Raw genomic sequence first — 212,837 nt, 5'->3', positions numbered from 1 at the left:
GATTTCTACAGCATTGTGATTTTTTTTGTTAAAACTCCACAGAAAAGTTTGTACACATTTTTGTATGTATTTCTCATAATATATGCTTTTTGTATGCAATTTTCCCCAGTGTACACATTTTTGTATGCATTTTTTGATTGGAGAACTGCATCACAAAATTCAGCAAGTGCGAAAACCAAACAATACTTGCATTCCAGTTTGTGTATTATTTTGGGAAGTGTGAATTAGTGCATATTTTAGCTGGATCATGCCCAAGTGCTTTAAAAAGGAATTCAGGGAGAGTTGGTCCATTCAGAATTTTTAATTGTATTTTCCAGTTTCAGCTTGAATTCCTGTTGAAGTACCAATTGTGTGGATTTTCTGAACTGGTGATGTACATGAGGCTCAGGCTGTGTTGACAATTCCTGTTTTGTTGCCTCTCTGTCTCTCTTCTCTCTCAAATTCCTCCCCCTCTGTACAATGTGTGTGAGCTGTTTCCACTGGAAACTACTGTCAGCTATAAGCCTCAGTATGTTGCAGTGCCTTATTTCTTCATATTCATGTTGAGCATCGCAGAAACACGAACTTTTCAGCTAGAATTCAATAGTAGTTTCAGCAACGGGCTAGAAATTACATCTGAATTCTCAGGGAATTTTGGAATAGTTCCTGCTACTAAAGATCCTCTCCATCAAAGTTCTGTCTTATATACTGCAGGGGCAAGCAAGATGCAGGCCGTGGGCCACATTCAGGTCCCACTGGCCTTTTTTTCACTGCTGCCAAATTTGCCGTGGTGGCAGTAAAAAAGTGTTGATTTTTCTTGTTTGGAAGCAGAATCATGCTCCTGGAAGTTAGAAAGATGCCTTGAAAGATGAAATCCACAAAAAATCAGCCACTTTCTCCACAGAAGCCTTGAGAACTCACATATTTTTCCTTGGAGTGCTTGACTCAGCATCCTATACATATGCTGCATATACAATCGGGCTCTGTTTTGTGCGCCTTGAAAAACAGCCCTGGCACAGATATGTTTCAATGTCATTTGCGGTTCCTCTGGCTGCTCTTGTAGAGATTCTCTAGGCATAATGCTAAGCAAGTATTCCCTTCCTTCAGTCTTTTATTTAATGCCTGAAACTCTCAGATTTCTCATTTCATCTTATCAGAGTCTGACATTTGGTCTAGTAGCTTCTTCAGGATTCTCCAAGTGGTTTCCTGACACCACAAAAATAAATGTGCTTGCGAGTGCAGTGAGAAGGTGAAGAGAAAAGGAAAAGGTGATGCTGAGTAAGCTCATGGACAAATTCACACATGCATGTACAGCACTTTGAAACATACCACTCCATGACATGCAAATGAATCTTCTTCTATGATGGAACTCAGTGGGGTTCCCAGGAAATCTCCTAACCTTGGGTATTTCACTCATCATCATGTGATGAAGATTAATTTCAGAACGCACTAACTTAATATAGGGTAAATCTTTCTGTAAGAGGGTTTCATCGAATCCTAACTTGGCACCTTAACACACAAAAGAAGTACAAGAAGAGATCCCACAGAGGAGCTGGGAGGAGAATATTATATGGGCTGTAAGGATATCCTTCCTCTCTTCGATTATTCCACAATTTTCCAGGTCTGACCTGTAATTTACTACCCCTCCTCCAACTTGGCACCTTCCAGATGTTTTGGACTACAGCTTCCATCATCCCCAACCAGCATGGACCATTGGAGAGTGCCAGGTTGGGGCAGACTATTTGGTCCTGTGGAATGATCATTAACTGCAAGGGGAAAACTGGAGACTGAAATTTCAGGGTCCCTGGTATTGGATACCTGGGCACACTTACTTTAAACAGCTTTAGCTTGGCCCTGATGTTGTAGGTGAGGTTCCTTTGAGGACCCGAATGCTCACACTCACTCAAATTCACTTAAATTCTACAAATAAGGACTAAAACAAGAACATAAGCTAAATGCATTTATTTTAAAAAGACAGAGAAAGTTGAACACACATGCAAACCCCACTTAGCAAAGCAAAGCCATACTTAGAAATCTAGCAGCTGTATACCTATCATTCACACCATACTTAACCAGTAAAGGAAGGATCTTCTCTCACTGGCAAAGGGAACCTTCTCACAACACAGGACCCTGAACCAGGAGGAGGACACAGCCAGTCCCATTATGCTTAGGTTTAAAAACCTTTTCAAAATTGGCGACCACCTTCTTAAAGCATTTTCTAAAATCTTCAAATCTATTGGTCCACATAATCTTTTAGGTCAGCTTATTCCCAGAATGTCCAACCTTTTGTTTCCAAGATCACCTCCCTCCTTGACATAAGGTGTTGACTCCAACATGGGCCTGTTCTTCTTTTCTGCGGCTAATGGGTCTTGTTATATTTTGGTCCTGTCTAGACACAGGGGGATCTAAAACTACAATATCAGCGATTCTGGACAAGGAGAAAGCTGAATGTGCAGCATCTGCATTCCTTTTAATAACCTTTGACTGGTAACTTTCATACATACAAGGCCTCACACAATTCAAAGAGCAATAAAACATTCCTTATCAACATATGTATTGCCTCTAATAAGCTTCTAATACAATGGATGTGTACCTCTGTGTTTTCCTACTTGCCCCCTTAAACCCTATAGCGGTACCCCCACTTATAAGTACTATCCCTTAAGCCCCCTTCAGCATGACATGCTAATAGGCTCTCACAGTCCTTAAACTCCCCTGCACCCCAAAAACTGTGCCCCCCCTATATATGCATGCACCTCGTAATATCTCTATACTAAATGGAAAAAAAATGAGGTAAAAAATCCTTACAGTAGTAACACTGTTACCAAATAAAACCCAGAATAGATGATACTCTAAGAAAAAGAACCAGTAACAGCAGCAGGAGGGCACACTTGGTCAGGACTGCATCTGACCCTTCTCTCTTGAGCCATTTCCCCACCAAAAATACCCCCTGCTCAAGCATGCTATTTATCTCTGAAGGTGCCATTGCAGTACATAGGTTACTTCCTGAATTACATACTGAGGCTTTGGTTGAGAGCTAGGGCCTCGCTGATATTAACCAAAAATACAAGCACTGGCAATCATGGTGATGGAGTAAACCTTGGGCACAGATGGGTCTTGGAAACGTGGTTTGTGGTAGAAATTGGTAGTGGTTAAATTGGTAGACTAGGACCAGGGAGACCCAGGTTCGAATCCCTACTCAGCTGTGAAGTTCGACCTGTGATCTTGGACCTGTTATCATCTCTCAATTTGACCTACCTCGCTGGGTTGTTGTCAGTGCTGCCTCCAGGTTTTTGAGGGACCTTGGGCAAAGCACCCTCAGCAGGCAGAGCGCCAGTGAGGAAATAGGCAGGGGCAGCTACTGCTCCTTCTCCCCGCCACCATTGTCTGGATGACATGAACAAGTTGTTTGCAATGGTGAAGAAGAGGAACAAGTCCAGGGGCCCTTGATGTCAGCCCTGGTTGTTGTGAGAATAATATGGAGTGCCTGCCCATGCCTCAGCAGTGCCTGCCCATGCCTGCCCTTGTCAGCCCCGGTTGTTGTGAGAATAATATGGAGTGGTGGGAAGGAAGAACCATATATACCACCATGAGCTCCTTGGAAGAAAGTGAGATATAAATATAACATATAAATAAGGTCTGGAGGCAGTCACTATAGGCAAGTATAAGCCAGCCATTGGCCACACTGACTGGGGAGATGATAGTCCTATGTCTGATGGGCACCAGGTTGGGGAAGGCTGGTATAAACCCTTTAAGGCACAATCCTATGCATGTTTAGACAGAAAAAAGGCCTACAGCTCCTAGCATGCCCCAGCCAGCCATGCTGGTTGGGGCATGCTGGGAATTGTAGGCCATTTTTCTGTCTAAACACACATAGGATTGCAGCCTTAGGGTTTTGAGGACTGCAGCCAGCAACTTGAACCTGTGTGTGTGTACGTGGTTTTGAGGACTGCAGCCAGCAACTTGAACCTGTGTGTGTGTGTGTACGTGTGAGAGAGAGACACAGAGAGAGACAGAGAATTACGCTTTGCCTGCATTTGCCACAGTGCTCTTGTGTGGCACAGTATGGCCTAGCTGTCTCCGTGCCACAAACTTCAATATACCAATATACCTCCCTCAGAGGGAGGGAGGTCTATATCCCTCCCGCACCTGCCCAATCTCTGACTCGCTACAGAGGTAACGACAAGAAACTGGGTGTGGCTGGCTTTCTGCTGACAGCAGCGTTGTGCAAACGCCTTCAGCATCACACCAAGGACAGGCAGCCCTTTTCTAACCCTGCCATTTCATTACAAAACTTCCTTTTACAAAGGCCAGCTCCTGAATCCCCCATGAATACAAAACAGATGAAAATGTATACACATTTGCACTTCATTGATGGGGCTCACCGGAAGGGAAGCTACAGAAGAAGTTATAGCCAGTTGATTTTGTTTGTTTAAATTTTGTTTTAGTGGCTAGAAGCCCTCTTCCTTTTTCAGAGGCTTTGGAACTCGTTTTGATATATATTACGAGCACTGCCAAAATGTGACAGCTACTCTATAGCATTTAAAAGCATTACACACCTGTCTCCAAGATAATGGCTCACTGGAGATGTTCAGATGAAAATTGAATTTGTCTTCCAATATGTTGCCTGCCCAAATCAGATGTCCCCCCCTTCCCCATTCCAAACCTCTGCCCAGACTAGTTAACTATCATAAATGGGAGCAGGAGGCGGGATACAAATGAAGTTAATCTTTCCCATGACCTTCAGGAAAGGTTTAGAAATGGAATCACAGAGTTAGAAGGGGACATCAAGGGTCATTTGGTCCAACTGTTGGCAGGAAATCTGCTGCTACTGCATCCCTGATAGGTGTCCATCCAGCCTCTGCTTAGGAATGCTAAGAAAAGAGAATCCACTACTTTCTGCAGCAGTCTATTCCACTGTAGAAAAACTTGAACAGCTAAACATACCTAGCTCTTCAACCTGTTCTCATAGGACTTGGTCTCCAGGTTACTCACCATCTTTGTTGCCCTCCTCTGGACATATTCCAGTTTGTTGATACCCTTCTTAAACTGCAGTGTGCAGAACTGGACACAGTAGTCCAGGGCAGGTCTGACCAAAGCAGAACAAAATTGTCCCATTATGTCTCAAGACTTGGACACTACCTGTTAATGCACCTTAGACTTACATTTGCCTTTTTAGTTGCTGCATCACAATGCTGGCTCATGTTTAGTTTGTGGTCTATGTGAAAACCCCTAGATCTTTTTTGCATGTACTGCTGTCAAGCCAAGTATCACCCATCCTGTATTTGTGCAACTGATTCTTCCTACCAAAGTGGAGACATTCACATTTATCTGTGAAAATTAATTCTCTTAGTTTGGGCACAGCTCTCCATCTGTCAAGATCATCCTGTTACCGTCTCCTAAGGCATTTGCTACCATTCCCAGTTTAGTGTCATCTGTAAAGCTGATGAGCAGCCCCTCCGCTGCTTTATCTGAGTCATTTATAAAAACGTTGAACAACACTGGGCCCAGGACAGAACCCAGGGGCATCCTTATGTTGTCAGTTCTCCTTACGTTGACGAGGAGACATTGATGTGCACTCTTTGGGTATGGTCCATTAACCAGCTACAAATTCACCGAACACTAGCATCAGCTAACCCAGCCGGCCAACAAGAATATCATGAGGGACCTTGTTGAAACCCTTGCTGCAGTCAAGACATACTATGTTCACAGCATTCCCCTGATCTACCAGGTTAATGACTCTGTAAAGGAAGGATATCAGTTTAGACTGGCATAACTTGTTCTTGACTTGCTGGCTGTTTGTAATTGCAATGTCATTTCTAAATGGTCGCAGACTGCTTTAGTATCTGTTATAGGACCTTTCCAGGTATTGATGTCAAGCAGATTGGTCAGTAGTTGCCTGGATCCCCCCGCTGCCCCCCTTTGAAGATGGGGACAACATTTGTCTGCCTCCAGTCTCACGGCATTTCACCCATTCTCCAAGAATTTTCCGGAAATTATAGATAGAGGCTCTAGGATTACTCCTGCAAGTTTTTAGTATTAGGGCTGGTCCTTCTAAAAGGCAAGGAGAAGCACTTGCTACAGTGGCAAATTCCAGGAAGTGGCGGAATGAGCCCCCGTCACCACCTCCACTCACCCTTTCAGGGCTGCCTCTTCCCTGCTGCTGTCTTTCTTCGTGGTGGTGTGGAGCTTGCCCAGAGCCTTGTGAGTCTTCTGGCAGGCCTCATGAGACTTCAGGTCGGTCTCGCGAGACTTCAGGTGAGCTCTCCACAGCTGGGAAGGAAAGGCAGCAGTGGCTGCTTGCCTCAGGTGGAAAGATAAGTTTGACTGGGCCTGCTTAGTACCCTAGAATGAATGGGTCATCTGACCCAGAAGACTTGGATTCATTTTGAGTGGCTTCCCAAATGCCCTTATCTGACCTTCGATGCTCAGATACATGGACTTCCTCACAGGTGTATACACCTTTTACATATAGGTCCTGGGCCCAGTCCTCGTCAACATTTGTATTAATGACTTGGATGAGGAGGTGCAGGGAATGCTTATCAGATTTGCAGATGGCACAAAATTGAGCAGGATAGCTAATACTTTGGAAGACAGAAACAAAATTCAAAGTTATCTGGATAGACTGGAGCGCTGGGCAGAAAACAACAGAATGACATTTAATAGGGACAAATGCCAAGTTCTGCACCTAGGAAAAAGAAACCAAATGCACAGTTACAAGATGGGGGATACATGGCTCAACAACACTACAAGCGAGAAGGATCTTGGAATTGTGGTAGATCACAAGCTAAATATGAGCCAACAATGTGATGTGGCTGCAAAAAAGGCAAATGCTATTTTGGGCTGCATTAATACAAGTATAGCTTCCAAATCACATGAAATACTAGTTCCCCTCTACTCAGCACTGGTTAGGTCTCATCTTGAGTACTGTGTCCAGTTCTGGGCACCACACTTTAAGAAGGATGCAGACAAACTGGAGAGGGTTCAGAGGAGGGCAACAAAGATTATCAGGGGACTGGAAACAAAGCCCTATGAGGTGAGACTGAAGGAGCCAGGCATGTTTAGCCTTGAGAAGAGAAGACGGGGGGGGGGGGGATATGATAGCGCTCTTCAAGTACTTGAAAGGTTGTCACAGAGAGGAAGGCCAGGATCTCTTCTTGATCATCCCAGACTGCAGGACACAGAATAACGGTCTCAAGTTACAGGAAGCCAGATTCCGGCTGAACATCAGGAAAAACTTCCTGACTGTAAGAGCAATATGACGATGGAACCAATTGCCTAGGGAGGTGGTGGGCTCTCCCACACTGGAGGCATGCAAGACGAGGCTGGACAGCCATCTGTCAGGGATGCTTTGACTTAGATTCCTGCATTGAGCAGGGGGTTGGACTCGATGGTTTTATAGGCCCCTTCCAACCCTACTGTTATCTGATTCACTGATTCTATAATGCTGCTGCTCCTCCCTTCCTGTTTGGTCTATTATTTTTGATTAAGTTATACTTTCAATCCCGACATTCCAATGATGAATCTAATCCCACCAGGTTTCAGTCATGACTAAGATCCAAAGTTCATCCTTCCTGTTTATTTCTCATTATCTGCCATTAGTACAGAGACATTAGAAACCATGGGTTGTACACCTTGACTGCTCCCTTACTGTTTCCTCCCACCTTGCATATTAGTGGGTACCTGCCCCATCATCCTGGTTTCACTTATGCTTCTGTCTCCAGTGCTTGGTATCATGCTGTCTACTGGGATTTAATTGCCCTTCCCTGCAAGATTTAGTTGAAAACTCTCCAGATCAGGCTTGCGAGACTCCTGACAAACACATTCTTCCCAGGCCTCATGAGGTGCAACTAGGGATGTACAGATTTTGTTAAATCCAGTCTGTGTTTCACAGATTGTCAGGCATCTTTCATTATGTCATCCACTTGTTGATGAAACTGGATATTTTTTAGGGATGTGTGAGAATTTTGTCCACCTGTGCTAATGCACATCAGCGCTAATTTGCACTTGCGCTGATGTGCATTTGCACTGAAGTTGTAATGCACACTTGCTCTAATGCATATTACCACTAACGTGTCTTAGCACACGTTAGAGTAAGTATGAATTTGCACAAATCCCCGCCAAAGTAAAAAACCATTCTGTCAGTCCACGCGGCTCAGAAACAGCTGGTCCACTGCGGAATTTACAGGTTGGACTCATAAAAATCTGAACCCATTTGAATCCATTGCAGATTTCTCCAACATCCCTAGGTGCAACCTACGTCTTGCTAGAAGTCCATTATCACAGAAGCACAGACCATGGTCCAAGAAACCAAACCTTTCCTGAAGACACCACCTGTATAGCCAACCATTCAGTATTTTTCCTCTTCCTAGGCCATGACCTCCAACAGGAAGGAGTAATGAAACACACCACCTTTGCCCCAGGGTCCTTCAACTTCCTACCTAGTCTCTCAGAGTCATTTGCGATATCTTCAAAGCTGTGGTGCAGTCTACCTGGAGCCCCTTCCATTTCCAAGGAGGGGTGTACGAAACCCCCTTACCTTTGGTCCGCTGGAGTCTGCGGGGGGGGATGCGATCCGTTCCTCCCCCCCGGAATTCACCGCTCTGCGGTGAGTCCAAGGAGCTGCCAGCCAGCTCTGGCTGCTGGGACGCAAATGGCATCCGTGTAGCAGATGCCATTTGCATCCCTGTTCTTTGCAGTAATAGGCTACGTAAAGATTTATGTAGCCTATTACTGCAAAGAACAGGGACGCAAATGGCGTAGTGGCCGCCATTTGCACCCCTGCTCTTTGCCGTGATAGGCTACGTAAGTATTTATGTAGCCTATCACGGCTTAATGCAGGCACACAAATGGCGGCCGCTACGACGGCTGTCATTTGCGGCCGCAGCAACCCGGCCGCGGCCGGAAGACAAGCCAGAGCCGCTGCCGCCGCATCTGCCGCCACTGCATCCGCCGCCACATCTGCTGCCAGGTAGGTCCGTCCCGGGGGGGGGGATTTTTTGAGGGGAAGCCGTTCCACCACAGACTCCAGGGGGCCGGATTCCAAAGAATCTGGCCTCACTGGAGTCTGTGGTGGATTTCTCCAACATCCCTATTTCCAAGGCGTTGTTGTGCAGGTGTATATTTCAAATGCAATCACTGCTCTTTGGTCACATATCAGTGACTGCTGCACAGTATCCGCTGCACTCATAATGCCATTGCATGCCACACATCCAGGGGTATTGATCATCTTTCAGCACAAGAGTCAAATTCAATTTTGGATTTGCCCTTGGGAGCCACATTCCAGTGGTGGGTGGGGTCTAAGGCTAAAGGGGTGGGGCCAGAACTAGCAGAAATAACAAAAATGCCAGCATATTTTAGCTTAACTCACTTGCTGCCAGCAATTAAGCCTTAGGAGAGGCATTTCAGCCTTTTAGAATGGAGGTGGATGGGAAACTGCACAAAAGCCAGGAAACCACAAAATGATTGGCAGTTGGGGGAAAGGGGTGGGGCCAGGAGAAGGAGGCGTGGCCATCTGAGAAACCCTGGAGGCTGGATTTGGCCCATGGGTCTGAGGTTCAACACACCTGCTACACACCAATGTCCAGTGTTTTAATTTTGGTATAAGTGGCAGGTGTGTTTGCAAGCGTATGTATGCAGTATGATACGTCTTTGTAACACTGTTTTATGCCACATGCCACTATATAGTGTTGTTAATGCGGGAGAAGTGAGAGGAGGCTTTAAGTCATGTGGGCTTTTTCAGGGCCTGTTAAAAACCAACAAACAAAACCCTGGGTAAACACATACAAACCAGTGTAGAAGGTTGTCTGTGGAGCGACGTTTGAGTTTTTTCCAGTACTGTCTCTTCTGGCCCAGATGTCCCATTTCAGTCTCCTTGTGCCCCAAGGAGACACCTCTGCCCTTGCTGGTGCTGCTTCATCCTGACATTTTCTGAAATCAGTCTGAGGCACCACAGGCACAGGTCCACTTCTGGAAGAAAATAGGTGGGGGGAACGGCCTCATGGAGGTTAAGCACGGCTGTGTTGCAGCGCAAGCAAGAAGGTTTAAAATAAAAAGGCTGCACAGTTATGCGCAGCACTGTAGTGCACGCTGAAAAAGTAGCATTAAAAAAAATATTAATGGCCAACCAATCACCCTTGTGGATGGAGGAATACCAAAGATGTGTTGCCCACAGAGTCTTTCCACTTCCTTTCTCCCCCGCAACTGTTTAGGGAAGTTGCCAAGCAATTCAACAGTCTTAAGTCACTCCTGTCAACAAGAGTTATAATGTAATGTTAGTACACACAGCAAAATAACTATCACAGGGAAAAAGCAATACATTTTTAAAAATCTTAACGCTGGTCTGAAAAACACCAGAATATAGAGGAAGAAATCGTATAGGCTGGCAAGTGTGATGCATGAGTGAGCCATACATTGCAGTAACAGGGAAAAAAACATAGTGTAGCTAATCAGTGCCTATAGCATTTGGTCCCACATGGATCACCAGGAAGGGATATCGATTAGTGGGGTTGAAAAGTCTTGGCATGCTTTCTGTCACATCCTGAACACATGCACCATGGAGACAACACATCTCCTGTGATGATATGCTATGCGTAGCTCCAAAACACAGAATGGTTCTTGATTAGCTTGTTCCTACATGTGACATTCTTCCAAGTGCTCACTTCCTGTGTCTGGTTCTTTTCCGTTTTCTTAGAAATGTCCTGTTCCTGTTGCCTTTCCAGAAGTGCTTCCTACATTATGTCCAGAAACCCCTCAACTTCTCTGATGAGGCGAAGTGGCGATAGGCACTCAAGAAGTCCCCTTCCAGCAGGGATACCATTTTCCACATGCTCCAGGTGTAGCTGTGTACATCCTCAGGCAGGAAAACAAACATACCTCAGATACAGTACAAGTCACCACATCAGCTCCTTCGCTGATCATGTTGCTGGGTTTTCTGTAGGAGTGACATGGCCCTCCTGAACTTCTCCTCAAACTTCCTTGCTCAGCTTGCATACAAACCCCCCACTTTGCCACTCCTGTTCGCTCACTGGGCATTGCCAACTCCCTGGGCTTGCAACCCTTCCTTCCCACCAGGACCTGTGCCAGAGCTTTTTCCACCACACCTGTTTGCTCACTCTGGGTCACAAGCTTGCTGGGACGGGAAGGCTACTGACGGAGCTGCAGAGCTGCTGTCTCCTAATAATCAACAGCAGCTAATGATCAACAGCTCTGGGAGGGCAGGAAGAGCAGTTGCTTTCTCCCTCCTCATCTCTCAGAACATATGTGATTGTTTGGGGCTGCAGCTCAGTGGTAGAGCCTTATATTCAATCCCATGCATTTCCAGTTGAAAGGATCTCATCTAGAGCAGCAGTGAGGAACCTCCAGCCCGCAGGCCTCCCCATCTGGCGCACTGAGGCTGGGACGAGTCCCCTTCCCTTCCCAAAGCCCTCACCCCAGGAAAGGAAAGGGGGAAGCCAGCTCTATTGGGAACTGCTGCCTCAAGGGTGTTAGATAATAGGAACAACTCCGCATGCTTCCAGACACTAGGGGGTGATAGAGAATGTGCTGCATCAACAGCCGCTTGTCTTGTTCATCTCCCTTGTTGTCTGATCAACTTCCTTTTTTCCTGCTCCCTCCCCTTTGTCAAGTTCCTTCGTCCTCTCTGTCTTCGTAATCAACACACTCCAGGATACCAGGCTTCAGGCTCACTACTTTACTAGTTAACGACCAGGTTTTTTACAGATGCAAATTCTAGGAGACTCTCAGGCTACCAAGGAAACAGCTACTCCACACAATTACGAATTCCAATAGAGGAGCCGAAGTGGAAGTTAGAGAAGTTGCCGGCAGTTTGAACAGCAGCTTCCCGGCCAGACTAGCTTAGGGAGGACGTCTCTCCCTCACAGTTGCTCCCCCCTACGTAGGCTATCACGCATAGCCAACTTGGAGGAGCATCTGAGCTCCGCCTCTAACTTTTCCCGCTTCGCTCTGTGATGGACCTTAGCATCCCTCAAGTCACGCCCCTCACTCTCCTCCTCCCCCGAGACCTGGGTTCTCATGAAGGAGGAAAGTGGGGGGGCCTTCAGGTCGAGCCATCTGTATGCCAAGCTCTTGAGAAGAAGGCCTTGCCATATCTGAGCTCACCAGGGAGGGAGCCTCCCCTGGTTCTGGCTGTTCCCATTCTGAGTCTGAGCAGCTAACTATCTCCAAACGCTCAGATTCATTACTGACACCCCTCTTCTTCCTTCTTTCTCCTTCTCCTTTTGCCTCTGCAACAAGCACCACGTGGTCTTTCCAGAGAGGAAGCAAGTAACCATATCTCATGCCTTCGCTTACTTACACTTACCCAGCTTTAGGGCGTGCTTGTAGAAAGCTATCGCCTTCTCTGACGATGTGTATAAAAGCACTAATAAAGTAAGGGTGCAATCCTATGCAGCATTCTGGGAGTTGTAGGACTTTTTTCTGTCTAAACACACATACGATTGCACCCTAAGTTGATTTGAACTTCCTCTAAACTGGCATTAGCCTATGTTCATTGCCTCCAGTACTAAAAGCTGTGTTGTCATGCTTTCTCTGTATAAGGCAACTCTGCTGCAAGTCACACCAGACTTCCAATAAAGGAAGCATTAAAGAGGATCCTTTCCTTGATGCACAGGTCCCTGAAGGCTTCCTTCACCGTTCCTGACAGGATAAGTGAGGGAAGCCAGGTGGGGTCTCCAGATAGAGCAACACACTCTTTGCTGCTTCTTCGCTGTTTCCTAAGTCGTGGGGAAGAGGGAACCTGCTATGTTTCTGTGCTGCACGGTGAGAAGGGGGCTCCTTTTCTCAACATGTGGCACAGACAGAAATGGGGAACGAGGTCACTCTTTTTCTCCGTGGTCAGTTTGCAGCATTTCTGTGTTGCATGGTGAGGAAGGGGGCCTCCTTTTTGCTGTGCAGCTCGGAAGCCAAACAGGGTGGGTGTGTGCATGGGAGGAGGGGTGTGTATGTGTGTGGAGGTCCCTGTCCACTTCTGCTGTGCATCCTCAGCCACTTTCCCCTGAGGGAACACAGCCCTCGGTGGGGAGAAAGGTGGGCAGAAGGCAGATCTCCAGATGTCCCGGATATCAACTCCCATCAGCCGTAGCCAAGATGGCCAATGGCCAAGAATGCTGGGAGTTGAAGTCCAAAACATCTGGAGGGCACCAGGCTGGGGAAGGCTACTCTAGAGAGTTACTCTCAGTCAGAGCAGACAAAACTGGGCTGGATGAGCCAATGTGCTTGCTCTGTCTGAGGCGGTTCCATATGCTCATTGTTCCTCGTGGATACCTACATCCCTGCAAGCTCACTAATTCTACACACCGAGTAACAAATCATTACATGGGTGCGTATAATTTATTAATTTATTTGAAGCATTTTTTCAGCCCACTCTTCCGCCAAAAATGGCTCCCAGAACGGCTTAAGAAGATCAAAAATAAAGCCGTTGCAGATCTGTAATAAAGCAGTCCCTGCCCTCAGGCTTACAATCTAACAGATACTACACAAAAGGAAAAGGGAGTGGGAGGGAGGAGGAAAAAAGTAAGCTTACAGGATTGTTGTAAAAATTACAACTTGATAATACTTTGACATGGAACAATTCCATGAATTCTATTCTATTCAAATGGGATAATACACATGAAACGTCTGAATGCTTGAAAGTGCCAATATTAAATTATTCTATCATATAATAAATAAATAATACTTATTTATTAAGTATAAGTATTTATAATACTTCAGTATTATAAGTATAAATAATAATAATAATAAAAATAAAATAATAATAAAAATAAATAAGTATTATATTATTTTCTTTCCTGTTTTTATGCCAGAAAAAGCTGCACCAGTGACTGCTCTTAAAGGCACCGGAGCAAAGCCAGTTTTTAAAAAAGCTGGCAACCTCTGCAGGACCAGATTTCTGTTTCACATTAATTCTCCTGGAAAGGTTATTTCAAGGTTTTTATCTCTTGTCCCTGTCTCCACTTCTGACTCTTTCATTCTGCAGTTTTCTTCTGTTTCTACTGTCTTTTCCCTCATAGCTACTCGTATCAGTGTTTAGTGGGGGAATTGCTGTCTTCTAAGGGCCAGAGAAAGAAAAGCAAATAATTATCAGGATCGCTGCTCAGCTCGGCAGCCAAACACTCAGCCAGCCTCTGTGGCGGGGGGGACCCTCATACAAATGTATGAGAGCAAAATTGAGTCTGAGTCACAGGAGGATGTTTTGATCTAAGAAGAGAGCGTGTCAGGGAAAACATGGCAAAATGCAGAGTATGACAGGAGGAAGAAGACGGTTCCGGACGGCATAAATCGGCGCGGGCTAGCCCCTTGGCATCTGGGAGTCCGGATTCCCTGTGCTAGTGAGGATTAATTCCCAATGCATTAGCATCAGTGGAGAGAGCTTAAGGTCACTTACTGAAAAGATTTTAATTAAAGCGGTGATCAATTCTGTCAGCGTGCTAACAAAGCACATTCTGTTCTCTTCCTGCGGGAGACACGTTCTGTCACCCGAGGAGAAACGTTTCAGGGGCTCGGAACTTTTCAAAGAGGGGACTGGGGGGGGGGTGCGTGTGCAGTGCCGCCTCCAGGTTTTTGAGGGCCCTTCGGCAAGGCATCCCACCCATGGGCCCCCTCCCTCATGGCCATGGTCAACAGCTGCTGCTGCTCGTCTTCCTCATCATTTCTACTGCTTGCTTGCTGGCCAGGCAGAGAGCCAGGGAGCAAGCAGGCCGCGGCATCTGCTGCTCCTCCTTCTCACCATCAGAGGTGTTGTCTGGGCCAGAGCGAGAGGCAGGTGAACAAGCAGGTTGCAACAGCGAAGAGGAGGAGCTACTCCAGGGGCTCTTGTCAGTGGGCCCCTGCTGGGCCGTGGGCCCTCGGCAGCTGCCCAACCATGCTCACCTTTGATGCCAGCTCCATGTGTGTTCATGGGTTCAGGAGACTTGCTGGTGGGATATCCTGATGAGCTCCCCCACCTTCCTTTATGTCTACACACGCATCATGACACAGCAAGACACCAATCCATGCTTCTGCACCAGTTGTGCAGGACTTGTGATCCCCCAGAGGTTGTTGGGCTACGACTCCCATCAGCTCTAGATAGCACAGCCAATGGTGATGGCTGATGGGAGTTGCAGTCCAACAGCCTTCGGAGGGATGCACATTCCCCAGCCCTTGCAGGAAAAAGTTGTACTGGGAAGAAAAGGGATACAATTGGTTTTCCCCCCGCCAGAAGACTAGTTGCTCTTGCAGCAAGGGCTGGATCATAACAGGGGCAGTGCTACGAGTGTGCCGTGAAAAAACAAGGTGCCATGTTAGATGCGTCCTCTGCTCTATGCCCCCTGGGAGGCCCTGTGCAGCAGTGATCCCCCTTCCCTTCGCCAACACATAGTCAGGCAGCCCACACTACAGCTCAGACATGGGGGCATCCAATGTAGCAGCAGCAGCACTGCCCAGAAAACAAGGTCTCACCCTTGAAAGAGCTCTGGCTCTGGCAAAAGGGAGAGTGGGATGATGGGAGGCAAATAATTCAGTGGTAGCTGGTGCTCACTATGGCTGGTGGGGTGGAAGGTGGGTCACCAGAGGCAGAGTCGACTACATCTAGCGTCCTCACCATCCTCCTCCCTTGCAAATTAAGGACACTTAGGCAATGCATTACACATGTTTAGCATGTAACTAAACTGAAGAATACCCTCCTACCTTGGTTGAGAAGGGCTGGGTGCTGTCACACTTGGTTCTGTGCTGTGCTGGTGTAACCCACTGGTATATTTTTCTTTAAGAACTCTGAGGGAATATTCCTGCACATGCTCATTAAAGGAGTGAGACAGGGAGTGGCCACCATTTTAGGGAGTTACCAGAATTGCAGTGTGGAAGAAGCTTGTTTTCTCTTCTCTGTGAGACCCTGAACCCTTGAGACAGGTTAGCAGGGAGGCTTCCTTTTGAATGTTTTTTAAGGAGTTATGTTTTTTTTCTTCCCAACATTATGAATTCCTTGTTGTTTATGTTCTTTTATATTGTATAGAGGGCAGTTAACATTGTTCCTGTGTTGCTGGATACTGGTCCATTTTGAGAAGATGCTTGCAGAGCTGGAGAACAGAGACTGTTTTCTTTCTTCAGCCAACAGAAAAAAGCTTCAGAGAGAAGTTTTATTTATATTTTTGTTGTGGACTCAAGCAAACAAAGACAGAACTTTGGGAGGGCTGTGCTCTGTTTAATTGTTTTGGTGGGTTATGCATGTGAAATTATTGTGCATTATTATTGTTTTATTAAAATATGTTAATTGTCCCTGTACAACGCCTTTGCTGTGAGTCCCTTTAGAGACCCTGAAGAGAAGCATCACACTGGGAGAAAAGGTGTGTGGCATCCTCCACCCCTTACAGCCACCCTGATCCTCCATGTAGGCCCCCCACTTCTTGAATGAGGCCACAGAGCCACTACCTAAGGCTTCACAAAAAAAAAAATTGGCCAAACCGCCAGGAAAAGCCTGACGAACAATAAATTTGACCCAAGTCTCTAAACAAGGCTTTACAAAAATTGAATGTGGCCCAACTCGCCAACCAAGACTTCACAAAAAATAAAGGTGGAAAAGGCTTAAAAATAAATAAATTTGGCCCAAACCACTAAGTCCATATTTACCCAGCACAAGCAATCACAAGCATTTTAAAAGAAAATAATGTTAAACAATTACCAGCCCAGAAATCGAGCATTTTAAAATGACAAAAACAGTTAAAAAAAAAATATTAACAATAACGAAGACAAAAACAAACCAGAAAGATTAAACTAGAAAAAAGACGACAAAACTTAGCAAAAAGAATATGATGCTACCTGTCTTTTTTGGTCTGCAGCCAGGGCAATGAGGGTGGACGAAAGTCACTTACCTGTCCTCGAAGGACGTTCGCGGTGGGGGGGAGGCGCTTCGCTGGTCCCCCCGCGAAGTTCCGCCCGGGGGGGGAGGCTTCCTGCCTCGGCCCGGCTGAAATTCAGGCCGGGGGGGAGGCTTCCCGCCTTGGCCCGGCCAAAATTCAGGCCGGGGAGGAGGCTTCCCGCCTCGCCCGTCCGCGAACACGGAAGTTTAAAAAACAAAACAAAACGCCCCCTGATAGCCTACGTGACGATTCACGTAGCTTATCACGGCTAGATCTGCAAAGTCAGCCGTGATAGGCTACGTCAATCGTCACGTAGCCTATCACGGGTGACTTTAAAAAAAAAAAGCGTGTACGCTAATGGCGGCCCCCATAGAGAGCCACTATTCGCGTTCGTTATTTAGTCGCTGTAGTCTACGTAAATGTTTACGTAGACTACAGCGACCAAATAAGGAACGGGAATGGCGGCTCCCTATGGGGGCTGCCATTATCCGTACACACTTTTTTTTTTGAAGTCACCCGTGATAGGCTACGTGACGATTGACGTAGCCTATCATGGCTGACTTTGCAAATCTAGCCATGATAGGCTACGTTAATCGTCACGTAGCCTATCAGGGGGCTTTTTTTTTTTTTTCTTTCATTGCAATGGCGGCGGCGGCAGCCAGTCGAAAGACCAGCTGCCGCTCCCGCCCCGCTCGAACACCCGCCGAACCGCCGGCCGGACCCGCCGCCGGGAGGGACATTCAGCGAAGGTAAGTCCCGTCCCTGCGGGGTGCGGGGGGGGGGTGCGGAGGATTTCTCCCCGAAACTTGTTCGGGGGGCCGAACACGTTGGCGCTCGGCCCCACGAAGTTTCGGGGAGAAATTCTCCGCCAACCCTAAGCAGGAGTACCCTGATTTCTGCCTGGCGCACACACACCATAATAGTCATTCACGCAGAGAGATGGACTTGGGGTGTTTTTTAAACACTCTTCCACATTCACACACACTCTGTCCTCAGTAGTGCTCAACAAACACAAAATTTCCTTTGCTTCTGTAGGCCTCAACCCTTCATGTAAGCAAAGGGAAAAAAGGTCAGGCTTAGAGGCCTGGGTTTTTGTTGTTTTTGGGAGGGGGTGGCTAAGTTTCACTTCATTTCCCCAGTTAAGTTTAATTTCTTCAGGTTTGAAATAGTATTTTCAGTTTTGAGGGAGGAGAGTATACAAAGAGAGTGAGAAAGCCAGTAAGAGCAGAGTTGGGGAGACCAGAGCTTGAAGAGAGAGCAGGAAGAAGCAGCATGGAGAAGTCTAAATGCAGCTAGGGTAAAGGAACTTGAGTTTTGCAACTTTTATTTTCTCTTAAGGCCTTTTGTATCACTCAGCTCTATTGTGTAAATACCTTTAGTTGTACTTTGCTTGCTTTAATTTACCAGTAAACTGTTGTGGTTAAACCCTGTGCTTAGAGTGTCAGTCCCCCACACCTACAGCCTAAACTGGACGTTATTGGAACCGGGAAGGTAAAAGAAGGAAGGTGGGACTGTTAAGGAGGCAAGAGATCCTTAAGGAGTTCCTCGGGGGATCCAGATAATAAAAGGAACCCTGACAGCTTGTCATCCTACTGTTTGCAAATTCTGCTCTCAGAGGAAATGGTCACCGATTTCCTCCTCCAGTACCGCTGCGCATGCCTGTAAAAATACCCTGGGTTGCAACTGGTTCTGGCATCCATGTCAGTGCCCCTTTCTTGACCTCGGCCATGATATGATGCTTGCTGTGTGTGTGGATATTTATGGCAGGTCAGCTTTGGGAAACGCCCTGCCTTGTTTATTTGCTGCCAGTGCCTCAGTGATGCCCTCCTGAAGCAAAAGGAGAATGCAGCATGCACAAAGCTGCTTTCCTTTTGCCAGTGGAGGCTGGTGTCTTCGATGTCAGTGGGTGGTAAATCCACTCTGGGTTTCAGTCAGAACCAATCAGAACTCTAAAGGAGCTATCCAAAATGTTCTGACTGAAACCCAGGTTCCCCTTCCATTATATATTGTTTGTGTATATTGTCTGTGTGCTTTTATGTAAATGGCTTTTAAACTTTTTGTATTGTATTTAATGTTTTAACTTCTGTAAACCACGCAGAGAGCTTTGGCTATGGGGCAGTATAGAAATGTAATAATAATAATAATAATAATAATAATAACAACAACAACAACAACAACAACAACCCCCACCCCCACCACCTGGAGCGGATTCACCACCCCACTGGCTTTGGCGTGACCAGCCTCCACTGCCTTTTGCGCATGAGTAGAACGGACTCCAGAGGTTTAGAGTGCTCAGAAGAGCTGGTAATTGGTGAGGCTGCGTGCGCTAACAGCACAATGTTCATTTTGGGCTGTCGCAGGGGTGTTTGACACAGAGTGGGAGGACGCAGCGCTCCATCGCCCCTGCCCGAAGTGGCAGAGCACATATGGCTGTACTTCAGTGAGGATCATCATCCATTGTTCAGGAAGCTGATGAGGGTTGAGTCAAATTTTCATTGGTGAATATTTTTCATGTTCAAAAAAGTTTCATGGCTCTTGAAGTGTCCTTTAAAAGGTTCTCCTGAACCACCCTGGCACTTTTCACAACATTTCACGTCTTTTCACTGCTGCTCTCAGCAGGTGCTTTGATGATTTTTGTTTTAAAAGAAGAGCTTTCCTTCCAGCCAATTAGGGATTGTGTAGCCAATAGGGGGGCTAGTCTTAACACATCTGGGGGGGCCGCACAAGGAAGGAGCTCTGCACACATTTAGGGTGCAATCTTATGGGGATAGGCGGCCGCCTATCCAATGCAGGACAGGAGAAACATGGAGGGGATTGTTCCCTCCACGCTTTTCCTGCCCTGCATTTGTAGCTAGACAGCCGATTTCAGCTGTCTAGCTGCGGGAAGGTGGAGTGGGGGAGGAGGCTGCCGGACGAGACATAGGATGTGTCTTATCAGCATTTCTGCCTTCCTCACCTTGGAACGCCCCCTGGAATGCCCTGTTTTGGCCGCTCCACACTCCTCTTCCAAGCGCGGAGTGCGGGGCTGTTCTGTGCTGCCTGCAAGGCAGCGCAGAAGTGGGGGAAGGTCGGTTCTCCGGGAACCACCCTCAGAGAGTGGGCTCTGAGGTCGGTTCCCAGAAAATCATATATCCTATGGCCGTCTAGCCACTGACTAGCGGCCATAGGATTGCCCCCTTATTTATTTATTTACAATAAATAAACATGCCTACATACAGATGTGAAGGCATGGAAGTAAAAACAGGAAAAGGTCTTCGCATCTCTAGATGTAAGCACGTAGAGCAAGCGTAGACAGCATGATGGCTGTGAAGACCAACATGGCCCCAGATACCTTTCTTGGCACCTGCCAAGGTTCCCTGCCCGTCCTATTTTGTCGTTGTTGTGAATTAACACATTTTCTTCCCGGCAGCTGGGATGACTTCTAAGCAAAGGGTGGGCCTCCAGCTGCTGCAGTCTTCATTTCCCACAAATGCCTCTGGGCTCTATGATGGGACTCAGAGACATTCTTAGGAAATGAAGATGTCGGGCAGCTGTAGACTGATGCTTTCCTCTGCAGCATGCCCAGTCAAAAAGGAGAAAAGAAAAAGCCACTGGAAACTGTGGGTTCAAAGGAGTTTAGTGTGTTGTGGCTCACACCCCACCTCTTCCTTGCATACAGTTGTTTAGGCAGGATACTTGCCTCTCATGGTAGCCATTTTGTGGTTGTGCCCACAACATCTTCTCAAATTGCCAGATGTACCAATATGCTCCCAAATCTCCACAAAGCTTGCCTACACCTGATGTAGCAGTCCTCCACGAGGTGGGTGGGGTTCTGGCTCAATCAGGATCGCCCCCTGCCACCGTGAGAAAAGGCAGCACTTGTGTAGAGCCCCTTTTTATGCTCATGGAACACATGGACAACAGGAAGCAAGGCCAGCAGACATGGCACTGGTAAGGGTGGGGCTAGCACTGCACTCCTCATACATTCCTTGACCGTACAGGAGGCTCATTTGTTCCCCACCCGCCCCATGTGGTGAAGTCACACATAATCATAGCATTATGTGGCCCATTCCTGTTTGGCTCCAACTCAGCATCCCAAACTGGAAGAGGAAGGGTATTGCTTCCTGGTCTGCCTCCGAGTGGGAAAACATATTTTCCCTATTTCACAGACTCTCTCAAATGATCACCAGAATTGGGAGGAGGAGGGAGAGATGAGTTTCCCTGGGGGTGAAGTTTTCAAGAGATGCTGCTCTCCCTTTCAGCACAATTCCAGAATATATGTTATAGTCTAAGAATGAAGCATGTCGCCAATTTTAATCCAGAGAAAATAAATATCTGCCCCACATTTCAAACATTTGGGAAACTCTGCAGTCGAGGGGTTCCTGAGCATCAGCTTGAAGGTTTAGCTTGGGCCTTGCTCAAGAGCGGAGTCCCAGAATCTGCTTTCAACACTAGACAATGTTCACACATATGGAAAGTAAATTTGAAGAGGCTTCAATCACGAGCAGAGCTCCTTTCCCTCCCTGCGCAGTAACCACAACCATCCGTAGATACTCAGGATGAACGAGAAGAGCTTTCTAATAGATTTAGGTCCCCAGCACCAATCCGGTATTGCCAAGTGTTGCAGGGGTGAGGGTGCCAAGAATGGTCTGTCATGCCAAAAGCAGAATTATACCCTTGCACTTGGTGTTAAATTAATCCAAACAGTAGCAGTTTTAATTCTCTTCTCACAATTGCAAGCTACAACAGCCTTGCTGGCTGGGGATGATAGGAGTGGTAGTGTTACAGCTCTGGAAGGCTGAAGACAAGAGAGGGGAAGACATGTCCCTGGTGCTGGTGAAATAATTCTTTTTATTATAAATCACAGCTCAATGTGTTTCAGAGGGCACCAGGTTGAAGAAGACTGCACAGAGTGGTTCAAGCCAAGGTAGGGATGCTGGAGAAATTCGAGATGGACTAAAATGAACTTGGATTTCTAATAATCTGACCTGCAGAATCTGCTGCGAAGTGACCCCTGCAGGCTGCGTGGAGTCCGTGGACTTTTGAATGATTTTTTTACTTTCCCAAAATTTACGCATATAAATTCGTAGGAAAATACATACGTTTCTGCTGGGGAAATGTTGAATGGAATGGAGGACAATACACTAAATGTTATGTACTAAAGTAAATTATTTAAATATTTGCATAATTTACCTTCCGTGTGATGCATTTTTCCATCTGTGGGCGGACAAAGGAACAAAAGGCACCTGCTAATCCATGAAACACAGACAGAGTGGATTTTACACAGTCCGTACATCCTTAGTTCATGGTACCTCCATATCGAATCTAGTCCTTCAGCTTGAGCTATTAGGCTAGTGAGTACCAGGGACAGAGCCTTTTTTGCGATGGCCCCATCTCTTTGGAACTCTCTTCCAAGGGAGATATGCATGCCCCCTTCCCTATTAGTCTTTAGGAGAACTCCAGTATCTATTCCATTCCCTTCAGCTTTGGGATGATTTTAGGGTTTGTTTTATAACTGTTTTATCTAGTGGTGCTATTTTATGTTATTTCATATGGCTATATATTTTAAATTTGTTTGCTTTGGTGTTTTAATTGGTATTGGTTACCTGTGAGGGTAGACACCCTAAAGGGCAGGGTATGAAATCTATTACATAGCTAAGGGCACAACTGTATCAATTGCACACGCAGTGAACAGAAGCCTCCAAACTCAGTCATCCAATGCAGGGCAAGAGGAGCGGCGGAGGCAATCTTTGCCTCTCCGTCCTCCCGCCCTGCAGATTTCACTAGATGGGCTTTTTAGGGCACTTCAGAGGGGGAAGGAAGGAGGCAGGAAGAGGCTCTGAATAGCTCATATGGCCTCTCCAGTCTCCTCCCACCAGAATGCCCCCTTTCCCCCCCTCAGAGGTTGATTTTCTGACCTCGGAGTGCAGCTGGCACCATTCTCTCCTTTCCAGCTGCAAGGGGGTGAGGGAGGGGCTTGATCTCCAACTCTCCCTTCTGAGGTTGGAGCGCTGACTCTAACATTGGAGGGGAAACTCTGGCCATCATCCAAGGACCATAGGATTGCTCCCTAAATAAATAAAATAAAAATTTAAAACATGCAGAGCAGCTTTACAATTATAGTACAAGTCTGCCTAGTTTCCTAAGCCTTGATTATCTTCTGCTCCTGCTAGAAGGCTTAAAAAAAAATTGCAATGTTTTGAGGCATGTTGATCATGTTATTTCAAACAGCGTTCAGTGCAACCACCCCTGATTTAAGCACATAGCCTGTTGGTGGGAAAAAATTACTGGTATGCCTTCGTAACACCTATTTACAAACCTCTTTCCTTCCTTCTGATGGCTATTTTTCCTGTTCCAGCCAGAAAAAGGCAGTCACTGATCATGTTCGCTTTATTATTTTGGAAAAGAGGACAGACGGCTAAGCTGTTAGAAGAGCAACGGATGGCTTATCTCATCCATTTTTATACTGTAGTTCTCTGGATCAAAACAGCTTCCTTGGTGGTTTACACAGCAGCACCCTCAAGAATGCAGTGGGTGGGGAATGAACGGATCGATATTGTCCCGAGTGCGCTGACGCAAGGGGAAAAGGTTACCTTGGTAATGGGGTTTGCTTCCAGATGATGCCTGGGTTTCCTAGGCTGGTGAGAAGGTTCTTTTAATCAGTGGTCCCCCTTCTGGTTGAGTCTGTGAACGACAATTAACACAATCCCAGAAAAACACCAAACGAGCGAGTGATTCTCACGCAGGACAATTCACCGGCAGTGCTGGCTCCAGGTTTTTAGAGCCCTTGGGCAAGGCCCCCTCCCTCAGTGAGTTTACTTACTCACGGCCATTGTCACCAGCTGCTTTTGCTCCTCCTCTTCTTCCTCATCTTGCTACCACTTGTCTGCTTGACAGGCAGAGAGCCAGGGAGCAAGGAGGCCGTGGCATCTCCCGCTCCTCCTTCTCACCACCACCGTTGGCTGGGCCAGAGTGAGAGGCAGGTGAACAAGCAGGCTGAAATGGTGAGGAGGAGGAGAAGCAAGTCCAAAGGGCTCTTGTCAGTGGGTTTCTGCTGGGGCGTGGCCCCGCCACAGGTGCCCAGCCAGGCCTACGCTTGATGCCGGCCCTGCTCATCAGGGAGCAGAACAAGCTGTGGCACCTTGTTGAGTGTGTACTCTGTGACAAACCCAAGTGCTCCAGGACCCACCATTAGAGTAACTGTTGTTGGCCCCATAGAACGAGACACAACAGAAGCAGGATAATGACTGAGCCAAGGGGCTGAGGAAGTCAAGAGCAGTAAAATGGGGAAGCCCTGGAGTCCTCCAGCATTCCAACCAGCATCCCCATGTTGTTTAGCTTTCCTTACCAAAGTCTGCTCCCCCTTTTCTCTCCCCTCCCAGAATTACCTTAGACGTATCCCCCCCCCCCCCCGGTTGATTCCTGGTGTTACGATCTGGCATGTATCAATAGTGCTTGTGGCCTACTTTTTTCAAATTCTCTCTCAGTACTGCCAAGATGCCTCTCGAAGTAACTACCCAGGGCCAGCTCTCCCACGAGGCTGGGTGAATCCCTCACCTCAAGGTGTGGTGTGGGAGGAGTGGTGAGTTGCACTCTCTCCCCTCCCACTACCAGGAGCAAGCCAGCAGCACCAGCAGTTGCTCCAGAATCCCACTGGCCCTGCTCACCCACTGTGGAAAATGCCACGGCACGAGAGCGGCTGGCAGGGCTCTCTGGAGCAGCTGCCAGCCCCCTAGCTTGCTCCAAGAACCCCCTCAGAGAGAGCTATGGCAGCTGCAAAAGCAGCCCACGTGGCTCTTCAGAGTCGCCTTGTCTGGAATCCTGGTTCTGAGGGGGGTCCTTCCACAGATCCATGCCTTGCCTGGCTGGAGAGGCATCCTCTGGAGTGGCCACCTGTCCTCCAGAGTAGTCACACAGTTCTCTGTTTAGCCAGAGCTAACAGCTACTCTAAAGGACAGCTGCTCTGAAGGAAACCTCTTCAGTCAATGTCTGGCTCTGAGGATGGACCCCCTCAGACCCCCTGGGCATTTTAGCCTCTGTGACTTTCTGAAGAGCTGTGCCAGCTGCTTTCACCAGTGGCTGCAGCTCTTCCGAGAGAGCGCGAGCCAGAGCACGTGGACAGGTGGGTGTGTCTGTGCTGCGGCATCTTGTCTCCTGGTTCAGGCAACGGGAGAGCTTGCATTGTCACTGATACTACCTGACGGAGCTACTGAATAATATTCAGCAACTTCCTTCTTTCTGTTCAACCCCCACCCCAATTTTCCAACCCATGATACACCAGATCTTACACTGGCAAAATCCATTGCACACATCCTTTGTTTGGTGGCAAGTCACCCAGGATGGTGTTAAAACTGAAAACCCTTACTATAGCTGTAAAAACCCTTACTACACCTATATCGTCATATCTACTAATTTCTATTAGATGTATGGAATGGCCTCCTGAATTATAGTGAATTGCCACATTACTGATGTCTCCACCAATATGCCCACTGACATCTCACTTGGCACCCAGCAGGCTCCCTGCCCCTCCTGATTTAATTGTATTTCTTAAGATTTGTTTTAGTTATTATTTTTAACTGGGAGGTTGGGATACTGCAAAGCAAAATGCTGCTCCAGCACCATCTTTATTTGCATTCAAAATAACAATTTTGTGTTTTGGCGCTCAGATGTCACCTCTGCCTTGTACTAAAGTTCTTGGGCAAATTAGTCTTCTTTTAGTCTTACTAGTTTGCCTTCTAGGAAATGCGTGTTTTGTGTATGGCCATGCCCACCATAGCAGCCATTTTATGAATGGGCAAACCCCCTCATGGCAGCCATTTTTACAAGAGTGCCCACCACCTAAAAATTCCAAAGGTGCCCACCAACCCAAAAATGCTTGGGGACCACTGTGTGAATACATATTTGCATTATTTGCTTAGACAAATCAAAGCCACTGAGAGAAGTCAAAGTCTCTTTCTAATCTCAGGACTTATCATGCAGCCTACAGTGTGAGGCAAATTCGAGCCCACAGCCTTTAAGGTTTTTCTTCTAAATCAACAGTTAATTCAGTAGACCACCAAAGGCAATCAACAGCCAATCATAACATGTTTTATTTCATTGAGGATATGTACCTTGCATCAGCTCTAAAATCCATTATCCAGCCCCTGTAACGGTTTCCTCTTTAGAAACCTTTATTCCAATCCTAAGTTAACTCTCAGCATTCTAGGGTCTAGAGATAAAAGGGTTGTTATGCATCTTCAATAGTGCCTACTTTGACATCATGCCCTTAAGATTGTTGAAGACCATAGCAAACTGGGTACATGTAATACTGTCTGGTGTTCTATCTCCATGCTTAATTCAATCCATGCACCAGAAGGAAATTCCCTTTAGCTTTGGCATCCATTTGAATGTTCAATGTATGACCAAAACCGTCCATGGATGATACAGGCCTCTCACTTGCCTACTTGGAATTTACATAAGAGACATTTCCAAGCTTTGTGTACAGCCTTGAGATGTATTTGACTGACAATACTCACAGAACTGGGTAAGATGACATGATAACCACGACGGGTTAAATAAACCATTGTGGGTTAACCCATCATGGGTTATCATGTTGTGTGAATACAGTCACTGAGAAGAATTATAGTCTTGTTAGTCTTTAAAGTGAAACCCACGCATATTCGCTGAGAGGTAATTCCCACTTTGGTCAGAACACCATGCATAGCACTGCAGCCTAAATGAGTCTAAGAAGATCCTTGTGCTAAGATAAAAGGGGGTGTTGTGAATTCACATCAGTCCTAGATTAATCCTGACTGCTACCAATTATTTGACACTGCTTTTAAAGATTTGGTGGAGAGGTGGCAATTTGGCACTTAAGTGTCAGTGTTAAGTCTAACAAAATAATGTCCCTCTTGATCAATTTTAAAAGACTTGCCCTACTTGTCTCTGAGTGAATGTATAGTACAGATTTGTTAGGATACCCCATTCCAGCAACTGTTGCCTTTAAAGGATAAGATGAGCAAGTTGTGGCTCAGGTCCATCCTCCAGCTGTTACCTGTCTTCAAATGCAGTAAATTGGCAACTTTTCAGCTCAACATTGTCCCTAGGTAGAAGAGGATTGTTGTTGTTGTTCAGACGTTAAGTCATGTCCAACTCTTCGTGACCCCATGGACCATAGCACGCCAGGCCTTCCTGTCCTCCGCTCTCTCCCGGAGTGTGCTCAATTTCATATTCGTTGCATCGGTGATGCTATCTAGCCATCTCATCCTCTGCCATCCCCTTCTCCTTTTGCCTTCAGTCTTTCCCAGCATCAGGGTCTTTTCCAGTGAGTTTTCTCTTCGCATTAGGTGGCCAAAATATTTGAGCTTCAGTTTCAGTATCTGTCCTTCCAATGAGCACTCAGGGTTGATTACCTTTAGGTGGACTGATTTGACCTCCTTGCAGTCCAGGGGACTCGTAAGAGTCTTCTCCAGCACCACAGTTCAAAAGCATCAGTTCTTCGGCGCTCAGCCTTCCTTATAGTCCAGCTCTCACAGCCATACGTTGCTACTGGGAAAACCATAGCTTTGATTATACGAATCTTTGTCGGCAAGGTGATGTCTCTGCTTCTTACTATGCTGTCTAGGTTTGCCATAGCTTTCCTCCCAAGGAGCAAGCGTCTTTTAATTTCATGGCTACAGTCACCATCTGAGGTGATCTTGGAGCCCAAGAAAGTAATATCTGTCACTGCTTCCATTTCTTCCCCTTCTATATGCCAGGAAGTGATGGGGCCAGATGACATGACCTTAGTTTTTTTAATGTTGCGTTTCAAACCAGCTTTTGCACTCTCCATTTTCACCCTCAACAAGAGGCTCTTTAGATCCTCTTTGCTTTCTGCCATTAGGGTGGTATCGTCTGCGTATCTGAGGTTGTTGATAATTCTCCCGGCAATCTTAATTCCGACCTGTGATTCATCCAACCCAGCGTTTCTCATGATGTACTCTGCATATAAATTAAATAAGCAGGGCGACAATATACAGCCTTGTCGTACTCCTTTCCCAATTTTGAACCAATCGGTTGTTCCATGTCTGGTTTTTACTGTTGCTTCTTGACCCTCGTGCAGGTTTCTCAGGAGACAGGTAAGGTGGTCTGTTACTCCCATCTCTTTAAGAATTTGCCACAGTTTGTTGTGATCCACACAATCAAAGGCTTTAGCATAGTCAATGAAGCAGAAATAGACGTTTTTCTGGAATTCTCTTGCTTTCTCTATGATCCAGTGAATGTTGGTGATTTGATCTCTAGTTCCTCTGCCTCTTCGAAACCCCGCTTGTACTTCCGGTAGTTCTCGGTTTACATACTGCTGAAGCCTAGCTTGTAGGATTTTGAGCACCACCTCGCTGGCTTGTGAAACGAGCGCAACTGTACGGTAGTTTGAACACTCTTTGGCATTGCCCTTCTTTGGAATTGGAATGTAAACTGACTTTTTCCAGTCTTGTGCCCACTGCTGAGTGTTCCAAATTTGTTGGCATATTGAGTGCAGCACTTTAACAGCATCATCTTTTAGGATTTTAAATAGCTCAGCTGGAATACTGTCATCTCTGCTAGCTTTGTTGTTACTAATGCTTCCTAAGGCCCACTTGACTTCACTCTCGAGGATGTCCGGCTCAAGTTCAGTGACCGCACTATCGTGGCTATCAGGGACATTAAGATCTTTCCTGTATAGTTCTTCTGTGTATTCTTTCCACCTCTTCTTAATCTCATCTGCTTCTGATAGATCCCTGCCTTCTTTGTCCTTTATCATACCCAGTATCATGTCTTTGCACAAAACATTCCCTTGATATCTCTGATTTTCTTGAAAACATCTCTAGTCTTTCCCATTCTGTAGTCCTTGCTTTCTTTGCATTGTTCATTTAAGAAGGCCTTCTCGTCTCTCCTTGCTATTCTCTGGAACTCTGCATTCAGTTGGATATATCTTCCCCTTTCTCCCTTGCTTTTCGCTTCCCTTCTTTCCTCAGCTACTTGTAAAGCCTCATCAGACAGCTACTTGGCTTTCTTGCATTTCTTTTTCTTTGGGATGGATTGAGTTGCTGTCTCCTGAACAATGTTACGGACCTCCGTCCATAGTTCCTCAGGCACTCTATCAGGTCTAATCCCTTAAATCTATTCCTCACCTCCACTGTATATTCATAAGGGATATGATTTAGGTCATACCTGAATGGTTTAGTGGTTTTCCCTACGTTCTTCAATTTAAGCCGAAATTTTGCAATAAGAAGCTCATGATCTGAGCCACAGTCAGCTCCAGGTCTTGTTTTTACTGACTGTATAGAGCTTCTCCATCTTTGGCTGCAAAGGACATAATCAATCTGATTTCGATATTGACCATCTGGTGATGTCCATGTGTAGAGTTGCCTCTTGTGCTGTTGGAAAAGAGTGTTTGCTATGATCAGCGTGTTCTCTTGGCAAAACTCTATTAGCCTTTGTCCTGCTTCATTTTGTACCCCAAGGCCATGTTTGCCTGTTATCTCAGTGATTTCTTGACTTCCTACTTTAGCATTCCAATCCCCTATGATGAAGAGGCCATCTTTTTTTGGTGTTAGTTCTAGAAAGTGTTGTAGGTCTTCATAGAACCGATCAACCTCTGCATCTTCGGCCTCAGTGGTTGGGGCATAGGCTTGAATTACTGTGATGTTGAGTGGTTTGCCTTGGAGTCGTACTGAGATCATTCTATCATTTTTGAGATTGTACCCCAGTACTGCTTTTCCCACCCTTTTGTTGACTATGAGTGCTACTCCATTTCTTCTACGGGATTCTTGCCCACAGTAGTAGATATGATGGTCACCTGAATTAAATTTGCCCATGCTTGTCCATTTTAGTTTGCTGATTCCCAAGATGTCAATGTTCAATCTTGCCATCTCATGTTTGACCACCTCCAGCTTAAGGATAGTCTAAACTCCCTGCCTTCTCACATATTCTTCACTGTCATCTCAGTGCCTCTTTGTGCACTGCACTCATGTGGATTCTTCTGTGACTGTGATGCAACCTGGATCAAGTTGTGTGTGATTAAATGCCAAGATCTGCACAGTTAAAATTCCGTCCTCCGGAGGGGTGGCCATTAGTCTGTTACAGCAAAACCAACAAAGAATATTGTGGCACATTAAGGCCTAACAGATTTATTGGAAGCATGAGCTTTTGTGAACTAGAATCCACCTTATGGGATGCAGGATCTTTTAACCTCTGAATCTAATTCAAGCCCCCCCCCCCACCTTTTCCAGGGTACTTAAAATATACTGCATCAAGACAATGAAAAAAGAGCAAGTAGTCCTTAAAAGCTGTTACAATTCCAGCACTAACTTCTATAGGGAGTTTCTCTGGAGCCCTTGCAAAACAATTACAAATCATACTGGTAACGCTCCAAAGTGCCCCAACCTTGAAAACAGTTTACCACTTGCACCGAGGAAAAGGTTATCAAGGTAAGTAGCCTCTGAGCTTCTCAGTTTGACTACATTAACCCTTCTATCTTCTTATTTCCACTGTAAAGGGCTGGATGTGCTTGATCTCATCTGATCTCGGAAGTTAAGCAGGGTCAGCCCTCGTTAGTACTTGGATGGGAGACTGCCTGGGAATCAGGCTTCCTGTACTGAGCAGGGGGTTGGACTCGATGGTCTTGTAGGCCCCTTCCAACTCTATGATCTATGAAGGCTCTCTGTTGTATACCTGAAATTGATAATCTATACAGATCTGCCACAGGAAGGAGGGAATGGAATATCAGCAAATGTTTTGCTTTCAAATTTAGAATGCACATGGTTGGTTGTTTTTCCTTTTTCTGGAGAGGAGATTTGGATCATGTCTCAGTGCCTTTCAGGTGAGCCAAGGGGGTTTGAGAGAGTAACATATGCTTGCCCAGCCAAAGAGACAGGACCACCTGGAACTTTTTAAAACCTCCCTCTTCTGCTTTATTGACAAGTAAATTGTTCAAAAATGTTCTCACAATTCAATAATTACAAAGACTTTAGACTTACATTAAAAAAAAGAGTAAAAACCAGAAAAACCCGAAAGCAGTAGTGTCCAGCTCAAATTGAGCTTCATTGATCAAGAATCTGAGAAAGAGCAAGTATTGTCAAACACTCAATGTAACAGAATTAAATGTTGACTAGAACCACTTGGTTTAAACTAGAGATAAGTGCACGTCCTATACAGTGTTTCAGGAAAGAGTATTAGCCATTGGTATAGCATTAGCCCATAGAAACCAGATTTTAAAACAATTGACATCCAACTGTCATCAAATTGGCACAGAAGGCACACTAGTGTGACAATGACAAACTGGATATGCCAGCCACAGAATTAATTACATGCTTTTAAATGAAACATGATCACAATTTTTTTGGGGGGGGGGCAGGGAAAATTACTAAATGTATAATACATGGAAGCATGAGATTAAATATACACACAATATGTCACCGCTGCACATGGGCCATAGCAAAATATACAGGAGTGTGCTGTGCATTTTTCCCCCTACATGATCAATACTTTTGATTAGCAATCATGGGGTTCTTCATGCAGGTGAGGATACAATGAACTGGGGAAGGAAGGAAAAAGACAACGAGGCACCCTCATATACACATCCTTCAATGGTTCCACTTTGGTTACCAATAATAATAGACCGATGGTTTAAGTACTACACAATCCCTTCATACAAGCAGCTAATTTTTTTTAATGTAGTGTATATTTTACACTGAAAATCCCCCCCAGAGAAATTACAAGAACATCTGAGAAGATGGATAGCAGGAAAAACAGAGTAAAACCGGTTTCACAGCAGTATTTTACTTAGGTTTTTTTTTTAAAAAACAGCCCTGCCCTGGCTAATGAGGTCTAAAAAAGCAGGGTATGGATAAAATGTTACTGGTACTAGTTTTATGTACATGACTAAAAAGTCAGGAGAAAGAAATTTACAAAGCTGAGAACGTATGTAATGGCTAAATAAGTTAAAAGGCCACGAACTAGAACCTCAGTTTTCAATTTCCTGGAATATTCTACTGTTGCTGGGAATGGCCTTACAGCTTCCTATCATTCTCCTACACTTTGAAAAAAACAACAGAATATATTTAGAATATATTTAGCCAAGGATGTAACTAGCCTGCTTTTACTTCCCACCCCGAAGTCTGATTTTTTTCTAGACAGATTTCCTGCTAGTGAGACATGACACCATCCTATAGAAAAATAATATTCCTGACACTGCACAGTAGTAAAAACTACCAGCATCTCTTCTCTATTTTTTTCAGCTTAAGTATGAAGACTGTTTACCAGTAGCCTTTAGTGTATGCCATGAGAACATCACTGTTGAGCAGAAACAGATCCACCATAGGTTTAAGAATGAACAGTTTTGCATTAAAAAAAACATCAACAACTGGATCACCATAGTAATGAAGAAGTCTTTCCTCCTTTCTTTAACCCCCCCCCCCCAAATCTACAATCTAGATATAGAATTTACTTTTGTGCAACACTAGAAATTCAGCATCAGTCTTGGCACGGTTGTTGGAGAGAGACGTCCTGCTCTGGAATACCCCATGGAGTAGCAGATGGTCCCGAATGGGAAAGCGGAGAGTGGGAGCTACAGTGTTATGCATCACAGGTCGACTGGTCCAATCCATCTAGTGTAAGCTGATTCCTATGTGGGGAGTTGGGACTCGGGGGGCCACTTGGGTTAGAGCTGTTGGAAGGAGTAGAGTGTTTGGTAGAATCCGAATCAGGCTGTTAAAAAGAAAAACAACACAATAATGCTTTCTGGATGCACTGAATTTCCAGCTCCTAGAACACAATAATAATGTATCTGATAGGAGGGACACAAAAAAGCCAGCAATTACAAGAGCCTCTGAAAAAACTACATCTCCAATACTGCACCCCAGTCCCTGATCACACCATTAGTCTGGACAGCCTGGCCAAAAGAATGATGGGATGACTGAGGGGAGGGAGGAAGGGAGAGGCAGAGGGTTGTGAAAAAAAGCCTCCCTTAGGATCTAAGCCGCACCTCTGCTGCCATCCCATGATGTGTGGGCCTCAGCTGTTAAGGAATTGGGACTGCGGTGTGTGTGGTAGTAAGGAGCGATGTGATAGAAGATGGCAGCAATGACAAGGCACAATTCTTGCTAGCTTGAACTGTTTGACCTTTACCATATATTCAAAGAAGTTCACATACAGCCCCAGGTGAGCAGCTTGTCATGGGACAGATGTGGGAGCAAGCCTCAGGCCCACGCATCCTCACCCAAACACACAGGTCTCTGTATGTAAAACCAAAAAGACACATTTATTTTTACCTAATGCTCACCCATGCCATCTGTCCACCACTGAGAATTTACTAGTTGTGCTCCTAGTACCACTGGAGACAGGACGCATGACTCAGTTCACACTCACGATTTTATGATTAATACGAGAGAGCACGCTGAAGCCAGAGGCAGCCCCTGCTTCTCACACCATGTGCAACCTACACACCTGGGCTGTGTGTGTAAACTACCATAAGCAAGATTCTTAAGATATCTTGTAGTAAATACCGAACTTGGTTATATGACTTGTGATTGTTCCCTTGCTGCCTTTATTGCTGCCAGAAAGCCTACGTGGTGCCATCTCTCTTCCTGAGAATTCCTACTCAAAATCCACCTTTTCTGCAAAGACTTTGGCTTAATCCCATAATCCTTACCACCTAGAGGTCCTAAGCTTCCTATCCTTGCCTCTTTCCTTCTCTCCTCTCCCTCTGCTGAAATTTAGATTTTAAGATTCTTGGTGTACTGGCCTTTTAAAAAAACAATACAGAAAAACTAACTGAAAACTTATGTTATTCTGTAATTTGCCACCTTCATTACTGGGACTACATAAATGAATACTAATCTGAACAACTACACAATCCACTGGCCTGTGTGCGTACTTAGGGTTGCTCACTTGTTTAGAGACTGACTCTCACAACTTGAAGGCCACAAAAGCAAAGGAGCTATCTAATCCAAACAAATTAAATTCTAGCACAAGGTTCATCTGTATATCGACAGGACACCACAGAATTCGGCATAGACCTATTTCTCCAACAGCTAGAATTACAGTGTAAAGAACGCATAAATATTATCGAGTCCAGTACCACCTACTCTTAGGTAGTGACTCTCAAAAGTCTCAGGCAGAGGCCCTTGCCTTTTCTGCTGAGATCCCTTTAATGGGAGATGCCAGGAACTGAGCATGAACCTTATGCATATTTTCTGTCACTGAGTTGTGGATTCTTCCTGAGTGATTAAAGCTGCAATCCCAAATACACTACCACACTCAGTGTGACTTACTTCTGATCATGCTTACTACTGTGCTGTAAGTCAAGATATACAGAATGAATAGTTGTGTGATTCTCCGATGGGCAGAAGGGACTGATTGTAAGATCTTTCCTAGTATTTGTCTCCTCAAAATTGCCCACCAAGCTGTTTTTCCCTCATGCAGGGGAAACTATTTTGGGCATCTCTTCCCACTTTCCCAGGTGGGACAGGATGGGACAGGTGGGACAGTGGGACAGGATGGAAAAGTTTTAAAAGCAGCCTCCCCACTCAGATTGCTTTTCCTGCTCTCAAATTGCAGCTTTGGAAGGTGACTTTTTATTTTAAAAAAGCAGCCTTTCACAAAAACCAGACAGGGGAAAGAATCTCTTGTGCTCCATGTATACTTTGGAACTCAAGTATGATGGAAAAGCAAAGCCAAAAAGGCAGCTCTATAAAACAGCTGATGAATTTGTTCACTGATTACTTATGCTACACTCCTGACAGCACAAGCACACTGAAGATTTCTGACTGCAACACAAAAATAGTTAAATGTTGTCAGGCATGCTAGAAATGCATCCCAAAAATGAAGTATTCACTGGACAGTCAGTTAAGAGCCTCTGCACCCACGGCTATTTTCTAGATATCCTGCTGATTGCTAGCATTTGGTGTGCAGACCTTCCCTTTTCTCTCAGCCGGCTGCTTGGACAGTTTCCCGGTATTTTGGAATGCAGTTAACTCTTCACAATGTACAGCTTCACAGCAGAACTGCTACTGTGGCAGTCCATTTAATTGGGGGAGGAAGAATTTATATTTAGCCAACAGATTAAAAGGCGATATCGCTGGGAGATACAGCTGACAAGATTTTCCTGTGGGTGTAAACAGCAACTTTGTCTTTAACCCAATTATTTAGACAAGATCAGCCAGGCAGAACTCTGATAAGGCAACAGGACACAGAATAGAACCACCTAATGTTTTATATTTTATATCTATAAACAAACACGAAAAACCGAAGTGTTAGTTAAAATCTGAGCATCTAAAATGCAAGCAAGCATAAACTGAAGGTGCTCCCTAACACCTGGCATGTATGTGGAGCTGCTGGGCAATTCTCAAGGCCGCAACTGTAAGCTAAGCCTCTTTTCTTAGTTCACTCTGGGTGGAGTCCCACAGTGGTGTTTTTCCTGCAGGCCTGTGATGTTTGTCATCATCATGGGGCAAAATCAACACAGAGCCAGCTTTTATGAAAGGAACTAATACATGTCAGGCTAGGAACCAATTTATCAGTGTCAAAAATTTAGTTGGGTCATGTTTGAGAATCTCTAGTGATGTTATTAATGATTTATGCAACGTGGCAGACCAACTTGATGGAAAGGGGGCTGAGGTAAAGAATCCAGGCCACCCGTGCTCTTTAAAAACTTGTTTTTGATGCCCAATGTGAAATATTGTCAAGAAGAGCCAGTGTGGTGTAGTGGTTAGAGTGCCGGACTGGGACTTGGGAGATCTGGGTTCTAGTCCCCACTCAGCCAGGAAGCTCACAGGGTGACATTGCGCCAATCACCAACTATGAGCCTAAACTACCTCACAGGGTTGTTGTGAGGATAAAATGGAGAGGAGGAGGAGGACCATGTAAGCTGCTTTGGGATCCTTGCAAGAGGAAAAAAAGGCAGGATAGAAATGTAATAATAAGTAATCGTAAATACCCACAAAAGTGGTCTCCAAGCATGTGCTTTCTGAGAATTAGGGCTTTTAATGGAAAGTTATTGCTATATTTTGTAGTAATCGAGGCTTCTAGGATCAAGATTCTAGGAGGGCTGGGAATTTGGCATTCTAGTTAGGCAGTGATATGTACACAATGAAATAGCTGCTGTGGGATCTCCCCATACTACCATCAGAGCTATGCATGACCATTTGAGACCAAAAGATGTATACAGTTAGGTCTCACCTCTTTGTCAAACTCCTGGTCTGGATCAGACATACTTCGCAAGGGCATGGCTGCTCCTAGGTCACTGCCACCTGCAAAGCAAAGACGCTTGAGAATCTCCCCTCTGTTTCATAAACCCGTAAGAGGTTTATAAAACTACAGCTTATAAATAGATCTTTTTCTATCCTTACTTGAAGATGGCCATGAAATGTAGCTTTTGTTTCTCTGAGGTGCTTGGCGTGAAATGTTGGTCGTGGGAGGACAGGCCTTTTCATCTTGTGAAGAAGGTAAGCCGCTCTGCAGCAGAAATGTAGCCACAGTCAATTAGACAAGACATTTTCAAAACATGTTTCTTTTTGGTGAAAGTTCTAGCACAGTTTTTAAGAACACTTTAAAAAGGAATCCTGCATTCAGTATGATTTATATGGTGGTATTTTTACAAACTTGCTTCACTTGACTAATGAGAGCCTTATAACACAAAGCTATGTCATTCAAAGAATCAGCAAGGGGATAAGCCATCCACTCCATCCCACAAAAAAACCAAGCAAAAAAAGCTGAGTAGTCAGCCTAATTTTCTTTCAAGAAGAGCCAGTGTGGTGTAGCGTAGTGGTTAGAGTGCTGGACTGGGACTCAGGAGATCTGGGTTTTAGTCCCTGCTCAGCCATGAAGCTCACTGGAAGCAGAATAACTAAACTCACCAGTAAGCAAGTCTGCATAAATGAACCACCTAAACTACCTTTTTGTGTTATAGGTTTTCTCCCTACAGACTAATATGTAGCCAAAGATACAACATAGTGGCCCAGTTTGCACAATCACAGTGGCTGAAACAAGCCACTGTGGTTTGTTGCGGCTGCTGCGCATGGTGGGCGTGGGCTAGTCAGTTTTCCCTAATTACCCTCACTGGTGAGGTTTGCCATATCAAACAATCCCAGGCAGCATGACTTGCTTGGGGTGGGCAGCAGCCCTCAAATAACTCAACAACAACCCATGGATTATTTAATGGTTGCTGCCCACCCCCAAACAAGCCAGGTTCGGATGAAATGGCAAGTTGCGTCGGTACAGGTAATTAGGGAAATCCGTCTGGCACGCATGGCAGCTGCAATGAGCCACAGTGGCTTGTTTCAGCTGTGGTGATGGTGCAACCTGGATCACTATCTTCTTTTAGATTTGATAAGATCTTGTTAATTTTGCATGCTTATTGATTTTGCCAGTGTGTTATCAGGGTTGGATATTATGCAGCACCAGCAATGGAGTCTGGCTGCAGATTATGCCTCTTGGTTTTCCCAATGACAAAAGTCTGAAATGGTTTGTTTTCCACCTTCGTTATATTTGGCATGACGACAGTTCTGTTACACTGAAAACATTCAGGGCATTCTCCAGTGAGCTTTCCCTTTTCCTCCTGTTGTTGGAAGGATGTATTATAATCTCTTATCCTAGCCTTAGATGGGGTTACTAGAGAAGACATGATTTAGTTCTAGCAGTGACAACCTGCTGTCTTGAGTGCAGGATTCAGGGCAGCAAGCACAAGCTTATACTCACAGAGGTTAGTAAATCCCTGCAAATTGTTAGTCTCACACCCCTCCCCTGACACTTGCTTTAATGCTGGCAGGGAGGCATAACACACACCATCATCATCCACTTCAGTTCCTAAAGCGCTGCTCCTACCCTTGCTACAGAAGCAGAGGAGGGATAGAAAGAGGAGGGAAGCAGTGAGGAAGAACAGTCACTTTGGAGAAAGATTTCAGCAGAGACAGGGCTCATGTGATAGACGTGCTCAAAGTTTGTTGGAGGTGATATCAGAGCAGAATGTCGGGAGGGTGGAGGGGAAGAAATGTGTTCTGTTATTTCAGATAAGACGAACAAGAAAAAGGAAGGAAGGAAGAAGAGTTATTCAGAAAACACTACCACACTCCTGGCAGTGATGCTTGCTGGTTTTCAACATTCTGCATGGTGTGGTGGCATTCTTAAGACAGCTTTTACAGGGCTGCTCAGATATCATTTCTCCCCCTCCCCCTCCAGGATTAGACTAGGCACATGGGATGGGCTAGGCACATGGGATGCCTGCTTCCTCCCCTGCTCCCCTCACTGTGGAGAGAACTAGATGACAAATGGGAGCTCCTGTATTTATCCACACATGGACAATCCTGTGATTCTGGGAGATCCATGGGATGACCCATTTCATAATTCACCACATGGTGAGGGGAGTTGAAGGCAGGGAGGGAGAGCAGAAGACCAAAGCCTATTCTTGATCTCTTCCTGGAGACATTTGGGCTTGATTACAATTGCCTCTTAGAAAATGAGTAGCAGTTCTGTTCAAACTTTAAAGCCCTCTGCCAGGTTGTCCCCCTAAGGTTTGTGAGGTGCAGCTGAGCATAAGCTTGCATAACCCTTCTCCCTAGGAACAAAAAGTTTTACCAGTGGGAGATCCATGAGCACTTGCATTCCATCTCCTGGTCCCATATGAGCCACATGGTTGAAATTGGTTGGGTTAGAAATCATTTTGGATCTGAGCTCAGGATCTCGGAGCATCTCTCTAAATCAACAAGGACATAAAATGATGATTTTGCATAAGAAGAGACTTCTTTACCACCAATGGTGGGGAGAGAGAGAGATTAGAGCCTCACCGTCTTTGCTGTAATCTTTCCTCCTCAGGGACTTTAAAGACAAATCTTCTTTTGCTTCTAGTGCGAAGCATTTGTTTTTTGCTGTTGTCAGACGTTTCCGGCACAATAAGGGCAGCTCCTGCTTTAACAATATGTAACACAGTTACACAGACTAGCCCTGCTGAAATGAAGAAGGCTCGTGCAGATGGAGTCCTTAATGAATTATTTATACTCACTATGTACAGAGGACCAGTGTCATGGTGAATCACAGAATGTAACCTTGCACTCTAAAGTAAATCCCCCAAATCTCATTTCTGTTAAATTTCTACTTGTTTTACTTTCTTTCTAGAACTCTTAACAGATTCTAATGAAGTTTTATATAAGGTAGCCCAAAGCAAACCAAGTAATCACCTGCTTTTTAGCCATGCAATTCAAATAAATGTGCATATTACCAAAGTCTCAATATGCACCTTTTTGTGATACTGAAAGGAGTGGAAGTTAAAATTCAATGAGCAAAAGCTACCATTAATTTTTATAAAAGAAAGGGTTATCTTCAATGTTTTCCTTTTCTTTCCCGATTAAAGTTTCATGCCATGACCAAAACAGCTTAAAAACAAAGGGTTGAGTCTAGAACCGTTGTCCTGCCCATGGAGGGCTATTGCTTGCAGAACGGGACTTCCTCATCCCGCCCCCCGCATATCCTCCAAATTTGCTCCAGAGGGCCCCCCAACCCTCCAAAACAGATTTGGAGGGCATGCAGGAGGGTGCAAGTGGGAGGGAGAAGAGAGGACGGGGAAGTCCTGTTCTGCAAGCAGTATCCTTCTGCTGATGGAACAACAATTCTGGATCCCCCCCCCCCAAACAAATAGGTGCCCTTAGTAACCCCGCCAATTAAAACTGGCCCTCCCCCCAAAATCAATGGAAGCTATTGGTCAATCTATCAGTGAAAGCTTGCAAGCCTCATTTCACACAGTTCTTCTTCCCTTTCCCTCATTACAAGTTAGCACAGAGGGCACTCATCTCAAAAATGACTGAAAGCAACCGAGCAATTACTCTTCATTTTGTCTTTTCCCCACTTGCCTTTCCCCAAAACACTAACCTGAAAACTTGTTCTTGAAATAGATTAGTCGAGGAGGTTCACAGTTAAGGAGATTCAGTGTGCCTGTCACATTTAGGGGTCTGATCTGTTAAAGAGGCGAAGTGCGGGAAACTTAAAATTCATCTTCAACGCACTGCAAGTGAGTTTTCAGAAAAGTGGTAAGTCATTATTATTACGTTACAGTACAGGTGAGCTACCTACCCTTCTTAAGCCGATAGTCTGAACCCATTCCATTGTGTTAACGTTAAAAACGTCAACACCGTATTCACTGTAGACTGTTAAACAGAATGGATTGCAACCTGGAGAGAAAACACAAAATCTGTTACAGTTGCATACGTCTGAGATAAAGTTGAGCATCATAATGATTTCTATTGCTATTGTTTCTCAAGCCATCGCTTAGATGTAGTTTTCACTGACGTAAATCTGCATCTGCGCTATACCACTTCAGACTGCAGGTAGGGACTTGCATGGTGGGATGCTCCCCCAAGAAAAAAGACACAGATTTTTGCATGAAGGAGAGTAAGCTAGAACTCTTCTCCCCAACATCTAACTTTGTGTCTGAAGGAAACATATTGTATAGAGGAGCATTCCATTATGTAACACCCCCCCCCCCCCGAAATGGTGCAGCCCTGACTAGACTAGGCCACTGTGGAGCATGCAATGTTTTTATTTTTTTTTTGCAGACATTTCGTTATAGATCATTAGCACTTTTAAAGTGTAATGTCTTTTCCCAGTCACCCTCACCACTGACCTGCAAAACAGGTCATCATTCCCATTGTAAAGACAGAAAATGGAGGCAAGCCTATTTAGTGATCCTATGGGATTGGCTCCCAGGTCTTTTAGGCCCTGCCTAACATACTACCCAGCTATCTACTAGTGTGGCTGTTAATTCTTTGAACTTGCTCCAAGGCAGACTGCAAGGCTACAGAAAGTCAGTATTAGCTGTCATGATTATTTAACACAAACAGACCCCGTTCGCATGACTGAACAGCCCACAGTTTGTTAACTGTGGGTTGTTTGGGAGGGCATGGGAGTGTGCAAGCACACTGGCTCTTGCCAACTTCTGCCTTACTAAACAACCCTGTTCCTGGGTTATGCTCCATTACATCCAAACCCAGAACTCTGGGTTGTGGAGGGAAAAACAACCCAGAGTTTTAACTCAAGAACAAAACAAGGGTTAAAACACTGGGTTGTTTCTCTCTCAACAGCCCAGAATTCTGGGTTTGGATGTCATGGAGAACAACTGAGGAACGGAGCATTCCTAGGTTTAGTGAAGCGGAAGTGAGCAGGCAGGGAGCCTTTGAGGGCTAAATGCACACTGTTTTAATTTTTTAGATTTTAATTGGTATTAGCTTGTTTAATGATTTAATATGTTTTTAGTTGTTTAAAATATTTATTGTTTTATGCTGTTTAAGCTGATTTTATCTGTATGCCGCCCTGAGATCTTAATGATATAGGGCAGGATACAAATGTTTTAAATAAATAAATGAATAATAAATCCTGGGAACTGGGTCACTGTTTGCATCCTTTGGGTAATAACTGGGTTCGGACGACACGCTGCAGCTCGTCATGGGTCATTTAACTCATGATGAGCCATGGTGCCCATGGGCACCAAACTGCATATGCAACCCCCACTCAGGCGTTGTCCTGTGTGAACCTGGATTATGTGAGGGTTAAATAACCTTCCCATAACCCATGGTCTCTTTTAGGGTCAAAATGGCAGCTGCATGCATGTGAACAGCCCCAATGACACATCTAGCACGAAAGGCAGATTTAAGAAACAGCTAGTGCTCAGGACAGCAAGCTACGCTACAGCAAAGGGCTGGATGCACCCAATCTCATCCGATCTCAGAAGCTAAGTAGGGTTAGCCCTAGTTAGTACTTGGATGGGAGACCGCCTGGGGATCAGGCTTCCTGCATTAAGCAGGGGGTTGGACTCGATGGTCTTGTAGGCCCCTTCCAACCCTATGATTCTATGTCTTTGTTCCTGATTTTTCCTTTTTTTCAAAACTGACCCTTTGCCTGTGCAATTAGCTACAACATCTTTTGGGGAAATGAAAACATGATCAGATTGCTTTGTATATGAAAGACACAAGTACGAAAGAGCAGCAGGACCAACAAGTCCCTATCGACATGTTGATGCAAGCTCCTTAAGAACATATTCTCCATTTACATTATTGTGAAGCAGGAAGACCTATCTTCAGTGGCAAGCCTATGAGTAAATAATATGAAGTAATAGAAGAGGTGAGGGAAACAGAAGGGTGAAGCCATTTGGTCTCTGAATGGAAGGGATGTGAACTCCAAAAACTATGGGCTTTCCAAAGGGCAGTGAGGTGCATGAAGGTCCTAGGAAATTACGTACACAAGAATATCCCTTTCAGAAGTGATTTAGGGGAGCCCAGTGGCCAACAAGGGGGACTAAAATGGTTCTAATGTACAATGGCCTTTGCTCACTCTGCTTTCGGAAGGCTTGAAAAAGCTCAAAGAAAAAAAAAAATAGCCTTGCCAGATCAGACCAAAGGTTCAGCTAGTCCAGAATTCTTTTGGTCAGCCTGACAGCAAAAGCCCTTCCAACTGTCTGATGTAACTGTGGTATCCACAGAGTTATACTGCCTCTGTGCATGGAACTTCCATCTAGCTGTCATGGCTAATAGCTACTGGAGGAGTTGCCACTTTTATCAAGGACAGGCTTTGTTGGAGTCTATATACAGGCTCTCAGCCACGAGTGCTTCAGCGTTTCCTGCACTGTTGGAGGAATTAATTGGTTCCTTAAAGAAAGCTAAACCGACAACAGCCTTTCCCTTAAAAAATCATTTTATTTAAACACAACAAGAACACAAGAGCAAAAAATGGGGGGGGGGTTCGTATCATAATACACAGCAATACACAGTAATCAATTTGCTAGATATAGGGAAAAAAGAGGGGTGGAAGGAAAAAGGAAGATGAGGAGGGGGGAAAAAAGGATTGAACACTTCCATTGCCTGTATCAATGATTACTCTGTACTGATATGTTTTATGATACGAATTTTCCCTTTTTTGTTGCTTCTTTTGTTTATTGTTGTGTTGCAAATAAAAAGATTAAGAAAAAAGGACAGGTTCATCTGCCTTAAATAGCTGCACTAGTGCCAGAAGGGCACCAGATGAAGAGGGTAGTGGCCAACGTTAGTCCTATGTAGAGTAGATCCATTGAAATAAATGGGATTTATGTTAGTCATGACTAACTTAAGTCTCATTCATTTCAATGGGTCTTCTCTATGTAGGACTATTGGATACTACTGAGAATTCCCCATTACTAGAAAAGGTTCTGCTTTTGCATTTCTGTTTGTTATGCAAGTGCTTTAAGCTCAAAACTCTGTCAAATGAATGAGAAAACATGGAATCCTAAGCCGCTTTACTCTCTTATGAAAGCTATCTAAGACTAGTGGCCTTCATTTCTTCTTGTGGTAGCTGCACAAGCACCTGCTAAGGGAACCCTCCCTATGGACTTAGAGAATCATAGGCTTAGACGTTTCTTAATGTTTCAGCATTTTGAGCATTCAAATGTCTCCTGGTATAACTTACACGCAGTTATGCTTGGAAGCGGTCACTATAGCCTAGTTGGAGGACAAGCAAATGGCAAGAAACAGGAAAGAGCAAGCCCAGACATGCTTTAATGTTCTATGGAGGAAGGAACTCCAGGTAATCAAAAAAGAAAAAAAAGAGGGGGGACTCTGTCTCTGTGTTCTAGCACTATCAACCAACACACAGTACAATGAGTAGGAGAAGGTGCACTAATTCTCCACCCTTTCACCCAAGACACTCTTAAAGGCCAGGATGACCTTGTGCCTCACTTTGGGACTCTCGGGGGAGACTGAATTCATGAGGACGGAACTAAACAGCTGGTTATTAAAATGTGAGGCAAAGAGTTCCCATGAGAAGCTCAGATCATGCTGTCAGCCTTCATTGGGCCAGGAAGCAGCATGCCCCACTGGGTATCAGTTGTTGGTGCTGAGAGATGAAAAGCAGCCACCTATTCCCCACCCTCCCCTCACAAAAGCTTTTGGCTCTAGCTTGTTAAAGCGATGTACTGTCCCCCATGGAGTCTTGCTTCACCCCTTTCCTTTTCGTTGGCTTTGCACCTAAGCCAAGGTGAAGATTGGCCAATGTAAGCTGAACATGCTCACTGCCTTAAATTTACGGCAGCCTGGACAGTTCTTCTTCTGGGACGGCTTTTTATGACAAAGTCTAACTATAATAATCCAGTGTAAGGAAAAGATCTACAAGAAGGAAGAGAAGAAAACTGGATGGAGCTTTCGGTATGTTAAAGTTAATCTACAGTATCTCACTTTTCCTCTAAGCTGTCAGTATGAAACTGACAACATCTTCAGTATGAAACCAACAACATGAGGTAAAACAAACTCGTATCCTGGGGAATGTATGTGATTGAGACCTAGCAGCTCAAAAGAACGCAGGAGTAGCCCTGCTGGATCAGACCAGAGTCCAGCAACCTGTTTCCCACAATTTCCAGTTAGCTGCTTCTGGAAAGCCCAGGCTTAAAGGCAACAGCCCTTCCTCACCTCTGCCCGACCACACACACAGACATCTAGAATTTAGAGGTATGTAGATTCCATTTAGCTATCATGACTAGTATCCATTGGTAGACCAATCCTCCATAAACAGGCCTATATTTGTCTCAACAAAAATACTGGAGTCTGTTGGTAAAGGGAGATTTAAACCTGTAATTGTTAAGACACACAGTTATTGGCTGACTATTTTCAAACAAGTGAAGCAGCAACAGGGATACAGCAACAGAAAAACATATACATACTACAGGCAGCAGGAGTTGCAGGCCACATCAGTTCCTGCATGCGCGACCTTCGACCTTGCGCGTCGACGTACAGTCCCAAATGGCTGAAGCAAAGCAGGTACTCCTCATTGCTGAGCTCCACAGCACCAAGGGCATCATAAGACTGTTGTGAGAGGAATGCAAGCGAAGAGTCATTGGAATTTACCAGGTTTATAGACTGTCCATCCCCCTGGATGTTCAAGAGAGAGAAACCAGATGGGTAGCCAACACAAAGCCTGTCTTTGAACAGCGACATCCACTGTATATTGCCAGGAGCCTGGATTTCATTGAACTTTTTATGGAAAGGTTTAGTCCTGTGAATCTCATAGCAGAGAACCTGCCGTTTGACTGCCACAAACAAACTTGTTGAAGAGCTCTTCTTCAGTGTCCCAGTTGTAATGAACTGGCAGCCTTTAGTTTCAGGAAGCTTAACATCAAAGCTGCCTTCAGATCCATCCAGGGAGGACCAGGGATACAAGTGAACATGATGATTACGGCCACAGATAAGGATGATGATTTTCTCTTTGGGAGCAAGCTCTACCTGGTAGACCTTCTTGCAGTCAGCAGCTCGGACGATCACTGTGAGAACAACACGTCCAGGTGAGTAAGCGACAGGAGGAGTGTAGACAAGCTGGGTCATATTAAGTGTTAGCAATACAATTACTTAGGATTTTTGCATACTTCCATAGTACAAGAAGCCAACATAGTTTTACCCCGGGCACATGACATTTCTAGAGCTTCACTCTCAACTCTTGTCTTAAATCCGTACAATACAGCAACAGCACTCACTATAGAACAAGAATGGTCTGACTTTATTTTATTTAAAATATTTCTAGGCTGCCTTTAAGGGCAAAAGCTCCCCCAAGGCAGTGTATAGGATAAAATCCTATGCAATAAAATCCCATCCAATGGTAAAACAGAAAAACACCCCCCCCCCAATCAACACCTGGCATAAAATACATCCAGCTCAGACAGTACTAAAATCCAAAACATAACTGCAGCTAAAACCCAAAAACAGTCCAATAAAACCAGGGAAAAATCATGATTCAAATCACCAAAAGAAACCCAACTTAAATCAAGACTGCCACTGATAGTCCTTGACCTATTTCTTAAACAATGGTGCAAATCTGATCATTAAAACACGTTAATTTACAATTTAATACAGAATTTTACAACATCAAGGAGGGTATATTCCCTGATAGGGTCACTCTTATGCCCAGAAGCCATGAGTTTTTCTGTGACAAAAGTGTGGAGCAATATAGGAACTGGAACTATAAAATCTTACCTTTTCCTTTCCAGTTCATTCCATTGCTCCTTTCCACTCTGCCTCTGTCCTTTCCTATATTGTCTCTCTGTTCTAACTAACCCGGCTTACCTTGCTTGGCTCACTGCCACCACTACTATAGGATACAATCCTATCCACATCTCTTTGCACGTGTGATTTTAGTCAGAGCAACATAGAGCTGAATCCAACCATCCTCTCCTCCCCTCCCCTCTGCAGCCCCTACCCCAAATCTGTACTGAGGGGTCCCCCAACCCTCTGAAGTAGATTTGAGGCTGCAGGGGGGATTTGTTTCACCAACAGTTTCCCTTCTCCTGGCAAAATGACACAGGTGAATACAACCCACACTAAGCTGCCTTTCACCGAGTCAGACCGCTGGTCCATATATCTCAGTATTATCAACACTGACTGGCAGTGGCTCTCCAGGGTTTCAGAAGTATTTATTTCCTAGCCCTAACCGGAGATGCTGGGGATGAATCTGGGACTTCTGCATGCAAAACATGTGCTCTACTCAGTGATATGGGGTGGAAAATTTTCCAAAACAGAACTTTTCTGCAGAGAATTTTCCATTTCATAAGTTCACTAGCAACCATGAATGGTTGCCAATTTTGTTGTTCTTTATTCGTTCAGTCACTTCCGACTCTTCCTGACTTCATGGACCAGCCCACGCCAGAGCTTCCTGTCGGCCATCGCCACCCCCAGCTCCCCCAAGGTTGAGTCTGTCAACTCCAAATGATGGTTGCCAATTACAAATATAATATTAGGCAAGCTTGGCAGTTTCAAAGTTGTAATTAATGTTTTTCAGGTGATTATCCCTAGCAAGCATGTGAGAGAATACATATATGATCTTGGAAGCTAAGCAGGGTCAGCCTTGGTTAGTACTTGGATGGGAGACTGCCTGGGAATCAGGCTTCCTGCCTTGAGCAGGGGGTTGGACTTGATGGTCTTGTAGGCCTCTTCCAACCCTATGATTCTATGTCATTGAAATACATATATGTCTCAATGTGAAATAGAACCAATCAGTAGTGACAGCAAAAAACTGAAGGTGCAACAACAGCCGTAGTGGAAGAGAACTGAACTCCGTTGAAACAGATGAGTGGTTGTCCACATGTCATGCAACGTTCTTTAGGATGCTATAATTAATTAGTTCAGCCTTCTCCAACCTGGTGCCTTCCAGATGCCTTGGACTACAACTCCCAGTATTCCCATCTGCGATCCTGTCTGAAGGATGCTGGGAGTTGTAGCCTAACACATCTGGAGGACATCAGGTTGGGGAAGGCTGAATTATTGTGTCAACAGTGTTGAGACTTCTGTTTCTTTCTTAAATTTAAGCAATGTAGGGGAAGTACATGCTACTGTCTTTAAATGTTTACAAGTATTCCAATAAAAACGTCTACATAATATAACATTTAAATCACATTAAGTGGGCTTTAATGTTCTCCCTCAAATATTTCAGGTCAAATACTTGTGATGCATTGGGACAAAAAATTAACATGCGGTACTTTTTTTTGCTTTGTTATTTTACTTGTATTCAGTAGAGATGCTAAATTAGTGGTTTTTTTGATGCAAACTGAAATTTTTCTGATGCAAATGACCATATGCGAATTAGCCTAATTTGTACAGAAAAAAATTCCAGTTCACAATTTTTCAGAAGTCCCACATCACTGGTTCTATCAATGAGCTATGGCAACGCCCAGAATTTTTTTTAAAAAAAGCAACTGCTGGTAGTTAGGCTAGACAGAGGCATTTTTATGAGACGAAAAACTGAAATGAAAGTTCATATTTGGCAGGTAACCCAATTTGTGTGAGTGTGACAGAGTCATTAAGTCAAAAGTGTAGGTTTAGCATGATTATATTTAATTGTAACTATGTTATTTTTTAAATGAGAGAGAAATTTAATATTTTATTGATTCTTTTTAAACAAATCTGATTTAGATACTCCCCAAATCCAATTTTAATATACAAAAATCACTGATTTTAATCCACCCTGAATAAAACATACTCAGGAAAAGCCCAGAGAAAACCAGTATCTTGCAAAGTCTATTGTTTGTTTTGCTTGCAAACCCTGTGGTCCCAATAAGTTCTACAAATTATTATTTGGAGCATTTTAATACAGAAGAAGCATTGGAAAGATTTTTTGCAACACATTTGGTGAAAGATAAGTGGCCTCTCAGGAAGGAAAGTCCCTTCTGAAACATGTTGGGCATAATAAAAAGTTTTTCAGGTACCTGAGAATATTTTCTCTTCTGTTTTGGGACACATAAGTGCCTTCCCCACTTGCTGCTTCCCCAATAAGTTTTAAACATACAAAGAAGGAGTGTACATTTGGAATCTCATAACAATTAATGCATAACAAATCTGTATTAAGTGATCCTGAATTTACACTCTTGCTCAGGACAGGAGAAGTGCCTTATTGGGTCAGTCCACCCAATTCAGCATTCTTTGCAAGTAACACAAGTAAGAACATAAAAAGAGCCATGCTGGATCAGACCAAGATCCATCTAGTCCAGCAGTCTGTTGGACCAGCTGCCCACAGGAAACCCTCAACCAGAACCTGAGTGCAACAGCACCATCTCACCCATGTTCCCCAGCAACTGGTATACATAGGCATACTGCTTTTGATCCTGGAGGTAGCAGATAGCTATCATGACTAGTAGCCATTGATAGCAGTCTCCTCCATGAATGTGTCCAATCCAAATTCTCCTCCATGAATGTGTCCAATCGAATCCGGTTAAAGCCATCCAAATTGGTGGCCATCACTACATATTGTGATAGCGAATTCTGTAGTTTAACTATGCACTGTGTTAAGAAGTACTTCCTTTTATCTGTCCTGAATCTCCTGCCATTACTACCTCTCCCAGCAGAGTAGGTACTACTCTGTCCACCAGAAATTGGCAAGTGGTCCATTGCTAGACCATCTCCTTTCTGCCCATCCTTGCTGCAGAGTGAAAACATACTTAAGATTCCCAGCATCAAAAACAAAACCTTCCTATTTCTCTTATCTGGGGAAAGCAAGTACATTTTACATTGTATCTCAAAGGTCAACATACATCAGGGCTATCAGAGAGGCTTTTTCATTAGTAATTCCTCCTTTATAAAGGAAAGCATTTTCATTATTAGCACACAAACAGAATAGGAAGAAAGGTCCTGGAAAATGGAAAGACAGGTAAAGATGATGCAACATCAAAGAGAATACTAAACAATTCTTTGACCCAGTTGGAGAGGTCTGATGGCAGAAGAGACAGTCAGCGTAGAAAAATGGAAGATCGAAAGATGGATTTTAAAAAGAATTTAGGATTACAGTGTGCTTTATTTAAAATAAAATATTCTACAGTTACAATATATGAAATATTAATGCTGGGTGTTAATATTAACCCGATGTAATGTGAATGTGACTGAATCTCATGAAAGCTCAATGCAGTCATTTCATTTTGAATTCTTTGAACCATTCTCTACTCAGTCTTAGTAGCACAAACATTTGCACACTCAGCAAGCCAGTTTGCATGTAATGATGGCAAACCGTGGGTTATTTAACCCATGATTCATTGGGACACATGCCGAGTCTGAGTCGTGTCTGGTTTCTGTAAACAACCTCTAATGGGTGTGATTGGAAGTCGTCAGCATGATGTGCGAACCCAGACTGATGGGTTGTTTAGGGGCTAAACAACCCATCGGTTCAGCTTCTCATGACTGCACCGACTGGAGGTTGTTTACAGTATGCAGAAGCAGCTAATTAACCCATGATTTGCCACCGTGACATCTGAATAGGTCCAACCAGTCTTAAAATGCTGGGGGGAAATCAGAGTAATGCAAAATAAGCATACATCTAAACTGCACAATAATCTTCATACCTGGACAAGTTACATTGTTTCACAGAGATAGAAGACAAAGGGCATGAACCACTTATACTGTGGATGCTGCACCTGCATGAGAAAGACTGCGTGTTCCCCCACCATTCCTCCTGTGGCACATCTATAGGTACCTGTGCAGGCAGCATGAAAAATTATTGGGGGGAATGAGATGTTCCCCATCCAGCCCTCCCTCTGTCCAATGCACTTTTGTTGTGCTACCAACACTGGGCAGGGAGGAAGGACTACAGATAGGCCCTGGGTGAGAAGGGAGGCAGCATTTTACAGAGCCCTATGGGAGTCATCCACGCTTTCACCCACAGTGCAAATTCTTAGACCATGACCTAAGAATTTGGGAAGAAAGTAAACCACTTCATGGATCTCCTAAAAAAATAACCACCTCTGATCACAAAGTAATACATTGCAATTTCAGGCCTTGGCAAGATAGGTTTTCCTGGATAAAGATTCTAGTTTAGACACAAATTTGCTTTGTTAACAATTAACACAATTATAATAACCTCATCAGTGAATGAGTTAAACGAAAACTCTAGTGTCTCTCTTCACTCCTCTGTATAACAGTGTAAAGCTGTTCTATTGATATTGGGCAGGTTAGAAATATTCAAACAGACAAACAAACAAACAAACAAACTTCCTTTCTCCTGTTCTCTGTACATCTAACTCATTCCCTTCATAACAGAATGAGATCCAAACAATTCCATTGAAGCAGTAGCAGAAACACCTCATGACACCATAACTGTTCAATATAATCACATGTCGAGATGCCAGCAAATTTCTCCTGAGTTATATCGGGGTGGGGGTAGGGGTGGAGTTTGTTAAGGCCAACCTCAAAGGTGAGGCAAGCTTTACAAGACCCCGAATTCTTGCTCAGTTTGGACTGAAAAAATCCAGAAGATCTTGGAACATTTTTCTGAGCCAATATGAGGTCCTGAAAAATGACCCAAGACTCAGCCTCTTAATTCTCCCCCTTATCAGTTAATAGAACAAGGTCACCCCATTGCACAGGGGTAGAGTAAGAGGCTTCAGGGGTGAATAATACAGAAGGGATATCTTTCTGCTATTCATATAAAATTTCACAGCAATATAAATAAAAGCATCCATCAAAATTAAAAATAGAAAAGGGCCATATAAATGAGCAGATCAACAACTGAAGAAAGTTGTTCTTTCAGAGAAAGAAAGGGGTTTTTTTTAATGTCTTCAAAAATACAGGGCCAAGGTTGTACATGTGTCTTTTTGCCTCATATACATATATGTTCCAGAACATCAGGCCTACCACTGAAAAGACCCTGCCCATTTGAAGGTTAGTCATGCCTCCCTGTAGGATGGAACTTGGAGCAGGATGCCATCAGAAAACCTTAAGTGTGGGGGGTGGGTTTCATATAGGAGTGGATGTACCTTGCAGACCTAGGCCATTTAGGAAAGTAAAGGTCAAGACAAGCGTTTTGAATTAGGCCCAGAAACAAATTGGCATCTAGTGTAGATATCTTAGATGTTTTATGGGTATGCTGATCTGCGCCTGTCAACAGGCTAGTTGCTGTATTCCGCACTAACTAAAGTTTCTGAACCATCTTCAAAGACAGCCCCACATTACAAAAGTCTGGTCTGCAACTATGTACACACATCTATTTTTTTTGGATATTCTTCTTTTCTTTGATACAAAAAGATGTGATACAGTTTATACTTTGCTACTCATCAGTTCCCTAGAAAACATGGTTCAGAAGATCATGCAATTATTTGCTTTGGGAGCATGCAAAGTGCAAGTGTAATTATACTCTAGGAAAAAATTCTACAGATGTCAGTGGGACTGATCAAATGAGGAGAGTTGTGTTTACTTGCAGGATATGGCCAGAGAGACTCTGACAAAAAATATCCTCTAACCGGAGAAAAATAGGGTTCGATGTCTATTTTTAGCCTAAAACCGAGTTATTCCTTTGAGATAGTCACTTTTCTGAAAGCTCATTTACAAGCCATAAAGATTTTTCATTTTTCGTGTAGTAAATGAGAGCATGAGAAGAGAAATATTTGTCTGAAAATCACCACTGCCTTCTAGATAGTCAGGCGAGAGAAAATCATTCCCGTAACCGAGAAACTGTACCCAATTCCAATTACTCAGGTCTATCAAGAGTGTACATGGAGCAAAGAGCTAGCAAATTTCACTGCTGACATTTAGGGTGCTTTAAGAAGTCATGTTTACTCCACAGCGCTGGCACTCAAAACTGTGTAAATGTGAACTCAGTGAAGCAGGCCTGCACAACTTGTGACGAGCAAAACAAACACACACTTCACATCCATCCATGGTCCCACAAAGGGCTCAATAAAACTCCTGGGACTACAAAAACAGGAGCAGCAGAGAGAAGGTGTTGTCAAACAACTGGCTGGTCATGAATGCATGGCCTGGTAGATTATAAAGTATGTAGCTTTAAAGTGCTTATCACAACATCTACATGAAACTGCTGGGAGAGGCAATCCAGGGACTTGGGTCTGGGTATCATCAATATGCTGATATCATCCATCTCGCTCCCTCCTTTCCATCCAATCCCAAGAAAACACTGGAAGCTTTGAACCAGTACCTGAGTGCAGTAATTGAACGGATGTGAGCTAATAACCTGAGGCTTAATCCAGCCATGACTGAGGTGCTACTGGTCAGTAAGAGAGTTCAACTGGCAGTGGGGTTTTGCCCTATTCTGGATGGCGTTGTACTCCCCTTCAGAGACCAGGTCCATAACTTGGGAGTGCTTCCAGATATTCAGGTGGTGGCTATAGCTAGGTGCATTTTTGCCCAACTTTAGCTAGCGTGACAGTTACGCCCCTTTCCTGGATAAAACAGATCTAGCCACTGTCCCATGGTCACATCCAACTGGATTACTGTAACTCACTCCCTGCAGGCCTGCCCCTGGAAAACATTCAGAAACTTGCGGTGCAAAATGCAGCAGCTAAACTGATTTCTGGAGCTCACTTTGGTGATCTATCACCCCAGTTTTGTTCCATCTGAACTGGGCTCCAGTTTGTTTCTGGGCGCAATTCCAAGTGCTGGTTCTTATCTACAAAGCCCTAAGCAGTTTGGGTCCAGGACATCTGAAGAACTACTTCCTCCCATATGATCCTGTCCACCCACTGTGTTCAGCATCAATGTCCCTGCTATACTATGCAGGCACCACCACTTTCAGAAGCATGACTGGTTAGGACCAGAGACAGTACATTTTCTACTGTGGTACCCACATTGTGAAACTGTTCCCTAGAGAGCTTTGGTTGGCGCTCTCTCTCTCTCTTATGCTTCAGATGAGCCTCTAAGACCTTTATATTTCACAGTTTTTAGTGTTCATAAGAAAAAGAGTCATGTTGAATCAGTCCAAAGGCCTATGTAGTCTTTACATAGCACAACATAATGCTGTAGTATGAACAGCATTATGTTCATACAATGGCCAAACAGGCTGCCTGTGCGAAGCACACAAGTTGGATATGTGTGCAACAGCATCAACCTACTCATGTTCTCCAGCAACTGGTATAGAGACACACACTGCCTTTGAATCTGGAGGTAATATATAGCCATCATTATTAATAGCCACTGATAGCCTTATCCTCCATGAATTTGCCTAATCCCTTTTTAAAGTGATGAAGTTGGCGGCCATCACTACATCTTGTGGTAGCGAATTCCATAGTATACCTAAGCACTGTGTAAAAAAGCACTTCCTTTCATCTGTCCTGAATCTCCCATGGGAAGACCTAGTATTATGGGATAGGGAAGATACACAATGGTGGCCAGGCTCTTAGTTTCAAGAGAGTGTCACAACTAGCATGCCAGCTGATTATGCACCAGCACTGGAGTTGTGCACACTAGGATTTTCATGTACTGCCATTCTATCCCATATTGGCTGATAGAATAGCCAATTCTATAAAAATAGAATAAAAGATAAAAACCTGGCTGGCCTCCTTGAATTCTTGGGTATTCAGTGCCACGTGGACTAGTATAATGGTTCTTACCTGTCTTTAGTGAACGTCAGAACTTTGTCATCCACAATGCCTGCTAAGTCAACTGTTTAATTTTAGGCAGCTCACTGAACAAGTCAGTAGAATTAAGTATGGCCAGCTCATCAGCTAAACAAGTTCTGTGTAAGGAAAGGGCTGCTGTATAACTAACCTTAAAAAAAAAATTTTTTTTAAGAGATGTGGCTCACCCCTCAATATACAACTGCTAAATGTTACAAGAACTTACCATCACGGGTCACCTCTACGACATAGAGACCTTCTTCAGAACCAATTGCTATTCTATCCCGATCTGATAATAGTGAGAAGAGAAAATAGTAATTATAATATAGTTGTATTTTATTAATATATTTGTTAATATAAGCATGCTTGCTAACTCTGAACATCTATTGTTTTAATAGAAAATTTCCATTTGATCATGAAAGTGAGCTGGAGGGACCAAATAGACCTGATTTGCATATAACAATTCCTGGGTTGTTTAACCCAGGAATTGTGGGGGATGAGTGGCAGTGAGTGAGCACACTGCCTCTTGTGCGCTCGTTGCATCCACTTTCAATCAACAACTCAGTGTTTACCCAACGATCTCCCATGGTTTGTTGTTGGGTTAAACTCTGTGATGTTTAACCCCTAAACAACCCAGAGCTCCAGCTTCAGATGTCAAGATAACAACCCAGGAACTGGGTTGTTGGTTGAAAGAGGAAGCACTCCTGCTTAGCCACAACAATTCCTGGGTTAAACAATCCAGGAATTATTGCTATGTGCAAACTGGGTCATTATATCTATGTTAGTACAACTATACTGGATCCCAATTTATTTCTGGGCACAATTAAAAGCATTAGTTCTAACACCGAAAACCCTAATAGGGTAATGCTATACATTCAGAAGCAAGTCCCACAAAGCTCAATGGCGCTTACTCCTAGGATGTATTGCAGCCTAAATGGCCTGAGCCCAGGTTATCTAAGCAAAATCACTGGAGGAAGCTCTGCTCTAAATTCTTACTCTTTCAGAGATTAGAATGGTGGGGAGAATGGGTGGGCTTCTTCAGCACAGTAGTGCCCTCACTTTAGAACTCCTTCCATAGGGAAGCCCTCCAGGCTAATACCATCCTCACTTCCTAAAATGACCGAAGAAGTTTCTGTTCTAGCAAGCATTCAGGCTAAAGTGAGGGGGATTGTTATTTTAACCAGCCTGGTAATTTATATTGCTGCACCTATGTGCTGTGTGGTTTTAAACTGCTCTTAGTATGTTATTTTATTTAGTAGTTTAAAATGGTTTTTACGTGGTGCTATTGTGATAATTTGGGTAGCTGCCCTGAGGGCCTTTGTGCATCAGGCAGGATATAAATATGAAAATAAATAATCTCTCCAAATGAGGACTGTTGGGAAAATCTTCACAATTCTATTTTAACACTTTCTTAGTGTATGAGCTATTTTTCTTTAAGCCACAAAGCAATGAGCAAAGAAATAAGAAAAATCATTCAAGCACAGCAGATGCCTACTAGAAGTAGAGTTAATCATAATTAGCTTTTAAAAATCAATTAGAGAATTTCACACTACTAAGCTTTTCTGGGCAGAGATGCAGATTAGGAATAATACATTCAAAGATAGCAATGCATTAGCTCCATTTGCAGCTGTAACAGCCCACAATCAAACATGTTGTTATAGCTGACATACCTATAATCGCAGCAGCTAAGCTGGTTTTAATGAGAGGAAGAGTACTGTCATAAGCTTCCTGTGGTATGTGTACAACTTGGTTTTTGAGTTTATTTTTGTGCAGAATAGATTTCAGCCCCTCTAGGATTCCAACCCATTTTCGCTTTTCATTCTCGTTTTCTGTTAGGATCAGCAGAGAGCAGGTCTTCGAAGGTGAGCCTAAGAGAGAAGCTGTCACCTTGACAGCAAGAGGAAGCAAAATGAAAACCGTCAAGTGAAATTTTGCTCTCTATCGTAGGAGAAACACATCGGTTAAAGCTACTGGCAAATATATCATATGCAATGGCTTGGTAAAGGTGACAGCTTTAAAAGGAACAATTCCTGCACGTTGAAGTCTTATGTGTAAAACCCAGTTTCAAGAAACCTTCTATTCATCCTGACATTGTCCTCAGTACAATGGCTCAGCAATTATTTCAGTATCTGTTTTAAGGTTTGGCCTAATTCTTGTACTTAAAACATTTCTGAACACGGATCAGTGGAATGGGCATTCAAACAGGCATCCATGACTGAAATGGGGCAAGGAAGCACTAGCTGTTGCCAAGCCAACCGCGATATGCTCCCTCTTCCCCCTGACACCTGCCCCCTTACAAACACTTTTGCAGCTTTTTGTAAAGGACTGTGGAAAACTGATGGCAAAGGAGGATTTTTTTTTTATTGGCATGAAGTATTGCAAGAAGCTTAGCACTACTCAGTCTGGAGTAATTGTAGCATTATGTTGCTATTTACTACATACTACATATTTTCTCATGATGTGTGGTAAAAAACCTCCTTACTGCTTGGCAGGGTGATACTAATGATCCAGCTATCCTGGGGTGAGATAGCTCATCCTGACGAACTCTGGTAATCTGTTATCAAGGTTTGTTAAATGAGTATTTTGGTTCTTGTAAAGCATGTCAGCTGCCAAAAACAAGGGTTGCTAGAAGCAGAGGGATGGTTTGTATGGGCTATCTGCTAATAGACATTGCACACTGTTGATTCATTTGAAAAGGCATTATCTTGGCAACCTAGCAGGGGGCAGATACAGTTGCTTCTGGACTGGGCCAGGACAGGCTTAAGATGTATGCAGCCACATACCAGAGGCTGCATACAAGCAGCCTGCTACTTGCAATGGGCAAATTTTCAAACCCTGAAAAATATAAAGTATATAATCATGTGCAAACACATGTGATAGGGTTGTGTAAACTAACTGAATATATTTTTAGCATTGTCCCATCACCCAAAATGTTTTCTGCTTTCTAGAAAGTGAGAATATGTCAAGGGCTCCTTGGAGGCCTCTCTCAGTCTAATCCAGTAGCCAAGTCCAGACACAGACAAAGGGATTTTTTTCAAAGCTTTATTCTTCTTTTATAACTTAATAACTCTACAGGTAGCAACTAGATCTGAGCAGCAGAGTACCTATGCCCTAAGTTGAAACAGTTGGTCCCTGTTTGAAAGGGAATTACTGGCAGACCCCTGAACTTAAGGACTAGGGAGAGTCCCTCCCCTTTTCCCTTGGATCCTCGGGGCGCAGCCGTTGTTTGCGCGCCAACCGGGCACTGCGCCTTTCTGCGCCCTCCATCTGGCGCTGCTCTCTGCGTCTGCGTCGCGCATCCACCAAGTCTGCTATCTCTGCTCGGTCACTCCCTGGACTGCTTTCTAATCTAGGAATGCTGGTGGGAGGAATCTCCGTCAGCTGTGGGCCCTGGGAAAGAGGAGCGCGCTCCTCTCCCAGGAGCGACTGCTCTTCCTCAGAATTAGAACTACTCTGGGATTCTATGGGCTCAGTGTGCACCCTGACAGAATACTACCAATTTGTGTAAATGAATATCTGAAAGTTCAAATTACGAAAAATAAAAAGGCAAATTGTAAACACACAATCTGCCCTTCACAGAGCAGTTGAAGTGAATGTCAAACTCCCTTTAATAACTTTTAAAAGCTTCCCTTTACCTATGCAGGTCCATTCCATAACTGTGATATTTGAAACTCGGATTCACACTAGGCAATACAATTATTCGTCATTCGTTCATAGAAGTGAGGCATGAGCATAAGAAGTTAGAACTAAGTAAAGCATGAACTACATGCGACAAACTAATCCAATAGTCTTACCCTGAATATACAAGGGACATCTTTGCGGGTTGCATGTATAACATCTGATGCTAGGACTGAGCTCACCGAAAAATCTTCATCTCTATAAGAAACCAAATAATACAAGTCAGCTGAACTTGGACTAATCTATTTAAAAATATAGCCAGAGCAAACATTATCAATCTCCTTTCCCAAGGAAGGAAATTAATACATAACTTGGTGCAATTCTGGTTTCATTAGTTCTTGGGTACACATATGCTTGATATAGTACTATTACTTTGTATCAGAGAGACCAGGACAGGAAAAGGAAGGACAAAGTAAGAGCGTGTGAGAGTGCAAAGCTCACTCTCCTCTCATATTGCATACAAACATGGTCTCTATGTTTTGACATAACGCCTACCCATATAAACAAAGCATGCTGCATAATATTAATGAAAATTAAGTGGTTGTGCCATTTTTCTGTTTGCATGACACGCTTATGCTGGTTTTCTCTTTGACACAATTAATGCAAAGGAAAAATTGTGGCTTATCACTGCAATGGCCAATACAAACCTGAGATCTAGGACTTGACTTGCAACAACTCCTGGCTGAGTGGATTTTCCTTCAGGCACATCATAGAGGAAGAGTTTACAGTCACAGACAACTGCATAGGCCCGCTGCCACCCTTTCTTAACTCCTGTTGGCTTTGGAACCTGTTAATAGATATCATTCGCAGCTTTGTAGACAAAGCAGAGGAAGCACCTTGGGGAAAATCTTCCTCCTCCTTCTAACTACTACTAACAAAATAACAACAATACATGACATTTTTAGTGTTACATTTGACAGGTTTTCAGTGCTACAATTTCTGTGACATGGGTTGAGCTTCCTGAGCTTGGAGGCATGTTCAACAGGGTTATAAGGAACCCATGAACATCAAGAACTCTGGATACTATGGGTTATGAGTTCATGGGACACCAAACTGCCTGTGACACCCACTCCCCACAATGGCCCACTCTGCAATTTTTTTCTTTCTCTCTTTAAAGAAGGTCCTTTATTTTTTCCCCAGACACAGTAGCATTCCCTTGCTAGGTTTCACATGTGACAACGACCTTAGCATGTAACACTAAACCATCATTTAGCACTATCTGCACGAGCTGGATCAAGCCCAAGCAAAGCCATGGGCTTGTGTGTTCCCACCTCCTTCTCCCATGCAGCCAGAATAAGGACTTAGACAGCATTTAGTTCCACTTTCAGTGAATCTGAGCTTACCATTGCACACAAACCTGAGATCATGGTTTATCACAAACTCTGGTTAGTTAAACAAGCCACCTTAATATCCCATGACTGAAGTTGGCTTATTTAGAAACTGACCAGAGGTTGTGATAAACCACAATCAACAAAAAGTCGGTTTTTAAAAATTTATTTCAATATTTATATACTGCCTGTCCTCAGCATTTCCAAGATTCACTGAAAGCGGAACTAAATGCTGGCCCAGTCTTTCTCAGCTGTGTGGGAGGAGGAACAAGGAACACACAAGCCCAAGCTTTTGCTCAGGGTCATGAACATCGTGCTAAACCATGGTTTCCCAGTAAACATAGAGCCATGCTCCCTTGAGCGTGCACACTGTGGAAGCAGGATGCCCTCCAAAATGCTAGCCTAGTTCTAGAATGTTCTGAAATGAGGCTCTGCACTGGCGCAAAACCTGTATGTTGGACGGCACTCAGATCACAAAAAATCTAACATTCCACTACCTATTTAAAATTAACTTCAGGATGTGTATGCCTCAGTCTTGTAACTGGAAAATATCAAAGGGAGGGACAAGACAGCCAAGGGTGTTTATCCTTCCCAATTAAGCTTAGCTAGAAACAGAATCCATTTAATCTTTCACAGAATTCTCTCCCAGTTTGCAGTCAGTCGCATTTCAGCTGCCAGTTTCCAGTACTCCATATCAAACCACCTGCCATGCTCACTAGTATAAGGATTAGCACTAAGGGGATTACTATGAATTGTAAACAAAACCTGGGGGTTCTATCACAATTTAGGAAGAAGGAACGGGGCAGAGGGGTTAGGGAAGATCCTCTTCAGCAGTTTGCCCCTTCTAGTATGTCTGATGCTAGTATGGTATAAATCAAGCCTCACACTGTGAAAAGGTTTTTCTAATATACCTAGATAATCAAGTGCCTTCCAGCTACTGCATCTGTTAGGAAGCAGTGTACTAAATGATAGAAAGGAAGCTATTTTATTTTCTTGCTCTTTTTTCACTTTAACTTCTGCATGTAATTTGTGTTCAGCTGAACATATCTCATGCGATACCAAAAAAGGCTGTTTCTTTTTCATGTTTCTCTTCTTGCTTACTCGATATATACATGCATACATACATACAGAAAGTAAGTAATTTAATTTAAAAGGCCATGTAAGAGATGCTACAAACCCCATCCCTTAATGTTTTAGCCTACCTGTTCCCTGTTTAGCATTTATATCTGAAATGCTGTTGCATCTACCCTTTCTTTTTTGTACTATACTTACCTGTCGGCTGGGTGTATGCAGGGGAAGGCAATCTACTAGATACCCTGGTCCTGAGTTGTTTAGGGCTTTGTATGTTAACAACAGAACCTTGAACATGTCTCGGTAGCTAATAGGCAGCCGTTGCAGTTCTGTTAACACAGGTGTAATGTGTATATAGCTGGGTGCCTCACTGAGCACCCTGGCAGCTGCATTCTACACTAGCTGCAGCTTGCGAACTAGGTGCATCGGCAGACCCACATAAGAGTGCATTACAGTAGTCTAATCATAAGATTAACAGTGCATGAACCAGAGGCTAGGCTATCCCTACCCCTAGAATGGGCATAGTTGTCATACCAGTCGAGGTCTGTAGTGAGCACTCCAAACACAACGGTGGATCCAGGAGCACCCTCAAACTATGGACCTGTTCCTTCAGAGGAAACAGATGGTTTAACTAAACTCAGTGCTTTTTCTAAACTGTAATCTGCTGAGGTGAGGTGTAGAAACTGAAAGGAGAGTTTAAAAAAAAGCAGTTAAGAAAAAAAAACATTCTGTATTTGTTACAAAATGCACGGAACAAGTGCAGTGAAGGAACCTTTGCACCTGATATACAATTTATTGTATGATTACAGTTTTAAATGTCATAATTTGATATGGCGCTGAACTTGATTATTTGTCTGTGTACCTAATGATCTCTATAAATCAAAATACAGGATTTGAGGTTAACAATTCAATCCAGCCTAACCTTAAAAACACCACTGATAAGGTCACAATCCCCACTCCCACCCCCCCGGGACCTCAAATTCTTACCTTAACATAGCCTTTGTAGGCTGTTCCTATGCCTCTTTGAACATCTACTCCAAGGGGTCTCTTGGCTTGCTCTGGAGGTATAGGGCAGACTTGTGGGGTGCTGTCCTTGCAGGAAACATGGCATGCAAATGAACAAACTAAAGAAGAAAAAGTGAACTTGTCAAAGCTCTTTGCTATTACCCAATGAAGGTACAGATCAGTGAGAAATGACTGGCAGAACTGGGAATGCATAGGAACACAGCATCATGAAAGCACACTTTGCTTCTCTTGTCTATAATTAGGGTGAATACTGTTCAACCATGAACAACTTCATTGCTCCTAAAATTATGCTGTCAAATCCAAGGAGAGAAGGTCCATCGATCCGTAGCAATGAACACAGCAGATAATCTTGTGGCTCCTTAAAGACTAACAAATGTAGCCAGGGCCCACTTCAACAGAAAGTTTATCTCACAATATATTTGTTTAGTTTTTAAGGTGTCGCAGGACGCTTTTTAGTTTCAAAAAATACGCTATTTTTAAATGCCTTCTACACTGCCTTTCCAAATACTTAAGTGTTCTAAACAGCTGTTACTAGGTGTCATTTTGACCTACTACTTAAATAATTAACCTCTTTAAAAGCTCCTTTATAGGTCTTTTTCTAAAGAGAAAATGAAACCTGTGGGCAGAATGCAACACAGATTTAAAAGTGTTTTTATACCAGCTCAAATTAGATTCAGTAAGTACTCCAGCAAAGGAGATCGTTACCTTGTCGTGGTGCTGGAGCTTGAGCACCTCAATGACACCATGAGCTAAACCGTAAAGGGACACCCAAGACGGGAAAGTCATGGCAGAGAAGTCAGACTAAATACAATCCCTGGGGAAGGTAACAGCAACCCACCCCAGTACTCTTGCCGTGAAAACTAAATGGATCAGTACAACCAGAGATATGTCGGTATACCATTGGAAGATGGGACTCCCAGGTTGGAAGATGGTCCAAATGCTACTGGGGAGGAACAGAGGATAGGTTCAACTAGCCCCAGATGTGATGACGCAGCTAGCTCAAAGCCGAAAGGACGGCTAGCGGCCAACGGTGCTGGTGGTGAATGACAAAGCCGAGGTTCTAAAGATCAACACACCATAGGAACCTGGAATGTAAGATCTATGAGCCAGGGCAAATTGGATGCGGTTACTGGGGAGATGTCAAGATTAAATATAGACATTTTGGGTGTCAGTGAACCGAAATGGACTGGAATGGGCCACTTCACATCAGAGGACCACCAGATCTACTACTGTGGACAAGAGGACCACAGAAGAAATGGCGTAGCCTTCATAATTAATAATAAAGTGACTAAAGCAATGCTTGGATACAATCCAAAAAATGGCAGAATGATCTCAATTCGAATTCAGGGTAAGCCATTTAACACCACAGTGATCCAAATATACGCCCCAACCACAGATGACGAAGCAGAAGTAGATCAGTTCTATGAGGATCTGCAGCACCTACTGGATAATACGCAAAAAAGAGATGTTATTTTCATTACAGGAGACTGGAATGCTAAGGTGGGTAGTCAAGCGACACCTGGAATTACAGGTAAGCATGGTCTGGGAGAACAAAATGACACGGGACATAGGCTGGTAGAATTTTGTCAAGACAACTCACTGTGCATAACACTCTCTTCCAAAAACCTAAAAGATGACTTTATATATGGACTTCACCAGATGGTCGACACCGAAATCAGACTGACTACATCCTTTGTAGCCAAAGGTGGCGGACATCTATACAGTCGGTAAAAACAAGACCTGGAGCTGACTGTAGTTCAGATCACGAACTTCTTATTGCACAATTTAGAATCAGACTAAAGAGAATAGGGAAGACCCACACAGCAGTTAGATATGAGCTCACTAATATTCCTAATGAAGATGCCGCGGAGGTGAAGAATAGATTTAAGGGACTAGATTTAGTAGATAGGGTCCAGGAAGAACTATGGACAGAAGTTCGCAACATTGTTCAGGAGGCGACAACAAAAAACGTCCCAAAGAAAAGAAAACCAAGAAGGCAAGATGGCTGTTTGCTGAGATGCTGGAAGTAGCCCAGGAAAGAAGGAAAGCAAAAGGCAACAGCGATAGGGGGAGATATGCCCAATTAAATGCAAAATTCCAGAGGTTAGCCAGAAGAGATAAGGAATTATTTTTAAACAAGCAATGCGCAGAAGTGGAAGAAGATAATAGAATAGGAAGGACAACAGACCTCTTCCAGAAAATCAGAAACAGTGGAGGCAAATTCTAAGCAAAAATGGGTATGATCAAAAACAAAGATGGCAAGGACCTAACAGAAGCAGAAGAGATCAAGAAAAGGTGGCAAGAATATATGGAAGATCTGTATACGAAGGATAATAATATCGGGGATAGATTTGACGGTGTGGTCAGTGAACTAGAGCCAGACATCCTGAAGAGTGAGGTTGAATGGGCCTTAAGAAGCATTGCTAATAACAAGGCAGCAGGAGACGACGGTATCCCAGCTGAACTGTTTAAAATCTTGCAAGATGATGCTGTCAAGGTGATGCATGCCATATGCCAGCAAATTTGGAAAACACAAGAATAGCCATCAGATTGGAAAAAAATCAACTTATAGCCCTACACCAAAAAAGGGAAACACTAAAGAATGTTCAAACTATCGAACAGTGGCACTTATTTCACATGCCAGTAAGGTAATGCTCAAGATCTTGCAAGGGAGACTCCAGCTATTCATGGAACGAGAATTGCGAGATGTACAAGCTGGGTTTAGAAAAGGCAGAGGAACTAGAGACCAAATTGCCAATATCCGCTGGATAATGGAGAAAGCCAGGGAGTTTTAGAAAAACATCTATTTCTGTTTTACTGACTATTCTAAAGCCTTTGACTGTGTGGATCATAACAAACTGTGGCAAGTTCTTGGTGGTATGGGGATACCAAGTCATCTTGTCTGCCTCCTGAGGAATCTGTATAACGACCAAGTAGCAACGGTAAGGACAGACCACGGAACAACGGACTGGTTTAAGATTGGGAAAGGTGTAAGGCAGGGTTGTATACTCTCACCCTACCTATTCAACCTCTACGCAGAACACATCATACGACGTGCTGGGCTTGATGAAGCCAAGGCTGGAGTTAAAATCGCTGGAAGAAACATTAACAATCTCAGATATGCAGATACCACTTTGATAGCTGAAAGCCAGGAGGAGCTGAGGAACCTTATGATGAAGGTGAAAGAAGAAAGTGCAAAAGCTGGGTTGCAGTTAAACCTCCAAAAAACCAAGATTATGGCAACCAGCTTGATTGATAACTGGCAAACAGAGGGAGAAAACGTGGAGGCAGTGACAGACTTTGTATTTCTAGGCACAAAGATTACTGCAGATGCTGACCGCAGCCAGGAAATCAGAAGACGTTTACTTCTTGGGAGGACAGCAATGACAAATCTTGATAAAATAGTTAAGAGCAGAGACATCACACTGACAAAGGTCCGCATAGTTAAAGCAATGGTATTCCCTGTAGTAACCTATGGCTGCAAGGGCTGGACCATAAGGAAGGCTGAGCGAAGGAAGATAGATGCTTTTGAACTGTGGTGTTGGAGGAAAATTCTGAGAGTGCCTTGGACTGCAAGAAGATCAAACCAGTCCATACTCCAGGAAATCAAGCCAGACTGCTCACTTGAGGGAATGATATTAAAGGCAAAACTGAACTACTTTGGCCACATAACGAGAAGACAGGATACCCTGGAGAAGATTCTGATGCTAGGGAAAGTGGAAGGCCAAAGGAAGAGGGGACAACCAAGGGCAAGATGAATGGATGATATTCTGGAGGTGACAGACTCGACCTTGGGGGAGCTGGGGGTGGCAACAGCTGACAGGAAGCTCTGGTGTGGGCTGATCCATGAAGTCACGAAGAGTCGGAAGCGACTGAGCGAATAAACAACAACAAAGCCTAAGATCATTTTTAAAGATCAATTTTTATTTGCTTCTGAAATGTTTTGAAAGCATTTAAAAACCAGGGTCCATACATTTTGGCTGGCCCTGGTAGCCAGCTGAAATTTGTGCCTGCCATCAACTTTGCCCTTGCCCCAAGTGTCTTTTGTCTGACCAAAAAGCTCAGCTTTGGGGCCCAGCACAATTGCAGGGATGAGTACTCCGTCATCGTACTCAGCTTGGCCTCTGAAGCCAAGCATGAATGCATAATTGATCCCTGCCCACCTCCGCAGCTCCAAGCTGGATTCAGCTTCATGCTTGCTCGAGGGGGAGGGAGTGCTCACCATGGTGAATGTAACATGTAAATTTGTGGACTCCTGTTTAGAAGTAACTATTTGGTTCTAACAGTAACTTACACTGCAAAAGAACCTGTTGCAATGATAAAGAGTTATTAACACAGTTGCAAGTATCCTTAGATCCATGTATCCCGCACTTTTGAATCTGCTGGCACAGCTCTTTTCTGGAATCAAAGCAAAGGCACACCCCACTTTTACACTCAAAAAGATACATATATGTATTCTCAATGAGCTCCCAACACAATAAACCGTCATCTTCTATGCAGTAGTGGAAAAGCCAGCTAATACTGCTACCTGGCCATCACTCTTCTCCAAGTCAGGGGAAGTTCAGGGGTGGGATTTTCCCAGAACTCAAGAGGTGAGACTGTGCTTTTCAGGCAATCGTGATACTTCTGAGACTTTTTCATAACTGCCAGCTGTAGCATTTGCCACATCAGGGAAGCCCACTGTCCTCACTCCCTTCACTCAGGATTGTGTCACTAAACATATATTGGCAGTGGCGGGGAGTGGGGGGGCATCATTGCTGCAGGGAGCCTCCCTCTTTCAATGGGCAGAAAGTGGTAGATACACCCAAGATCGCAATTTAATTTTGTATGACATGCTCCAGCACCTCTTGTGCCACACAGTCTGGAAATCACTGCCTTAAGATATTGTTGTACATGTCAGCATCAGTCAGCACAGATTTCCTGTGACAGGGGTGGTCCACATGCAGTATGTGCCACTGCTGCTGTCTACCAAATTATTATTTTTTTTACAAACAAAATGGCACTCTGTAGCAGCTATGGAACACTAAAAGGTGAAATTTAGCTTGCAAACAAGGTAAACTTAACCCTTTTAGCACTGCTGAGTGCTACGGAGTGGTTTGTTGCCAAATTTCAGTGGCATATCATCTATTCAATTAAAACAAAAATTTAAATGATGCAGCACGCCCAGGGCGGTGGGGGTCTGAGAGGTGAAAATGCCCTCAGACCTCCCACAGTTGCCCACTCCTGCCTATGGCATCAGGACTCTCCTACACATACCAAGCTGCTTGAATGAAGCAGGCAAATGCTAGGTAGTATTTCTGTCCTAACTGGAAACAGTTCCTTCTTCTTGTTTATTATTCAGCACATTTTTATAGCACCCCTCCATCATAACATCACTGTACAACATAAAAGAAATCTAATGTCATCGTTTCATTTCCTGAATTGTGTTGCTTGACACCACCTCTCATTGATGACCTGTTGAAACTACTTGACAGGGAAAGATGCTTGTGTATATTAAGCTCACGTGCATAAAGTTCAAATGTATGCTTTCCTTCCACATAACTGCTTTGCTGCTATAAAGATGGAGAATTATGCTGTTAAATTGCTGAGTGTTTAGGAGATTTAAACCAACTTACCTTCACAAGCATAGCCCTGTCTCATCAATCCAATCATGAGGGATGTGCAATGGCTGCACTGAGTGGGACTTGAAAAGGTTTTGATACTGAGTTGATGAGCTTTAGGCTGAAACATAAATTCAGGATAAATCAGGATGAAAATTCATTGAAAAATCAGCACATCTGACTAGAAACTAGTACCTCAACTGCACAAGCTCCCATTTCAATAGACCTTGTTTTGCTGGACTGGTGGTAGTCCTGACACAGTCCTTCTTGACTTGCAATGGGACTTGGACAGGAGCCATTTCCTAACAGACTGTGCACACAATATATTTAGATTCTCCCTTGATACCAAAGTGCTTCTTGGAAGTAGAGCTTAGAAGTACTTATCTAAAAATCACATTGTTTTTGAATTCTAAACTCTGCTGCACAGTGGAAGCAGAGCAGACGGCCCACCTCAAAGCTCCTAACACAGACACAGGGGTTGCCTTGTCTCTTCACTCAGAGAAGATCTTGCCACTTGTATTGCCCCTCCACCCCCAAAACACATTGGGTATGCTGGCACTACAAAAAAAGCACACACACAGTACATGAGAACTGTACATGGAAGGTTTTCAAGTGGGGAAAGTAATAGAGTACAATGGTATCAATGCTTTGTGCCTGATTCACAGTCTTAGGACCACTACCGTGCTGTGCTGGGCTGGACTTGTTATTAGGAATTTCTCTGCACATATAAAAAGCACGTAGTAAATATTTTCCCCTACCTCTGGTATTTAAGCTTCATACTGAACAGGCCACTGCTTTAGGGTTGTTTTTAAACATCGTTTCCAGTGAGTAATGAGGTTCATTTGGCTCCCTCCCTTTTCTGCCTTTGGGAAGCTGCTATGTACTTTTGATTTCACCTAGTTTTTGGTTTCATCTGGGAAAAAATGTGTCTCTCCTGTTGATTATCATCTGGTTATTTAATTCTGCTCCTGGTTTTTGTATTGCATTTACATTGGCTGCATTATGTTTTGATTGTTTTATTGTAAGTGATCTGTCTGTCTTTAAAGCCCAGCATAGAATCAGACTGCCCATCATGACTATTTAAAGTATATGTTACATAAACAGTCCAGAACTGTAACCTGAAATCAAATGCATTCTGACACTCCAACCAAGTTAAAACCATGAGTAAGAAACCACATGGAGGACTACTTCATTTCACACAGGTCTGCACAACTTGTGGCCCATCAAGCCAAACATAGCTCATGAGCCTGGCCTGCAAGCCCCCCCCCCCCCCCCGGGTAATTTTTTATAGTCCCAGGCAGACAGCAGAAACTGGAGGATTATTGAACGAGCCCCTTTTGGGCTGCCACACATGGCAAGTCGGGTGCATTTGGCTTGGTGGGTAGTAACAAACAGTGCAGCAAAAATAATCCTAATAAATCAATGGACAAACTCATACATGATCAAGCACACATATACAGACATGACTAAACACAGAGATGGATCATGTATGAAGCCACAATCCTTTTTACACCCCCTCCCCTCCCACAGTTCTAAGCAAAAGAAACCATCAAGGCCCCCATACCTTTGGTACAGCTATGGACTGAATGGTGGGGGAGGGAGCAGCAAGCGTCCTCTGAAGCCGAATTGGTTCCTGAATTGCAAAAAACTACAGTTGAGCAAGATTTGAGACTTCTAGGATTTCATGTACATTTGCTCAGGCAACTATGTTGAGTACCTTTTTAAAGGTTAGTAAGAGCCGAAACTGCAAAATGCAGTGTTGTTCCAGATTTACTAGAACTAGGTTTGTAGAACAGAAAGACTCATAGGAAAGCCTGCACTCTAGCAAGCAACAGAAGGTAAACAAGTAAAAAAGCAGAGCTCAATGATATGCTGGGAGCCAGGGAAAGGGTAGCAAACCAAATGGGGTTCACACAGCGTGGACATTTAAACACTGGCATGAGTACAGAAAGAAACATGCTGTGAAGAGAGAAAATCTTTTCTTGTGGATTGATGACTGTAACATACATTTATAAGGGCTCCCCAAAGCAGTTTAGTCTGGGTAGTAAAAGAACAGCAGCTGCTTACTTCTTGTTGCTGCTGCTGTTGCTCTGCACTCGCAACAGACGTCGATGGCGAGACCTCTGCCTTGGGACCTTGTGCCTCCTGCTCACTAACAGAATTTGTCTGCAGAGTGGGGGGAAAGACAGCAAGCAAGTTAGCTTCCAACAACAGTACTCAAGTAGTTGCGCATGAGCAAGGTCAGCTGAGGCAAAACTGTCTGTCTGCTCAGAAGATGTAGAGAGCACAAATCTGCACCAGGCAACATTGAGCTAGTTAACACTGATGCTCTAAAAGCAATCCCCCCAAAGCAACAGTTCAATTGTACAAATGGAACTGGTTGCTGCTGAAAACCCAAAGATGGTGAGGTGTCTGAGATTACGGTAAAGTCCTTAATGGCTGGCTTCCAAAGACTCTTTGAAGGTTACTTCAAATTGACTGGAGGCACAGACAAAATGAAGCCAGATCTGCTTGGCAAGTGATGTCCATAAAGCAGTTTGTGTGCGTGCGTGTGCATGTCCTTAAGGAATGAAATGTTTTTTGGGGGGGGGGGGCACACAACAATTACGTAATTTGCTTTTCTGAACTCCTTTCTAGTTTAAGAATTAGAATTCTGTTAGGTAATTCACTTCACTTCACTTCTCTCTCTCTCTCGCACACGCGTGTACGCACGCACACACACACACAGTATCTTTGTGAAATAATATACTTGAATTTTGATTCAAATTATAAATAGCAAAATATAGGCATTCACATGCACAGAGTTAAGGGGTATTAGGTCGCCTTTTGGGCATCAGAAAACAGGGCTTTAGAAAAATGTGAATATTGTTAACAAAATGAAATTACATAGTTTGGAGTTCTGAAATACTGCACACACAGAACTGGCCTGGGATAATACACTGTTAGAGAAATAAAGTCTTAGGAAGTAGATATTCTACATGCACTGCCCATATGCTGTTCATTTTATACAAAGGTTCAATAGAACTAGTATGATCAGTTTGATTCTTTGATACTATGTAGGCTAAGTCAGGCGGCTGTCAATGGTGTAAAATGCTCCACAAAAGCATATAGCACCTTTAATATACTTTACAACTGAAAGAGCAAGAATGCTGCTTTAAAAGGTCCACTGTTCATCCTGCAAGGAATATGCTTCTTTAAAATTTTTGTCAAAATTACAAGTGGAACTTTTCCAGTTGGGGAGGGGAACAACACTTCCTTCTGACAGTGTTTTATTGAATCAATTCAGATATTATGCCAAACCATGGTTTGAGCTACCAGCAAGTAGATCAGGCAAACCAGAGTTTAGAGCTGCTTGGCTGCTTTTGTTTTTCATCCCATCAACATTCAGTTCACACCCATCTTCATGGTACACAGCCTCTAGAGATGAAGTGATGGCTATAGCTATAGTTTGTCCACTGAATTATCAGGCTAAACCATAGTTATTTGAAATTTAAAAACTACACCTTAATCTAAAATGAAACTGATTCCAGGGCAGTGTACATAAAAACCTCAATTATCAATATAATATTAAGACAACAATAAAAATCAAATCCAAAAACTGAGAGGTGATAAAAACTATGCAACCAGCTAAAAATAATACAATAAATTCAAAATCACTGGGCAAATGAAAACTTTTTGATTTGGTGCAGGAAAGCATATAATGTCAGTTCCAGTTGTACCTCCCTTGGGAGGGCATTCCAGAGATGGGGTGCCAATGCCAAAAAGGCCCTCTTCTTTGTGGATGCCTAACGCACCTCTCCTATTGGTAGAATTTGGAGAAGGGACCCATCTGACAATATTAATGCACAGGCAGGTTGTTATGAGAGGAGGCACCTGTTTAGGTACATGGATCCCAATCCGTTTAGGACTTTAAAGGTAAGCACCAACATCTTGAATTGGGCTTGGAAGTAAATAGGCAGCCAATGTAGTTCTCTCAGAATTCGTATAACTTGACTCCACCTAGATAATCACTCAGAATTCTAGCCATCAAATTCTGCACTAGTTGAAGCTTCCAAACCATCTTCAGGGACAGCTCCACATATGGCGCATTACAGAAATTCAACCTGGAGGTTACCAGGGAATGGATTAATGTAGCCAGGCTCTCTCTGTCCAGAAAAGGCTGCAGCTGGCAAACCAGCCAAAGCTGGTAAAAGGAATCCTAAGCCACCAGGGCCACCTGTGTCTCTAGCGACAATGTTGGATCAAGGTGCACCAACAAACTGCACACCAGCTCCTTCAGGAGGAGTGCAACACCATCCAGAATAGTCAGTACAACCCATGGTTTGCAAGTCCAATTCAAACAACGGCTTCTGATTCCCATTTGCCAGCTGATTGCAAACCCTGATTTGTGAATTTGGACATCATGCCAAGCCAGTTAACCTTCCGTTACCTTAATTTGACATGAAGTCTGAATCAAGTCTTCTTCACCTGCCTGTGCTGATAGTCTCCATTACAGCCAAAGGGGCCCAATATGCATGGAGGGTAATGGTCATTAATGATGGCTATATATTACCTCCAGCATCAGAGGCAGAATGCCTCTCAATACCAATCTCTGGGAAACACTGGCATGGCTAGCATCTGGTTGGCCACTCTGGGAACAGAATGCTGGACTAGACAGGCCTCTGGTCTGATTCAGCAGTGCTCTTCTTGTGTTTTATTACAATCAAGGGAACAACCTATTTGAAACTTCTAAAACTTGGCAGTTTCTGCAGTTATGCAATTTCCTTGATAGAGCTACAGCCTTTTCTTTAAAAAAAAGTTAAATTTCAGCTAGTGGTATAATGATGATGATGATCATGTGTATTAATTAGGGAAGTCAAGTTAATTAAAATGTTTACTGATGCATAATCTGTCTTTTAACCAATTAATTAAATTTAAAATAAATCTGCACATTACCAAAACCTTAATATCTCTGTCACTGAGCATACTGGAAGAAGTGAGCAACAACAATTAGACATAAGCCATCATTTATTATTAGAAGGAAAGAGCACCTTTTTTCTGTTACTACAACACATTAGAGCCAAAACAATCTCAAATATAAAGAAGCATGGCCTTAACTTTTAACTTACTTATTAAAATTTCCCCTGACTTATTAAAAGTGGAGACCATAAATTAATCAAACAGTGCAATTCTATACATGTTTATTCAGAAATAAGTTCCATAATGTTTGACAAGGCTTAATACCTACTAAGTGTTTAGGACTGCAGCCAAAATCTTGGATGTGCAGAGTAATGCTGTGACAAAGTAGCTCTCTTTTGAGTGAACAGTACTGACTCCATTTTGAGACACAGTTAATAAGCCAGACAACTTCAACCCCAGCTTCAGCAAAGGTGAGAGAAAGGCACAGGAATGGGGCTGAGAGTGATCACGTAAGACTAGATCAAGCAATACATCTAGTCTTATGTGATCAAACAATACATTCTTAAAATGCATTCCCCAAAGGCAGGGGTAAAAACTGAGCAAAACATGATTGTACTCAGCTTCACCAAGAATTCAGCTAACTTCCTCATCAAGGCATAACTCTGTGAAGGCTGGAACATCTCCAATGGGTATAAATATTAACAAGTCCATTTGCTCAGGTAATTCTCCCAAACCAGCTCGTGCATTTGAATCTCTGTAAACCTCAGTAAATGCGCCATTGTGGTATTATCCTCATTAACAGTGTCTGAGTGTGGATCTCTTTGGGTGGGAATCGCCTTCTTAGCCATAGATGCTTTACTTGTCAATGTCTAAAGATTCCTTATAAGCAGATGTGTGGGTCTCATTGGAATGTGTGTGGGTTCATACACGGGTCTTGCAAGAGCACGTTACGTAACAGTTAGGTGTATTTACTTGGAAGGAAACTCCACCATGTTGGAAAGCATGCTTAGGACTGCAGCCATAGCTAACCAGTCTGAAGCTTACAAGCCCAGGTAGTTGCAGCTATAAGAAATGGAAATAATTGCATATCATTTACTGATGGAAACTTGTACTCACTACGGCTAAAAACAAAAACAAACCGCACAAGGTGGTTACAGTTGCAATTAGCATGTTAAAACAGAAGCAGATTGGAGGGAAAAACCACAGCACTATTTTATTTTATTCTCAGGACATCACAATTGAATTACAAGCACCAAGTTCAGCTTGACAAGATTGATGCTACTAACTTTGCATCAAGTTATATAAACCCCATGGGGTAAGTTGGTACTCAAGCATTTTACTTTGAGAGAATTCACTGAACAGAACACACACAAAAATCAGAACAAAATTTGTTCTAGATAAATATGAGCTTACAAAATCTTGCTAGCTTAGTCCCACCATATTTTCTCCTTTCTTTTCCTCCTTTGTTCAAGGGGACAGCACAAGTTAAAGTCACTGTAGAATTTATTATTCAATTTATTATTTATTTAAAATTACTTATAGGTTGTCTTTAAGGTAGAACTCTTTATTTTGCCTTTCTACTCAGCAGCCCCCAAAGCAGCTCATAATAAATAAAAACAATAAATTTCAAATTAAATCAAACTTTCAAATCTATTTTTTTAAAGCAACAGGAACAATCAACCAACTAACAAATTCTTGGTAAAACAATCCTGTTTTAAGATGGTACCCAACAAATACTTCCAGAGAGAACAGTGCCACCACAGAAAAAAAAAGCCTTGTCTCTGTAGGCTAACAAACCTGGAATAGGGCTTCAGAAAAGGATCTTACAAATTTAGTGCGGACCACACATGCCACAATATGCAAGGCCTCCCAAGCTGCAAGACTTGACTGGATCCAGCAGCATTCAACTGTAGCAACACTATCAGTAAGGAATTTTTACAGTTGAATGGACCATCAGATGTACAGACAGTTGCTAGATGAGTGAAATTAAGGCTTGCAGACCCTGGTCAGTGTAAACTACACCAGCAATTTGGTTTCCTGAAATGCAGTGCAGACCTGCCCAAAGAATGTAAAATTCAGTTTCTGTGCCATATAAAATGTATGTTACTTGATCAGTTTACAAAAGGATTCTTAAAAAATACATTAAGCTAGTTCTATTTAGTTGGTTAATCTTCAGTATCATTAGAAAAACAACACATGTATAAAGGAAGCTTTTAAAACGCCACTAGTTTAGGAAGGTAATTCTACACATACTAATCACAGATTAGTGAGGTAAAGTGATCAACATAAACTTACTTCTTCCCAAAAGGCTAGGAGAGAAGATGCAGACAAGGAAGAAACGGAGTCCTTGTTGTAACAGATATGAGAGGATAAAAAAGATCACTTTTTACCCAACATACCATCAGAAGATTCATTTGCAAACTAGCTAGATAAGTTAGTATTTTGGTGACTACAAAGACAAGATTCTTCTGATTCTCTCAAATTGTGTTACAAAAGTTAAAAATTCCTGATAATACACCAAAAAAGCATTTGCCATTAAATACGGCAAATTAAATATAGCCAGCAAAAGATACCAGCGATAACAGCAGCTCTGACCCATCAAGTGGCCTTGGGGAAAGTTACCATCATTCAACCTCATTTTTCCATTGTAATACCAAAATACTGATCAATCTTTGGGGCTATTGTGAGATCAAATGAGGTAAGGAACTTTAAAAAGAAAAGAATGACTGCAATACATATAATAAACATTTCCTGCAGATATATGTAATGAAGACTGATATTGGATCTTCATTAAAAATTCAACTTTCACCAAAAGGACTTTTAAATCTAATGCAGCAAAGATCTTTTTACTTAAAGCTGTAGATAATACCCAGGACTTGGCAGCAATTTTTGTTTGTTTTCCATTTAGTTTGTTTTCAAAAAGGCTGCAGAGTGGGTGGAGAGTAGCATACAGCGCATCCTTCTGCAACAGCAATAAACCAGCACCCACATTCTATGAGAAACAAGCAGTACAAGTCTCTGCTTTATTCATTTAGACTACAGCCAATTTGTCTTTTCCTTGGCAACCAGCAAGCAGTTTGAAAAGGAAACAAGGAAAGCCAAGAAGTCACAAAGAAATGCTGTGTGCAAATGGTGCATGGGCATATCCAACAAGAAGAATAAATCTTCATATGCATTATTCTCACATATAATCTTTTTTATCGTTAATGGAAATCAACGTTAATGGAACGTTAATGGAAATCAAGATGCTTATCTAGACACGACTAATTATATATGTCACTTTACTATGTTTCCCTCAAGGGAAGTATGACATGTTTGCAAAGTGCCCACTCATCTGCAAGTGGAATCTCATAAATATATCAGATAGGATGTGTGTCACATCCCAGCTCAAATAAAAACCCATACCAATTTGTTCTAACCATTCTCCTGAAGACTCAAGTTGGGGCCCACAATTTCATATGCAACCACTGCAAATATAGCAAGCAAACAACAAGGGATGAGTATTGCACCTTGCCCTGCTTGTGTCCTTTCCTGGCATCTGGCTTGCAAATACTGGATTACATGATCCCTTAGTCTGATCCAACAAGGCAATTTTTAACATTCTTTCTTCATTTGTTTTGAAGGTGATGGCCTATCCAATCCTATCTCCAACCAACAGATGAATTTCCATTCCAAATTTAGGGTCATATTCTAAGTCAGCGGTCCCCAAACTTTTTGGCACCAGGGTCCGGTTTCATGGAAGACCATTTTTCCACGGACCAGGGGGATGGTTAAATGTAAGTGCACTATATTTATTCTGTACTTTATTTCTATTATTATTACTACCCCCCCCCAAATCCCCTCGGGAGGGAACCTACCTGGCAGTGGCTGGTCTGGGTTCGTCCGCTGCTGTCTAGCTGCTGCACCCGGACTGCGGACGCAAATGGCGTCCGGCATAGCCGACACCATTTGCGTCCCTGTTCTTCAAGTAATAGGCTACATAAATCTTTACAAAGCCTATTACTGCAAAGGACAGGGACGCAAATGGCGCCCGCTATGCCATTTGCGCCCTTGTTCTTTGCAGTAATAGGCTATGTAAAGATTTACATAGCCTATTACTTGAAGAACAGGGACACTCGCCCACCGCTCACCTCCTGCTGTACGGCCCGGTTCCTAACAGGCCACAGACTGCTACCGGTCCACGGCCCGGGGGTTGGGGACCTCTGTTCTAAGTGACACAAAAACACAAGACATTGATGATGTCAGGGTGGACACTGAGCCCACAGAATCCCAGAGTAGTTCTGATTCTGAGCTGGAGCAGCTGCTCATGGGAGAGGAGCGCGCTCATCCCTCCCAGGGCCAATAGCTGGCAGAGATTCCTCCCGCCGGCATTCCTGACATAGATAGCGGTCCCGGGAGTGAGAGTGCGCAGGAAGTGGGCTTGCTGGATGCGCGACGCCGACGCAGGGAGCGGCGCCAAATGGAGGGCGCGGAAAGGAGGCATAGTGCCCGGTTGGCGCGCAAGCAACGGTTGCGCCCAGAGGAGCCAAGGGAAAAGGGGAGGGACTCTCCCTAGCCCATAAGTTCAGGGTCTGCAAGTGATTCTCCTTCAAACGGGGACCAACTGTTCTAACTCAGGGCATAGGTACTCTGCTGCTCATAGCTAGTCGCTGATAGTAGAGTTGTTAAGCTGTAAAAGGAATAAAGCTTTGAAAAGAATCCCTTTGTCTGTGTCTGGACTTGGCTACTGGATTAGACTGAAAGAGGCCGCCAAGGGGCTCCTGACAGCTTGGTCCCCGTTCATCTCTCTCTCTCTCTCTTCTCCTACTGCCGTATGGAGGGTGCCGGGGACCCGGTGGTGCAAGCTCTGGCGCAAGAGAACCAGATGCGCCGTGATCAAATGGCTCAACTGACGGCTGCCGTGCAGAATCTACAAGCTGCGGTTCAACCCCCTCCACCTCTGATTCCCCCCTGCCGCAAGTGCCCGGTGGCTTTGCCAGAGAAGTTTTCTGGTGAGAAAGGACTTTTTCAGATTTTCAGGGCCCAATCGGAGTTGTACATGCGCCTTCGACCTGAGGATTTCCAGACGGAACAGGTTTGTGTGGGTTTCATCATTAACCTACTTTCAGGCATGGCAGCTAAATGGGCTTCGGGGCTCCTGCGCGCTAATGACCCCCTGCTGGGAGACTATCAAGGTTTCATGACAGCGATGGCCCGTTTATTCGGTGACCCCCTGCGTGCGCAGATGGCTTCTCAGGAGATTCGCCGCCTCAGGCAGGGCAAGGACTCAGTTTCCAGCTACGTGACAACTTTTCGCTTGCTGATGCAGGATTTACAGTGGAATGATGCCCCTGCGGTGGGGGTGGAGGAGACCCCGATGCAGCTGGGACCTACACGAGCCCCACTGCCGCCAGAGGAGCTTGCACGCCGGTGAGCTGAGCACCGATGTTTTCGATGTGGAAAGCTGGGACATTTCGTCAAGACCTGCCGCGTTAGACCCGCAGCTCCTCTGCCTCCCCCTCCTCTCCTTCCCCCTCCTCCTCCTCCTCGTCCCCAGGCCTGACTAGACTGCCCCCCAAGCTTGTTGGGGGCCTCCAGTGTGGGGGTGCCTTCCCCACCCCCCCAACCCTCCCATCTGCTGTTGCATGTTCACCTACGCTCCTCCCAGTGGGGTGGGGTGGAGGCCCTAGCTTTAGTGGACTCGGGGACTACGACCAGTTTCATGGATGAAACCTTCGCCCTTTTCCACAAGATTTCTACCCTGCCCCTTCCTGCCCCCTTGGCAGTGGAGACCATCGATGGGCGTCCTCTCTCTTCGGGCACGGTGACCCATATTACAGTTCCACTCACTCTGCGCACCCAGTCCCATGTTGAGCAGATTCAGTTTCACTTGGCCAAGGTTCCCCTATACCCACTCATGCTGGGTGTTTCCTGGCTCTCTAAGCACAACCCTCAGACTTCTTGGAGACTTCAGCAAGTGGAGTTTGCGTCTCCCTACTGCTGGCAGCATTGCCTCCCGGAGGAGGTGCCAGTCCCAGCCCAGGCCTTAACTCTTTCCTCCCCCTCCTCATCTGTTTCTGGCAGTCCTTCAGTTACCGTCATCCTCCCAGAGAAGTATGCGGCTTTTCGGGATGTGTTCAACAAGAAGGAGGCTGACCAGTTTCCCCCGCACCGCCATTAACCTCATTCCGGGGGCAACCATCCCCGCTGGCCGGCTGTATTCGATGTCGGAGCTGGAACTTCGAGCTCTGTGTGAGTTTCTGGATAAAAATCTCAAACGTGGCTTCATTCGCCCTTCCTCCTCCCTCGCCTGCACTCCTACCACGTTTGTGCGCAAGAAATCTGGAGAACTCCGCCCGGTGCACGATTTCAGAAATTTAAATTCGGTCTCCATCCCTGATAAGTACCCCCTCCCGCTCATACCTGAGATACTGGAGCGCCTGGGGCGAGCCAAGATTTTCACAAAGTTGGACCTGCGTGGCGCCTACAATCTCATTCGCATCTGGGAGAGGGATGAGTGGAAGACCTCTTTCGGTGCCCAGTACGGAGTGTATGAATACCTAGTGATGCCGTTTGGGCTCGCCTGAGGCCCCCCCCCCCACGTTTTCACGTTTTATGAATGCCATCTTCCGGGACTATTTGGACACTTTCCTCATTCTGTATCTCGATGATTTACTTATATTTTCTGAGGACCCCCACGCCCATCAGCTTCATGTCTCCACCGTCCTCCAGCGCCTCCGCGAGAACCGTCTTTATGCCAAGCTGGAGAAATGTGCGTTTGATCTAACCTCTTTGGACTTTCTTGGCTACATTATCTCACCTGACGGTATCAGGATGGATCCTGCAAAGGTCCAGGCTGTCCTCTCCTGGCAGGCTCCATCCACCAAGAAGGACTTGCAACGTTTTCTGGGCTTTGCTAATTTTTACAGAAAGTTCCTGCCCAGCTTTGCTCAGTTGACTTCTCCTCTCACAGACCTCCTTAAGTGCAAGAAATCTCCTTTTCATTGGATGGCATCGGCCCAACAGGCTTTTGAGGAACTTAAGAGGCTTTTTAGTTCCGAGCCGATCCTGTTACATCCCAACCCCAGGAAGCCTTCTGTAGTGCAAACTGATGCCTCTGACTTTGCGGTGGGGGCGGTGCTCTTTCAGCCAGATCGGGAGGGCGGCAGGTTGCAACCCTGCGCCTACCACTCCAGGAAGCTGAACATGTCTGAGAGGAATTATACCATCTGGGAGAAGGAACTGTTGGCCATCAAGTCCGCTTTGGAGACCTGGCGTCATCTTCTGGAGGAGGCACAGCACTCAGTTGAAGTTAGAACCGACCATCGCAACCTGGAACATCTTCAGACAGCCCGTGCCTTAAACCAGCAGCAGATTAGGTGGTTGCTTTTTTTTTCTCGGTTCCACCTTAAGATTTGCCATGTGAAGGCCTCCAACAACCTACAAGTGGATGCTCTTTCTCATAAGCCTGATCTCCAGCCAGGGGATGAGGAAAATCCCCCCCCTCTGATTCTTTCCCCCCAAAGCCTGGCGGCAGTTGCGGTGCCTCATTCTTGGGAGGAGCTCCTTCACTCTGCACAGGCTCAGGATGCTTTTGTTTGCACAAAAGTGGAGGAATTGGGGCTAGCCTCTGCCCCCCCCCCACTCTACCCCCTTCTCTTTGCGAGGTGGCCTGCTTTACCATTCCGGCCGGGTCTATGTGCCTTCTAGACCCCTCCGCGAGAAGGTCCTCCATCAGTGCCACGACTCCCCCACAGCTGGGCATTTTGGCGTCGCCAAGACCCTGCATGGAGTGATGAGGGATTTTTGGTGGCCTCTTGTGTGTCGGGACGTCAAGACCTATGTCGCCTCCTACCCAACCTGCCAGCGGGCAAAGGCCCCCTCAGGCAAGCCCACAGGCTTGCTTCACCCACTGCCTACCCCTTCAGGGCCTTGGAAACTGCTCTCCCTTGACTTCATCGCTGACTTGCCTCGCTCACATGGTAAGACCACTATTCTGCTGGTGGTGGATTTATTTTCTAAGATGGCCCATTTCATCCCCTGCTCGGGGTTGCCCACAGCCAGGGAGACGGCAGAGCTGTTCTTGGCGCATGTTTTCCGGCTCCACGGATGGCCCGAGGGTCTCATTTCGGATAGGGGGCCCAATTCACTGCCCATTTCTGGAGGGAGCTACTTGGTTGCTCCATGTGACACTCTGTCTTTCCTCCGCCCACCATCCACAGACAGACAGTCAGACCGAGCGCACCAATGCGACTCTGGAGCAATATTTGCACTGTTATGTCAGTTACCAGCAAGATGACTGGTTTTCCTTGCTGCCTCTCGCAGAATTTGCTTATAACAATGCCTGCCATGCTTCCACCCACCAAACTCCATTTTTTGCCAATTTTGGTTACCACCCCAAGGCTTTCCCGTCCACCCTAGCTCCCTCTTCAGTGCCGGCGGCCCATGACTTTTTAGAGGAGTTGAGAGTGGTACACCACCTCTTACGGGACTCCCTCGAGCAAGCCAAGACAGCCTACAAGGCCTCTGTGGACTGACGGAACCAGCCGGGTCCGTCTCTGCAACTGGGGGACTGGGTTTGGTTGTCCACCCAATACCTCCCCTCTCACTCGCCCACAAGGAAGCTCGCGCCTCGCCACACGGGGCCTTTCCAGATTATGGCCCAGATTAACCCTGGTGCTTTTCGCCTGGCTCTCCCCCACTCCATGAAGATCCATCCTATTTTTCATTGGTCCTTGCTGTCCCCCCTGGTTTCTGGTGACCCTCATCGCTCAGTCAGCTCCCCCCCGCCGCCAGTGCTGGTGGAGAGGGAGGAGGAGTTTGAGGTCGTGGAGATTCTGGACTCCCACCTTTCTCGCGGCCACCTGCAATATCTGGTGGACTGGAAGGGGTACAGGCCTGATGAGCAATCCTGGGAACCCGTGAAAAATGTGCATGCTCTGTTGCTGCTGAGGCGCTTCCACCAGCTGTACCCCCAACAAACCCAGGGCCCCAGGGGAGGAGCACGAGGGGGGCCTCATGGGAGTGGGGATGATGTCAGGGTGGACACTGAGCCCATAGAATCCCAGAGTAGTTCTAATTCTGAGGTGGAGCAGCTGCTCGTGGGAGAGGCGCACGCTCATCCCTCCCAAGGCCAACAGCTGGCAGAGATTCCTCCCGCCGGCATTCCTGACATAGATAGCGGTCCTGGGAGTGAGAGAGTGCGGGAAGAGGGCTTGCTGGACACGCGACGCCGACGCAGGGAGCGGTGCCAAATGGAGGGCGCGGAAAGGAGGCGTTGTGCCCTGTTGGCGCGCAAGCAACGGTTGCGCCCAGAGGATCCAAGGGAAAAGGGGAGGGACTTTTCCTAGCCCATAAGTTCAGGGTCTACAAGTGATTCTCCTTCAAATGGGGACCAACTGTTCCAACTCAGGGCATAGGTACTCTGCTGCTCATAGCTAGTCTCTGACAGTAGAGTTGTTAAGTTGTAAAAGGAATAAAGCTTTGAAAAGAATCCCTTTGTCTGTGTCTGGACTTGGCTTCTGGATTAGACTGAAAGAGGCCACCAAGGGGCTCCTGACAGATGAGCACAGCTTACATTCAGTGTCCTTAAGTGTGTTTTTTGGGAAACAAAATCAGAGCTCATTAGTTTAAGTGGATGACTTTACCAAGCATGAATTATACTACTTTTTTTCAAGATCTAGCTTCTAATCTTCAGTCACATAGCTAGAAGCTGAAGAAATTACCTCTTTCTCCTGTTAGCAAAACTTGGCAATTGGGGTTTGCCTGTCTACTTGGTTAGTGTAGCTTCAGGGGTGTGTTTGTAGTTTTCTTTGCCCCTAATCCCTCCTTTGTTACTTTAACACTGTCTTGTGTCCCTTTCCCAATGAAGGAAGAAATTATGGGATGGAGTATAGGTTAGAAGATACTCTGTGTGCATACGAAGAGAGAAAGATAAGGGAGGCCAGAGGAACAGGCAAAGGTGAGTTCTCCCTTTCTCTAGTCTTAGTGGGAAATAGTTTGGCAGAGGATAGTATAAGGAGGATTTAGAAGAATCACGTTTTAAAAAAACAGCTGAAGGGAAGTAAAGTGAACAGAGGCTAAATGAGCATAGGAAGTTTGATAATGGGAGAAGAGAGCCAGATATCGACCACAGAAAAGGAAGAATTTAACTTAATCCTAGTGAAAAAAACTTTCTGTCTTCCCTTTCTTATTCTTCATTTGTTCCCTGTCATGATCTTTTTTAAAAAACTGGGCTACCAGTGTGAATGGTGCTATATAGTACAATGAAAAGGGGGAGGTCCCTGCCTCAAGGATCTTTCAATATAAATTGTTTTGGGATAGGAATCCTTTTGTTTATTATCTGTTATTACCTGTCCTGTTACCTTAGGATAAGCGAGACAAGTCAGAAATAGATCATTTTTCAAATGTGCTCAGTAAGTACAATGCTTGCTATGTACAGATTCCTCATGCTTCACACTCATTTGTTACATTCCAATTCACTGTGCATTTCCTCTGTGTAGCATATGGCAAATGTTTGTAACCACACACACTAATACTCACTCTGAAAGTCAGGTCATGTGCAAGAGGCGAGGTATTGAAGTACTCAAAAATGGAATCTTGGAAGTCTGAAAGTTTGAGACCTGGAAAAGGGAAAATACAATTAACTAAAACGTATAATAATTCTGCTAATTTAAGTTATATGTTGTCTAAATTATTACCTGCATCAGTCCTGTATTTTTCCTCTAGCTTCTTCTTTAAAGCTTCAACTTCTTCCAAGAGTTCTCGATTTTTTGCTTCAGATTCCTTTAATTTGCTAAATGGTGAAATGGAAACTTTGAAACATTTGGAATGCAAGAGAACAAAATACTATGTCTTTGTTTTTTCTTCAGTGGCTCTTCACAATCCATTTCAATTTTTGCAGCTCTTCACCCTTATCATGGAAGATAAGACTATGAATGGCTACTAGTCATGATGACTATATATTTTACCTACAGTATCAGAGGCGCTATGCCTCTCAGTACCAGTCTCTGGGAAACACAGGTGGGAGGAGGGCGCTGTTGCACTCATGTCTTGCTTCTAATAGGCATCTGGTTGGCCATTGCAGGAAGAGAACGCTAGACTAGATCCAGCAAGGCTCTACTTATGTTCTTATCTTCCAGCTATCTCAGGGATACCCAGGCCTTCAGATTAATTATATTCCAGAGTTGTAACTAGCTGAAGTTTTGCTCTTTTTCTCTGAGGATACATAGCAAGTCCTAATTTACTCAAAGGCTGCAGTCCTGCATCCACTAATTTTTCATCTATAAGGCTAGCATACAAATACATACATATAGAATTGCAGCTCATGAAACTTATCTTCTCAAGGCGAATTAACCCTCTGTCATTTCCCGCCCCCAACAGATGACAAAAAGATAACCAAAAAACTCTAGCCTCAAGCTGCCTGGCTCTATTTATCGTCATTATATATTCAAATACCATTTCATGCAGCTTAGTCTCGTGGGTTATATACTGAAAGAACACATAATTTGCATGCAGAAGGTTCCAGGTTCAACCTCTAGCTTCTCCTGTTACTAAGCGGATCAGGCAGCACCCTGGGAGAGCTACTGTCAGTCAGAGTAGACACCTTGATGGGCTAGATGGACAACCATGTTAATACTAAATAATATGGCTAATTTTAAATTGGTTTTAGAATTAAATTGATTGTATGAACTTCTTATATTGGTATACAGCTGTATGTTTTATGTTGTACGTCGCTTTGGGAAGAGTGCAGCCTTGAAAGGCAGTTAAGAAATGCTTTTAACAAGAATAACGTGCTGTGTGTATTTTTCAAATTTTCCATGTTCAGAGAAGAAGTTCAGAGAACCCCTTAGGTGGGTTAGAAAGTCATACCCAAATAAATGTTAGTTATCAGTGGAAATATTTTGATCATTTCATGTTAATATAAACCAATCACCGTCTGATTGATTTATATTATTTATATTATTTATTTATTAAATTTCATTTCTATATCGCCCAATAGCCGAGGCTCTCTGGGCGGTTCACAAAAATTAAAACCAAAGAGCACACAATAAAACAATACAAAATATATAAAACATTAAAACCACAGTAAGTAATACAACCAGAATAAAACCAGAATAAAACCTAGCAGCAGTGCAGGGATTTAAAATACAGATTTAAAACAGCAAAGCTAAAAGTCTAAAGAGCTAAAATGCTAAAATGCCAAAATGCCTGGGAATTAACATGTTATCATGTTATCTGATGTCACCAAAATATACCGAGGGCAGAGATCCTTCAGGGCTTCACAAAAATAAGGACAGGCCAAGTAACCCTTCCCCCATTCCTTCCCTCTCCAAAAAAACAAAACGCTAACCCAAATGCTCTAGCCTCAGGCTGCCAGGAGTGGACTGCCTTGGCTCCAGTGGCTAGTGTACTACCTAAGGCTATCACTGGGAAGAAATAGGCTATCGGTCTTGTCACCTCTTCTCCTATGTCTTTCACCATCTTGATTCTGTCCCTCTTCCACCGGGAACTGGGAAGAGGGCTGTTCCCTATCCAGAGAAGCAGCCACATTGGGGGTAGGCGGTGATGGAGGAGATTGTATGAGAGTCAGGGGCAGGGAAGAATCAAATGAGATGGGTTCCCTGCTTCCCCCCACACCATGAGCATCTACAACTACATATTATACACACACACCCCGAAGGCTGGTACAGACATAAATCCTTGATCTCTTAATCACAGGTAAGAGATGAGAAGCAGGCCATGGGATTATATGCTTCATTCCCTCAGCCCCTCCCATTCCCCTGTCCTTATGCCAATGGCTTTAACAATGGTTAAAGGTTATGTCTCTACAAGTGATCAACTATAATCAATGCTTACCCACTTTCAGGGTGCTGAGAGAAGGGCAGGGAGAATTTACACTGGATGAGGAAGAAGCCCACAACTCTGCAGTCTGCTTTCCATTTTGGGTTATGTTTGCACCAGACTTGGTCAGGATCTCAAGGGCTATATAGGTGCATCCAAGAGTTTCAGCATTGCCAGAAGAACTTTTAATCTTTTCTTCTTTGACTTATATGGCATATCTCAACTGTGTTTTAAGCTTTCCTTAGTTTCAAAACAAGTATGCCATATGGCTCTTAGGCTCCCCCGAATATATTAATATTTTCAAACACTTCAAAGCATGCATTAAAAACACAATTACATAAAAATGGACTCTTCCAGAAAGCTGCATGTTGTACTTTACTTCTCCAATAGAAAACCAATGGGAAAGAGGCGAAAGGAAGATCTCAAACATTACCTTTCAAAGGACAGGTTGGCATCTTTAACTTTCCTTAATTCTTCCTGCACTAGCTGCTTGGCACGTATTTCAGCATCGAGAGCAGACTGCAATTCCAGCCTTGCTGACATATCCAACTTCTGACTACGCCGTACTTTCCAGAGTGGATCCTATTGCAGTAAGCAGTTGTTAATACCACTAAAGAATTTATTACATGTTTAAATATTAAAGCTATGGAAAAGCTTCACTTGAATTCATCATCAAAATGGTGGTGGTATCTTAAAAGTGGAATGTATTCAAGGGAAGAACAACTGTAATTAAATGCATTCCAACTTAAAAACTAAAAAAATGTAGCAGACAGTGCAATCCTATACTTGACTTCAATGGGACTTACTCCCTGGTAGGTGTGTATAGGACTACAGCGTGAAAAACACAAACTGGGCAATGCTACACTGAAAGCAAAAGTTGACCAAAAAATGCCCAGAAGATGCACTGACCATGTTACTACCCTTTAGGGTTCTTGGTAGGTTGGCAGGCAGGGTGTGAATACAAAAACAAATAAAGCCAGGAGAAATTTAAAAAGGAATTTGAGATTAAATATATTTCGAAGAGGCAATTACTGAATTGATAACTTGCCAAAATCCTTCATTGTGTCATTATCTGCTTTCCTTTGTAAATAGACAAATAACCACTTTCCCCTTCTAGCCTTGCATTTGCCACTTTTTTCATATTCTAATCTTTTAATACAGGCTAGACTGTCATGTTGGAGGTTCCAAACAGTAAATGAGGCAGTAAGCAAAGGCCCTGTCCTAAGATCATATTAGGAAGGAAACTAGTTTTGAGACTCACCCTTCCCTTGAATTCTGGCAGGAGAAGCAATTGCTCTCCCAGTTCAGCGATGACAACCAGTATGTTAAGAGGGGAGATGGGACCGGCAAGGGAACAACTGGTTAAGCCAACAACCCCTTTCCTGTGAAGGACTGCTTCCCCTTGCTGTAGATTGCCAAGGCAAGTGCACATTCCCAATAGGGACTTCTAAGCAGGAATCCCATGCTAGATACCATCCCATTGGACCAATTCTTGCCTTTCTTCAAGTATTAGTTGTACAACATCCGATGACTCATTTTCATTCTTTCAAATGTAAACTGCTTAGAGATTTTGCTATATTAATCCTTATATAAGTACTAACACTAAATACACAAATAGTTAACACCCCCTGATCCTTCTGAAAGGATCCCAAATATGATATCAAGACAAAAACAAACAATATGAAAAGCTAGTAATTATATAATAGCCTATCAATAAAAATTCAATCTCTAATAGGAACAAGTCAAGTATAGGGGTGATCAGTTACAGTTCACAAACATAAATCAAGTGAGGGAGTGCATAGAGGGCTCCTATTGAGATGGTCAGCCCATCTCAAAAAGGACATTTTAGCATTAGAGAAAGAGCAGAGAAGGGCAACCAAAATGAGCAAGAGGCTGGAGCACCTTTTCTATGAAGAAAGACTACACAATCTGGGACATTTTAGTCTAGAAAAACAGATTACTAAAGAGGTGGGGGGAACATGATACAAGCTTATAAAATTATGGATGGTGTTGAGAAAGCAGAAGTTTTTCTTAATTTCTCATAATGCTAGAAACAAAGGACCATCTATGGCAGGCAATTCTGGACAGGTAAAAGGAAGCAATTTTTCACACTGCACACCATTCATTTGTGGAGCTTTCAGCAAGAAGTAGTGATGTGGGTTTTCTGGAAAATTTGGAATATGCCAATAAGGTTAATTTGCATCAGAAAATTTTTTGATGCCCCTGAGAGTGATCTAATTTGGATCTAATCATTTAAATTGTGTTTAGTAAACAACAAAGCTTTAAAATGTTCCCCATGTTAAGTTTTTTGTCTCAATAAACCAAACATTTTACCTTATTTATTTATTTATTTAGTACATTTATATTCCACGTTTTTTCCTTCTTAAGGAACCAAAGGCGGAGTACATATTCCTCCTCCTCTCCATTTTATCCTTACAACAACAACCCTGTGAGGTAGGTTGGTCTGAGAGTCTGTGACTGACCTAAAATCACCCAGTGAGCTTCCATGGCTGAGTGGGGACCAGAACCCCGATCTCCCGACTCCCAGTCTAACACTCTAGCTACTACAGCCCACTTGCTTTAATTCTGAGGGGAAAAAATTAAAGCAAATTAACATATTTTAAATGTTACATTATGTAGAAAGAAGTATTGGAATACTTAGCAAGACAATAACATGTTCTTCCTTTATATTGATTATGTTTAAGAAAACACACACAAAGGTACTGAAAAAAAGAATATGATACACTGACAACCACTCATCTACAATTTTGAAACTGCTAAGCTCGCCTAATATTGTATTTGCAACTGGCATCTATTCATTGTTATTAATGCACTTATGAAACGGAAATTTTTCCATGGAAAAATAAAGCATTGGAAAAGTTTCAATTGAAAACTTTTCACCCCACATCACTGGCTACAAAATATGGTCCCAACTGCTAGCTTAGATTACTTTGAGAGGGGGATTCGACAAATCCATGGATGAGTCTGTCAATGGATACTGATCGTGATAGCTCTAGGTACAAAGACAGTGTGCCACTGAATACCAGATGATAGAAAGCAACAAAAGGAGAGGACTATTGCCTCCACACACTGCTTGTGGGATTCCCATAGACATCTGGTTGGCCATTGTGGGCTGATCCAGTAAGGCTCTTGTGTTCTTATGGAGAGGGTGGGTTTTTTTGCCTTTCCATTTTCAACAGAGCTCATACACAAGTGATACATGAACCCCAAAATGAAGCATCAGGGGCACCTCAAATTGGAATCCTTTCCAATTAATCAATTGGTTCGATTGCTATGCTCACCAATGTTCTTGATCCCAGACTGGAGCTTCTCAAAGATTCAAGCTCTTCTGTCATCTTAGAAGCTAAAGCCTGAAGATAGCCACGTGCATCTTTTTCATCACTCACCCTAGTGTACAATCATAGAAGTCCTTTACATAGCTTGATACTTGCAAACCTTCATACACATTCAATAACATGCTATTACAGCTCCCAAAATGCTTTTCTTCTATGATGCCCCAGGATCAATCCACTAACTTGGTTTGTGCATAATGCCAATTCATGGGTTACACAACCCATGAATTGGCAAGGCTATGCAGGAGCAAGAGAGCACAATGCCTCCCGCCGCTTCCACTTTGCATATGCTTTGCTAAACAACCCAGAAACACCCCATTCCTGGGTTGCTAGTCATGACATCTAAACCTGGCATTCTGGGTTGTTGAGGGTTAAAGAACCTGGAGTATTGAGCCAACAACAAACTATGGATTCAACCTCTGGGTTGTTTAAACCTCAACACCCCGGGGTTGGTGGGTTCAGACGTCAAGACTGGGTTGTTCAGCAAAGTGGATTCAAAGCAGAAGTGGCAAGAGCATGGGAAGCAGCAGGCTCACTCATTCGCGTTCAGCCCCAACTATCCATGGGCTGCTGTTTCATCCGAACTGGACCGCTGTATCTATTTGTTGAAAACGGTTACCCCAATTTGGTGGGCCTTTTCAGAATAATAATTTTCAAGCAGAATAAGTGCAATTATCACCAATTTCATTGTGTGGGATCCAATCATCAACTTTCAACATTATTTGACTTATAATCTGCTTATAAGCTCTTATAACATATTACAAGCTTAATACGTAAGCCCAGAGTAGTTTACATATGGATAACAGGCAGTGTTCCGTTCAGGCAGTTTACAAAGCCAGATTTGCTAAGCTTCAACAGCAGAAGTGCATCACGTGATTTCAGACAATTCTGACATTTTCCCACATGGTAGTGCTTCTGCTGTGGGGATATTAACATTTTAGCAATACCCAAGCTGTATAATTTGTTGCCAGGAAAAAGGGCAAGTTTTGAGCTAACCTGTGAATTCCTGTTCGCTGTGTTTCTGGGGTGAAGAATTCTTATCTGGTGAGAGTGGCTCTTACTTCACAGGTAGGGTTATGAAGACCACCAGTAAGGGGAGGGGCGTCCCCTGCACTTCCTAGGCCGTAATGAGAACCGGGACACGGCCCTAAGCAATCATAAAATAATCTGCAGGAGTCAAGCTGAGCCAAGACCCTGCTGTTTACCAGGCAGGACCAGTATGGGAGCTCAGGTGGAAACATCTTCCCTTGATGTTCTCCTTCATGCGACCCGGGTTGTCAACCAACAGGAGGAGTACTCCCATCAGACAAGACTTCTCCACCATGGAACCACAGGAGAATATGATTGCCCTCCTCAGTGTGACTATTAAGATTGTGTGGAATGGGGTTATAGGAGCATTATGAACTCCTACTGAAATGGGCTGTGCTGTTGTGGTGACAACCCCCTCCCCTTATGCCAGTGTCATGATGCAATTTTAAAAAAACAAATCTTTGAAGGTTCTACACTGCCTCATGATATAGGTCTGGCACAGGAGCTTTCAGATAGACTTTAAAAAAAACCCTGGATGAACATCCTGGTTACAACCTTTTCAGTTCATATTAAGTAATTTTTTAACGTATGACCTAGACATCCTCACTTTAGTGAAATCAACTGAAAGCTCAGGTATTGGTAATAAAACCAGGGGGGACAGTACACAATTAATATTTGCGGCTGTGTGTGATTTGTGAAGTGTATCATCTTCAAGATGACACATTTCAGTTCTCTGGAAATTTGCTTTTGCTAATACATCTCCAATGTATTTTTCAAAGGATCCCCAAATAGCACATACCACTGAATAATTTCTGCAATCTGAGCTTCCCAGTGGGCAACAGATTCCTTCTTTGCCGCCAAATCCTGAAGTTCATCCTCTAGCTGCCTGTTTTGTGATGTAAGTTTATCCACAAAGGAACAAAGCTGCAACGACAGAATTAGTGGGTTTCACAACTGTAATTTAATGCATCTTCCAGGCCCATGCACAGCCCTTCCCCACTTGTAACATTTCAGGCCATTTTCCAAGCAGCTGAATTAAGGAGAGCCCTGCGGGTGACAAAGTGCATATACAAGCAGGACTTCAGAAAAAGGATCATTAAACCATTTCTGTTTTGATCACTGTTTGTGATCAAACAAACAGATCAAAATCATCTGTTTTGATTCACCCAGGTTTCTAGCTTCCATCTGGGACAGTTAGAATAATGTCTCATTAAAACTATTACATAGTTTTAATAAATACTTGTAGCCTTCCTTGAATCTGATTTTGGAGTGGGGCAATAGAAGACTCTAAATAAATCTGAATATGCATACAATGACTGGTTCACATGTAATGATAAGCCTGATTGCACCTGTTCGCTTAACGTGATTTGCAACCTGGGAACCCTGGTTTGACTCTCCCCACAACAAGCCAGCGTCATAAGTGGTGATGCAGCTGAATTTCATAATTCATTGGCTCACTGGTCAAAACTTGTGGGCTTGTCATGCTCACCTTTGTAGTGAGCTTGAACTGCTGCCTTACAAATTCGTTACTAATTTTAGAATAGATCGAAAGCTTTGGAGCATGTGCAGTCTATAATCTAAATTACAGCATTTCTGCTCTTGCGCTGAGTTTGTTGGATTAACATCCTTAACACCAGCCTGGGTCCTCCAGCAAGGCAATTGGCTTGAATCTTCTGTTTTCACTGCCATGGCTCTGGCTCCATGATGAGGACTTGGCAGCACCATTCATCTCTCCTCCACACTGAACTAATCAGCGATGGCAAGTAAAAATACATAGAAAGGCCACATGAAAACAATAAATCAGGAAAGGGTACATAATGTGGTGGCACATTACATGATTCCAAATTACAGCTCCCAAGATGCAGTTTGATATTGTGCATGTGCAAAAACTTGTATACACAGAACGAGTTCTCGAATTAAAGGAGAACTCTTCTCTGAGGTTACATGAATAAAATTATTACCTTCCAAGGAAATAACAAACTCATTTGGGGTAAGTTCAGCCATTACTAGTCATAAGCCATGGTTTGTTGTTGGTTTATGACTCTGGGGAGAGATAAGGCAAAAGTCTCGGTTGGCACATCATGGTAAACAAACCATGGATGGATGACCAGTGGTTTGTTCAGCTGCTCCTGCTTGTAACAGAAACCCTGACTTATCATTACATGAGAACCAGGCCTATATCTGATGAAAAAGTAACTCTACTTCATCTTAAGTTATGTAAATTACCTTTTCATTTTCACTTGTAATTTTCTTGTTATCTTCAAAGAGCATGGTTCTCTCACGCTCATATTTCTCTTTCAGAGTTCCCACTGCTTCCTCCATCTCACTGTGTCTATCAGTGAAATAAGATCACGTAAATGCCATTTCACAGAAGTACAGACTATTGTTATCTTTTGAGAGAGTTGGGTGCATAACTGTTACTTAAGTTTTTGGATTCCACATACTTAAAAAAAAAACTTCCAAGAAAGCATTTGTACACAGAACTTACTTCTCTCGTTTTGCCTTATCCAATTTATCTTTTAACATCATGATCTCTTTCTGCAGTGCTAGCTGATGGCTTTCTAAATCGTGCACTTCCTTTTTTACATTTTTTACTTCTAAGACATGGGATGCTTCTCGCCTGACCAGCTCCTCTTCATAAAACAAGATTTTCTTCTCAAGCTCTGACTTCATCTTGGCCAGCTCCTGCTGATGCTCCTGCATGGCCATTCCTGCAGCACGTCCCCCCTGCTTTACCTGTAGAAGAACAAAAATGGACAGAAAATAAAATAAAACACAAGTCAGTGACCTGGTTTGCACATCACAGTGGCAAATTCATTGGTTATTTAACCCACGATTTGCAGGGACGTGTGCCACACACGAGCTGCTTCCAGTTTTCACAAACAACCTATGAGCACCTTGTTTGTAAGTTATTAGTGTGATGTCCGAACCCATATGCACTGGGTTGTTTATGGGTTAAAAAACAAGGAGTTAACTTATGATTTATTATTAGGTTAATTCTGGGTTGTTTAACCAATAAACAACTCAGAGCATCTGGGTTTGGATGTCATCCTATCAACTTACAAACAGGATGTTCATAGGTTGCTTACGCAAATGGGAATTGATTCGCGTGTAGCACACACCCTGGCAAAATGTGGGTTAATTAACCCATAATTTGTTGCCATGATGTGCGAACTGTCCCACCAAGATAATATTAGAAACATACAAATTAGCGTATTTTATTTACCTAGTACCAGAATTGCTGACCATGGCCTATAAGCACAAATTGCTTGGTTTTTATATAGCTGAAAGAATGCCCCCTTCCCTTTTTGTCCCATTGTAATCTCTCTAAGAGCCATGAACTGAGAGCCGACTCAGACATACAGAAAACACGTTGTATAGTCCAGCCAGAGCTGTACCATACTGGATTGCAAGTGGGGGAGCTGCATATTTGAAACCTCTTGTCATACCAGAAACATACACACTATTTGATCATCAAGGGAATCTACTTAGCATTCCTGATAGCTGTTCCCCAGGTATGGAAATTATTTTTCCCAGCAATTTTCAAGAGCCCAAATCTGTACATATTGTGAAAGCCAACTTCCAGGGTTGTTGTTGTTTTAAATGCTATATTTAATTAACATATTCTCACTTGCCCTGAACTCCTAAGATTGTGAGAAGTAGTATGAATGATCAGGTCTAAATGATAAAGACAATCTAAGTTCTGTGGCACGTAAGATCATCAATTCACTGTGGCACAGATGTAGTTTTGAGGAAAAGCTATGTCAAGGGAAACAGCAAATAAAATCTTGCCTGGGCTTTGTAAAAGGGTAATTCTAGGTTAGTGCACATGAAAACAGCTGCCACGTGGCTGAGTTAAATCCCTCCCCTATGGCAGTGGCCTCCATGCAGCTTATGATGTGGTTTGTGGGATTCCTCCATGCCACTCCAAACTTCCCAATAAAATCCCATAACCCATATATTGAGCTGTAACACACAGGTGGCTAGCCCAAGGTAGAGGGATTTAAAGCAGACTACATGTGGTGGAGGTTTAATATGCACCAATGTCAATAGCTGCTTCCCACATGAAGATTTTGAGAGCTGAAGCTTCCCAACCATCCTGAAATCATTGTTGCAATACATGCAATTGATTACCAATGTAACACATATGCTGCAGAACCAGTTCTAGAGTCATTCAGTAAAAGTTGTTTATGCTGAACGGATTATGTACATTGAGCATTCTGACAAACTGTTTTTAGGAGGTGGGTGGTACGCAACAGTAACATGTAGTAGAGACCTGGATTTCTAGTTTTTGCAAGGTAAAACTTTTCTCATATGGCTCAGGTGTTTTAAAATACTGTCACCTTTAGTGTTTCCAGTTCATTTTCCAGCTGCTTAGAGAAAATCTCACTGTGATCTCGAAGCTTGCGCTCTTTTGATGCTTCTGCTACTGCATCTTCAAGTTGAGCTTCTAGCTATAAAAAGAAAAACAGGTATGGTTATTGAAACAGCTATAACTTAGCCATTATTATTTTTATTTCTAGAGCATCAACAAGAACTAGGCACTGTATAAAAACTGGGGGTGGGGGGAGACGCAGACTCACAGGGGAAGGAGAGTGGAGAATAAAAGCAGATCCACAAGATCAGATATCCTCATTTAGTCCCAACTGCAATAAATTCTGGAATGCTCAAAAGAATAAATTATGCTTCTTTTTGGATCATCCTCACTCTTGTGTCCCCCACTATGACTTCACCATCTCACTGAGGTCTAAACAAGAATATTTTTGTAGCCAAATGATGTCCCAGCTACGAGTCAGTTATTTTTTAAAAAGTAAATATAGGATTTAAGGCCAAAAAGATGGATCTGGTACCAAGGAAATCTCAGTATAAGAAAAGAAAAAAGAATGGTAACAATTCTGACTGACCAAAGTTGGTGCTTTCGGTTCTCTCTTGCCTGCTTTCTCTCCTTTAGAGATAGAGAGGGGTGGGGGTAGGGATGAAAACAGCAATGGCATGAAGGTCCAAACTGTGGTCCAGAAAGTGTCACTGTGATTGCAGAAATTACAGTGGAGCATATCCATGAAACAGCTGGCTCACACGTTACATTTCTCGACACAGCCTCATAGGGCAGAGGTGGTTTGGAAGGACTGCACAATAATAAAGCAGCTGCTTCCAAGTGTGAACCAAGCCACAGTAACTAGTTCAAGCATAAATAGCAGCTGAAAGCCATTATTCTCAAGTACCCTGCCGAGCTACCTCTTTTCTCGCTTTCTCAGATTTACGAATTTCCTGTCTCATGGAGTCAATTTTCTGCATGACCACTTCCACTTCTTCCTCTTTATCACGGAGCTGTCGAGAGAGTTTTTGCTTGTGAGAGCGCAAGTCTGCCATCCTCTCGTTCAGCTCTGAGAACTCCTGCATTGCTAGCTTTCTTTGTTGATGGGCATCCTTTAGTTCCTTGGACTGTGCCTTTAATCTTTCAGATGCTTCAATGAGTTGCTGATGAAAAGAAAGGCCAAACAAGTTTTTAGAGATACACTCTGAGCATGAAGTTAAATCTTATTTAACACCAAACAGCAGTTTAGTTAAGTGTACAGACACACATTACAGTCACATCCTAGAAACATACGGGCTCTGCCTCTGCACACCCCCATCTTCAACATAATGATGAGTATTTTGATAGAACAAATAGTAGCCCTGACACATCACCGCCTTGATATCCAAATATACTGTATGGTTATTGTCTTCTCTGTATGCTTACCTTATTTCTTTCTTTCATCTGTTTCCCCTTTCCTTCTTTTCTGTCTTTCATCTCTCTTAAATCACTTTTCCAAGCAATAGCCTATTACTTCTTTCCTGCTTCCTCAACTCTCCTTCATTCTTATTTTTCCTTTCCTTCCCCCACCCCAATTTCCATTCTTTCCTCCTCTCCCAACTTTCCTTTCTCTTCCTGATGCAATCACATACACCAGTCTTAAAACAATAACAACCAGGAAAGACTCCCCCGCCCCCCCCGGTGTGCTGGTGGTTTGCACTGTTCACCTGCATTTGGTGGAGATCCTATCCAATCCCAGGGACAAAAGGTAGTCAAATAAGCTGCTGTAATTCCTGTCAGCAGAACAATTATTCCCATAAGCCAAGAGCTGATTACTGCCAGCTATTATCCTGTCTCTAGAGATTACTCCAGGAACTTGAGCAACCCTTTAGCAAACTCCCTCCTTCCTCATTGGGAAAAAGGACTGGGAATAGCTTGGGGTATTCCCCACACACAGCCCTATTCCACCAGCCATTCTGGTGCTGCCCCTAGGCTCTGCAGTGGGGCAGGCAGGAATACTGCTCTCATTTCTGAGGCCCAGTTTTAAGGGAGCCAGAAGTGGTGTGTGTGCATGTGTGTGTGTTACACCTAAGTATCAAATTATCTAATACAGTTTTTGCCTGTGTGGAAAAGGAAGTATGCACGCAAAAATATCATGTGAAAGTCTGCATGCAGGATGCACGTTGAACGGAATCCTCAAACCAAATCCTCAACTCCAAAACAATTATGGGGGAAGAAAACAGTAGGGGAAGTGGTAGAAGCTGGGTGAAAATGTAAGCTGCACTGTTTGTATGTAGCTCGCAATACCTGTGGCTAAGCAACTGTATACTATTTGAGCTTGCACACTGTACCTCAAGTGACAAATATTAGCAGTTTCCCCATTAGGAGGAAGAGCCAGATGAGTGGTACAGTCAATAGCTTGTAACTACCAAAGCAAATGGGGTATAGTGGATGAAGGAGGGGTGAATTTGAACCAGGATGTCCTCAGTTCTGGTTGCTTTCTATTCTGCCATTAAAGCTCACCGACTTGGACACCTCACTAATTCTCAGGCTAACCTACCTCAGAGTTGTTATAATGATAAAATGACATGTATTCTGCCCTGATGTCCATGGAGGAAGGACAGGTTGCAAGTATGACAGACAACTCCTCACTGGGTTGTATCCAATGATATCATTCCACTGACAGAACTGCTTTCGTCAGCGGATCTGGGAGTGAGGCAATTCCCCTCCCCCTACATACTCTCCCAACCCTCTGGAGCAGATTTTGAAACTCCCCAGAGCAGATTTTCGGGTGGCATGGAGGGCTGCAGGGAGGAGAGAGGAATAAAGTCCCACTGCACTACAAGCATGACATTGGGTTGAAACCTCTGTAGTATCTGTTCCATACTGTTTTACATATTTGGCTGTGCCATCTGTGTTTCACAGCTAGGCAACACACACTTTGAGTTGTTTTCTATACTTAATACCTTATGAAGGTCCTCCTTCTCTTGCCTTAGTATCCTGCATTGCTTTTCAAGGCCTTTTAATTTGTGAGTGGAGTCTTCATGTTCCTGCCGCAGCATCACTGCATCTTCGAGCTGCCGCTCTAGCCTATTCGAATCTATAAAGTTAAAAAAAGGAAGGCTCTTTCATAGTGGTTTTACAGATCACACAGAAATTTGACATTTCGGGGTAATTTCATCTGGACAGTCCAGAGTGAACTCAATCATCCTTTCCTCTTATACCAACACACATTTGGGGAAGCCCCATTATCACAGCTCGGTTTACACCATCGCTAAAAATAAAACAAAACCCAAATTCTGCCTCTGTGTACCAGATTCCAGTACCAGAGAAATGTGGATTCTGAAAGCAGAACAAATTATGCAATATGAGCATTTTTGCCAGATGCTTGTTTCACAACACTGATTCTGCTTCCAATATCCATGTTTTCAAAAGATGGAATCCAAAAAGTTACTTTAGGTATGCCAACTAGGGTGTTTTTTTATGGTTTCGCTTTGAACAGCAGAACCCAGCATATCATCAAACTGTTTTTGACACTCCTATTACTTTACAAAGCAGTTCGTGATGTGGCTTAGGAGAGTGCTGTTTAAGAGACAAAAGTCCAAAGCAACTTCATGCAGGCAGAACTAATTGTGCAGAACTAATTGTGCATCCCACAGAAGAATTCAGAATGTTTTTGGCAAGGAAGAGGAAGGAGAGACATTAGGGTTGGGGCCAGACGAGTTGTATGGGCCAAATAAAGGGCCAGAGGCCTCAGGAAGGAGTAAGAACCTAGGCTAGGTAGTGTAGTCTCAACCCCCTGTCAACAGAGATTTCACCAAACATTGCTTACTTATTTTCAGGTTTTCATGCTAACATGGAAGGGCTAAACACTTTTAAAGGAAAAAATATGAGAGAAAATTGACAGCATACAACATCTTGTATTACAGGTTCCTGGCACTATTTCTTTTATCCAGTATAAAAGGGTGGATAGCTCTGGCATAAGCAGAAACCCACTGGATTGCCCCCTCTGGAAAATCTGTATTCCCCAATTTAAGCTGTTGTCTGGAGTAAACATATATAATTTTACTTTGGTCCCAATAAAAAAAAAAAAACTCTTTGTGTTCTAGATCTTGAATAAAGCAAGCTAAAAGGAAAGTTGTCATTCTGCAGACAAGTTATTAAAATAAAACTTGTACATTTATACACCATCTGCAGCCAGTTATAAATTCAGATAACTGCTGATCCTCCAAATTTGGGGAAACAATCAGATTTGTACCAAAATTCACAAAGTCGGCCCTTTCAACATAACTGAATACAATTGAGCAAGAAAACGTTTTGGGGTTTTTCCCAAAAGGTTAGTGGCATTTCAGCTGAATAAAAATTCCGATACAGTCAAACACCTCTTCAAAAAAAGAGAGAAACAAGATTAGAAGTCACACAAGTGCTTGCTTGTTAGCAAGAGCCACCCCGTTCGTTTCGCAATACTGTGATATAGCTTATCTGAAAGCAGTTACTTCATGCAGAAGATTCAGTGTAGCAAATAGCCACTCCAACGACAGATTTCTATTGCTGTGCCTGCCCCCCCCCCCACAACCCCCACCCTACACAGTTTGGAACCAGTACCGTATAAACTGAAAAGGATCTTCTGAGGGAGCTAGTATAGTGTAGAGCAGCAGCTAAGAGATAGTTATGGCTCAGGAAGTCCCTAATCCAAATTTTGCCTCTGCTCACTTGGTGGGGCCTGAGATAAGCCGCTATAACTCTCAACCTCCGATTTGCATTATGGGGATAATATTGCTGACCATGCATCAAACATGATACATGCTAAGTATTATTAGAGAGAAATAAAGATATAGTGGTAAAATCTGGGGTGAATTAATAATGATGTGGGACCTTCAAAGATATTGCTGCTGAGAGTCCAAGTTCTCATTGCTTAGATTCCAAACTCTACTGCTGCTGCTTGCTGCTTTCTAGGAAGGTCAGGTATGTAGGCAGAACAGAGATTTTAAGGCACAGCAACATCTAGGGCAGTCTTCTCTGATGCCCTCCAGATATTTGGGACTGCAGCTCCCATCAGCCCTGGCCAGTATGACCAATGGTCAGGAATGATGGGCATTGTAGTCCAAAACACACAGAGGACACCAGGTTGGGGAAGGCTGATCTGGGACATATTGCACCGTACACAGAGGGAGCTATGGTATAGGACCTCTGGTGCAAACAATGCTCTTGGCTGCTGCTGCACAAAGAGCAGTAGCCATAGCTGGCCAGAGCCACATTCCTCCGATTCTCTCTTCTTCCACCAGATGAATTCAACAGCTTGATGTGGCTGACCATTCTCAGCTGCAGCAACAAAATCAAGGATGAGCTGCTTGGCCTGTGGCCCTGATTCATCTACCATATTTAAAATATGCCTAAATTGTGGCATACCGAAAACATTACATAATTTAACATTATTTTAATGTGTCAATATATTATGCGATCTTTGCTCATTTTACATCCCTGTCCAGTTTGCACCTGGCACAGGTTCGCCTAATGCCCTACCCTAGTTATACAACTGAGGAGAATTCAGAAGCAAGGGACTCCATGTCTCAAACAAGGAACTTGAGATGGGCACTGTGGGCATCTAATTAACAGGGCTACAAAAGGGAGCCACCAGTTGTGAAGGTGCAACTTCTGTGGAGATTATTAATACTTCAATCTAAAATTAAGGGCTGTCAGCATGAATGAATGAATGTAGGCCAACATAAAACATCTGTCTTCTCACATTCCTTCCTATCTTACATAGATATCACAAGAAAGTGAAATATGGTGCAGTTTCAAATTTTTCTTAATTAATGGCACTTGCATCAAGCCCCATAGATAAAGTCTGCCCCTCCCTGGGGGCGGGGAGATTAGGAGAAGAAGTTATCCTGGGGGGGTTTATGGAAAGTACAGAAATTAAAAGAACTGTCTAACTGAACCAGTACACGTTGCGTTCATTCTTCATTCCTGCTGAGCCTAATTTGCTATCAAGTTGAGGAAGCTTTAGAAGACAGATAAGCTTTTGTTAAAAAATCACTGCACCTACCACAACTCTCCAGTACTATATTAGAATGTAATTTCTCATACATTTACAGAACGTGCTGCCTTGGTACCCATACAAAAGCTGTAGCCGTGAAATGAATGAGGTTCACCTCTAAAAGCATGCTACAGGATTAAGGCTTTACCACTGGAATTATTCTATACTTCTTCTAGGACTAAGGAGAAGCCTATTAAAATATACTACAGACATACCTGCTATTTTGTTTTTCAAGCGCTCGATTTCCTCATTTAACTTTTTTATTTCTTTATCCCGGTTTGTGTTCGCTGTTATGCGAGCAGAACCGTGAAGGGACTGAACAGCCTGGGTGGATTCTTAAATTGAACGAAAAACACAATGTTTAGCCAAAGTTAACATCCTCTTTTGCTCCATCACATGCAACATCAGAAGGAAGTAAAAGAGAGCATACCTTGCAACTTCCTGCTCAGTTCCAATTTTTCTTGCTCCAGTCTTCGGATTCTCCTTTCATATGCCTCTATTTGCAAGCTGTTTTCCAAGTCACGTTGAACATCCTCATCTTTAGTTATACCACTGGATTGCATTGCACTCTTTAGCGTGCCTCTATCAGAAAAACAGCTGGAACCCAAAAACAGAGGAATATACATTTTAATCAGCATGTTCAATCCAAAACAGCAGTTTCCTCTGGGAAATTCAATTGAACTAGAAGGTTGGGAATAACTTCTAAAATTATATAATTGCGATTATGACCTGTTACTGCTCCGGTACTGTCTGGGCTGGCTGGCAAGTAAAATGACAGCAATAAGCTGAAATCTCCTTTCTCTCCAGCCTGCATAGGCAAGCTTATCAGGGAGGAAGCAGCAGTAGCAACTTCTAAGCCAGTGGGGACTGAGAGTAGAACAATGCCACTGCTTCCACCTCCATTTCTTCCTTGGGTTTTTAAAGAGTATGGAGAATATGGAGTATTTCCCAGGAAGACCAGGAGGGTCACTCTTGGATGTGAGAGAGCAAACAGTCTTCAACAAAAGGTCTCAGGTTCAGCTCCCAGAATCTCTGCTTAAAAGGGTATGAGGGCTGGGAAAGTCCTCTGCCCCAAACCCTGGAATGCCACTGACAGAATAGAGAGGACAGGCAGGATAGTAACATAAAATAATAAATGATACTTGGAAATCTAGGTAAGCAGTGTGACTCACCTTGAGGGTGGAGCCTAGAGAAGATGGGTTCTCTTTGTGGTTGGAGCTACCAACTGGGGACATTTTTTGAGCAGTCAACTTAGATAAATTACCCAATTGTTTAGATCCTATTATTTAGCTCCCTTTGGCCTCATCCCCAACTTACAGAGCAATCCTATGGGGGTGAGGAGAATCCATGGCACAGGAACCCCCACTTCCTAAGCCCTGCCAACTTGTGCCAACCAAGAAGAAATAAGGTCAGGTTTTTCCTTTTATTTTTCCTCCTGTTCTGTTTGTCCCTTTCCCATGCTACCACTGACAAAACACCACCAGAGGTATATCTACCTGAGTGGAGCTTTCTGGCAGTGTACTGGGTGCTCTTCTGGGGGGGGGGGGTGCGGGTGGAGTAGAAGAGCCACCTGATTGGTGGAGCAGCACTTCCGCAACATCCTTTAGCTTGGAGGCCAACTGATGGGTTGTAGGGTTGCATCCCTAAATGAAGCTGAAATATGTATAACTGCATTTGTGCATATTTACCCTATTACCTGGCCTATCCCCTTGGTTTTCCCACTGTTCTACTGCAGACTGCAAGCTCCTTGGGCAAAAGACCTGCCTATCACTCTGTAAAGCACCATATACAGTGATGGAACTATATAAAAAAATTACAAGAAAAAGTGAAGACAAACACAAGAGCTCAAAACACTATGTGAATTTTGAACTGCCATCCAATACATTTCTTGAATAGAGAGGCAAATCTAAAAAAAAAAATGGAATATGGCATTTTTGCATACATGCCGTGCCTGAAAGCTTTTTCACCTACCTTTCAGTTGTGTAGGTAAAGCCAACGAAAGGTAAATGCAATCCAGAAAAGCCAGTGTGAGAACCAGGTGGTATCATTTCCTACACAAAAAGGAACACAAGATGAAAACTAAGTTAAATCTGGAACAGGGTGGATTGATCAATCATTTAATTAATTTGGCAAAGAACAAAGGGCGATTTAAATTTAGAGATTTTTAAACCCAACTTTCAGAGCACCGTCCTCACAAACTGGCTTATGAAACCCTAAATCATTGATATAAATCAAGTTTCCAACTGATATTTCTTCATATATATCCTAAACAATGGTTCAAATCTAATCATTAAACCATGTTTATTTACAACTAAACAGGGTATTATTTACACTGTTTCATTCTTACAACTAGGCCTTGCATCTCTTTGTTGCCTGTATACTTTTTGCACCTTTTCTGTTTTTTTAACCTATAAAGGGAATGTCTTTAAAATATTCCCATAAAGGGTCTTTCTTACAACCAACACCTGACTTCTTAAGTATGGGAATATGGGAAATCGCACTGGATAATTTTGTCTTCTATTCTTCTTCCCAGTGTTACTCCTTTCTGCTTCATGCTAACTTGGCCCAGCCTCACCCTCACAAAAACAAAGTAGCAAGCAAAACATGAAACACCCATGACTGAGGTAGAAGACAGGATAGCTACTGGGCAGACTAGAGCAGTTTATTTTCATCAGGTGAAGATGAAATACCTATGTTTCATAGGTAGAGTGATAATATTCATATCTGAGAAATGATCAAATTGGTTCTTCATTTACATAGAAAGGCCTCCTTTAATTCAATGGGCAGCATCCAATACTGCCACTGCACTTCTGCTAGTTCTGTTGTACTTGCAGGACCAACCACTAGCACAACAGGAACCAGTGCTTCCCAAAGCAACCCTGAATGGAAACTCTCATTTCTGGAATGGGCCAGGTCAAAGGGGCTCCCTTCTGAGAGCTCCGCTGACACCACCAACCCGCCCCGCCTTTCCGGCCATGAGTTTCCGCTCGCTTCTGGGTTGTTTCAGGAACCACTAGCTTTCTGTTACGCTAACGGTAAATCCTGTTAGTGCATGGGCAGTGTTGAATACTGCCCTGTGTATCTGGTAGATACTTTTAGAAATTAACTATTAACATCCATGTATCCAGATTATTTAATTTTATTTCTTAAAGCATTTTGATTTAAGAAGCTATTGTTTATCAAACTGTATCCTGCATGTATATAGGTAGTATCCAATGTTAGTCCAACATACAGTAGACCCACTGAAATGAATGAGACTTAAGTTAGACACAACTAACTTGTCCCATTCATTTTAATGAGTTTACTCTACGTAGGACTAACATTGGATACTACCCTATGTCTATACACAATTGACATTATCTTGATAAGGACTCCAAATAAGATCAACAAAGGTAGAAACATACAAATAAATTGAAACATTACTTTAGCTAAATTCCGGTGATTGCTGAGGTTCTGATACCTGATACATCTATTGGATTACACACACACATCCATCTGTTTTGGAGTGCAGTAGAAGGGAGCCTTAGGAGCTGCTACACACAACACCCATCCTCATTATGAGCAGATAATCCACTTTTTTTTTTAAAGCAGCCATGTCTTGCTTACTCTGGCAATGGGCACTTTCTCCCAGGAGGCCCAAAACAAATGGGAAAGGGAATCAAATATGTGCATTTCCTCATTAAGACAATGATGTGTTAATCAGCCCCCAGAATATCTCTACTGGTTTTAAACATGGGGCAGTCAGGCCTAAAACTGATCTGCACATTATGCAGAAAGAAGTGGCAGAATTCTGTACCATACAAATCCAGACTGCAGGATGGGTGTCATATTTTTTCAGTGGTTCCCCCAAGAAAAGCCTCCTTGGAATATAGTTTAGTATACTGGAGGAAGGGTTCAGCACAGCCTTCTCCCTCGTGAAACAGTTGACTATAGTGCAGGGAGTATTCTTTTTTTTTTTTAACATGGGGAAGCATTATATCCCACTCTGCAGTCTGAAGTAGCATAGCCCAGGATTCTGTTACCTCCCTTTATGTAATGTGTAAAATAATTAAGCCACAGTAAAACCAGAAGTGGTATGGCATGGACTCACAATTTCCTACACATTACATCTGCCTAAAGAGCATGGCACTTGGCTTTGTCTGCTCTCTGTTTTGGACATGCTAGCATACCTAGCGTATAACATGCTTGCGTGCCTAAAGGAAAGAAGGTCACAGCCATACCAGAAACTCAGTGTAACCAAAGGATGGAAGATAGCAACTGACTTTTATTGTATATATTTACAGTGAAACAAATGCGTTTGCTGAAATGCTCTAGAAAAAAACTGAATTCAAAGATACTTCTATGAAGCAGTGAGCACAAAAAATGTTTGTTATATTGTTTGGACGCCCAGGGCCTGGACGTCAGTACAACAAAGAGAGCACTGGAATATATATATATATATATATATATATATATATATTCATTACACCAGTATCCCACTTAATGCTGCCACTAGAACCAACCTGCATTCTGTAGAATAAAATGGGTGGAGAGGATCCATGTACCTTAAGCTTTTGCTTACTACTAACCAATATGGCCCACAAACCAGGAACAAATTAAGAGAATTTGAACTCTATTTCCCCAATCTTGAATAACTTTAACCAGGCATGCCCTTTTTTCACATTACTCCCAGGCACAAGGTATGTATGGCTAAAGGGGGAGCAGGGCTGCACCACTGGCCCTGCCCCTCGATGGCCATGCATTCAATACAGGCTTTGAGGGGGAGCAGGACTAGTGATATCTGGGGACAGGGAACAGCGCCTTTACCCAAATACTTTGTACATGCTAGAGGCATGGTTGGTTCCTGGAAAACTGCCTCCGCTCCTCCTCCCCACCACCTCGTAAGCAGCACGGAAGAGCAGTGCGAGTGGAGCAAAAGGGGGTGTTCCCAGGGGTGGGGAGTGCAGAAGTGCCAGTACGATGCTTCCTATGCGTTGCCTGGCCTCCCACATTCTGACGTCCTGCGGCTAGGCAGCCGGAATTGGCTGTCGAACCGTGAATGCAGGGTGGCTGGAGCACAGCAGAGAAGATCCCCTCACCCACCCTGCATTGTATAGGTGGTTGCCTCCAAGTTCGGAGGTGGCCATCTATCCCGATAGCATTGTTCCCTCCAAGTAGGAATACCTCATGCATTAACTTTATGCGGTTTTCAAACTGTATTCCAGGGAATCTTAGAAGTTTCTCAATGACTATATCAGTAACAGCAGACAAGCTTCTCAGAAAGACTTAGTGATTGTCTCCTAAAAGGTACAGAGCTACAGGAGAGTGTTGGATATGTTATTAGGGGATATGTTATCTGTTCATGCCAAGCAAAGGTGAGGCCCAACAGAATTAATATACACCCTGTGGAAGTTGAGTGTGTACACTCTAGATCTCTTCACAGAAATTCCCTACGACAGAGTTATGTGACAGAGAAGTTGACATGGAAAGGTTTCACTCAAAGGAGCAAGTTTGAACACCACTGCCTTATACATCAGAGGAGAAAATAAAGAATCACTCACAGGGTTTCTTAATACATCATCATCTACATCAAAGTTTGATGTGTCTGAAGGACTGCTAACTTCTGGAATATAAGGTGCTTCTAAATTTCGGATATTATCCCAATTTAGTCCTTCAAAAAATGCATGTGACTTGAAATCTTCTATTCCGTTCTGCCCCAGACGACGTTCCCTGCTACAGATAAGCCGCTGGATTAGGTCTTTTGCTTCTTCCGACACATCAGTAACATGGGATGGAAACTGGAATCTCTCCTAAACAAAACAGAAAAAGAAATCTGAAACAAATATTTTCTTTTCTACAATGAGAAAAGGCTAATATTTTAAATGGGTTTAGTGTAAGTTACAATGCAACGGGAACTAAGTTGCTGCAACAAATTGTATGCAGACTTGGTAACCAACAATTATTTCTACTAGCCAGTTGGAATAGAGTAAAAGTGCACCTAAGCATACACAGAGTGCATTTCCACTGAGCAAGCGCAACCTGCTCCACCTCTCCTTTTGTACAGCATCACAGAGAAGGTCTGATAGAACAGAGTAAGTCTGACTCCCTGCATGCCTCTCTTTAGAAATTAAACACTGTCCCCACCACCTAGGCAAGTATTCCATACATCATGGGTGGGCAGACTTCAGGTTTGCATGATCTACTTTGTATTTCAACTAGAAACCAGAAATCTACCAATCAGAGCAAGACCCAAAATTGTGACAGAGGGGGTGAAGCCAATTACCTATTGACTGTACCTTGTCATACACTGGGGTAGACTTGCAAATATAAAGCTTAGTTACTACAGAATAAGGGATTCTAACATCACGCCACTGCTCCAATGGCTGGCTGAGCTGGCTGAAGACCTGATCAAAGGCAATCAATTAATACTCATATTTTACAGTTGAGGAACATGGAAGCTGGGAGATAAGTCAGCCATTGAGTCAGTGGCAGAAAATTCCTGTTTCACTTGCAATTTTCAAGGGACAGCAAGTTGTATCAGCATTTTTAAGTATGAAGTCTCATTTTAGAGTTAAGGAATGCTGAGGCTCTGAGATATACAACTTTCACAGGTAAGTAACTGTGCATAGGATTGCCTACAAGCACATTCCCAGCTCTGCCACTCCAGCTAGGAAAGGAGACTAACAGCTTGATCCTATGCATTTTTACTCAATTACTCAAGTAAAGGGAAAGAAAATTACAACAATAACACATGTCTGAAAAGAGAGATGGATTAGCAGTGGCAGGAGATCCTGAAGGATGGAAGCACACATGAATGGAGAGAATGAATGGTAATTCAGAGGAGAGGGGACTAGAGGCAGCATCAGAGAGACCAGCATACTCTCAACACTTCACAGGTGAGGACACTCCTGTACATGAGAACCTATGTGGACCAGAGACAGATCGAGAAAAGGGAACAAGATGAGGGAGAGAGGCTGAGCACATCTAGCAGAGTGTCTTTTGATTGGAAACTGCAAATTGCTCCTTTCCTTCCCCACTCTTAAAATTAAGGAGTGGTGTGCCACTGAGCATGTGTAGAGGGCTTTCCCTCAAAAATAATAATTAATTAGCAACTGCAGACAGGGAGGTATCTGAAACATTTTCTCAAAGTGAGGGATAGAAGCTGGGACTCAAAAGGTTTTTTAGTTGTTGCTGCTGAATTCCAGGAGGAGGATATTGCCAGGGAAAGGGAACAAGAGACATTACATGGGGGAAGAAGCTTTGCACATGGACTGGGGAGAAGAAGAGGTTAAACACAATATTGAACACCTGAAGAGAGAAAGAAATAGACTGAAAATGGTGTTGCCGTGCCTCCCCTGCCCACCGATATTTGATTACTTTAGACCTGCCATGCTCCAAATAAGGAAGGGTGCAATGGCTTGAACAAACATACTTTCAGAAATGGTGGGCCAAGTATATTCCTAGTATGCCATAGCAAAGCTCTGACAAGACTACAGGCAGCCATACTGAACATTAGTCTCTGAGTTGTTGGTGCCTTGTAAAAGAAAGGTGTGTTTTAAAATTCCCATTGGGCAATGTCTCACTCTGCTCTGCAGGAAAAAGGTCTAAAGGCTTCCCGGAACCATGTTACATATTTTAGGGCAAAATCCTACATATGTTTAGACAGAAAAAAGTCCTACAACTCCTAGCACTGGCTGGCTGGGGAATGCTGGGAGTTGTAGGAGTGTTTTTCTGTCTAAATTTGCATAAGATGCACATTTCCACATAAGAGGAGTGAGCATTTTAGTGAATTCATAGTTTAATAGTTCTTACTTCATGATTCATAATCTTCCCATAGGTTTCCACCAGCGACTCTGCGTAAAATGGTGTTTCACCATACAACATTTCGTACATGCAGACACCCAAGGACCACCAGTCGCATTCAGGTCCATATTTCCCCATGCCATCCTCCATTGCTTGCAGTATCTCAGGGGAAATATAATCAGGTGTGCCCACTGCAACTGAAGATTGCACCTTTGAAGTAAAACAAATATTAAGTCCTAGATGAATTCCTCCTCATACACTATTTATCCTAGACCACTGAGATACAAAGACAGCAGGCTATGCTTCCTTGTATAACAAAACATAATGGCTTAGATCCTGGGAACCATGAGCAGAAGGACACTTCCCCACCCCATCCCCACCTCCACCCTGCAGCCCAGCTTGGAGTATCAAGTTTCCCCACCCACACACTGAAAATTTCTGAAATGGTTTTCAGACCTTCACATCTCTATCCAATACCCAAACATAGGGGAGCACCTTCAATAACAGTAATTATTTTGCTATACGAAGGTACTCTAAACGATAGGCTTTTCTGCCCATGAGATGATACACCCATTATCACCTGTCCCATTCTATTATCCCCAGTGACCCCTATACTTAACCTGCCAGGTTCTATGTGGGCACAATGTTAAGGCACACATACCAAGGTTACTCCAATTTGGTTCTGGGCCATGGGCAAGTGTGATGAGCAGTCAGCCTTCCTCCCAACTTTGAAGCTCTGAACAGCTCTGTGGTAATCCCCCTGCACCTCCCAAACTGGCTCCCAACTGGAAGGAAGGTTGGGCATTATTTAGCAACTGCATGGCAAAGGTGCTCAAAGACCTGTAGCTATACAGGCCTGAACTAGCAACCCCTCCCCACCCCACACTGGTCTTCCCTCTTCAGAGCAGGTAAGCTGTGTGTGGGAAGCATTTGACACAGCTACTTGAAGTAGCTCTGTATGCCTTTGGAGAGTGGCACCCAACAGCTTTGGGCAGCAGCACCCAACAGCACCACCCTCAGCCTTTCCCATGGGTAGAAGTGGGGGGATTACTGCTTCCTGAAAATTCTCTTTATGCCTTTGGATTGCAGTACCTAACGGCACACAACCTATCCTACATACCCCATATTTCCCTTGGGAAAGGCATTGGGGTGGGGGGTGGGGGTGGAATCACTGGACACCAGTTCCCAAAGGCACATGGAGCCCCTTCAGGCAGCAATGTGTGGTTGACCTGGTGGCATGGTGAGGAGGCTTGACCTGGGGGAGTGGGGTGACTACAATTTCTGGCTTGGTAAGCAAGGCCAGCTAAACACTGTAAACCCCATACATTAAAAATGCATAATCTGTAGGTGTGAGAAAATAAAAAATGTAGGGTGAACACTTTCTCCCACACTCCAGAAAAGCTGTAGCTCACTGGAACAGCATATGCTTTGTATGCTAAAAACATTCCTGGCTCAGTCCTCAGCATCTGGAGTAGGACTGGTAAAAGGCCTGTCTGAAATGCAGAGAGCTACTGTCAGTTGATGTAGACCAGCCTTTCCCAACCTGGCACCCTCCAGATGTTTTGGACTACAACTCTCAACATATCTGACCATTGGGCATGCTGGCTGGAGCTGATGGGAGTTATAGTGCAAAACATATGGAGAACACCAAGTTGGGGAAGGCTAATGTAGACAATACTGGGCTAGTTGGACCAATAGTCAGACTCAGTATAAGGCTCTTTTTTCCTAAGAGACCTAAAGTTCTCCCTTAAACACAAGTAACTATTACAGTTCTAGCATCAGTTTACTAAAATGAGAAGTTGAAGCAAAGCATAGTAGTCTATGCTATGCTGAGAAATGAGTAATATCTGAGTTTTAGTGGCGGCTGCAGCAATCTGCTAACTGGTAGAGCCACTCCCACCCCCCAACCCCGCACACTAATTTTTCATGGGTTTTAATATGTAAAAAGGTTAACCACAACAACTACAATGACATCTGTTACTTCCTTATGTACAAAGAGAAGCTGACTTAATTGGCCTTTGAATTGTTTGCATATGACAAGGGAAGGCATGATAATGTTATTTTATAAACAGGACATTATCTGTGTCTGTCTGTCTGTCTGTCACAAGCAGCTTCTATATAACACACAGGAAGCATCTGAGAGAAAATGAATCATCACAAAATATTGCCATAATATCTCTCCACATATGTAAATCTTCTATCACAGGCCAACAGTTGTTATGTACTGTACCTTCCAAATGTAAACAGGTTAACATAAAGCAACTATACCATAATAATTTAAATAGTCCTATTTTAAAGAATTGATATAAAATTCTGTTAATACATACAGTGCCATCCTCACTCATCTTCAAACATGATCCAAAGTCTGCCAGGCGTATATGGCCGTTCACGTCCAGCAAAACATTATCCGGTTTTATATCTCTGATTTTAAAAGAAATGTATTATTTTCACACGGTACACACGTTAGGTCAAAATGCTAAATTTACTGAGCAATTACTAATCTAATTAAGAAATAGACCATGTATTTTACTCTGCTGGAGCATTCAGTTTACTTGGCTATAAATGCAGGATAAATAATTCACTACATTTTTAGAATAGTGCTGGGGATTTAAAAGTTGTTGTGTACCAACCAACATCATGCTTAAAACATTGGTTCCTTCAGGTTTGCTACTCAAAATAAATTAGAATTTTTATTAGAATTGCCATTAAGACAAACTGGAAATTTCAAATATAGTCAAAAGGCAGAGTTTATATTTAACTGGGTTGTTAGTTCTGAACAGTGTTGGAACAGAGACATTAGCTTAACATAAACATGAGGTGGCAAAACATGCATATATATTTATGCGATACTGGAATGAAGTACGAAGAAGACTGCAACCACCCTGGGCACGGGATATGCACTGGTGGGTACACATTTTCATAATAAATAATAAGGGGTCACAATCTTCTAAAACATGCCAGAAAAAACAGAATCAAACACTAATGAGTCCCAGCACTGGGAAAAAGGCAGGATATAAGTATAAATATAATGATGATGATGATGATGATGATGTTAGAAGCATAATTAACCTGGCTAAGAAGTTACATCATGCATTGATAATGACCCTGACACCGTTTCCCCCAAAATCAGATAAGCACAGCTTAAATTTCAGTGTACTAAATATAATATCTTCATTTGCACAGATTATTTATTACCTATTCAAAATCAAAATGTAAAGACAGCTTTACAAAAGTGTACAATTTCACAGTTCATCTATTCCCTATAATTGATAGCAACTGGAAAGAGTTACTCAGTTTTGGGTTTTGATGTTTGTTGGTGGCATGCATGATATAAAACCCACCCACAATTCTAGTATCTCCTATTTTCCACTGAGATTGGTTGAACCACAGCAATCTGCTTAAGGACTGTGCAACAAATTTTGATAACCTTGTGTTCTAACAGGTTGCAGATATACCCAACCTGACAATTTCATGGGAATGTGTTAATTACATGCAATTAAACAGACAAATCATCCACAGCTTGGCTATTTGTTGTAGGCTTTTGATACGTCCTTGACATTGAAGAAATTGCCTTTCCCAGCCTTAGTGTATGCTTGTCTGTACTTCATGATGAATACATAAAATAGTAATCTGGAGTGGAAGGTCAGAGTATAAATTATGGTTAAAGTTTCTTGTACTAAACTACCTCACTTTTGTTCCAAATTGAAGAAATAGCACAGTTATTGTGAGAGGAAAACATAATACCAAGATGTGAATTGATCAATTTTCATATTATACTGAGGGCAACCTTTCTCATGTGTTTCTCTTAACACTTCTGTTTACCAAAGGTTCTTCTGGAACATGCATTTCCAAGAGCAATCCAACAATAAAACTGTACAACACGTACTTTGCCTTCCATTTCCTCCCACAGTATAAGAGGAAGGAAGGTGATTAACTATTGGAGAGCATCAAAACAGGAATACTTCTTTTAAAGCTTTGCTTGCATATATACACGTTGCCTCCCACCACCACTGTCATTTAAAAGAAGGACAGGAGCCAGTATAAGCTTCTTCTCAGTAAAATTTTATGCAATTAAGCAGGTAACAACACTCTTAGACAGCTAGGTAAATACATCACATTACTGATTTTTCCCCCTCCAATGGCATTTTACCACACTTGTTTACTTAGAAAAGCTGGCTTTAAATGCCAAATTTCTAGCTAGCTCTAACCAAGACACAAAGCCCTCAAATGACTTCCTCAGGTAGCAGTAATTTAGAAAGGTCACTAAAAGCTATGTTATGTTTAGCAAGATAAAAATTACTTTAATGAGAAAATTTTGAGTATGCTAGAATTGGTCAAATATCTGCTAACACAACTGCCTCTCCCACCCCACCCCCAAAGGGTTTGATATCACTTCATGTAGCATGCAATGTGAAAATCTGTTTTATAAAATAATCCAACATGGAGCAGTCACCAAATAGGAGTTGGGATTCAGTTCCCTGCAAAAAGGTGACCTCAAAACCTGTACAAACTTCAATTTATACAAAATACTAGTGACCAGACCCAACTCTGCATGGGTTCGAATAGCCCTTCGTTTGATACAGCAAAGCCTTCAAGCAAAGTTACTCAGCTGTCAGAGTTGGGATACATTGTGCCTGCCCTGTCTGAATGAAAGCATGCCCACTCGCACTCCTAGGCACAGCCCCTTCCATGGTCTGCCCCTATGGCCCCCTGAGGGAGGGGCCTGTTCACTCCATTCCCCCAAGAGAGAGCTGCTGCACAGCAAGGGAGAGGGGGACAGCTGTATAACTCTGTCCCTTGGACTACTCCCCTTGGCTTCAAACTTTGTTGACCACAACGCTATGCCCTGGTTAGGGATGTCTGCAACCTAGTACTGCAGGCTTCAAACACACAGACACACTAAAATTAATTAAAGTGTTTTAAAAGCTAAATATCCCCTAGGGACCCCATAGTATGCATGCCAGGTTTTAGGTGCCTAGGTTTCATAGTCTTGGGGCTATGGTGCTGATAGACACACATCCTTCTATTATTAGACTTGCAGATATGTAGCATTCATGCTTCCTTGCTCACTAATGATGTATTGACACACTTTAAGAGATTGCTACATCAGACAGCTTGACATTTCTGGTGCCATCCTGTTTGATTTCTTTAGTTTCTATATTGATTTTGTTCCAAATGTTACTATGTGTTGGTTCAAGAACAAAAAAGTCATAGCGGGTTAAACAGACTGGCATCCTTGATAAGTGTGCATATAACTCAGAGCTACTTCTATGAATTTCCTCCTTACACAAATTAACAGAATGTTTTAAAGCCTGAAACACTGGGAAATAGTCTCCACTGATGCCCAGGACTGGATACCCACTGAAACATTTTGCTGCAAGTCCTACTTGTGTATATAGTAATATTATATCCACATTACTATAATCCATATTAGTGTAATACCTTTATTAGAACAATCAAAGTATCACAAAAATGTGCAAGCCTCCAAGCTCTCCAGCTCTCTTCATCAGGCAAGGAGTTACAGAGAGCAAAAGGGGGGGGGGGAGGGCTGACTTGATCATAGTGTCTGCGTGTTTAGAGTGCCAAGATGAAGTGGGGGAGGAGGGGTCTGCAGACATTCAAACTGGGCTCTGAAGGTCATGTGATGGTTACAAGGTTGGACCTGGAGCTGCCCCTAGGATCTCCGAGAACAAGATTCCCCATTTTGGAAATATAAAATCCAGCTGTTACTGTGCCATGTCCCCATCCTGGGTGAAGATGGCATGGAGGGAGGGAACTGGCCTGGTTGAGCCCCCTAACAGCTTATAGTATTCTGGAGGAGGGGATGGCTTGCTGCCTAGAGCCCTGAACAGGATCTCTCCTCTTAAGGGATGGAGACACACTGCAAAAACATTTTGTTGTAGGTCCAACTTGTTCTTATTTTCAAAACATGTACCTTTATTGTACTTACAGTATTTAGAAGTTGTCCTATAACAAAGTTCCCAGGGGGGCTCACAACAATAAGACAGATTCCTTACCTGTGCACATAATGTAGCTGATGAATGGAATGTATAGCAAGAACCATTTCTCCAATGTAGAACCTGGCCATATCTTCTGGAAGCTTGTCTTCAAACTTGCTAAGTAATGTCAACAAATCACCACCCACATAGTAGTCCATTACCAAGTACTAAACAAACAAAACAGCAGACACAATACAGGTAAGAATCAATGGAGAATTAAGTCATAATTGATTAAATATAGCAATTACAGGATGACAACACAAGAAGTGAGCTGTGGAAATTGGTGTCAAATTGGTTGACTACGGACCTGCTGTCTTTAAGTGAATAGTTTTTTTAAGCTAACCATTATGGAATGCAGTTAAAGATGGAAATTTATGCTATTTTAAGCTACGATATAGTCAAGTCACTATACAGGGCACAAATCCACCCCAAAATCCTCCTGTACAAGCTTCAATGGAATATATGAATGGGAATGTGCAAATGTCATGGTCCAAGATCATGGTCTGAAGGTGCATGAAGGAGCAAACCTAGTAAAGCTAAGCAGGTCTGGGGCTGGTAAACACCTTGATGGGAACCCAATATACACTCTCTGGACTGACACAGAAGAAAAGTGGGATATAAATATAGTAGGAAAACGTTGGAATAACTGAATTATCTTACAGATGAGTAACTGTTGGCAACCTGGAATGTAAAATCAATGAATCAAGGTAAGCTGGAGGTGGTCAAACATGAGATGGCAAGATTGAACATCGACATCTTGGGAATCAGTGAACTAAAGTGGATAAGCATGGGCAAATTTAATTCAGGTGACCATTATATCTACTACTGTGGGCAAGAATCCCGTAGAAGAAATGAAGTAGCACTCACAGTCAACAAAAGGGTGGGAAAAGCGGTACTGGGGAACAATCTCAAAAGTGATAGAATGATCTCAGCACGAATCCAAGGCAAACCATTCAACATCACAGTAATTCAAGTCTATGCCCCAACCACAGAGGCCGAAGAAGCTGAGGTTGATCAGTTCTATGAAGACCTACAACACCTTCTAGAACTAACACCAAAAAAAGATGTCCTCTTCATCATCGGGGATTGGAATGCTAAAGTAAGAAGTCAAGAAATCACTGGGATAACAGGCAAACATGGCCTTGGTGTACAAAATGAAGCAGGACAAAGGCTAATAGAGTTTTGCCAAGAGAACACGCTGATCATAGCACACATGCTTTTCCAACAGCACAAGAGGTGGCTCTACACATGGACATCACCAGATGGTCAATATCGAAATCAGACTGATTATGTCCTTTGCAGCCAAAGATGGAGAAGCTCTATACAGTCAGTCAAAACAAGACCTGGAGCTGACTGTGGCTCAGATCATGAGCTTCTTGTTGCAAAATTTCAGCTTAAATGGAAGAACGTAGGGAAAACCACTAAACTATTCAGGTATGACCTAAATCATATCCCTTATGAATAAGTGGAAGTGATGAATAGATTTAAGGGATAAGACCTGATAGACAGAGTGCCTGAGGAACTATGGATGGAGGTCCGTAACACTGTTCAGGAGGCAGCAACTCAATCCATCCCAAAGAAAAAGAAATGCAAGGAAGCCAAGTGGCGGTCTGATGAGGCATTACAAGTAGCTGAGGAAAGAAGGCAAGCAAAAAGCAAGGGAGAAAGGGGAAGATATATCCAACTGAATGCAGAGTTCCAGAGAATAGCAAGGAGAGACAAGAAGGCCTTCTTAAATGAACAATGCAAAGAAATCGAGGAAAGCAACAGAATGGGACAGACTAGAGATCTTTTCAAGAAAACTGGAGATATCAAGGGAACGTTTTGTGCAAAGATGGGCATGATAAAGGACAAAGAAGGCAGGGACCTAACAGAAGCAGATGAGGTCAAGAAGAGGTGGAAAGAATACACAGAAGAACTATACAGGAAAGATCTTAATGTCCCTGATAGCCATGATAGTGCGCTCACTGAACTTGAGCCGGACGTCCTCGAGAGTGAATTCAAGTGGGCCTTAGGAAGCATTACTAACAACAAAGCTAGCGGAGATGACAGTATTCCAGCAGAGCTATTTAAAATCCTAAAAGATGATGCTGTTAAAGTGCTGCACTCAATATGCCAACAAATTTGGAACACTCAACAGTGGCCACAAGACTGGAAAAGGTCAGTTTACATTCCAATTCCAAAGAAGGGCAATGCCAAAGAGTGTTCAAACTACAATACAATTGCGCTCATTTCGCATGCCAGCAAGGTGATGCTCAAAATCCTACAAGCTAGGCTTCAGCAGTATGTGATCCGAGAACTACCAGAAATACAAGCTGGGTTTCGAAGAGGCAGAGGAACTAGAGATCAAATCACCAACATTCGCTGCATCATGGAGAAAGCAAGAGAATTCCAGAAAAACATCTATTTCTGCTTCATTGACTACGCTAAAGCCTTTGATGGTGTGGATCACAACAAACTGTGGCAAATTCCTAAAGAGATGGGCGTACCAGACCACCTTACCTGTCTCCTGAGAAACCTGCACGAGGGTCAAGAAGCAACAGTAAGAACTGGACATGGAACAACCGATTGGTTCAAAATTGGGAAAGGAATATGACAAGGCTGCATATTGTCACCCTGCTTATTTAATTTGTATGCAGAGTACATCATGAGAAACACTGGGCTGGATGAATCACAGGTCGGAATTAAGATTGCCAGGAGAATTATCAACAACCTCAGATACGCAGACGATACCACCCTAATGGCAGAAAGCAACGAGGATCTAAAGAGCCTCTTGTTGAGGGTGAAAGTGGAGAGTGCAAAAGCTGGTCTGACACTCGACATTAAAAAAACTAAGATGATGGCATCTGGGCTCATCACTTCCTGGCATATAGAAGGGGAAGAAATGGAAGCAGTGACAGATTTTATTTTCTTGGGCTCCGAGATCACCGCAGACGGTGACTATAGCCATGAAATTAAAAGATGCTTGCTCCTTGGGAGGAAAGCTATGGCAAACCTAGACAGCATAGTAAGATGCAGAGACATCACCTTGCCGACAGAGATTCATATAATCAAAGCTATGGTTTTCCCAGTAGTAATGTATGGCTGTGAGAGCTGGACTATAAGGAAGGCTGAGCGCCGAAGAATTGATGCTTTCGAACTGTGGTGCTGGAGAAGACTCTTACGAGTCCCCTGGACTGCAAGGAAGTCAAATCAGTCCATCCTAAAGGAAATCAATCCTGACTGCTCATTGGAAGGACAGATATACTGAAGCTGAAGCTCAAATATTTTGGCCACCTAATGCGAAGAGAAAACTCTCTGGGAAAGACCCTGATGCTGGGAAAGACTGAAGGCAAAAGGAGAAGGGGACGGCAGAGGATGAGATGGCTAGATAGCATCACTGATGCAATGAATATGAACTTGAGCACACTCCGGGAGAGAGCGGAGGACAGGAAGGCCTGGTGTGCTATGGTCCATGGGGTCACGAAGAGTTGGACACGACTTAACGACTGAACAACAACAAAATCTATTTACTTATTTAACACGTTACCTAGTTAATTCAGTGGAAATTGAGTAGCAATATTTTGCTTTTATTTATTCACTCATTCATTCATTTCATTTCTATACTGCCCAAAAGCCAAAGCTCTCTGGGCAGTTCACAAAAATTAAAACCAAAAAGCACACAGTAAAACTATATAAAATATAAAAACATTAAAACCACAATATAACAATACAACCAGAATAAGACCAGAATAAAACCTAGCAGCAATGCAGAGATTTAAAATAGATCCCTAAAGCTATGGCTATATACTTGTACTTAGGCTAAAGAAATAATGCCTTTGAGACACTCTGCTAACTCAGGAATCTGGTGTCATCAGTTCTTGACAGACAGTTAACTCACAAGAGAAAACTTCTTCAGAATATGGGTCAGCCAAGGAACATAGATACTGATGGCTTGTCATGGTAGAACTTGAGGTCTCTCTTTCAGTTAGCATTGCTGAGGATGCTTTCTGGGATTTATTTCATTTCATTTAAATGTGTTAATTTCCCCAATGTTTTCTGTCTTCAGATCATAACCTGATCAGTATAGAAATAGTTTTCACAAAAATAAACCTACTTTCAGACTACGGAAGAATGATTACACAACATAAAAACTTAAAATACTTAGCATTAAAACATAGGCAAAACTCTCACAGGACAGAATGGCCTCATAAACCAGCAGGAAAAACATGAGTGATCAATCCTTTTATTTATTTTATTTTAAAGGATTTATAAACCACCTTTTAGGGTAAACCCTCCTAAGGCAGTGTACAATAAAATGATAAAACTGATAAAACAATGATAAAACAAACAAAAAAGATCAAAATTAACAATCAAAAACAGGTAGCACGTTATACTAATTATTAAATCTCACTCTAAAAGTCTACTGAACTTGGTAGATAAGGAATATGAAGTAAAAATACAACCATTTGACTAATTCAAGTCAGATTATGAGCTGATGATAATGCTTCGGCTCAAATATGTAATCACATAGTGAAGTAAAACGAGTGGGTAAATTAATTTAATCAGAAAAATGTTAAGTGTAAAACAGCCAAAGGGGGGGGGGGGGAGCCAACCATCAGCTATCTCCCTACCACAACGTTGGCCAAAGTTGCTGATAACCACATAGAATCATAGAATCATAGGGTTGGAAAGGGCCTACAAGACCATCAAGTCCAACCCCCTGCTCAACGCAGGAAGCCTGATTCCCACGCAGTCTCCATCCAAGTACTAACCAGGGCTGATCCTGCTTAGCTTCCAAAATCAGGCACATCTAGCCCTTTCTCCTCCATATAGTTGAAATACCCATTTCTATGCCTGTCCCTTCCCCCAAAACCCTCATTAAAGACACAAGCCAATCCACACATTCCAAGCCACTTCTTTTTGCATTTTCCCTTATTTCCCTTTGGACATAAGAGCACTTTATGTCATGATGGCCCCAATTCCTTTAGGGGCCTCCAAAGATACAGTCTGGGGCTGTAACTCTATGCACATTTCCCTGGGAGCAAGTCTCATTGAAATCAGCGAGATTTACTTCTCAGTAAACATGCATAGGATGCACTATGAAGCTGGTTTCTTTAAATATATTGCAGTTTTTATTTTTCTCAAGTATCTAGGAGCTGTAACGGAACATTACAGAACCCACAGTTGATCCACAAACCAATTTGGCTACCCCTGGATTTTAGCAACAGTCTTGGGATCTTGTATATAAAATGACATGTAACACTACTGTGCCAAGGTAAAATAACTGAACAATTATTTAACGGAAGAATTAATCATCTAATTAAATTCACTCTAGTTCATCACATTTAATGGCAAATCAACATACTTACAGAGGAAAATAAAGTGAGCAATTTGTATATGAATTATACTGGGAAACTATTTTTCTTCCAAAACAAAGGAATAATCAGGCAAATAGATAATGTTCTAAATTCTCCAAAGATATCCGAGAAACCAGGTGTTAAGACCCACTTCTTTATGTAGGCTTACTGCTCACACATACCAAATAGTTTTCATCCTGAAAGGCGTAGTGCAATGTAGTAATCCACTGGCAATCTCCATTCACCAAAACATCTCTCTCTTCTCGGAAACAAGCAGTCTAAAAGTGGAAGAAAAAAGAGGAGTTCTTGAAATATTTGACTTAAACTTTGCAGAAATATGGATGCAAACATTTAATGTTAATTTTTAATGTATAGTTAAAAAACACTAACTCTGCAAAAAAGCAACATCAATATCAAGGAACAAAACAATTTACAACTTCTCAAAACAACGTTTCAACCCAAGTTCAAAAAGCACAATAAAACTGGAATTGCTCGCTTACAGTTTTGTTTTACAAAAGCAAATACTTCTTTGATTAAAAACATCATTAAGCATTAAGCACTGAACAATTATATAGTGGGTCTGATGTTTCTTCTTAACCAATCCAGAAATGAAATTACTTCCCTCAACTAGCATAAGAAACATAGTTTATTATTATAAAACATATGGGGCTACGTTAACTGAACGTTGGTCACGGTGAAATCAATGGGTTACATTAGTCATGTCTTAGTTTGTCCCACTGATTTCAATGTATGTATGTATGTACATACATATGTATGTATTTCTATACCGCCCAATAACCAAAGCTCTCTGGGCAGTTCATAAAAATTGCAACCACAAAGTACAACATAAAACAATATAAAATATGAAAGCTTAAAATTACAATATAAAAGTACAACCAGAATAAAACCTAGCAGCAATGCAGAGATTTAAAATACAGATTTAAAAGAGCAGAGCTAAAAGACTGGAGTGCTAAAATGCTAGGAAAATAAAAAGGTCTTCACCTGGCACCAAAAGGAGTACAATGTTGGTGGTCAGGCAAACCTCTCGAGAGCTCATTCCACAGCCAGGGTGCCACAGCACAAAAGACCCTCTTCCTGGTAATCAACCACCTCACTTCTTTTGGCAGAGGCTCCTGCAGAGGGACCCGTGAGGATGATCTTAGGGTCTGGGCAGGCACATATGGGAGGAGGCGATCCTTCAGATAACCTGGCCCCGAGCTGTTCAAAGCTTTGAATATTAATACCAGCACTTTGAATCGGGCCCAGGCCCAGACACAGACGGGCAGCCAGTGCAGCTGGGAAAGTACTGGCATAGTGTGATCTCGTTGTCCAGTCCTCATTAACAATCTCACTGCCCTGTTTTGGACCAGCTGAAGTTTCCGGACTTTTTTCAAAGGCAACCCCATGTATAATGCATTGCAGTAATCCAAATGAGAGGTTATCAGAGCATGGAGAACTGTAGCTAGGCTATCTCTGTCCAGATAAGGGCATAGCTGTGTTTCAGCCTAGGCTGATGTTCAATGGGTAACTAAAACGAGCTTAGTTTTGGATCTGTTCAATATGTTTAAAAGGGAAAACTATAACTTGTCCAAGTTGCTTCAGAACAACTTAAAACATTTATAATTGCTGGAGGGCAGTCCGAAGGTGGTTCAGGGGGTCTCTGCTGCTCCACCCTTTGAGGTCAGTGGCATATGAGGTGCTGCAAGGGTCCATCTTGTCTCTCAAGCTTTTGGTCACCCAGAAATTTTGGCTGAATTGTTGCCAGCAAGATGATGATAAACAGTTCTTCATGTTTTTCAGCCAAATGTTGGGAAGGCAACAGAAACCCTGAGGATTGTGAAGGGCTGGAAGTTGTTGAAACAAACTGAAATCTAATCCAGACAAAGTTGAAGTCAATCTAGGTAGCCAGATCCCAGCGTACATTGGATTGAGTTATACTCCTCCTTTAGACACAGATTGGCGGCTTGTGACTGCACCTTGAACCACATGCTGCTTCTAGATTGATGTGTAGTGACTAAGGCTGCAACCCTATACACACTTACTTAGAAGTAAGTCCTATTGAACGCAATGAGATTTACTTCTGAGTAGACATGCAAAGACACCACAAGAGGGTTTCTTTTACCAGTTTAGGCTGGTGAACAACTTGCGCCTTTCCAGGAGATGACAGATTTGGCCACTCTTATTCATGCCTCTGTAATTTCTAGATCGGGTCACTGTAATGCAGTTTATATGGAGCTAGCCTTAAAGAGTGTCTGGAAACATCAGTTGATCCAAGATCCAGAATATTGATTGGACAGGCAGAAAATATAACTCTAGTATTGTTCCACCTTCACTATTTATTAATTTCCAGGCCCAATTCAAGATCCTGGTTCTTACCTTTAAAGCTCTAAACAGGCAGCGACCTGGTTATTGGATAGACTGCTTTGTCTCAAATGTTCCCTCCCACACACTCCAATAAGTCCTGCTCAGTGTCCTCCACTGGAGATGTAAAATTTCCCAGGAATTCTGAAGCAATGGGGACGGGGACATTTCCCACCAGAAAAAAACAAAACCCAAAGAGACATTTTGGTGGGAAATTCAAATATATAAAGTACTTATTTTCTAATATAACCTAATGTTACTACTTTAACAATATAAACTGCATTATTTATAACAGCATATTCATAAAATTTACAATATAATCTTATGCATATTTACTCAGAACTTCCAACTAGATATAGTCCACTTCCTTCTGTGAGTCCTGCTTAAAGCTTGATTTTTATTAAAACTTTCATATACAGTCATGTGAAAAAGAAAGTACACCCTCTTTGAGTTCTATACTTTTATGTATCAGGACATAATAAAAATCATCTGGCCCTTAGCAGGTCTTAAAATTAGGTAAATACAACCTCAGATGAACAACAACACATGACATATTACACCGTGTCATTATTTATTTTACAGAAATAAAGCCAAAATGGAGAAGCCATGTGTGAAAAACTAAGTACACCTTATGATTCAATAGCTTGTAGAACCACCTTTAGCAGCAGAAACTTGAAGTAATAGTTTTCTGTATGACTTTATCAGTCTCTCACATCGTGATGGAGGAATTTTGGCCCACTCTTCTTTACAACATTGCTTCAGTTCATTGAGGTTTGCGGGCATTTGTTTATGCACAGCTCTCTTAAGGTTCCGCCACAGCATTTCAATCGGGTTGAGGTCTGGACTTTGACCAGGCCATTGCAACACCTTGATTCTTTTCTTTTTCAGCCATTCTGCTGTAGATTTGCTGGTGTGCTTGGGATCATTGTCCTGTTGCATCACCCAGTTTTGGCCAAGCTTTAGCTGTCGGACAGATGGCCTCACATTTGACTCTAGAATACTTTGGTATACAGAGGAGGTCATGGTCGACTCAATGACTGCAAGGTGCCTAGGTCCTGTGGCTGCAAAACAAGCCCAAATCATCACCCCTCCACCACTGTGCTTGACAGTTGGTATGAGATGTTTGTGCTGATATGCTGTGTTTGGTTTTCGCCAAACATGGCGCTGTGCGTTATGGCCAAACATCTCCACTTTGGTCTCGTTTGTCCAAAGCACAATGTTCTAGAAGTCTTGTGGTTTGTTCAGATGCAACTTTGCAAACCTAAGCCATGCTGCCATGTTCTTTTTAGAGAAGAGGCTTTCTCCTGGAAACCCTTCCAAACAAACCATACTTGTTTAGTCTTTTTCTAATTATACTGTCATGAACTTTAACATTTAACATGCTAACTGAGGCCTGTAGAGTCTGAGATGTAACTCTTGGATGTTTTGCAATTTCTCTGAGCATTGCACAGTCTGCCCTTGGGGTGAATTTGCTGGGATGTCCACTCCTGGAAAGATTGGCAAATGTCTTGAATGTTTTCCACTTGTGAATAATCTTCCTCACTGTAGAAAGATGGACTTTAAATTGTTTGGAAATGGTCTTATAACCCTTCCCAGATCGATGGGCAGCAACAATTGGTTCTCTAAGATCATTGCTGATGTCTTTACTCTTTGGCATTGTGTTAACACACACATGAATGCTTGTGACCAGCAAACTCCTGAGACTTCGGCTTTTATAGAGGTGGTCACACTTGCTGATGATCAATTAATCAAGGGCATTTGATTAGCAGCAGCTGGCTGCTACTTAGCCTCTTCATACCTATGGAAGCAGTAAGGGTGCACTTAGTTTTTCACACATGGCTTCTCTATTTTGGCTTTATTTCTGTAAAATAAATAATGACACGGTGTAATATGTCATGTGTTGGTGTTCATCTGAGGTTGTATTTACCTAATTTTAAGATGTGCTAAGAACCAGATGATTTGTATTATGTCCTGATACGTAAAACCACAGAACTAAAGAGGGTGTACTTTCTTTTTCACATGACAGTATTTCCTATGGCTTTTGTACCCACAACAGATCTTTTTCAGTTTCTGATCCACACCTTTCTAACCTTGATATTCTCCAGCAAGGCAGTGCTTACTTCCCTTTCTGTAGCAAGGTGTCTTATGTTACAGGCATTTGAGGGGAGTGGTAAAAATCTTGACCATAAGGGAGAGACCAGGTCAATAGGACAGCAAATGCATTCTACTTGCTTCTAGTATCTCCAAACTAGATCAAAAGTTACCAGAAGGCAGAAAACAGCAACTCACATTAAAGAAAGGCCATCTTTGTTCCACTCATGAAGATGGCACTATCCTCTAGGTGCAAAAATGCATCTTGGATTTGAGTGTTGTGGATGTCTACAGTATACACAGAAATTATTCTCTGATGCTGTAGATCAGCCTTCCCCAACCCGGTGCCCTTCAGATGTTTTGGACTTCAACTCCCATCAGCCCCAGGCAGAATGGCCAATGATCAGGAATGCTGGGACTTGTAGTCCAAAACATCTGGAGGGCATCAGACTGTCAGGGTGGACACTGAGCCCATAGAATCCCAGAATAGTTCTGATTCTGAGGAAGAGGAGCTGCTCCTGGGAGAGAAACGCGCTCATCTTTCCCAGGGCCAACAGCTGACAGAGATTCCTCCCACCGGCATTCCTAGCTTAGATAGCAGTCCTGGGAGTGACACAGCGCGGGAAGCAGACTTGCTGGACGCGCGACACCGACGCAGGGAGCGGTGCCAAATGGAGGGCGCAGAAAGGAGGCGTAGTGCCTGGTTGGTGCACAAACAACGGCTGCGCCCAGAGGATCCAAGGGAAACGGGGAGGGACTCTCCCTAGCCCATAAGTTCAGGGTCTGCCAGTGATTCCCTTTCAAATGGGGACCAACTGTTCCAACTTAGGGCATAGGTACTCTGCTACTCATATCTAGTTGCTAACAGGAGAGCTGTTAAGTTGTAAAAGAGAAATAAAGCTTTGAAAAGAATCCCTTTGTCTGTGTCTGGACTTGGCTACTAGATTAGACTGAGAGAGGCCTCCAAGGAGCCCTTGACAGAGACTGGCACATTCCTGAGTTGTTTCCCAAAGTGGAAACAAAGCAGAAAGGGGCAAATGGCCAGGAGGCAGCGCACACACTTGCTTTTGCACACCTGCCCATGGCTTAAGCAACCTATGCGTAGTTACAACATACGCACCATGTCAATGAGTGAGCAAAACCTTGTCTTAAAAAAGGTTTTTACTTATTCCAGAAGACAGAATATTGCATAGGAAGGTTTTTTTCAGTGTCCCCCCCCCCTCCCCGAATGTCTAATTCTTCTATTGGGAAAATTGAGAAGTCATTGGGGAAATAACCCCATTTCCCCCCCCAAAAAATGTTTCCTGTAGGGATGTACGAAAATCACTTACCTGTTCGCGGATTATGTTTATGGGGGGGGGGAAGGCGTTCTGTCCCTCCCCCCGGAATCCTCCGCGGCCAGCTGTGCTCCGTGGCAGCTCTGTGGAGCAGCCGGCCAGGCCCAGCCAGGCCAGAGCCGTCCGCAGCCAGATTTCCGCCCGCGGAGGGCTCTGGGGAAAAAAACAACAAAAAACCGCGTACGCAAATGGTGGCGGCTACAGCCGCCATTTGTGTTCCTTATTTTTGACACCGATGCAATGAATATGAACTTGAGCACGCTCCGGGAGAGAGCGCAGGAAAGGAAGGCCTGGTGTGCTATGGTCCATGGGGTCACGAACAGTCGGACACGACTGAACGACTGAACAACAACAACAAATCTGTGTAAATATTTACGTAGACTAAGACAGCGAAAATAAGGGGAACGCAAATAGTGTAGCGGACGCTATTTGCGATCCCCTTATTTTCGCCGTCTTAGTCTACGTAATTATTTACGTATTTTTGCCGTAGCCACCATTTGCATACGCTTTTTTTTTTACCCAGTCGTTTTAGGCTACGTAAGTTTTTCCGTAGCCTAAAACGTCTGGGTTAAAAAAAAAAAGAGTACGCAAATGGCGGCTGCCGTAGCTGCCGCTATTTGCGTACGCCTTTTTTTTCTTTTTTTTTTACCCAGACATTTTAGGCTACGTAAAAATTTACATAGCCTATCACATGTGTGTAAAAAAAAAAACAAAAAACCTGCAAATGGCGGCGGCGGCAGCCAGTCGGAAGACCAGCCGCTGCAGCCGCCGCCACCACAGCCGCCGCTGCCCGGAAGATCCGCCCCACGTATGTCTCGTCCCGGGTAGATCCGCGGGGGGGGCAGGGGGGCAGGCCATTCTGCCACAGATTACGGGGGCCGAATGCACTGACATTCGGCCTCCCCGAGATCCATGGCGGAATTCTCTGCCATCCCTAGTTTCCTGTGTTTTTCTCCAAGGCATTCACAACTCCAGTCCTCCCCCTGCTGGCTGAAGTGGGTACAAGAGACAAGGTGTTTTCAGTCATGATACCACTGTAATGGAATGCTCTTCTCTGTGAGGCTCTCCTGGCCCCATTACTGCTCATGTTTTGCTGTTTGATGGGTGTGGATTTTGGGAGGTTTTTGGTGATGTCTAGCTGCTGCTTTGGAAATTGTTGCTGTTGATATGGGATTTTGCAATTGCTGCTTCTGTGTACTGTTTTAGTTTTTTTGCCATTAGCTTTTTTTTTTGCTGAATTTTCTTGCAGAAGAAAGGCAGCAAATAAATTTTTACAGTCTATCAGTCAATAAAATCAAGGTAGGAGGGGCCTTCATTCCCCAAAGGTGGGAAAGGGTGTAGATTGAGAAGCGCTTACAGGAACTGATGGTATATATTCCTTCCATTCTCGGCCCATGAGTACAAACAATATAAAGTTGTCCAGTGAACATTGAGAAGGTTTGGTGGGCACCAGAAGTCACAGAATATTAAGGGCAACTGAGCATCAGTTATTAAAAGGGGAGGAGGAGAAATTAGCTGGCTCAAGACCCTAATAGCTTATTGTATCCTGTGGGAGGGGGATTAGGGTCAAGGAGGTTGTTAGCCATGTGATTAAAAAATTCCCTTCCTCACTGTATACAGGGAGGTTTCACGAGGGAGGTGGACAGACACCTTTTTCATTTCTCACTTTCCAGAACACCCCACCACCACACATACATATATGTTGTTGTTCAGTCGTTCAGTCGTGTCCAACTCTTCGTGACCCCATGGACCATAGCACACCAGGCCTTCTTGTCCTCCGCTCTCTCCTGGAGTGTGCTCAAGTTCATATTCATTGCATCGGTGATGCTATCTAGCCATCTCATCCTCTGCCGTCCCCTTCTCCTTTTGCCTTCAGTCTTTCCCAGCATCAGGGTCTTTCCCAGAGAGTTTTCTCTTCGCATTAGGTGGCCAAAATATTTGAGCTTCAGCTTCAGTATATCTGTCCTTCCAATGAGCACTCAAGGTTGATTTCCTTTAGGATGGACTGATTTGACCTCCTTGCAGTCCAGGGGACTCGTAAAAGTCTTCTCCAGCACCACAGTTCGAAAGCATCAATTCTTCGGCGCTCAGCCTTCCTTATAGTCCAGCTCTCACAGCCATACGTTGCTACTAGGAAAACCATAGCTTTGATTATACGAACCTTTGTCGGCAAGGTGATGTCTCTGCTTCTTACTATGCTGTCTAGGTGTGCCATTGCTTTCCTCCCAAGGAGCAAGCGTCTTTTAATTTCATGGCTACAGTCACTGTCTGCGGTGATCTCAGAGCCCAAGAAAGTAAAATCTGTCACTGCTTCCATTTCTTCTCCTTCTATACGCCAGGAAGTGATGGGACCAGATGCCATGATCTTAGTTTTTTTAATGTTGAGTTTCAAACCAACTTTTGCACTCTCCACTTTCACACTCAACAAGAGGTTCTTTAGATACCCTTTGCTTTCTGCCATTAGGGCGGTGTCATCTGCGTATCTGAGGTTGTTGATAATTCTCACGGCAATCTTAATTCCGACCTGTGATTCATCCAACCCGGTGTTTCTCATGATGTACTCTGCATATAAATTAAATAAGCAGGGCGACAATATACAGCCTTGTCATACTCCTTTCCCAATTTTGAACCAATCGGTTGTTCCATGTCTGGTGCTTAGTGTTGCTTCTTGACCCTTGTACAGGTTTCTCAGAAGACAGGTAAGGTGGTCTGGTACGCCCATCTCTTTAGGAATTTGCCAGAGTTTGTTGTGATCCACACAATCAAAGGCGTTAGCGTAGTCAATGAAGCAGAAATAGATGTTTTTCTGGAATTCTCTTGCTTTCTCCATAATCCAGCGAATGTTGGCAATTTGATCTTTAGTTCCTCTGCCTCTTCGAAACCCAGCTTGTATTTCTGGTAGTTCTCGGATCACAAACTGCTGAAGCCTAACTTGTAGGATTTTGAGCATCGCCTTGCTGGCATATGAAATGAGTGCAATTGTACGGTAGTTTGAACACTCTTTGTCGTTGCCCTTCTTTGGAATTGGAATGTAAACTGACCTTTTCCAGTCTTGTGGCCACTGCTGAGTGTTCCAAATTTGTTGGCATATTGAGTGCAGCACTTTAACAGCATCATCTTTTAGGATCTTAAATAGCTCAGCTGGAATACTGTCATCTCTGCTAGCTTTGTTGCTAGTAATGCTTGCTAAGGCCCATTTGACTTCACTCTCGAGGATGTCCGGCTCAAGTTCAGTGACCGCACTATCATGGCTATCAGGGACATTAAGATCTTTCCTGTATAGTTCTTCTGTATATTCTTTCCACCTCTTCTTAATCTCATCTGCTTCTGTTAGGTCCCTGACTTCTTTGTCCTTTATCATGCCCATCTTTGCACAAAATGTTCCCTTGAGATCTCCGATTTTCTTGAAAAGATCTCTAGTCTTTCCCATTCTGTTGTTTTCCTCGATTTCTTTGCATTGTTCATTTAAGAAGGCCTTCTTGTCTCTCCTTGCTATTCTCTGGAACTCTGCATTCAGTTGGATATATGTTCCCCTTTCTCCCTTGTTTTTCGCTTCCCTTCTTTCCTCAGCTACTTGTAAAGCCTCATCAGACAGCCACTTGGCTTTCTTGCATTTCTTTTTCTTTGGGATGGATTGAGTTGCTGCCTCCTGAACAATGTTACGGACCTCCGTCCATAATTCCTCAGGCACTCTGTCTATCAGGTCTAATCCCTTAAATCTATTCCTCACCTCCACTGTATATTCATCAGGGATATGATTTAGGTCATACCTGAATAGTTTTGTGGTTTTCCCTATGTTCTCCCATTTAAGCCGAAATTTTGCAAGAAGCAGCTCATGATTTGAGCCACAGTCAGCTCCAGGTCTTGTTTTTACTGACTGTATAGAGCTTCTCCATCTTTGGCTGCAAAGGACATAATCAATCTGATTTCGATATTGACCATCTGGTGATGTCCATATGTAGAATCACCTCTTGTGCTGCTGGAAAAGAGTGTTTGCTATGATCAGCGTGTTCTCTTGGCAAAACTCTATTAGCCTTTGTCCTGCTTCACTTTGTACACCAAGGCCATGTTTGCCTGTTATCCCGGTGATTTCTTGACTTCCTACTTTAGCATTCCAATCCCCTATGATGAAGAGGACATCTTTTTTTGGTGTTAGTTCTAGAAGATGTTGTAGGTCTTCATAGAACCGATCACCCTCTGCATCTTCGGCATCAGTGGTTGGGGCATAGACTTGAATTACTGTGATGTTGAATGGTTTGCCTTGGAGTCGTACTGAGATCATTCTATCGTTTTTGAGGTTGTACCCCAGTACTGCTTTTCCCACCCTTTTGTTGACTATGAGTGCTACTCCATTTCTTCTAAGGGATTCTTGCCCACAGTAGTAGATATAATGGTCACCTGAATTAAATTCGCCTATGCCTTTCCATTTTAGTTTGCTGATTCCCAAGATGTCGATGTTCAATCTTGCCATCTCATGTTTGACCACCTCCAGCTTACCTTGATTCATTGATCTGACATTCCAGGTTCCTAAACAATATTGTTCTTTACAGCATCGGACTTTCTTTTCACCACCAGACACATCCACAGCTGAGTGTCCTTTCGGCTTTGGCCCAGCTGCTTCGCTCTTTCTGGCGCTACTTGGAAATTCCCTCTGCTCTTCCCCAGTAGTATATTGGACACCTTCCGACCTGAGGGGCTCATCTTCCGGCGTCATATCTTTTAGCCTTGTGATACGTTCCATGAGGTTTTCTTGGCAAGAATACTGGAGTGGGTTGCCATTTCCTTCTCCAGTGGACCACATTTTGTCAGAACTCTCCACCATGACCTGTCCGTCTTGAGTGGCCCTGCACGGCATAGCTTATGGCTTCACTGAGTTACGCAAGCGCCTTCGCCACAACAAGGCAGTGATCCATGAAGGGGCACATACATATATACATACATATAGTATTTATATAGAGATATAGAAATAAAGCACTTAAGTTCAGGGTTGACAGCCAGCCTTAACCTAAACTCCTTAGCACAATAGGAAAGGAAATAAGTGTGGCCTTTTTCTTTCCCTCCTACCAAACAAAATTACAAGGTTTCTATTCCAGGCTGGCCAGAACCATGAAAGACAGATTGCAACTGTAGTTCTTCAAATGGTCATCTGTGCATTCACACATATGGGCTCTGAGCCTGCACGGAGACTTGTTTGGGAAACTTCCAAGCTGAGCAAAGTTTTTGGCGGGAACCCTCCCCCACCATCTATATTATATACCACATGGGTTCCTGCCTTCCCCTCAGTTCCTTGAGACCACAATAGCAGCCCCAAGTCTGAGGAGAAAACACCCCAGTACCAATAACATACAAAGATTGACATTGAAGTGGGGGCTGTGGGAGGGTTGTGTGAATGCACAGATGACCACTCGAAGAGCTACAGTTATAGGTAAGCAGCCTGTCTTTCTTCTTCGTGATCTCTGTCTATCACACATATGGGCGAATAACAAGCTGACTTACCGGAGGTGGGTCAATGTCTCACTGTAGTACCAATGAGAGTACAGCCCTGCCAAAGGATCAGTCAGATCAGGCCTGAATGCCCAACCTACAGTGCCTTATAAAAGTGGAGGGTTTAGACCAAATAGCTGCCTTGCACAGATCCAAAGGCACCCCTCTTGCAAAGGCCATAGAAGTCGCCGCTCCCCTTGTCGAATGCGCTTGGATTCGAGGTGTTAGGTCCTTCGACTTGCTACGCTAATCAAATAGTCTGTACAATCCAGGATGCTAGTCTCTGGGACGATACTGGCAAACCCTTATTATGTCCTCTGTAGCATAGAAATAAGTGCTGTGATTTATGGATTCAGTCCTTGATCTATAAAAAGCAAGGGCTCGCTGGACATCTAAAGTATGTAGTCTCTTCGCCAAATCAGAAGTCAGAAAGGGAAAGAAGGCAGGGAGAACTATTGGCTGATTTATATGGAAGTCTGTCACCACCTTTGGGAGAAAAGCCATGTCCAACCCGGGTATCACTTTTTCCTTGTGGAAAATGGTACAAGGGGAATCAGAAAGTTCATTAGCTCTCCGTGAGGTTGTAATCGCTACCAAAAAGGCAACCTTCCAAGAGAGGAGTCTCAAATCTATGGTAGCGAGAGGCTCAAATGGGGCCGCTGTTAGACTGTTAAATACCAGTGACAAGTCCCATTGAGGAATGAAGGCTCTGGGGGGGGGGCGCTCTTAAGTCCCCGCAGAAACTGTTTGCATAAGGGACAGTTGAAGACTGAAAACCCTTGCAAGTTGCTTCTCATTGCAGATATCGCTGAAATAGAAATAGAAGAGTATTTCTATTCTAGAAGAGGGGAGACGGCTAGAACGCAAGTGGAGGAAAACTCGTGCTGAGTCTGACCGAACACAGGTAAGAGCCCACTATCAAGCCTACTCTGTGGTGGTGAGGGTGGAAAAGAGACAGTTCTTTTCAACCAGCATTGCATCTTCTCAGTGTCGTCCAGTGGAGATTTTCCAAGTGGTTCGCGGCCTGTTACATTCTGGGCCAGGGAGAGAGACGGTGGAACCCTCGGTGGCACGCTGTGACGAGTTTGCATGGCACTTTGAAGATAAAGTCGCTCAGATTCGTCATGAATTGGACACCACGATTGATGCAGTTCCATTGGTAGAGGCATTCAGAGCACCGACTGGTCCAGTTTTATTGGATGAGTTTCAGTTACTGAGGCCTGAGGATGCGGACAAGGTGCTTGGCCAAGTCCGATCAACCACTTGTGTGCTTGACCCTTGCCCTTCATGGCTTATTAAAGCAAATGGGGAGGGGATGTTTGGCTGGGTCCAGGAGGTTGTAAATTCCTCGAGAGAGGGAATGGTGCCTGCCGCTTTAAAAGAGGCGGTAATTAGACTACTCCTGAAAAAGCCTAACCTGGACCCAGAGGATGTTAATAATTATAGGCCAGTGGCCAACATCCCCTTCCTGGGCAAGGTGCTTGAGCGGGTGGTTGCAGGATAGCTCCAGGCACTCTTGAATGAAACGGATTATCGAGATCCATTTCAATTGGGCTTCAGACCTGGTTTTGAAACGGAAACTGCCTTGGTCGCCCTGTGGGATGACCTCTGCCGGGAGAGGGACAGGGGGAGTGCGACCCTGTTGATTCTTCTGGACCTCTCAGCAGTTTTCGATACCATCGACCATGGTATCCTTCTGGATAGGTTGTCTGGGTTGGGAGTTGGAGGCACTGCACTGCAGTGGTTCCGCTCCTACTTGGATGGCCGATTCCAGAAGGTGGTGCTGGGGGATTACTGCTCTGTGCCATGGCAATTGTGCCATGGGGTTCCACAGGGCTCTATTTTATCCCCCATGCTGTTTAACATCTACATGAAACCGCTGGGGGAGGTTATCCGGAGGTGTGGGCTGAGGTGCCATCAATATGCAGATGACACCCAGCTCTACCTCTCTTTCTCATCAAAACCAGGTGAGGCAGTGGCGGTTCTGAATCAGTGCCTGGGCATGGTAATACTGGATGAGGGCCAATGAACTGAAACTCAATCCAGACAAGACGGAGGTACTGTTAGTGGGTGGTTCATCTGCCCGGCTAGGTGATATTCAACCTGTTCTGGAGGGGACTGCACTCCCCCTAAAGGATCACGTTCGTAGTTTGGGGGTGCTCTTGGATCCAGAACTGTCACTTCAGGCACAGGTGAACTCAGTGGCACGGAGCACTTTTTATCAGCTTAGGCTGGTATACCAACTACGCCCTTATCTGGACAGAGTTAGCCTAGCTACAGTTATCCATGCTCTGATAACTTCTCGTCTGGACTACTGCAATGCATTATACGTGGGGCTGCCTTTGAAAACGGTCCAGAAACTTCAGCTGGTCCAAAATAGGGCAGCAAGATTGTTAACACGGACTGGCCTGCAAGCTCATATTACGCCAGTACTTTTCCAGCTGCACTGGCTGCCAGTCCATTTCCGGGCCCGATTCAGAGTGCTGGTATTAACATTCAAAGCCCTTAACGGCTTGGGGCCAGGTTATCTGAAGGATCGCCTCCTCCCATATGTGCCTGCCCAGACCTTAAGATCATCGTCACCCTTCTCCGTGAGCCCCTGCCAAAGGAAGTGAGGCGGGTGGCTACTAGGAAAAGGGATTTTTCTGCTGTGGCACCCCGACTCCGGAATGAGCTCCCTAGTGAGGTTTGCCTGGCACCTACATTGTATTCATTTCGGCGCCAGGGAAAATACCTTTTTATTTACCCAGGCATTTTAGCATTTTAGCTTTCTAAACTTTTAGCTTTGCTGTTTTAAAAATTTGTATTTTAAACTCCTGCACTGCTGCTAGGTTTTATTGTGGTTGTATTGTTATACTGTGGTTTTAATGTTCTATATATTTTAAATTGTTTTATTGTGTGTTGTTTGGTTTTAATTTTTGTGAACCGCCCAGAGAGCTTTGGCTATTGGGTGGTATAGAAATGAAATAAATATATAAATAAACAAACAAACAAATAAAAAAAATTACTGTGGAAGTGTTGGAGAAAACGCAAAACATCCCTAAGTGAACAGTTGTTAGGATCGTAATTGTTCACAGCTGCAAACCTTGTAAAAGCCGCCCATTTGGCAGAGTAGGAGCGGTGTATCAACGGCTTCCTTGCCGCATCTAGAATTGTCTGTACTTCCATCAGTATTGACAAAGAATGGTCGCTTGGTATGGAATCCTCCACGCCATGAGTTTCAAAGTGTGGAGATCAGGATGACAGACCCAACCTCAGTCTCGAGATTAGATCGTCTATCTGTGGAAGCAGGAGACAATGTCCCTGTGTCAAGTCCCTCAGTATCTGGAACCAAGGTTGTCTCGGCCACCATGGGGAGATTTAAGATGCAGTCTGTCATATCCTCCTTCATTTTTGAAACTACTCTCGTGAGAAGTGGAAACAGAGGAAAAAGAACAGAGTTCCATTCCATTCCAGGAGAAAAGCATTGCCTAGGGATCCCTGGCCTATTCCTGCTTAATGCCACAAACCAGCTACTGATGCACTGGACAAGAAGAAAAGTCTCTAAACCGCAAGAGATGGAGCAGGACATCCCTCCTCCACCTCCTCTGCTTAACTCTCCTATACGCATGGTGGCATCGTCCACACAAATAGTGGTTTTGGACTTGGTCTCTACAGCTTCTGAGGGTGAACTGAGAGGCACGCCACCTCTTCCATCCCGACCAGTTCTGGCAGATTGAGACCAAAGATCTAAGTCTCCAACACCATTCCATCAGGATGTGCACTTACAGTCTCCTTGGTACTGACCATGGTTGTCCCCTCGACAAAGAGCCTTACCTCCTTGATACCGATCTCCGGATCAGTACCAAATGGACTATCGATGTGGATATTATGATTGTGATCATTCTCATTTTCCACCTGTGACTGGGATCGGTATTCTAATTGGCCTTCTCCCCCCACCCCCTAGATCACAGCGAGATGAGGACTGCAGACTTAGAAGGGATCGAGACCTTTTTCTTATCATTCTTGTTATTTGAGAGCCACCTCTCCATCTTACATTCAGTTTCAGCCCAGACAAATTCAACGGTCAGAAACCCAGGATGTTTTCCTGCCTCCTCCACTGGTACCGGTAGAGTTGTAGAGTGTGCTACAACTCTAGTATCAAAAGAGTCCCGTCAGGATCGTCCTGCTCCTCCTCCAGTCCCACCCCACAGTACTGGAGAGGTGGTGCAGATGCAATCCATCCACCAAGTCAAGGTGTGAGCAATATGTGTTGGTACTGTAAGCCAGACCAGAGATGCATTGTCAGTGGCATGGAAAACTTGAATGAACCAATTTTGTAGAGATCTTTCTCACTACCAAAAGGGTTAGGGTTCTACCCAGTGCTGATGGGTCCACTCTAACCGCCTCCATTACTGATGGAGAGGGAGAAGTCTGAGCCATAGAGGCCATCTCCTTCACGCTTGTTGAAGGGGTAGCAGCGGGCTGCTCCCGAGGTGTCTGAGCCTTAGGCATGTCTACCACCTGAAGGGCTCGTTGCCAAAGAATAACTTTTAATCGATCTGCCGAATTCTTGCGTGCCTGCTTTGACAAAGATTGCCAGTGATGGCAAGACTCCACCTGGTGGGATTCACCCAAACAAAACAGGCAGACAGAGTGACCATCCGAAGAAGGCACTTTACTGCCACAAGCAGTACATTTTCTAAATGGGGCCTTTGGGGCCACAAGCCTCAAGGTGTGTCACCAATGAGGGGATTCTAAAGCTCCTCTTTCTTCCTCCTAAAAAAAAAACAAAACAAAAACGAACGACAAGAAATCAAGGAAAAAGAAAAAAGAAGCAAATAAGGTCGCGAATAGTTCAGGTGCAAGCACCACCACTGCCCGACTCAGGAGAGGACTACTAGTCGGACTCTTCTTCCTATTCATTCTTAATATTTACACACCACCCTTTTTGCCAAAGGCCATCAAGGTAGTGCACAGCCAATTTAAAACAGAATAAAACGTAAAAACAAAAACTCATTTATGAACCATTAAAACAGTAAGCACACTGATTTTTTTAAAAGGCTAGCTTGAAGAGATGTGTCTTAACACCTTTTCTGAAAGCCAAGAAAGTAGGGGAGAACTGTAATTCTGGAGGGAATGCATTCAACAATTTGGGAGTGACACAGGTGAGCCATTTCCCACACGCCTGACAAACGGGCCTCTGTGGGCAGCGATGTCTTCAAGAGGGCCTCTACTCCAGATCTGAATAACTGTACAGATCTTAATAACTGTATTAGATTTCTCATCATAATGAGAAAGGTGGTCCCTTAGATAGCTAAGCCCTACACTGTTTAGAGGTTAACCAACACCTTGAATTGAACCTGGAAACTACTGGCAGCCAGCGCAGGTCTTTCATTATTTGTATAATAAGGTTTCAATACCATCTACTAGTTACTAGCCTAGTTGCTAAATTTTGCACCAGCTAAAACTTCTGGACACTCTTCAAGAACAGAGTGCATTGCAATAGTCTAAACATGACGTAACCAATCATGCAAACCCAGCCACTGAGTTTGCACTTGATCATGCAAACCCAGCCACTGACTGGCAATTTGTTCTATTACATCTTTGCAAGTGCTACCCTGAATTCAGTTCAGCAGGTAAAACTGATCTTTTAGTGTTTGCAGGAGAAAATAAATGCATTCGGTATGTCAGAAGCTATGTGGTGGCAATGGCCACCACATATATATATATATATATATATATATATATGTGTGTGTGTGTGTGTGTATATATATAGGGTGGCGACGGCCGACAGGAAGCTCTGGCGTAGGCTGGTCCATGAAGTCAAGAAGAATCGGAAGAGACTGACCAAATAAACAACAACATGTCAGAAGCACAGGAGATACGTTGTCCATTTTTACTAGGGTGTAAAATTAAGTGGTTAGACATTAAAGGCTCCAATTAGAAATCATCTAACAAAGTATTAAATCAATTAGGTTACGAAGCAGGACCAATGCATGCCATATTTCCCTTGAACCACCTTCAACAATCCACTTTGTCTATGATGGCTTATCAAATTAGTGTTCTTAATACTTCTTGTATATACTTTAGATGTGAGCAAATGAAGATTTCATCAAATCCTCTTCTATGGCTCTCAGATGGAAGTTACATGCCCACTGAGCTGTCACCCCCTTAACAGTGCTATCCTATGCATTACTCAGAAGTAAGCCACACCAAGTTCAATGGGACTTACTCCAAGTAAGTGTGCATAGCAGATTCGTGTTATATCTTTGCTGGTTTGAAGTGCGATATTTCTTAATGTTGCTGTCTGAGGTTTAATGTATTTCATGAGTGTTATATTTTACACTGATTCCATGATTTTGTGAAAAAAAATTATTTGATTAGTTTGGTTATACTGTAAACCGTTTTGTGTAGTCTGTCTAGAAAAGCGGGATACAAAGCCTTAAAGAAATGTAAAGACGTAAGGGACGGAGGGGTCAGGAAAGTCTGGATAGTTCCTGGCAACAGTTGGTAAGGGCAACAGAATGTTGGGGGGAGACACAGTAAAACTGGAGGATACTAGGGGTTGGTGAAAGAAGAGAGGGAAGAGGAAGCGTGCAGTGCTGATGAGAGGGAAAAAGAAAGTGATGCTGGGATCCTGTGGAGTGAATCTAGTGAGGTGGGAGTTGTGATCAGGTGTTGGAAGCAGCAGCAGGGTCTGGAGGCGGAACAGTACAGCTGAGGTTAGGGGTGGGAACATGTGGGTTCCCAGGTGTTGGACTGCAACTCTCATCAGGCCTAGACAATGATGATGGCTGTTGGGAGCTGAACTCCAACAACATCTGGAGGAGTTCTCCATCCCTGGCCTAGGCAAAGAGGAACAGAATGGCTTGGAAGTACAGGGGATGTGTCACCCTGCAATTCAGAGGATCAGTGTGGGAGTGTCACGTCATCATGGCATTCAGGCAACTTTGCAGCACCATACAGGAATTAGTCAACAAAGACAACTGAAGTGTCAGCACAATATATAAGAAAGGTGGCGCTGTAAAAGTGTAATATATTGAAGGGAAGCTGTTTCTTTATTATAAAAAGATGCTTAAACCTAAGTGTTTGTGTTAGTTTCATACTCTGTTCCCAAATTACACAACTGTAAAGTGATCTTGTAGTTCTTACATGTGAATAGGATCTTTGGTGTTCATCTACTTTTCCTTTAACCTCACTCATAGCCTGCACAATCCCTTTTCTAGGTTTGAATATCCAGTAGTCCCCCGCTCACACACACTCTAATAACATTATACCCAAAATATAAAATAGTTCCAAATTTGAACTATTCTAAAAAGTATGATGGGAAAGTTTTGCTGATGTAGTTCTAGATCTGAAAACTTTGTTTTGCATATTTTATATGAATGATTTTGAACATACTGAGAGTGTTCAGGTGATCACATAGGGAGAAGAAGGCATCGTGGCTTCTCCTCCCGCCCCTGTGCGTGCTGCCCACCCGCCCACCATTTGCATAATTCCCTGCAATGCCATGCGGGTTGCCATGTTGTCCGGGCATGGCGGGGGTGACTTCATATACACCCTACAACCCATGACTTGTCATTGTGACATCATGTGCCAGGTTGTTACTTCTCAATGAAGACCTGCATTCTTTCCTAGAAAGCCAGGACCCTGTAACATTTATTCATGTCTTTGTAACTTTGAGAATTTACTACAGCAATGTGTGCTACGTGGGGCTTTCTTCAAAACTGTTAGAAAGCTTTGCTAAGTTGCAGAAAGCTGAGCAACGCATCTTTTGGACGATGAAAGTCATCATACTGTGCCTTGCAAAGTATTTACCCCCCTTTGACTTTTCCACATTTTGTTATGTTACAACCTGGAATTAAAATGGATTTAATTAGGATATCTTGTCACTGATCTACACAAAATAATCCATAATGTTGAAGCGGAGAAAAATATACATATTTTACAAAATGATTTACAAATAAAAAACTGAAAAGTCTGGATTGCATAAGTATTCACCCCCTTGGCTGTGACACCCCTAAACAAGCTGTGGTGCAACCAACTGCCTTTGGAAGTCACATAATTAGTTGAGCGGAGTCCACCTGTGTGCAATTCAAGTGTCACACGATCTCAGATTAAATATACCTGTTTCTGGAAGGCCCCAGAGTTTGTTGGAGAGCATATCTAAATAAACAGCATCATGAAGACAAAGGAGCTATGGGTCCAATAGCAAAACACAGGTATCTTTGATATACTTCTGTTATGCCGATGTGGAAATAGGCATCCTTGAGATCTGCCACCACGAACCAGATATCCTTCCGAAGGAGAGGGAGGATTGTTGCCAGCACAGTCATTCTGAATCTCTTGGATGTGATAAACTCGTTCAAGAGTCTTAGATCTAAAATTGGACACAGTCCTCCATCCTTTTTGGGAACTGTAAAGTACTGGAAGAAGACACTCCTGTCCATCTTAGCAGAGGAGATGAGTCTGACGACACCATCCAAAGAAGGGACTCTGTCTCAAGACATAATGGTTCTGACAGCGAAGTTATTAGGACAATTCCCACGGGGGGGGGGGGCGTCGAATTCGATCTTGTATCCTTGGCAAACAATTGCCAGCACCCAAGCATCTGATGCTATGGCATGCCATGCTGATAGAAAGAGAGAGAGACGGTTCCCCAAAATTAGAGTAGGCAGAGGTGGGGGACACTTAAAAGTTCCAAGTCAAAGATGCCGCTTGGAAGAAGTGTCAGCCTTTGCCCTGGACTGATGAAACTTAGAGGAAGAATACTGTTTCCTCTGCTGCTGCTGTTGTGGCTGGTACCAAGTGGCACGATCTGCAGATTGTCTCTAAAAGTATGGCTGGTGCCGAAACCAACACCTTGGTTTATAAGACTGTTGTTGTTGTGACTGTCCTATACCCATTTCCTTTGCTGTTGATCTTGCTTTTTGGACAGAGTCTATCTGGCCATCCGTTTTAGAATTAAATAAACCCTCACCATCAAAGGGTAAGTCTTCAATTCTAGACTGGGCCTCCGGTCTTAGTCCAACCGAATGAAGCCATGCATGGTGCCATAAAAGCCACACAGCCTGCCATGGATTTCGCACTGCAGTCAGCCTGATGATGTGTGGTATTAATTTGTTGACGGGAAAGTCTAACTGCTTCTGCCTGAAACATTCTGGCCAGCTCTCCCTGGTCATCCACAAGGTAAGTACACAAAGAATCCATCTTCTCCCACAAAAATAACTGATACTGCAACATCATGGCCTGATAGTTCGCAACATGAAGCCTTAAGGCCAAAGATGAATAAAGTCTCCATCCCATCAGATCAAGTCTATGTCCTTCCTTGTCAACTGGAGTTGCATACAATTTCTGGGACCAGCCTTGAGCTGATTCGACTGTTATTGAATTCGGACGAGGTTGAGAAAAAGGGAAAGCGGCATATTTTTCTTGAACCTTATACATCGATTCCAGATGCTTTGAGGTAGGAACCATCGAGGATGGAGTATTCCAAGTTAGTTTCACAGTCTGGAGAAGAGTGGGAAGAAAGGGAATTGCCACTGGCACCGATGTCTCTGTATGCACGGCATCGAACACCGGGTCTTGTATATGTTCTATGGGTTGCTGAGCATTGATTCCTAGAGACTGTGCCATTCGCAGCACCTGCTCTGAGAAATGACCCATATCCTCTAAAGGGAAGGCTCTGTCTCGCGTACCCACAACCTCGTCTGGAGATAAAATAGAGAGAGGTACAGAGGAATAGGTTGAGGAATCTGATTGATAATTCTCTGCAGAATCCTGGGAGATATATCTCTGGTCTATTGTCTTTAGCTGATCACCTTGCTGTTGCACAGGAGAAGGCCATGGGGAATCTGGAGGAGCCTGCCTGATATAGCCTCAAGGTGTATTTAAAGAAGATGAGCGCAGAGGGACTGGAGGCTGTGGCAAAAGCACATCGTGGTCCGGTGGGTGTGAGATTGTAGCTGAAGGGCCAGTTCTGTACCGAGAAGTCGCTCCTAAATACTTGGTTTGATCGTAGTACAGATTGTAATCTCTATGCAGCAGCCAATCATCACACTGGTAAGATCTTGGAAGTGGCATGGACAAAGCAGAGAGTCGATCACACTCTCGATGTTGATCTGAATATTCCTCTTCATGGTATCTTAATGGTGATTGGTATCGAGAGACAGAATCCCTGGGAATGGCAGATGACTGAGACCTTCCGTACTAAAGTGATTGTGATTCTTGATCCAGACTGCTTGCAGATGGAGATTGAGAGCAACGATCCTGAAGAGTGGAATCAGCTTGGTGTCGAACAGGAGAAAAATCTCTGATTTCGCCTTCAGAGGCCATAGACAGAGGCTCTAACAGCTCCTTGGCTGTTGGTACCAATGACAGCCTTGGAATGGGTAAATTCAGAAGAGGGGGAAGAGGAGGGATCTCTAACTCCAAAACTCTTGATGGAGTCTTTTTAAGTTCCTTCTTCTTTTTCTTTGGTACAGCCTCTGGAGCAGGCTTGGTACGTTTAGCCTTTTTAGCAATCTTTTTGGCCACTGAGAGAGCCAAAGAATGACCCACTGTTGGAGGTTCTGTCCACCCCACCTCTAATGTTGATTGAAGGGGTGGAGCTGTGCTAGGTTGCGGCATCTTGCTTTGCACACAGGGACCCGATTGAGGTTGAGACTTTCGGGTATCCACTGCTTCCAATGCCCTTTTCCACAAAATCGCCTTTAACCTGTCCGAGCAATTTTTACGGGCTTGTTTTGAGAAAGTCTGGCAATGATGGCATGTCTCTACAACATGGGACCCCCTGAGGCAAAGGAGGCACGAAGAGTGCCCGTCAGGAGGGGAGAGCTTATTGCCGCAGCGGACACACTTTCTGAAAGGGACCTTCAATGCCATACACCAGAAGAAAAATGAAAACAACAAACAACTATACCATCTACTACTTTTTTTTTTAGGTAAGATGAAAGAACAAGAAAACCTCAGCACTAACTTGCACAAAAGATGGTCAAAAACAAACTGAGGAGACAGGCGGGAACCCACTGGGACATGGCCAGTGGAACGGTGGGGGAGGGTTCCCGCCAAAAACATTCCTCAGCTATAGAAGTTTCCCGAATGGAGGCTCCATGTGGGTGCAGAGCCCATATATGTGATGCACAGAGACCACAAAGAAGAAGTTGTGTAAATCAAATGGTAAAAATGCCAATGAAATCCATTTTAATTCCAGGTTATAACACAAAAAAAATGTGGAAAAGTCAAAGGGCAGGTGAATACTTATGCAAGGCACTGTAACCATATTGGAAACTGCACTGGCTCATGTGCTGGGTTGTGCTCCACAGCCTTAGATCTACATGCCTTAGGGTGCCCTATTCCCATACGAATGTAGCTGCATGCTGATTCCTGCTTCATGCCCTATCTATATTACCTGCAGCAAGAAGCAGGAATTTTCAGTAATGGCCCTATGACTGTGGAATGACCTCCCACAGGAGGTGTAATGTCAAACTCTCTTGGCCTTTAGAAGTTGATGCAATGCCCACTTGTTCAGAAAGTCTTGCTGACTGTTTGGACTGCCTATGAGTCACATGAAAGAGTGTACTTCAAAACTGTTTTTAATCCTGTTTTTCTTAATGTATATCTTGCCATTATCTGACTGAGTTAATTGGGTGTTTTATTGCAATTGATACATTAATTAGTTGAAAGAGATGATCAACTACAAATTATTTAATTAGCTGTAAGTTTTACAACCTCTTAAGTGGTCAGATTCCAAGAGAATGGTCTGAAGGTATGTGATATAGCTATCTTGCTGAAGCTATTATGCAGGTCTGTGTCTGGTCAATGCTTGGATGTGAGACCTCCTGGGTAACCTATGCGTGTTACCTTGAGCTCCTTGGAAGAAGGGTAGAATATAAATGTAATAAATAAAAAAAGAGAAAAGATGTTGCATCACAGACAGTTTGAGAACAGGACATTTTAATGTTTGAACTGTGCAATGTGAACTCTCTGTTATAGTAGCAGCCAACATTTCTCAGCAGCCAGCAAAGCAAGCCATATGTGGTATGGAAGGAAGTAGTGCCAAGAGTTTTCCTTTCACACATTTGAACCAGCCTTGGATTGGAGGAAGGGCAGATTTCTCTTGGCTGCTAAGAATGTCTCTCTTAATAATAAAAAAAAGAACAGAAGCCCCATGAAACTCTAAGAATAACAGAGGTTAAACTACAATGGGGGATTAGCAGATTCTGCTCACAGAATGCAATTCAACATCCAGTTAAATCTACCCATGTGCAGTGAAAAGCAGACACTGGACCACAGTGTGAATTCCATATCCAAAAATCTTTTATACATTTGAGAGTTCTTATTGAATGCTGTATATGCCTTATGCTATAAATGATCATAATTTAGATTTTTTGCCAGTACTTGCTTCACTGCTTTGTGATGCATACTCTGTTGTGACTTCTTCAGCATGTTATGTCCTGATCTTTTTAAGGTGTAAAATGTCTATAAAGGTATTTATAACATTTCTGAACATTTCAACAATGCTTTAGTGGTTTCCTTTTAAACACACCTTCCCAGTTCTTTTAAAAAAGGAAAAAATTTTCACATACATTCCCCCCACAATTAACTATCCGCCTTGAAGACTTCAGTTTGAAATGCACAAGTATCTATTCTTTGTCTTGAATAATGTCTTTTGCATATGGCTCTGTATATCATAAAAACTGGAATCTGAAGCCCCTATGTAGCCTTTAACTTGGTTTTATAGTAAACAAAAATCTGGCCAATATAATTCATGGTAAAAAAAATCTGGGGCAGACTGTCTGGTAATCAAAAACACAGTAATTCTGAGAACAACAGATGCTTCGAAGGGACTGTCAGACTTGATTGCATTAAAGCAGCTCACTTTAGAAAGAAAAAAAAGCAAAGCTCCTATATGCTCCTGCAGTAATTCTTTCTAATCTGGCAGAAGTTCACTGTGATTTTTGTTAATGACATTTTAAAAAAATCTGAATTGGAAACACTGGACTTACCTCTGCCCTTTTAAGCATTTCCCATTTATTTAGGATTTTCATTGCATAAATGCGCTCTGTGCACTTCATTTTAACAACTGCAACCTAGAATTAAAAAATAAAAATAAAGTCAATGACATTTTAACATTCTGAATGGATTGCTAATTGCTGACACTAAATTGCTGCTAAAGGGAACATATCACAATATGAATACCAGCTTATAGTTATGCTGTGCTGTAGAACAAAAAAGTAATTCATTATGGCATTGATCACCAGTTTCTCTACTTTGTGTATTAATGGAAGAAATATACAAGGCAACCTATAAGTCCTATGGGTAAACAGTTAATGAAACAGTTGACTGTGTGTGTCTAAATATTTGGGTGCCTGAATAGATGAGAACCCTTTTTATATGAGGATGGGTGGAAAAGCTACATTATTTACCAAGAACAAGCATATTTGTTTGTTATTTGCATATTTGCAAATGACACCTGGAATTACAGGCAAGCATGGTCTGGGAGAACAAAATGAAGCGGGACATAGGCTGATAGAATTTTGCCAAGACAACTCACTGTGCATAACAAACACTCTCTTCCAACAACCTAAAAGATGACTTTATATATGGACTTCACCAGATGGTCGACATCGAAATCAGATTGACTACATCCTTTGTAGCCAAAGGTGGCAGACATCTATACAGGCAGTAAAAACAAGACCTGGAGCTGACTGTAGTTCAGATCACGGACTTCTTATTACACAATTTAGAATCAAACTAAAGAGAATAGGGAAGACCCACATAGCAGTTAGATATGAGCTCACTAATACTCCTAATGAAGATGCAGTGGAGGTGAAGAAGGGATTTAAGGGACTAGATTTAGTAGATAGGGTCCCGGAAGAACTATGGACAGAAGTTCGCAACATTGTTCAGGAGGCGGCAACAGAGAACGTCCCAAAGAAAAAGAAAACCAAGAAGGCAAGATGGCTGTCTGCTGAGACACTGGAAGTAGCCCAAGAAAGAAGGAAAGCAAAAGGCAACAGTGATAGGGGGAGATATGCCCAATTAAATCTAAAATTCCAGAGGTTAGCCAGAAGAGATAAGGAATTATTTTTAAACAAGTAGTGCGCGGAAATGGAAGAAGATAATAGAATGGGAAGGACAAGAGACCTCTTCCAGAAAATCAGAAACAGCAGAGGTAAATTCCAGGCAAAAATGGCTATGATCAAAAACAAAGATGGCAAGGACCTAACAGAAGCAGAAGAGATCAAGAAAAGGTGGCAAGAATATACGGAAGATCTGTATAGGAAGGATAATAATATCGGAGATAGATCTGACGGTGTGGTCAGTGAGTTAGAGCCAGACATCCTGAAGAGTGAGGTTGAATGGGCCTTAAGAAGCACTGCTAATAAAAAGGCAGCAGGAGACGACGGTATCCCAGCTGAACTGTTTAAAATCTTGCAAGATGATGCTGTCAAGGTGATGCACGCCATATGCCTGCAAATTTGGAAAACACAAGAATGGCCAACAGATTGGAAAAGATCCACTTATATCCCTACACCAAAAAAGGGAAACACTAAAGAACGTTCAAACTATCAAACAGTGGCACTTATTTCACATGCCGGTAAGGTAATGCTCAAGATCTTGCAAGGTAGACTCCAGCAACTCATGGAACGTGAATTGCCAGATGTACAAGCTGGGTTTAGAAAAGGCAGAGGAACTAGAGACCAAATTGCCAATATCTGCTGGATAATGGAGAAACCCAGGGAGTTTCAGAAGAACATCTATTTCTGTTTCATAGACTATTCTAAAGCCTTTGACTGTGTGGATCATCACAAATTGTGGCAACTTCTTGGTGGTATGGGGATATCAAGTCATCTTGTCTGCCTCTTGAGGAATCTGTATAATGACCAAGTAGCAATGGTAAGAACAGACCATGGAACAACGGACTGGTTTAAGATTGGGAAAGGAGTACGGCAGGGTTGTATACTCTCACCCTACCTATTCAACCTGTACGCAGAACACATCATGCAACGTGCTGGGCTTGATGAAGCCAAGGCTGGAGTTAAAATCGCTGGAAGAAACATTAACAATCTCAGATATGCAGATGATACCACTTTGATGGCTGAAAGCCAAGAGGAGCTGAGGAACCTTATGACGAAGGTGAAAGAAGAGAGTGCAAAAGCTGGCTTGCAGTTAAACCTCAAAAAAACCAAAATTATGGCAACCAGCTTGACTGATAACTGGCAAGTAGAGGGAGAAAACGTGGAGGCAGTGAACTTTGCATTTCTAGGCGCAACGATTACTGCAGACGTTGACCACAGCCAGGAGATCAGAAGACATTTACTTCTTGGGAGGAGAGCAATGACAAATCTTGATAAAACAGTTGAGAGCAGAGACATCACACTGACAACAAAGGTCCGCATAGTTAAAGCAATGGTATTCCTCATAGTCACCTATGGTTGTGAGGGCTGGACCATAAGGAAGGCTGAGCAAAGGAAGATAGATGTTTTTGAACTGTGGTGCTGGAGGAAAATTCTGAGAGTGCCTTGGACTGCAAGAAGATCAAACCAGTCCATACTCCAGGAAATAAAGCCAGACTGCTCACTTGAGAGAATGATATTAAAGGCAAAACTGAAGTACTTTGGCCACATAATGAGAAGACAGGATACCCTGGAGAAGATGCTGATGCTAGGGAAAGTGGAAGGCAAAAGGAAGAGGGGCTGACCAAGGGCAAGATAGATGGATGATATTCTGGAGGTGACGGACTCGACCTTGGGGGAGCTGGGGGTGGCGACGGCCAACAGGAAGCTCTGGCGTGGGCTGGTCCATGAAGTCACAAAGAGTCAGAAGAGACTGAACGAATAAACAACAAAAGCATATTTGTATATTATGCATTTAGCCAATAGCTGAGTTCACACACCGCAATAACCCACACTCAAGGGTTGAGTACGGGTTGAGTTTGGGTTGTTGTTGAACTGTGGGTTGTTGGATTGTGAACTATAGCTGGGTTTAGACAACACAACAACAAACCATGGGTTCTCTTCATGGTTCGTGGTTAACAAGCCATGGTTTGTTAGCATGGCTGGGTTCAGACAACATGATAACCCAGGGTTCAACAACAACCCATGGTTCAACGACAACCCACACTCAACCTTTGAGTGTGGGCTATCATGTTGTCTGAACCCAGTCAATGAGAACTTTAGGCAGGGCAGCTGCCAAAAACACAAGCTAGTACCCTAGGAGAAAATCAGACACTTGATGGTAATGGACCAAATTAACTAAGTCTGAAAGATATCCACATAATGAACTTTATGTGATTATTCAGTAAGGTTATCTTCTGATTAGACTAGTACAAGAGGTCTGTCCACATTTAAGATTCTTTCTCAAGGTAACTTAACACCGATCAGCTCTTCTTTGTATTATTGGATTTTTGCTAAAAACCTTCCGAGAAGCAGGGGATTATATCCCTCCTCTTGCAAGCCTTGAGAAGCTTACAATATAGATTTCAACACAGGGGAGACAACAAAGGAAGGGGTAGGGGATGGAGCTACAGGAATATGCAGTTATTTCTTATACATATTTAGGCTTAGTTATTAGAAGGTATTTGGACTAAGGGGTTAAAAAGAAATGGATGCCTCTATCCTCAGTTCAGCAGCAGCAGATAAAGCAGTACATGTTCCATAGTCACTGTCTTAACCCTCAGCACTAGTTCAGGCAGTCATCATTGCTTTGATTACATGAGGAATTTTCATCAGCACCTCATTCATGAGGCAACTACACCACTGCTCTCTGATTGGTCACTTAAGACATGAACTGCAAGGCTCATTAGTTTCCTGGCCATTGAAAAGCAGTCGAGCAAATGTGAGAGTGTTTCCAAATCTGCCTTCACATCCCCAAAATGGCTAGACTGATTAGTTATATTGAATTCATGAATCTCTGTGCATATTAGGCATGGAATGTGTTAAAATCTAGAATGCAGAAGTGCTACTGAACCTGCATATGCATTCATTCCCTTACATTATTGCCGGTTCAATCCAATCAGCTGCTTAGTCCAGAAAAATATAAAAGTATTTTTCACGTCATCAGTCATTTAAACTGGCAAACCAAGGTATTGCTGCCTGTACTTTGAATCAAATTTGCTGTCTAGACTCAAATATGTAATCAGCAGCTGCTCAGTGTCCTCATTTGCATATGATAGGTATCACATTCGGGGAGGAGAAGTGTCACTTAGCATTCTGCTCCTTATTCTCTGGGAAAAATCCAGTATTGGTCATTTATTTCTGTCCACAGGAATGCCCATTTTGTATGATGGAATGGACTTGCCACTACAGAGTAGCTATGGCTTTTAAGCAGGTGGAGTCATGGCTGCATGCCCAGCAATTTGTAAGACAAAACCAAAATCTTATATCCACAGCCAAAAAAGTACAGAAGTTATGAGACCCACATGAAATCAGGGAGGGGCTCTGGCTCAGTAGTAGTAAAGCACATGCTTTGTATGCAGAAGGTCCCAGGTTCAGTCCCCAGCATCTCCAGGTAGAGCTGGAAAAACTCCTGCCTGAAACCTTGGGAGAGCCACTGCCAGTCGGTGTCAACAATACTGGGCTAGATGGACCAATGGTCTGACTTAGTATAAGGCAGCTTCCTATGTTCCTAAATACAAAGTGTAAATTACAAACTTCTGTTTCAATGTAATGATCAGGTTATACTGTTTAACATAATCTGAAGGTGCAGCTCTGTTTGTTCTTTTTGCTGCAACAGAGTAACAATCTTAATTTATTATGGCATTAGCTTTCATGTACTAGAACCCACTTCATCAGATACATCTGATGAAGTGAACTTGAGAGCATGAAAGCTTATGCTATAATGCATCTGTTAAGTCTTTAAGATTCTAAACAATTCTTTGTTGTTTAATATAATGAAATAATTGTTTTCACTAAAAAAAATTGCATTACAGTAAACTGAAAATTAGCCTTAGTGGCCTATTTATGTAAGGTATCCTTTTGAACTATTTCTGGGGAATAAAGTTGACAATTTATAGCAATATTAGTCAACTGAAAAAAGCCAGCATGGGCACACTGAACTTTTCATAAAACGTGTATTAATTTTCAACCTTTTTTGAACAGGTTTATTTAACGAAGTTTGATAATATAAACATCTGTAATACTTGCTAAAACACACAGAGCACCAGTATAATGAGACTGTTCACACCTGTATGCTATAGCATTCTACTATATTGTAGAATACTTCTAGCTCATATACACTGTGTTGAAAAACATACCTCCTTAAAATACTGCTCAGACTAAAGAAATTTCTAATAGATAGACTAAAACTATTTAAGATTCCATGGATTATAGATATTAAGACAGCTTTCCACATTAAAGATTAAAGAAGATCAAGGCACGGTCTGTCTCTCTTCTTGGGTTTGTGGACAGATCTGAAGTGCAGAGGTCAAGCAAGTGCATCACTATTCGTAAGTAATGGCAAACTACTACAGCTGTTCCTAAACAGGCAGGGGACATGCACCCAGGAGATGCATCTCATCAAGGATCTCCCTGTCCTTCCCACTTTACATGTTCGACGCAGGCAAACATGATTACTGGGGTGGGACAACATACATACTACAAAACCCCACCATATCAAGGATCAAAATTCTATAATCTAGAAAGCTATTTCTATAGATTCAGTATAAACATGACTATGTAAACATTTTAGCCTATAAAATACAGTACAATTGTCTGAATAGCAATAGCTTAATCAAAATAGTGCCACCCCAGCAGGTTAGATATTCTGCCCCACATCTGTAAAATACTCTAGTAAAAGGGGACCAAAAAAATAGCAATCATGCCATACTCATACACAGCAGGACAGGAGCTGTGAAGAGTAAAAAGGCCCCTCTTCAGACCACTAGAAGAAATAACCCTTCTCTGGGGGCTGCCAGAGGCTGCTCGGGAAGGAGCCTGGGGAAGGAGGACCAGCCAGCAGCTGCACCAGGTGGATCCTGAGCCTGAGCCTGCTTCTGCCCCCACCCACAGGTACTTAAGGCGGGGCTGCCAGAGGCTGCTCGGGAAGGAGCCTGGGGAAGGAGGACCAGCCAGCAGCTGCACCAGGTGGATCCTGAGCCTGAGCCTGCTTCTGCCCCCGCCCACAGGTACTTAAGGTGGGGCTGCCAGAGGCAGCGCCTCTGCGTGCGCCTCGGCGTCGCTCCAAGTGCGACGCTAAGTGCACACTTAGCGTCGCACTTGGAGTCGCAAGATCTACCCACCTGCCTCTCCAGAGACACCAGCAGCCACAACACCAGCAGCAAATAGCAGCAGCAGCAGAGGGCAGCAGCTTTAAAGACCAGGGGAAGGGGCAAACGTGGACTATCTGCTCCTTCTTAGCTGCTGTTCTCTTTTATCTCTTTTATATTCTTTTAAACTGTTGTATATTTTATATCTTAATATTTTAATATGTGCCTGGGAGGACTATTGGACAACTCAGGGGGTGGGGGAGGTGCCACCATAACTGTGGTCACGGGCAGGGGGAGGTATGGCGTTGGGGGATTAACAGGCCAGCTGAGGAGAAGAGGGCCTAGACACCTTACAGCTGTCCCCTCTTCTGGTTCTTCCCCCAACCTGATGGTTCCTGGCAGCCTTACCAGTCTGCCCTCGGGTCTGGTGGTGCTGCTGCTGAATGCCAGGTCGGCCCAAAATAAGACCTCCCTCATCCATGATTTGATTGTGGATGAGGGGGCTGACCTGGCATGTATTACTGAGACCTGGGTGGGGGAACTGGGAGGGGTCACTCTCTCCCAGCTGTGCCCTCCTGGGTACTCAGTGCAGCGCCAACACCGACTTGAGGGTCGGGGAGGGGGGGTTGCCGTGGTCCATAGGAATTCAATCTCCCTCTCCAGGCTTCCTGCTCATTCGAGTGCAGATCTTGAGTATCTGTACCTTGTGTTGGGTACCCGGGACAGATTGGGGATTCTGTTGGTGTACCGCCCACACCGCTGCCCATCAGACTCCCTGCCTGAGCTGACGGAGGTGGTCTCGGACTTGGTGTTGAGGACCCCCAGGATGATGGTCCTGGGGGATCTCAACTTCCATGCTGAGGCCGCTGTATCCGGGGCGGCTCAGGACTTCATGGCCGCCATGACAACCATGGGGCTGTCCCAACATGTCATTGGCCCAACGCATATAAAAGGACACACGCTTGATCTGGTTTTCTCGACTGGGCAGGAGGATGGTGATCTGAAAGTAGAGGAATTAACATCTGTCCCTTTGTCATGGTCAGATCACTTCCTGCTGAGGTTTAGACTTCTGGCGGCCTTTCCCCTCTGCAAGGGTGGGGGACCTATTAAAATGGTCCGCCCCTGGAGATTAATGGATTCCGATGGATTCCAGAGGGCTCTGGGGGATTTTCCTGCTGGTATGGCTGGTGCTCCTGTTGAAGTCCAGGTCGCTCTGTGGAATGCAGAGATGACTCGGGCGGTTGACACGATCGCACCCAAGCGCCCTCTCCCTCTGAGCAGAGCCCGGCCAGCTCCTTGGTATACACCTGAGCTGAGGGCAATGAAGCAAGAGGGGAGACGGCTAGAACGCAGGTGGAGGAAAACTTGTGCTGAGTCTGACCAAACACAGGTAAGAGCCCACTATCGAGCCTACTCTGTGGCGGTGAGGGTGGCAAAGAGGCAGTTCTTTTCCAACAGCATTGCATCTTCTCAGTGTTGTCCGGCGGAGATTTTCCGAGTGGTTCGCGGCCTGTTACATTCTGGGCCAGGGAGAGAGACAGTGGAACCCTCGGTAGCACGCTGTGACGGGTTTGCGCAGCACTTTGAGGATAAAGTCGCTCAGATTCGTCATGAATTGGACACCACCATTAATGCAGTTCCATTGGTAGAGGCGTTCAGAGCACCGTCTGGTCCAGTTTTATTGGATGAGTTTCAGTTACTGAGGCCTGACGATGTGGACAAGGTGCTTGGCCAAGTCCGATCGACCACTTGTGTGCTTGACCCTTGCCCTTCATGGCTTATTAAATCAAACAAGGAGGGGTCGTCCGGCTGGGTCCAGGAGGTTGTAAATTCCTCCTTGAGAGAGGGAGTGGTGCCTGCCGCTTTAAAAGAGGCAGTAATTAGACCACTCCTGAAAAAGCCTAACCTGGACCCAGAGGATGTTAACAATTATAGGCCAGTGGCCAACATCCCCTTCCTGGGCAAGGTGCTTGAGCGGGTGGTTGTAGGACAGCTCCAGGCACTCTGGAATGAAACGGATTATCTAGATCCATTTCAATCGGGCTTCAGGCCTTGTTTTGGAACAGAAACTGCCTTGGTTGCCCTGTGGGATGACCTCTGCCGGGAGAGGGACAGGGGGAGTGTGACCCTGTTGATTCTCCTAGACCTCTCAGTGGCTTTCGATACCATCGACCATGGTATCCTTCTGGATAGGTTGTCTGGGTTGGGAGTTGGAGGCACTGCACTACAGTGGTTCCGCTCCTACTTGGATGGCCGATTCCAGAAGGTGGTGCTGGGGGATTATTGCTCTGTGCCATGGCAATTGTGCCATGGGGTTCCACAGGGCTCTATTCTATCCCCCATGCTGTTTAACATCTACATGAAACCGCTGGGGGAGGTTATCCGGAGGTGTGGGCTGAGGTGCCATCAATATGCGGATGACACCCAGCTCTACCTCTCTTTCTCATCAAAACCAGGTGAGGCAGTGGCTGTTCTGAACCAGTGCCTGGGCACGGTAATGGACTGGATGAGGGCCAATAAACTGAAACTCAATCCAGACAAGACGGAGGTACTGTTAGTGGGTGGTTCGTCTGCCCGGCTAGGTGATAATCAACCTGTTCTGGAGGGGGTTGCACTCCCCCTAAAGGATCAGGTTCGTAGTTTGGGGGTGCTCTTGGATCCAGAACTGTCACTTCAGGCACAGGTGAACTCAGTGGCACGGAGCACTTTTTATCAGCTTAGGCTGGTATACCAACTACGCCCTTATCTGGACAGAGATAGCCTAGCTACAGTTATCCATGCTCTGATAACTTCTCGTCTGGATTACTGCAATGCGTTATACGTGGGGCTGCCTTTGAAAACGGTCCGGAAACTTCAGCTGGTCCAAAATAGGGCAGCAAGATTGTTAACAGGGACTGGCCTGCGAGCTCATATTACGCCAGTACTTTTCCAGCTGCACTGGCTGCCGGTCCATTTCCGGGCCCGATTCAAAGTGCTGGTGTTAACATTCAAAGCCCTTAACGGCTTGGGGCCAGGTTACCTGAAGGATCGCCTCCTCCCATATGTGCCTGTCCGGACCTTAAGATCATCAGCAGCATCCCTTCTCCGTGAGCCCCTGCCAAAGGAAATGAGGCGGGTGGCTACTAGGAGGAGGGCTTTTTCTGTTGTGGCACCCCGGCTCTGGAATGAGCTCCCTAGTGAGGTTCGCCTGGCGCCTACATTGTACTCCTTTCGGCGCCAGGTGAAGACCTTTTTATTTTCCCAGGCATTTTAGCTTTCTAAATTTTTATCTTTGCTGTTTTAAATCTGTATTTTAAACTCCTGTACTGCTGCTAGGTTTTATTGTGGTTGTATTGTTATATTGTGGTTTTAATGTTCTATATATTTTAAATTGTTTTATTGTGTGTTGTTTGGTTTTAGTTTTTGTGAACCGCCCAGAGAGCTTCGGCTATTGGGCGGTATAGAAATAAATAAATAAATAAATAAATAAACCCTGGGGGCTGGAAATGTCCTTTTAAACAGCGATCCGACTTGCAGGGGAACCAAGACCGTGTAGCAAACAATGGTCCTTAACCCAAGGTTATGCCTCCATTCTAGGACTGGAACAAAAATACTGGTGACAGCTATGCTCAGTTTCAATTCTAGGGTTAATGCAAGAACAGAAATCAATGCTGTGCCTCTTCCTTTTCAACTCATATTTTCAGAATCCAAGGACAGCCAAGCAGGTCAATGATCAAGTCTCCCAAATGTCATGCTGCCAATGAGATGCAGTTACACAAGCGCTACCCTCCTCTGTTCAAAAGCAGCTCCGCATGCCAGTGAGCAAGTCTCCCCCAAAACTCTGGCAATCTTCAAAAGCAGCTCTTGATGAAGAGCAACTCCTGGCACTCAGAGGGGGAGGTAGAAGCCCCAGTCCACATATATAAACCCCTGCAAGCACCAAAAAGCATTATGTGGCTGCAGTCAGAGACTGCTGATAAATCTACAAATATCCTAGACTATGTTAGACTCTTGCAGCATACAAGATCTCCTGGGATCCAGCACTATTAGTTAAGTGCTGATCTGAGAAGGCAAAAGTACTTGCCCAGATATTCTCTGCTTTGAGATAGTCCCCTTTATCTAAATACATGTCACAGTATTGTATATGACTGAAGATATTTTAAATATCTTAAAATATTTATTCCTCTCTCATTCACCACTGAAGAATGCATTTCTTTAGATCTAACATGCCTTCATGTCTAAAAATTCTCCATTATATCCAAATGCTATCTCCTTGCTAATTTGGCTACCATCTTTGAATGTGATATCCAAACCTATGCCCCTAGACAATATAACTAATGACTGATTAAAGCAGAATCTTTGCTCCATATTTTCTGCACAATTGATGGGGGCCATCAATAAAAGCTAACTTTTTCTTTTTTCTTCCATGATGCCTGACAATTCAGTTTACCAGCCATTAAATGTGTGTCATGCATGCATTCTTGCATATTTTATGTATTGCTGTATCCCATAAACTAAAGAATATGTATTATTCTTATCCCATGACCGCTACAGAGTAATTACATAATCTAGAATGGTGGATGTAGGACAACAAAGAATCCTGAAGCACCTTAAAACTAGGGATGGATAGGCACCCCCCCCTCCGGGTTCTCCAGGCACCTGCCCAGCCCCTGACCCTGCTCACATGCCTCCGGACCCGTACTTGAGCGCCCTACTGTTCCTCGAGCTGCCCACACTCACCGGGACTGTCCGCAAACACCATTTTGCAAAACCCCTCGGCAATCATGAATATGCGCACATCTAGCTGTATGCAAAATGGGGCCATACATGGCCCATATACACAAGATTACAGGCGTAAATGGGCCATTTACGCCTGTAATCTTGCATATATGGACCATTCATGGCGCCATTTTGCATACAACTCGATGTGCGCATATTCGCAATCGCCTTTCCTGCAAAATGGCGCTCGCAGAGCTCATGTATGGGTCCCGGGTGAGTGCCGATGGCTTGGCAAGCACAGGGGTTGAGTGGGGGGCAGGGTCTTAGTAGGCATAGCTCGAGGGCATGGGGGAGTCTGCTGGACTCCTGGACCCAACTGGGTGCCTGTGCCATCCCTAGTTAAAGCCAAACTATTTATTGTATCATAAGTTTTTTTGGAGCTCACTTAGGGTACAATTCTATGTATGTTTAGGCAGAAAAAAGTCCTACAACTCCCAGCATTCCCCTGCCAGCTATGCCAGCAGGCATATGCTGGGACTTGTAGGACTTTTTCTGTCTAAACATGCATAGGATTGCACCATTACTCTGATGAATTACAATCTTGGGTTCCTTAAGGAGGAAAAAAGGCAGGATATAAATGTAATAAATAAATAAATAAATAAATCTGTTATGAAGAAATAATTTGAAAGTAAAGTATGTGGTGCATTTACTAACATGTTACAAGAGAACCAGTGTGGTGTAGTGGCTAGAGTGTTGGACTGGGAGTTGGGAGATCCGGGTTCTAGTCCCCATTCAGCCATGGAAGCTCACTGGATGACTTTGGGCCAGCCACAGACTCTCAGCCCAACCTACCTCACAGGGTTGTTGCTGTGAGGGTAAAACGGATGGGGATTATGTACGTTGCCTTGGGTTCCTTAAGAAGGAAAAAGGAGGGATATAAATGTCATCAATCAATCAATCAATCAATCAGAGACAACATATCTAAAACTCAACTCCGAAGGCGTCTTACCTCACCAAATGCACCTCTGCCAATGACTTTTATGATTTCAAAGTCGTCTCGATGAAGCTGCATTTCCTTCACCAACTGTGTAAATGGTTTTGCTGTTGAAAATGAGAGGAAACCATAAATTAAAGACTGTACATTAGTCCAACCTTGCAAGTAAGCCAACAAATTTTTACTAGCATGCCTGTCCACACTTACTTATATTAATTACCTATGGCATATTATTGCTAGGGGAAAAACTAAACGGATTTTCTTCCTATTTACAGAAGTTCCCCATCCGGTCATCTTCTTATTTGATGCAAGTCACCAGCCAAGTGGTTTTTTATGAGTCAACATTAGCCACTCTCATTGTTTTTGTCTGTAATATTATACCCTCCCAGATCACCTTATAGTAGGATCTGCAACAGGAGGCCTCAGGGCCAAATCTAGTCCTCTTAAAAGTACCAACTGGCCCCACCCCCAGGTGCCAACTGGATCTGCTGTGTATGTGGTTGCCACGGTAGCTCTAGGAATGCAATTTTCTGACAGTTCATGGGAGTGGGGGTCTGGTCAAGCAACTTCCATTCTCTCAGATAAAAATAGTTGCTGATCAGAGCTTTACAAAGACTAGTCCAATCAGATTCTATAAACAAATAGTCTTTAAACATTACATCACTCGCATAAAGTGAAAAATGAAGGGTATGTTTAGAGCATTTCAATTTGTGCCTAGGAATCTAATCAGATTACGGACACATAATGTATGTTTCAAATAACTTCAGTGCTTTCTCTCAGGGAAGTGTCAAAGGTAAACTGAGAGTCATTCCTGGGTGTAGCACTGAAATCAGTAGCTCACCCAACAAGCCTAGCATTCTCTGCTTGCCCTGTCAAAGTCCTCTTTGCGGTTTTCAGGCCATCACCATAAGAGTCATCACAGCACAACAGAGGACAACCCTGATCTACTGACAACCAAACAACTTATGAAATCAAGATTCAGCGAGTAAACCATAGCATAAAAGGCCCTGTTGATCAGCAAATAAGCTAGGCACTTTTCCAGAGATCTGGATTAAGTTTAGCCTACTGTTTCTACAACAGTGGCATTTGACAAGAGGTTTTGCAATACTGCCAGCTAAGAAATCGTTGCTGTTGTTCAGTCATTAAGTCTTGTCTGGCTCTTCGTGACCCCATGGACCATAGCACGCCAGGCCTTCCTGTCCTCCACTCTCTCCCGGAGCGTACTCAAGTTCATATTCATTGCATCGGTGATGCTATCTAGCCATCTCATCCTCTGCCGTCCCCTTCTCCTTTTGCCTTCAGTCTTTCCCAGCATCAGGGTCTTTTCCAGGGAGTTTTCTCTTCGCATTAGGTGGCCAAAATATTTGAGCTTCAGCTTCAGTATCTGTCCTTCCAATGAGCACTCAGGGTTGATTTCCTTTAGGATGGACTGATTTGACCTCCTTGCAGTCCAGGGGACTCGTAAGTCTTCTCCAGCACCACAGTTCGAAAGCATCAATTCTTCGGTGCTCAGCCTTCCTTATAGTCCAGCTCTCACAGCCATACATTACTACTGGGAAAACCATAGCTCTGATTATACGAACTTTTGTCGGCAAGGTGATGTCTCTGCTTCTTACTATGCTGTCTAGGTGTGCCAAGAAATCGTAAGAGGGTGCTAAGATCTAGCAGTTGCCGCCACTTGAACATGTTTCCCTCCCTGGCCTGCCTATAGCATAATTTTCTCCTGAAGCAGTGATGGAAGAACTTTTTCAGCCCAAGCGCCCAATTCTAGTTTGGTAAGGGATAGGGGGTGCATTCCAGCAGTGGATGGGGCTAAAGAGTCAAGTGTAATTCTTACCATTTTGGACATTTTCCCATCAAGTATACAAAGCACAGCTCAATTCTAAGCAAGTCTACTAAGGAGTAAGCCCCAGTGCAACAGCTGTCATGCCTGCAAATGTACAACTCAATCCTATGCAGGGTATTTAAAGCTGAATTGCCTTTTAATACCATCTCTAATTGCCGATCAGAGAAAACAGCAGAAGAAACTTGCAGGCCAGATGAGGAACCCCTAGAGGATGCATGTGACCTGTGGGCCAGAGGTTCCCTAGCCCTATCCTAAAGAATGATACTGAAGCTGAGAGCAAGAATATGCTACGAGCACATTCTCTCTCCCCCTTGGTTTCTTATTCTTAAAATAACTGAACTTAAAAAAAATTAAAATCCAAACAAGGAAAGGAGCAAGAAGAGAACAGTGAAGGTACCTCTCCCCAACACTATGCATCACATCCAAGATGGGATGCCCAGAACTGCATCTGTGTTCCTGATTCACTTGTACCTTATAAAAATACGTTTTAAAAACCCCGACTTTGGATTTAGCAACTGGAGTATATATGCGTAAAAAAGAGCCAGGGATGGAAAACAGAAAGAATAGATAATGTAGGGTTGTTGCTTTTATTTTAAAAAGTAGGCATGCCCATATTTTTAAGGGTGGACTATACCCTTGGAGAGGTCCTCAACCTAGCCTACCCCTCCCCATGCTGGCCTCCCCGCTGCTTCATATGAAACTAGAAGCCACCCCACTTTTCAGGTAAGATTGTTGAAGCCGCTTCTAGTTGACAGCTGTCAAACATTGGCATCCCATTGGGAAGGGCATCCTGTTGGGAAGTGGGTAATTTAAACATTTTCCTCCCTGTGTGTGGGAGTGGGGAAACACTTAGAATTACCCACTTATCAAATGGGTAACCATGATTTTAAGGGTGGACTCCCCAACCTAACCCACCCCTCCTTGTGCTGGCCTCCCTGCTGCTTCATATGAAACTAGACTTGACCCCCACTTAACCCTGAAGATCGCTCCCACCATTTCTAGTTTGACATCTGTCAAATTAGAAGCAGCTTCACAGATTTTTAAGGAGAAGGGGAACTGTGTGTAGAACACCCCCAAAAATGGGTACTGGGGACTAGATACAGGCTATCCTCGACTGCAACCCTGTATGTTTGCTAAGAGCAACATACAGGGCTTGAGGTGAGGCAAGCTGGTATTCTGCGTTAGCCCACTAACCCACTGTTGTGCAAGTTCGCAACAGTGGTAAATCAATTTAATTTCTTTTTAAAAGGGGGGACATTAGTGCACATTCCCTGGGGATGGGGAAGTGCGCGAAAATGTTTTCCCAGCCCCATTTTATGCACAAAAATGGGGCCAGGAAAGTAAAAAAAAAAAAAAAGCGGGGGTGTCTCCAACTGAGATCAGGATCAGCGTGGGGGACAGGGGCTTGGCGGCAGACAAGATGGGTTCTGCCGCCATGTCCCCTGGGATGCTGGGCAGAGCTGGCCAGAGGGCCGGGGGCAACAAACCACACCCTGTGGATGTTGTGCCTGATCATCTGTCAGGTGCACAAACCATGTGCTGTGGGTAGTTGACAAAGCAATCCACAGTGCGTGGCAGTCACCCACAATGGGTTAGTGTGTCATGTGAACGCACCCTCTCTCTCCTTTTTATCTAAATCCAAAGAAGCTGTACTATTTCTAAATAGGTGTCTGTTATTGGTGATGGACTAGTTGAGGGTGAACAAATTGCAGCTTAATCTAGACAAGATGTTGGTGCTCCTGGTTAGTCAAAAGGCACATCGGGAAATAGGGATTCAACCTGTGCTGGATAGGGCTACACACATCCTGAAGACCCAGGTTTGCAGTTTATGTGTACTCCTGGATTCAGGTCTGAACCTAGATGGCTAGGATTTGATGGTGGCCAGGGGTGCATTTGCACAGTTGAGGCTAGTGCACCAACCGCACCTGTTCCTACAGATGTCTGATCCTACCACAGTCATGCCTGCCTTAGTTACATCCTGTTTCGACTTTTGAAACTTCAGCTGGCCAGAACGCTGGGGCCAGACTGTTGCCCAGGGCTGGTTACAGGGAGCACATGACTCCCTTGTTACAACAGCTTCACTGGTTACCAGTCTGTTTCCTGGCACAATTCAAGCTGCATTCTCCCACATGAGCCAGGCTGGGTTTTAAGATCGAGGGAGTGCCTTCTCTCAGTTCCACCATCATTGGAGGCATGTCTGGTGGGGACATGAGGAAGGGCCTTCTTGGTGACCACTCCTAGGCTCTGGAATTCCATGCCAAGAGAGGTTAGGTGGCCCCCTCTCTGTTGCCCTTCCTCCCAGCAGGCAAAGACATTTTTTATTCAGGCAGGCCTTTGGCATGTAAGCAGCTGTTGCTGAAAGGGTTTTTTAACTGGTTGGGTACTATTTCTTTTATGGTTGTGTTTTTATGGATCTGTTTTTATGTTATGTTTTAATTAAGATTTTGTTTTTTAACCTGCATTTTATTAATGTTAGCTACCTTGAGCACATTTTTGGTGGAAAGGTGGGATATGAATGAATGAATGGAGAGCAAAGACCATTTTTCCCCTTGAGCCCAAAACAATCAGATCTTCAGATTTACATTTAAAATGGGGACAGAGAGACTTAAGTAGGTAGAGCCTCTAAAGATTATTGCAACACCTTTTTAAAAGGTCAGGCCCTCTCTTGAAGTAAGAGGGGGGCTGCAGGTCAATTTAATGACACAAATATACAGTACACAGTCACTTCCTCTTGCATTAAACCTATTGAGGTACAGCATATCTTCAGACAACAAACAACCTATCCAGAGATATGCAAGCAAAAAATCTAAGAGGTTTGCGCCCACCCTCACCTAGAATGCAGATGGTACCTGAATGCTCATTTCTCCTAACAAAAAAGAGTTTTCATACATACATTTCTTTAATGAGTTTTGCAGTCAGAGCAAAGCTATATGCAAAACTTGAGGAACTAGTGTGGGAACACATTAAGATTTTTTTTACAAAGAAAACTATGCTGTAAGAGAACCCAGTACTCTGGGGGCTGATAAGAAAGCTGAATAGATACTGAGGCAGTGGATTAATTAATACTGAAAATATCACATAAAGTTACTAGATATTTTAAGGGAAAATATGTTCTACTTTTAAAACCAAAGAACAGAATGCTGCTTTATGCTTTGATTTCTACTGTTACTCCTTTAAACCAAACAGAACCTCTTTCAGATCACTTGCCAAGCCTCTTGTTTACACCATATTTTAGTGTGTGTCTTCTTTAAGAATGTGGAACAGAAGCATCCACACTATGCAAGATTAGATAGTTGGGCAGAACCTAATGGGTTTGGCTCGTTCCCCAGCACATCATGATTAAACAGCGTATTTGTTTCATGACAGTGCCATTAATACATGCGCCATTTACAGAATCCACAGACTCACACATCCACAGGTCTCCAAATCCAACCGTACCTTCTTGCAGTATCTTTTACACAGTTAACTCCCTACAAATTAGTCTAGATCTATGCATGCAGCAGAATGAGGTGGCTGAGTCCTGAAGTGATAGCATGGACTGTACAACTTCGGAATGCAGACAGGAGGCAACACTTTTGAATACTCCACAACATTAGACTCATTGCAAGTATATAAAACTACCATAGTATACAAATGCTGGGCTAGAAGATTTCTCCCTCAGGTGCTACCTATGTGCAGAGGATTTATGGGAAAGTGTTAAAAAATATGAACCTTTACCTGTAGTCTGAAGTAGAATAGCTCATGCTACCGCCTTAGAATTCTTCCATCTCATTCTGCTGCATGTGTAGATTAAATGTTAGGTTTAGCAGATGAAGAGTTAAAACTCTGGACTGTGCCAATTTAAACTGCGGGTGGGCATCTGCTGCAGAAGCTTTAATTATAAGACATTGTGCATTACAGAAGAAAGCTTAATTAGATGGCACACAGTCCCTTCCAGGGCTACTATTATACTGGAATCGCTTCTTTGCTGAAACCCCAATACTGAAGTTTTAACAGATCACACAATTTTTCAAAAGCATTTCACCTAGATTTAATATACAACAATGACAGCTAATTCCAGTTACTGATCTCCAGCATGCAGTTAGTAACTGACTTTCATTTTTATGTTATCCTCAACCTGCTGCTTGTCAGTTTCTATGGGAGTCAACCAAATTAAGGTTTAGCGAACTGAGCTATGGGATTATGTGCCCCCTTCTCCTCCTCTCAGTTTTGGTGCTGTGCAACTATCAACAACTAAGTTACAATGAAACCACGTACACCTTCTAGGCTCATTTTGAAAATATTAGAACCTCACATCTCTAAACCTGGGTTCACTTGATCACAAGTTATTGGTTGCTGAAACTAAATAATGTTCCCTCTTTACTTTCTACACCACACTGTTTTATAAGCATCCATTGTGTTCTTTCTCAACATTTTTCTAAGATAACAAAAACCTCATTCTTAATAAGGAAAAACGATCCATCCCTCTGTTTTTGCATCCAACTCCAGCCCTACTGTAAGATTTCTGGTGTGTCTGTGTGTATGCTAGTGTGATCAGATTATTCTCTCCCCCCCCACCACCCTTACTATTTACATAGATTAATAAAGAACATTTAATGTGTCTTGTTAGTAAGTGGCCTGGACAGAGTCGCATGCAACACAAATTCTGTCAAGCCAATCCCAAAACAAACACAGCAATTTTAACTTTTGTTGCTATTTTGGAAGGGGTGAAATAAGGGGTGAAATTGATAATGTGTGCTATGAGGAAGTGTTAAGGGAGCTAAATCAGAACAAAAAGATTCTTACTTCCCATCTGAGCCTCTTTTTCAAGAAAAAAAAAGTGCCTGATTGTGACCAAACTGGAAACCTTCCTGGCTGTCGTTCTATATAAGTGTGTGCCAGCTATATCTGAGCAACTAGAATGCCCACCTTCAGCCAACTGCATGCCAACTGCATGCTTGAAAATAAAGTGACAGTTAACTAACACCAGGCAACATGGCCATACTGCATAATGGGAACTGCTGAGGGACCTCTAAATTCATATCCATGCGAACGGATGAATTAATCAGCCTTTAGGAATATTTTTAAAAAAGATTTACAGAGAAGATGAAAAAAATCCTCGCCAATGTTAAGACAACGGTCCCAAGGGACAGACTGAGGGGCATCTTTTAATACTTCTCAGTTCTTTTCACTGTTCATAGGAAACTTCTTTATATCAGATCAGACTATCTGTCAATCTAGCCCACTACTTTACTCTGGTTGGCAGTATTTATTTATTTATTTATTACATTTATATCCCGCCTTTTTTCCTCCAAGGAACTCAAGGTGGCGTACATAACCCTCCTCCTCCTCCATTTTATCCTCACAACAACAACCCTGTGAGGTAGGTTGGGCTGAGAGTATGTGACTGGCCCAAAGTCACCCAGTGAGCTTCCATGGCCGAGTGGGGACTAGAACCCGGATCTCCCGACTCCCAGTCCAGCACTCTAGCCAGGGTCTCTCTCATCACCTGCTACCTGCTACTTTTAACTGGAGATCCTAGGGATTGAAGCTGGGTCCCCGTATGCAAAGAAGATGCTTTACCACTGAATTATACCCCCTCTCTAATGAATGACATTTCAAAATTTACATATCTGAGGAGAAAAAATATTCAAATTTTGATACTAGAGCTAACAAACCTTTACATTAGTTGCATTCTGTAGATAGCACCTGACAACAGGCCTACTGTGTTGTAACTTTCCATAAGCTATTTTAGTTAAATAACTTATATGACAAACCGTATATCAATACACATACATTAGTAGTAGTTCTCAAAACTGTAGGGTAGCTCTCTCCAGAGAAGCATGGACAGTTTCCAAGGAAGGCCCAAGCTCCTGTGTGTATCATGCCTGGGTGCAGAATCAAGCTGTGAACCCCCATGTTGATTTATGGTGCTAGGGATCATCTACTTATCTAAAGCTTTCAGCCTGGCAACTTAAGATATGTTGTGAGTCCATGCAATCCTGCTTCTTCACTTTTCATTTAATCTGCTCACCCACAACCAGGATGACAAGAGGGAGCATTGCAAGCCAGTCCCTCAGTTGTCTTTGGCTTGGGCTACACACCATTGCTCCCTTTGGAGAGTGGCATCCCTGTGCTGAGTTTCGCATCCCTCTAGTTGCATCATTTAGTAAATTTGCATTGTGAGTCCTAGCTACCATGGAGATAGCTCTCCGCACTTTATCACTAGCAACGGCCAGTGGGAGCTATGAAACTCCAGTACACAATAGCCCTGAATCACATAGGATGATCACTTAGGTTGCCACTATGGTTCTAGGCACCCTTCTTATTGTAACATGCAGCCCAGGATCTTATATTTGTTTAGGCCTCAAAGGTTCTTTTCTCTTAGTATTTTTTTAAAGTAAGTATTGTAAAGTAAATGTGAAGATATCTGGTACTGGCATCCTTTCTGGACTAAACCGAGGGAAAAATATTCTTATGCTTGTTTATATTTGTACCTTTTTGTTTTAAATTGATTTTTTTTAAATTAAGGTTGATTTCAAAAAGAAAAAAAAGAAAGAAATCTAGGAGTTAGTTGAAAGCTGAAGGCATATGGGTACAGAGAATTCCTAAACACACTTTCTATCCTAGCTGGTAATGTAACACCACTACCATGTGCAGAAAGTATAACAGTAGTTTATGAACGGGTACTTTACTCCTACAATTCAGTAACAGAGTTTGCATGGCACAAGGGTGTTTAATATCATAATGGCTTGTTAACCACCCCCTGTGCCTGCTGGTCATGTGCAAGCTGATTTCCCTGATTACCCTCACTGGGTGTGTGAACCCAGCGAAGGTGGGTGGCTGGGGTAGTTTACAAACCCCTACAATAGACTGTGGGTTCTGAGTGGTTTGCTAACCACCCCAGCCACCCACCTGCACCAAGTTCAGATGTCACAACAACCCACATCCGGTGAGGGTAATTAGGGAAATAAGCCAACACACAACCAGCATGCAAGGGGGTGGTTAACAAGTCACTGTGGCTTATTAAACGCCCTTGTTCGTGGGAACCAGTTCACCACCTTAAGGAGCAATCCTATGCACGTTTAGCCTGAAAGAAGGCCTACAATTCCAAGTGGGAGTTGTAAGGCTTTTTCTTTCTTTCTAAACATGCATAAGATTGCACCCTTAGTGCCTTAAAGCTGAAAGTAAAAGTCAACATGATCCGTAAAGGAACAGTTTTCTTCAGAGTGTCTATGAAAAATAAAAGTGGTTTTAAGCTGTGTTACTTCTGGGACACTGTGTAAAGATTTATATAGACCATATTGTCACCTAAAGATAACTATCAAAGAGCAACCATTAGGTGTGGCACACCTTTCTGTTCATTCTACTTCCTCTTAATAAATGGTAATATACAATCAGCCATTTTCAACTCTGTTCCACACCCTGTTTTACTTCCTTAAAGATCAGTTATAACTGAAAGGTCAAGTGAAAGTCATACCTTTGCCTTGGGCAAAAATCCATAAAGACACGTGAGGGGCACTCACTGCTGCTATTAGCTGTAATACTTGCAGTGATGCAAGCTATCCGAAGACTCCAATAGGGGACTTTTAAATTTGTAAAGAATGTTGGCAAAAGAGTCAATGTTAAGTTTCACAAGACTTTTTGTTTGTTTGTTTGTTTTACTTGAAGTTCTGCAAGGGAGGTATCTATTCCTGAGAGTGCCTGGTTGTCCACCATTATCTGGTTCATGCTGGCCTATCCTTCAAAAGAATTTCTACAAGTATTGTGCAAGCCAAGAACTATAATACAAACTACTCCCCTTAGAGCAACAGCTACAAAATGTCTTGGGACCAGAACACTTGAAGGACTGTCAACTTTTATATAAGCTTGCCTATCTGCTTCAGTCATAATACCAAACTGTCCTTTAAAGTGACGGCAACTCTAATGTCTCACCACTAACAATCTGCAAGGGCCTACAATTAGCACCCTGTGAAAGAAAGGACAAGCCACAGCAATACAACAAACAAGCAGAGCTGCAAGAGCTACTGCACTATCAAGTGATGAAGCTGGCTACAACCCAGCACAGGCATACTGCTGTGGTTGTTGCTTGTATGGCTGCAAGCAGAAGGCAGGCAAGACAAAAAACACTGAGGCCGACTGTAGCTGTAGTGCTTAGGGTTTGAAGCTGTTTTGCAAACCTTGGTTAAGATGTAGTCATGGTTAGCCCTGGTACACATGTAACTGTAATCCAGGGTTAAGGCCAGGAAGAGAAGGAACACTCCCAATCCCTTAACCATGCATAAGAAATCAGGAGTATTCTGTTTTCACTGATACGTTGAATGAAGAAAAATCAGGGGCTGTTTTATCATACGCCTTTGGGAAACTTGCCAAAGTCCAAGGGTTTTCAGGAAACAATGCAAGACTTTTCTGTTTCAGCAGGGTTTTTTTTTAGTAGTCATCAAAAGGCTTGGAGATCACCAGTTCCAGATATAGCTGTATTTTAACTCCACTTAAGTGGGATATATTACATTTGAATATATTTTGATCTATAGTTGAGAGGGAAAAGCAACATTTTTCCTGTCTTCTTCCCCATCTCACAATATTTTTCCTACAAGCATGATCAGAAGACAGAAACTGCACCCTACATGTTCTACTATTCACACATATATACACACCACGCAATAATGATATGGGTTTTCCCAGAAATTTTTAAATTGGGCAATTTGCATCAGAAAGCTTTCTGACGCCTTAGACAGTGATCTAATGTAGCATGTTTATTTTAATTGTATTTAGTAAACCTAAAAAAAGGGTATCCCATATATTTTTGGGGGTCCAAATACACCACATATTTGAGGAAAAAAATTAAAGCACACTTAGGGCACAATCATATCGGATGTGCCCTGGCTACTCATAAGCCTCTAAACTCAGAGGCTTATGAGTATGCTATACAGAGCAGGAGGCGCCTTGTGCCTCCTACTCTGCATTTATGGTAGATGGCTATTTTTGCCCATCTAGTGGAGACTTCGGATGGGGGGAAGGAGGCTGGGGCGGCCATAGGATTCATCTTATGGCTGCTGCCCCAATCTTCTCCCCTCCACACCCAAGGAACACCCCCTTTTAACTGTCTCCGCACTCTGTGCCAGCTACGAGGAGGAGGGGATGGCGGTTTCCTGGCTCCCAAACTGGAGCCCTGTCTATGAGCTCAGAGACAATAAATTGAACAATTCTATGACCCTCCCCAGACACTGTCTAGGGGGACACAGGATTGCTCCCTTAATATAATTTAAGTGTTATATTATGTAGGAATTGCATTGGAATGCTAGTAAAAATGTAAAACAACAGCATGTACTTCGTTCACAAAAGTATTACTTCGTTGTTTTAAATCAAAGAAAAGAAAAACAGATATTGAAACCTGTTGACACACTAATACATTTTAGCAGCCCAAAGAACTGTGCTTGATATGTGGACATCCACTCATCTATTTCAACTGTTTCAACTTATACAATCATTAAAAGCCTGTACAATATGTAATTATTCCTGATTAACTGTTTATTGTTTTTATTCCCCCCACTTACAAATCAATGACCGATATGATTTTCTTGGTAGAAAGGTGGGATACAAATCAAAAAAATAAATAAACCTGAAAACCATGAATTACAACTTTGAAACTGTCAAGCTTGCCTAATAATATTGTATTTGCAATTGGCAGACATTCATTGTTACTAATGAACTTATGACATGGCAAATCTCCTGTGGGAAGATAAAGCACATCACTGCCATGCAACATCCAATTTTGTAACGCCCAGTTCTGGAAACTGCCCAGAGAGCTTTGAGTAATGGGACATATAGAAATGTAATAAAAATAAATACATTTTGCAGGAGGAAGGGCAATGTATTTTCCTTGTTAAACTCCAAGAGAAGCACCAGTACCTGTTAGAGCATCCCACATGTCCTAGAGAACACATGTTCCACACTCATCTAGAAATCTAATGCCGCTGAAACCAAGAACCTGGACAAGAGCTATTGGAAACTGAGCAACTTAGGTTTCATTATGGTCAAGTAGCTACCACAGAACCTAAATGCAGTGAATGCAGTTTGGGAGTGTGAGAAGGTCCAACAGATTTTAAAATGCTAGAGCCATTTGCCTATTTAAAACATACAATATCCACTGATATCAGACCCGGGTTTAGTATTTTAAAACACACACACAAAAACAAACAAACCAGTAATGATTTAGTGCACATTGACATTTCAGTTGTGAATATAATACTCTATGAAAAGAAGAAGATTAGCAGTTCACACCCCTGAGCAATTTGGCTGGCTAAGCAAACAGTGGCCAATTTTTAAGTCAGACTGCTTCAGACTAAAGTCATGGTACCTTGACAGTTGTTGTGACCTGCAGTTTCAAAAACAAGAACTGCATGTTCCAGAAATCAGTGGTTATATCTAGACATTGCAAAGAAGTCTTACATTAAGAAAAGATGTGTGAACAAAATTTAATTCAGGGTGCAAGATACTGAATAGCAGTTTTAGTAGTAACAGTGGGTGGAATTTGTGGAACAAAATGATCACAAATTCTTGGACATAGTTTCTCATTTCCTTGCTTTAGTGACTTCATAACAAAAGTATTACCTAGCAAATAAGCTCTTCTGGATCCAATACCCAAGACTGATTTCCATGAAATAATCCCATATTTTACTGGGTGCCTAATAGTGGCTAGTCACAGAGACTGGAGACATGACAATATAAAAATCCTCTCGAATCTGCTACCTAAAGTGAGTGCTTATTGCTGATAGTTTTAGGACAATGCAGAACCCCACCCCACCCAATAAAACAGATGCTTAGGTTGTTTCCCAACTACTCACAGGAAGTTCTTAAAGATAAAAGCTAACTGGTCAGAAATTCTTCTCTGCCTTTCTTCTGCTAGTGATATAGATACTCATTTTGGCCATAGTTCAATGGTAGAGCACATGGTTTGCCTGCAGAATGTCCCAGGTCCAATCTCTGACATCTCTAGGCAAGGCTGGAAAAGACGCCTCTCTAAAACCTTGAAGAGCTGCTGCCAGTCAGCATAGACAATAACCAGCTAGACGGATCAATGGTCTGAAGGCAGTTTTCTATGTTTCTGTTCACTCATGCTGCCACTTTCCTGTCCATTCAGCCAGCCCAAGGAGCTCTTTTTCTTGTGGGATGAAAATACATGAAAAAGGAGTATTTTGTATTCATCTTTGGAAAAAAAATATTCAAGGTTTTTTTTGACGGGGGGTGCTAGCAATAGACTGGATGCATACCATTTGTCTTATGAATTTCCACCCGAATTCTTTATTTGTTGCCGTCTCCCAGGTAGTAGCTTAAAAATATGTCCATGTGGACTTTTCAGAACCAAGTACCCTTTGGTATTCTAAATACCCACTGGAACACAAATGCTGAAGATGTTACAAAAAATTTACTGATCTCACTTCCAGTAATGGTATTGTCAGGTTTCAAGTGCAAGGGCTATAGGTTAATGTGTGATCTCATCTTACTTCAATTGCGCTTTTCTTGGAAAGCTTCCCCAATAAGCTAGCTACACATTTATCACAAAGAAAACTGTCCAGTTTCAGCTTTGTATAAGAGGACATGAAGCAGCTATATTTCCAAACACGCTTCATTAACATTATCTTAACCTTTATAGTCAGTGATAGAGGGCTTAGTTCTAGACAAAAGAAAGTATTCCTGGACAATAAATATTTCAAGAGTAGCATGAATTCAATGAGGATTTCTCTTTCTAGTTGCAATATGCAGTAAAATTTCTCTTTCTAGTTGCAATATGCAGTAAAACATATTTGCTACTAAAGATGCTTTAAAGTGAAAATTGTATCATTTTTCATGTCTTTCCCTCTTAAAAACCAGTCCACAAGGTTTACAGGAGCTTGAGAGGGAGGAAGCTAAAGTTAAAAGCAGGGCACTTTCACTCTTTCCCTCCCCAAGAAATAATCTATTATCTTCTACCAGCTGTCACCCACTTTAGTCTTCACCAGATGAGCATTTCTGCTGCCACCCCAGAGACCTAAAGGGTAGAATTATGGCGCATTTCTCCTCAGTGCTTTCACTTTAACATATATTTTGCAGGTATTAAAACCCACCTCAAGAGTTAACAGCCCTCGCTAAGTGAAAGTGTGTGCAATTTACAGATTTACAGTATTAGAAAATTGAATTCATTTATTAAAATATCCACAACAGAAAAAATGCCAAGGAACAGGTTTACTGTTCTCAAATAACTGCAACCTGAAGGTAAACAAACAAAATAATTGCATTTAGCCATCTGAGTCAGGATGGGGGAGAATCAATTTGGTTTGCACTTTGCACAAAACGACCTAATTCACATTTCTCAAACTAATATGCAAACTGGACTGCTATTATCCCTCAGTTTTTGCACTTCTCTAAATATTATAATGCAGTTCTCCAATCAGAAAATTGTGTACAAAAATGTGCACACTGGGAGACTTGCGCGCAAAAATGACTGAATTTTTGTGCAGAGGTGTTTTTTTTAACAAAAAAGTTGCAAAGTGATGTGGAAATGGGATGGAAAGAACTTGTGCTTTAAAAAGGTTTTTAAAGCTGCTGGGTTTTATTCTGGTTGTATTGTTATACTGTGGTTTTATGTTTTATATATTTTATATTGTTTTATTGTGTGCTCTTTGGTTTTAATTTTTGTGAACCGCTGAGAGAGCTTCAGCTATTGGGTGGTATAGACAGACAGACAAATAAATAAATAAATGTTTGAAAGTTGTAGAAACTGGAACAGTCAGACTTGTCCAGCCCTACATCTGACAAGGAAACACTGCCCAGTTTGAATAGATAGATCTTCTGAAACTTCAAGCATGAACATAGTATGAAATTGTTCTCAAAACCCAGAATTTGTGCAAGTGACACAAAGTTGAAGTAATTGTCTGCTCACACAACACTGGATGTCGCCCAAGAAGCAGAGCACTGCAACAAACACTTCCCGCTATTTTATGCCCTTGCTCTGCACACAAACAAGAGAAGACAAGGAGCAGAGCACTGCAACAAGTATTTCCTGCAAGTTCCAATAAAACAGATTATAGTGCACCCATTCCATCTGTGATCTCAAAAAATGATTACACAGACTTACGCAAACCTGGAATTAGACTACAACACTTCCTTTAAAATCCCCAGTTCCAACGAAAACCTTGAATATATCCACTGACTGGAAAAATACATGTTCTAGTCATGACAGAGAGGTTAAATCTCTCCATGCCCTAAATGACTGTGCCTTAGAACAGCTGGTCATGGAACCGACCAGAGGACGACCCTGGATTTAATTGTAAGTGGTGCTACCCAGAACCCAGTGCGAAATGTCAGTACTGAGGAACCAACTGGAAGCAGTGACCACTTTGGCACAACCTTCCCCCAAACAGAAATAAACCCATTTATTAACAGTGGGTTAGATCCAAAGTTCTTGTGAGCAGAATTCTACTCTCAGGATGCTCCTGCTGGAGAAGCAGGAAGGCAATTTTCACTAATTCCTCGTTTCCCCTACAATCCCCTGAAAAGTTGCTCTGGAGGATCGGAGACCCTCTGGAGCAGTGTGTGTGTGTGGGGGGGGGGCGGTCATTGAGGACAAAAATGTACACCCCTACCTCCAGTGGGAGCCTATACTTGATTTCAGTCCAGTGGATCCAACCCAGGATATTTTGAAGAAATTTGTTACATTACAGAAATACAGCCTACATAAGAACATCTCATTGTACATAAGAAAACTGACATGTCACATACAAGATATATGCTCATATGCTCTTCTTGGTGTTAATTTAGTCATAAGAATTATTTCCTCCTCTGTTTATCTCATTGCATTACCTACTTTTTACTTAAGTATTTATACATATTCAACAATAACAATAACATTAACAGTATATAATGGAACTATGTTGTCTGTAAAAATCTTTCACATATCCTTTAAAATTGAAAGGTTTGTTTGGGGTAATTATATTGTGGATTTATGGCTTAATATCCTGAGGTACTTTATCAGGTATTAATTTAAGATACTGGTGGCACTAGCCTAATTGCTACAAAGGCTCTCTGTTACACGTGTAGTTGTGCTTTGTATTTTCATTGACATTACCCCAACACTTTGGCTCAAGAATCCATTTTGGCTCAAGAGCCTCTAAGCATATCAGCGATGTCCTGGCTCACGCTCTTAAGCCACTATGTTACACCAGCTCTTGATCTAATTTATATCAAGCAGGGATGAACAAAGGACATCGTTACCTTGTCGTGGTGCTGGAGCTTGAGCACCTCAATGACGCCATGAGCTAAACCGTGAAGGGACACCCAAGACGGGAAGGTCATGGCAGAGAGGTCAGACTAAATACGATCCCTGGGGAAGGAAACGGCAACCCACCCCATTATTCTTGCCGTGAAAACTAAATGGATCAGTACAGCCAGAGGTATGTTGGTATACCATCGGAAGATGGGGCTCCCAGGTCGGAAGATGGTCAAAATGCTACTGGGGAGGAACAGAGGATTAGTTCAACTAACCCCAGATGTGATGACACAGCTAGCTCAAAGCCGAAAGGACGGCTAGCGGCCAACGGTGCTGGTGGCGAACGACGAATCCGATGTTCTAAAGATCAACACACCATAGGAACCCGGAATGTAAGATCTATGAGCCAGGGCAAATTGGATGTGGTTATTGGGGAGATGTCAAGATTAAATATAGACATTTTGGGTGTCAGTGAACCGAAATGGACTGGAATGGGCCACTTCACATCAGATGACCACCAGATCTACTACTGTGGACAAGAGGACCACAGAAGAAATGGCGTAGCCTTCATAATTAATAATAAAGTGACTAAAGCAGTGCTTGGATACAATCCAAAAAATGACAGAAGGATCTCAATTCGAATTCAGGGTAAGCCATTTAACATCACAGTGATATTTATTTATTTTTATTTATTTCATTTCTATACCGCCCAATAGCCGAAGCTCTCTGTGATCCAAATATATGCCCCAACCACAGATGCTGAAGAAGCAGAAGTAGATCAGTTCTATGAGGATCTGCAGCACCTACTGGATAATACGCCAAAAAGAGATGTTATTTTCATTACAGGAGACTGGAATGTTAGGTGGGTAGTCAAATGACACCTGCAGTTAATGAAACAGTTGACTGTGTGTGTCTAAATATTTGGGTGCCTGAATAGATGAGAACCCTTTTTATATGAGGATGGGTGGAAAAGCTACATTATTTACCAAGAACAAGCATATTTGTTATTTGCATATTTGCAAATGACACCTGGAATTACAGGCAAGCATGGTCTGGGAGAACAAAATGAAGCGGGACATAGGCTGATAGAATTTTGCCAAGACAACTCACTGTGCATAACAAACACTCTCTTCCAACAATGATGACTTTATACATGGACTTCACCAGATGGTCGACATCGAAATCAGATTGACTACATCCTTTGTAGCCAAAGGTGGCAGACATCTATACAGGCAGTAAAAACAAGACCTGGAGCTGACTGTAGTTCAGATCACGAACTTCTTATTACACAATTTAGAATCAAACTAAAGAGAATAGGGAAGACCCACATAGCAGTTAGATATGAGCTCACTAATACTCCTAATGAAGATGCAGTGGAGGTGAAGAACAGATTGAAGGGACTACATTTAGTAGATAGGGTCCTGGAAGAACTATGGACAGAAGTTCGCAACATTGTTCAGGAGGCGGCAACAAAAAACATCCCAAAGAAAAAGAAAACCAAGAAGGCAAGATGGCTGTCTGTTGAGACACTGGAAGTAGCCCAAGAAAGAAGGAAAGCAAAAGGCAACAGTGAAAGGGGGAGATATGCCCAATTAAATGCAAAATTCCAGAGGTTAGCCAGAAGAGACATGGAATTATTTTAAAACAAGCAATGTGCGGAAGTGGAAGAAGGTAATAGAATGGGAAGGACAAGAGACCACTTCCAGAAAATTAGGAACACTGGAGGTAAATTCCAGGCAAAAATGGGTATGATCAAAAACAAAGATGGCAAGGACCTAACAGAAGCAGAAGAGATCAAGAAACAGTGGCAAGAATATACGGAAGATCTGTATAGGAAGGATAATAATATCGGGGATAGATTTGATGGTGTGGTCAGTGAGCTGGAGCCAGACATCCTGAAGAGTGAGGTTGAATGGGCCTTAAGAAGCATTGCTAATAACAAGGCAGCAGGAGATGACGGTATCCCAGCTGAACTGTTTAAAATCTTGCAAGATGATGCTGTGAAGGTGATGCATGCCATATACCAGCAAATTTGGAAAACACAAGAATGGCCAACAGATTGGAAAAGATCCACTTATATCCCCATACCAAAAAAGGGAAGCACCAAAGAATGTTCAAACTATCAAACAGTGGCACTTATTTCACATGCCAGTAAGGTAATGCTCAAGATCTTGCAAGGCAGACTCCAGCAACTCATGGAACGTGAATTGCCAGATGTACAAGCTGGGTTTAGAAAAGGCAGAGGAACTAGAGACCAAATTGCCAATATCTGCTGGATAATGGAGAAACCCAGGGAATTTCAGAAAAATATCTATTTCTGTTTCATAGACTATTCTAAAGCCTTTGACTGTGTGGATCATAACAAATTGTGGCAACTTCTTGGTGGTATGGGGATACCAAGTCATCTTGTCTGCCTCCTGAGGAATCTGTATAATGACCAAGTAGCAACGGTAAGGGCCGCGGTGGCTTAGTGGTTAAGACGCTGAACTGCAGACTGGTTGGTAGGACAGCAGTTCGAGACCAGAGTGCTGTGTGACGGAGTGAGCTCCCGTCTTCAGTCCCAGCTTCTGCCAACCTAGCAGTTCGAAAGCAAGAAATTGCAAGTAGATAAAGAGGTACCACTTCGGCGGGAAAGGTAACAGCGTTCCGTGCACCTCGGTGTTCAGTCATGCCGGCCACATGACCACAGAAGCGTCTTCGGACAGCGCTGGCTCTTCGGCTTAGAAATGGAGATGAGCACCACACCCTAGAGTCGGACACGACTGGCTGGGGACACCTTTACCTTTTTAGCAATGGTAAAAAACAGACCACAGAACAACGGACTGGTTAAAGATTGGGAAAGGAGTACGGCAGGGTTGTATACTCTCACCCTACCTATTCAACTTGTATGCAGAACACATCATGCGACGTCGCTGGAAGAAACATTAACAATCTCAGATATGCAGATGATACCACTTTGATGGCTGAAAGCCAGGAGGAGCTGAGGAACCTTATGACGAAGGTGAAAGAAGAAAATGCAAAAGCTGGGTTGCAGTTAAACCTAAAAAAAAAACACCAAGATTATGGCAACCGGCTTGATTGACAACTGGCAAATAGAGGGAGAAAACGTGGAGGCAGTGACAGAGTTTGTCTTTCTAGGCGCAAAGATTACTGCAGACGCTGACCGCAGCCAGGAAATCAGAAGACGTTTACTTCTTGGGAGGACAGCAATGACAAATCTTGATAAAATAGTTAAGAGCAGAGACATCACACTGACAACAAAGGTCTGCATAGTTAAAGCAGCGGTACTCCCCATAGTAACCTATGGCTTGACCATAAGGAAGGCTGAGGGAAGGAAGATAGACACGTTTGAACTGTGGTGTTGGAGGAAAATTCTGAGAGTGCCTTGGACTGCAAGAAGATCAAACCAGTCCATACTCCAGGGAATAAAGCCAGACTGCTCACTTGAGGGAATGATATCAAAGGCAAAGCTGAAGTACTCTGGCCACATAATGAGAAGACAGGATACCCTGGAGAAGATGCTGATGCTAGGGAAAGTGGAAGGCAAAAGGAAGAGGGACCGACTAAGGGCAAGATGGATGGATGATATTCTGGAGGTGACGGACTTGACCTTGGGGGAGCTGGGGGTGGCGACGGACGACAGGAAGCTCTGGCGTGGGCTGGTCCAGGAAGTCACGAAGAGTTGGAAGAGACTGAACGAATAAACAACAAGGGATGAACAAATCTGTCAGGTTCACTTTCTCCCACATTCAATTATTTTTAAAATCTCAAATTATTTCAGTCTCCTTTATGAAAAAAGAAATGACAAATTTTGGTAAGTTCTTATTTTAAAACTCCTGAACATTCTCACCCTTCCCTAATATCAGGTGGCAACACTGTGCTAGACATTATACTAAATACAGAAATAAAACAATCCATGCCCGGAGGGCTTATGATCAACACCAGGGGGCAAGTCTGGGAGGTCTGGGTCCATTTTCATCCCCCAGGATCCCTCTCCCCACCATGGGCCACAGTCCATGAATCAAATTTAGCTTACTTGACCCTTTTAGCACCCCACAGCAGCAGTGTAGATTCTATTCAGATAAAACAAAAGAGTGGGTTGTGAGCAAAGGCAATCTAGGTGGAGTTATGGTGAAGATAGGGTGATTTGAACAACATTCTTTTATTTTGCTTTGATTTTTTAGATAAGTTATAGGACCAATTAAGGTGCAGAACAGAAGTCTCCCAATCTCTCAACCATGATTACATCTCCCAATCATCGTTAAGAGATCAGAAGCACTCCCTTCTCCCAGACGTGTACTCTCTCTCTCCCACCCTATCCTTTCAGTATTAACGATGGTGTCAGCATAAGAGGTTAATGCTAAACATGGTTAACCTTAACCAGGATTTTGTAATTCAGCTTCAAAACCTGGTTTACATGAAGCATAGATAGCATATGCTCTGGTTCAGACAAAGTACTTTACCTTGGCCAACACTGAAAAGGAAAGATAGGGGGAATTCATGTAGGAGGGAGGCATCTAAAGACAGTGACCCAGTTCGCACTGCCTCCTTCACGCTCGATGCTTCCACTTTCAATTAACAACCCAGTCGTTGTCACTGCTGAATCTGGAAACACTGCGTTGTTTGGGGTTAAACAATCCAGAGTTAACCAATGGTTTGTTGTTGGGGCACCCATGGGTTAATTGAAAGTGTAAGTGACGAGCATGCAAGAGACAGGGCACTTGCTCACTGCTGCTCACCACCAACCCATGGTTTAAACAACACATGGGTTATTGTTATATGCGAACCAGATCAGTATTTTAGACAGGTCAGGCATCATCAGTAGGATATTCTAACATATAGTTAGCTCTATGGTTTTATAGCAAAATGTACATAGTTGTTTTGTGGTATAGCTTGCCGTTGAAATTCAAAACTTTATTATACAGAAAATGTTGATTTGCCCATTTTTGGGCAGAACAATTCTGCAGAATAGGAATTCTTATATTATTTTGGTGGTTCCAGGTATTTTGTAATTAAAAGGAAGATTATGATCGCAAACCAATACCTGTAAGAATAAGGCTAAGAAATTACTTCAATAATATGAATTTCAGGAAATATAACATTACTTAATATTAATTCTTAGTATAGGATGGAAATTCCTGAGAGACCTAAAAGGTTTCAAAATCTGTACTAATGATTTATACAAGGAATTTTGTCTCCATGCAAGAGAGTGTCTTTCTGATCTGGACATGATTAGCCAAACTGGGTTCCAATGGTCTATCTATCACCATAAACAGCAGGTAATTCAGTATTTCATCATAAATCAGATATGTCAGGGGAACAATTTCAATAATTCCATTTATTAATTCCAATAAAACCAATAATTCCAATAAAACCATTTCTGGAAATAATAATTAACTCCTGTTTGTCTATTTCTAAAATGTGCCATTTATTTATCTATGCCATTACAAGAGCCCCTTTAGCAATCAGTCTTTGATAGTTTGTTTGTTTGTTTATTTATTAAATTTATTAATCGCCCATCTGGCTAGTCACCCAGCAACTCTGGGCGATGTACAACAATAAAATAGTTAAAACAATAAAATTCTACATTAAAAACATCATAAAAAATACCCTAACCCACCCCAAATGCCTGCCTGAACTACCACGTTTTTAATGTGCGGCGGAAGCTCATTAAAGAGGGGGCATGGCGGAGTTCCCTAGGGAGGGAGTTGGGTTTGTGGGGCACAGGTGGTTCTGAACGTATGGTGGTTCTGATCCTACCTGGTTGGTCAGTCTCAGAAGGTGACACTGGGAAGACTTCTGCTCTGCCCCCATGTCCCTTGGCCTGTGGGGTATCACAAGCCTCTATCTTGTCCCCAATGCTATTTAAATCTACATGAAACTGTTGAGGAAAGTTATCCAGTGGTTTGGGCTGCAGGGTCATCAATATGTGGATGACACACGTCTCTACATCTGTTTTCTACCTATTAATCCCAGGGAGGCTGTGAAAGTTCTGAATAGGCGCTTGGAGATGGTTTGGGGATGGATGAGAGTGAACAAACTGAAGCTAAATCCAGACACAGCAGAAGTACTTTGTGGGAAATTCTGCTTATGTGGATGTAGGGATTCAACTAGGATTAAACAGGGTTACATTCCCCTTAAGAACGAAGATCACAGCTTTGGGGGTCCTTCTGGACTTGTTGCGGACTGTGAAAGCATATGTGGCAGCAATAGCCTGGAGTGTTTTTACCAACTTTGGATGGTACATCTGTGATGCTACCTACAGAAAGTGGACCTAGCCTCAGTTATGCATGCCCTATTACATCCAGAGTGTAATGCACTCTATGTGGGGCTACCTTTGAAGGCGACTCGGAAATTTCAGCTGGTAAAGAATGCAGCCACACAAGTCCTCATTGGGACTAGGCAGTTAGATCATTTTACAACAATCTGTACTAGCTGCACTGGCTACCAGTGTGTTTCCTGGTCCAAGGTGGTTTTGACCTTTACAGTCCTAAACAGTTTGGGTCCATCTTATTTGAAGGGCTGCCTATACCCATATGGGCCTGCCCTTGTTTTAAGACCATCTTTGGAGGTCCTGTTTGCAGGCCTGCCACCAAGACCAGTAAGGCTGGCAGGCATTAGAGATAGAGCTCTCTCAGTGATAGCCCCTACGAAAATCCTTCATGAGAGAAATATGGCAGGCCCCATCTGTGGGCTCTTTTAAGAGCATTTTTAAAACTCTTGTATTGTCCCTGGCTTTTAATTGAAAGCTTTTTACATTATTTGCTGCTGATAGATATTTTGAAAGTGTATTTTACTGAAACTGGTTTTATTTAAAATTATTTAATATGATTTTATTAATATATTTATATTGTTTTTATGCTGTAAGATGCCTTGGGAAGTCTTGAAAGGCAGCTAAGAAATGGATTAAACAAACAAAAAAAAGGGAATAAAAATGATTTTGCTGTAGAAGAGTTAAGATTAACTTCCAAAACATACTAACATAATTTTGAAAGTAATGTAGAGGTATAGTTAAGCCATTGAATTTCGAGCCAATGGAAGTCTAACATAAACCAAGATGTTCTATTTGTCTTAAGAAGTTCCAAAGAAGTTCAGCTGTGGTAGCTATAAAACACATGTGTGTGTACACACGTATGTGCACACAGGCAGATGCGTGCACGCGCACACACACACACACGGAGTCTGATTGCTGAAAAGCATGAAGAAAGAACTGGGGCAAGTTCTCAAATATCTCCTTTTAGCCAAGGTTAGAATGCTCCTATGCTTCAGAAAATATTTTGCAGCGCTCCTTCACATAATCTCTTATACCAGGGGTGGGAATCATAGAATAGTAGGGTTGGAAGGGGCCTACAGACCATCGAGTCCAACCCCAGGAAATGTGTGGCCCTCCAGATGCTTTGACATACAACCCCCACCAACCCTAGCCAGCTCAGCCAATGTTGAAGGATGATGGAAGTTGTGACCCTCCAATTGTTTTTGGCCTACAAGATGCCCACTCCTGTCTTATACCAGTGCCTATATCAGTGCAGAGATACCAGGTTGCAGGCACTTAGCTAAAAGTGGTAGAAGACAGGTGTGGATCTAAGTACCACATTCCTTGCTAAAGGGTCATGACTTCCTAACTGCATAAATGTGATGGGGCAAACGTCGTAGTCACTTGAATCACTGGACCACTGACCTAAACAAGGTAATAGTTACATTTCTATTTACATCTAATAGTTACACTTGGTCCTGAAACACGTAAGACAACAAAGAGTCACATAGGAACCACCAAATAACAACCTTCAATGCTGTCCCAACTCCTTAATCACTTGACTGTCCTTTGTATTCTACATCAAACTTTAAGGAGCACCTCATGAACGATTAAACTCTTACCATCATCTCACATCAAGATCAGATACAAATCCTAAAAGATATAGCCTAGGAAAGGTATAAACATTCCTCAATAGTCACTAATATTGCATAGATCTAGTACAACCTTCCACAACCTGGTGCCCTCCAAATGTTTTTGACTTCAACTCTCATGAGCTCCAACCAGCATGGCCAATGGATAGGGATGCTCAGAGTTGTGGTCTAAAACATCTGGAGGCTGCCAGGTTGGGGAAGGCTGATCTAGTACATTGCATACAAGTCTTTGGCCAAAGGGAATAATACTTCTGGTACTACATGGATGAATATACAAGAAGGCAGGAGTCAAACTCATGGGATGATGTAAAGATGTCCAACTATTATGGGGTGAACCATGATAATTTACGTCCCTGTGTTAATTACTACAATCCTGCATCTCACATTTTGATTGTGATTGAAGGAGCCTGGGGAAGGAGGACCAGCCAGCAGCTGCACCAGGTGGATCCTGAGCCTGCTTCTGCCCCCGCCCACAGGTACTTAAGGCAGTGCCTCGGTGTCGCACTTGGAGTCGCGTAGGACCTGAAGATCTACCCACCTGCCTCTCCAGAGACACCAGCAGCCACAACACCAGCAGCAAATAGCAGCAGCAGCAGAGGGCAGCAGCTTTAAAGACCAGGGGAAGGGGCAAACGTGGACTATCTGCTCCTTCTTAGTTGCTGTTCTCTTTTATCTTTTTTATATTCTTTTAAACTGTTGTGTATTTTATATCTTAATATTTTAATATGTGCCTGGGAGGACTATTGGGCAACTCAGGAGGTGGGGGAGGTGTCACCATAACTGTGGTCACGGGCAGGGGGAGGTACGGCGTTGGGGGATTAACAGGCCAGCTGAGGAGAAGAGGGGCTAGACACCTTACAGCTGTCCCCTCTTCTGGTTCTTCCCCCAACCTGATGGTTCCTGGCAGCCTTACCAGTCTGCCCTCGGGTCTGGTGGTGCTGCTGCTGAATGCCAGGTCGGCCCAAAATAAGACCTCCCTCATCCATGATTTGATTGTGGATGAGGGGGCTGACCTGGCATGTATTACTGAGAACTGGGTGGGGGAACTGGGAGGGGTCACTCTCTCCCAGCTGTGCCCTCCTGGGTACTCAGTGCAGCGCCAACACCGACTTGAGGGTCGGGGAGGGGGGGGTTGCCGTGGTCTATAGGAATTCAATCTCCCTCTCCAGGCTTCCTGCTCATTCGAGTGCAGATCTTGAGTGTCTGTACCTTGTGTTGGGTACCCGGGACAGATTAGGGATTCTGTTGGTGTACCGCCCACACCGCTGCCCATCGGACTCCCTGCCTGAGCTGATGGAGGTGGTCTCGGACTTGGTGTTGAGGACCCCCAGGATGATGGTCCTGGGGGATCTCAACTTCCATGCCGAGGCCGCTGTATCTGGGGCGGCTCAGGACTTCATGGCCGCCATGACAACCATGGGGCTGTCCCAACATGTCATTGGCCCAACGCATATAAAAGGACACACGCTTGATCTGGTTTTCTCGACTGGGCAGGTGGATGGTGATCTGAAAGTGGAGGAATTAACATCTGTCCCTTTGTCATGGTCAGATCACTTCCTGCTGAGGTTTAGACTTCTGGCGGCCTTTCCCCTCTGCAAGGGTGGGGGACCTATTAAAATGGTCCGCCCCCGGAGATTAATGGATTCCGATGGATTCCAGAGGGCTCTGGGGGATTTTCCTGCTGGTATGGCTGGTGCTCATGTCGAAGCCCAGGTCGCTCTGTGGAATGCAGAGATGACTCGGGCGGTTGACACGATCGCGCCCAAGCGCCCTCTCCCTCTGAGCAGAGCCCGGCCAGCTCCTTGGTATACACCTGAGCTGAGGGCAATGAAGCAAGAAGGGAGACGGCTAGAACGCAGGTGGAGGAAAACGTGTGCTGAGTCTGACCGAACACAGGTAAGAGCCCACTATCGAGCCTACTCTGTGGCGGTGAGGGTGGCAAAGAGGCAGTTCTTTTCCAACAGCATTGCATCTTCTCAGTGTCGTCCGGCGGAGATTTTCCGAGTGGTTCGCGGCCTGTTACATTCTGGGCCAGGGAGAGAGACGGTGGAACCCTCGGTAGCATGCTGTGACGGGTTTGCGCGGCACTTTGAGGATAAGGTCGCTCAGATTCGTCATGAATTGGACACCACCATTAATGTAGTTCCATTGGTAGAGGCGTTCAGAGCACCATCTGGTCCAGTTTTATTGGATGAGTTTCAGTTACTGAGGCCTGAGGATGCGGACAAGGTGCTTGGCCAAGTCCGATCGACCACTTGTGTGCTTGACCCTTGCCCTTCATGGCTTATTAAATCAAACAAGGAGGGGTTGTCCGGCTGGGTCCAGGAGGCTGTAAATTCCTCCTTGAGAGAGGGAGTGGTACCTACTGCTTTAAAAGAGGCAGTAATTAGACCACTCCTGAAAAAGCCTAACCTGGACCCAGAGGATGTTAACAATTATAGGCCAGTGGCCAACATCCCCTTCCTGGGCAAGGTGCTTGAGCGGGTGGTTGTAGGACAGCTCCAGGCACTCTGGAATGAAACGGATTATCTAGATCCATTTCAATCGGGCTTCAGGCCTTGTTTTGGAACGGAAACTGCCTTGGTCGCCCTGTGGGATGACCTCTGCCAGGAGAGGGACAGGGGGAGTGCGACCCTGTTGATTCTCCTGGACCTCTCAGCGGCTTTCGATACCATCGACCATGGTATCCTTCTGGATAGGTTGTCTGGGTTGGGAGTTGGAGGCACTGCACTACAGTGGTTCCGCTCCTACTTGGATGGCGATTCCAGAAGGTGGTGCTGGGGGATTATTGCTCTGTGCCATGGCAATTGTGCCATGGGGTTCCACAGGGCTCTATTCTATCCCCCATGCTGTTTAACATCTACATGAAACCTCTGGGGGAGGTTATCCGGAGGTGTGGGCTGAGGTGCCATCAATATGCGGATGACACCCAGCTCTACCTCTCCTTCTCATCAAAACCAGGTGAGGCAGTGGCTGTTCTGAACCAGTGCCTGGGCACGGTAATGGACTGGATGAGGGCTAATAAACTGAAACTCAATCCAGACAAGACGGAGGTACTGTTAGTGGGTGGTTCGTCTGCCCGGCTAGGTGATAATCAACCTGTTCTGGAGGGGGTTGCACTCCCCCTAAAGGATCAGGTTCGTAGTTTGGGGGTGCTCTTGGATCCAGAACTGTCACTTCAGGCACAGGTGAACTCAGTGGCACGGAGCACTTTTTATCAGCTTAGGCTGGTATACCAACTACGCCCTTATCTGGACAGAGATAGCCTAGCTACAGTTATCCATGCTCTGATAACTTCTCGTCTGGATTACTGCAATGCGTTATACGTGGGGCTGCCTTTGAAAACGGTCCGGAAACTTCAGCTGGTCCAAAATAGGGCAGCAAGATTGTTAACAGGGACTGGCCTGCGAGCTCATATTACGCCAGTACTTTTCCAGCTGCACTGGCTGCCGGTCCATTTCCGGGCCCGATTCAAAGTGCTGGTGTTAACATTCAAAGCCCTTAACGGCTTGGGGCCAGGTTACCTGAAGGATCGCCTCCTCCCATATGTGCCTGCCCGGACCTTAAGATCATCATCAGCGGCCCTTCTCCGTGAGCCCCTGCCAAAGGAAGTGAGGCGGGTAGCTACTAGGAGGAGGGCTTTTTCTGCTCTGGCACCCCAGCTCTGGAATGAGCTCCCTAGTGAGGTTCGCCTGGCGCCTACATTGTACTCCTTTCGGCGCCAGGTGAAGACCTTTTTATTTTCCCAGGCATTTTAGCTTTCTAAATTTTTATCTTTGCTGTTTTAAATCTGTATTTTAAACTCCTGTACTGCTGCTAGGTTTTATTGTGGTTGTATTGTTATATTGTGGTTTTAATGTTCTATATATTTTAAATTGTTTTATTGTGTGTTGTTTGGTTTTAGTTTTTGTGAACCGCCCAGAGAGCTTCGGCTATTGGGCGGTATAGAAATGAAATAAATAAAATAAAAATAAATAAATTGTTACTCACATGTCCTACCTTGCCTTTAAGTAGCATAGCAGCTCCTCATAACCAGGAGCAGGTTTATTAATGTTTGCAATCTTTTAGATACTACGTTCATTTGAAGATTTAAATACAAGGAAAGACTTGAGGGACATAGCAGAGGAGACAATGGGCAGCACACAGAAGTGAAGATACAGAATACAATGAACGGAAATGGCTAAAAGGATGCAGATTTGATAGACAAAAGAGAGGGAAAGAGCATAATTATAGAACAGCCAAAGAGTGAGAAATCAGGAGAATGAAAAACCTGTAATGAAAACAAAACAAAAAACAAAACATAAGCGATGTTTCAATAGATTATAAACAGGATGGATAAACGTTTGTCAAAAGTTCAAATGAGATTTTTGTTTTAATTTCAGTCATATTAAGTGTCCCTTTAAAAATAACCTAGTTTAAAATAACTGAATGTATTTACACTCATTATTTCTTAACACTGAACCCACAACTCTCTGTCAAGCATACTCAATTAAAAGGGAAAAAAATATGATTTGAGTCAAGCGCTATCAGAATGACTGCAGATCATTTATTTGCAGTTGTACAAATTATGAAAACATATGACAAACTATATAAATATTTATTTATTTATTAAATTTATTAATCGCCCATCTGACTGGTCACCCAGCCACTCTGGGCGATGTACAACCCACCATAAAACAATTTAAAACAATAAAATTTTACCATAAACATTTTTTTTAAAATACCCTAACCCACCCCAAATGCCTGCCTGAACAACCATGTTTTTAATGCACGACGGAAGCTCATTAAAGAGGGGGCATGACGGAGTTCCCTAGGGAGGGAGTTCCACAGAGTGGGGGCCACCACAGAAAAGGCCCTCTCCCTCGTCCCCACCAGTCTAGCTGTCCTGGCTGATGGGACAGAGAGAAGGCCATCCGAGGCTGATCTTGTTAAGCGGCCTGTCTGGTGCTGCTGGAGGCGCTCCTTAAGATAGGCTGGGCCGGAACCATATAGGGTTTTAAAGGTCAAAACCAACACCTTGAATTTGGCCCGGAAAACAACTGGTAACCAGTGCAACTCCTTCAGCACTGGAGTGATGTGATCTCGCTGGCGGCTGCCTTTAATCAGGCGAGCTGCTGCGTTCTGTACCAGCTGCAGCTTCCGAACCGTCTTCAAGGGTAACCCCACGTAGAGCGCATTACAGTAGTCTAAACGAGAGGAGACCAGGGCATGTACTACCGATGGGAGCAGATGGTCGGGAAGGAAGGGGCGCAGCCGCCGTATCAGATGGAGTTGATACAGCGCTGTCCGGCTCACAGCTGACACCTGAGCCTCCATGGACAGCTGGGAGTCCAAAATGACCCCCAGGCTGCGGACCTGGTCTTTCAAGGGTAGCCGTACCCCATTCAACACCAGGTCAACATCTAGACTTAACCAAACAGTATGGACACTATTATTTCCAACTTCTATACAGGATCGATGAGCCATTGGTTCTAGAAAGATCTGGGCATTTAGTCTTCAAGAAAGTGATCATGCTACGACCCAGTTTGCATGATCAAAATAGCCCACCATAGCTTATTTAAGCCACAGTGGGCTGCAGAGCATGCTGGGCGGGATTTGAATATTCAACGCCTGGCCATGGCCTGTCATGTCATGAGAACCCGGGAGGCAGGAGTTGTGTGAGGGTTAAACAACCCTCACATAACCCAACAACAGACCATGGGTTATATGATCATTGTTTAACCCTCTCACAGCCCCTGCTGCCTAGATTCACATGACACAATAAGGTGCAGCCAGGTGCTGAATATTCAAAATATTCACCCACACCGCAGCACACTGGCCCTTAGTGTCCTTTACATGTGTATATGAAGCCACAGTGAAATCCTTAAATTTTAAAATTATTAATCTAAGCAGATATCATTTCTGTAAGGGCAATTAAAAGGACAACTGGGTTATATGACCAGAGGTTTAGATTATATTCCTACGTAGGCTCTAAAGGCTTCATTTAAAACAGCTATTTTCCTGCATTGAGCAGGGGGTTGGACTCGATGGTCTTATAGGCCCCTTCCAACCCTACTATTCTATTATTCTAATTTTTAAATCAGCTAATTAGTATGCTTGTTCAGAGAACATACAAGTTGAAAACTTGTTTTAAATCAATCCACTCTGAATTACACATATAATCTATTTTATTTTGTTCTGAGCAAGTTAAACTGATGAAAATTCCAGAGCGACACAGAACCTTAACACACTTTAAGCTAAGATGGGACAATAAAAGCTGTTTAAGGCTTGTTGTTGGGTTAACTGCTGTTTAGGGGTTGTTTAGCCCCTAAACAACATAGTGCTCTGGGTTCACATGTCACAGTCAAAAACCTACAAATGGGCCAACTGTAGGTTGTTAATTAAAAGAAGAAGTGGCTGGCACACTGTAGGCAGCACGTCTGCTCTCTCCCGCTTATCCCTGACAGCCGATGGGTTAAACAATGGTTGCTTACATGTGAACTGGCCTATTATGTTCCACCCTCAGATCAATTAATATAGGGTGGGTTAGAAATATTGAAATAAATAAATAAATAAATAAATATTAGCATTCTGTTTCTCTAAACTGATGGAAAATACCTGTTGCCTCCACATTTCAGTCACATGTCTAACATATGCGGTTGCCCTATATTAAATTAGATCATTTAGCCTACTATTGTTTATTGGGAGAACTAGTAGCAGTTTTCCAAAGTCTCAGGCAGAGGTCCTTCTCAACCCTGCTTCTTGAGACTCCTTTAGCTGTAACATATCAAGGATTGAACCTGAAACCTAAATGTGAAGTGTGCACTCTTCCACGGGACTATGGCCTTTCCCCATCTGAAGTATCTTGGCAAAAAGGTAATGTTGAAGTAGCATACCACGAACACACAACAGCAAACATTGGCATTAACATGTGAATTAATGTTCAACTATTTACTCATACTGCCAGAGAGCAATTTAGGTTGCATACATTTGTACCTTAAGACAAAGTAAATAGGTTGTCTAAAATTCATTTCTTAAGTGACAGAAGGCATTTTGTCAGAATATGAAGCCTGTCATCAATAGCTGCAAACAGTGATGTGGGGCAGAAAAACTCTAGTGATTTTTCTACAGAAAATGTTCAATTCCAGAAGCTTGTTAGTAACAATGAATGGATGCCAATTGCACATACAATATTAGGCAAGCTCAGTGGTTTCAAAGTTGTAAATGAGTTGTTGTCAGCACATCATGCATAGTTCTTTGGGTTGCTAACATTAGTTTCAACAGTTTTCAGTAGCTTTGTTTTATTTTTCTTAAATTTAAATAATGCAAGGTAAATACATGCTACATTTTTACAAGCATTCCATTAAAAAATCTACTTAATATAACATTTAAATCACATTAAGTGAATTATGTGATTCGTTTTTCTCGCTGAAATATTTCAGATCAAATACCTGTGCAGTACTGAGACGAAAAATTAACATTGGCTTTTTAAAAAGCTTTGTTTACCAAATACAAATAGTAAAATAAAAAATGCTAAATTAGATCACTACCTGATGCAAACTGATTTTTTTTCCAAATTACCCTGTGCAAATTAGCCTAATTTTCCAATTCAAAATTTTCTAAACCCCCCCCCCCACATCACTAGTTGCAAAGTAGCACATTGACAAACTTCAGGATGTTCAACAACTCAGCATTTCCTTGTTGCGTTCTTTATTAGCACAAGTGGCCTAATGGAAGTCTCAAGACAGAAATAACTTCAGCCTTTCTTAAAAGAAGTTCTTGTTTAGGTATTAGGAAAATGGTCTGAAACGTATTTTTTTTCTAACTGATTTTAAACATATCCAGTTATACGACCACTATAGCACCAGATGGTGGTTCACACATGCATTTCTATTATTTAAAAATACTTTCAGTCTGATACTACAAGGCAAAAGCGGACAGAATTAGGTGGAAGGGTCACTACACGGGTCACTGCACCACTTCAGACCTAAATCAGGGTGTTGTACCAATGCAACAATTCAGGACACTGTTAATTACACACCAGGACATCTACTTTGTGAAAAACTTTGCACAAACCATATGCAGACAGAGACAGGGTGTGGCAAGATCAAAAGTGTGTGTGTGTGTGTGTGTGTCTATGTGTAACTTTGTGATGATACTAAGCCCAATATTACCCATACCAATAGGACCAGGCTGGATGAACAGACGAACACATACCCCTCCTCACTGATATAACATTGTGATCACAAAATGTAAATATTAACCTCAAAGCAGGAATACTAAGCACCAAGACCTACAAATCATTGGATGCTTGCTACAATACAAAGCCTAAGAGTTTGTAACAATCTAAGGGCTGGCACAGCAGCAACGTTTTGCCCGCAGTCACAGGATTCTGTCACCAGTTTTAATAGGGTGACCTTGAAGCCATTATAATGAAATTATAACAATGAAAATAGGCACCTTAAAATCCGTTTTGAAAGGCTAATATTTTAAACAAATGAATAAAATAGTCCACAACTATGGTTTGGCAACTGAGAGGTCAAGAGCAATTAGGTCCATTCACCGGGCCAATATGGGTCATATATTTTTAACTTCATTAGAACCAAGATACTTAAACCAGCACCCCCAATTCTTTCAGCACCTGCTGTCTTTCTAGACCCATGTTCAACCCCTCACAGGAGCTTTACAGAGAAGGCAACCAGCCCAGATCACAGAGAGGGGATACTCTTGGTTCTTGCAGCAAGCACAATAAGAGTCATGGATGGTCCTAGGCAGCGAACATGATTCCTTATGTTCATGTTCAGAGATACCCACAAGAGGTGGCAAGTAGGAGAAACTCTGTTATGCTGCGAGATTTGTTCCTGATTGCTGCAGGTGGGGACAGGACAAAGAGTCCTAATTCCTGTCCTTGCTAACAAACGGCACCATAATGATTTAAAAAAATTAAGTTACATAGTGGCATTCTTAGCTTCACAGAATATTTGTTTGCAGTCAAAAAGGTAGTCAGCTGACAATATTTGTCCAGTCAATTGACCAGCATGCCAGCCCTTATCCACCACATAATAAAAGCACTATGAACAAGTTTGTTTTTTTTAACTGGCATTGAGTGGCCAAGGATAGGATGAGGCAAGATGAGAATTTAATCAATGTAATTAGTTTTGCTGATTCAAGTCCCTAGGATGAGACAGGCCATACGTGAAATAAAAATAGTTTGCTTTCCTTTCACAAAGTTACAAAGTTTTTCACTAATGCTTTTTTAACTGTGATAACTACTTTTAAAAGTAGCGGCTGTAAGCCATTTTTATAACATTCGTCAGTCATGCTATGGCCACATTTGGACAACCAAGATCTTGGCTTAAACGAAGATGTGCATGAGCTTTAGACACCTGCATGCAGCTGTTTCATTTTTCCCTTTGTCGAAGTGGTGAAACAAGCCAGGAACCACAGTTGATCATAGCTTCCCATGACATCTGAACTGGGTCTTCCAAACAAGACTGAATATGAAGCCATGCTTTAAATTTGGCTTCCATTTCTCAGCTTGTTTGGAAGCCATTAACCATAGTTTCGCAGTTCAGAAGTAATGGAAAGCTATGATCGACTGTGGTTCCTGACTTGTTTCACCACCTCTACAAAGAGAGGGGAAAAGTGTTTTGCATGTGGATGCCTGAACATCATGCATATCTCATCTTATTAAGCCGAGACCTTGATATCCAAACTGGGCCAAGACTCTACTGGGATCAGAACCCAGAAGCATTCACCTCTGGTTTACCTGACAATTTCCTCTTTCAACCAGCACATAACAATGGTCTGTAAAAGCAGTACAAATTATATCTTTATGCAACTCCACATCAACTGGCTTATACAAATGTAAAGAGAGAATCTACTTTGATGAAGGTATACCATGCATCTGCCACAAAACAACTAATCAATGCTGTTGGTTTCTAAAGCAGATGTTGGACAGTGTTTAATTATTCAGTTTGCAATCTTATTATCGACGTCAATAGATGACTCCAGGAAGTAAATTCTCTTAGTTAGTTAATGTATAACAAAGAGCAATGGTCCCTACAGAAATTGAGAGCCAGCTGTTCTCACATTTTAGTGCACTACTAAGTATTACTAAGAGTAAGCAAATGTATTTCACTACCCACATTCACATGCAGCTCTTCCTAAGGAAGTTATGCTACTTTTTAAAAGATTTCCAACAAAGAAGCCAAATCACAACCATCACCGTGGGTGGGTGGGTGGTTAATTTTTAAAAAGAGGCAGTATGTATACCGATATTCCTAAATGTGATTTCCACTTCCAACCACTTTTTACTCTGTAGAAGTTAGTTGTCCTTTGCATTAAATCCTGTTAAAAACAAACCAACCAACTCCAAAACCATTTCAATTTTATTTTGGACAAATCTATTTTACAGAAAGTATTTCCAGAATCAGAAATAGTGATGTCCAGCATTTGACAACAGTATGCTAACCAACGTATATTTCCACACTCATTACAGGGTTGTGACCCTTTCAAGGAGCATTTTTTTAAATTAACTGAGCTCTTTTTACTATGTCAACCTGTTTAATTGCGGCATGCTTTTTATTGTCAGTGTGCTTAAAACTATGAAGTTACCACAAAATAGAATTCTTGTATATTCTGTTTGGTTTCTTTGAATTTAAAAGTTATCACAAAACATTGTCCAGAACTGACTTATTCCTTTGGATATTTGTTCACAAACATGTCCCTAAAACAAATCTGACAGAACAAGACACCAATACTGTTGAAAGAGTAGAACTTGAGTGGCTGCTTTTCCTTTCCTCTCCTCCACCCATTCCAGGTAGAACAAGCTAAAAAAGGTCATGGGATTAACTTGGCATTTCAGGCTAAGCTTAGCCTGGCACCAAGCCAAGGATATGTTGGTGCCATATTTTCTACAAATATTTTTATTTATCTGCATTCCATGCCCCTTCCCATCTACTCTCACACACTCTAAACAGTGTTAGTGATTTTAAAAAAGGGAATTGAAACACAAAGTATCAAAACCTGGAAATGTGCTAATCTGAAAGCAAAACCATTTTGCTTAATTTCCATAACTTTTGCAGGTTTAGGCCACAGCATCGCAGAAGTAGAATATCCTGTAGAATTGGCTTACAACACCCCCGTTTCAAATTCCCACCCAGTGTGATATCCCAATGAAGGGCCCTTCAAATTGCTTCTCCCCACCCCCACCACTAATCTTAATGGACAGACAGGCTCATCTTTGCATCCAGGCAGGTCAACTGAAGACATGGCAGAAGAAGTTACTTGCCATGTGACTGCATGGAAACTCTTCCCACTTGGAGAGTCTGCCATCTTAGGAATACAGGAAGCTGTCTTACCCAGAGTAAGACCATTGCTCCATCTAGCTCAGTACTGCTGACACCGACTGGCAGCAGCTCTAAAGGGTTTCAGTCAGAAGTTTTTCCAGACTTACCTGGAGAAGCCAGGATTGAACCTGGGACCTTCTAAATGCAAAGCACTTGCTCTACCACTGAGCCATAGCCCCTCCCATCTTGAGCCTCCAGATATGTAGAAAGTCTATTACCATGCTCCCAGACTTGTTCAGAAATCCAGCAAATCACTTATCATGGTGTCAGCTCACCTTGTGGCCTAAAATTGCAGACAACCAGCCTGCACACAGTTAGGTCCACAAGATATCAAAACCAGATACAAAGTAGCCACCATGAGGTAAACATGAAATTCCATCCTGTGAAGCTCTTGAAGAGTGAAAAAATGTCACCAGATTGTAGCTTTCCTTGGAATACTGCATATATCCAGGGACTCATAGGTTCTTTCTTCTGCTTACATTAAGACTTAGACCAGCACTAAGGACAAGATGCTTGGAAGCTGCTGCCATTTCCACTATGTTCTCAGCCCATCCCAAGTGATGATGAACTAGGTATGAGAGAGAAGAACTCTTGAATATATTGCATTATCCAGTAATGAAACCACGGTGAAATCTAGGCCAAGTACTACTCTAACAGCTGTCTCAAACTCTAAATCAAGAAGCCCATTAGGTACAACTGTTTAACTCCCAGGGCCCAAATGCTATCCCTGCCAAATAGGGGCAAAAGGAGAAGAAAAGAGTCACCAAAATGATCAGCAACTCCCCTGTAAGGAAAGGAAAGGTTATATTTGGGGATATTTGGTTTAGGAAAAGAGACAAGTAAGGAGGGTTTTATTCTATAAAACAAATGGCCATAAAATTATGCATGGTGTGAAGAAAGTGGATAGAGAGATGTCTTTCTCCCTCTCATATAATGCCAGACCCCAAGTTTGTCCAATGAAGCTGAATGGTGGGAGATTCAGAACAGAAAAAAGAAAGTACTTCACAGAATGCATAGTTAAAGTATGGAATTCACTACCATATGACGTAGCTACGGCCCCCAACTTAGATAGATTTAAAAGGAGATTAGACAAATTCATGGAGGCTAAGGCTATTAATGGCTATTAAACATGATGGCTATATGCTACCTCCACTATCAGCAGCTGGAGAGAGCTATTGCCCTTGTGTCCTGCTTTTGGATTTCCTACAGGTATTTAGTTGGCCACAGCAGGAAACAGAATGCTGCATAGGACTTTGATCTGATCCAGCAGGGTTCTTATGATCCCAAATTACGAAACCAACTCATGTTGTAATCAGCAATTAGATCCATTCTTCTCTCCAAAAGGGAGAAGAATGGATCTGATTTTCATTCTTATCTAGGATGTGTGGGAGGAAAAACTCCTTCACTTAGGCTAACAATATGAAGCTCTAGTCCTCAACTCACCCTAGATCTCTCCCAACAGCCCACCTGACTCTGATATGATAGAATCAGGTTATTCTCCCCTCCACACCTACATTATTGTCCAGGGTGACAGTTCAGACTGTCACCTTCAGAAAGTGAACAGCTCCTTCCCACAGCCACTAATGTAAAAAGTCTTATGCCTGTTCTTCACCACCAGTGTGGTGTAGTGGTTGGAGTGTTGGACTGGGGAAGCCTAGATTCAAGTCCCCACTTGGCCATGAAACTCACTGGGTGACTTTGGGCCTGTTTCCAGCTCTCAGCCTAACCTACCTCACAAAGGTGCTGTGAGGATAAAATGGAGTGGAGGAGGATCATGTACGCTGCCATGGGCTTCTTGGAGGGAAAGGCAGGATATAAATGTAACAAATAAGTACTCAGTGCAGATATTGCTGCCTGTGCTATGGAATAGCCTGAAGTATTAATTAATCCCAATACATCATATGCCGAAACTGCTGCCAATGTGCTATATTTTCACAAACATGCTAACTTACATCCTTACTAGGCTTTGCTCATCTTCTCGTTCTGTGATGATGGACTGGGTCAGTCCTTGCTCCTGCTTGGGCCAAAACCTATTGTTTCAGATCTGGGCAATTCCAGCCCTCCACAAGCCAGCAATGTTCCTGCTCTGATCTTGTATAAGCAACATTATCTTTCTTCAACATCCTTGCTGCTTCCCTTCATGAGTCAATGCTCTCCCTACTCCACCCCACCCCACCCTTCAACCAATGCTAACTGAACTTCCCTACCTCATTACATGTTACACAGACTGACAAAGCCCATTACCAGACAGCTCAGTGACTGGGCCCCCTTACTTAATGGCTGACCAAAATCTACCCATCTTTGCTAAAATATTCTACCCACTATCGCCTGGATAATGCTGCCCCATGACCTACCATTGCTCATTCCAAGCCGCAGTGGTGCTGCTAGTCCTTAACTGATGTGTATCCCATTTCCAAACCTATAAGTTACCATACTTAATAATCAGGAAATGCTCCCACAACTATCCCCCCGCTAGATCATATGCCTGCTCTTCTTGCCTTTACCTGCTCCAGGCTTTATAATTCAATGCAAGCCCTGCTTACTAATCATCACTAGACATCCTTTCCTTTACCCTCATTGTTGTCATCACCCCCGGAGTCTCATAATGGAGTTCTAATCGATAGGCTGTGATACTCCCTCCCAACCAATACCTATGATCGGTTCCCTGCAGCCACCACAAAAGCAATCGCTCTCCGTACTCAGTCATTGTTTCCACTTCCACCCACCCAGTCACCATACAGGCCCTGTTGTCTATTCATAAATAACTTCTATACCATTGTTTTAAACAGAGTTCAGTCCCTCTCCCATCCCAGTCCCCAAAAGATTAACGCTGCCCCTGTTCATCCGGCAACACTACCCACCTCCCACCCTAGTATCCTTTCCCACCGCCCCTTACTACCTCGCAACACGACATTCCCCCTCCCCAAATACTAGTACTACCTTGCTCAACCTCAGCTGACAGGTCTACACATACACCCGCCAGCACGGATTATTTGGGGCTACCTTCCCCTCAATCTCAGGCTCTCATAAGCAGACGGCCTCTCTCTCTCTCTCTCCCCCTCTCCATTCGGGAAACACACCCGAGAGCTTCCCTCACTGCAATAGGAGATTCAGAGCCCAATCCTGTGCATGCCTACTTAGAAGTAAGTCGTCCCCCCCCCCCCCCCGCGTTCAATGGGGCTGAACTCCCAGGTTAAGTGCGCGCAGGATGGCGTCCTTTATCCGGTTATGTCAAGCCGCCTTTCCATCCCAGCCTCGCTCTCTCTCCCCCGCTCCCGCCGCTGCTCCCGGTTCTCACCCCACTCGAGGAAGTCGGAGACGAGCCTGTCCCTCCGGAGCGGCGAGTCGCGGCTGAACTCGGTGTAGAGGCCGACCAGGAGGTCCAGCAGCGCCTCCACGCTCAGGACGCTCTCGTCGCGCCGCGGCCCGTCCACCAGCAGCTGCTCCAGCTTCTTCAGGCGCACCTTGGCCGACATGGTGGCGGTGAGGAGAGCGGGCGGCGCGGCTGGCCCGTCCAGGCGGGAGGGAGAGGCCGAGGCGGAGAGCCGCCGGAGAGGGAATAAAGGAGGGAGGGAGGGGAGAGGCGCCGCCTCAGGCTCTGGGCAGCGGCGGCGGCATCCGCCTGGCCGGCCGCTCCTCCCTCAGCGCTCTCCGGCGGGCGACGAAGAAGGGCCCCGGGCCCGGCGGGGGCGAGGGCGAGGGCAGCGTCGCCTCCACGCTACGCCCGCATTTCGCGAGGCCTCCCCGAGCGGCGGCAGCTCCTCCAGGCTCGGCGCCAGGCCCGGCTGGTCCATGGGCCGGTCCCTCCCCTTCGGACCCGCCCTCTCGCTTCGCCTGGCAACGGCTGAGGAGGAGGAGGAGGAAGCGGCGAGGCCGGCGGCTTCTGCTCCCTGCCGCGGCTCCGGACGAAGCGGCGGCCTGCGAGGCTCGCGGGGGAGCGAGCGGGCCCCTTCCCCGGGCTGCGCCCCGGCCGCTCACGCCGGGCCGCCCCCCTCCGCCTGCTCGCGCGCGTCTGGGATCGGGATGGGATGGACGGCCGAGTGGGAGGCCTGGAAAGCGGCCTGAGGAGAAGCCGGAAGGGATTGGCCCTAGCCGCTCGCCGTAGTTCCTAGGAAAACGCTCGGGCTGGCCATGACCATCCGGGCAACAGGAATGGGAAAGGGGGGGGGGCGGCGAAGGAGAAGGAGAGCGCCAGTCGAGGAAAGCGGCCGGCAGATTCGCCAGGTGCGCCGCCGAGTTGTCCTCGGGGAGGGGGAGAAGCCGCTTCCTCGTCGCGGATGCCGCCCCCTGCCTTTCCCGGAGGGGCTGGCAAAGCAGAGCGCCGGGATTCCCATCGGCACATTCGTGCTTTCCGCGCCCCGGGCCGGCCAAGCGCGTTGCTGTGGAAGTTCACTGGCCTTGCCCGAGGTTGCTGTTTAAGAAGGATACGCGCTGCTTAACCTTCGTGTAGCGCTTTCAAGCGTTCGCAGCGCTTCACAGGCGTGGCCTAGGTTTTGTGTGTGTGTGTGTAGGAAAGCCTGTTGTTTTACGAAAGCAATATCGGGGTGCAGCAGTCGAGTCTTTCCCATCCATCCCCGTCCCCCGCAGCTTTTCTGTGACTTGGAACAGCTGCGTGAACGGCGGAGAGTTATAGACTTCCCCAGCATAGGCAAGAACATGTTGTGGGAAGCATCTCCTGTTGAATGTCTGCCTGTCAAACAGCTGTGTAAAGCTAAGCTTTTTTCTTCCCCTCCCCCCCCCCCAAATGGTGGTACCTCAGGGTGGGTGCGGTCTTTGCAGGAAACTGAGAGATTCCGTAATATCCTTCAGAGATTAGGCTGCAATCCTATCCACTTACTTGGGATCCAGACCCACTGAATTCACGTGGGCTAATGTCTGAGTAAGCATACATAGGATTGCTCTACCAAGTTTATTTATCTTTTTAAAAAGACATACGAGCAAAGTTACCCTGATCATGCTCAGTGTTACATTCCTTACTGAGAGAATACAGCCTGAAGTGTGCTTCGGCGTGCCCCAAATATCAAGAGGACAATGTATAATTTGATTTCCCAGAAAATGATGTGCAAAAGGAATACTGCAAAAAGAATCTTAAGTTGGAATTCTCCACAGGAACTCAATACCTTCTGGGATCCATCGGAGAACTAATGTTTGGTCTAGTTTGGCAATATATAGCAAGATGATAAAAGAATTTCAGGGGTGTGGTGAACATATCTTACAGGCAATGGAGATGAGAGCCCCGTTCACATGTAATGACAACCCATGGGTTGCTTAAAACATGGCTTGTTGAGGCTGTGTGGGAGCGAGTGACCACTCTTCTTCTTGCCCGCTTCCACTTTGCACCTGGTTTCTCAAACAACCCAGGAACACCCTGCTTCTGTGTTGTTCAGAATGATGTACAACCCCAGCCCTCTGCGTTGTTGAGGGACAAACAACCCAGGGTTTTAACGGCATTCCTGGGTTGTTTATGAAAATGGATGTTAAGTGGACACAGTGAGCATATGGGAGGCAGCGCACTTACTCTGGTGCAACCATGCCAATTCATGGGTTACACAACTGGTGCATTGGCATTATGCGCGAACCATAATGTTCAGTTTGGGGAGTGATCTGGGTGGTTCTTTTTTTAAAAAATTGGAGATCCTCAGCCAAGCTCTTCATAGAACGAGAATTCCCAGGCCTCCTTGGTTGGAAGCTATGATAATGAATCAGGTTTGGAATGGGGTTTAGATTTGTAGCGTGGACATGCCCCTAGTCTTTTGTATACTGGAAAAACACCAAGATCCATTTTGCACATTACACTAATGCTGGTAAAGCAGAAGAGTGTCAGTCTTCTTGCTGCTTTCTCTGTTGTTGTTGTAATATCCAAAGTGGGCTATGAATCTTGGGCAGTATCCGGTGCTATAATAGCACTAGTGCTAATGTTGTTGCACTAGTGTTAACCAGTGCTAGTGCAATGTTATTGGTGCTTGTTAGGCAAAGGGATTAAAGTATCGATTTGCCACTGAAATTCTGTGGCAAACCACCACTTTTTCCCCTTACCTAGCAAGTGATAAGGTTGTGCTCATGTTGGTTTACACTAGTTCAATGTCATTAGTGCTAGCAATCTGACAGCATTGGATACTGCCCTTTACCTATAGTGACATCTATTAGTTTTAGGGTGTCATCTGCTTCTCTCAGATTTAACCACCGTTGAATTAAGCCAAAATTGAGATACCAAGTTATAGTGTTGATTTCCGCTTGAGTTCCATTATGAAAAGAGGAAAACTCGCAATAAGAGGAGCTACACCACAGTGCCATCTAGTGGCTGTATAATGAAACATATGGAAGACTCAGATGGGGGGGGAAGGAAGCGTGTATAAAAGGAGTCTGTCATGATTCTGTATTTAAAAGAAGCAGAAAGCCCCGTTTTAAGTGCAGGATTTTAGGATAGTGTAGAGATGCTCATAATCTAGCCTCTAGAGAGGTTTCACTGAAGTTTCCATCCTCTACACTGGGAGTGTTGAACATCTTTCAGCCCAAGGGCTGAATTTAGTTTTGGAGAAGCTCTCCACAGCTGCATTCCAGTGGTGGGCTAGGCAGCTGGAGGTAAAAGCAAAAGTGGTGAGACAAAAAAATGCCAGCGTAGTTTAAAGCTCTTCCTGCCAGTAACTAAGCCTTAGGAGAGGCATTTCAGCCTTTTAGTATGGAAAAAACCCTCACAAAAGCCAGGAAACGATTGGCGGTTGGGGGAGGGTGAGTGACTTTCTGGGGACCCCCAGAGGGCCAGATTGGCACCACAGTCAGGCTTGATTTGGCCAAGGGTTCAGCACCCCTGCAATACAGCCTGCACAGTTTAAAAAGATAGCTAATTTTAAAGGGCATGTCTGCACAATTTGTGACCTATCAAGCCAAATTCAGCAAATATCTATGTGGGAGAGTTCACCAGGGGCTCAGTAAACGTTCTGCTTTTGCTGCTTGCCTGGGACTGAACAGAATGGGGGCTTGGCAGGCCATGAGTAGTGGTGGGATCACAAGTTGTGCAGGTCTGCAGTAAGTGTTGCGTATAGTTGAGGTGCATGCTAAAAATAAACGTGACTTGGCTGTGAGGGGAAAAATGTGTCCTAACAGTTCCTTTTTCCTGCCTGATGTTTCAGTGGAAAAATACAAACCCTCCTTCCTTACTCTAGCCCTTCTTAAATAGTTTTAAAACGTTGCTTTTGGCTCCTACTGTTTTTCGTGAAATTGTCCTTAAATCTGCAATGTTTTAAAAGTAAAGTTTCTAAGACGAATGTCTAAACCAAAATGCAACCCCAAGTCCTTTGTTCTTGGCTTTATTTCAAGAAATGTGGTAGATAACATGACAGAGATATCCTGTGTTAGATGTTGATGGCAACAGGAAACGGCTGTGTTACTGCTTCAGGAAAATCCACCCACAGATCAGGGGCTTTGGACCAACCAATTAACGAACCCGATAGGGAGACTGAGGAGCACCAACTCTCAAAATGCAGGAATAGCCTATGCTGTAGAAAGGCTGTATGAAGTCCTGAATTCAGCTGCCTCATTGAATTAGGCTGCAATCCTGTATGCCTGGAGACCCAAATGTGGAGCCTGTGGGCACCAATATGCTTGCAGATATCTCTCTTGGCACCGCCAAACACCCTGCCCCCTCCTCTTTTTAATTTTTTTTAAAGTTTTTTTTAATTTACCCTGGAAAATGGGTGTTCTGTGATTGGCTATGACTATCTTGGCAGCCATTTTGTGAATAAGCAAGCCCGCCATGGCAGCCCTTTTGTGAGATGCACCTACAACAAGCTCTAAAAATGCCAAATGTGCTGATCAGATCCAAAAGTTTGGGGACCCCTGCTGTACACCAGCTTCCCTCAACCAGAAATGCTCTCCAGAAGTGTTGGCCTACAACTCCCATCATCCCCAGCCAACATGGCCTTCGGGGAAGGGTGCTATACTGCTCTATGCTATACTTACCTTGGAGTAAGTCCCATTGAATACAGTGGGGCTTACTTCTGAGTACACATGCGTAGGATTATGTCATCACTCCCAGAACTCAGGAACAAACTCCTCTTGAATGGGATCTGTGAGGGGGCATGGGGCTAATTCAAACAAATACAATGCATTGTTACGATTCTAGCACAGCAGTGGGCAGGAAGTAGATCTCCAGATGTTTTGGACTTCAACTCCCACCATTCCTGACCACCAGCCATGCTGGCAGGAGCATCTGGGAGTGGACGTCCAAAATATCTGGAGATCTGCCTACCTTCTTCCCATCCCTGTTCTAGCATATTGTTTAAGGCTCCAATCCTATACACACTTACCTGGGAGTAAGTCCCACTGAACCCTGTATAGCAGGGCTGCACAACCTTTTAGACCACAATGTAGGCTCTGGGATCACACGTACTTGTGTGCACACATAAGAACATCATAGAATCATAGAATAGTAGGGTTGGAAGGGGTCTACAAGGCCATCGAGTCCAACCCCCTGCTGAATGCAGGAATCCAAGTCAGAGCATTCCTGACAGATAAGAAGGACCACGCTGGATCAGACAAAGCGTCCATCTAGTCCAGCATTCTGTTCACACAGTGGCCAACCTGCTGCCCTCGGGAAAGCCACAAGCAGGACATGAGTGCAACAGTACCATCCTGCCTATGTTCTCCACTCTGATACCGGGGGTAGCATACAGTCATCAGAACTAGTAGCAATTGATAGCCGTCTCCTCCATGAATTTATCTAACTCCCTTTTAAAGCCACCCAGATTGGTGGCCATCACTATGTCTCATGGTAGCAATTCCCAGAGTTTAACTATGTGCTGCATGAAGAAGTACTTCCTTTTATCTGTCCTGCAATGACCCCAGATTCATGCAATGACCCCAGATTCTAGTATTGTGAGAGAGGGAGAAAAACGTCTCCCTATCTACACTTTCTCCACACCATGCATAATTTTGTACACCTCTATCATGTCTCCTCTTACTTGCCAACTCCAAGCTCGGTTCCCATAAACCAAAAAATCCTATGGCCATCTAGACGCTGTGTCTAGCGGCCATAGGATTGCGCCCTGAAATCTATTAAAAATCATGCACTCTGTTGAATGCAACTGTCCATCCACTGCAAAACAGATACCACTTTGGAACAGATCCTCCCTCCTGCAATCCCTGGGTGCCCCCAAATGTGTTGCAGAGGGTTGGGGGACCCTCCAGAGCAGATTTGGGGTGTGTGCTGAGCGGGAGGAAAGGGAAGCCGCATTGCATGAGTGGAGGTTTGTTCATGCAGCAATGCATGTAGTCCTCTTTCACCCATAGCCCTTTTCAGTCATTGTACCATGCAGAACAGGGGTGAGGAACCTCAGGCCCATGGGCCAAATCCGGCCCTCCTGGGGTCCCAATCCAGTCTTCCAAGGTTCCCTAAAAGGCTCCATCCCCTTTCTCTGGTCCCACTTCCTTTCCTGGCTTTTGTGCTGTTCCTCCCTGCGCATTCTAGAAGGTTGAAATGCCTCTCCTAAGCCTTCGTTATTGGCAGGAAGAGTTTTATGCTAAAGTATGCCAGTATTTTGGGCCCTACCCTTTTTGGCTTTGGCCCTGTCCGCCACTGGAAGGTGGCCCTGAGAGCTTCTCCAAAATAGGATATGGCCCTTGGCCTGAAAGGGGGCCTACAGCCCCTCACTGTACCACCCCACGTTTTGCTTGGAGGAACATTTTATTTTGCTTGGAGGAGGATTTTATTCAAATCCTTCTTCAAAACCCACTTTTACTCTGAATAGTCTTACTAAAGACTACTTACTAAATTGTCATAGAATCATAGAATAGTAGGGTTGGAAGGGGCCTACAAGGCCATTGAGTCCAACCCCCTGCTCAATGCAGGAATCCAAGTCAGAGCATCCCTGACAGATGGCTGTCCAGCCTCGTCTTGAACGCCTCCAGTGTGGGAGAGCCCACCACCTCCCCAAGTCATTGGTTCCATTGTCGTATTGCTCTAACAGTCACGAAGTTTTTCCTGATGTTCAGCTAGAATCTGCCTTCCTGTCACTTGAGCCCATTATTCCGTGTCCTGCACTCTGGGATGATTGAGAAGAGATCCTGGCCTTCCTCTCTGTGACAACCTTTCAAGTACTTGAAGAGCGCTATCATATCTCCCCTCAGTCTTCTCAAGGCTAAACATGCCCAGTTCTTTCAGTTTCTCTTCATAGGGCTTTGTTTCCAATCCCCTTATCATCTTTGTTGCCCTCCTCTGAACCCTCTCCAGTTTGTCTGCATCCTTCTTAAAGTGTGGTGCCCGGAACTGGAGACAGCACTCCAGATGAGGCCTAACCAGTGCTGAGTAGAGGGGAACTAGTACTTCCCGGGATGTGGAAGCTATGCTTCTATGAATGCAGCCCAGAATAGCATTTGCCTTTTTTGCAGCCACATCACATTGTTGGCTCATATTCAGCTTGTGATGGACAACAATTCCAAGATCCTTCTCACGTGTAGTGTTGTTGAGCCACGTATCCCCCATCTTGTAACTGTGCATTTGGTTTCTTTTTCCTAGGTGCAGAACTTTGCATTTATCCCTATTAAATGTCATTCTGTTGTTTTCTGCCCTGCGCTCCAGTCTATCAAGATCACTTTGAATTTTGTTTCTGTCTTCCAAAGTATTAGCTATCCTGCCCAATTTTGTGTCATCTGCTAATTTGATCAGCATTCTCTGCACCTCCTCCTTCAAGTCATTAATAAAAATGTTGAACAGCACCGGGCCCAGGACTGAGCCTTGTGGTACCCCACTCGTTACCTCTCCCCAGTTTGAGAAGGTCCCATTGATAAGCACTCTTTGAGTCTAATTCTGTAGCCAACTGTTGTTTCATCTAGCCCACTTTGTGCTAGTTTGCTCATCAGGATATCATGGGGCGCTTTGTCGAAAGCTTTGCTGAAGTCGAGATATATGATGTCTACAGCACTCCCACGGTCCACAAGGGAGGTTACTTGATCAAAAAATGAAATCAGATTCGTCTGGCAGGATTTGTTCTTGACAAATCCATGTTGGCTTCGAGTAATCCCTGCATTATTTTCAAGGTGCTTCCAGATGGATTGCTTTATCATCTGCTCCCGAATTTTCCCAGGGATTGATGTCAGACTGACTGGTCTGTAGTTCCCAGGTTCCTCCTTTTTACCCTTTTTGAAGATAGGGACAACAGTAGCCCTCCTCCAGTCATCTGGCACTTCCCCCGTCCTCCATGATTTCTCAAAGAGAATAGACAGCGGTTCTGAAAGTTCTTCTGCCAGTTCCTTTATTACTCTAGGATGCAGTGCATCTGGCCTTGGAGATTTGAACTCATTCAAAGTCATTAGGTGTTCCTTGACCATATACCTGTCGATCTCAAGCTGCAATCCTGCCCCTTCAGCCTGTACTTCGCCTTTGCCGGGGGGGGGGGTCATAGACCCTCTTTTGGGAGAAGACTGAGCCAAAGTAGGAATTGAGCATCTCTACATTTTCTTTGTCATCTGTTATCATTTTGCCATCCTTATTTAATAGCTGAACAACCAATTCTTTCCTCTGTCTTTTACTATGCATGTATCTGAAGAAATCCTTTTGGTTGCTTTTAGCATCCCTCGCTAACCTCAGCTCATTCTCAGCTTTAGCCTTCCTGACGCCATCCCTGCAATTCTGTGCTACCTGCCTGTACTCTGTTGCTTGGCCTTCTTTCCACTTCCTATATGTGTCCTTTTTTGTTTTCAGGTCATCCCTAAGCTTTTTGTGAAGCCACATTGGCTTCTTCTGTTGTCTTCCACCTTTTCTTCTTGTTGGAATGGTTTGTAATTGTGCCTTGAGAATTTCCTTTTTTAAAAGCTCCCACCCATCTTGGACTCCTTTTCTCGTTAGCGTCGCTTGCCATGGGACCTTATTGATCATTGTTCTGAGTTTATTACACTCGGCTTTTGCTTCCCTTAGAACCAAGAACTCAAGTACAACATGGTCGCTTTCCCCCAGAGTTCCTGTAACTGCTACTTGATCCACTAAGTCATCTCTGTTGGTTAGGATCAAGTCAAGGATAGCCGATCCTCTAGTTCCTTCCTTTACTTTCTGTAGGAGGAAGTTATCTGCCACACAAGTCAGGAATTTCCTGGAGGGGCCATGTTTTGCAGAATTTGTCTCCCAACAAATATCGGGGAAATTGAAGTCCCCCATTACTACTACATCATGCTTCCTTAAAACATTGGCTATTTGCTTTTCAAAAGTTTCATCCTTGTCTTCTCCTTGATTGGGTGGCCGGTAGTAGACTCCGACCACCAGGTTCCTTTTATTCTTTGCTCCATTTATTTTGATCCAGATGATCTCGATGGAGCTACCAAGCTCATCCTCCTGTATTTCTGTGCAGAGATATGTATTTTTCACTTACAGTGCAACCCCACCTCCCTTTCTGTTCCTCCTGTTCTTTTTGAACAAGTTATATCCTTCAATTGCTGTATTCCAGTCATGAGAGTCATCCCACCAAGTCTCGGTTATACCTATCAAGTCATAATTTCCCTCTTGTATTAAGAGTTCATGTTCGTTCTGTTTGTTTCCCATACTCTGGGCATTAGTATATAGACATCGAAGACCATGTGCTTCATAGTCTGGCTTTCTTCCTACATGTGTCTGAAGACTGTTATTGGGCACTATTAGAGCTGTTCTCTCCGTTGCAGTGCATGAGCCTACGTCCATTGTTACCCCCAACTTTACATCTCCCTTCCCTGTAGGATTCAGTTTAAAGCCCTCCTGATGAAGTTCTTCATGCTGTGGCCAAACACATTCTTCCCAGCCTTTGTGAGGTGCAACCCATCCCTTGCCAACAGCCCGTCTTCCAGGAAGTATAGCCCATGGTTGTTGTTGTTGTTCTGTCGTTCAGTCGTGTCCGACTCTTCGTGACCCCATGGACCATAGCACGCCAGGCCTTCCTGTCCTGCGCTCTCTCCCGGAGCGTGCTCAAGTTCATATTCATTGCATCCGTGATGCGGTGATCTTGGAGCCCAAGAAAGTAAAATCTGTCACTGCTTCCATTTCTTCCCCTTCTATATGCCAGGAAGTGATGGGGCCAGATGCCATGATCTTAGTTTTTTTAATGTTGAGTTTCAAACCAGTTTTTGCACTCTCCTCTTTCACCCTCAACAAGAGGCTCTTGAGATCCTCTTCGCATTCTGCCATTAGGGTGGTATCGTCTGCATATCGGAGGTTGTTGATAATTCTCCCAGCAATCTTAATTCTGACCTCTGATTCATCCAACCCGGCATTTCTCATGATGTACTCTGCATATAAGTTAAATAAGCAGGGTGACAATATGCAGCCTTGTCGTACTCCTTTCCCAATCTTGAACCAATCGGTTGTTCCATGTCTGGTTCTTACTGTTGCTTCTTGACCCTCGTACAGGTTTCTCAGGAGACAGGTAAGGTGGTCTGGTACTCCTATCACTTTAAGAATTTGCCACAGTTTGTTGTGATCCACACAATCAAAGGCTTTAGCGTAGTCAATGAAGCAGAAATAGACGTTTTTCTGAAATAGCCCATGGTCCCAGAATCCAAATCTCTCTTGTCGGCACCACCTTCATAGCCAGTCATTCACCCAGAGTATTTTTCGTTCCCTTTCTATCCCTCTTCTAACTACTGGAAGGATGGATGAGAAAACTATCTGGGCCCCAAAGGTCTTGAGTTTCCTTCCCAGAGCTTCAAAGTCTGACATGATTTCTTTGTAGCTCCGCTTGGCAGTATCATTTGTTCCCACATGAATGAGAAGAAAGGGATACCTGTCAGTGGGCTTTATGAGTGCAGGCAACCTTTCAGTCACGTCTCTAATCCGTCCTCCCGGGAGACAACATACCTGGCGAGTCCATGGGTCTTTGTGACATACTTGGGTCTCGATCCCATGCAGCAAGGAGTCTCCCACTACTACCACTCTTCTCTTCTTCTTCTTGTAGGCCTGGGTTTCATCGCCTCTGTTTGACTGACCTTCAGCCTCTTGCTCACTCTCATGTAGGTTCCCCTGTGATTCTTCCTCTGCAGGCTGTCCTCCAGTCTCATCCGCAAGTACCTGGAATCGGTTCCACAGCTCCACTGTTTCCACTGGTGCAGAGTGGCGTCTAGTTCTTCTTCTCCTAACTGTCACCCTCTTCCAAGGAGTATCCTCTACTCCATTTTTCTTCACCTCAGCATTTCCCACTGCCTCATCTTGCTGTTGCTCTTCAAGCTTCTGGTCTTCCCTTTGCTGCTGTAGTTCCCCCATTCTGTCCAAGAACTCTTCGTGTTCTCTTATTCCCTGGAGGGCCGACAGTCGCTGCTCCAGTCAACTTACTTTTTCTTCCAGCAGCGTGATCAACTTGCACTTGTTGCAGGTGTAGGCCATGTTGTTCTCAGGCAAGAAAACAAACATTGCACACACCTTGCAGGTCACCAGCACTGGAGAGTCTTGTCCTTCCATAGCCTCTTTTCCCTTTTTGTGTCTTACTTGGTGATTGTGCTAGACTAGCCTGTGCCTGCTCCTCTACTCAGTAGAGGTTAAAAGCAGAGTCCCACTCTTAGCCTTTGTCTCCTTTGTCTCTTCTACCACTGCAACTCACCTGGCCAACTCCTGTTTGCTCCCCCTGTTTGCTCGCTCTGGCCGCTCGCTCTCTGGGAATGTCTTACTAAAGACTTAATAAAGATTATTGTCTTTAGCACACTCCCCTATTTCCCATGCCTTCCTGTAACTAAACCTAAGTATGTATAACTGAAATAACCACACATTCTTCTCCTGTATTAAATTTTAGATAATAAACTCCATGGGGCAGAGACATGTCCTCTTGTACTCTTTAAAGCAGGGGTCCCCAATGTGGCCCCTGTAGGGACCTCCAATGACACCCATGAAGCTCTCCACTCCCTGCCACATTAAAAAAAACACCAACCTTGAAAACTGTTAGGGCACCAAGTACCCCTTCCTGTTCCTGAACCTGTGGCAGATCAGCTGTTGGTGAGCTGGCAGAGAAGCAAAGAGTTGCTTTCTGCCCCGCTCAATCTTCCATGCACACAGACCTTTCCCCTTTTCTCTCTCTCTCTTCCCACTCCCAGCCTCTAGCCTCACTATTTCTTTTCCCCAAACCCCTTTCCTAATTGTTTCTCCCCCTTCCCTGTCCCTAGCCTTCTTCTTTCTCTCCCTTTCTAGCCTCTAGCCTTGCTCTTTCTCTCCCCTCTGCCCCTTTATCTTGCAATTTCCCCTCCCTCTAGCTTCACTAGTTCTCTCCTCACCCTCTGTAGCTCACTGTTTCTCCCCCCTAGTGCTAGCCTTGCTCTTTCTCTACCCCTTTGCCTTACTGTTTCCCCCTCCCAGCCTCTAGCCTCACTATTACTCTCCCTCCACACCTCTTTAGCTCACTTTTGACTATCCGGGCCCCCATGGCAGCCAATACATGACTAGCCACATCCTCCATGGGAGGCATGTTGTGGTGGTGCCCACAGCAGTTTGTCAAATTCTCAAATGTGAATAAATAATTTGTTTGGATACCACCACCACCCATGTAAAAATGATTCTCATGTCAACAGTTTGCCACACTCTAGAGAAGGTTTCCAGTCCTACCAGTGAAGTTGGAAAATCTTGATTATTCTTTACTCTGTATTTATTTCAGATATTGTCATCCCTCTCCTCAGCCAAAAAGGCTCCCAGTGTAGCTTATCTGCAGTCAGTAAGACAGTTCCTGCCTGCAGGCTTATAATAAAAAAAGACACAACACACAAGGAAAAAGGGATGGGGAGGGAAGAGGAAAAAATTAAGTAGTCTTTCAGCAGTGCTGATGTAGTGGCCTTGCTTCCCCTCTCCTCTTCCTCTGTACAGCCTGTTGGAATGGCTGATGATTAAGCATATGCGATTTTAAGGTTGAACTCATAAATCTCTTCCTGATTTAGGTTCTGAAGTAAGTATTGCTTCATACTACGAGGGAAATCATTGATTCATAATTCATAGTCATGCCTGTTTGAGGTTTCACAATGACATGTATAAATCATACAGATAAAAGGCCCGTTCAGTCTGTGTCACTTGAAGAGGACTTCCAATCTAGTATATTTTTTTCTTGGGTGGGGCAGATGATGACACACACCCCAGTAGGCGAGGGTGGCAGTGACTGGGGGAGCAACTGGGGGAATATAATTATCTGCTCTGTCTTCCCAAAGAAGTTAACAGCTCCCATGGAAGAAGAATCATAGTAGGGTTGGAAGGGGCCTACAAGGCCATCGAAGAAGGCTCAGTGGGCTGCAACTGGGAACTCTGTTACAGCGGTGAGAAATCTTGCCCCTTGCTAGTGACAGCAGAATTACCAGTGTCAGAGGAAGGGAAGCAAATTACACTCTCTCTCTCTCTCTCTCTCTAACGGTGTTCACAGTTGCGGACAATTATTTTGTTATCACAAAAGATTTTGCCCCAGTTCAGCAAGAGAGATCAATGCAGAGAAACAGCTTTTCCTTGGACAGAACTGATGTGCATCCATAGCTACTGCTACTGCAGAACGCAGCAGCCAAACTGTTTTCTGGTGTGCATTACATAGACCACGCAGCATTGATCTGGAACAGTGTCACTGGCTTCCTATTTGTTTCCTACCCCCATTCAAAGTGCTGGTTCTTACCTATGAAGCCCTAAACAGCTTGGCACCACAGTATCTGAAAGACTGTCTCCTCCCATAAGAGCCTGCCTGGAGCCTGCATTCCTCATCTGATGCCCTTTACTTGTCCTACCACCTAGAGAAGTGAGGTTGGTGGGGACTCGAGACGGGTACTTTTATACAGCAGCATCCCAGTTGTGGAACTCCTTACCCAGGGAGGTTAGATTAGCTCCCTTGTTATTGGCCTTTAGACAGTGGGTAGAAACTATAGTGTTTTTATATAGTTTAATTATATAGTTTAATCAGCAGATTAATGCTGCTCCTTGATTTTAGAGGGCTCCCCTGTTTTACTGTAATGTATGTATTTCATTTCTTTGTTATGAGTTTATTGACATTATTGTAATTTACTCTTTTTGTGGTTTCATGCTGAAACTGGACTTTGCCATGCATTGCCTTGCCTGACTCTGCTTTGCTGGAACCTGAACTCGTGTTGTGCATGGGCCACCCTTCATGCTGCTATGACCATTGCATGGAACTGAACACCACCTAGTGCTGAAAAGATAACAGAAGGTTATGCAGAGGCTTTTTTTAAAAAGAAAGCTAAAACCCTGCCAGTTGGCTATGGGGGGTGGCTGCACTCAACCCTCCCCCCGTTCCCTCCTGCAGAACAGTTGATCTACAGCATTTCAGGTCTGTTTCAAGGACCATCCACATGCTCAGTTGGACTGGGGCCAAGCTGCACCTACAGGTGTTGAGCAAGATTTGTACCCTCTTGCTCCTGGCGCACATTAAACATTTCTTCTGTAGACCTGGCTCTGTCTTCTCTCAGGAAAGAGTTTGCATGATTTTGCTGTCGTGATGCAGGCTGCAAAGTTATGTGGCAATACTCTAATCAGTCCAGAGCCCTTGGACTAGCAGAGGTTCAAATAAATACATGTTTTCAAAGGGCAATTCATTCCAGGTGTGTGTTTTTTTAAGGTGAAGTTGAAACAAGAGTACTAAGAAGGCTGACAGAAATCAAACTGTGTCCATATACTCATACGACAACATGATTGCCTTCCCCCTCACCTGAATAATTCAACAAGTATATGGGTTGCTTCCACACACGGGACGCTATCAATCGGGAGGCACGGTGAAGCAATTCTGCCTTTTTTCCTTAATGGATTTTCTGTGGTAAGGAAAAAGACGGAAGAAGTGGTGTGTAGGGCTGGAAAAACGTCTAACTGAAACCCTGGAGAGCCCCTGTCAGTGTCGACAAAACTGGGCCAGACGAACCAATGACCTGACTCTGTATAAGGCAGCTTCCTCTGTTCCTAGTGGCACCTCATAGAATTCTATGACTGAGGCAGGGCAGTGGCACTGCAAAAGCCTTGTCTGGAAACGCATGATACATAAGGTGTAGTGCAGGAACTCTGAAAAGAGGTCCCACAAAAAACAAAGGTAACCATGTTGACCATAAGTGGAATTCCAAAATCCATATTAGTGTAATACCTTTATTAGGGCATAATCCTATGTGGATGGCTGGAAGCCTCCGAACTCAGGCTTAAGGGCCCTCCAATGCAGAGCAAGAGGAATGGTGGAGGCGATCTTTGCCTTCATGCTCCTCCCACTCTGCATTTGAGCTAGACGGGCTTTTTTGCCCATTTAGCTGAGGTGTGAGGGAGCGAGAGGGAAGGTGGCTGGGGAGGCTGGAGGATTCCTCGTAAGCCGGCCTCCCCAGTCCCCTCCCTGCCCATGGGAATGCCCCCTTTACTTTCTCTCCGAGGTTGCTTTTGTGACCTCAGGCAGCTGGCACCTCTCTCCGCACTGGCTGTGAGGGGGAGAGGGAGGGGAGCTCGGACTTCTGGGTCTAAGGTCAGAGCACTGTCTCTGACCTCTGATCCAGGAATCCAAACTACCTAATCCCCACCCCCAATGCTGTCTAGGGGCCATAGGATTGCTGTCCCCGGTATTTATTTTTCATCTGGAAAGAGGTGCGAGCCTTGAACCATTGCACCCTTGGAAATGTTCACATTGAGATCTGCAATGTGTCCTTTTGAAAGCTATCTGCCAAAATATTCTGTTAGCATGAAAGCTGCCTGATTAAATTAAGACACACTGTATGATACTCTATCCCATCCTTGAAGCTTTCATTGCAACAGACCAACCCTGGATAAGCTTTTAATACCGATGATAAGCTTGAATCTGGAAAGGTTCTAGCATATTTAGAAGGTTGCTTTTCTGTTCCATTTGAGTCCAGGGGAAAAAGATAAATCACTGTACTTGAGCCAAAAAACAAAACAACCCAGTAGGGGACACTGTGTGAAAACCGCTATTGCTTGTTCAATTGGCTGCCTGATGTGAACTGGCATAGTATCAACCATTGTTGTGGAAGGCACTTAAAACACATTATGGATTTAAAGGAAATACTCAGAAATGTAGCTGCGAGATGTGACTGTTTTTGATATGTTTACTTCTGGTGTTATGTAATAGTAATTGGATAACATGTTTTTTTTTCCACACCAGACAAGACTGAGCTCAGTTTTAACACTTCCATTCAAACGGACCTGCCAAACTGTATTTATTTGTTTATATAAGTATTTATTTACATTGATGTCCTGCCTTTCCTCAAAGGAACTCAAAGAAGCATACATAGTTCTTTCACTGCCCCCGTTTTATCCTCACACCGATCCTGTGAGGTAGGTTAGAATGAGAGATGGTGCAAGGTCACCCTGCAACCTTCATAGCCGAGTGGAGATTTGAACCTCCCCACTCCCGGTCAAGCATGGTAGCTGCCACCTGACATTGGCTCACCTCATGGTGTACTGTGGTGCGTCATAACACACATACACATTAACACTCATTTGTTCATTTTCCATTCTGCCTTTCTCCCAACTTAGGAAGTGATCCTATGGCCACTAGATACTGTATAGAGGGCCATAAGATATGCTCATTTCTGGGAACCGACCTCGGAGCCTGCACTCCGAGGTCGGTTCCTGGAAAACTGAACGCCTCCCTCGGCAGCGCGGAGAAGCCCTGTCCTCCGCACTCACAAGAGGAGCGCAGAGTGACTGAAAAGGGGCGGGGCTGGGGGGCGTTCTGGGGTGGGGAGAGTGGGGCTGCACCTACGACACATCCAATGTGTCGTACAGCAGCTTCCTCTCCCGGTCAGCCCCCCTGCTGCTAGACAGCTGAAAATGGTTGTCCAGCAAAAAATAGCAAGGAAGGAGAGGCGCAGAGGGAATGATCCCCCCCATGACTCTCCTGCCTAGTTAGGATTGCACCCTTAATAGGCCCAAGGTGTGTTTCAAAGCACAAATAAAACAGTAAAATCACAACAAAAGCACCAACAGCACAATCCTATGCACGTATTCTCAGAAGTAAGTCTTACTTTGTTTAATGGGACTTACTTCCAGATAAATAGGATTAGGGTGCAATCCTGTGCAAGTTTAGACAAAGAAAGAACAACAAGGGCTCTTCTTCCCATACTGCCTCTGGGACGCAGAAGGTTCCCTCCTACAAATACCAACTCTTAACTCACTATGGAACGTGACTCCTATTGCACCCTATAGGTCGGGCTTCACAGTCAAGTACTCCTTTTGAGGACCAAACTAGATGTTACCCTGGCAAATGCCTATTTAATTTAATTGATTTAGGGTGTAATCCTATGCATGTTTAGACAGAAAAAGTCCTACAACTCCCAGCATGCCCCAGCTAACCTGACTTGGGCATGCTGGGAGTTCTAGGACTTCCCCTCTCTCTAAACTTGTATAGGATTGCACCCTTAAAGTGTTTTATCCTGCTCCTCAGCCAAAAAGGCTCTCTGAGTGGTTTACAAACTTATCAGTTAATCTAGATGGTCCCTGCCCACAGGCTTACAATCTAAAAAGACACAACATACAAGGAAAAAGAGATGAGGGAAGAGGAAACAAGTAATCTTTCAGCAGGGCGGGTGGAATAGCCCTGTCTCCCCCTCTCTCATGTCCCTCTGTTACAGCCTGCTGGACTGGCTGCTGGTGGTGACAGCTGAGGGAGGAGGTTTGTTCATTTATTTGATTTGTAGCCGCCTTTCTACCAAGAAAAATGGCACTCAAGGTGGTTTACAATCATAAACTTGATGAAGGGAACAATCCTATTGCCCCCAAACAGCGTCTAAGGGGCAATAGAATAATTTGGATTCCCAGATTCGAGGTTGGAGACAGCGCTCTGACTGGAATCGGAGCTCCAACCCCCCAGGAATAACCACACCAGCTGCCTCTCTGAGGTCGGGAATGCAAACTTGGAGGGGGGGAAAGGGGTCATTTTGGTGGGCGGGGAGGGGAGGAGAGTGGAGAGGCCAAGATACGAAATATCCTGAGCCTCTTCCAGCCTCCTTCCCTCCCCCTCCAAGACACTTTTGCTAGGTGGGCAAAAAAACCCGTCTAGTGAAAAATGAAGGGCGGGAGGATGGGAAGGCAAAGATCGCCTCCACTCTTCCTCCCACCCTGCATAGGATGGCTGTAAGCCTCCAGGTTTGGAGGCTTACGATCATTGCAATAAGATTGTGCCCTAAAACAACAATAACAGAAATGCATTAAAACACAATTAAAAACACAATTAAAAACACAACAATAACAGAATAAAATCAACATCCAACCCAACAGACCTGCTTACATGCCAAAGTCCGGCTTGAATGCAGGTTTTGCCCATTTGCTGAGATAATGGGGGATGCAGGGGAAGACCAGTGGGTGGCAAGGAGAGATGCTTAGCTTAGTGCACAATCCTATGCATGTTTAGACAGAGAAAAGGCCTAGTATGCCCAGCATTTCTCAGCCAGCATGACTGGCTGGGGAATGCTGGGAGTTGTAGGCCTTTTCTCTGTCTAAACATGCATAGGATTGCGCCCTTAACCACTCATGTGCCCAATTCTTCCCAGTAAATCCTCCCCCTTCCCCAACACTATTCAAAACTCGAAACTTCTCTAAAATGAGGGGACTGGTAAAAAGGAAGTTGAAAAAGAAAATCAAGAGGGCGAAATCTCTCCAGAATGCTTGAGGGTTACTTAAAGCCACAATAAGAGAGAGACTCATCTAGATTGCATATGGTAGATCAGGAAATGTAGCACAAAGTCCAAGAGGTCACCAGCTTGGTTAAGAAGCAGTGTCGGTGAGGAAGCTATTAGAGCAGGGATGGGTAACATGCCACCCATGGGCCACATATGACCCCCTCGGGCCATTTCTGTGCCCCCTGCTCCCTCTGCTGCCAAATTTGCAAACAAGGCGCACTTCCCAGGAGTGTGGTTCTGCTTGCAAACAAGGCACACGCCCTTCTTATGAGGAGCTACGTGGGTAGCAATTGGGTAGTGCATGAAAATGAGCTCCCTTATTTGCCCCAGTTGGTGAGAGAAGGGGCCTCATCTTCAGCGTACACCAGCACTCTTGCTTGCTTCCAATACAGGAAAATTCCCAGCAATTCTGGCCTACCATTTTATTTATTTATTTGTTTGTTTGTTGCATTTATATCCCACCTTAGTACCCAGCTTGCTGGGGGAAAGGCAGTCACGACTGGGGAAGGCAATGACAAACCACCCTGCTATAGTCTGCCATGAAAATGCCAGTGAAAGCGGCATCCCTCTAGGGGTCAGTAATGACCCGGTGCTTGCACAGGAGGAAACTTTCCTTTTTTTTTTTTTTACCTCTTGCAAGGAACCCATGGCGCCTTACATTCTCCTCCTCCTCTCCATTTTATGCTCACCACAACAACCCTGTGAGGTAGGTTGGGCTGAGAGTCTGTGACTGGCCCAAAGTCACCCAGTGAGCTTCCATGGCCAAGTGGGGACTAGAACCCGGATCTCCCGGCTCCCAGTCCAGCACTCTCACCACTACACCACACTGGTTTTAGGTGTGTCTTCTATCTGTGTCAGATAGTGCTAGTGGCCTAAAACTTTTAGCCAAACCATGGATTGGCATAGATTGCGTGAGCACCCTGCAAGTTTGCAGATAATCCCCTTTTCCTTATACTCTCTCATCTGTGGATTCTTTCCTGGGTTGTTCAAACCATTCTTTGCCATGACATTAGAATGGGGCAAACTATAGTTACGATGGAGCAGATCTTGCCTCTGAAGCATGATTTTCCAAACCATGGGTTGGAGGGTTTCCTGGTTAGCCATAATCATAGCCTCCCCAATCTGGATATCATGGCAACCTATAATTAAGCAAGCCAAGAACAGAAGGTGGGAATCTGTGTGTGAGAACAGAGGAGGGACCACATGAGCCCACAGGGGCCTCTCAATGGCCTAACCTTAGTTTGGCCGTGATGTCTGAGCTAGGCCAGTGTGTTTGTCACACTGCAAGACAGCCTGTGTCTTAAGGACATAACATTGAAACAGTCAGTCCTGGAAGCTTCTCGGTATTGTGCATCTCATCCATATTGAGTTAATGATATGTCTTTTCTGGCTGGATGACTTTTATTTCTGTTTCAGGAGAACTGAAAACCCGAAGAAAGAGCAACCATAAATCTCTAGAAGAAAGGAGGGAAGACAGCAGCAAAGATTGTTCTTCCAATTGCCATCTGTGTATGTGAATCTCTCGTAGGGAAAGTACCTCCTGCTTACTTGCACCAGAGTAGCAGAGAAGTAAAATTTCTGTTTTCTAAAGTTGTAATATAGAAAAGAAGCACCGGTCTCTGGTGCATTCTCCACACTTATAGTGCTGTTATTATTACTACGTTCTTATTGAATAATCTCTCTGTCTGCCTATTGCTACGTTGCCAATCACCATAGATTGTTTGGTATCATTTGCAACCTGTTTTTTTTTAATGTAGTGATCAAAACTGGACAAAGGATTCCAGTGATTTGGGGCAACCTTATTCTTGAAGGCACCCCTTACTCTTAAGATGGGTTTCATCAAAGTTCTTTTTGTGAACCGCCCAGGGAGCTTTGGCTTAGAAATGAAATAAAAATTATTTTTTTTAAAAA

General features: G+C 43.8%; 1 protein-coding gene across 11 annotated transcripts; it reads right to left on the bottom strand.

The window, feature by feature from the left end:
* Positions 1–30,688: 30,688 nt before the first annotated feature.
* On the bottom strand, positions 30,689–193,510 carry CDC42BPB (CDC42 binding protein kinase beta). 11 transcript variants are annotated; one of them, XM_084838161.1, is made up of 39 exons: positions 192,646–193,510; positions 154,055–154,146; positions 142,145–142,228; positions 118,065–118,160; positions 112,562–112,710; positions 108,872–108,965; positions 106,554–106,754; positions 104,303–104,551; positions 100,734–100,813; positions 99,193–99,359; positions 98,978–99,097; positions 95,689–95,822; positions 93,664–93,906; positions 92,772–92,882; positions 90,917–91,164; positions 90,655–90,760; positions 89,228–89,352; positions 87,349–87,454; positions 84,480–84,628; positions 81,904–81,998; positions 81,746–81,825; positions 73,520–73,570; positions 72,197–72,286; positions 68,393–68,491; positions 67,890–67,958; positions 66,341–66,446; positions 60,687–60,823; positions 57,948–58,087; positions 57,417–57,498; positions 55,293–55,509; positions 53,849–53,911; positions 44,470–45,066; positions 39,864–39,961; positions 39,663–39,747; positions 38,585–38,741; positions 38,376–38,493; positions 36,152–36,257; positions 35,982–36,052; positions 30,689–32,510 (listed from the first exon to the last, which is right to left on the bottom strand). In XM_084838161.1, the coding sequence occupies exons 1-39, from the start codon at positions 192,821–192,823 to the stop codon at positions 32,379–32,381; spliced, it is 5,325 nt and encodes a 1,774-aa protein (XP_084694287.1). In that variant the 5' UTR covers positions 192,824–193,510; the 3' UTR covers positions 30,689–32,378. The 11 variants fall into 11 exon arrangements, with proteins under 11 accessions (XP_084694287.1, XP_084694297.1, XP_084694305.1 ...); XM_084838171.1 differs by having other exon boundaries at positions 38,585–38,705; XM_084838179.1 differs by having other exon boundaries at positions 38,585–38,702.
* Between the last annotated feature and the right edge of the window lie 19,327 nt (positions 193,511–212,837).

The sequence above is a fragment of the Heloderma suspectum genome, chromosome 1 (genome assembly GCF_057233095.1).
Source record: "Heloderma suspectum isolate Gila_16-S chromosome 1, 16-S_ref, whole genome shotgun sequence".
NCBI lineage: Eukaryota > Metazoa > Chordata > Lepidosauria > Squamata > Helodermatidae > Heloderma > Heloderma suspectum.
This window is presented reverse-complemented; position numbering and strand designations above follow the sequence as displayed.

Bases quoted from the DNA above. Each gene is read 5' to 3' on its own strand.
- CDC42BPB (XM_084838161.1), bottom strand. From the start codon at position 192,823: ATGTCGGCCAAGGTGCGCCTGAAGAAGCTGGAGCAGCTGCTGGTGGAC. The intron at 99,098-99,192 runs GTATGCTCTCTT...GTTCAATTTAAG, and splicing joins ACTGAGCAGGAAGTTGCAAG to AATCCACCCAGGCTGTTCAG. The intron at 67,959-68,392 runs GTAAGCAGCTGC...TTTGCAATTCAG, and splicing joins AACAGCAGCAGCAACAAGAA to GAACCAATTCGGCTTCAGAG.